We start from the raw sequence: 224,664 nt of genomic DNA on the forward strand, positions 1-224,664 counted from the left end.
CCAAAGCATCTTGTATGCCTTCCTGGTTCAGAAGTTTGGATGTGGATCAGCCCCTGACTGCCCAGTGATCTTAGCTGATCTCCCCAACTTTTCCTGGCTCTGCTTGCTTCATCTATTGAAATTAAGGGAGTTTAACAACAATTTAGCAGACCTGCTATATACCAGGACTGGAGCAGCCAGACTGAGGTCTCTCAAAAGATCTTAAACTAGGAGGGAACAGCCTCTGAGACACAACACGTGGCGTGATGATGGTGATGGCGCTTATATGCGAGGGGCCGTGAGGTGGGGAGACAGGATTATTCCAGAGGCCCCACCCTTCCCTAAAGTTTTATTTTTGTGAAAGGTCTCTAGAGACAGGTGGTGCTTGAGGGAGGAGGAAGAGTGGCCGGGAGCTGGGTCTGTATGGGCCGGGTAAGGACTGGACTAGGAACGAAGGATGCCTGGACACAGCTGGAGTCCGCCTTTCTGCTGCTGATTTTGGGTTTTCCTCAGGATTTCAGGATGTGCTCACAGATCACCTGGGTATCTCATTAAAATGCAGGTTCCAGTTCGCTAGGAGGGATTCTATAGAGGTAGCAATTCCAAGGTAATACCTACCACTGCTCATTCACAGACCAGTTTGGAAGGATGCAACCAGCTTTGCATCCTTGGCCATGGAGCCTAGCACCAATTTGATTTAGTAGATGGAGAAGATTGAGCCATCATTTGACTTTAGCTGGTATGTGGAAGTGTGTGCACTCCTGCTAGCTGGCCACCTGTCTGGGCAGGAGAATCCTGAGAATACCCGAAGACTGCGCCACTGGCCCGTGGGAGAACCCGAGTGGTGGTGCTTCTGGGGTTGCTGCCCGGCAGGTCACATTCCCAGGTTGTGCTGAGGGAGTGTGGGGTGAAATGAGATGTGTCCCCACGTTTTTACACACGAGCGTTGATCCTTTTTTCTGGGTGGCTGAGAACAGCTGGGGATTGTGTGGAAAGCTGGAGTTTCCTGCAGAATGATGCGCGTCCTCAGGTAAGAGCTCTTCAGGGGCAGGAGGGAACTGGGATGTGCTGAGAGGCTGTATGGCAGCATGGACAGTGGGCGATGGCTAGATGGGATCAAACAGCCAGAGCCGGGGAGGAGGAACCCAGTGGGGTGTGGCCGGCGGAGATGGCCGAAACTTCAGCTGGAGCGCTTGAGACCACCCTTCAGAGGCGATTCATCCCGAACTGGACCTGCTGCTGATGAAGTCACTGTGGTAGGCAGAATTTCGGCCCCCATGACCTTCACCTTCTCGGGCCGTGCCCGTGGTTACGCTCTATCACGTGGCAAGAGGGGCTTTGCAGTTGAAATTAAGGTAATTGGTGGGTTGACCTTAAAATAGGGAGATTATCCTGGATTATCCAGCGGCCCAATGTGATCACGGGAGCTATAAGCAGAAGTGAGACCTGAAGCCTCTGGGTTTGGACACATCCTTGCTGTTTTCGATGTGGCCGTGTGGGAAGTGGAAGGAAGTGCATTCTGCCAACAGCCAGCGAGCTTGGAAGCCAGATCCTCCCCAGAGCCTTCAGAGCCCAGCCCTGAGGCCCTGCGTAGAGGACCCAGCTGGGCTACATTGTGCCCAGACCGCTGACCTACAGAAATGGGAGATTATGAGTATTGTTTTAAGCCACCGATTTCGTGATAATTTGTTATGGAGGCCAAATAGAATGCTGATATGGTCATCTCAGTGACGATTACTACTCCAACCCACTGCTTCTCAAACCAGTCTATCAAGGGCTCACGTTTAAAATGCAGATTCTGATTGGACAGTGCCCAGGCTGGGGCCCGAGATTCTGCTTCCTAACAGGCTTCCAGATGCTGCTGTTGCTTAGAGGGCTACATCTGAGCACAAGGCCCTTTTGTGTACGACTGTGGTTGGTGTAATGCCTGGAATTCAGAACCCAGGTAAGGAAGGAGGAAGAGGGATCTGAGAGAAGAAAGGCCTGGGATAGAATTTGTTCAGCTACGAAATAACACGGAAGCTGTGGAGAGGTGCCCTGTGTTGGGCCCCTGGCTTTCAGACACTCACTGGTGTGTCTTCAGACCACTGGTGTGGTCTCAGAGCTTGGGTATGGATGGGACATTTTCACTTCCTTTGCTATTTTCTGTGGCCCCATGGGAGGACAGGGGCCTGCAACCATGAGTCCAGCTTCCTGAGGATGGCATGGTTCGGGCCTATTAATGGGGTCCTTATCAGCACCCTCTTGCTCCTAACTGAATGGGTGAGGTTCTGAACCCATTTGAACCCAGGAGATGGAGGTTGCAGTGAGCCGAGATCGTGCCACTGCACTCAGCCTGGGCGACAGAGCAAGACTCCATTTCAAAAAAAAAAAAAAAAAAAAAAAGTTATATGGGCCAGGTGTGGTGGCTCATTCCTGTAATCCTAACACTTTTGGAGGCCGAGGCGGGAGCATCACTTGAGGCCAAGAGTTTGAGACCAGCCTGGGCAACATAGTGAGCCCACATCTCTACAAAAAATTTTACAAATTAGCTGGGCATGGTGGTGCACACCCGCAGTTCTAGCTACTCGAGAGGCTGAGGCAAGGGGATCCCTTGAGCCCAGGAGGTCAAAGCTGTGGTGAGCTATGATTGCACCACTGCACTCCAGCCTGGGCAACAGAGGGAGACCCTGTTTCTAAATGAATGAATGAATGAATGAATGAATGAATGAATTTGGGGGAACCCGTGTTTTGTGCTGCGGCCAGCCACAGGGCCCTCATTAGCCCAGACACATCCCCTGAGCTCCTACCAGCACCTTCATCAGGAGCCCCAGCCAGCTTGGAGACTTCCTCAGTGCTGTGACACTTCCCTGGGGGGAATAGAAACACATTTTACTCAAAGATGAGTTGTTTATTCAACTCACAGGCTAACAGTCAAAAGAGTTTTATCCCCAAAGAAGTAGCAATAAAATAAGCCAATCCAAGGGGGAAAAAAAAGGACTCTTGGGGAGAGGGAGGAGTACAGAACCTTAACAGCTCCAGCCCATGGATTCTAGAGACCGAATTCCTCGTCCTTTCATCCCAAAAGAGGTGCACTGCTGGCCTATGAATACACCTGTGGGTGCAGAGAGTAGGAGGGAAACACTCTGTGCATGGTGCAGGAGGCTTTTTTTTTTGTTTTTGAGACAGAGTCTTGCTCTGTCGCCCAGGCTAGAGTGTAGCAATCTCAGCTCACTGCAACCTCCGCCTCCTGAGTTCAAGCGATTCTCCTGCCTCAGCCTCCCAAGTAACTGGGATTACAGGCACCCGCCACCGCACCCGGCTAATTTTTGTATTTTCAGTAGAGACAGGGTTTCACCATCTTGGCCAGGCTGGTCTTGAACTCCTGACCTCATGATCCACCCGCCTCGGCCTCCCAAAGTGCTGGGATTACAGGCGTGAGCCACCACGCCCAGCCAGGAGGACTTTTTAACTGGGCTTCTAAGCAGGTGTCCATCCCTGTGCACTGCTCACTTTTTTATTTTTTGAAATGGAGTTTCCCTCTTGTCACCCAGGCTGGAGTATAATGGCGTGATCTTGGCTCACTGCAACCTCTGCCTCCTGGGTTCAAGAGATTCTCCTGCCTCAGCCTCCTGAGTAGCTGAGATTACAAACATGCATCACCATACCCAGGTAATTTTGTATTTTTAGTAGAGAAGGAGTTTCACGATATTGGCCAGGCTGGTCTCAAACTCCTGACCTCAGGTAATCCACCAGCCTCGGCCTCCCAAAGTGCTGGGATTACAGGCATGACCCACCGCACCTGGCCTCCCCTTACCTTTTATTTTTATTTATTTATTTATTTATTTATTTATTTATTTATTTTTAGACGGAGTCTCGCTCTGTCGCCCAGGCTGGAGTGCAGTGGCGCGATCTTGGCTCACTGCAAGCTCCGCCTCCCGGGTTCACGCCATTCTCCGGCCTCAGCCTCCCGAGTAGCTGGGACTACAGGCGCCCGCCACTGCGCCCGGCTAATTTTTTCTATTTTTAGTAGAGACGGGGTTTCACCATGGTCTCGATCTCCTGACCTTGTGATCCGCCCGCCTCGGCCTTCCAAAGTGCTGGGATTACAGGAGTGAGCCACCGCGCCCGGCCCCCCTTACCTTTTAAACCAGGGCTCTCGGCCGGGTGCAGTGGCTCACGTATGTTATCCCAGCCACTTTGGGAGGCCAAAGCAGGCGGATCACAAGGTCAGGAGATTGAGACCATCGTGGTTAACACGGTGAAAACCCATCTCTACTAAAAATACAAAAAATTAGCCAGGCGTGGTGGCTGGCGCCTGTAGTCCCAGCTACTTGGGAGGCTGAGACAGGAGAATCACTTGAACCCAGGAGGCGGAGGTTGCAGTGAACTGAGATTGTGCCACTGCACTCTAGACTGGGTGACAGAGCAAGACCAGTTTCAACAACAACAACAAAAAAAAAAAGAAAAAAGAAAAGAAAGAAAGAAAGAAAAAGCAAACACCAGGGCTCTCAAACACTGTTATTGAACACAAGAATAGGGATGGGGAAATGCTTCTCAGCCCCTCAGGACCCATTACCTGAGGGATGACCTGAAACCTAGTGTGGGGCCCTCTGGCATTTGAGGGCTTTCTTCGACCTGGAGATACTGGCTGGCAGGGAAAGCCCTTGGGCTGGAACTTCAGAGTTGAGGTACCTGCTCTGTGCGATGGTTCAATCTCTGCGTGACCTTGGGACGCTCCCCCTCTCTACTGCACAAGCTTCAGGGAAGATGTCACAGACACATTCACACAGAAAGCGGCTGCAACCATTAAGCACTTCTGGATCTAGTTCTGAGTCATCTGTTTTTGATTGTATATTCCAGATTTCTGGGACCAAAGAGGTTGAAACTCATTCCCTGCCATGCCCAGTGGCTTCTCTGGGCAAGTGTTCTCTTAATAGCCGCCCACACTCTATGGAAAAATCCAGCGGCTGCTGGTTAGAATGCGCTTGTTAATGGCAGCAGGCAGCCAGCTGGCGGTGCCCGCCCGGGTGGGGTGGCGGAGGAATCAGCTGTTTTGGTCTTTGAACCACAGCTTGGGACTTACGGAAGATAAGTAGCTCTATGGTCTTTTTCTGGCTTATAGAAAACAGTTCGCCTTGCTGGTGGGGAGAGAAAGGGTGTAGTGTGTGGGGACCTGGGCTGGTGGGAAAAGCAGTCGGATTATTGTCCGTGTGCCACAAAGGATGAGGAATTCGGTCCCCGGGATCCACGGGAGGAGCTGGCTGAGACCCTGGGGCCCCGCCTTCTTCCCAAGAGTCCATTTTCCCCTTGGATTAGCTTATTTTATTGTTCCTACCGTCCCATGACTTCTGAGGTAAGGCAAGGCCACACTTTGCGATTTTGAACTCTTTTCTCCATCTTGTTCCCTCTTGACAGAGGCTTGTAAGAGGCCAATTTTTCAAACTAGCCTGGGTCATCTGCATTAAAAGTGTGAGCACTGTTTGGTTATTTGAAACTAACCAAAATGTCAATATACTTTGAAAAAATGTGTTGTTCACTCATTCACTCATTCAACACTGACAACTTACATATCAGGTGCCAGGCCCTGAATTTTACGCAGATGAAAGTCCATAACAAGATCCTGATCATGTTATTTTCCAGAGAATTTTTATTTTATTTTTTTGAGATGGAGTTTCTCTCTTGTCACCCAGGCTGGAGTGCATGGTGTGATCTCGGCTAACTGCAACCTCCCCCTCCCGGGTTCAAGCGATTCTCCTGCTTCAGCCTCTGGATTAGCTGGGATTACAGGTGCCACCACCACGCCCGGCTTTTTTGTTGTTGTTATTTTCAGTAGAGACGGGGTTTTACCATGTTGGCCAGGCTGGTCTCAATTTCCTGACCTCAGGTGATCCACCCACCTCGGCCTCCCAAAGTGCTGGATTATAGGCATGGGCCACTGTACCCAGCCGAATTTCCTTATTTTTTAAAGTTAGACAACACCTCCTTCTATGCCATGGAATGAGTGTTCCCTGTTTTCAGAGAATTTCTCATCTCAGAGATTTTTCACTTTCTTTTCTCACACTGAAAGTTAAGCTGGAGAATTCCTGAAGGGGATGGATGGCGGCTTATTATGCCTGCAGCCTGCAAGCCGTGATGACCTTTTCCCCCTCCTCTTCCAAGCGAGTGTTCTGGCCATAAAGGTCTAGAGCCATTCACAAAACCCAATACGTACGGTATGGGGGGAGGTACACACATACACACACAGCCTTGTAGGAGGGAGCAAGACAGGGTGTGCCAAGTACACCCCTTCCTTTCACCTACTGACAGTGTTGTCTCGCTTCATTTAAACATTTGTGTAACTAGGTGCGGTGGCTCGTGCCTATAATCCCTATACATTAGGAGGCTAAGGCAGACCGATCACTTAAGCCCAAGAGTTGCCTGCGCAACATGGCAAAACCCCGTCTATACCAAAAATACGAAAAAATTAGGTGTGGTGGCGCATGTCTGTGGTCCCAGATACTTGGGAAGCTGAGGCAGGAGGATCACTTTAGCTCAAGGAGGTGGAGGTTGCAGTGAGCTGAGATCGCACCACTGAACTCCAGCCTGGGCCACAGAGCAAGACTGTGTCTCAAACAACAACAACAAACACAAAAAAACCAAAAAAACAAAAAGCACAATAAAAAATAATAATTCTTGAAACAAAAGATAAAATTAAGGCCGGGTGCCATGGCTTATGCCGGTAATCCCAGCAGGCGGCCCAGGAGGCCGAGGCAGGCAGATCACGAGGTCAGGAGTTTGAGACCAGCCTGACCAACATGGTGAAACACCATCTCTACTAAAAATACAAAAATTAGCCGGGCGTGGTGGCACGTGCCTGTAATCCCAGCTACTCAGGAGGCTGAGGCATGAGTATCGCTTGAACCCGGGAGGCGGAGGTTGTAGTGAGCCAAGATCGCACCACTGCACTCCAGCCTGGGTGACAGAGTGAGACTTCATCTCAAAACCAAACAAAAAACAGCAGCAACAACAACAAATTAGGCCAGGCAAGGTGGCTCACGTCTGTAATCCCAGCACTTTGGGAGGCCAAGCTGGGTGGATCACGAGGTCAGGAGTTTAAGACCAGCCTGGCCAAGATGGTGAAACCCCATCTCTACTAAAAATACAAAAATTAGCCGGTGCATGGTGGCAGGCGCCTGTGACCCCAGCTACTCGGGAGGCTGAGGCAGAGAAATTCTGGAACCCGGGAGGTGGAGGTTGCAGTGAGCTGAGATCATGCCATTGCACTCCAGCCTGGGCGACAGAACGAGACTCTGTCTAAAAAAAAAGAAAAGAAAAAAAATTTGTGGTTAACAGACTGTCAACTGCAGAGTGTGTTCTAATACTGTTTATTAAACATGACAAAGTCCTGTAGAAAAATTAGAATTTTGCTATACTGTGGGATTATGCATGGGAAGTACTTTATGGGATCTGGAATATATGACATATATCATATGTAAAGAGATGTCAATTAAAGTTGCTCAAATGACAGCTCATCTAAGTTCAGATGAGGAGACTTGCTTGTCAGTCTTTTGGTTGATACCCAGTAGTACTTCCTTTATTTATTTTCTTTTATTTTCTTTCTTTTATTTTTGAGACAGAGTTTCACTCTTGTAGCCCAGGTGGGAGTGCAATGGTGTGATCTGGGCTCACTGCAACCTCCACCTCCCAGGTTCAAGGGATTTTCCTGCCTCAGCCTCCTGAGTAGCTGGGATTACAGGCTCGTGCCACCATGCCCAGCTAATTTTGTATTTTTAGTAGAGACAGGGGTTTTACCATGTTGGTCAGGCTGGTCTCAAGTTACTGACCGCAGGTGATCCACCTGCCTCAGACTCCCAAAGTGCTGGGATTAGATGTCAGCCACCGTGCCTGGCTCACTGCAACCTTCGACTCCCTGGTTCAAGTGATTCTTCTGCCTCAGCCTCCCAAGTAGCTGGGATTACAGGCACATGTCACCATGCCCAGCTAATTTTTGTATTTTTTGTAGAGACGGGGTTTCACCACATTGGCCAGGATAATAGTCTCCTGACCTTGCGATCCCCCTGCCTTGGCCTCCCAAAGTGCTGGGATGACAGGCGTGAGCCACCGCACCCGGTGTGCCCCTGTTTTACCAACTGCTGCAGCTGCTGCTGGGTTTCTCATCCCCTCAGCAGAACCACCAGCCCCTCCCTCAGCACTTGGAAGGAGAAACCTGGCCTCTTGCTGGTGGGCTACTGCCCTGCAGCGCCTCCATGGTTCCCTGGCTGATAACATAGGGGTGTTATAAACTTACATTTCTGTGGTTTTCTGCCCATGTTGTTTCTCCCCAGACTTTTCTCCCATCTGCTTCTGTGTCATCTTTTGTTACGATGACTGGGAGTGGTCCCAGCCTGCCCTGGCAGGCACCTGCCTCCCTGGCCAAGCCCCAGCCCAGCAAATTGCTCATGCTGTGCCCTCCAGGCTCTGAGAAACCTTTCAGAGACTGGGGTGGGGAAGGAAATAGGGAAAACCTTCTCTCCTCTGCAAGCTTATTTCTTTGGCCTGGCCTGTCTTTAACCTGCACAGTTTATGTATAGACAAGTCTCCCGGCGCGGGCCCAGCAGGCAGGTGACAGCCACCCTTGCGGGAGTCATCCTTCACCAAGCAGTTTCAGAAATGTTTCTTGAGAAACTGTTTCTGGAAGCCCCGGAGCCTCTGTTGTCCATTGAGAAGCCTTGTCGGTTTCAGAAGACAGACTCCGGGGTTCTACATCGAGACCCGAGACTCGGCTGAGGACTGAACCCCGGGGTTTCCAAGCGGCTGCCTTCTCCGGCCTGCAGCAGGGTCTGAGTCACCCGCTGTGGCGAAGGCAGCAAGGAACCCCCTGCCGTGCTGTGCCCCTCCCCGCATTCCCCGAATGGCCCTCTGTTCAAGGAGGGTGAGAGGAGTGGGGAATACCAACTGCTCCAAGGAAAATGCAGTTCATCATATGCATCTTTGCACATCTTTTTTTTTTTTTTTTTTGAGGCGGAGTTTTGCTCTTGTTCCCAGGCTGGAGTGCAAGGGCAGGATCTCAGCTCACTGCAACCTCTGCCTCCGGGGTTCAAGGGATTCTCCTGCCTCAGCCTCCCGAGTAGCTGGGATTACAGGTGCCCGCCACCACGCCCAGCTAATTTTTGTATTTTTAGTAGAGATGGGGTTTCATGATATTGGTCAGGCAAGTCTCGAACTCCTGACCTCAGGTGATCCACCCCCGTCGGCATCCCGAAGTGCTGGGATTACAGGCGTGAGCCACTGCACCCAGCCTGCACAACCTTTAACCTGACTTTCAAGAGGTCTCTAGTTTTTGTTCTTAAAAATCATTTCCAAAAGCATTTGTTGAAATAAAAGTATGTCATTCTTGTGTCCTTCTTCCACTTCTTTTTATTCTTTTCCTTTTTTTTTTTTTTGAGATGAAGTCTCCCTCTTTTGCCCATGCGGGAGTGCAGTGGGACATCGGCGCTCACTGCAGTCTCCACCTCCCAGGTTCAAGCTGTTCTCTTGCCTCAGCCTCCCGAGTAGCTGGGATTACAGGCACATGCCATCATGCCCAGCCCCATCTTCCACTCTTAGTCATGACTTATAAACTGAATTTTGGTAATACTTGAGGAAAGTGTTTTTTAGCTGATTGTAAGATTGGCCAGAGTCTTTCATGCAGAAAAGCCCGCACTGTTCTGTTGTCAAAATGGCTTTGTCGCTACTCTAGTGACCTGTCACAAAAAGCAGACATGACCAGGCGCGGTGGCTCACTCCTGTAATCCCAGCACTTTGGGAGGCCGAGGTGGGCGGATCACTTGAGGTCAAGAGCTCGAGACCAGCCTGACTAGCATGGCAAAACTCTGTCTCTACTAAAAATACATAATTAGCCAGGTGTGGTGGCACATGCCGGTAGTCCTAGCTACTTGGGAGGCTGAGGCAGGAGAATTGTTTGAACCCGGGAGGCGGAGGCTGCAGTAAGCCTGGCGCGGTGGCTCATGCCTATAATCCCAGCACTTTGGGAGGCTGAGGCGGTTGGGTTACAAAGTCAAGAGATTGAGACCATCCAGGCCAACATGGTGGAACCCCGTCTCTACTAAAAATACAAAAATTAGCTGGGTGTGGTGGCGGGTGCCTGTAGTCTCAGCTTCTCAGGAGGCTGAGGCAGGAGAATCTCTTGAACCTGGGAGGTGGGGGTTGCAGTGAGCCGGGATCTTGCCACTGCACTCCAGCCTGGCGACAGAGCCAGACTCCGTCTCAAAAAAAAAAAAGCAAACAAAACCTAGATGTTTTAAATTTTAAAAAATAAATCCTGTAGATGTTTTAAAGTTTTAAAAATACATTGTGCCTATAATTCCAGCACTCTGGGAGGCTGAAGCAGGAGGATCTCTTGAGGCCAGCATGGGCAACATAGTGAGACCCTGTCTCTACCAAAAATAAAGAACAAGCCAGGTGTGGTGGTGCACACCTGTAGTCCACAGCCACCGTGGAGACTGAGGTGGGAGGACCACTTGAGTGCAGGAATTTGAGGTTACAGTGAGCTGCGATGGTGTCACTGCATTCTAGCCTGAGTGACAAAGCAAGACCTTGTCTCTGCAAGGAAAAAAATCATCCTGTAAAAGTACTTTTTGTTGTATTCAGATTGAGGAGAACCTTTGCTAGAGGTTTGAAAGCAAATCTATGTATTAGCAGAACCAGAAAGTCCTTCCTGTGGAGATGGGACCTTTTCGGGATTGTCATTTTTGGACTTCAGTGCACAAACTTCTCATGATTGAGTTTCGGCTTTTGAGAGCCATGACCAAGTGGTAGGTAGGGCATGAACGAGGAAAACAAATTTCCTGACCTTAGTAAAATGTGTCACAGTACTTTAGGCCCCTTAGCCAAGGCGGGAGATAACGCAAGAAGGAAATGGCAAAAATGTCCTGAAGCAATTTGCATGAAAGTGAGAAAGTGGATAGACAAATGCTGCTCTGCATTAACCGGATCGGCTGTGCCCCCCCACCCTCCCCGACTGCAGGACTTCCTTCACCACTGTGCATTTTCTACTGAGATGCTCTCCTGAAAGCAAGTTTCAGCAAGAGGCTGGAAAGGCCTCTCAGAGGAGGCTGAGCTGGCAGTGATCAGGGAGCCCCTGGGCATTTGGCAGCTGTCCACAGTAAGACCGGCAGATGGAGCCTTCATCTGGCAAGAAACTGGGAAAGCTGGCGGTGTCTTCAGGTGCAAGCTTCAGTGAGAAGAGCCAGTGCTCTGAGAAGACGCACAGAACTACAGAAGCAGCTCCCCTAGGAGAAGGAATGGAGGTTGTGCGCGGTGGCTCACGCCTGTAATCCCAGCACTTTGAGAGGCTGAGACGGGTGGATCACTTGAGGTCAGGAGTTTGAGACCAGCCTGGCCAACATGGTGAAAACCCGTCTCTACTAAAAATAGAAAATATTATCCGGGCATGGTGGAGGTTGTAGTGAGCCAAGATTGCGCCATTACACTCCTGCTTGTGCGATAGAGCAAGACTCTGCCTAAAAAAAAAAAAAAAAAAGGAATGGAGAAAACACAGCCATAGCTCTGGGAGTAGGAACAGAAGAAAGCAAGCTGTCAGTCGGGTTCTTTCTTCTGGAGAAGGCTCTGCGTTGAAGCTGTCTTCTCTCTGAGGCTCAAGAAGCTGAGCATGGAATTAAACAACTCTGTCAACCAAAAATACAATTCTAAGTCCTACGCCGCAACCATCTGAATGGACTCCCTCCTTGGCCAGGGCGCTCTTAAAATGTAACCTCAGAGACTGGTTCCCGCCATGAACGGGAAGTGCCTCATTATACCCGCTGGTATTAACATCAACGCAGACCTTACTGATAAGAATCATTTACCATCTATTCTCTGAAGCCTGCGACCTTTGGTCTCCATAATCCCTTATCTTAACACAGACATTTCCTTTCTATTGATTCCAGGTTTTCAGATAAACTCAACCAATTGTCAACCAGAAAAATTTTAAGTCTACCTATAAGCTGGAAGCGACCCCACCTTTGAGTTGTCCCACCTTTCTGGACCGAACCAATGTATTTTTTAAACATACTTGAGTGAAGTCTCATGTCTCCCTAAAATGTATAAAACCAAGCTGCACCCTGACCACCTTGGATACGTGTTCTTGGGCCTCCTGAGGGCTGTATCAGGGGCCATCGTCACTCATATTTGGCTCGGAATAAATCTCTTCAAATATTTTTGAAAACAGTTTGTCTCTTCATAGCCAACTCTGTGGGCTCGCAGATACCGCCCCTGGTCAGCGGTGTATTCAGTCGCTGTGCCATCCCCCATGTGGCCACAAGAACAAAAGCACCCTCTTAAGCCCAAGTGATCCCGTGGTTACTCCACTGTAACCAAGGTGTCCTTGGACACCTTCATCAAACGGCACTTGCAAGTGGCTCCTCTAGGCTGGGAGGAACGGAGAAGGCACAACACCAGCTCAGCTCACCACTCCAGGAGACCCCCAGGGTAAGGGCGTGAGCACAGGCTCACCACTCCCCCCCCCCCACCACCACCCTTACTTGGTCTGTGAAACTCCAGGGCGAGTCTTTATGGGAAGATGCATTCCTTCCAACATGTCATCGAGTGCTTACTTAGCCATCTCCTTTTCAAGACCTGGGTCTTTCTGCTGGTCCCTGAATTGCTCCATGCCCTTCTGTGCCTTCTGACTGTCCATATGCTCGACTTGTTGGAACATAGGAGCTAGGTTATCTAGAGTTCCGGCCTCTGCCTGAGACAGGTAGAGACTGCGTTATCAGGTGCTGAGGGAGTGCTATGTTCCGGAGGCCAGGTGACATTCCACCTGAGGCCTGGGGACATGGCATTTTGTATTGACTGCTGTCGCTGTTCTCTCTGATGCTGGTTTGGTGTAAGAGACGATAAGAAAGCATCTTCCCCACGAATTGTAGGGAAGTATTTCTGGGCCTAGTCTCCCAAAAGTGCTAAGATTACAGGGGTGAGCCATGGCACCTGGCCACCCTTCTTTTTTTTTTTAGATGGAATCTTGCTCTGTCGCCCAGGCTGGAGTGCAGTGGCACGATCTTGGCTCACAGCAAGCTCCGCCTCCCGGGTTCACGCCATTCTCCTGCCTCAGCCTCCCGAGTAGCTGGGACCACAGGCGCCCACCACCATGCCTGGCTAATTTTTGTATTTCTTTTTTTTCTCTTTGAGATGGAGTCTCGCTCTGTCATCCAGGCTGGAGTGCAGTGGTGCAATTTCCGCCTCCCGGGTTCACACCATGCTCCTGCCTCAGCCTTCCGAGTAGCTGGGACTACAGGTGCCTGCCACCACGCCTGGCTAAATTTTTTGTATTCTTAGTAGAGACGGGGTTTCACCGTGTTATCCAGGATGGTCTCCATCTCCTGACCTTGTGCTCCGCCTGCCTCGGTCTCCCAAAGTGTTGGAATTACAGGTGTGAGCCACAGCGCCCGGCCCTGGCCTCCCTTCTGAGGGCAATTCATGAAGAGGAACTCAGATGTTGAAAGAGGGTCTCAGTCCTGACTCTCTGGCAGAGCCCCAGAGTACCCACTACCCTCACCCAAACAGCCCACCAGTATTTTATTGTTCATTTTTTTTTTTTTTTGAGAAAGAGTTTCGCTTTTGTTGCCCAGGCTGCAGTGCAATGGTGCAATCTCTGCTCCTTGCAGCCTCTGCCTCCTGAGTTCAAGTAATTCTCCTGCCTCAGCCTCCTGAGTAGCTGGGATTACAGGCATGCACCACCACACCTGGCTAATTTTTTGTATTTTTAGTAGAGACGGGGTTTCACCATGTTGGCCAAGCTGGTCTCAAACTCCTAGCCTCAAGTGATCTGCCCACCTCGGCCTCCCAAAGTGCTGGGATTACAAGCGTGAGTCACCGCACCTAGCCTATTGTTCTTTTTTATTTTAATTCCAGCACTTTGGGAGGCTGAGGTGGGAGGATCACTTGAGGCGAGGAGTTGGAGACCATCCTGGTCAACATGGTGAAACACCATCTCTATTAAAAATACAAAAATTAGCCAGGTGTGGTGGCACGTGCCTATAATCCCAGGTACTCAAGAAGCTGAGGCAGGGGAATACCTTGAATCCAGGAAGTGGGGGTTGCAGTGAGCCGAGATCGCACCACTGCACTCTAGCCTGGGCAACAGAGACTCCATCACAAAAACAAAAAACAAAAAAAAGCCTTTTTTTTTTTGAGATGGAGTCTCACTCTGTTGCCCAGGCTGGAGTACAGTGGTGTCATATTGGCTCACTGCAACTTCCGCCTCCCGGATTCAAGTGATTCTCCTGCCCCGAGCAGATGGGATTACAGGCATATGCCACCACACCCAGGTGATTTTTGTATTTTTGGTGGAGATGGGGTCTCACCATGTTGGCCAGGCTGGTCTCGAACTCCTGACCTCAAATGATACGCCCACCTTGGCCTCCCAAAGTGCTGGGGTTTTAGGCGTGAGCCACTGCCCTTGGCCTAACACCTCCTTTTTAAACCAAAAACTTTCTGACCCACTAGTAATGAGACTAACATTATTTTAAAGTGTTTATTTTTTTCTATAATACATTTCATTCAAATCATAAACGTCTGATACATTTTTTTTCTCAAGAACAACTTACACTCATTTGAGATGCTTTTTCTTTCTTTTAATCTTATAGGATGGACAAAGATACACTTTAATGGATAAAAAACATCAGAGTTCATTACAAATACAGCTTCCCAGGCCCCACCTCCAGTGCTTCTGACTGAGCGTGTGGGACACATCCTAGGATCACAAAACTGTAAAACTCCCCCAGTCAACTCCACGGCAGGCAGGCCTGGAACCACCCTTAGTGGAACACTGCTTAGGACTTGTCTGTTATCTACCAGAAGCGATTTCAGAAAATCCAGGAATAATTACGTATACAGAAATAGCTCTTCTATAAAATTTCCATATAAAAATAATGGTATTTATTTACAAAGTCTGAGATACTACAAAATAATATATCATATTAGGTTGTGTACTTCCATCTAATAGAGAAAAGTCTACGTTGGGCAAGTCAGATGTGGTGGTTGCATTTTCCTCTTATCTCTTGTTTAAAATGCTTAAAGCATGTGGCACCATGATGTATCCTTCATGCAGAAAAAAGGAGAACTATATTTTCTGGAAATAAAACCCAATAGCACATAGTCAGAGGAAAGCATCTTCAGATGAAAAGGTGAACAACCTAGTGATTTGGGCTCTCACGGCCCTTTACCCACCGCTTTTTTTTCTTTTTCTTTTGAGATGGAGTTTCGCTCTTGTTGCCCAGGCTAGAGTGCAATGGCACGATCTTGCCTCACTGCAACCTCTGCTTCCGGGGTTCAAGCAATTCTCCTGCCTCAGCCTCCCGAGTAGCTGGGATTTCAGGCATGCGCCACCGCACCTGGCTAATTTTATATTTTTAGTAGAGACAGGGTTTCTCCATGTTGGTCAGGCTGATCTTGAACTCCCAGCCTCAGGTGATCCTCCCGCCTCGGCCTCCCAAAGTGCTGGGATTACAGGCGTGAGCCACCACGCCCGACATACCCACCTCTTTTGTCCAAAACTCAAGGATGATGGCAGTGAACCAAGTGCATGAAGGAACTCAGTATTGAAACGTGATCCCCGGAGTGCAGCCGCCTGGGCAGCCAGTGCGTATGCTTAGTAGGGGGGTTCCATTTTTCAGGACAGAGAGGTTGACCCTGTCACGGTACTGCTGGCAAAAATAGAACTGCAACAAGCCCAGAGGAGCTATTCAGGAGAAAAGTAGCCCCATCGTCAGTGACATTTTAGTATGAAAACCCTGGCCCCAGTGTGAACAAGCACAATCACCAGGCCGTGTGACATGAAGCTTGGCCATGATGAAGTATGGTGACAAATGGCATGCAGTGAGGCATGACAAGGGATGAGTTTTTAAATCCAAACGTGATCTGGGGAAGCTTCCCTGTTATGATTCGACAAGTCATGGGCAGCAGCAGCTGGTGTGTGGAAGGACCAGTTGGTCACTGAACTCCTTGGGTCCCTGCCAATGGCCAGCGTGGGGAGTCCTTGTCTGTGGAGGTCTCAGCCTGGGGTTTTCTGACTTGAGAGAGGCCTAAACCTGACACCACGGCCTCATGCTGGGGCTCAGGAGAGGAGTCCCGCTTCTGCCCCTCAGCTGTTTGGCACTTGGTGACACAGGACTGATGCTAATCCAAAACCTGTCTGGCAGGACTGTGGTGACAGTGTGGCCCTCACGGAGGGAAGCAGCTCTGGGTTTTGGTGCAGGCTCTGCCACAGACAGGCTGAGGGACGGGAAGCAAGTCAAGCTCTCGCTTGCTTCCCATCTTTGCTCTCCCCTATCCCGAGACCTGCGGCGAAGGGGCGAGGCCTGACCCTGAGCGTCAGCTAGTATGGCCTCCGATGCAGCTAGAAGCAGGGAAGACCAAAGTCTAATCTGCTGAAATAGCAAGGGGCAAGACAGCATTGGCTTCAACAGGCCTTTTTTGTAAAGCAAAAGGTAAGATGACAAGATCCGGCCTTGTCTGAGAACAGCTGCACAGAATACACGTTATAAATTAGTACTTTCTCCTATCTCAGCACCCTTGTGAATGGGTGTCAGAGAAGTTTCTGGACCTGTTGGGGACTCCCAGGGCTTAGCCAGATGGTCTAAGTGTTGTTGTGCCCACTCCCTTTTTCTTCTTTAGCATACTGTGGAGTGAGACGTGGAAAAATCGGATCCCAGCGATTATCTAAGCATAACTTCTCAGATACATTTTGGTTAAGGGACTATTTCCTGAGAAATGTTATAATTTATGTGGGTATTGAGCTTGAATTTTTTTTTATTGTAAAATCTTAGGCTGGGCGCGGTGGCTTAAGCCTGTAATCCCAGCGCTTTGGGAGGCCAAGGTGGGCGGATCACACGGTCAGAAGTTCAAGACCAGCGTGGCCAACATGGTAAAACCCCGTCTCTACTAAAAATACAAAAATTAGCCGGGCATGGTGGCACATGTCTGTAATCCCAACTACTTGGAAGGCTGACGCAGGAGAATAGCTTGAACCCTGGAGGCAGAGGTTGCAGTGGCTGAGATCGTGCCACTGCACTCCAGCTGGGGCAACAGAGCAAGACTCCATCTCGAGGGGAAAAAAATATGCAAACATCAGGCTTTTCTCTTCTTAGTAACCATGTTTGGCTTGAGTGGAAGTTTAACCAAACACTGTTATCAACTGGGAATTTGAGGGCAGGGAGGCACATTGCTGAGGGTCATTCAAATGGCATGGTGCAGGCTCCTGATAAATAGTGTGGGTCTTTGGGAAATGCATATTAGTTTTCATCAGTGCTTGGGACCATTGCTTTGGGTGCATGAATATGGGAACCCACTTGGGAAAACGGTTCTTAGAAATCCAGTCATCAGCTTCACCAAAGCCAGCCCATATGCAGAATAGAGATGATCTCTTTGATATAGCCAACAACTTAGAAACACGGAAAATAGTTCTCAATTTCTAATCATTTTTCTTTTTTTCTTTTTTGAGACAGAGTCCTGCTCTGTCACCCAGGCTGGAGTGCAGTGGCAGATCTTGGCTCACTGCAACCTCCACCTCCTGGGTTCAAGTGATTCTCCTGCCTCAGCCTCCCTAGTACCTGGGACTACAGGCGTGTGCCACCACGCCAGCCTAATTTTTGTATTTTCTAATGATTTTTCTACTGCATAGATTCAGTTGGAAAGTAGTGAACCTTTGTTAGAATCTTCTCTTGGTTTACAGAAACTGCTGGTAGCTAACTTTGCTTTGAAGTCTTAAAAGTTCCTGAACAGACTCCAACCTGAAGGCTTGAAACTGGAACAGTGGGGCCTCTGGAACTTAGGAGAGATTCCAAGTGCATGTTATGGGACAGAGTGGCTTGTTAAGAAAGTATAGAGACATCTGTCTTTCCACTGTCTGACTCAGTAAAACTGTCTCTTTCCCAGAGGGGCCTCCCCGGCCACCCCCAGCCAAAGTAGCCTTTCCCAAACGGTCCCACTACGCTGCTGTTTTTTCCACAGCACTCATCAATCTGCACGTGTTCCATCTGTGATCATGTTTCCCCAGTAGGAGGAGAACCCAACAACGGCAGGGCTCTCGCTGTTCCGCTCCAATGCCTGCGCACAGTAGGTACTCAAATGCTTACTAACTGAAGGATGAAATATTAAGATTCACTGTCCAACCCTCACCCCTTACTTACCACTAAGGCAGCACAGTTTTAAGGTCTACTTCACAGACTTGTTGGGCAGGGACAGCCCATTTTGTTAGGGGAGGGAGCTTGATAGTATTAAAGCGCCCTTGAAATGAAATACTTTTTTACAAGCTAAATAGAGCCAGGCGCGGTGGCTCACAACTGTAATCCCAGCACTTCGGCAGGCTGAGGCGGACGGATCACCTGAGGTCAGGAGTTTGACACTAACCTGGGCAACATGGTGAAACCCCGACTCTACTAAAAATACAAAAAATTAGCCAGGCATGGCGACATGCGCCTATAATGCCAGCTAGTCCGGAGGCTGAGGCAGGAGAATCGCTTGAACCTGGGAGGTAAAGATTGCAGTGAGCCGGGATCGCACCACTGCACTCCAGCCTGGCGACAGAGCGAGACTCCGTCCCCCACCCCCCCGCCAAAAAAAAGGCTAAATAGGCTTTTCCCCCAGCGCCCCCCTCTCTGTGTGGTTATGGCAGGAATCGCTGAGGTAGTTCTCATCCTCTGCTAATCCACACTCCCTCCAACACACACACTATGCTAGAGGGAGCCTAAGTCACATCTATACTTGGAGCAACTCTGCTGTCTCTATGACCCAAATAGCCATAAAGAGTTGTGGTTTAGCAGTTACAGATGTCTTGCAGGGCTAAACTGAGCCACTCCTCTGTGAAATATTTCCATTTGAGGCTGGACGCGGTGGTTCACGCCTGTAATCCCAGCACTTTGGGAGGCTGAGGCGGGCGGATCACAAGGTCAGGCGATGGAGACCATCCTGGCTAACACGGTGAAACGCCGTCTCTACTAAAAATACAAAAAATTAGCCAGGCGTGGTGGCGGGCGCCTGCAGTCCCAGCTACTCGGGAGGCTGAGGCAGGAGAATGGCGTGAACCCGGGAGGCGGAGCTTGCAGTGAGCCGAGATCGCCACTGCACTCCAGCCTGGGCGACAGAGCGATAATCCGTCTCAAAAAAAAAAAAAAAAAAGAAATATTTCCATTTGAATTATCTGACAGGAGCTACTTTGTTTTCAAGGTCTGACCCTGGCATTATTTTTCAAATATGGCAGAGTACTTTTATAACTGTAAAATTTGCTAATGGAAGGAGTTATCCTCTTTATCCTGCTAAAATGGCAGAAACCACATAGCTTTTTATTCCCATCACTTCTTTAAAGAAATAAATTGAAGGACGCCAAACATGTGGCCATCCTCTGTAGTTTCTTGGGCGGTGGGTGTGGCTGAGGGGTGGAGGACCGCCATGTTGGCCCCTGCTTTCCCGCCTTCCTCCAAGGCTCACCTTGATCATAAGGCACAAGGTATACAAACACCACAACTGCTCTCACCACAGGAAACGAGCACGTGGAGGAGACAGACTGACAGCGGGGAAGAGGAAGGCAGTGTGGTAGGCACCTGGGGCCCATAAGCGCTGCTGTGTGCCTAGGCGGCACCGGCCTTCCCAGTGAGGGCCAGACACGCAGGTCCTAGTGCCACTGTGCATGTGCTAAATAGAGCCAGCATTTCTTCAGTGAGTGATGCCACACGCTTGAAAGGGGGACAGCCACACTCACCCTCAAGGGGAAAAGGCCCCTTGAACTCCCCACAATCAGTGTGTGCCAGCACCCCGGGGAGGAGTGATCTGTGTATGGCAAGTAACCCCACGTGCCACTATAACAAAGCAGCCTGGGCATTGGAACCACAACTTCCCTCCCGGCAGCCCCCACCTTTTTTTTTTTTTTTTTTTTTTTTTTTTGAGACAGGGTCTTGCTCTGTCACCCAGGCTGGAGTGCAGTGGTGTGATCTTGGCTCTCTACAACCTCCACCGCCTGGGCTCAAGCAATCCTCCCATCTCAGCCTCTTGAGTAGCTGGGACAACAGGCATGCCCCACCACACAAGGCTAATTTTTATATTTTTGTAGAGGCAGGGTTTTGTCATGTTGCCCAGGCTGGTCTTGAACTCCTGAGCTCAAGCAATGTGCCTGCCTCGGCCTCCCAAAGTGCTACGATGACAGGCGAGAGGCGCTGCACCTAGTCCCCAGTTTCCTAACACTGCTTCACTTTAATTTTGTGTGAAATTGTGACTCAGTGCTGAGCTTTGGACCCAGATAAATGTTGAGGGGGAATACAGAAGAGAATTGGCCTTTCTAAACAGCTCAACCCAGTTTCTAAAGGCAAGATTTTACTCCAGTGACATATACTGGTGACCACGACGTCACTCTGTGAGCCAGCCTCAACAGTAACCCAAACACAACGCTGAGGAAGAGACCGTTCCCACCAACAGCACACACCTATGGCTGGGGTGGCTAATGGTGGGGCACCAATAAGGATAAGAGTCTTTGGCGGCTTTTTTTAAGCCCGTATTTTATCAATTTAAAGCATGGGAGTAGCAGAGATGGAGAGTAGAGAAGAAAACAGGTTCCCAAGAACTCTGGCAAGAAGGTTGCTATTTGGTGAAGGAATGATTATCATTAGTGTACCTGTCTTAAATTCTGAAATGCATCTTGGGACCTGCAGTTCAATATTTTGAAGACTACAAAGGTAGCTGTGGCCGTTGGCCTCTCCAGGTCCCTGCTGGGTCCCAGAGATGAGAAAGGGTGAAGTTAGTAAAAGAGGAGGCTGCCCCTTAAAGGATAGTTGGTTTGGAGGGAAATCCCGATCCATGCAGTTGAAATGTCCCCTGCAGGTCCCTGGGGACCTGCTGTCACCTCCCCGGTGTTCCTGACTAGTCTGAGAGGTATGCTCCAGAACCCACGATAAGACCAAGTTCTCTAGAAACTGCCTCTATCTCTGAGTCTGTACTATGGCTTATTTCTGACAGAATGAGACTTTTGTATCAAAGGAGCTCCAGCTAAAGTTGAATGTTTTTCTTTCTCAGTTTTTATGGCCTTATTAAACATGTTTAGCTAGCCAAAGCTTTCTCCTCCTCACCAGGCTCACTGTCAACATGGTGGTGGGGCTAGAAAGAGGCACCACAGGAATAAGCCTGCACTTCCCCCAAGGGATTTAAAAAAGAACCAATTTGGGCCATGCTTGGTGCATCTAGCATCATCTTGGGATAAATCCACATGATTCAGGTCAAAGTTTGGGAGTCAATTTTCCCATTATTATTTGCTCCTTTCCAAGGCCTTAATGTGAAATTCAGGGTCTGGCCATGGTGGCAGATGTCCCTACACTCTTTCATTCAGAGAAGAAGCAGTTGTGAATACACCACTGCAGTATTTCTAATGACATCTTGAGCCATAAACAACATAACTGCACTACCATATATCCAGGCAGTAGGAGTGTTCAGTTTTCCAGTGTTTCTGTGAAACACTAAATATTGGATTAGTTTGAAATGCAACTGACCCCAGGAGTAGGTTCAATAAGGTCATTCTGACTAATGAAAATGTGAAAAAAGGTGACATGTAGAAGGAAACATTGCTGTTCATATTCTTGAAATAGACTTTTCTTTAAGACAAAAGTAATGACATTTGGTTCATCTTCACAAATTGCACACTGGGTGAGAGCATACAATTGCTGCAGGGAACTGTAGGCAAGCAATTTGGTCATAGGAATTTGTCTTGTTTTAAATGAAAAAGCTATATGAAATGCATAGCTTTGATTAACCTAAAGATACATTTTCCCTCTTTATAAAACTCCAGATTTAGGATGCTGGCAAAAGGCAGTGCTGGCAAAGTATTTAATGCACATGGAAATGCTATTCTATTTTGGCTTCCAGAAGTAGCCCTAGTAAATTCTATGCATCAATGCATTGGCTAATAATAATTTCAGTTTTACTATAAATTATCTAAATGTCACTTAAGTACTTAAGAAGTAGCGCTTGCTCCTTTCTAGAAGCTGTCTAAGGCAGCTGATGCATAAAGCACCTTAACTAGACCTCCAACTAGTTCAGCAGTTCAATCTGTGCCCCTCGGCCACAGGACTGCCCTCAGTATCCCTCACTACACAGCTCCCCTCTCGTGGGGACTTTTCATGTTCATTTCCGCCTTGTCAAAGGCAGTCCAGGCAGGGAAGAGAAACGTCAGAAACATGATCGTCAAGGACTGCTCTGTGTAGCAATCTCAATTCTAAGAATAATTACATGGGTGTGAGGAACACAAAAATCCCACCTCACAGAAGATAAATGAGCACACTCACACTGCCAACTCTTCAGGAATTATCCCCACTAGCTCCTCAGAAAGCATGCTTTGTTTGTTATATCATCTACTGCTCTGTTGGCCAGACTTTCATTCACACTATGTTAACTTTCATCTCAATCATCTCAGCCTTCATGTGATTTGCTTATTGTGTTTCTCTAGTTTTCACTGAACACACAGTGCAAACAAAGGCAAAGACTGAAGCAATCATTTCAAAAACAAGAGCTCACACTACAAACACACATGAGCATCACATATTGAAACGTAGGCTTTCTCTTGTCTTTATTCTGGGGAGGAGGAATCCTCCTCATCATCTTCCTCATCTTCATCATTGAACGAACAGGGGGTCTCGCCTCGGGACTCGGAGCAGTGAGAGGCTGCACTGCTGGACTGGTGACTGTTTGGGGCCAGGAACTGCCCAGTTGCTAAGGCCACTTCTGCATCCAAGCATAACCCTTGGTTTACACTAGCAAACAATTAAAAACACACAGGCTCATTAATGTGGTATAAACGGTTTTGTAAAATATAGGAATAAAAACATAGGAAGGAGGTGCCATTGGTGAGATCTGCCACAAACCTGCTCAGCAGGACCTGTGCTGGCAGTAACATGACCCCGGCTCACCCCTACACAGACAGTCAGGGCTCTGGGGTTTGCCTTTCTAACCCTGAAAAAAATACGTACCTTGACTGGGGTAAGGTGGCACCAGTGTTCAGGTCTAAATTTGAAACTGATTGGGTAGAGTTCAGAAGTAGTCCCTGATTTAACCAAGAAGGTCCTGTGGAGATATCTAAAGGAAAAAATGAGAACAAAAAATGTCGGTCCTGCAAGTTTTGTGGCTGCTGTTGTTACAGTCTGAAGAAAGCACAGAAGAGCAAGAACTAAGCTTATTCTTCATGACAGCGAGACAATTCTCTTGCTGTGAGAAGAACCCAGGTTTCTTCATCTTCTTGGAAGAAAAAGAAACTCTAGAACACAAGAGCAGGAAAAAAAAATACGGGAAGGCAGCTTATGGAGAGAAGGTATTCAAATGAAAACACTCACAGGCGCTTTCTTACTCTTTTTCTTAGATAAGCCCTCCAGAGCACAGCCCATGGGATGCAGCCCAGTGTACCATCCTCAATGCCTGGGCTGCCCTCACCACAAAAGACCTGGACTGTGGTGTTGACAGCCAAAGCCAGAAGTGGGAAAAGAGAAAATCAAATCAGAAATACATGAGGTAAGAAGGCCACCCTGCATAGAGGGCAGACAGATCTGTTTTGGCCAAAACCCCTGCCGCAGTGTCTTTTCAGGTGCCTGCTGCTGGTGAACTCAATGCTGCTACTCATCAAATACCTATTCTTTTTCCTGACAAGATTTTTCCTGGTATCCTTTGCTTTCTAATTCAAACTAGCTCTTATTTTTAAAAACTCACATGCAGCCATGTTTTTAATGAGGTGGAGACAGACATTACTGTTTTAGTCTACAGAAAATATTTTGGGCTGGGCACAGTGGCTCATGCCTGTAATCCCAGCATTTTGGGAGGCCAAGGCGGGCGGATCACCTGAGGTTGGGAGTTCAAGACCAGCCTGTCCAACGCGGAGAACCCACCTCCACTAAAAATACAGAATGAGCTGGGCGTTGTGGCGCATGCCTGTAATCCTAGCTACTCGGGAGGCTGAGGCAGAAGATTCGCTTGAACCCAGGAGGCGGAGGTTGCAGTGAGCTGAGATTGCACCATTGCACTCCAGCCTGGGCAACCAGAGTGAAACTCCATCTCAAAAAAAAAAAAAAAAAAAAATTTTTTTGATATCTCCTTGCCATCTTCTTTTCTATACATATACCACATTTCTCCTATGACAACACTGATCAATTCTTATTGTAATTTTACTGGTTTAATACTTCTAATCTTCCCATCTACAGTGTTAGCTCAAAGAAGGCAGTAACTGGAACATGTAAGATCTAAATGTGGCCAGGCGCGGTGGCTCATGCCTGTAATCCCAGCACTTTGGGAGGCCAAGGTGGGCAGATTGCTTGAGCTCAGGAGCTCAAGACCAGCCTGGCAAACATAGCAAAGCCCCATCTCTATTAAAAATACAAAAATTAGTCAGGCATGGTGATACACGCCTGTAATCCCAGCTACGAGAGGCTGGGGCAGAAGAATCACTTGAACCCAGGAGGTGGAGGTTGCAGTGAGCCTAGATCGTGCCACTGCACTCTAGCCTGGGTGACAGAGCAAGACTCTATCTCAAAAGAAAAACAACAAAAAAAAAACCCAAAAAAGTTACTGAATGAATGAGTATAGTTTTGCCAGCTGCCACTTTACAAAATAAGTGGTAGATACATTAAAAGTAATTCCTAAAAAGAAATTATATAAGCCCAAACACATACTCAGAAAATGTAATCTGCCAAAATGAGCTATGATTTAATTTAGTCAAAATCTTTTTGCAATTACTGTACAAAAAAATGAAACTATATGATTTAGATTGGAAACTCTGGTATCCAAACAAGAGGCCATTCCCATATAGGAAAAAAGTAAACTAAATGACTATGCTAATTTTAAAACCGTCTTATGAACCTTTTTCTTTGAGACAGCTGTGGAAAAAAAAGACTTCAAGCCTAAGAAGAATAGCAGACTTTAAATACATTAAATAACAACAAGTCTGTACAAGAAAATAACATTAATGCCAGAATCCTGTGCTGAATATTAATTAGTATATAGAACTATAGAAACCTTCTGTCAGAACACAGCTATTTACTTGTTTGTGAGCATAACACATTACATTCTCTTTTTACAATGGATTGGAAAAGCCTACATTTCTTTCCTATTATCACAGGATCCACACAATGGTTCTCACACTCCCACCCAGGCCATTCTGCCCCTTTACACACGAGAGGCACATGTTTCTTCCTTTGAACTAACCAGAAAGTCTGTATCCCAGTCTGCAAATGAGGTCACGAAGAGATCAAAACCACAGAGCCTGCCTAATCGCCCTGAGCCTTTTCACTGGGAGTAAGCTAAAATAAAGTTCTGGTGATTTATTGAGTAAGCCCTTTATTCAGATTCTGCTGGCCTTCCAATGACACAGCAGGACCCAGGCTGGAGAGCGTGGGGAGAGAGCTGGGTGGGGAGACAGAACAGGTGGGCCGAGGGGCAAGGAGAGGCGGGGGGCCCTTGCAGGGGATGAATGGTGCCAACCGAAGAACTAAAACAGAAAACGGATCTCAGCCAAGAAACTCTTCTGTTGTGAGCAAAGGGCCAAATCATAGAGTAAAACAAAATTAAAGCTACCTTTTTGCTTACATGGGATTTAATGTATCTTAGAACTAGCATTAAAATGCCTTTAAAAAGCGATGTGAAATTCTAGATGGTTATACTTACAAATGAAAGAAACAAAAGAAAGCAAAGGCAAAATCACTGCTTACGTATTCAATTTTTTTTTTTTTTTTTTTCAAAAGACAGAGTCTCACTCTGTTGCCCAGGCTGGAATGCAGTGGTGCGATCTCTGTTCACTGCAATCTCCGCCTCCCAGGTTCAAGTGATTTCCCTGCCCCAGCCTCTCAAAGAGCTGGAATTACAGGCATGTGTCACCATGCCTGGCTAATTTTTGCATTTTTAGTAGAGACGGGCTTTCGCCATGTTGGCCAGTCTGGTCTCGCATTCCTGACCTCAAGTGATATGCCTGCCTTGGCCTCCCAAAGTGTTGGGATTACAGGTGTGAGCCACCGCACCTAACCTATATAGTCAAATTATATCTGCGAAATATGTAATATTTTCAGGAATTAGGAAAATCAGGAAGATTTCTAAATTAGTAAAAAAAATCTTAATTATAAGACATGTAAAACATAGTGCTTCTATTTTCAAGTATACTCAGTATAATTTTACAACTCAATAAAAAGACAAGTAACTTTATTTAAAAATGGGTAAAGGATGCACTGTGGGAGGCTGAGATGGGTGGATCACCTGAGGTCAGGAGTTTGAGACCAGCCTGGCCAACACGATGAAATCCCATCTCTACTAAAAATACAAAAATTAGCCAGGCGTGGTGGCAGGCGCCTGTAATTCCAGCTACTTGGGAGGCTGAGACAGGAGAATCGCCTGAACCCGGGAGGTGGAGGTTGCAGTAAGCCGAGACTGCGCCATTGCACTCCAGCCTGGGTAACAGAGCAAGACTCTGTCTCAAAAAAAAAAAAAAAAAAAAAAAAACCCAAATGGGCAAAGGATGTGAACAGACATATTTCTGTTCATATACAAATAGTCAATAAACACATGAAAAGATGCTCAACATCATAAGTCATTAGGGAAATGCAAATCAAAATTACAGTGGGAGCCAAGGCAGGTGGATCGCTTGAGCTCAGAAGTTTGAGACCAGCCTAGACAACATGGCAAAGCCCCATCTCTATCAAACATACCAAAAAAAAAAAAAGATTTAACCAGGCATGGTGGCACACATCTGTGGTCCCAGCTACTCAGGAAGCTGAGGTGGGTGGATCGTTTGAGCCTTGGAGTTTGAGGTTGCAGTGAGCGGAGATTGTGCCACGGCACTCCAGCCTGGAGAGCAAGACCCTCTCCCCTCCACCACTACCCTTCCTTGCCCCCGACAAAAATCACAGCAATACCACTTCACTTCTGTGAGGATGGCTATAATTCCAAAGATATATAATGACAAGTGTAGAAAAGGATGTGGAGGCCAGGCACGGTGGCTCACATGTATAATCTCAACACTTTGGGAGGCTGAGTCAGGTGAATTCAGGCCAGGAGTTCCAGATCAGCCTGGCCAACATGGTGAAACCCTGTCTCTGCTAAAAATACCAAAACTAACCAGGTGTGGTGGCAAGGTACCTGTAATCCCAGGTACTCAGGAGGCTGAGGCAGGAGAATCACCTGAACCTGGGAGGTGGAGGTTGCAGTGAGCCAAACGGCGCCACTGCACTCCAGCTTGGGCGACAGAGTGAGACTCCATCTCTAAACAAGTAAATAAGGATGTGGAGAAATTGGAACCCTCATCCATTGCTGGTTGGACTGTAAATGGTGGTATAGGAGCTTTGGAAAACAGTTTGGTATTTCCTTAAAATGTTAAACACAGAGTTACCATATGACCCAGCAATTTCACTCTTAGGTGTATGTTTTTAGAGCTAAAAACATATGTTTACATATAAACTTTTATAAAAACGTTAACAGCAGCATCATTCGAAATAGCCAAAAAGTGGAAACAGTCCAAATGTCTACCAACTGATGAATGGATAAACAAAACGTGGTCCATTCATACAATGGAATAGTATTTGGCAATAAAGAGGAATGAAGTACTGATGGTGCTACAACATGAACGAACCCGAAACATTACACTACGTGAAAGAAGCCATCCACAAAATACCCCATGCTGTAGGGTTCCGTTCACACAAAGCCTCTGTCTAGAATAGGCAAATTCATAGTGACACAAAGTAGATTAGTGGTTGCCAGGGGCTGAGGGAGAATGGGGGAATAGAGAAAGACTGTTAATGGTTTGGGTTTCTTTTTGGGTTTTTAAATTAAAATATTCTGGAATTAGATAGTGGTGATGATTAGCAACCTTGTGGGTATACCAAAACACCACTGAACTGACATTTTTAAATGGTGTATTTTATGGCATGCGAATTCAATCTCAATTTAGAAAAGTTACAATGATATAATTTCAGACCCACCTGACTGGGAAAATAGAACACTTCTACTCTGCTGGGGAAAGTGTAATTTGGTAAAATCAAATTGAAAATTTTTGGTATCATCTAGTAAAGCTGAAGATGTACCCAACTCTGACCTAACAAGTTCAATCTGTACGTTTGCATGTGGTCACTAGGATACATGTATAGGAATGTTCAAAGCTGCACTGTATTTGAACATCAAGGAATCGGAAACAAACTAAAGGTTTATTTTCAGAAAAATAAACAGAAAAGCTGTGATGTATTCATATAATGGAATTTTACCCAGGAGTAAGAATGTATGAATTACATCTACATTATATACTATTACATCTAAATTGGCTCACTCAGCACTACATTTGACTCTTCAGAGAGATCTAGTAATTCCCAGTACCTAGCTTAAATAGATTGTTTCATAACATTATATACTATTATATAATCTAATTTTTGAAAAAATGGTCCTAAAGTGTTAAAGGTTTCAGTCTGTTGACACAAGCGCAGATGTTCTAAAATTTTGCAATTTTCTATAAGAAAGGTTTTAACAAGTTTGGATTCAACATTTAGTCAGGGACAACACATGAAAGCATCAGTTAACATACCTGTGATATAACCTTCTAAAGCCTTTGGCACCAGGGATTTCGCAAGTTTTAGATCCTCCAGAGAGCATTTGCCTGACTCCAGGCCAAATGACATTCCCATCCGTTTTAGTACTTCTATGTCATCATGGATCTCAAAGGTATTGTCAAAATTGAAAAGATACTCAAACCTGCATCAGGAAACAAAGTAAAGGGTTTTTGGTGGTGCTGGAGAGGTCTGAATAGTTTTGTATTCTGTACTTTAAGTAACAGAATGGGGGCCTAAATCCAGCTATAGTGCTAGAAATGGCTACCATTTAGAGAGCCATGAGTCATTCTGCTCTGTCAGGGGAATGACATCTCAAATAAAACACTTTCCCAATTAAAACAACATTCCTCTGACAGATGATAGAAATCCACAAACTTTAGCCCTAACGCTGTTGCAAACAGAGGATAGAAATTTTGTTCTAAATCCAGTACTTTTCAAAGTTGCCTATAGCTTTGCCACAAAAGAAAAGCCTTTCTACTTTAATATTACAATATCCCTATTCTGAGTTGAGCTGTTAGCTTTGAGGAAAAAAACATTTTGAATGCTTACTTCATTTTCATGAGTCAACTGTTAGCTATGGCCTACTTTAGATAAGCAATAAATAAAAGACTTTCAATAAATGAAAACAACCCCAAATCCTGTCCTGAGACACTAAGAAGTAAAATGTTTTAAGAAAAAGTGTCACATGTAATACAAGCACATTTCCAAATATGCTTGAAAAGCACCCAAACTGGATGCGCAGCTTCCCAGCAGCCCAACACACTTCAATCAAGAGGCAAAAGAAGGAAGACACAGTCCTTCCGACTCCTAGGCTAGGCCTGGAACACCTTCGTCATGGGCTGCAGGGACAAGGTTCGGGGACAATGGTAGGTTTCACCTGGTCATGAAATTCTATTAAAATCATATGAGGGTAAAACTTTATACCCTATTTAAGATAATTTGAACAACAGATTATCTTAGGAGCAAAAATTATAATTTGAAGCAAAATACCAATTTAAGTAATCTATATGAATTTGATTAAAGTACAATAACAACTTTTTAAAAAAATCTGAAGTGGGTACCTGCCACAGGGATGATTTCAGGCATCTGTTAAAAGCAGATCGCTTTGTAAATGTAATCCTCATTGTGGAAAGCCTCCCGGCTAATTATGGGGAAAGGCTGCATCACCAAAGTAACTGAAAGATAGGGTTTTTGGACCTATGTTGGATAACAAGCTTGTACAAGCTACTCAGAGTCTCCTTCCCTCCACTCAAAGGAAGGCCAAGGAAAGGGCATGAGTCAGGGACCACCCAAGAGATGGAAGCCTCACCAGATTCCAGCCTGGGGGAACAGTGTCCATAATTCCCCTAGGCCAATGATTCCCAGATTTTCCTGTCATTCTTTTTAGACTTAAGAGACTAACCTAAGAAGACAGTTTTATAATTCTCCATACAAAACAAGAGACTAACTAGACAGAGTAACTAGAATGCTAAGTTTTGTGTTTTTTATCTGAAAAGATGCTAACCATTTTCTAGAATTCTCGGTTTTCTTTTTTTCTTTTCTTTTTTTTTTTTGAGACGGAGTCTTGCTCTGTCGCCCAGGCTAGAGTACAGTGGCACAATTTTGGCTCAGTGCAACCTTTGCCTCCTGGATTCAAGCAATTCTCCTACCTTAGCCTCCTGAGTAGCTGGGATTACAGGTGCGTGCCACCACGCCTGGCTAATTTTTGTATTTTTAGTAGAAATGGGGTTTCACCATGTTGGTCAGGCTGGTCTCGAACTCCTGACTTTGTGATCCACCCACCTTGGCCTCCCAAAGTGCTGGGATTACAGGCGTGAGCCACCACGCCCGGCCTGAATTCTCAGTTTTCTGAGACTGTTAATGGTCCTCTCTGACATATATTTATAAAGAATTTGCAAGTGTGTGGAAAATAATTCAGATATCTACCACTTACTGACCACTGGGCTGGGTTCTATATTAATTTATCCATAACTTTTTGAAACTGGCAAGGTAAATTCTGTAATTCTTATTTTTGTGGAGAAAGGAACACAATCTCAGAGAGGTTAAGAAACTTAAGAAGAGGCTGGGCATGGTGGTTCATGCCTGTAATCCCAGCACTTTGGGAGACTGAGGCGGGAAGATCACGAGGTCAGGAGATCGAGACCATCCTGGCTAACACAGTGAAACCCTGTCTCTACTGAAAATACAAAAACTTAGCCGGGCATGGTGGTGAGCCCCTCTAGTCCCAGCTACTCGGGAGGCTGAGGCAGGAGAATGGCGTAAACCCAGAGGGTGGAGCCTGCAATGAGCCAAGATTGCACCACTGCACTCCAGCCTGGGAGACAGAGCAAGACTCCATCTCAAAAAAAAAAAAAAAAAACTTAAGAAGATTAAAAAATGGATCAGCTTTAGATGGCCAAGGAGGTGTGCACCTGCAGTCCCAGCTACAAGGAAGGTTGAGGCAGGGGGACCGCTTGAGCCCAGGAGTTTGAGGCTGCAGTGAGCTATGATCATGCCTGTACACAGCCACTGCACTCCAGCCTGGGCAATAGCAAGAACAGTGAGAATACACTCTTTTTTTTTTTTTTTTTTTCTTTTTGAGATGGAGTTTTGCTCTTGTTGCCCAGGCTGGAGTGCAGTGGCGCAATCTTGGCTCACTGCAACCTCTGCCTCCTGGGTTCAAGCGATTCTCCCACCTCAGCCTCCCGAGTAGCTGGGATTACAGGTGTGAGCCACCATGCTAATTTTTGTACTTTTAGTAGAGACAGGGTTTCACTATCTTGGCCAGGCTGGTCTCGAACTCTTGACCTCAGGTGATCCACCCGCCTTGGCCTCCCAGAGTGCTGGGATTACAGGCATGAGCTGCCGCACCCGGCCAAGAATCCACTCTTAAATATGTTGGTCTGGTTTACTTCATAAGCTACACAGTCTCTACTATTTCCTTTTGTGTCTATAGTCTCAATTATCAAATAGTTCTGAAATTCCTGCTGCTTTTCTTTCTTTTTCTTTTCTTTTTTTCTTTTTGAGACAGAGTCTTGCTCTGTCATCCAGGCTGGAGTGTAGTGGCACAGTCTTGGCTCACTGCAACCCCTGCCTCCCAGGTTCAAGCATTTCTCCTGCCTTGGCCTCCCTAGTAGCTGGGACTATAGGCGTGCGCCACCAAGCCTGGGTAATTTTTCTATTTTTAGTAGAGACAGGGTTTCACTATGTTGGCCAGGCTGGTCTCGAACTCCTGACCTCAGGTGATCCACCAGCCTCAGTCTCCCAGAGTGCTGGGATTACAGGTGTGAACCACCGCGCCCTTACGACTCTTCTTTTGTGTGTGTGCCTTCTTACTGAAGTGGCCCGGAATCTCTGGACACAACAGAGACCGGCAGGGGGCGTAAGAGCGCCAGGAAGAAGAGTGGGAAAACAAGTGACAGTGAAGCCCAAGGGCAATGTCACGGCTCTAGGAGACCGGAGGTTCTGGTCTCCCTGGGACAGTTCTGGGGTATGCCTGTGGTACCGATGCAATTATTAGAGTCTTCTTTTGCATTAATAAATCCCAATTTGAACAATAAATTATAGGCTGACCTTTTGTAACAGCAGCTAACATTTAAAAAATGCTTACCTCAAGTCATCATAGACATTAACTTATTTAATCCTCAAAACAAGGCTGGGAAGTGATAGGGGCCTCAGTATCATTCCTATTTGTTCTTGAGAAAACAGAGCTTTGCAGCAGCGAAGTGGGGGAGCCACAACTGGTACATGCATCCGTCTCACTCTGCACCCTATATATACTCTTAACTCTTTTATGGTACTGGTCACAGCCTGAAGACCACTGAGAGAAACTTTTTCATGAATGGTAAAATACATCACAAATTAATTCTATATTTTAAAAAGTGCTACTTCTTATTTGCCATGATGAATATTATCATTGATCTTCGTTAAAATGTAAAAACACAATTTAAAGAAAGCAAAGAATGTGCCAGCATTTTCATGTCTATTCATACATTCATTAATAAACAGAAGCATGCATAACTATGATATAGCAAAACAAAGAAATAATTGGTTTAATGCCACATGTTGACCTACAGTTTTCCAATAATAAACTGTGACAGTGAATCACCAATGAATCTACCTTGTCCCAGACCCACAGTGCTGGGCTAACTTATCACAGTTATTTGCTCAGACTTACCACATACATGCAGCATGTCATAGGTTGGGCCCAGACACCGCCACACACATATAATACAGACAGCACAGTGCCTGGCACAAGACAGGGGACCACAGAGGGTGAGGGTTGGAGCACACACTAGTGCAAGATTGCACCCATGGTTCAGGAGGTGTTTCATATGCCCCAAGGAAGCCAGCCTTGGAGGGGTGCAGATAATAAAGTGCATCCTTCTTGAGTTTGCAAATGATATGAAAATGTTAACAGAAGGCCAGTCCTGCACCCATCCCTAGTTCTCCACTCACTTGTCACTGGAGATGCTGCAATCTATGACTGTTTTTCTGCTTGTATTGATGATTATGAATGGCAGCTGAATGGTAGAGTTCAGAGCCGGCGGGCCCTGGTTTTGCTGCTCATTTTGTCGATTTCTCTGTACCAGGTTTTTGAAAGCGATTTGCTGTAATGATCAATAAAAAGAATGTGGTCAAATGTGCATAAGTGAGTTGGAATTTAAAAGAATTAAGATAATACCTTTAAAATACAGCTTAAAATTAGAGAGTTTAAAGAGAAAGCCCACCTGCACTAATGAATTAATTTAAAAAATTAAACATTTCAGAAAGAATGATCTAACTCAATACATACATTTTTCCATCATCCATAGAAACAGAACCTCACAATCTGGTAGAGAACCAGCAGGCACCTGGAACTCTTCAGCAAACGACACAGGAAGGGTCATACCATTTATCTAACACAGACTCCTGAGAGTTTGGGGTCAAATATGCCCTTTAGGATGTCTAGCCCAGGGATATGCAAACATTTTAAAGTCACAAAATCCTTTCTTCAAATAAAATATCACTGGAGGTCGGGCACAGTGGCTCACGCCTGTAATTCCAACACTTTGGGAGGCCAAAGCAGGTGGATTGCTTGAGGCCAGGACTTTAAGGCCAACCTGGGCAACATGGCAAAACCCTATCTCTACAAAAAATACAAAAACTAGCTGGGCATGGTGGCATGTGCCTATAGTCCCAGCTACTCAGGAGGCTGAGGTGGGAGGATTGTTTGAACCCAGGAGGCAGAATTTGCTGTGAGCAGAGATCATAGCACTGCATTCCAGCCTGGCTGACAGAATGAGACCCTGTCTCAAAAAAACAAAGCAAAACAAAAAAACTCATGTAAAACAGATGGAAGTGGCACTGTTCAGGCTGGCTGCAGTGAGGCCAGGTCCTAAACTCTGCCACCTCAGCCCTCAAGCACAGCCACATGGTTTCTAAGGCACCTCCACAGAACTTCTCAGCAACCTCTGGGCACAGTCTGGAATCCAGCCCCAGCCTTCCCCAACCTGACACTTCTAGATGAGGTAACTGAGGCTCAGTGCTAATTATAAGATACATCAAGGCCTAAATCTTTTTACTGGATCTTGCTGCTACTTTTAGTTAATAACCATTACTCAAAAGCCAAAGAAAGTGATCTCCCTTTTAGACGGAAGCCGCAGTGAGCCGAGATCGCACCATTGTACTCCAGCCTGGGCAACAAGAGCAAAACTCTGTCTCAGAAAAACCAACCAACAAACAAACACACAAACAAATAAGTTATCATTATAACTTTTTTAAATAAGGCAAATGTATGACAGAATTTCATAGCTAGACTATATGCGGTTCAAGTTTTTCATCTGGTCAAGAAATAACGTTTTAAAAGTTCCTCAAGTCAGAGCCATTCATTCCCCTTCATTAGCTTGTTATATCTTGTCACCCTGTAGTGATAAATTTATTTTTTACATTTTAGCAATCTTATGATCAGTATTGTTTATTTCAGGTTCTGGGCCTTAACTAAAGTTTCAGTAAGATTACTATTATTGGCCAGGCATGGTAGCTCACACCTGTAATCTCAGCACTTTGGGAGGCCAAAGTGGGAAGTTCTCTTGAGCCTAGGAGTTCGAGGATGCAGTAAGCTATGACTGTGCCACTACACTCCAGCCTGGGCAACAGAGGCCCTTTCTCAAGAAGAAAAAGAAAAGAAAAAAGAAAAAAAGGAAAGAAGGGAAGGGGAAGGGGAAGGGAAAAGGAAAGAGAAGAGAAAAGAAAAGAAAGAAAAAGAAAAGAAAAGAAAAGAAAAAGATTACTATTATCTTAAAATGGCTGAGTGCTATCTCCCCAAAAAGGGAGCATCTACTCTTTGAAATGCACCAAAAATAATGAACAACAATTTATTGTAGACCTAAGTGTGTCCAAAAATCACTATCAATAACTAGCACTGTCAGTATCATTACCAAACATTATTGAGGTTATGCTTCGTTATTTTCTGTTGCTAAAGAACTAATTTATTGCTTAATTCATTTAATAATGAGGAAAAGTTATGATTAAGCTGTGGAACTGAGAAAAAGAATTAAATGCTTACATACTCCTGCATAACTTCTCTTCCCTTTTACTAGAATACACATCTCAAGAGGTGTTCCTACACTTTGCCTAGCCTGGTGTCCCTAGTGCCACAAGAGGACCTCGGTATATGGGGGAATATAAGCAGTGATAACTAATGACCCTTATGTATTTGTGATTCACTGTTTAATGCTGTGCACATTTAATAGTATCAGTGGTTTTTCAAGTGAAGAGAGCAGTAAAAACATAATGTTTATTATTATTATTATTTTTTTGAGATGGAGTTTTGCTCTGTCGCCCAGGCTGGAGTACAGTGGTGCGATCTTGGCTCACTGCAACCTCCGCCTCCCAGGTTCAAATGATTCTCCTGCTTCAGCCTCCCAAGTAGCTGGGACTACAGGTACCCGCCACCATGCCCAGCTAATTTTCGTATTTTTAGTAGAGGTGGGGTTTTACCATATTGGCCAGGCTGGTCTCGAACTCCTGACCTTGTGATCTGCCTGCCTTGGCCTCCCAAAGTGCTAGGATTACAGGCATGAGCCACTGCACCTGGTCATAATGTTGTTTTTATTAACATTGTCATAAATTTCATATACCACATAACGTTATTTTGGATAGAAAAAGGAAAAATAATTTCCCACTTATTTTGAACGGACTTATTTGTTGCCCTTTGAATGATTTCCTTTGGCCTTTTTTTCTTTTTCAAACTCATTAACATCTATTTCAGAGGCTGAACAGCTTTAAGTGTGTTCATTCATTTTCCTGTGCGTTTGTTATGGAAAAGGTTTAAGGGCTGGAAGGGGCAATTATAGAGATAAAAGTAGGATATTGGGTTTATCTACAGGTTTGCTTTACTCACACCATTCTTCTACTGCATTACCAAAAATAAAAGAGAGGTGGTAGCAAGTAGGTAATAGTTACCTGTGTCATGTGACATGAGTGAGTTGTGACATTAGCTTATTAAAAAAAAAATCAAGTGAGCTTAGCCACAACAAATGGATTTACTTTTTTTTTTTTTTTTTTAAAAGACAGTCTTGCTCTTTTGCCCAGGCTGGGGTGCAGTGGTGCAATCTCGCCTAACTGCAACCTCCACCTCCCGGGTTCAAGTGATTCTCTTGCCTCAGCCTCCTGAGTACCTGAGATTACAGGTGTGCATTGCCACACCTGGCTTTTTGTATTTTTAGTAGAGATGGGGTTTCACCATGTTGGTCAGGCTGGTCTCGGACTCCTGACCTTGTGATCTGCCCGCCTCGGCCTCCCAACGTGCTGGGACGACAGGCATAAACCACCGCGCCCGGCTGCTTAATTTACTTTCTATGACAACTTCATTTATTTGATGAAAGGAAAAAAACTGAAATGCTAGGAGGAAATACTTTTTTTTTTTTTAGATGAAGTTTCGCTCTTGTTGCCCAGGCTGGAGTGCAGTGGGGCGATCTCGGCTCACTACAACCTCTGCCTCCCGAGTTCAAGAGATCATCCTGCCTCAGGCTCTCCCAAGTAGCTGGGATTACAGGCATGTGCCACCATGCCTGGCTAATTTTTTGTGTTTTTAGTAGAGACAGGGTTTCTCCATGTTGGTCAGGCTGGTCTCGAACTCCTGAACTCAAGTGATCTGCCCGCCTCCACCTTCCAAAATGCTGGGATTACATGCGTGAGCCACCATGCCCGGCCTTTGGAAATAAGTTTTATGTTTACCAGAAGACCACAAGTTGTTTTAAGTTATACTTTGGGTTTCACTTTAATGTTTAGAGAGACCTGTTTCTATAAATGTTGACAGCCAGGTTGCCCCTGGGTGGAAATCTTCTATAAATATTTCGTTTGAGAGACAGTAGAGGAAAAGAAGTTCAGGACTTTAAAAAATAAAAGAACAATGTTCATGGTACAGAGGTAAACAGGGAAAAAATATTCAGTTTCATTCTTTGCATCAGGCATCTAGAGATGGGAAAGTCCTACACACATGAGGGTGATCTTGCCCAGCACCATTCTTTCTGATAGGCAGATAACTATAGGCATGCTGATAAACAGGTTTTTAAAAATAACATGCCAAAAAATTAAGCTCCAAAATGTTCCATGGTTTTGAGGAAATTCCAGGAAGGCCCCAGCACAGGGTTTGGGGCACGAGCTGCTAGGGGATACTGCAGATAACTATGCAGGGATAGGGACAACAGAGAGGCAGCCAGGGGGAAGAAGATGGCAGCACGGGAGTTCAAGGAGGAGGGTTTGGTAGAATTCTACAGGCAGGAGCATAGGAATAAACTGTCCGTTTCAGCTTATTTTTTTTTAAAGCTGCACAATATTATCTTCAAACAAAACATTATTAATTATATATAATATATATGATATATATAAATATATATATTTATATCTATATATATATATATCTATATCACCAGCCTAAGTTTTGGTATTTCTATAAATCTTACTGAATTAGACCCGGTGCGGTGGCTCATGTCTGTAATCCCATCACTTTGGGAGGCTGAGGCGGGTGGATCACAAGGCCAAGAATTCAAGACTAGCCTGGCCAAGATGGTGAAACCCCATCTCTACTAAAAATACGAAAAAATTTGCCAGGCGTGGTGGTGGGCACCTGTAATCCCAGCTACTTGGGAGGCTGAGGCAGAGAATGGCTTCAACCCAGGAGGCAGAGGTTACAGTGAGCCAAGATCGCACCACTGCATTCCAGCCTGGTGAAAGAGCGAGACTCAGTCTCAAAAAACAACAACAACAAAAATCTTACTGAATTATGTCATGCCATTCTGTCATTTACTGATAAGTATTACAGGCAGATTTGATTACTGTACTTGAAGCACCTAAAATTTAACTAGCTTCACTAGTGGATATTCCAAATTCGGGTTAAAACTAACAAACACAAAAAGACACCTGACAGTTTATGTTTGGAGAGGCCTGAGTGTCAACGGTGAACTGCTGCCTGGTGTAAGTCATACACAGGGCAGGGAAGCTGCTGTGGAGCTGAGATGATGGCAACAGATGGGACCATCTTAAGGCAAAGCACGTGGATGGCAACAAGCTAGGAGGTAAGAGAGGCTGCTCTGGTGTGGGCTCACCACACACTACTCAGAGGCACCACAATTAGAAAACACACTGACTCCAAAAGGCAGGAAGTGGAGAAATAGGGAAGGTAATGAAAACATCGTGGCATCTTTACCTGTAGAAGAAGTTCTTGCAACTGGGCCCGCTTCTGCTTTATCCGTTCTATCCGCCTCTGCTTCTCTATCTTTAAAACATTGGTTACAAAATAATATGAACACAGGTAGAGTATAAAGTATCATTCACTTTCCAGGTCCCTATTCTGAGATAACTATTTTCCCTAGAGAAACTCAACCCATTTTAATAATATGAATAAAGACAAATCATATCTTTGTAGGGGGCAGGGGTTGGAGTGAACAAGTAGGCACAACATCAGATCTGTGGCAACTGTCATCAAAAATGAAATCATATACTTAATGAATACTTGTTAGCAGTACTTGTTGCAATTATTATTCAAGTTCTAATCAAAGTAATAGTACCACTTAGTTTATACTTACTCTATCTGCCAACACAAAAGTAAGCATTTTACACACATTATCTTAATTCATCTTCACAAAAACCTAATGAGTTAAGTCCTGTTGTTATCCACTTTGCATCGAAGGAAATAGAGGCATAGAGGGCTTGAGTAACTACCCAATGTCACGCAGCTAGTGAATGGCAAGAGTCAAGATTTGAACCTAAACCCTCTGGCTACAGGGACTCTATTATTAATTACTTTGTTATATTACTCCTCTGAGAATAAGGCAAGATCTTATTTACAATTTCAGTTTAGCTGACTCTTCAATGAGGACAGCTGATCATACAGGTATCTCACACATCATGGTAGGCTGGGCGTAGTGGCTCACGCCTGTAATCCCAGCACTTTGGGAGGCCAAGGTGGGAGAATCACTTGAGATCAGGAGTTTGAGACCAGCCTGGCCAACATGGCGAAACCCCGTCTCTACAAAAAATACAAAAGCCGTGTGTAGTGGCGCGCGCCTATAGTCCCAGCTAATTGGGAGGCTGAGACACAAGAATTGCTTGAACTCGGGAGGTGGAGGTTGCAGTGAGCCGAGATCACGCCACTGCACTCCAGCCTGGGCAACAAAGCAAGACCCTGTCTCAAAAAAAAAAAAAAAAAAAAAAAAAAAAGAAACATGCTTATTGGACAAATTTTCCAGCTTCAAACCACTGCTTTTTTTTCTCAATCTGATAACTACTTAAAGAAAACAGACATTAGGGTCTGAACTTCCTTGCAGTTGAGTTCCTCACCGTCTCCTTGGGCAAAAGCCAAAGACATCTATTAAGAAAATTTATGGCCGGGAGTGGTGGCTCACGCCTGTAATCCCAGTACTTTGGGAGGCCAAGGTGGGCGGATCACGAGGTCAGGAGTTCGAGAGCAGCCTGGCCAAGAGACCAGCCTGGCCCATAAAGTGAAACTTCGTCTCTACTAAAAAAAAAAAAAAAAAAAAAAAAAAAAAAAAAAAAAAAAAAAATTAGCCAGGCATAGTGGCAGGCACCAGTAATCCCATCTACTTGGGAGGCTGAGGCAGGAGAATTGCTTGAACCTGGGAGGTGGAGGTTGCAGGAGCTGACAAAGATCGTGCCATTGAACTCCAGCCTGGGTGACAGAGCAAAACTCCAACTCAAAACAAAAAAAAAAAAAAAGAAAGAAAATTTACAGGAGCCCATTGGTTTGGACTGAGCTCCTGCACTAGGCCCCAACAGACCAAACTAAAATGGAGTCACTCATGCTGAAGTTCCATGCCACCAGGCCAAAACTAAGTTGTTTATCTGACCTAGGAAATCAGGAGAGAAAGACAGAATAGTAAACTACCCAAACAGGCCAGTTGCAGCTGGCATAAGAGAGTCTTCTCTGTTTTACCCTTACAAGGAAAGTGACATTGAAATGTCCAATCTGCTTTTTCATCTGTTTCTGCCTCTATCTGCCTTTGCTGCTTCTCTATCTTTAAAACACTGAATAATGTTCAATCTCTTCTGCTCAGCTTATAGGAACACTCATTCTACTTACTAGTGAGGTGTTGCCAGATTCTAGAATCACAAATAAAAGACAATTAAGATCTTTAAATTTGTTACAATTTTGTCTTTCGATCATCAAATAAGACATTTTTCTTTTCTGCTTCAGCAGATTATCTCTTACTTGCTCCGCATCCAGTCTAGTTTATACTAGGGAGTTTCCATTCATGATTCCTCTATCCACCACGTTTTACTTTTAAATTACTTAAGATTCACGTAAAATCTGTGTGGCGTTCTACATTGGAAAAGATGTTGTAGGAGCATCCCTTTATCAGAAGCTCTGACAAGCAAGGCCCCTTATCTGTCCCTCATCCAACTAGGTCAAGCCACACCGATTCTACCTCTATAACACCTCTCCAATCTCATGGCCACTGCTGTTAACTCAGACCATCTCTAATCCCCCTCCTCCATTCCATTTCCTTCCCTACCTGTTAATTTTACTTCCAACCCACTGGCAGAGTGATCCTTCAAAAAACATCCTATCAACCCTTCTCTTTGTAATTTATCAACTGCTTCCCTTTGTTTACAGGATCAGGTCCCCACTGCTTAACACTTAGATATCTATCCATCTTTCTAAATGCCTGTTCCCTAGCCACACCCAGCTCCAGGCAAGCTTTCTCACGCCTGTCTCAGCCCATGCAGCGCCTCTGCCTGGAAGGCCCTCCCCACCCGTATCCACTTGGCAAACTACTCCCACCTCATGCCTGAGCTCTGGGATTATCTCCTTGGTAAAGCCCTCCCCCATCCCTCTTTGCAGAGAATCTGTACATTTCTTTCATAGGAGTAATCACATTTTTGGTTAACTCTTTAACATTTCTCTTCTCCCCAGTTAGAATGACAGTTCCTTGGGTTCAGAGATTTGCCTTGTATAACCTGTGATTAAGCACAAGGTAGATGTGAATAGGTTTTTTTGCTTAGTAAGTCTTTAGTATAAGCTCAATATTACTCATGAAAATGATGCTCAAATTCCACTCTATCAGAAGGAAGAAAAACGAGAAAAGGAGGATATTTCCACTGTAGCATATGAAAAATATTATATAGCTTCTGATGAATATCTGGTTTCTCTCTCCATCCATAAGTATAATAATACCAAATAACTGAATTGCTGGGGAGAAAAAAGACTGAGAAAAACAGAAAACCAATCTTAATTATCTCCCAAAGCTATATGTATATACACACACACACATATATATACATTTTTTTAAAGATGGAGTCTTGCTCTTATCGCCTAGACTGGAGTGCAATGGCATCATCTTGGTTCACTGTAACCTCTGCCTCCCGGGTTCAAAGGATTCTCCTGCCTCAGCCTTCCCAGTGGCTGGGATCACAGGCGTCCGCCACTGGCTAATTTTTGTATTTTTAGTAGAGATGGGGTTTCACCATTTTGGCCAGGCTGCTTGAACTCCTGACCTCAGGTGATCCACCCACCTTGGCCTCCCAAAGTGCTGGGATTATAGGCGTGAGCCACTGCGCCTGGCCCCAAAGCCGTATTTAACCTCAGTTTATTCCATTTATGGTCATGGTAGTAAAATTATGTCATGTCAATTTAGAAACAGTATGTCAGGGAACATGCTCATGTAGAAAGAATTTTCTATAATGCTTAAAGTTAACAGAACTTAAAATGCTTCTGCATACATAATTCCAAAATTCTATTCATTCTGGTAAAGACACAAACGAAACACTATTCATTCTGTTGCTATTATTTCTAAAGTCAAATGCAAAAGTCTGACTTTCACAGCTATATTCAGAATATTGTGTAACCAATAAAGGAAATCAACAGCCAGCTTGATCCTTTTTTTTTTTTTTTGGATACATACAGCAAGCATCTTATCAAATAAGATACGATTTCACCAAAAGTTTATTAGTAGAGTGCTCAGAATTAACTTAGAATGAAATAAAAATCTTCTCTAAGAAACAGTAAAATCAAACTGTTATTTAACTTTTATATCCCTCAGTTTCATCATTTACAAATTAAACTGTAGACTATACCTATAAGGCACCTTCCAATTCTAAAATTCTACAGTCTGTTAAAAAATGACATAGTATACATGAAAAATTGGAAATATTTTATATTACAATTACATTTTTAAATTAAAATGCCTCTGATGTAAAATAATACAAAAAGCTATTCATAAACAGATTTTCTCACTTACCTCCAGATTCTGACATTCCTGAGCAGAATTGGTAGGCAGGCCAATCCACTTGATTTCTTTTTTTTCCTTTGAAATTATGTTCATTGCCATTAGCACATTTAAAGCATCATAAACTCTTCGCCTAATGTTTTTCTGATCGTAAGCCTGCTAAAAAACATTTTCATTGAGTGATAATTAAGGGTTAAGATACAGTCACATGATATTAATATGTCAAATTAATATTACGTCTTCAAAGTGCTGGAAGGATTCTATTTTTTTATTTAGCAAACTGACAAAGACATCCAAAAGAATTCTATATTCCGTGAAAATATCCTTCAAAATTAAAGATGAAATAAAAATACTTTCAAACAATATAAAACAAAATAATCTTAAAAATAAAGATCATGTTACCTGCAGATCTACACTGAAATATACTAAAGGGATTTCTTCAGGTAGAAGAAATATCATCTAAGATGGGAGCTTAGAGATGTAGGATAGAATGAAGACCAATCCAAAAGGTAAATATGTGGGTAAATCTCAATTTTCACTGTATAAAACAATAATAATGTCTTATGGAGGCTAGAATAAATACAGAACTTAATTAATATACATGACAATAAATAGTATATATTAACAGAAAAACATATTGGAGGTAAAGTGTTCTAAGCCCTTGCATTATCTGGGAGGATTTTAGACTTAAAAAAATCAAGGACATTTATTCAAGTTCTGGGTAAAACTGTGCTTCTCAAAATGTGTTCCTTGACCACTGTTGATCTGCAAATTGTCTCCAATCTACAACGAGATTAGGAACTTGCACCAAAATATAATCCTCTATATGACAATGGACACTGTTCATTCAGTTCAGTTGACCATTTTTCTTCTTTTTTTTTTGAGACAGCGTCTCGGTCTGTCGCCCGGGCTGGAGTACAGTGGCGCGATCTCAGCTCACTGCAACCTCTACTTACCAGGTTCAAGTGACTCTTCTGTCTCAGCCTCCTGAGTAGCTGAGACTACAGGCGCGTGCCACTGCACCCAGCTAATTTTTGTATTTTTAGTAGAGACGGGGTTTCACCATATTGGCCAGGCTGATCTCAAATTCCTGACCTCGTGATCTGCCCGCCTTGACCTCCCAAAGTGCTGGGATTACAGGCATGAGTCACCCACCTGGCCTTTTTCTTCTATTTTTTTTGATAGAAAGACTTACTCAATGAAGGAAACCATGTTGGTTTACAATGTGGAACAAGGTCCTCAGGAAATGCAATGATAATAAAGGATGGTGGAGAACACTGAATCCACCTAAATATAAAACTAGATCTAAATAAGTGGGGGATTTAAGTTATAGAACTGAATGTAAATATTAGAAATCTTGACAATAGGCAAGAAATCTTGACAATAACATCAATAGATATTAGAAATCTTGACAATGATTAGAAATCTTGACAATGATTAGAAATCTTGACAATGCTTGTAATCCCACCACTTTGAGAGGCTGAGGCGGGCGGATCACCTGAGGTCAGGAGTTCAAGACCAGTCTGGCCAACATGGCAAAACCCCATCTCTACTAAAAAATACAAAACTAAGCTGGGCGTGGTGGCACATGCCTGTAATCCCAGCTACCTGGGAGGCTGAGGCAGGAAAATCTCTTGAATCCAGGAGACGGAGGTTGCAGTGAGTCAAGATTGTGCCACTGCACTCCAGTCTGGGTGACAAAGCTAGACTCTGTCTCAAAAAAAAAAAAAGAAATGTTGACCCTGCAGAAACAATGATCCTGTAACAACAAGTCCTGGGAGGAGGCAATGTGGTAGGTATGCCAATTTCCTCTTTTTGATATTGGAAGGGATATGGATGTTATTCAAAGCAGATTAAATAATAATAAAGGGTTCAGCACAATATTTATTTAAAGTAATAAAAATAACTGTAATAATAATAATGTTATTATTATTATTTTTCCGAGACAGAGTCTTGCTCTGTTGCCCAGGCTGTAGTGCAGTGATGAGATCTTGGCTCACTGCAACCTTTGCCTCCCAGGTTCAAGCAATTCTCCTGCCTCAGCCTCCTGAGTAGCTGGGATTACAGGAACGTGCCACCATGCCTGGCTATTTTTTTGTATTTTTAGTAGAAACAGGGTTTCACAGTCTTAGCCAGGATGGTGTCGATCTCCTGACCTCGTGATCCGCCCACCTCAGTCTCCCAAAGTGCTGGGATTACAGGCGTGAGCCACCATGCCAAATATTTTTTAAATGTTAAAACAAAAAAACGCAACTAAGGCCAGGTGCAGTGGCTCACGCCTGTAATCCCGGCACTTTGGAAGGCCGAGGCAGGTGGATCACCTGAGGTCAGGAGTTTGAGACCAGCCTAGCCAACATGGTGAAACCCTGTCTCTACTAAAAGTACAAAAATTAGCTGCGAATGGTGGTGTGCGCCTGTAATCCCAGCTACGCGGGAGGCTGAGGCACAAGAAGAGCTTGAACCTGGGAGGCAGAGGTTGCAGTGAGCCAAGATCGCACCACTGAACTCCAGCCTGGGCGACAGAGCGAGGATCCATCTAAAAAAAAAAGAATTCCCTCCAAAATAAAACTCAACAACAACAAAAAATCCCCCAAAATAAAGGATGAAACCCTCAAGTATAATCGTTCATCTAGCTTACCTGATTCCTCAAATCTATAACAAAGATAACACAAAGAGATACCATCATCCATCAAAATCAATGTCAGGTTCATGATCTACCTACCGAATCAGCAGCCAAATGGTTATTTGAATTGGTGAACTCTGACACCAGCTCATCAGCGACTTCATTGTATGATGTTGTACCTTTTCGTTGAACTTTCTCACACACCTTCATTGAAAAGTGTCTCAAGCCTTTCCCATTTTTATCTCCTTTTTTGCTTCGTTTACTAGAAGGGAAAAAAGTTTTTTTACTCCATTATACATATTAGAGACTTCCTTTACAAATCTCTGTAAGATAATTCAAGAAGACAGTAATTTAACTTTTACTTCGGGTGTCAAAAATTTAAATTGAATAGAGATGAGAAAATGTTTATTTAAACTTACTTTTTGCCTTAAAGGCCTAATAAAGTATGAAGTTAGAGTGTTTTTCTATGCACATCATTTATTTATTTATTCAACAAATATTTATTGACCAGTTACTATTCTATGCCAGATACTGTTATTGACACTGAGAATAAGTCAGTGAAAAAACACAAAAACTTTGCCCTTGTATAGCTAACATACTTATCTTTTCGTATTCTATGTAGCTTATAGGTTTTTTACTGAAATTAAAACTACAGTCATTTGCCACAGAAGGACATTTCAGTCAATGACGGGCCGCATATACAACAGTAGTCCAATAAGATTACAATGGAATTGAAAAATTCTCGTTGCCTAGTGAGGTAGTAACTATCATAATGCCATAGCATAATGCAATACTCACATGTTTGTGGTGATGCTGGCAAACAAACCTACTGCTCTGCCAGTCCTATAAAAGTCTAGCACATGCAATTATGGACAGTACATAATACTTGATAATGATAATAAATGACTATGTTACTGGTTTCTGTATTTACTAAACTATACTTTTCATCATTTTAGAGCGTACTTCTTCAAATTATAAATTAAAAGTTAACTGTAAAAAGCCTCGGGCAATCCTTCAGGAGGTATCCAGAAGAATGCATTGTTGTCACAGGAGATGACAGCTCCATGTGTGTTACTGACCCTAAAGACCTTCCAGTGGGACAAGATGTGGAGGTAGGGGACAGTGATATTGATGATCTTGACCTCCCTGTAGGCCTAGGATAGTGTGTCTCAGTTTTCTTTTCTTTTTTGGAGAGAGAGTCTCGCCCTATCCCCTAGGCTGGAGTACAGTGGCGTGATCTCTGCTCACTGCAACCTCTGCATCCCAGGTTTAAGCGATTCTCCTGCCTCAGCCTCCCCAGTAGCTGGGATTACAGGTGTGCGCCACCACACCTGGCTCATTTTTGTATTTTTAGTAGAGACAGGGTTTCATCATGTTGGCCAAGCTGTTCTAGAACTCCTGACCTCAGGTGATCCACCCGCCTTGGCCCCCCAAAGTGCTGGGATTACAGGCGTGAGCCACTGCGCCTGGCCCCTGTCTCAGTTTTCTGTTTTGGGGGGTTTCTTTGGATTCAGGGTCTCACTCTGTTGCCTGGGCTAGAGTGCAGTGGTGCCATCATGGCTCACTGCAGCCTAAACCTCCTGTGCTCAAGTGATCCTTCCACCTCAACCTTCCAAGTAGTTAGAATTACAGGTGCATGTCACCATGCCTGGCTAATTTCTTTTCTTTTTTGTAGAGACAGGGTCTCGTTATGTTGCCCAGGCTGCTCTTGAACTCCTGACCTCAAGTGATCCCTCCCATCTCAGCCTCCCAAAGTGTTGGGTTATAAGTGTGAGCCACCCTGCCCAGCCACATCTCAGTGTTCAACAAAAAAGTTTCAAAAGTTAAAAAAAAAAAAAAAAATTAAGGATATAAAGAAAATATTTTTGTACAGCTGTACAATGTGTAATGATTAATCAGGGTAATCGGGGTATCCATCATCTCAAGCCTTTTTTGTTTCTTTGTATTAGGAACATTCCAATTCCTTTCCTCTAGTTACTTAAAATATACAATCAATTGTTGTTAACTACAGCATCCTATTGTACTACCAAATACTAGATATTATTCATTCTATCTAAGTGTATTTTTGGACCCATTAATATGTTTTTTGTTTTTTTTTTTTTAAAAGAGTCTCACTCTATCCCCTAGGCTGGAGTGCAGTGGTGCGACCTCAGCTCACTGAGAATCCTGGCTTCAAGCGATTCTCCTGCCTCAGCCTCCCGAGTAGCTGGCATTACAAGCGCCTATCCCCATGACTGGCTAATTTTTGTAGTTTTAGTAGAGATGGGGTTTCACCATGTTGGTCAGGCTGGTTTCAAACTCCTGACCTCAAGTGATCCATCCGCCTTGGCCTCCCAAAGTGCTGGGATTACAAGTGTGAGCCACTGCTCCCAGCCAATATTGTCTGCATTTTAAGTCAAGTATTATTACAAGATTAAAACAGTTTGAGAATATTAAAAAGTTTGTGAAGTAAAAAAGTTATAGTAAGCTAAAGTCAACTTATTATTGAAGAAGAAAAAATCTTTTTAAAATAAATTAGTGTAGCGTAAGTATACAGTGATTATAAAGTCTAAAGTAGTGTGCAGTAAAGTCCTAGGCCTTCACATTCACTCACCACTCACTGACTCACCCAGAGCAACTTCCAGTCCTGCAAGCTCCATTCATGAAAAGTGCCCTATAAAGGTGTATCATTAAAAAAAATCTTTTACAAGGTATTTTTACTCTACCTTTTCTATGTTTAGGTATGTTTAAATACACAAATACTTATCACTGTATTACAATTACCTATAGTATTCAAACCAGTAACATGCCGGGCAGATTTGCAGCCCAGGGGCAATAGGCTATACCACCCTGGGTTTGGGTAGGTACAGTTGATGATGTTCACACAGCAATGAAATCGCCTAATGAAGCATTTCTCAGAACATATCCCCTCACTGAGTGATGTGGGACTGCGAATATATTTATTGATAAATAATTTACATGTTCTATGTTACGTACATAGAAACAGATACTAAATATGCAGTTTTAAAAGGAATATGAGAAAAGGGTATCTACTTTCTTTTTCCTACATTCCCAAAGAATTGTGTATGCATCCCTTGTGATAGTGTAGGATGGTATAGGTATCTTACCTCACAGACTACTTATTTGAAATAATGTGAAATCACTAAAATATACTGAAAAGTATTAAGTAGGGGAGTAGAATGGTGAGATTTTCAGTTAGGCAGACATTCTCACTGCAAAGCAGAAGATTTGGGGATCAGAATTAATAACAGCAGAAGTGAAATTTATGAGGCACAAGCAGAGATAGCAAGACCAATTGAGAGGGTACTGCAATAGTCCAGGTAAGAGAATATGAATCTCCAAACTGAGGTAGTGGTAGGGCAGGAGACAAAAAGATGGATTTACAAAATTTAAAAGACAAAAGTCAATAAAATTGTCTGAAGTCGAGGGTAAGGAAGAGAGGAATAGTACAATGACCTCTAGAAAGAAGGGTCATTTACTGAGATCAAAGAGATGAATTAAATTTATGAGTTGCATTTTAAACCTCCTAATCAGCACTGTCTAATACCCCTAGGCACAACTCACATGTGGCTACTGAGTACTTGAAATGTGGGAAGGGTGAATTGAGATGTGTCGTAAGTTTAACACACTGGATTTTAAATACTTAATATAAGGAATGAATGTAAAATACCTCACTAGTGATTTTTATATTTAATTACACACTGAAATACAATATTTTGGATATACTGGATTAAATTAAAAATATTAAAATTAACTTCAAATATTTATTTTCTTTTAAAATTTCTATTGGGCAGCAATAATGTTGTGTATGGGATTATATAGCTATGTTAAAGGCAGCAATAAGATAAGGTGATTTCACGCAATCACTTGGCTAATTGGCTCTCTATAGTCATAACCTGGATAATATTTGTAGTCATACCTGGATAATATTTAAAGGAAGAAATTAAACATAGTCCTTAAGTAGGAACAACTACAATTTTAAAAACTATTATGAAATGGTGATGGCTATACTCTTTTTTTTTTTTTTTTTTTTTTTTTGAGACGGAGTCTCGCTCTGTCGCCCAGGCTGGAGTGCAGTGGCGCGATCTCGGCTCACTGCAAGCTCCGCCTCCCGGGTTCACGCCATTCTCCTGCCTCAGCCTCCCGAGTAGCTGGGACTACAGGCGCCCACAACTGCGCCCGGCTAATTTTTGTATTTTTAGTAGAGACGGGGTTTCACCGTGGTCTCGATCTCCTGACCTTGTGATCCGCCCGCCTCGGCCTCCCAAAGTGCTGGGATTACAGGCGTGAGCCACCGCGCCCGGCGGCTATACTCTTAAAAAGTAGATACAAGCCTACATGTGAGAGTTTTATAAAATCAGTTCAGTGCATAAATTAATAATAAACTTGAAGAAAACTTGGTTAAATATCACATTAGTAAACTATCAGATACATATTTTGAGCAGTTTACTCCATTTAACTCTGATCCACAGTCCTTCATCTGAAAAATGCAGAATACCCATCTCATAAGTTGTGAGGATGAAATGCATATAACATATGGTACATTAGGTACACTACAAGTGATTTTATCCCCTTCACGAGCTGCCAGAATTTTCATAAGCAATATAAAACCAGAGGGCACCATTCAACAATGGCTGAATCAATAAATTAAGCTCATTATTTGGAAGGTTAATAGAATATCATGCCTTAACATCAACACTAAAATTCAACAAAGGAGGTTAGAAGAGTCAACACCTGCCATACACAAATGAGAGATTTGGTCCTACAACCAATCCAGTAAGCCACTTTGAAAGTTAAGCAAAAAATGTCTCTAGTTAAAGAACACTAAAAGGCAAAAGGCTATATAAAGAACTACAACAACAAGAAACCAAACAACTCAATTCAAAAATGGGCAAAGGGCCAGGTGCCGTGGCTCATGCCTGTAATCCCAGCACTTTGGGAGGCCAAGGCAAGGGGATCACTTGATGTCAGGAGTTTGAGACCAGCCTGGCCAACATGGTGAAACCCCATCTCCACACACACACACACACACACACACACACACACACAAGCTGGGCGTGGTGGTACACATCTGTAATCCCAGCTACACGGGAGGCTGCGGCATGAGAATCACTTGAACCTGGGAGGCGGAGGTTACAGTCCATGCCACTGCACTGCAGCCTAGGAGTAAGACTCTGTCTCAAGAAGAAAAAAATAAAAAATCGCCAAAAGACTTAATAGTCATTTATTCAAAGAAGATATACAAATGGCCAAAAAGTGCATGAAAAGATGCTCAACATCACTCATCATTAGAGAAATGTAAATCAAAACCATAATGAGATGCTACTTCATACCCATTAGAATGGCTATTAAAGAAACAAAAACTGAAAATGAGAAAGTGTTGGAGAGGATGTAGAGAAACTGCATCCATTATACACTGCTGGTGGAAATACAAAATGATACAGCCACTGTGGAAAACAATACGGCAATTTCTCAAAAAAGTAAACATAGAATTACCATATGATCCAGTAATTCTACTTCTGGGTATATACTCAGATGAATCTGAAAGCAGGAACTCAACAGATATTTGTACACCCATGTTCATAGCACCATTATTCACAAGAGTTAAAATGTGGAAGCAACCCAACTGCCCACCAATGGATAAAGAGATAAAATGTGGTATTTACATATAATGAAATACATTCAGCCTTAAAAAGGAATACAATTCTAATATATGCTACACTACAGATGAACCGTGAAGACGTAAGTGACATAAGCCAGACATAAGAAGATAAATATTGCCTGGGCATGGTGGCTCACATCTGTAATCTCAGCACTTTGGGAGGCTGAGGCAGGCAGATCACAAGGTCAAGAGATCAAGACCATCCTGGCCAATGTGGTGAAACCCCGCTTACTAAAAATACAAAAATTAGCTGGCGTCGTGGCGCGTGCCTGTAGTCTCAGCTACTTGGGAGGCTGAGGCAGGAGAATCACTTGAACCTGGGAGGCGGAGGTTGTAGTGAGCCAAGATCACACCACTGTACGCGCCTGGTGACAGAGCGAGACTCCATCTCAAAAAAAAAAAAAAAAAGATATTGTATGATTTCACTTATATGAAATCAAATTATAGTCAAAATCATAGTCAGAAAGTAGAACAGAGGGACTGTGGGAGAGTGGGAAATGTAGTGTTGTTGCTTCATGGGGACAGAGTTTCAATACAGTATGATGAAAAAGTTCTGGAGATGGATAGTGGTGACAGTTGCCCAACAATTTATTATTTCTCCATAGTTCTTTTGCTCTTGAACTGACTTGTTTTGCTCTCTTTTATGCTTAAGTTTTGATTTCATGGCTTCATTAGCTGTATATTTCTGCAAATAAGATGCTGTAGTTTATGCATTATGTTACGTGTTTCATCATCAATTATGGCTACAAAACCAAATTCAATATGAGAGGGGGTCATGTTTCTGAGCAAAACTAATACAAACTCTATTGTATTCATTTTACTGTTCTTTTTTTTTTTTACATTGCTCCTTGTGGAGCAGGACTACCCCATAGGTAATGTGCCCAGAGTAGCCTGTTCTTCATTCTTTAAATTACTTCCATTGTCACATCTGGTTAACTACTACTGCTGCCACCTTCAGAAAAGGTATGCTTTTTCTTGAAAAAAATAGTTCAGGATGCTTATATCACCATTAGAAAATGAGGATTAAAATAAAAGTTTACTTTTCTAATTTAGCTAATAATTTTAAATAATAAACCCAGGCTTGTTTGAAAAATTAAAATAAGTGTAAAAATGTTATAAAAATAAATGTCAAAAATCCCTATTCTGGCCAAGCACAGCCTATGATCTAAGCACTTTGGGAAGCCGAGGCAGGCAGATCTCCTGAGCCCAGCAGTTCAAGACCAGCCTGGGCAACAGTGAGACCTCATCTCTACCAAAAATGTAAAAATTAGCCAGGTGTGGTGGTGTATGTATGCCAGCACTCAGGAGGCTGAGGCAGAAGGATTGCTTGTGCCTAGGTGGTTGAGGCTGTAGTGAGCCATAGTTGAGCCACTGCACTTCAGCTTGGGTGACAGAGCAAGATGCTATCTCAAAAAAAAAAAAGGCCGGGTGCGGTGGCTCAAGCCTGGAATCCCAGCACTTTGGGAGGCCGAGACGGGCGGATCACGAGGTCAGGAGATTGAGACCATCCTGGCTAACACGGTGAAACCCCGTCTCTACTAAAAAATACAAAAAACTAGCCAGGCGAGGTGGCAGCGCCTATAGTCCTAGCTACTCGGGAGGCTGAGGCAGGAGAATGGCGCGAACCCGGGAGGCGGAGCTTGCAGTGAGCTGAGATCTGGCCACTGCACTCCAGCCTGGGCGACAGAGCGAGACTCCGTCTCAAAAAAAAAAAAAAAAAAAAAAAAAAGAAAAAAGAAAAAAAAACACCTATTTTTTCTTCATAGATTTTCTGTATGCTTCTGGGTTACATTTGATAAATTAACCTTAATAAAAATTAAAGCAAAAACCTAAATGTAGGAGCTAAACCTATCAAACACTTAGAAGAAAACATACATGTTAAGTCTTTGTGACCTTGGATTAGACAAAGATGTTTTAGATATATGACACCAAAAGCATAAGTAACACAAGAAAAAAATAAATAAATTAAACATCAAAATCAAAAACATTTGTGCCTCAAAAGTCACCATTAAGAATGTGAAAGGTCAATTCACAGATAGGAGAAAAACTCTGCAAATCATGTATTTAATAAGGGATTTCTATCTAGGATATACAAAGAATGCAAATCAAAATGCTTTGAGTTAATTTTTATTAATGAGGTACCATTTCACAAGAAGTGTTAGCAAAAACGTGGAGAAACTGGAATACTCATACATGGCTTATGGGAATGTAAAACGGTACAGCCACTTTGGAAAACAGTCTAGCCATACTCAAAAGGGATAAACAAAGAGTAACTGTATGACCCAGCAATTCCACTCCTAGGTATACACCCAAGGGAAATGAAAACTTACATCCATACAAAACCCTAACAAATGTTCACAGCAGCATCATTCATAATAGGCAAAAAGTGAAAACAACCCAATTGTCCATCAATTAGTGCACAAATAAGTAAAATGTGGCACATTCATACAATAGAATATTATTTAGGAATAAAAAGGAATGTCTATGTCACAACACGGATAAACCTTAAAAACATGCTTACTGAAAGAAGCCAGTCATAAAGGACCACATATTGTATGTTTCCATTTATATGAAATATTCAGAATAGGCAAATCTACAGACAGAAAGTAGAGTAGTGGTTGTCTAAGAGTGGGAGGGATGAGGGGTTTGAGAGGTTATAGCTAAAGGGTGCCAGGTTTTTTTCTCAGGGGTGATGAAAATATTCTAAAAATTGATTGTTGTGATGGTTGCACAATTCTGTTAATATGCCTAGCCAATGAGTTGTACATTTTGAATGAATGAATTGTATAGTATACGAATTATATATCAACAAAGCTGTGGAAAAATAGTCACATGCTGTAATATGGTCCTCCTGTGCATCACTAGTGAACTGTTTGTACCACAGAGAGCTTACCATGTTAGTTTGACAGTGCTAACATTCTTTTCTTTCTTTCTTTCCTTTTTTTTTGAGACAGAGACTGGCTCTGTCGCCCAGGCTGGAGTGCAATGGCGCAATCTCCGCTCACTGCAACGTCTGCCTCCCAGGTTCAAGCAATTCTCCTGGCTCAGTCTCCCGAGTAACTAGAATTACAAGCACCTGCCAACACCATCATGCCAGGCTAATTTTTGTAGAGATGGGGTTTCACCATGTTGGCCAGACTGGTCTTGAACTTCTGATCTCTGGTGATCCGCCCACCTCGGCCTCCCAAAGTACTGGGGTTACAGGTGTAAGCCACCATGCCTGGCCGACAGAGCTAAAATTCTAGCTAAATTTTAAAACTCAGAAATTTTAAATAGATAAAATTTAAATTTTAACAAAAATTTCATCAAAATTTCTATCCATCGTGCTTAAATCAACATCAAATTGCTATAAAGGTGTCTGGACTTCAATTTCTGTAACGTGGACTAGGAACAAAGAGTTCTGGACCACTAACAGTATACCAACCACATCTATGTATTTCTGCTTAGGACTACTCTCCTTTTGTTTTTCCTTTCTATATACTTAAGACTTTAGACTTAAAAAAAAATTTAAGCATATAGGTAAGTTATATTTTTACCTATAATTTCATTTAGGTAATAAAAGAAACATTATAAAGTATTTTATATAGAAAGGGATCCTGGGCTGGGCATGGTGGCTCACACCTGTAACACCAGCACTTTGGGAGGCTGAGGTAAGTAGAAGTCAGGAGTTCAAAACCAGCTTGGGCAACGTGGTGAAACCCTGACTCTACTAAAAATACAAAAGCCGGGTGCAGTGACTCACTCCTGTAAGCCCAGCACTTTGGGAGGCTGAGGTGGGCGGATCACCTGAGGTCAGGAGTTTGAGACCAGCCTGGCTAACCTGGTGAAACCCCGTCTCTACTAAAAATACAAAAAATTAGCCGGGTGTGGTGGTATACACCTGTAATCCCAGCTACTTGGGAGGCTGAGGCAGGAGAATTGCTTGAACGCGGGAGGCAGAGGTTGCAGTGAGCAGAGATTGCACCATTGCACTCCAGCTTGGGCAACCAGAGGGAAACTCCATCTCACAAAAAATATATATATACACGCATATAAATATAAATATATATATAAAAAATATATATCTATATACACACACACACACAAAACTTAGCCAGGTGTGGTGGCATGTGCTTGTAATCCCAGCTACTACGCAGGCTGAGGCACAAGAATCGCTTGAGCCCAGGCGGCAGAGGTTGCAGTGAGCCAAGATGGCACCACTGCATTCCAGCTTGGGCAACACAGCAAGACTCTGTCTCAAAGAAAAAAAAGGGGGGTCCTGGGTTTGACAGGGTTGAAATCACTGCTGTAAAACTGATTATTGTGATTGAGCTTAGTCTATAAAAGATGGGTAGGAAAACACTGCAGGAGCCCACAACATAAGGAAGAAAACTTTCCTTTTCTTCTTATGTAGTCCTGTCCCATCATTTAGTGGCTTACAGTCTAGATGTTGAGACTTACCTGGCTATAGTGTTTAACTTCTCCCTGAGTTTTTAAATGTAATTTTTCATTGACATATATAACACATAAAGAAAAGTACACAAACCATCTGTGTTAAGTGTCTCTTTCTAGTTATAGTTCCACCCAAACCCAACACCTCAAGAATATCTGTTACCATGACTTCTATTATAGTTTTACCTATTTTGAACTTTAAATTAAAATCATATAGTATGTATCCTTTTGTATCTGACACTATTTAAGAGATTCATCACACTTTTCATGTGACTGTATTTCATTCATTTCATTGTATGAATACATTGCAATCCATTCATCCATTCTGCAGATAGGCATTTGGTTTGTTTCTAGTTGGAGGCTAATAGTGCTTCTATAAACTCTCTTGTACACGTTTTTGGTGAATGTGTGCACAAATTTCTGTTGAGTACATGCAAAGAACCGAATTGATGAGTTACAGGGTATGTTTATATTCAACTTCAGCAGATACTGCTAACTCCCAAAATGACTGTATCAATTTAACCTGCCATCAGCAGTGTATAAGCATTCTAGATGCTTCATATCCTTGCCAAACTTAGCACTGTCTATCCTTTTCATTGTAGCCATTCTGATGGATATAAAGTGGTATTGCATTGTGGTTTTCATTTGCATTCTTCTAATGATTAATGCTGATAAACACTTTTCAATGTTTACTGGCTTGTATTTTTTGCTAGAATAAAAAAATTCTGTTCATTTTTATATGCCCTTATATCCAGCAACCTTGCTAAATTCATTTTTCTCATAATTTGTCTGTAGATTCTTTTGGGTTTTCTTGGGATACAATCACATCACCTGCAAATGGTGCCATTTTATTTCTTCATTTACAATTCTTTTGTTAAGGCTTTCCATTTTGTTTCTTGGCTTACGGCACTAGCAAGAATTTCCACTACAATACTGAATAGAAGTGGTGATTAACTAGGGATCCTCCTTGTTTCTTATGCCAAATTGAAAACTTTTTATTCACTACTAAATGTAATGTTTGCTGTCAGGTGTGTGTGTGTGTTTAGCCAGAGAGCGCGCGTGTGTGTGTTTAGCCAGAGTCTCGCTCTGTCACCCAGGCTGGAGTACAGTGGTGCGATCTCGGCTCACTGCAGCCTTTGCCTCCAGGTTCCGGCGATTCTCCTGCCTCAGTCTCCCGAGAGCTGGGACTACAGGCGCGTCCTGCCACATCCGGCTAATTTTTTGTATTTTTAGTAGAGATGGGGTTCCACCGTGTTGCCCAGGCTGGTGTTGAACTCCTGAGTTCAGGTGATCCACCCACCTCAGCCTCCCAAAGTGTCGGGATTACAGGCATGAGCCACTGCACCTGGCCTGTGTTTTTTTTTTTTTTTTAAGACATTCTTCTCGGCTGGGGGCGGTATTTGTATTTTTTCTAGAGATGGGGTTTTCCCATGTTGCTCAGGCTGGTCTTGAATTATTGAGAGCAAGAGAATTGCCTGTGTTGGCCTCCCAAAGTGCTGGGATGCTAGGCGTGAGCCACCGTGCCTGGCCTGCTGTTAGTTTTTGCCAATTGTCTTTAACACACTAAGTTCCCTTCTATTACTAGTTTGACACTTACCATAATGAATAAAGTTTAATCAAGTCAAGTGTTTTCTGTATCAACTGATCATAAAATTTTTCTCCTTTATTTTGTACAAAACCCTAGATTCTCAGGCTCCTGCCCACAAACGGCAAACAACCCCATATCTAAAAGCTACTGTGGAAGTCTCTCATCTTTCTGAGGTTCTTCCTGCTCTAGTTTTAGCCCCTCTAGTTCTCACTGCCTCAGTAGATTTCTGATACCTTCAAATAAGATGATCCCAGCTATTCTTTGCAGCACTAGACTGCTGCCAAGTTATTTCATTAAAACAAAAATTCTGTTTTCATGTTTTAATATCTGGAAGAACTGTTTTTAGCAATCTTTTTTTTTTTTTTGAGACGGAGTCTCACTCTGTCACCAGGCTGGAGTGCAATGGTGCAATCTCGGCTCACTGCAATCTCCGCCTCCTGGGTTCAAGCAATTCTCCTGCCTCAGCCTCCTGAGTAGTTACAGGCGCACGCCACCACGCCCAGATAAATTTTGTATTCTTAGTAGAGACAGGGTTTCACCAGGTAGGCCAGGATGGTCTTGAACTCCTGACCTCAGATGATCCGCCTGCCTCAGTCTCCCAAAGTGCTGGGATTACAGGCGTGAGCCACCATGCCCAGCCGGCAATCATGTTTTAAACTTCACAGAATGTTTTTCTTCCTTGCTTCTTTTCCATAGGATCTTCTTTTTCTTTCATGGGTATTTGCTTCTTAGGAACCTTCAGACCTCTCAAAGGGTGATAATTACAACTTTATTTTATTGTTCTTTTTTATCTTACTGTTCTACATCCTCTTGGGTCATAACTTTTGTTTATTCATCTTGTTCCTTTTCTTTCATGATAGTTTTCCCAAAATGTCCTGTTCTTTCATATTCACAAATGTTGAATTCAAGTTTTCAACATATAGAGTTTACATGAGCTTCTTGTATGCAGGCTTGTTTTCCTAAGAAGGTTCTCCTCACTTGTGCAGGGCTAACTACAACTTCTGTGGATGTGAGTGGGCCATGCTGGCAACAAGCTTAACTTCAGGTTGTGTTTGCTGCTAAGCAGGCAAGCAGGCAGCCAGTCTGTTCTCTCTCTCTTCCCCACAAATACAAATGCCAGTATGAGGAAAACCTGTTCTGGGGCATACTAAAATTTTTTTTTTTTTTTTTTTTTTGAGACAGAGTCTTGCTCCATCGCCCAGGCTGGAGTGCAGTGGCGCAGTCTTGTCTCACTGCAACCTCCGGCCTCCTGTGTTCAAGCGATTCTCCTGCCTCAGCCTCCCAGGTAGCTGGGACTACAGGCGCCCGCCACCACGCCTGGCTAATCTTTTGTATTTTTAGTAGAGATGGGGTTTCCCTGTGTTAGCCAGGATGGGCTCCATCTCCTGACTTCGTGATCTGCCCGCCTTGGCCTCCCAAAGTGCTGGGATTACAGGCGTGAGCCACCGCGCCTGGCGGCATACTAAAATTCTTAAACCCAACTGAGGCAGGCAGTTGTTTCCCTGGGATCAATTCTCCAAGTTTCAGCCCTGGGGGAGAAATGTGTTTGGTGCAACTGCTCTGTGTATAGAGGTGGGATAAGAGGTACAAGGGGATTTGAAGGGTTGGGATGGTTCAGCCGGCCCAGCTGCTCAAAGTCTTTATTTAATCACTCTCCTTACTTCCTCCAACAATTCATTCTTGCTTTCTACAGAAGTCAACTTTAAGCCTGGAGCCTCTCTGACAATGTAGGGTACAATGGCTACCATTTCTGATGCTGACTTCTTCCACGCATATTGTGCGATGTAGATTTCTCTACTTTCACTTTTCATCATAACACTAGCCTTCATTTTCCAGTTGGGAAATCTGTACCCCTATCATTTTTTACAGCACCTTTGCAGATTTACTTTAATTATTATGATTATTATTATTTTTTTTTTGAGACAGAGTCTCACTCGGTTGCCGGGGCTGGAGTGCAGTGGCACGAACTCAGCTAACTGCAACCTCTGCCTCCTGGGTTCAAGCGATTCTTGCACCTCAGCCTCCTAAGTAGCTGGGATTAAAGGCATGTGCCACCATGCCTGACTAATTTTTGTATTTTCAGTAGAGATGGGGTTTCATGAGGTTGGCTAGGCTGGTCTTGAACTCCTGACCTCAAGTGATATGGCCACCTTGGCCTCCCAAAGTGCTGGGATTACAGGCGTGAACCACTGTGCCCAGGTCCCTTTAATTATTTTTTATACTAAAATTTCAATAATATCTTAGCAGTGGGCATGAGGAAGGTAGGGAGTAAACATGAGTAATCAGTCCATCTTTTTTTTTTTTTTGCGATGGAGTCTCGCTCTATTACCCAAGCTGGAGTGCAGTGGCATGATCTCGGCTCACTGCAACTTCCGCTTCCCAGGCTCAAGTGATTCTCTTGCTTCAGCCTCTCAACTAGCTGGGATTACAGGCATGTGCCACTATGCCTGGCTAGTTTTTGTATTTTTAGTAGAGATGAGGTTTCACTGTGTTACCCAGGATGGTCTCGATCTCCTGACCTTGTAATTTGCCCACCTCGGCCTCCCAAAGTATCAAGATTACGTGCATGAGCCACCGTGCCCAGCCCAGTCCATCATCTTAAATTGGAAGCTCTCTATTTAAATCTTAAATATATAGGGTTTACACATTTTTTTAAGAGCCTGAGATCTTTCAAACACCAAGACCCTCTCTTTCCAAATAACATCAATATTTGGCCACAGGATGTAAACACTCTATTAATTCATAAACCAAACAAAGAAACCAGGAGGAAGCATTCTTTATCAAAGGAACTAAATTAAGAAACTAAAACCTAAATAAGAAAATAAAACCACAGACTGGGCACGGTGGCTCACCCCTGTAATCTCAGTACTTTGAGAGGCTGAGGTAGGTCAGGCGTTCGAGACTAGCTGGCCAATATGGTGAAACTTGTCTCTACTAAAAATATAAAAATTAGCTGGGCATGGTGGTGGGTGCTTGTAATCCCAGCTACTCAGGAGGCTGAGGCAAAAGAACTGCTTGAACCCAGGAGGCGGAGGCTGCAGTGAGCAGAGATCGCGCCACTGCACTCCATTTTGGACAACAGGGCGAGACTCTATCTCGAAAAACAAACAAACAAACAAACAAACAAACCCCACTAATATACTGTGGTTTGAAAAGCATGTTACAGTTTATTATTTCCTTTTAAGTATTCAAAAGAATTACACCCAAAGAATAAAAAAATATTTTTCTTTCTTTCCAGGCACGTAACTAGAATCTACAAACCATCTCTTGACATTTTCCCAATAAATTTTTTATGGTTTACAAAAGTAATATACAAATTAAATTTATAGTATTGTATTTCAAGTATAAATTGCAATAAACGTATTTCATTTAAATAAGGAGTTATATAAAATATATAGTAAAAGTTTCATTTCTTGTTAAAAAAAGAGTCAACCAGAATATTTAAATCAACAAAATATTTCAGTCATGTTTATAAAATTAAACCTTGACTTAATTAGCAAAAAAGTAAAAAATAAAAAAAAGGCCAGGTGTGGTGGCTCATGCCTATAATCTCAGCACTTTGGGAGGCCAAGGCAGGTGGATCACTTGAGGTGAGGAGTTCAAGACCAGCCTGGCCAACATAGTGAAACCCCATCTCTCCTAAAAATACAAAAATTAGCTGGGTGTGGTGGCACACGCCTGTAGTCCCAGTTACTTGGGAGGCAGAGGTTGCAGTGAGCCGAGATCGCGCTACTGCACTCCAGCCTGGGCAACAGAGTGACACCATGTCTTAAAAACAAAAGAGGCTGGGCACAGTGGATCACGCCTGTAATCCCAGCAATTTGGGAGGCCAAGGCAGGCAGATCACTTGAGGTCAAGAGTTTGAGACTAGCCTGGTCAACATGGTGAAAGCCTGCTTCTACAAAAATACAAAAACTTGCTGGGCATGGTGGTGCATGTCTGTAATCCCAGCTACTTGGGAGGCTGAGACAGGAGAATCGCTTGAACCCAGAAGGTAGAGGTTGCAGTGAGCTGAGATCAAGCCATTGCACTCCAGCCTGGGAGAGAGAGGAAGACTCCATCTCAAAAAAAAAAAAAGAAAAAAAAGAAGCATAAAGAAAAAACTGAAACACCACTGTGCTAAATCTTACTAATTTAGAACAAGGAATAAAGAAAAACACATGTCAAATCTTTGCAGTTTGACAGAGGGGTGGTGGGGATACACTGCAGAAAAGTTACATTCAAAACTTTTTAAAGAATGATAAAAAAAAAATGCTAGGAAAAAAAGCCACTGAACCAAATGTAGAAAGACAAAGTTGAACCAATGGCTATACTAATACATTTAATCTAACACGTTTATGTATTCTCACTTATAGATCTTTAGAATTCTCACTTACAAAGGAGAATAAAGAGAATCTTGGTTTTTGTACTGTTTGCAATGCAGAGGTGTCACCCATCATAACTGACAAATAGTTCCATTTTAAGGCCTTAAACATTGCTAAATACATCTGCAAGAACTTGTTCTGTTGCCCTTTCCAAGGATAAACACCAGTAAAGACCAGTTTGACTTGGAAAGAGGACTTTCCATTAGAGAGTAAAGAACATTTCGTTTCTATGGTACGGCAGCTCCTCAGACGTGATTGTATCTGTTGAAAACAATTAGGACCAAGAAGCAAGCAACAAAAGCCACCAAGGAACTGAAACAGCACTAGTGTCAGGGCAAGAAAACACACATCCTTTATACATATTCCCACAGTTCTCACTCAGAGCCTAGTCACTTTCATTTTAGACTGAATTCTAACACATTTAGCCATCTAGTTTCTCAGGGCACAGCAAATCAGAGATAGCAAATTAGAAAATGTAGGAGTTTCTGACGTGGCAGGCATTTATTTTTTACTTAACAGACTACAAGTGATTCTGATGCAGTCAGAATGGAGAAGCCACTGTCCTAATATTCTAAGATAACGTGAACTTTCCTTATGCCCAACATATTGCTTAAGAACAACTGAGAGTTTGTTATGATTTATAAATGTTTTAAGAAAAACTTAGCAGGGTGCGGTGGCTCACGCCTGTAATCCTAGCACTTCGGGAGGCTGAGGCAGGTGGATCATAAGGTCAGGAGTTCGAGACCAGCTTGGCCAACATGGTGAAACCCCGTCTCTACTAAAAATACAAAAATTAGCCAGGCATGGTGGTGTGCGCCTGTAATCCCAGCTATTCAGGAGGCTGAGGCAGGAGAATCACTTGAACCTGGGAGACAGAGGTTGCAGTGAACCAAGATCGCACCACTGCACTCCAGCCTGGGTGACAAAGAAAGATTCCATCTCAAAAAAAAAAAAAAAGAAAAAAGAAAAACTTGTTAAAGTTTGGGCATGTTAGGGTAATGTGGAGCATTCACTTTGATAAAACTCTTCATTTCCCAGATGGAAAGAGGGGAGGTAATACTAAAGGACATACTACCAATAGTCAATCTGCTCACAGGGTAATTTCTACTGAAACCATACAGATACTATGAGTGAACTGGGGCACTTGATGCAGAATGAAATAATGGCAAAAACTGAAAGAAGTTGAAGTTACACGAAGAGAAACATCGCATTAAACCAGAGTAGTCGCAACGCCAACAACCTCTCTATATAACAGAATCTTCCAAACAAAATAGTTAGACTTATACTCACCTTTCTGAAAAATCAGAGTCTATAAATTTTCTAGCCCGTTTTCTATCACTAAAAAGGAAAAAAGATAGCATAAAAACAACACATACTTAAAAACAATTTAATTTCATTAATACTTTATTATAACTTGTCTAATTATACATTGAATATATTTGAAGACTAAAACTAACAAATACAAAAGATAGGTACATAAAATAAATCCTAATTGTATCATGTGAACAAGATATCACAACATAATAATCATAGGTTGAAAAGAGCTCAATGAATAGTTAGGGAGGAAAACACTGCAGACCTGCAAACAAGACAGAGAAAAATTTTCTTCACTCTGTGAAATACTGACTATACCAGACAATCCTGCCACCTCCAATATAAAGCACAAATGGGGCTGAAAATATCCAGACCCTGGTCATTTCCGAAGTGGGCCAACACTGCTGGCACAGGCTTGGCTTTCATGTTATAATCTTTCAAGGCTATATAGAAATCTAGGGTAACCTTAGATGTACACAAGAATGTTCATGAGGATTGAGTAACGCCCATAGGATTACAGGTAATTCTGTCATTTCAGCTCATTTGATAATGGAAAAGTATGCATATACAAAACTCTTCTGTCTTTAATGTATTTGTACGTGTGTGTAGGCATGTATTTACGTATATTAATATGTATACATCTTAAAGCACTTTGCCAGGATTATTAATTCACTTAATATCCTTGAAGCAAGGAGATTCTTACTGCACTAAGATTTACCATCTGCTTGCTCAAACTCACATATGACAGAATCACCAATGCAGTATTCCACCATGTAAATAACTTCTAAAGTAACAAAACATCTCAAGTAACAAAACGAGATTTTCAGCAATTTATCTTATTTATTTTTCTTTTATGGAAGTATGAGGTACTAAAATGATAAAGAGTAGAGAAAGGTGTAAGTATTTACAGGCAAAGATGAAACATATAGAAGTTTGTACTAAAAGTGACAAATTAGTAACATAGAAGAGATATTGATTCAATTGTTCAGCGTTTAAAAAGAAGAGGAAATTTAATAAAAAAATGTATTTGGCCTCTTTTCCTAACCTTTTCTGGTTTTTAAGGAAATAATTCATAGGGGAAATTCTGAGTATAGCCAACACTTAATATTTAACTCCTTTTTTATGTGAGTTAAAAATATATAAAAATAGAGTTTTTATATTTCCAAAGCAGTTAAATGTTATAATAAAAGTAGTCCTATTCCAGAGTTTAAAAAGTCACGGCGTTCAGTTATGATTTATTGTACTGTTTTTTTCTGTTTAAAAATAGTTGTTCCAGAGATGATTTATATCTAAGATATAAAGTGAAATAAAATAGGTGATTTTAAAGGAAAAACATTTGTTTTTAAGAACTAAACTAAAATAAAACAAGAACGGAAGACAAGATAGTGAGAAAAAAATGTCTAAACTTCTTTTTTAAGGTTTTAAAAATAGTAACTTGCAACACTCTTACCCAGGGACCCAGCCAGTAGCTTCTGCTATGTGTGTCTGAGTAACCATTGCTGGTGCAGGGGTATATGGACTCCCAATCAGAACACTTCCTGAACTGGTTAGTCTCTGTGGTGTGCTTATAATCTGTAAAGTCAGGAACAAAGAATATGATATTCTTAATTATTAAGAAAAGCCTACAGGCAGAAAATAATGTTGATTGCTAACCTACATATGAGGAAATAAAAGGTACTTAATGTCAGTCATCTAAGAATATAAGCAACGCCTTTGATTTACTTATATCCTAGGATCTTAATGCACAAGTATCCTGAATACTGACATGAGGTCACAATTCAGGTTTCAGCAAATGAATGGCAATTTGGAAGGATTAAGTAGAGAACTGACAATGCTTCAAAAATCAGAAAAATGAAAAGCTTTCTTTGAAACTGAGGAAATGAATTGCAGTACAGCTTGATTTACTGAAACCAGGGTAAGAGCAAATCAGACTTCCACAGTCCATCATACAGTATACACAAAGATACTATCCAGCTTGGATAATTATATAGATGCAATTTTATCCTTTTTAAAAAAAGTATTGGACAGGGAACGGTGGCTCGCGCTGTAAACCAGCACTTTGGGAGGCCAAGGTGGGAGGATCACCTGAGGTCAGGAGTTCAAGACCAGCCTGGCCAACATGGTAAAAACCCATCTCTACTAAAAATACAAAATTAGCCAGGTATGGTGGTGTGCGCCTGTAATCCCAGCTACACGAGAGGCTGAGGCAGGAGAATCGCTTGAACCCAGAAGGCGGAAGTTGCAGTGAGCGGAGATGGCACCATTGCACTCCAGCCTGGGCAAAAAAAGCAAAACTCCATCTCAAAAAAAAAAAGAGTATTTCATGTTATTAAATATTCTTTGAAGACATTTTAAAGACCATAAAACATTCTACCATGTGGATTTATTATTCTCTATTAGATATATATGGATTTTTAATTGTTCACTGTTATAAAGAATGCTGTGATAAACATTTTTGTACAAAGACCTCGCCCTTAATTTCTATTTCCTAAGGCTAGACTCCAGAAAGGGGATTAATGGAACCCCTAAAGACTTTTTTAGAAAGGTACCTTATATGTGTTACCAAATTCCTTTCCAGGTCTTAAAATTTTCACTGGTTAAAAAACAAAACATGTTCTTCCCAAAGACATTTATAATAATTAATACAAAAAACCTAGCAGCCTAGTGATAGCTTTAGAAATATTTTCATGTAAAAAAAGGGGAAGAGGCACGCTCCAGTGAATGGGGATATTAATGAAACATGATTGGACCCTATTGGATAATTATTGAAGCAACTGTTGGGTATATAGTTCTATTTTTGTAAAGTTTTGAAAGTGTTCATGATAGTAAGTTTTAAGTCCCAACTCAGAGAGAAAAATATCTACAGGGACTACATGTAATTGAATAAGTCCTCAAACAAGAGAAATAGTTCTATTCTACTGCCTTATGCAAGACAAAATGCTAATTAATTTTTATTTCCCTGACCAAATGAAACATGTTTCTGCAGCCAGGGTGAATCATTAAATTCATTGCTAACTTGCTCCATACATAACTAAAGGGAAGGATTAATAAGCATTTCAAGCTCTTCATTTGCATTTGAAGGAAAGAGTCAAACAATAACCTCTGAAGCATAAAAATAGTTCAGACCTAGTTATTGAAGTCTAGTCAACATGTATTCATTTACCAAGTATTTAAGAATCTTAGCTAGCTTCTGTTTATGTTTGACTATGTTAGTTTGGGGCTAGGAAGATGTTAGTACCTACAATTGTTTATGAAATAGTTTTAGTAAGTTCATTCTATAGTTACAAAAATAAAAACAAAAGTTAATAATACTGACAGATGTCTGGAGAGTTCTGATTATGTACAACACACCAAGGGTATTAAATAAGGCACTCAGAAGTTTGCCTCGTGCGAAAACATAAAAACAGAAAATGTGTCTGTACCTCTCAATGAATTCTGCCTTGCATTCCAAGTATGCTTGCACTTCCCACTCCATACGTCTGGTCCCACATCCCCACTTTCATTTCAGTGCAGGATCTTTAGGGGTGGAGAGTAACCTGCTAAACTATGTCCTTTGCAGGGTTTAACACAGTGGTAGGGGATGCTCATAGGAAAGGCACAATAAATATTTACTAACTGGGATAAAATACTCAACTTTTAAAATAATAAGGAAAAAAAGTAACTTCATTTATTGATATGCTAAAAGGATTATATAAAATCCACTAAAAAAATACAACATAGTTTCCACCAATCACTACATCACATTCTCTATCATGCTGACCTTGGGTATGGACAGCTTATGAAGAAAAATGTGAGTTATTTGATTACCCTCTGGTCGACTCTACTCCTTGAACAGCAGTGTCTACAAAGCTATTCTAAGCATTCCAATTTACCCTTGAAATGCATTGCATTACTATTGCAGTATTATTACTAAGGAGATCTTTTTCTATATGGTATTAGCAGCCTACATGCTTGGTTTTGCTGATTTACAGGGCTTTGTAGAAAAAAAAAGCTGGGCATGGTGGCTCATGCCTGTAATCCTAGCACTTTCTGAGAGGCAAAGGCAGGCAGATCATTTGAGGTCAGGAGTTCATGATCAGCCCGGCCAACACGGCGAAATCCCTACTCTATTAAAAATATAAAAATTAGCTGGGCGTGGGGGTGGGCACCTATAATCCCAGCTACTTGGAAGGCTGAGGCAGGAGAATCACTTGAACCCAGGAGGCGGAGGTTACAGTAACCAGGGATCATGCCACTGCACTCCATCCTGGGCGACAGAGTGAGACTCTATCTCAAAAAAAAAAAAAAAAAGAAAGAAAAGAAAAAAGAAAGGAAGGAGGAAGGGAAAGAGGACATAGAGAAAAACAGGCTATCTTTATGAAAATGACTTTGAAAGTGAATTCTAGTTTACATTTTCTTTTTTTCCCTCCCTCATTGTCAGATTGTTAGCTGATATTCTTTGCTGATTGGAGAGTGATTAGCAACACTCTGCTCCTTTCTCTTAGCACAGGGCCTGGTACACAGCAATTCCTTAATAAACATTTCCTGCATGAACAAATTACAGAGATGACACACTTGAACAGGAAAGATAAGGTCTAAGAGTATGCGAGATACGGTAAGTTACTAAACTAGGATAATGAGAGTGAAACGTAAGAAATAAAACAAAAGGAAAGTCAGTGAGACTTGAACAGCCACAGAATATAAGAAAATTGGTTTACAGGGTGATGAGTCAGTCATGCTTTCTAACTCTGAACCTTAATTTTGAAATCCCAGGCCAGGCACGGTGGTTCACTCCTAAAAATCCCCGTACTTTGGGAGGCTGAGGCGGGTGGATCATTTGAGGTCAGGAGTTCGAGACCTGCCTGGCCAAAATGGTGAAACCCCATCTCTACCAAAAATACAAACAAAATCAGCTGGGTGTTGTGGCACACGCCGGTAATCCCGGCTACTCAGGAGGCTGAGGCAGAAGAATCGCTTGAACCTGGGAAGCGGAGGCTGTAGTGAGCTGAGATCGTGCCACTGCACTCCAGCCTAGGCGACAGAGCGAGACTCTGTAAAAAAAAAAAAAAATTGAAATCCCAAACTGAAATATTAAAGTTGGAGGTAAAAATATACTTTTAATATTCACTTGATACGATAAGGAAAATAGAGTTTTAAATTCCAGAGTGCTCTTACCAAAAATCCAGACATCCTTAATTTAAATGTTATGTGGTTTCTCTGACAATAGAATTAGTTACACTGGGAAAATCAGATAGCAATTGAACATTATTCTGAACATTTTCCTGCCCTCAATCAACATATTTTATGTGCTACTGCCATCTACAGTTTAAAAAGCCAAGAGAGCATATGTATTCCAAAGGGAAAAAAATTACAAAATTATAAAGTGGTATATTAAGAGATTTCACTATTTGATGGAATTTTGGTTTTCACTGTAAGAAACATGCAGTTTTCACTCTTCTAAAATAAGACAGTCATGAGATTATCTTATACAGTTGACCCTTGAATTACATGGGCTTGAACTGGGCAGGTCCACTTATACATGGATTTCCTTTCACTTCTGCCACCCCTGAGACAGCCAGATCAACTTCTCCTCTTTCTCCTCTGCAGCCTACTCAACGTGAAGACATCGAGGATGAAGACTTTTATGATAATCCACTTCCACTTAATGAATTATAAATGTATTTTCCTAATGATTTTCTTAGTAATTTTTTTCCCTAGCTTACTTTATTGTAAGAATACAGTATACAACACATATTAACATACAAAATAACATTAATATAACATAAAATGTGTTATTCGACTATTTATGTTATAGTAAGTCTTCTAGTCAATAATAAGGTATTAACAGTTAAATTTTGGGGGAGTCAAAAGCTAACCATGGATTCATGACTGCACAGGGGCTGTGCCCTTATCCCTTGCATTATTCAAAGGTCAACTGTATAATCACAAGATCTATAACATATAACCATAAGAGAGCCTATAAGAAAAGGGCAAGTATCTTCAACTGAAATAAGTACTGCTAAACTAGTTTCCATAACCACAGAAAACAAATGAAAACTTTTCATGGGGCCTTTTGAAATTTCTATCTACCATTAAGATTTGGCTTCCAAAAGACACGTGAAGTTCAAAGGGCAAGCAGAAACAGAAGGCTAAGAAGCAAATCAGTGAGTTTTTATCCAAGAATTCTTTAACTAAACAAAAACTTTTTAAAAAATCATGGATGAGGGAGTTAGAGGAGAACCGATAATGGCTCTAACTGGGTGTCTTAGTCCATTCAGGCTACTATAACAAACCACCTTAGACTGGGTAATTAACTAATTAATTTTCTTTAAAGTCTTCCGCAAGGAGTACTAAACTGGGTAATTTACAAACCATAGAAATTTATTGCTCACTGTTCTGGAGGTTGCTGAGAGGTCCAAAATTAAAGTGCTGACAGATTCAGTGCCTGGTGAGGGTTTATTCTCTGCTTCAGAGATGATGCCTTCTGGTTGCATCCTAATAGCAGAAAGGGTCCAGGGTGCTCCCTTCAACCTCTTTTATAAGGGCACTAATTCCATTCATGAGGGTGAAGCCCTCATGACTTCATCACTTCCCCAAAGGCCCCGCCTCTTAATACCACCACAGTAGGGATGAGGTTTCAACATGAATTTTGGAGGAACCCATTCAGACCAGAGCATTCAGTTCCTGACCCTCTAACATTCCTATTTCACAGGCAAAATACATTCATTTCATTCCATAGTCTCACAAGTCCTAACTCCTTCCCCAAATCAGATATGAGTAAGACTCAAAGGTGCAATTCATCCTGAGGCAAATTCCCCTCCAGCTGTGAGTCTGTGAAATCCAACCTGTTTCCAAAATACAATGATGGGACAGGCACAGAACATGCATTCCCATTCCAAAAGGGAGAAAACAGAAAAGAAGAAAGGGATAATAGGTCCCAACCAATCCAAAACCCAACAGGGCAAACATTAACTTTTAAGGCTTCAGAATAATCTTTGACTTGATATCCTGCCTTTTGGACACACTGGAGCAGGAGTTGGGCCCCCAGGCTACCAGGGGCCCCCATCCCCATGACTTTATTGGGGGCAGCCCATGCTCAGTTCTCCTGGGTTAGATAGAGTTTGAGTCTTCTGCATGTGGCTCTCCCAGGCTGCAGTTGCATGCTGGAAGGTCTACTAGACTAGGGCCTCAGGGAGCGACCCCGCCCCTCTCAGCTCCACTAAGCTTTGCCCTGGCGAGGGTTCCCAGTGGTGGCCTCACCTCTGTAGCAATTCTCTGCCAGGATCTGTTAAGGCTCTCCAGGGCATCTTTTGAAATCTAGGTGGAAGTTATCATACCCCGCAGCTTGTGCACCCTGTACCCACTGGAGATGGCATCACTCAGACACTGCCAAGGTTCACCACCTGTGCCCTCTAGAGGAGCAGCCACATATATACTTGCACTATATTTGGGCCTACCGGAGCCACACCTGGAATGGCTAAGGAGCACTGCGCCAAAATTTGGGGAGCAGACTTGACACAGTGCCAGGAAGCGATTGCCAGGGTTGCATTAGCGCCTGAAGCCCCTCTTTTGATAGTTCTGTCCCCCATGTCTTGGCACTCTGGGCCTGTGATGGGAGGAGCAGCATCGATAATCACTGAAATGCTGTGGGTTTATTCTTCCATGTTTTGATGAACAGCACCAAGCTTCCACCCATGCACACTAGTCTTCTTTATCAAAAGGTGACTAGGCCACTCTTTTGGTGTTCTCTCCAGAACATGCTTTTTTATTCTTTACATGGCCAAGCTGAGAATTTCCTAAATCTTCACTTCTGATTATAAATTATATCTTTAATTCACTTCTCTCTTCTCACATTTTACTATAAACAGCCAAGAGAAGCCACGTTGATCCCTAAACACTTTGCTTAGAAATTTCTTTGGCCAACTATCCAATTTCACTGATCCTAAGTTCCTCCTTCCACAAAACATTAAAACAGGAAAACAATTCAGTGAAGTCCCTTGCCACTTTTTTGGTGGTTGTTGTTTGGTTGTCTTATAGTGACCCCTCTGTCAGGGTCACTACAGCCTTGGACTCTTGGGCCCAAGTGATCCTCTCTCCTTAATCTCCTGAGTGGCAAGGACTATAGGTGCCACCATGCCTGGGTTTTTGTTTGTTTGTTTTCTGAGACAAAGTCTCACTCTGTTGCCCAGGCTGGAGTGCAATGGTGCAATCTTTGCTCACTGCAACCTCAGGCTCCCAGGTTCAAGTGATCTTCCTGCCTCAGCCTCCCAAGTAGTTGGGATTACAGGCACCCACCACCATGTCCGGCTAATTTCTGTATTTTTAGTAGAGACAGGGTTTCACCACGTAGGCCAGGCTGGTCTTGAACTCCTGACCTCAAGTGATCCACCAGCCTCGGCCTCCCGAAGTGCTGGGATTACAGGTATGAACCACTGCACCCGGCCTAGCTAATTTTTATTTTTAGTTTTTTTTTTAGTAGAGATGAGGTCTCACTATGTTGCCCAGGCTGGTCTTGAACTACTGGGCTCAAGACATCCTTCTGCCTTGGCCTCACAAAATGATGGGATTACAGGAATGAGCCACTGCGCCCAGCCTTTTGCTACTCTGTAACAAGGATGGCTTTTCCTCCAGTTTCCAATAACATGTCCTTCACTCCTGTCTGGGACCTCATTATAATGGCCTTTACCATCCATATTTGTGCCAACATTCTGTTCATGACCACGGAGGTACTCTCTAAGAAGAGTGAGGCTTTCTCTACAGCTCTCCTCCTCTTCTGATTCCTCACCAGAATCACCCTTAATGGTCCATTCATCTCAAGAGGCTTTTTCCAGCCTGTTCCTCTGAACTCTTCCAGCCTCTGCCCATTACCCAGTTCTAAAGCCATTTCCACAGTTTTAGGTGTTTGTTCTGGCAGCACCCCAGTTCTTGGTACTAATTTTTGTCTTAGTCTGCTATAACAAAATACCTTAGCATAGGTAATTTATAAACGATAGAAATGTATTTCTTGAAGTTCTGGTGGCTGGGAAGTCCAGGATCAAGCCAGCAAATTCAGTGTCTAGTGAAGGCTCACTCTCTGCTTCATAGGTGGTACCTTCTTGTAGTGTCTTCACTACAGGAAGTGGGGCAAAGAGCTCCCTTCACCTTTTTTTTTTTTCTTTTTTTTTTAGACGGAGTCTTGCTCTATTGCCCAGACTGGAGTACAGTGGCACGATCTCTGCTCACTGCAACCTCTGCCTCCCGGGTTCAAGTGATTCTCCTGCCTTAGCCTCCCGAGTAGCTAGGACTACATGTGTGTCACCATGCTCAGCTAATTTTTTGTATTTTAGTAGAGATGGGGTTTCACTGTTTTAGCCAGGATGGTCTTGATCTCCTGACCTCGTGATCCACCTGCCTCGGCCTCCCAAAGTGCTGGGATTACAGGCTTGAGACACCACCCTCAGCAATTATTGTATTTTTAGTAGAGATGGGTTTCACCATGTTGACCAGGATGGTCTCAGTCTCTTGATCTCATGACCTGCCCACCTCGGCCTCCCAAAGTGCTGGGATTACTGGCCTGAGCCGCCGCACCCAGCCTCAACTTCTTTTATAAAGTCACTAATCCCCTCCATGAGAATGAAGCCCTCATAGCTTAATTACTTCCCCAAAGGTCCCACCCCTTAATACCATGACAATAGGGATTAAGCTTCAACATGAATTTTGGAGGGACACATTCAAGAGATAGCAATGGGGTCTTACAACCATTAGGAAACCAAAAACGAAATTCTGATTCCTGCCTAAGAACTCAGAACTGAAAAAAGGACTTCAGAAGTAGGCGGACAAATTAAGTACTTGGGATGGCCCAGTTGAAGGTAGAGTTCCAAATCTCCTCTCCTTCTTGTGACCTTTGTTCTGCTGATCCTGAGATTTACAGTAACTGAGTTAGTACCACACATCACTACTTATTATTAACAGAACTGGACCACGTAAGGGCTAACATGCATGTTAGTTCAAACTGACAATGGGAGAAAAATTATATATGCTTCCAAAGGATAAATTCACCTTGGGGTATAGCAGCATTAAACAAACAAAAAATAATAGAAAATAATCTCTCAAAACAGAAGAGTACTGTAAGGGCAAGACTCATAAAAATTTGAGTATGTTTAATTTTGGTACTTATATAATCACATTTCAAAATGCAGATTTTAAAGTTGAGTGTTTTATCTCATTTGCACCTATAGTAGTGGCTGAGGAGGGGAAAATGCTTAGCAAATGTTTGAAAATATAACCTGAGCTACCTTGAAATGAAGGCTCTTATTTGAGCTTAAATCTCCATGAGGTTTGGAGCTAGACTACATTCTTCACATACTTACAGTAAATTGTGTTGGATCTTTAGCTTGATTTCTGCAGATGATAAACAGTCCTCAACTAACCAAGGAAAATGTCATGTCAAGAATGTGTCCTAAAGTCTTAGAGACTTTCTGAAACCATTAGGTATGTTAAAAGATATTTTTATCTAAATAACTTTGCATTTAACATAGTCCACAGTGCTGTTGTACATTGTGGGCGAAATTTATTCTTACTGCTCTACAGATGAAAAGATGAAAACACTGGCAACAAAGAGTTATTGCTTAAATGTTTGAGTACTTTTACTAATGGTGGGTAAGGCCATTTAAATTAGACTTAGTTTCAGAGTAGTGGAATGCAACCTTGTTTATAAATAAGTCTGCTGAAAGTGCTACACACTTCACGCTCCAGCATAATTAATGAATGACTTTACAGAAACAGTTGTTTTCCATTTTTCATTCATTATTTCTACCGCTAAAGATTAAAATAAATTGGTATATTGTTTTTTCCCCAGAAGCCTTTAATGAAAGGAATTTTAAATTAATAGCTCCAGATGTAAATTAACTGTTGGGTCTCAGATTCCATTTATGTGAGAATACATAGTTTAGAGCAGTAAAGGTTATTTTATAAGAAAAAGAAAAGAGGAGGAGGATATAAAGCATAATACATTTCAAATCAATTTAAACAACTAAATACAAGAGAAACCTCACACAGAGAGCAAAAGACTTAAAACTACACATCCAGAATCCACAGATTCAAATATGTGAAAATTAAATATTAAAGAGCACAATGACTTTCTTTTTCTCAAGCTCAAGACTTGACCAGATACACTCAGATAAAAACAGAATGTTTTTTTTAAAGTGACTCAGGTAACTGAAATTAATTATAATTTTTTTTTTTTTTTTTTTGAGACAGGGTCTTGCTTTATCACCCAGGTTGGAGTGCAGTGGTGCAACACGGTTCACTGTGACCTTGACCTCTTGGGCTCAAGCAATCCTCCCGCCTCAGTCCTCCAAGTAGCTGGGACTTCAGGCATGTGCCACAGTGCCCAGCTGTTTTTTGTAGAGACAGGGTTTCACCATGTTGCCCAGGCTGGTCTTGAACTCCTGAGCTCAAGTGATCCACCTGTCTTGGCTTCCCAAAGTGTTGGGATTACAGGTGTGAGACACCTGCCACTCCTGGTTTAACTGGAATATCTGATCAAACATATTTAATGCAATTATCCTTTAAATAAGTCTTGGCTAAACAAAGTTTCAATTCTAAGATTTGATAATTTTCTTACCATTTGGGGTCCAACATTCACATTTATTGGTCCTAAGGTTTTTGGTAAAATCTTTGTAGGTGAGTTGGTATTGGAAACTGGAAATGCAACAAATGAAATGTTGCCTGAAATGATACCAAAACATTAAGTTAGTATTCTGCAATACCAAGGCCATTTTCTAGCTATATACACCCATGGTCCTAATTCATTTTGTTGAGGTAATTTATAAATATCTTAGGAAGCACATTATGAACAAAATACACCTTACTGAAAAGCCATACTAATGATTGCTTTGTTGTAAGGAATACAATTAACTTTGCTGCATAAATAATCTTTATTTATATTTTACTGAAAGTCTATAAAATAAATAGTTCCAATTATTTGACAATTAACTATGAAACTTTCAGTTGGTCTTTTAGAGGAAAAAATATTTAGAGAATATATAATGCAAATCACAGTTTATATCAGAATTGAGAAAGAGATCTTTAATAGACATGACGGAACAAATAATATATTTGATGATGAAACATAACATGAAAAGTAAAATAACTATTTAAATTTCTTTGTAGTACAAAACATCGAGACTAAAAGCTAACATATTTTCAAACTGTCAAATTGATAATGCTTTAGGGTTTTATAATACTAGAGAAAAAACATGGTGCTAACTAGTTATTAATACTAAGAACAGTGGGATCTGTACTGTGTTTTCAAGTGATCTCAGTACTTTAAATTTCAAATTACCATAGCAAACTGCTACCAAGAAAATTCTCCTCTAAAGGAAAAGCCAACCTATTATTTTCTGAACTATAACATCAACTACTTAATTACCCCGACAAACTTCAGCTTATCAGTGTTTCTCTTAGAAGATAACAGTGTAACAAAATATATCAAAGGAGATCATCCAGGAAGTATGTGAAAGGCCAACACTAAAACCCGGGGAAAAACAACATTTAAGGGTAGGACAACAAAGACATTTCCTTCTTAGTTGCCTTCCTCAGATGACCCCCATCTTCCAAAACTTGACCACACTCTTTAATCCCCTTACTTTTTTTTTTTTTTTGAGATGGGGGTCTCTCTCTGACACCCAGGCTAGAGGGCAGTGATGCAATGACAGCTCACTATAGCCTCAAACTCCAGGGCTCAAGTGATCCTCCCACCTCAGCCTCCAAAGTGGCTGACACCACAGGCATGCGTCACCACACCTGGCTAATTTTTTTTATTTTGTAGAGATGGGGTCTTGCCATGTTGCCCAGCCTGGTCTCAAACTCCTGTGCTTCAAGCAGTTCTCCCCCTTAGCCTCCCAAAGTGCTGGGATTAAAGGCTTGAGCCATGGCACCCAGCCTAAATGACTTCTTTTTTCTTTTTCTTTTTTTGAGAGTCTCGCTCTGTCGCTCAGGCTGGAGTTCAGTGGCGCGATCTTGGCTCACTGCAACCTCCGCCTCCCAGGTTCAAGTGGTTCTCCTGTCTCAGCCTCCTGGGTAGCTGGGATTCCAGGCACCCGCCATCATGCCTGGCTAATTTTTGAGTTTTACTAAAGACGGGGTTTCACCATGTTGGCCAGGCTGGTCTCGAACTCCCGACCTTGGGTAATCCGCCTCCCTCAGCCTCTCAAAGTTCTAGGATTACAGGCATGATCCACCGTGCCTGGCCCAAAATGGCTTCTTTCATCTCTGCTCTGCACTTTCTGCCTCTTCAGGGATCTCACCCATCAATTATCTACTCTGTCTCCTGAAGTTTCAACTATTCCATTGGCCCTTTCCCTTCAGTTTTTGTAGAGTTCATTTTCCCCCTAATTCCACAAATAAAATCAAATTATATTTATTGTACCCACTCAGCAAGTCCAAGTACCCAAATCTGCTTCTACTTCCTGTTCTCACTCTTGATATATGACTGAGCCCTCGTATATGATCACTGAATCCACCCAATGATCCAATCTAGAAATGATCTTCAGATCTTCACTCAATCTCCTCCTCATTCAACTGACCACCGTATTTGTTATTTCCTTATTCTAGTTCCTTTATGCCAGCGGTCCCCAATCTTTTTAGCACCAGGGACTGGTTTCGTGGAAGACAATTTCTCCACAGATGGGGGTGAAGGGAGGTATGGTTTTGCAATGATTCAAGAACATTACATTTATCGTGCACTTTATTTCTATTATTATTACATTGTAGTATATAATGAATTAGTCATACAAATCATCACAATGCGGAATCAGTGGGAGCCTTGGGCTTGTTTTCCTGCTACTAGAGAGTCCCATCTGGGAGTGATGGAGACAGTGACAGATCATCAGGCATTAGATTCTCATAAGAAGTGTGCAATCTAGATCCCTCACATGCACAGTTCACAACAGGGTTTGTGCTCCTATGATAATCTAATGCCGCTGCTGATCTGACAGGAGGCGGAGCTCAGGCGGTGATGTGAGCGATGGGGAGTGGTTGTAAATACAGATGAAGCTTTGCTCACTCACTGGCTTGCCTGCCTGCCACTCACTTCCTGCTGTGTGGCCCAGTTCCTAACAGGCCATGGACTGGTACTTGGTGGCCGGTTGGGGATCCCTGCACTATGCTGCTGGCACTCATTTAATTTGCAACTTCATATCTGGTTTGAATACAGTTACCATCTAACTCAGTTGATTGACAATACAGGATGTCCAATGGAATCGCCTGGGGAACAATGAACAATACCAATGCCTTGGATCCTAGAGCTGCCCATATAATTGATCTGGGGTGAACCTGGGCATCAGGCCATTAAACATTCTCCAAACAGTTCCAATGTGCGGCCAGGGCTGAGCACCATCACTCTTACTAGATATCCTACTTCTAACAGCTTTCCTAGCCACTCCATGCATCTATAACAAACCATTCTTTCAACTGGCAAAACTGTTCTGAACACTCCCCTAATTATGGTTTATAAGGACTCCACAACACTTCCTAAAAGCCTCTCAGACTCCTCAACATGGCACAAAAGCTCGCAGTGGAGATCTCACCCCTGCCTCCTTTCACAGCTTCATCTTCAGTTGCTCCCTCCACATGTACCCCGCAATCCAACCAGATTAAATACTTTACATTTCTAGAGAGGCCCCAATTCAACCAACTGGCTTTGGCATACACCTTTCCATCTGCTGAGAAGGCCCTTCTCTACTGAGCCAACTCCTACCTACTAGCACTTCAAAATGGATGGCTTCCACACCATTTTCTGAGCAATTATAATGTCCCCAGAGTCTGTTCCAGAGGTTTCCTATATATACATACATATATGTATGTACATATAAATATACACACACATAAAGTGTACATATACACATAAATACGCGCACACGCGCGCGCACACACATGCACACACACTCTCTTGTCCTAAGCATCGATGAGGAAAAAAGTATATATATATATACACACACACACACACACATTTTATGTGTATGTATGTATGTGTGTATACTTTTTTCCTCATCGATGCTTAGGACAACAGTGTGAAATAGATTATTGGTGACCCTATTTTATATATTAAGAAATTGAGATTGAAATTAAATACAAGGTCCCATGGTAGTGAAGCCAACAGCTCCACCTCCAAAGCCTCTGCTCTATGCATCTCCTCCTTCTTAAAAGCTGTCCCATCCCCTGTGGTCTAAATTCTGGATATTCCTCTTCTGGCTTCTCATAAAACCTGTTATCACTTACTTGTAATTCTATTATAAATGGGTTACGTCTCTCAGCTTTGTATCCTAGCACCTAGTTTAGTCCTTGGAACAAAACAGGTGCACAAATGATAAAAAGTGTTTGATCAGCCAAGATTGAAAGTATTACCTTTCCTAATCTGGATGCCAAACTTCCTGCAATACAGCTTAAATTACAACCCTTGTTATTTTTCCAACCAAGATCATAACTCATACTGAGTTTGAAATCAATTTAAACAGCAGGTCCTTTGTTTATTTCACTTTTAACATGACCGAACTGGTATTATCAAATAAAGTTTCCCTACCTTGCAATTGTGCAACTGATTTTCTTAAAATAAAATGTGGCCAGGCAGTGGTTCACGCCTGTAATCCCAGCACTTTAGGAAGCCAAGCAGGGCAGATCACCTGAGGTCAGGAGTTCGAAACCAGCCTGGCCAACATGGCGAAACCCTGTCTCTACTAAAAATACAAAAGTTAGCCAGGCGTGATGGTGCACACCTGTAATCCCAGCTACTTGGGAGGCTGAGGCATGAAAATCACTTGAACTGAGGAGGTGGAGGTTGCAGAGAGCCGAGATAGCGCCACTGCACTCCAGCCTGGGCAATAGAGCAAGACTGTCTCAAAAAAAGAAAAAAGAACAATAAATTGACAAAACAAAAATTATAGTCCAGAAATAATTTCACCTATATATGAAAATTTTGTATATGATAAAGGTAGTATTTCAAACCAATGATGTTGAGACAAGAGACTATCCATTTGGATAAAAGAAATTTTAGATTTCAATTTATCACATTGAACAAAAACAAATTTCAGAAAAATCAAACATTTAAACATAAAAATTAAAACTTAAGAAAAAATACAATAATATTTTTATTTATTTTTATTTTTATTTTTTTTGAGACAGAGTCTTGCTCTGTCGCCCAGGCTGGGGTGCAGTGGCCGGATCTCAGCTCACTGCAAGCTCCGCCTCCTGGGTTTAGGCCATTCTCCTGCCTCAGCCTCCTGAGTAGCTGGGACTACAGGCACCCGCCACCTCGCCCGGCTAGTTTTTTGTATTTTTTAGTAGAGACGGGGTTTCACCGTGTTAGCCAGGATGGTCTCGATCTCCTGACCTCGTGATCCGCCCGTCTCGGCCTCCCAATATTATTTTTATAATCCTGGAATGAGGAAGGCCCTCCTCACCGTGTTACAGAATTCAGATATCTTAAGTAAAAAGACTGATGGATTTGACTACTTAAAAAAATCGGTAAGGATGTGGCAAAACAGGCACATTTTAAAAATACTGACTTGGCACCTACTACTCTATGTCAAGAACTAAGGCTAAGCATTAGGATATTCAGTGAACAAGCAACATTGTTCCCTGCACTCAAGGGACTAACATACTCTGTTAGTGAAGGGAATACTGTAGAGCCTTTCTGGAGGTTCTGACGATGTGTTGATGTGTTGATTTTAATTAGAAAGGAATAAACTGACCGTGTGTTAGAATACAAAATTCTATATAAATACTTTAAAAATAATTCTACACTTTTTTTTGAGACAGAGTCTCACTCTGTCCCTCAGACCACGCCCAGCTATTGTTTTGGATTTTTAGTAGAGATGGGGTTTCACTGTGTTAGCCAGGATGGTCTCGATCTCCTAACCTCGTGATCCGCCTGCCTTGGCCTCCCAAAGTGCTGGATTTCAGGCGTAAGCCACCATGCCCGGCCTATAATTCTACACATTTTAAAGCTTTTTTCCATCTCAACAAATACCCTCTGTTGCCTAAGTGGTAAGCTAATGTCTGGCTTCTGTGACATCATGATTGACAATGGGCATACCCTCTGACTGGCAATTCCTCTGGTGGAAATATAATAAACTAGGCAGATAAGAACAATTGTACGTGTCCTGGGATTGGAGCACGGTGGAGAAAAGCAAAGACCTACAAACAATTTAAGTGTTTAAACATCTTCTGGTACATGTGCATGATGGAATATTATATAGTCCCTAAAAACACAAGCATGTATTGCCATGGAAAAATGTCCTATTATAAAAGAACACGATTACATTTACCTGAAAAACTACATATATGTCTATTTTTCATATATTTTTATATATTCATAAAAAGTCTGCCAAGAGAAACCACAAATTTAATAGTGGTTAGCTCTGATGAGTAGCACGGAGGAAGCATTGTTTTACACTTTTTATTATTTGAAAAAAACATTTTATGAACATGCATGCACGTGTTTTATAATTTTAAAAGCTACTGTCGCCAGGTGTGGTGGCTCACGCTTGTAATCCCAGCTCTTTGGGAGGCCAAGGCAGGAGGATCACGAGGCCAGGAGTTTGAGACCAGCCTGATCAACATGGTGAAACCCCGTCTCTACTAAAAATTCAAAAATTAGCCAGGTGTGGTGGCGCGCGTCTGTAATCCCAACTACTTAGGAGGCTGAGGCAGGAGAATCGCTTGAACCCGGGAGGTGGAGGTTGCAGTGAACCAAGATCGCACCACTGCACTCCAGACTGGGTGACAAAGTGAGACTCCGTCTTATAAACAAATAAATAAATAAATAAATATAAAAGTTACTGTCATTCTGAAAGAGAGAATGAATCAGCCATAGCTACTAAAACAAGTTTAAGATCTAGAAATGATTGTCTCATAAGTAGTAAAAATGAAATTTGCTTTAAAAGTAGTTAAAAGGACTCCACTAGAATTCCAATAGCTGTAATACCCAGAAATAAAAGCCACATGTTTAGACAAAACTTACTTTCATCAAATCAGCTAAGTTCAGCAGCAGAAATATATATATATATTTTTTCACTCAAAAGGACACCTTTAAATAGATTACAAAGATTCAGTCAACCAAAATTTCAGCCAGGCTGAGAGAAGTAAATAAAGTCTAAACAGTTTTTCCTAAGTGCGTGGCCTAAATTCATAGCTCCTTGGCAATAGGAGCTTGACACTGTCCAGAAGCTGATTCCTGGGACTCAGTGTATTAAAAACAACAATTTTTAAAGTTGCCTGGATTTTGGTTCTGGCAATTTCCTCAATTAACTAAATGAGATCAATCACCTAGGGAAGTGGCTAAGAAACAGAACTAAAAACTTATGCCAGATGTTGGCTCAGGCACAAGATTTTGGCTCAAATGTTATTTCAATTTATTGAGTAATATTTTTGTTTTCCACTAGAATTGTCTAGACACCACAGATTTTTTTTCCACTCATAATTCTTTAGGGGGTTCCAGTTACAATTAATCACCTTCAATATGTCCAATTAAAATGAAAAAAAATCCAGTTACATAATTGTGGTTAGTCTTTATGATGCTTATATACATTTTTTTCCATGGCATAGACTTTCTTAAAAAAAAAAGTTTTTGCTTGAATTAGCTTTAGGAAAAATCGTCTTCACCTAAGCCTACATCACATCCTCCTACAAGAACCAAATTGGTAACTTACTATAGGAAAGAATACATCCTTTTTGTGGATTTATAAATGTCTTAAATTAGAAGCAGTGGTATAGACCATATATACAGGGTCCAACTTCACAGGACAAGCTAACCTATAACCTAAAATAAAAGTTTTTGGTTTGTTTTGAGACAGGATTCTTGCTCTATCATTCAGCCTGGAGAGCAGTGGCACTATCAGAGTTCACTGCGGCCTCAAACTCCTGGCTCAAGTTATCCTCCTGCCTCAGCTTTCCAATGAGCTGGAACAACTGGTGTGCACCGCCATGCCCAGCTATTTTTTTTATTTTTATTTTTTTGTAGGGAGGGGGTCTCACTATATTGCCCGGGCTGGTCTCAAACTCTTGAGCTGAAGCCATCCTCCCACCTTGCCAAAGCACTGGGATTACAGGCATGAGCCACCACACCCAGCATAAGTAAGTTAAAATGACCTAGATTGTGGTGGTGTATGTGTTTGCTGAAGTCCCAATTATACCTTAATGAAATGATGGAAAAATGTAACGTGGGCAATTTCATATTAATTAGTAAGATACTAATTATAGATTATACCATCCTCTGCTTTTCCTCTTCTGTCACCTCAACTGGCCCTTAAAAAAAAATACAGATAGTTCATCTTCTTGTCTAAAAAACATCCATTCAGCTACTGTCCCTTTTAAGTCAGTCTCCTGCATCATCACAATCTTTCCCTCTCTGCCAGATCATTCACATCAGTACATAAACATGCGTAATTTCTTCCATCTCAAAAACAAAAAACAAACCAACTTTTCTTGACCATCCAGTCCTCCAGTTACCAACTAATTTGTTGCCCTCTACAGCAAAACTACTCACAAAATCTGCCAGCATTTGCTGTTTCCACTTCCTCCATATCTGTTTCTTTTGAACCCTCTCTTCCCAATTTCCCCCCACAATTCCACTGAAATTCTTGGCCTTCAATTTACTTTAACCTTCCATCTACTCTGACACTTTTTAAAATCACACTTTAGAAACACTTTCTTTAGAAACACTTTCTCCACTTGACATCCAAGCCACCATTTTCTCCTGGTTCTCCTCCCAATCTACTGGCCGCTCCTTCTCAGCCTTAGTTGCTGGCTCCTTTCTCTCTAAATATTTGGGAGCCCCTTAGCTCGGTCCTCCAACCTCTTGGCTGTGAGCCCTTCCTCATGAGATGATCCCATCTAAGTCTCCTGGCTTTAAATATGCTGATGACTGTGGTGTATTTTTCTTGGGATTAAATTAATCCCTCCAACTTTGGATTCACATATCCACTATCTTCTCATTATCTCCATTTGATGTGTCATATGTATCTCATGGGATACATATGACACATCATATCCAAACTTAGCATATCCAAAATCTAACTCTGGACTGCCCCCACCCCACCCAGAAACCTCCTTCTTCATCTCAGTAAATGAAAACTCTTCAACTGCTCAGACTGAAAAGATTACCATTGAGACCTTGATTTCTCTGATATCCCACGCTCAATTCATTCATAAATCCTGCAAGCTGGATCTTTAAAATATAGCTGGAATACAAGCACTTCTCACCTACTCCTCTGCTATCACTCTGGTCCAGGACAACATCTTGGCTTGAATTACTGCAATAGCTTCCAGATGCAGCTCCATGCTGCTGCCCACCCTACCCCACAACTCTACTTCCATGCTCTCTAATACAGTAGTCACTAGGCACAGGTGGCTACTGAGCACTTGAAATGTGGTCAGACCTGGATTTTAAGTTTATTTAATTTTAATTAACATATTTAAAAACTAAAGCAAATGAAGTATTTTCCCATTAAACACAGCTTTATCATTTTGATAGGGCCGTTTCACTTCAATTGTTGAAAATTTAGCATCTAAACTGAGATGTGCTCTAGTTATAAAATACACATCAGATTTTGAAGACTTAGCACGAAAAACTATAAAACATCTGACTAATGTTTATATTGATTATATGTTGGATGATAATGTTTTTAACTTTTTAATTTTATTTTCGCTCTAAGGAGAGATGGAGTCTTGCTCTGTCACCCAGGCTGGAGTGTAGTGGTGCGATCTCAGCTCATTGCAACCTCCGTCTCCCGGGTTTGAGCAATTCTCCTGCCTCAGTCTCCTGAGTAGCTGGGATTACAGGGGCCCGCCACCATGCCCAGCTAATTTTTATAGAGACGGGGTTTTGCTATGTTCGCCAGGCTGGTCTCGAACTCCTGACCTCGTGATCCATCCACCTTGGCCTCCTAAAGTGCTGGGATTACAGGCGTGAGCCACCAAGCCCGGCAACATTTTTTTTTTTTAAAGACAGTCTCACTCTGTCACCCAAGCTAAAGTGCAGTGGTGCGATCTCAGCTCACTACAACTTCCACCTCCTGGGTTCAAGCAATTCTCCTGCCTCAGCTTCCTGAGTAGCTGGGACTACAGGTGCCCACCATCACGTCTGGCTTTTTTTTTTTTTTTTTTTTTTTTTTTTGAGACGGAGTCTTGCTCTGTCACCCAGGCTGGAGTGCAGTGGCGCGATCTGGGCACACTGCAAGCTCCGCCTCCCGGGTTCATGCCATTCTCCTGTCTCAGCCTCCCGAGTAGCTGGGACTACAGGCGCCCGCCACCATGCCTGGCTAATTTTTTTTTTTTTTTTTTTTTTTTTGGAGACAGAGTCTCACTCTGTCGCCCAGGCTGGAGGGCAGTGGTGCGATCTGGGCTCACTGCAAGCTCCGCCTCCCGGGTTCACGCCATTCTCCTGCCCCAGCCTCCTGAGTAGCTGCGACTACAGGCGCCCGCCACCTTGCCCGGCTAGTTTTTTGTATTTTTTTTTAGTAGAGACGGGGTTTCACCGTGTTAGCCAGGATGGTCTCAATCTCCTGACCTCCTGATCCGCCCGCCTCAGTCTCCCAAAGTGCTGGGATTACAGGCATGAGCCACCGCACCCGGCATTTTTTTGTATTTTTAGTAGAGATGGGGTTTTGCAATGTTGGCCAGGCTGGTCTCGAACTCCTGACCTCAAGTGATCCACCTGCCTTGGCGTCCCTAAGTGCTGGGATTACAGGCATGAGCCACCACACCTGGCCGGATGGTAAGTTTTAGTAAATGTTTGTATAATGTTTTAATAATGTTTGGGTTCAATAAAATCCATCATTAAAATACATTTCACCTGTCTCTTCATACTATTAAAATGTTGCTACTAGAAAATTTGCAATTACATAAGTGAATTACATTATACTAGGAAACCCAACTGGTTTATCCTTCACACAGCACTCAGAGTGATCCCACTACATGGAGGAGTCCTCTTCGAAACTCTCCAACTGGCATCACATCTCAGTTAGCTTGAGTCCTTAATGAGGGTTTACAAAGCCCTGTATCATCTGCAGTCCTCTTTCTGACCTTGTCACCTGTCAGTCTCTCCCTACTTCATTTCTCTACATTCACACTGATCTCTTTGCTGTTCTTCAGTCCATGCCAACCAAATTTCTACTTCATGGCCTTTGTCCTTCAAGTTTCCTCTGCCTGGAATCCTCCCCCAGATATCCTAAGTGTCTTATTCCCGTTTCCTTCAAGTCTGCTCAGTCGACACAGCGGCAGAGATATCTACCACCCTGTATCAGCACTTCCTAATTTACTATACTTTATTTTTCCACCATAGTACTTACCTCTATATGACACATTACATATTTATATTGACTTATGTAATTACTCTCTGTCTTGTCACTCTTAGAATGTTAAGTTCTACAACAATAGGGGCTTTGCCACCTCATTCGTTGCTCCAGCTAGGTGTCTCCAGCACCTAGCGTAAGCAGAGCTTGATAAATATTTGTTGGATGAATAAATTGATAAGTACATGAATGTCTACATGCAAGCATATATACAAATTCATAAAACTACAGTATACAGTGAAAACCGAGTCTCCTGCCATCCCGAATCACCACCAAAATATTCCCTTCCCTAGTGACAGCTGTGGTGCCAGTTTGTAGATAAGCTTCCAAAAATATCCTAGGCATATACAAACACATATGCAAAAATATCGTGTTTTTTTTTTTTTTTTTTTTTTTTAGATGGAGTCTCGCTCTGTCACCTAGGCTGGAGTGCAATGGCATGATCTTGGCTCACTGCAACCTCTGCCTGCCAGGTTCAAGCAATTCTCCTGTCTCAACTCAGCCTCCTGAGTAGCTGGGATCACAGGCACATGCCACCATGCCTGGCTAATTTTTGTATTTTTAGTAGAGACGGGGTTTCACCATGTTGGTCAGGCTGGTTTTGAACTCCTGACCTCGTGATCCACCCGCTTTGGCCTCCCAAAGTGCTGGCATTATGGGCCTGAGTCACCGCACCCAGCCAAAAAAATATCCTTTTTTTCTATCAGTCTGAGTGTTGCTTTTATATCTATCTCAGATGTCTTTCCATATCTGTAGTGTTGCCTCAATATTTATTTATTTTTTATTTATTTATTTATGAGATGGAGTCCCGCTCTTGTCGTCCAGGCTGGAGTGCAGTGGCAAGATCTTGGCTCACTGTAACCTCCACCTCCTGGGTTCAAGTGATTCTCCTGCCTCAGCCTCCTGAAGAGCTGGGATTACAGGCACCCATCACCATGCTTGGCTAATTTTTGTACTTTTAGTAGAGACGGGGAGTCTCACCATGCTGGCCAGGCTGGTCTCGAACTCATGACGTCACGTGATCCGCCCACCTTGGCCTCCCAAAGTGCCAGGATTACAGGCATAAGCCACCATGCCCAGCCTCAATGTTTATTAGCTACATGGTATTCTCTTTTATGGCTCTAGCAGTCTATTTATTGAGCTCCTGAGTAATGGAAAAGCTTTTAGTATTACATATACTACTGCAATGACTATACATATTTCTTTACCCACATTACTTGTATCAACTATGTATTTCTCCCTTTAGAAATGCAAGAAGTGTCCATTTACATATATCCTCATTAATCTAGTTTTTTATTATTTTTTTAGAGATGGGGTTTCCTTCTGTCACCCAGACTAGAGTGTAGTGGAACAATCAAAGCTCACTACAGCCTCAAACTCCAGGGTTCAAGCCATCCTCCCTGCTCAGCCTCCTGAGTATGCCACCACGTCCAGCTAATTTTTAAATTTTTTTGTAGAGACAGGGTCTCACCATGTTGCCCAGGCTATTCTCGAACTCCTGGGCTCAAGCAATCCTCCAACCTCAGCCTCCCAAAGTGGGACTATAGGTGTCAGCCACCACGCCCAGGCAACGTGTTTTTAAATTTTATTTTCTTTGACAACTTTTACATTTAAAATTAAGTATAGTAACTCATTTTGGTCTTATTTTGTTTTTAATATATTGTTATGAGTATAGATGAGCATCTTTTGTTTAAAAGTTATGTAAATGTTCCTTTTTTTGGTAGAATGTCTTTAAATATTGAAGGAATACATTTATCCTATTATACTTGCTGCAAATATTTCCCCCAATGGAACAGTGTTTGCTTTCATATATTATTCTTTGCACATTTTTAAGAATGTAGTCAATTTTGTAATTTTTAAATGACTTTTGTGTCAAACTTAAAAAGGCCTGTGTGTGTTTAAATATAAAAATGAAGGAAGTGAGGCTAATTTCCAGGGTTTTCCTAAATTTACCTTTGCTCCCTGGAAGTGCACTTTATACATGCACTTTCAACATGCTGTGTTTTACTTATCGTACAAGTTTTGTATTTCCAGTTGGATATGCTGTTCTTACAAATTAATTATCAGCAGTTAGAATGTATACTAAGATTATATTAAACACCCCCCACCCCGTTTTCTTATACAATTTTAAAGCCTTCATTTTAAATTATAAATCCTTGATCCACCTGGAATCTATCTGATATAAGAAGTGACAGATCCAAAGTACCCCCCCCCCCGCCCCAGTTAGCCACTTTTAATGAATAATCCACTCACTCTCCTCCATGCTGATATGAAATGAAACCTTAAGTTTACTTATTTGGATCAATTTATTGATTTTCTATTCTGCTCCACTGATCTGCCTCTTCATATGCCAGTTCCCCATGGTTTTGTTTCATTCATGATTAACAGTTTCACAAAAGAATATGCTGAGTTCGAAAAAGAACGTAGTGTCAGAGCATTCCCTTCCTTTCTGTACTACCTTTTAACTATTTGTTAATAACTACTGTAAAAGACTATCAATTAGCTTCAAATACAGTACTGAAGAGGTCAAGTCACAGGTCAATTCTAGAATGGGCAATTTGTTTTGCAAAGAGAAATGATTTCACAACCTTAAGACTGTATTTCTAATTTTAGCCAGCCATCTAGAAAGCAATATATGTAACTGAAAACAAAGTAGAGTAGGGAGAAAGGATATGGATGACTCAGGGGATCTCTAGCACCTGTATTTCAAAAATAACTCTTGGGCCAGGGACGGTGGCTCATGTCTGTAATCCCAGCACTTTGGGAGGCCAAGGTGGACGGATCACGAGGTCAGGAGTTCGAGACCAGCCTGGCCAACATGGTGAAACCCCGTCTCTACTAAAAATACAAAAAATTAGCCAGCAGTGGTGGTGTGCGCCTGTAATCCCAGCTGCTCAGGTGGCTGAGGTAGGAGAATTGCTTGAAATCGGGAGGGGGAGGTGGAGGTTGCGGTGAGCCAAGATGGTGCCACTGCACTCCAGCCTGGGCGACAGAGCACGACTCCATCTCGGAGGGGTGGGGGTGGGGTGGGGGGGAAGAAAGAAAGAAGAAAATAACTCAGGCTCTGTAGGTCAACATCTACGTAAATGAAATAAAAACAAAGACAAACTTTGCAGTTACTCTGACTTCCTTCATTTTTATGTTTAAATATACTCATATGCCTTTTTCTTTTAAAAAAACCCAAAAAACAAAAACAGTTTTCAGACCAGGTGTGATGGCTCATGCCTATAGTCCCAGCACTTTGGGAGGCTGAGGCAGGAGGATTGCTTGAGTCCAGGAATTCAAGACCAGCCTGGGCAACACAGTAAGGCCTCATCTCTACAAAAAAATAATAAAATTACCCAGGTATAGTGGCACACACTTATAGTCCCAGCTACATGGGAGGCTGAGGCAAGAGGATCTCCTGAGCCCAGGAAGTCAAGGCTGCAGTGAGCTATGTTCATGCCACTGCACTCCCATCTAGGTGACAAAGCAAGACCCTGTCTCCAAAAAAAAAAAAAGTTTTCACTTTATTTACTAACTAGTATTACCTATCTGCACATGCATATTACACCACTGTTATGTTTTATTTTGATGCATTTGTACTGAACCATGTTCGCCAAAGTTACTAAGATTAAATCCAAAGGTAATTACCATTACAAAACTTTTTAACTGAATGACCTCAACATGACTATAATTGGGATGGGTGACAAAGAGAAGACAAAAAAGTTCGTAATATCTCCAAAGTATAATAGTTAAAGTGTCCTCTGGAACCTTCCTCTCTCTATTTGGTTCTAAAAGGAGATCAGGTATCCCATTGTGCAAAGATAAGGACACAAGATCTGACACGCACATTCCTACATATCACATACACGGAAGGAAAAGCCTGAAAGTTTCTGCAGCTGTCAGAACACAGAAAACTTTCGGGATTCACCCAAATGGATCACCGAACCAGAATCTTTCCAAAGGATCCTTGAAATGACCATCATAAGAAGTGTATTTATAGCTCTCTATGGTCGTATTTCTAAATGAATAATTTTTTTTTTTTGAGATGGAGTCTCGCTCTGTCGCCCAGGCTGGAGTGCTGTGGTGTTATCTCAGCTCACTGCAAGCTCCGCCTCCCGGGTTCACGCCATTCTACTGCCTCGGCCCCCTGAGTAGCTGGGACTACAGGCGCCCGCCACCACGCCCAGCCAATTTTTTGTATTTTTAGTAGAGATGGGGGTTTCATCGTGTTAGCCAGGATGGTTTCGATCTCCTGACCTCGTGATCTGCCCGCCTTGGCCTCCCAAAGTGCTGGGATTACAGGCGTGAGCCACCGCGCCCGGCCCCAAAAAATCTTTTATATCAGTCTTTCCTACATACTTTCCCTAGAAGATCAAACCTGTTCTCTTGGCTTTGTTGAACATTTTCACTTAGGGGGCACTTTTAAAAACAATTAGCTAGTGTTTTGTTTAATTTAATTTAATTTAGGAGACCTAAATAATTAAACATGAGGCCAAAGTACATAAGAAAGTGGCAGTCTTTTATTGCAAATATGCACACACTCTCCGGCGAGGTTCTCTGGTCCTCAGGTGTGGGGGGCCAGGGAAGTCGCCCAGCGCTCTCGGGTGATGTTCTCCGGTCCACGAATGCGGGGGCGAAGAAGTCACCCCCGCGCTTACCGGCAGCGGACTTTCATGCCTGGGAGCTGGAGGGGGAGGAGTTTGGGGCGTGTGTGTAGGAGTGGCTTCTTGAATTTCGGTGTCCCCGGCTTGACGTCACTCTGCACATGCTCAGTTGATTTGGTTCTTTTCCCGGGCGCGGGAAAATCTGTGAAGAAGAACCCGGAAACAACGGGGACTGCTCCATCTTGTTCACCTTCCTCCATCTTGTCCCTTCCCCCTCACCCAAACAGTTAGCTCCTTCCTTTTCTTATATCTAGAACCATAAAAGCCCTAAATTCTTAAATTTAAAAGGAGAAAAAAAATTTTTTTTTTCCATCTTACCACATGTCAAGATTTAAACACTCTCTCTTCATTGCTTAAGCAAACTCCTCAATTCAAGCTCTGGTATCTGGAATATTGGTTTCATTTAGTTCATCAAACCTAAAAGATCTTAGAAATCATTAGGGTCACTTGCAGGGCCCTTCTCCTTCAATAATTTTTCAAGTGTTTACCCAAAAACATTTGTCTCATCTATAGGTTTGATACTGCTGGTTTTTCTTTTTTTTTGGGGGACAGAGTCCTGCTCAGTCGCCCAGGCTGGAGTGCAGTGGCGCGATCTCGGCTCACTGCAAGCTCCGCCTCCCGGGTTTACGCCATTCTCCTGCCTCAGCCTCCTGAGTAGCTGGGACTACAGGCGCCCGCCGCCACGCCCGGCTAATTTTTTGCATTTTTAGTGGAGACGGGGTTTCACCGTGTTAGTCAGGATGGTCTCGATCTCCTGACCTCGTGATCCGCCCGCCTCGGCCTCCCAAAGTGCTGGGATTACAGCCGTGAGCCACCGCGCCCGGCCAATACTGCTGGTTTTTCACTGGTTTCTTTATCTTTAGTTAAAACATGTACATTTGAAATCTTTTTTCTGTTAGCATTTTCAGTCAAGGAAACTTTTCAATTGTTCAATTTCTCATTTTTCTTCCACCTGCTCAACTAAAATTTCCTAGTTTTGAAATGTATCTTCTGATTAATAATTGAGGAAGTCTACCATATGTCCTCAAACAACTTGATCCTCCCAATCCTTCCCGGCAGTTCTTCCCAAATATGAGTGATCACAAGATTCACTCCTGAGCTCCACGGGACACATAAAGATTCAAAAACTAGGTGGAGAATTTGTATTTTTAACAAGTGCCTCAGATGACTCTTATGGTCTGGTAAGACTCTTTGTTCAAATTAAGGAAATAATGAAATGCAAGTGGACTCTAGTACACTGAACTTATCTCTATTCTCATTTTAAAAAGAGAGGGGTCTGAGTGACCCTTATTTCGTCCGTTTCTTGTTCTTAAGTGTTATATTTTATCACTGTTTAGCCCATTTTCAATCACTACTGTTAGCGCCATCACGACAGCCAATACACCCACCAGATGGCACAGACATTGTTTACAGGCCTAGTAAAAGAGAAAGCGCAGAAAGCAGCACATCTTATCTCATACCAACAGCCACTGAATGGCTCGAGTTGATCAAGGCAGCTGAGTGCAACCACAAGGATCAGAATTTATGAGTACTCAAATATCCAAGAGTACTTAAGTGGAAATTATTCTCATGAAGAAGCTCACAGTCCCTCTGAGAGGGTAGCCAGACAGGGGTAACAGATAAATCCTTTTAAATTTACAGTTAAGTGAGAATTTTTCTAATATTTATAAGAGGTGACCATGACTGCAGACAGACTTTTAATTAAAAAGCTGGGTTCCTGGGCCGGGCATGGGTGGCTCACGCCTGTAATCCCAGCACTTTGGGAGGCCAAGGCAGGCGGATTATGAGGTCAGGAGTTTGAGATTAGCCTGGCCAACATGGTGAAACCCCGTCTCTAGTAAAAATACAAAAATCAGCCGGGCATGGTAGCATGCGCCTGTAGTCCCAGCTACTTGGGAGGCTGAGGCGGGAGAATCGCTTGAACCTGGGGGGTGAAGGTTGCAATGAGCCAAGATCGCACCACTGCACTCTAGTCTGGCGACAAAGCGAGATTCCATCCCCGCCCTCCCCCTCCCCCCAAAAAAAGACAGAAAAAAAGGTTGGGTTTTTAAAATAAGTTTTTTTATTTATTATAGATGGAGTCTTGCTCTGTCACCTAGGCTGAAGTGCAGTGGTGTGATCTCAGCTCACTGCAACCTCCGCCTCCCGGGTTCAAGCGATTCTCCTGCCTCAGCCTCCTGAGTAGCTGGGATTACGGGCATGTGCCGCCACACTTGGCTTTCTTTTTTTTTTTTGTATTTTTGGTAGAGATGAGGTTTCGCCATGTTGTTCAGGCTGGTCTCGAACTCCTGACCTCAAGTGATCCACCTGCCTCAGCCTCCCAAAGTGCTGGGATTACAGGCGTGAACCACCACGCCCGGCTGGGGGTTTCTTAAAATAAATGTAAAACTTTAGGATACAAATTCAAAGGGCCCAAGCACCACCCATGAATTAAGAGTTTCAAAGCAGTTCTTCTCCTTAGCAAATAAAAAAGGGGATCGTTGTTTTATAATACCATGCACTAAGTAGCTCATTCAAAACTGCAGTAACTTATTGATATTATAATTTCAACAATATATTCTACTTCACGGCTATTACTGAAGTTACATTTAAATCACATTATGAAATGCAAGAAATCTTTTTTTTTTTTGGCTCTGTCGCCCAGGCTGGAGCGCAGTGATCTCGGCTCACTGCAAGCTCCGCCTCCCGGATTCACGCCATTCTCCTGCCTCAGCCTCCAGAGTAGCTGGGACTACAGGCGCCCGCTACCTCGCCCGGCTAGTTTTTTGTATTTTTTTTAGTAGAGACGGGATTTCACCGCGTTCGCCAGGAGATCGCGCCAGGATGGTCTCGATCTCCTGACCTCGTGATCCGCCTGTCTCGGCCTCCCAAAGTGCTGGGATTACAGGCTTGAGCCACCGCGCCCGGCCTAAGAAATCTTAAAAGTTAGACATCAATGACAACAAAATCTCTTTGTATTAAAAATTTATCCATTAAAGATTTTTAAATTTTTTTTGAGACAAGGTCTCACTCTGTTGCCTAGGCTGGAGTGCAGTGGCATGATCTCCACTCACTGCAGCCTTGACCTGGGCTCAAGGTTTCCTCCCATCTCATCCTCCCGAGTAGCTGGGACCACAGGTGTGTGCCACCATGCCCAGTTAATTTTTGTATTTTTTGTAGAGACAGGATTTTGTCATGTGCCCAGGCTGTTCTTGAACTCCTGAGTTAAAGTGATCTACCTACCTCGGCCTCTCCAAGTGCTGGGATTACAGGCATGTGCCACCATGCCTAGCCCATTAAAAGATTTTTCAAAACTTTTATAAATAAGTTCTACTGTGTCTACCTGGCACATAGAAAATGCTCACTTAGTGGTCTGTTCATTTTTCTGTCAGAGAAATTGCCAAGAGTTGCCAAATTTTCACCACCAGTGAGCAAAGTGGAAAACCAAAGTCCCTGGTTAATAGCCTCCAGCTTTAGAGTTATCATGTAAACATTCATTTGAAAATTGGTTTCTTGAAACTTGGTAGAAAGAAACAATATAATTACACGACAGGTTCCTGGATCAGTTCACAAAACGTAGTTAATTCATAATACACTCAAAGCACCGTACTCATACTGTTCTACCTGCTCCTAAACAATGTAAAACGTTTTCTCTTCAGAGAAATATAGGCATCAGGCACATCTCCCCTCTTACTCCACTCCAGAGATGAGAAATTTCAAAGTGGCTGTTACTTCTAGTTGCACATGTATGTGTAAGGCAGAAAAAAAAGGCTAAATCATTGATTCTCTGGGTATTCTGAATCGGGTTACAATAAACAGGTAAGGCTCAGGTTCCTCTAAGACCTCAGTTTTGTGCTAAAGAGTTCATACAAAAAGCAAGAACCACAGGTACTTCACTGCTGAAGTCTTTCAGTATATATTTTAAAGATTTAATTTAAGGCCGGGTGCGATTGCTCATGCCTGTAATCCCAGCACTTTGGGAGGCACATGCAGGCGGATCACCTGATGTCAGGAGTTCGAGACCAGCCTGGCCAACATGGTGAAACCAAGTCTCTACTAAAAATACAAAAATTAGCCAGGCATGGTAGCGGGCCCTGTAATCCCAGTTACTCGGGAGGCTGAGGCAGGAGAATTGCTCGAACCCAGGAAGCAGAGGTTGCAGCGAGCTGAGATTGCACCACTGCACTCCAGCCCTGGTGACAACAGTGAGACTCTGTCTTAAAAAAAAAAAAAAAAAAAAAAAAAAAAAAAACAACTTTAAATTGATTATGAGTGGAAGTCTTTATTAAAGACAAATAAGGAATTACCTCTAGATGGCAGATGAATTAGAAAAATTTTTGTTTGTTTTTTCCTTCAGACACTCCCCACCAATTTCCAGGTAACAAACTTGAATGATTTGGTTTCTCATATATAGAGTATAAGTCTACAATACAATAGAAAATTATACTCTCTATGTTCTATACTCTATATATGCTAAAACGAATGTGCTCTTCTCAACCATAATTTGAACACACATTCAATAATTCCAAGATAATTTACACATACAGAGGCAGTGGGAATTCATCTTAAAATCATTCAATTGATTTTGTTCTTCATTTCTCAATTTGAAGGACTAGGAGTCCAAACTATTTCCTTGTTGCTGCTGTTGATATTGTTTTCCTTGTTAAGTAACTTATTGTCATGTCTACATTTATAATTGTAAGTGACACACATTTTTTATAATCACAATCTATGATGCTATCACAGTTACGTATTAACATGTGGAGTGACTTTTTTTTAAGGCTGTCTATTTCATCAAAATTTCTATTCTTTTATCAGAATTGTAAAAAAAAAAAGTTATTTAGGCAAATCTATAGTTTGTAAATCCATTTTAAAGTCCATGTAAATTGTTTTACTTATTTTAGAGAGAAAAAACTCAACCACTACATGTTGCTATTCCTTAAGCGAAATGTACACAGAGAAATTTTAGAATCTGAATCTTAATTGAAATAATGATTCAATAAACTTAAAAGGCCGGGCATGGTGGTGCATGCCTGTAATCCCAGCTACTCGGGAGGCCGAGGAAGGAGAATCGCTTGAACCCGGGAGGCAGAGGTTGCAGTGAGCGGAGATCGCACCACTGTACTCCAGCCTGGGCAACAAGAGCAAAACTCCGTTTCAAAAAAAGAAAAGAACAAACTTAAAAATCTGTAAATGTGGTTATCATTATTTGAAGAAAAGAAAATCTTCTGGCCGGGCGCGGTAGCTCACGCCTGTAATCCCAGCACTTTGGGAGGCCGAGGCGGGCGGATCACGAGGTCAGGAGATGGAGACCATCCTGGCTAACATGATGAAACCCCGTCTCAACTGAAAATACAAAAAATTAGCCGGGCAAGATGGCGGACGCCTGTAGTCCCTTAGTCCCTGCTACTCGGGAGGCTGAGGCAGGAGAATGGCGTGAACACGGGAGGCGGAGCTTGCAGTGAGCGGAGATGGCGCCACTGCACTCTCCGTCTCAAAAAAATTTAAAAAAAACCTTCAGATAAGTCCACAGATCTTAGCTAAGAGCAAGAGGAATTTTTAATAATCTCTTTGAATGTTGATATATTTTCCAGTCTTCTCTCTCCTTAGGCCAATTATTTAGAAAACCGTACAATAATTAATCCGTATGCAAATTTTAAACTATAGCTCAAAAAATTTATTGGCTACTATAAATTATTAATTTTCCAGTGTAGGGTATGGCAAATATTCAATAAGTGCCTCATATGTGAAACAGCTGGTGTTCAGCACTGATTTTTCAAGCGCAAACTTAAGAAATGAATAAAGTTGTAATGTGTATAAATGCACATTATACAACAGCATGGGACTTCTTTGTGTTACTCGTAAAAGGAAAGGTTTTCACCTTCCTCATTATGAATTCCAAAAATTCAAAAACTGTTTTTCAAAATTTTGACTGCTTTCATTATACGCACAATGCTTCCACACTCCTCATTCCTACTGTTTCCAGCAGATAAACATTCTCCTCTTTCGATTAGCAACCAATCCAAGCTTATTATCTTTCTTTTTTGAGGCAAACTGCAACATATCATTTCAATTAAACCCAAAATATTACTCCCATATTTCTTATTCAAAGGTCTTAGGAATAAGCTTCATGCTTCTCACAGAAGATGAAATGATCTATCAACATATGTAACTGATGTTTCACATTTTATTTTCATTTTGAGATTTTGTACCTATTGTCTAGTGATAAACTTTTGCAACTGTTTCCTCTATATTTTAGATGGCTTAGGCTTAAAAAAAAAGTCTAATGATTTAATTATGAATTTTTCCTTAAGTGAAATTCACTAAAATTAATTTTCTCACATTTTCATTAATTATACAGGCAATATTTAAAGTTTTTTTAAAATGCCTCTTTAAAGGGTATGTTATTCATTTTGTTACTCTATGACTTTCAATTCCTGAATATAAAATAATAAATTTTAAATGACTAAATTTTATTTATTCACTGATTAAGTCAGATTTATGACCTCCTCTCCCCATTCCAACCACTTTGAGTTTTGAATGAAACAACCTCAATTGTAACAGAAGAAACATCTGTTGCTTTTTTTCTTCACCAGGGCTTTCCTAACTGAAAGAAGAAAGGCTCTCTGCCTGACCTCCTCTCTCCCTCTCCCTCTCCCACTCCTGCTCCCCACCCACACTAAGTTCCTTAAAACTTTAAGTAAATGCATTATTTAAAATTTTACTGTATCTATTAAAAACATCATAGTTTAGAAACATTCACTTCCTTACTGAACTTCAAAGAATGACTAAATGCTATTATACATCAAAAAATAAGACATGCGTCTAACAGAATATATGTTGTAACTAAAACGCAAACTTCAAGGGTATAATTGAACTGATCAATTCAATCAAGTTGTCACATATTCCGGGCTGATTAAGAATTGTTTAGGGGTAAGACTTTCTTCACTATCTAGATTCAGATAGCATCTTGTATGCTATATTTTCTTTGCCAGTCCAAGGCTAACATAATGGCAGTCACTACCCCAAGAGGCAGACACCAAATGGTGCCACCCACACTCTCACACTGTGCCTCATAATAAACCATAAAGCAGTGGAATGCACCGGCCCCTTTATGAGCAAACAATGCCTAAGCTTCATTAGAATACAGCTGACATTTTCAAAGCACAAATACTTTTAAGAAAAATGTACTAGGGAAAAAAAGGAATGAAACAGCTATAAAAGCTGAAATATTTTTCAAGTGTCAGGTTGATTTCCAAGGATCCTTGGGAAGTATATTTTGCTGTTGGCAATTTAAAAGTTTTCATAAGTGGAAAAAATGTTTAGTTAAAGGCAAAGCTTATTTTATTAACTACTGGGGGAAAAAAATGAAAGTAAAAACTATCCTTTGAATTGCTTTCACAAGTAATAGTCATGAAGGACCTTTAAAATTACTGATTTCCTCAACTGCTGCTTTAGTTCCTGAATTAAGAAAACTGAGCTCCAGAATTATTTTCACATTTTAATTAATTTATATAAGTGAGTAATAAACTAACTCTTCCCCTCCCCCCCCCCCCCCCGCCTGCCCCAACCCCCATACATAACCCTGTAGTTTTTCTGTCTGCAACAAGCAAGGACGTCTTGAAATCAGCGTGCTCCTGGCTATTTACCAATTTAATATTGCTGCTGTTTAAAGAATATAAAATAAGCGCTGTAAAAACTCACCCAGCAGTAAGAAACAAACTGATCTCTCTTACCTGGTCTAAGGAAGCATGCCTCTCACTGCAGTACCAACAACACTCTACAGTCTTTGTTACCATTCAGTGGAAACTTGAGACTGTGTCAGACGTAAGCAATCGAGCTCAGAAAAGCTCAATTTAAAATACTTTTCAGTAAAACTAAAAAGATGCTCAAGAAAACTGTTTAGTTAACTGGCTTTCAAAAGACATGAATACTGTCTACAACAAAGACATCTCAAAAGAAATTGAAAGTGCAGGTCTTAGATGAAGTGGCTTTTCTATGTAGAACCCTGCTTTCTTATTAAATTAAAAGGATATTTTTATTTTTAAAAAATGCTTAAAGTACACACTTGATTTTAGCCAAAAGGCTGAGAAGTGATAAAAATGCTTAAAGTAAAAGCGGTGAAATAACTACAAGTTAACATTTTTCTAAATATCACTTGCATTTTAACTAACTTAAAAAATAAGATTAAACTTACTCGTGAAACCTGCATAATTTGAATTATACATATCAGAGTATCTGCTGGCTCCTGAGCAGTCACAAAGCAGGAGACTTAATGCATCTTGAAAGCAGAGCAAAAGCACCACGAGTTTCAGGGGGGAAAAAGGAGGAGAAACTCTTGAAACACTGGTTGGGGCTTTCTGAACTTACTGTCCAGCTCTTGTGGGAGGAAAAAAAATGTCCCAGTCCTGCCCCCTGAGATAGGAGGCTATGCTTCAATGCCAAAATGAATGACAGGCCCATTTCTGATATCAACAAAGAGCAGCTTAGTTGTGCTTTTTTTTTTTTTTTTTTTTTTTCACTTTCCCACACAGAAGTTCTAAAATTTCCAGGTTAGTCCCTTTATAGCTAGGGTTAAGTACCTTTCTCCATTTTCTCAAGAGGGAACCCAATTATGTTGTCCTGGTTTTTTTTTAAATGACTAATTAAATATACATACCTAATCATCTTACTTAGTTTTCCTAGGCAGGAAGCTGAACAAAAGATGACCTCTTAAGTTCCTTTCCAAATCTATTCTTTTCTATATCAGATAACCATATGACTGTCAATATTAATAAGCTTTTCCAGCATCCTGATGTATGGCACAAGTAGAAACAAAAAGCAAGGTAACATTAAAAACAAAGCAATTGAGATAAAATTTTCAACTACCAAGATGTAAAGATGATTTACCAAGGTACATGTCTTTGATTACACAAATTCAAAACAAACACTTCAATCAACAACATATATTTGCTGAATACTTACTATGAGCCGAGCACTATTTTGGGCCCTGGAGATACAGTAGTGAATGCAACAGACAAAAGCTAAACAAAAAATCCCTGTCTTTAGTGAGCTTAGTTTATTTCAGTTCACTCTAAGTATAACTCTCCTAGATGACTAAGGTACTTTTCCTTCGTTGATTAGTTATCACCTATTCTGAAATATTCCCCTTGGAAAGTATGTCTTGACAACAGCTCCAGGAGATGCCGCAAAGTATTTGGTGCTCTGTTCAGTGTTGTATCACCAGTGTCTAAAACAGCGTCTGTTAGATACTCAAATATATACTGAATCAAATAGATCAGAGAGCTTTTTCTGACTCAAAATTTTCCTTTGCCAACACATATTATACTTACACACATACAGAGATATGACAACAATAATACAATACAGGGTGTAAATTAAATTGGGTTGTAAACACACATTAGTATAAACAAAACTGAAAATACAACCTATATGGCCCTCTATCTTTCCAGATTTTATAATAAAATCTGTTTTCACTATAGGATGTGAGGTCAGTGCAATATCTGAGTAAATAAATTAGATAAAATTCTATAAACTTTTTGTGGACAGTCAGATTTCAGAGAAGTTTTGAAAGAAAAAAGAAACTTGGAAATTACACAGAATCTGATCAGTTTGGTGTATTAAAATCTTACATGTTTATATTCATTTATATTTCCACATTTGGAAACAATTTTAAACTCCCCATCCTGCTTTACACCATTCTTGATCATCTTACCAGATGATGCTTCTTACAGAGAAAATAAGTGTACACCTCTAACTTGTCAGATCAGCTGGAAGTGCTCACCTACATCACCCAAGACCAGAATATTCAGGGGCTAGATATGGTCACATTTACTCTGTTATAGTCTTAAAACAAAAGGAAATTAAACATTCAAGTACTCAAGTATATTTCCCATATCTCCAAATAGAAGAGCATCCCCCTGCCCTCCCATCGTCCAGAGCTAGACAATAATTACAAGTTAAAATATAAAGTATCTAGTGTATGTTTTAACAATAAACCTAACAGCAATCCAAGGTCAGAAAGATGTGATAACTGAGGTCAAGTGACAAATAAAATAAGGTGGGACCAAAGTAGGATGCTACTATTCTTGCAGGACGAATTCTCCTTTTCCCATTCCTTCCTTCAATAAATACTGAGCACCTATTATGTATCAGGCACTGAGCTAGGCAACCTATTACCTACTGTCTACTCCACAGATCGGAACTTCAACCTATCCCTCCAAGTTTCCCTCTCCATGCTTGCCTTCCTTTCTAGAGCCTTTTCTCCGGTCTCAAATTATTTACTCATACTACACCCTTCAATCTGTTCTGATGCCTTTCTCGGCAGGTAGCATAATCACTACCTTTTATGTTCTTCTGCAAGTGTATGACACAGTGTGGGGAACGTAATAAGACTTCCCACTCAGATGATAAAAATGCAGATTATATAGGTCGTGTCAAACAATTTCTCCTTAAACTTATATAGAAAATCCATTTAAGCATCATTAATTACAACTATTGATTATCTGGAAGACACCAAAGGTAGCTAGACATTCTCCTAGGTTTATAAACTGATTTATTTGGAGTTTGCGACATTTATTGGCAATCTGCCCAAATATTAAGCCCATTTAACAGACACATGTATGATTCTATAGGCAGAAATGACACTGTGATAGTGTAATGATAGGTATATCTAGCAGGCATTGGCCAAATAAAAACTATCTATCAGATCTGTATAACGAAGTAGTAGAAATTAGCTATGTTACATCTATATTTATATTTTCAAGTAAAATATCGAATCTTCCTGACAAGCACTACACCTAAAGTAAAAACTTTCTGCTGTCACTTGCATGGTTAGGTGTCAATTTCTTAAAAACATTGCATAGTAAATATTTCATATTTCATGTTTGCCTGCTGCTCTTCCTCTTTCCACTTTTTCTTTTCTTTCTCTCTCTTTTTTTTTTTCAGAGAGAGAGCGTTTTGTTCTGTCACCCAGGCTGGAGGTGATGTGCTGTGGTGTGAGCACAGCTCACTATAGCCTCAATCTCCTGGGCTCAGGTGATCCCTCCCACTTCAGCCTCCCAAGTAGCTGGGACCACAGGTGTGCACCACCATGCCTGGCTAATTTTTGTATTTTTTGTAGAGACAGGGTTTCGCTATGTTGCCCAGGCTGAACTCCTGGGCTCAAGTGATCCTCGTGCCTCCCTCCACAGTGCTGGGATTACAGGTGTGAGCCACCATCCTTAGCTCTACTTTTTCAATATGCACATTTTTCTGAGTTCTGTGCTCGATGCTCTTTTCTTCAAGATCTACACTCCCACTCTAGAGGATGTTACCTATTTTCCATAGCTTTATCACCTCTACATAGATGACTACAGAAATTTATACTCCCAGCTCTGGCTTTTTCTGTTCTGCTGTAAATTCTTATTTAGATGCCTATTGGACATCTCTGTTTATATATCCCATAATCTCAACTCAGCCTTTGCAGTATTGAACTTCCTGTCTACCTTCCCAAAACCCACTCATCCTCCTAGGTTCCTCACCCTTGTTAAAGGCATTAATATCAAGAACAGAAAGTGATTTTCTTCTTCCCTCATCCTCACAACCCAAATGCCCACATTGTTTCCAATTTTTTTTTCTAACATATATCATTCTCCTAGTTTAAAAACAAAACAAAATGAGAAATATAACTTCTGATGTCTACAGTTATACCATCCAAAATGGTAGCCTTAGCCACATGTGGCCATTTAAATTTAAAGTGATTAAAATTAAATAAAATTGGCCAGGCACGGTGGCTCATGCTTGTAATCCCAGCACTTTGGGAGGCTGAAGCGGGTAGATCACCTGAGGTCGGAAGTTCAAGACTGGCCTGGCCAACATGGTGAAACCCCACCTCTACTAAAATTTAAAAAATTAGCTGGGCATGGCCCCTGTAGTCCCAGCTACTTGGGAGGCTGAGGCAGAAGAATCACTTGAACCCAGGAGGCGGAGGTTGCAGTGAGTCAAGATAACACCGCTGCACTCCAGCCTGGGTAACTGAGCGAGACTCTGTCTTATAAAAATAGATAAATAAAATTAAATTTAAAATTTGATTTATCAGTCATGCTAGCCACATGTCAAGTGCTCTATGGAGCTGCATGTGGCTAACAGCTACCGTATTGAACACTGTAGATACAGAACATTTCCATCACTGAAGAAAGTTCTATTAAACATCTCTGATCTAGAAATCAATGGCAAACCACTTAAATTAGTAATCCAAATTTTTCTCAATATAGCCCCAGCCCCAATTTACCTGTGTTAACCTTATCTTCTACCAAAACCCCTATGCATGCTTTATCACAGATTAGTGGGGCCCACAGAATTAAGTTGAAGGCTTCACAAAGATAAGGGAGGCCTACACAAGCTATGTGGAGAGGGACCTATAGGAGAGAAAGAAAGCAAAGATTCTAGAGAGGACAGAAATAGTTCACTAAAGACCTCACAAGTTAGGAAGGGACAAAATTTTGGAGATAATACCTTTAGCCTTAGAGAAGAAATATGGTATAGTGGAGAAAGCATGAGCATTAGAGTCAGAATACTTCATCCAAATTCAAGTATTTGTTTAGTTATAAGGGACGGAAATCGAACTCAAACTAGTTTAACGTGAAAGGAATTAGTTGGCTCAACAGGCTCACAGAATCCCAAAGGGTGAGATAACTGAACCAGGAGGGTCCACTTTGCAAAAGGGTCTTTTGTAGGCAGCAAGGGCTTTAGCTTTCAAACTTACTTCCTTTTTCAGAAACTTTAATATTTCTCTTTCCACTGAGTTCATCTTAACATTTCAAATGCAGAGATTGTTCCCTTCTAACTGCTAACCAAACTAAAAACATCCTACTTCCCATCTCTCTTTAACCACCAAAATTTTTTAGTGTGGTATCTATAGCCACTATCTCAGCTTTTGTACCAACTATTAATTAATTATTAAATCTTCAAAAATGCACCAAGTACCTCTGACATAACCACTGTGTTAGGCACTAGAGATACAAAAACAAACAAGGCATAGTCCTTATCCTCAAAAAATAAAACAAAAAAACAAAAACCCAATTTGGCTTCCATCCAACTGCTCAAATGAACTGTGTTGTCTAAAGTAGCTCTAAATGAGCTCTGCCTTGAAAAATCTAATAATGTGTGCTTATGCTCCACAGGCTTGCTGTATTCTGGCCTTGCTGATCTTACAAATCCCATCTTCTTAATACTATTACAACTGTCTTCTCTTGGATTTTTTTTTTTTTTTTGAGACGGAGTCTCGCTCTGTCACCCAGGCTGGAGTGCAGTGGTGTGATCTCGGCTCACTGCAAGCTCCGCCTCCCAGGTTCACACCATTCTCCTGTATCAGCCTCCCGAGCAGCTGCTGGGACTACAGGCACCCACGACCATGCCTGGCTAATTTTTGTACCTTTATTAGTGACGGGGTTTTGCCGTGTTAACCATGATGGTCTCGATCCCCTGACCTTGTGATCAGCCCACCTCGGCCTCCCAAAGTGCTGGGATTACAGGCATAAGCCACCATGCCCAGCCTTCTCTTGGCTTTTATAAAGACTATTCCTTCTCTGTTTCCACCCCGACACTTGTGAAGTGGTTCCTTTATTTTTTTCTTATTACTTGTATTCTAAATGGCTCAACCACAGCCATCTCTTTTGCTGTACTGCTGTTTCAGGTGACTGACTGAATCACCATTAGGAGTGAAAGGGGCACACTATAAATAATTAGAAGCTGTCTGGGAAAAGTGGAACATATGGATTGCTGTTTAAAAACTTTCATTAGTTCCTGTCTCCAAATCTTTAAGTATGCCATACAAAAACCTACTTTGAACTAATTGCCTTTATGGATTAAATTTCTATCTTTTTATGGCTGTCTCAAGGTCTATCTTCACTCAGTACTCAGAGTACACTGAGACAATAGTATGTCTAATGAAGAGTCTCATTTGACTCTCTCCCCCATCTAACAGCAACCTCATTACATTTCCTTGGTCAAAAGAGCCCACAAATCACTCATAAGCCTCACTGAGAGAGATGAGAAAATGGAGGCTTACTAACATCAAATAACTTGCATAAATGCTAGCAAGTGGTAACACTGAGATTCTAATTGATATGGTTTGGGTGTGTCCCCACTCAAATCTCATCTTGAATTCCCATGTCTTGTGGGAGGGACCTGGTGGGAGGTAATTGAATCATGGGGGCAGGTCTTTCCGGTGCTGTTCTTGTGACAGTAAGTCTCACGAGATCTGCTGGTTACTGTAAGGGGGAGTTTTCCTGCACAAGCACTCGTCTCTTTGCCTGCTGCCATACACATAAGACATGACTTGTTATGCCTTGCCTTCCTGCATAATTGTGAGGCTTCAGCCACATGGAACTGTAAGTCCAATTAAACCTCTTTCTTTTGTAAATTGCCAGGTCTAGGGAATGTATTTATCAGCAGTGTGAAAATGGACTAATATACTAATCAAGTTCTTGACTTCTCAAAGTCCATATACTTGGTTACTATTGGTATTAATTACAGATATGAATTCAATGAGATTTTAATCAAAAAGCTTACTAAAGCCTAATATTGTTCTCCACGGCATATACTAGCCCATTTGTGCCAAATAAACTATTCTGGATGGGAAAAAAATAAAGATCACTTCAGTCCTCTATATAAAAACTTTTGATGGTTCCTTATTAAATAGATAATACAAGGTCTTTAATGGATAACTGTTTTAGGATAACTGTTTTTCTAGGCTCATCTTCCATGATTCCAGCTGCATGACTTATTTACCATTCCCTGAACGGTCTATGACCTTACTGCTAAGGTCAGAATTTTCTTCACCTGGTAAATTGGTGCTTATCCTCCAAAACCCATAGAAAATGTCACCTCCTTGGTTAAGATATTCACAATTACCTGAATAGACCTGGTCCTATTTTGAGTTCCCACAGTATTGATGATGTGCATTTATTATAACATTTATCACAGCCCTTTGTAATTTGCATGTCTCTCACTTCCTGTAGTCTGTGAGTTCCTCCACAGCCAGTTTTTGGCTCTCCAGCCCTCCTATTCCATCTCTGTACCCTCCTCATCTAGAAGACCACGTAGTAGACAACATGCACTCAATAAATAGCTATTAAACAAATAAATAAATGAAAAGCGACCTTCACTTGATCAAATACCTTCAGTAGCTTCCCATCTGTTAAAAGAACTCCCCTGAATACAAAAGATATCCCCACTACCTTGGCTTTCTTTCCAGGCTCTTTATGATTACACCTAGATGAAATTTTGTAACTAGTAACATTCCATTTATAATTACCAGCAACTAGCTCCAATAGTCACCTACAATTCTCTGTAATGTTTTCCCAAACATGCTAAAGATATTCCTGCTATCCTGTCTTAAAAAACTCATGGGGCAGTCTTGTTCAAAATGTCTTTTCCCCTCTTTTTTGTCTCTTCAAATTCTACACACTCCTCAGCATCCAATGGTAGTTTCAACTCATTATAAGACTCTCTATGGCCTCGAGTGTAACCTAACTTCTTCCTCTATATTCCTACACAAAATACATTAAATATCAAAACCAATATAGCTAAAATAAATATGTGTTTTAAGAATAACTTTTGTATAAAAACTTTTAACTAAGTTACATGATAAATTCTCAATAAGCTACCATCAAAACTGCAAAATTTAGTTTGTTCATTCAATCTACACATATTTGCTGACTGTTTACATGTGCCAGACATTAGGAGAGGACCTAAAAATATACTTGTGAAGATATAATTCCTAGCCTCAGGAAGTTACAGTCTAATGGAGGACACATTATAAACAAGCAAATAAATACAAAAACATCATCAACTGTGTTAACGGCAATGAAAAAAAACTAGTGGGCATTACAAAGATGGAAAGGGATATTATTAATACATTTTATGCTCTTTTATTATAGATAAGGTGGTCCAAGAAGACCTCTCTGAGTACTATTTAAGTTGCAACTTAGAAGGTGTAGAGGTCTCAGCCATGGTAAAAGCAGGGAGAAGATCAGGCAGAAAAACAGAACTGTGCAAAGGTTCACATAATATCCATAATTAAAGTAAAGCAAATACACTGAAACTGAGGAAGACAAATACACATAAGGAAATGGTTTTGCAGGGGGAAAAGTAATTTACTAGTTGTGGTTGTTTATACAAAATAAAAGAGGGAATTCAGTTCTTATTTTCTTATCTAGGACTACAGTAAAAAACATGGGGGAAAGAAACAGAATCATGGATGCCATTCTGAGCAAAAGATTAAGGAGCAAGATTATCAGACATCAATAAATATTCTGTGAATATTATCATGAATGCATAATATTCCACTATACAGTTGTGTCATGCTTTATTTCCCTTTTAAATGGATATTTACAGTCTTCATATTTTGCAGTTATACATCATCATGTAATAAACATGTCTCCACCCACATCTCTGATTCTTTTCTAATGACAAATCTCCCAAAAGCCTTTCTACTGAGTGGAAGAATATAAATTATCTTAAGGGGTTTGATATTTATTACCAATTTGCTTCCCAAGAGTGCTTTTGCTGATTTTCGTCCCCAACACAAGTAGACACAAAGAAGAAGTAAAAGGGCCAGGTGCAGTGGCTCACGCCTGTAATCCCAGCACTTTGGGAGGCCGAGGCAGGCAGATCATGAGGTCAGGAGATTGAGACCATCCTGGCTAACACGGTGAAACCCCATCTCTACTAAAAATACAAAAAATTAGCCAAGTGCAGTGGCAGGCGCCTGTAGTCCCAGCTACTTGGGAGGCTGAGACAGGAGAATGGCGTGAACCCGGGAGGCAGAGCTTGCAGTGAGCCAAGCTTGCACCACTGCACTCCAGCCTGGGCGACAGAGCGAGACTCCGTCTCAAAAACAAAAAAGAATAAGTAGAAATACTGTAGATAAGAAGATAACAATAAATAGACAGAATAAGAAGTGGATATAAAATAAAGATACCAATTTCTCATACCTTTGCCAACAAAGGTAATAATTTTAAGAATCTTTGCTAACTGATAGAGGAAAAAGATTTTGTTTTTAAATAGCTTTTTATATGATGTCCAAAATACTGCACATGCTCATGTCAGAAAAAACTGCAAAATATAGAAAAGCACACAGGAAGAAACAAAAATAATCTAGAATTCAATCATCCAAAAATTACAATTAATGTTCTGTGTACACGTATTGAGTCTTCCTATACTACATTTTTTTTTTACGAGAAAGAGGATCACACCATACATGTTAAATTTTTTGAACTTAACAAATTGTTTAACTTTTAATATCTACAGAATACCACCATACAAGAATATCACAATATACTGTTAATTATCATGCTGCTTCCAATTTTTCATTATTATTAACAATGCCATGATAGGCACCCTTTGACTAAATCTTCCCACAGATCTTCCTTTACTTTATTAGGATAAATCAACAGCAGAGACATGGCTAAGTCAAATAATTTGTACAATTTTAAGCCTTTTGATATGGTACTGTGCAAATTATCCTCCAGAGAGGTTGTATCATTCTGAGTTCCCATATTCTCTACAATCTTGCCAAATGCCAGTATTAACGAAAACAACCCTTTGCTAATGTGACTGGCAAAAATCAGCTTTTGTCATTTACATTTGCAGTTTAATTACTAGTGAAGTTGAATTCATACTCATATTTTTATTAGCCATTTGCATTTCTTCTCCTGTGAATTACCCATTCTGCTGCCCTATTTTTTCTTATAGTGTCAATATTTATTTTTTTATTTGTATTACATTTAGTCATCAGGTTTCCTTAGTCTTCTCTGTTATGTGACAGTTTCTTGGCTATTGGCTATGCTTTGTTCCTGATGACCCTGACAGGTTTTTGGGTTGTTGTTGTTTTGAGACAGGGTCTTGCTCTGTCACCCAGCCTGGAGTGTGGTGGCACTATCATGGCTCACTGCAGCTTCGACCTCCTGAGTTCAAGTAATCCTCCCACCTCTCACATACCCTACTGCTGCTGGGGAAGAGGTAGAAGCAAACATCTTGTTTCTGGGCAAGAAGCAGAGAATCCTCACTGGCCCAGGATTCTGATGCCAAGCAGAGGTTTCTACTGCTCAGGAAAGGGCAGATTAAAATACCACCCCTGAGGTTCAAATGAACAGGGACTGCCTAAAGCTAAGGCTGACCCAGGACAATAGAAAACCACCTATGACACCACCATAAGCCTAGCACTGCGTAACAAGCAGCATCAGTCAACCACTAGTGAAGGGGCAAGGATATGAACAGAGACTCCCCCTCTGTGATAGAGGCATGATGGGACTGAGGAAAGCCAACAGTGGAACAGGAACACTGAAGAAAAACTATCTGGTACCCCAGGCTCCAAGTACAAGGTAACAGCAGCCCAAGTACACTGAACATAATGATACCAACATCAAAATCCAAATCCACCTCAACTCCAGACTAGGTTGACTCAATGTCATAGGCAATTGGCCTGATGGGAGAGGTATGCTTATATCCAGACATAAATACCATCTACCTCAGTCTCTACTGTTTTTGTATACATGATGTTTGCCATTAAACTAAAAATCACAAGACATACACAAAATAAAACACACATACACACACACAGGCATGCACTTTACCAAGAGATAAAGCTATCAACAGAACCAGACTCATTTATGACCTAGATGTTGGAAGTATCAGTGAGGGGCTTTAAAATAACTGTTCTTTCATTTTTCTAATCATTAGACTGGAAGAAAATCTTTTGTCTTTTTAATCACTTCAAAAGATACTAATATTCTATGGTAGGCTCAGTGGCTTATGCCTATAATCCCAGCACTTTGGGAAGCTTAGGCAGAAGAACTGCCTGAGGCCAGGAGTTTGAGACCACCCTGAATAACACAGCAAAACCCTATCTCTACAAAAAAAAATTTTTTTTTGAGACGGAGTCTTGCTCTTGTTGCCCAGGCTGGAGTGCAATGGCACAATCGCAGCTCACCGCAACCTTTGCATACCAGGTTCAAGAGATTCTTCTGCCTCACCCTCCTGAGTAGCTGGGATTACAGGCAGGCACCACCATCACACCCGGCTAATTTTGCATTTTTAGTAGAGACAGGGTTTCTCCATGTTGGTCAGGCTGGTCTTGAACTCCTGACCTTAGTTGATCCGTCCAACTTGGCCTCCCAAAATGTTGGGATTACAGGTGTGAGCCACCACGCTCGGCTAAAAATTTTTTTAATAAAAAATAAATTAGCTGGGTATGTTAGCTCACACTTGTAGCCTCAGCTACTTGGGAGGCTAAGAGAGGAAAATCACTTGAGCCCACGAGTTTGAGGCTATGGTGAGCCATGATCATAACACTACACCGCAGCCTGGATGACAGAGCAAGACCTTTAAACAAAAAGAGAAAAGATAATCAAGACTCTAAAGCAACCACTAAAAATGTATTGTGGGGTTTCTAACTGTATTTGATACTTTCCTGGACTCCGTCCTATGTGCCTTTTCTTTTGACAAATTTTAATCTGTCTCCTTCAGCTGTAATAAACCGTAACTGTGAGTATAACAGCTTGCAATGAGTTCTTTCAGTTCTCCTAGTGAATTATCAATCCTAAACGTAGTTCTGGAAACCTCTGAACTTGCAACTGATGTCGTGAGAGCTGACTTGTGCACTGCTTCAAAACTTTGCAATTGACTAACATCACAAAGTCCTTTAACAGAAATGTATCTTGAAAGTACTTTCTTCCAGCCCATGGCCTGTCTTTTCATTCTCTTAACAGTATCTTTCTTTCTCAGAGTAGAAGTTATATTGTTTGGCTGTGGCCCCACCAAAATCTCATCTTGAACTGTGGTTCCCTTAATCCCCATGTGTCATGGGAAGGACCCGGTGGGAGATAATGAATTATGAGGGCGGGTTTTTCCCATGCTGTTCCCATGATAGTGAATAAGTCTTACAAGATCTGATGGTTTTATAAAAGGCAGTTCCTCTGCACACACTCTCTTGCCTGCCATCATGTAAGACGTGCCTTTGCTCTTCCTTTGCCTTCTGCCATGATTGTGAGGCCTCCCCAGCCATGTGGAACTGTAAGTCCATTAAACCTCTTTCCTTTATAAATTATCCAGCGTCAGGTATTTCTTCATAGCAGTATGAAAATGGACTAATACAAGAAGTTTTAATTTTAACGAACACCAACATCAGTTTTCTCTTTCATGAATCATGCTTTTGGTGTTGTATCTAAAAAGTCATTGCCAAACCCAAGGTTACATAGATTTTCTTCTATTTTTCTTCCAGAAGTTTAATAGTTTTATATTTTACATTTAGGTCTATGATCCATTTTGAGTTAATTTTTTGTGAAAAGTATAAGGTCTATGCCTAGGTTCATTTTTTTGCATATGGACTTCGATTGTTCCAGCATCGTATGCTGGAAAAAACCCTTTCCTCCATTAAACTGTCTTTGCTCCATTTTCAGAGATCAGGTGACTATATTTGGGTGAGTCTATTTTTGGGCTGTTTATTCTGTTCTACTGATATATGTGTCCATTCTTTTGCCAATAACACATTATCTTGATTATTGCAGCTTTATCGTAGGCCTCAAAAATCAGGTAATGTGAGTCTTAGATATAGTTTTTGACAATTCATGAGTTTATCTTTTAAACTTACATGTTAATGTATTCATTTTTATTCTAATTACTAAAAAGTGGTCTTATATTTGTTACTCTGTTATGTTCACTGCTCAACACTATCTCTTATTATTTGTCTTTTGCTAGTAAGACATTTTCTTTTTCCTAATAACACTGTAAATACTGTTTTTTTTTAGACGAAGTCTCGCTGTCGCCAGGGGGCTGGAGTATAGTGGCATGATCTTGGCTCACTGCAACCTCCACCTCCCGGGTTCAAGCGATTCTCCTGCCACAGCCTCCTGAGAAGCTGGGACTGCCAGCTCCTCTGGCACTTACCACCACGCCCAGGTAATTTTTGTACTTTTAGTAGAGACAGGGTTTCACCATGTTGGTCAGGATGGTCTCGATCTCTTGACCTCGAGATCCGCCTGCCTCGGCCTCCCAAAGTGCTGGGATTACAGGCGTGAGTCACTGCGCCTCACCAGTGGTTTTTTTTTTTTTTTTTCCTACCATTTATTAGTGCAGCAGAAAATCTGTGGCGAATTTTATGTATAGCTTTTTGTAGCAGTCTCTTTTTACTTCTTGCCTAGATGCTTATTTATTTTTTTAGACTGAGTTTCGCTTTTGTTGCCCAGGCTGGAGTGCAATGGCTCGATCGCTCACTGCAACCTCCACCTCCCGGGTTCAAGTAATTCTCCTGCCTCAGCCTCCCAGGTAGCTGGGATTACAAGCATGGGCCAACACGCCTGGCTAATTTTTTTGTATTTTTAGTACAGACGGGGTTTCTCCTTGTTGGTAAGGCTGGTCTCGAACTCCCGACCTCCGGTGATCCAACCGCCATGGCGTCCCAAAGTGCTGGGATTACAGGCGTGAGCCACCACGCCCGGCGATGCTTATTTTTGTTATTTATTTATTTATTTATTTATTTTTTGAGACTGAGTCTCACTCTATCGCCCAGGCTGGAGTGCAGTGGTGCAATCCTGGCTCACTGCAACTTCCCCCTCCTGGGTTGAAGGGATCCTCCTGCCTCAGCCTCCCAAGTATCGGGGATTACAAGCACTTTCCACCATGCTCAGCTAATTTATTTTTGCAAGCAGATAAAGGCTTGTTTTATTTAAATGGCTGGTCTATGTAATCACGGAGGCCAGTATGTACAAAGGGGGAGCTTTTATTTCTTGGTCTCTTCCTCCTTGGACAAAGTCTTGATCTCCTTTTTGGCCTGCAAGCGCTCTTCAGGGCACTTGCCTGCTTCCTTGGCCTTAGACCTGCGGGCCTCAGCCTGGTCAGCCAGGAGGTTCTTGCGGGCCTTGTCCGCTTTCAGCTTGTGGATATGCTCCATGAGAATCCGCTTGTTTTTGAACACATTTCCCTTCACCTTCAGGTACAGGCTGTGATACATACGGCGATCAATCTTCTTAGACTCACAGTATCTTCTAAGCAGCCGGCGCAGAATCCATGCGACCTTCTCTGGCATTTTGCGCTTGTACGTTCAATGTACATTGGCTGTACCCTTCCACTTACTATGCGCATGTGCCTGCCTTCCGGCGGGCCAAGGTATTCTTCAGGCATTAAGCCCGGGAATGGACTGTCAACAGGCTTGCGATGATCAGCCCATCTTTGATCAGCTTCCAGATCTGCTGACGGGAGTTGGCATTGGCGATTTCATTAGTCTCACTGGGGTCCAACCAGACCTTCTCCCTGCCACAGCGGAGGACAGAAGAGGCCAGCCTCTTCTGAACCCTGAGCATACTCATGGCTGCCGCCGCAGCAGCAAAAGGGCTTTTTTTTTTTTTTTTTTTTTTTTGAGACAGAGTCATGCTCTGTGACCAGTCTGGAGTGTAGTTGCGCAATCTCGGCTCACTGCAACCTCTGCCTCCCAGGTTCAAGTGATTCTCCTGCCTCAGCCTCCCAAGTAGCTGGGACTACAGGCGTGCACCACCATGCCCAGCTAATTTTTGTAATTTTAGTAGAGATAGGGTTTCACCATGTTAGCCAGGCTGGTCTCGATCTCTTGACCTCATGATCTGCCCGCCTCAGCCTCCCAAAGTGCTGGGATTACAGGTGTGAGCCATCACGCCTGGTCGTGTTTTGAAGAATTTCTTTTTTTTTTTTTTTTTTTTTTTTTGAGACGGAGTCTCGCTCTGTCACCCAGGCTGGAGTACAGTGGCCGGATCTCAGCTCACTGCAAGCTCTGTCTCCCAGGTTTATGCCATTCTCCTGCCTCAGCCTCCCGAGTAGCTGGGACTACAGGCACCCGCCACCTCGCCCGGCTAGTTTTTTTGTATTTTGTAGTAGAGACGGGGTTTCACCGTGTTAGCCAGGATGGTCTCGATCTCCTGACCTCGTGATCCGCCCGTCTCGGCCTCCCAAAGTGCTGGGATTACAGGCTTGAGCCACCGCGCCCGGCCGAAGAATTTCTTAATAAACCCCATGATGCCTTAAAAAATTTCTGCCAATTATCTGAAAGTTGAGAAATCTATCCAAGTTTGGTGTTTGCTAAGAAAAAAGTAAATTCTAGGTGGTATCTGTCCACCTCGGTATTATTTGACTTTTTTTTTCTTTTTTTTTTTAGACCAAGTCTCACTTTGTCGCCCAAGCTGGAGTGCAGTGGCAGTATCTCAGATCACTGCAACCTCCACCTCCTGGGTTCAAAGGATTCTTCTGCCTCAGCCTCCCAAGTGGCTGGGACTACAGGCGAATGCCACCATGCCTGGCTAATTTTTTGAATTTTTTTTTTTTTTTTTTTTTTTTTAGTAGGGATGGGATTTCACCATGTTGGCTAGGCTGGTCTCAAAATCCTGATCTCAAGTGATCCACCCACCTTGGGTTCTCCCAAAGTGCTGGGATTACAGGTGTGAGCCACCATGCCTGGCCTGACTTTAAATTTTATCCACACATGCCAGATCTAGTATTGAGCAGTCACATAATACTATGGCTCTCATCTATTTGGGGGATTAAAGATCCCTTTGATGATCAAATTAAAATTATATACTCTTTAGATAACAGAATTTTGCTCAACAGTTCAGTTTGTCATGACTTGAAGTCAATTTGTATATCTAATGTATGGATCCCAGATTTACTATGGCGCTGATAAACTAAGGAAGATCTTCTGACCCTGTTGTCTTGTTCCATGTGCATGTGATTGGCAATCTAATCCTACATACTTTGAAACAGAATATAGTTCTTCTCTAGTCAAAAACAGGACCTAACTAAGAGTTGTTTAAGCTGATGATTGGTTTATTAAACTGTTCTCTTTACTCCTGTAAATATTTGAAATTTTCCATAATAAAAAGCTTAATCTGTATGTCTGTCTAAAGTAGGGCCTGAGAAAAGGCATACTGCTCCCATGGATTTTCTCTTTGCCCCTTCTCACCACTACTTCATCACATCTGAAAACGTACCCCAACAAATCCACTTCTGCCACTGCCTTTACAGCGCTCTGGTCACCAAGGGAAGTACAGAGGTAATGATAAGAGAGATGGGAGGGAGAAAAAGAGCCCTGGTTGTTGCAGATAGCAGTTGCAACATGGGGTTGGTGGGAAGCTGCCAAGTTTCTGGTTGGTAAAGATCCCACTTCCTTAAATTTGTAGGTATGAAGTAGAGAAGGGTAGAAATCTACCTTTTTCCTGCCTGTCCCGGCTATTTTGTCTCAGAGATCTATCTTCATTTCTACTCATCGAAATTCCTCCTGTTGCCTGGCACATTTTAATCTGTATTCCCAGTTTCTATTTGTAGCTTTGCTTTTTTGTGTATTTTCCCAAATTTGACCGAAGCATAATAGAGAAAATTAAGTTGGGTCCCACCAGCTAGCTGTCATCTAAACTCGGGCTTCCCAGTTGATTTTTTGAGCCCGAAAGGTGTGAAAATAATCTAGCACACATTTAACCTGGGAAAGGCAGGTAAGTGGAAGAGAGAGCTTCTCGTGTGCTCTTGCCCCTCTTCTGCCTTAAGCCACACTACAACCTTACATAAACAGAAATATGCCTACTGATACTATTGAGCACATTAAATACAGGATATTAAAAAAGAAAGTGGCATTTTCTCTCAAGGAACCTCTAATCCAGATTAATAAAGTTGAAAGACTTCCAATAGATGTGAAGTTTAAACTGAAGCACTGTAGCAACTGAGAAAATAACTTTTATCTGAGGAATGCAAGTCCTTTTAAATATCAGGCCTAGATAGACATTAAAATGAGATTACAATCATGCCTACTCCCCTCCTTTGAGCTATGTATTCATCTGTTGAAACTGCTTACTATTGCCACAAGTAGCCATAAATTAGCTTAATAATCCACAGCAGGTGTGAATTATAATAACACTATAATCCACACCTTATAGGTTAACAATGTATAGTCAATCACTAATTAATGTTATTTCTGTAAACCAGTGAGAATTCCTAACAACTTTGTACAGTCTACTCCCTGTCCCCCTATTTTGCCTTTCAAACTCCATTTGTAACTGCTGCTAACAGGAGTGTATACTCAGGGCAACTTGAATCTATGTTCCCAGGTTGTAATCCTTAAGCTTTGCCCAAATAAACTATCATTTATGTTTGTTTTGCCTCTATTGCTTCATTTTAGGTTGACATATCCAATTAGAAACATTCAAGTTAATCCACAATAATGTGTGCTTGATAAAACTTACAAATTAGTGAACTAACATGCTATTTTTTTTTTTTTTTTTTTTGAGACAGAGTTTCGTTCTTCTTGCCCAGGCTCCAGTGCAGTGGCGCAATCTCGGCTCATTGCAACCTCCACCTCCCGGGTTCAAGTGATTCTCCAGCCTCAGCCCGCCGAGTAGCTGGGATTAAAGGCGCCTGTCACCATGCCCAGCTAATTTTTGCATTTTAGTAGGGACGGGGTTTCACCACGTTGGCCAGGCTGAAATTGAGCTCCTGACCTCAGATGATCTACCTGCCTTAGCCTCCCAAAGTGTTGGGATTACAGGCGTGAGCCACCGCTCCTGGCCCTAATATGCTAATTATTAGATACTCTCAAACTGAAAAATAAGCACACAGAGAATATTAAAACCAATTAGCATAAAGAGGTGCTCTGAGATTAGCTGGGTGTGGTGGCTCACACCTGTAATCCTAGCACCTTGGGAGGATGAGGTGAGCTGATTTCTTAAGCCCAGGAGTTCAAGACCAGCCTGGACAATGTGGTGAAACCTCATCTCTACTAAAAATACAAAAATTAGCTGGGCGTGGTGGCATGTACCCGTAATCCCAGCTGCTCAAGAGGCTGAGTAGGAGAATTGCTTGAGTCTGGGAGACTGACATTGCAGTGAGCCGAGGTCGTACCACTATACTCCAGCCTGGATGACAGAGCGAGACCCTGTCTTAAGGAAAAAAAAAATCAAAAAAAGAGAAAAAAAGTTAAAAAAAAAAAAGATCAGTAGAGGTATAGTTTTCTGAATTCCTCCTTGTTTTGTCAATAATATTTCAAACTAATAAAAGATTTCTAGAGAAAGATATAAATGCAGAGAAGTTTTCGACCTCTGATCTGAAAGACTTGATTTTTTATTTTATAGGGTCTCGCTCTTTTGCCCAGGCTGGAGTACAGTGGCACAATCACAGCTCACTACAACCTTGACTTCCCAGGCTCAAGCAACCCTCCCACCTCAGCCTCCCCAGTAGCTGGGACTACAGGAGTATGGCACCATGCCCGTCTAACTTTTAAATTTTTTTTGTAGAGACAAGGTTGTACTACGTTGCTCAGGCTGGTCTCAAACTCCTGGGCTCACGTGATCCTCTTGCCTCAGCCTCCCAGAGTGGTGGGATTACAGGTATGAGCCACTGTGCTCAGCCTGAAAGACTTAATTTGAATTGCCTCTATCACTTGGGAAATTAATTAACTGCTCCGAGTCTCCATTTTTTCCACCTCTAAAATGGGTATGATAATAGCACCTATCTTGCAAGAAGGTTCTGAAGATTATATGAAATAATGAATATGAAGGGCTTCTTGTAGTTCCTGGCATATAGCACTCAAAACACAGACTTCTTATAAAAAGTGTTCATCCTCTGAAAATAGTGAGCAAAAGTAAGATGGTGACTAAGGTTAAAAGGTACTTTAGAAAAGGCATACAAAGAAAATAACAAAACAAAACCATTATAAGTAAACTACAGCCCAATATCCCTCATGAACACTCACGAAAATTCTAAATGAAATTTTAGCTAACTGAATTCTAGAATATATAAAAAGGACAACATATGCCTAAGTGGAGTTTAACCCATGAATGATAGAAGGTTGGTTTAACATTGGGAAATCGATCAATATAATTCCCCATATCATCAGAATAAAAAAGAAAAACTACACTATCATCTTCAATAGATGCAGGTAAGGCATTTAACAAAATTCAACAATCATTTATGACAAAAACTCTCAGCAGACAAGGAATAGATGGGAACTCACTCAAAATGCTAAAAATCAAACTATAGAAAACCCATAGCTAAAAATCATACTTATGGTAAAAAAAATTGAATACTTTTCCCCTAAAATCAGGAACAAGACAATGATGTACACCTTTACTACTTTGACAATGAACTAGAGGGCTCAGCCAGTGTAATGAGTCAAGAAAGGAAATGAAAGGTATAAAATAAGAAAGGAATATGTAAAACTTTTTTGTATACAAACAAAATATTGGCCTATATGGAAAATCCTACAGAATCTATAAAAATGGACTAGAAGAGTTTGACAAGGTCACAGTTTGGCAAGGTCACAGGCGGCAAGGTCAATATACAAAAACTAACTGTATTTCTATCTTCTACCAACAAAACGAAATCAGATATTAAAAATTTTAAACATTATTTACAATAGCATAAAAATATTAAATATTTAGGGATAACTCTAACAAAATATGTACAAGAGCTATACAATGAAAACTGCAATATATTGCTGAAACTATAGAAGACAAATTAATGGAGAGAAAAAACATGTTTATAAATTAGAAGATTCAGGCTGGGTGTGATGGTTCACGCCTGTAATCCTAGCACTGTGGAAGGCCGAGGCGGGCAGATCACAGGCCGAGGTCAGGAGTTCAAGCCTGGTCAACATGGTAAAACCCCATCTCTACTAAAAATATAGAAATTAGCTGGGCGTGGTGGCAAGCGTCTGTAATTCCAGCTACTTGGGAGGTTGAGGCAGAAGAATCGCTTGAACCCAGGAGGCAGAGCTTGCAGTGAGCTAAGATCCAGTCACTGCACTCCAGCCTGGGTGATAGAGCAAGACTCCATCTCAAAAAAAAAAAGGTCCTTTATGATAATGGTTCTTGTTTTCATCTTTACTCTTATCCCAGACACCTATCCTTCTGTGACACTGAACTGCTTTTAGTTCCCTGTTTTCTCTTCTCTGTCTCTTTTAGCCTTTCTATATGCTCCTAGTGGCCAGATACAGTGGCTCACGCCTATAATCCCAGCACTTTGGGAGGCCGAGGCAGGCGGATCACGAGGTCAGGAGATGGAGACCATCTGGGATAACATGGTGAAACCCTGTCTCTACTAAAAACACAAAAAATTAGCTGGGTGTGGTAGCACATGCCTGTAATCCCAGCTACTCGGGAGGCTGAGGAAGGAGAATGGTGTGAACCTGGGAGGCGGAGCTTGCAGTGAGCTGAGATCACGCCACTGCACTCCAGCCTGGGCGACAGAGTGAGACTCTGTCTCAAAAAAATAAAAATAAAATAAATATATGCTCCCAGCTACTTGGGAGGTTGAGGCAGGAGATTTGCTTGAATCTGGAAGGCAGAGGTTGCAATGAGCCGAGATCACGCCACTGCACTCCAGCATGGACGACAGAGCGAGACTCCATCTCAAAAATCAATCAATCAATCAATCAATCAATCAGAAGATTCAAAATTGTTAGTATGTCAGTTCTTCCCAAATTTATCTACAGATCAATGTAATCCTAATCAAATCTCAGCAGACATTTTTTGTAGAAGTGTATAAGGTTGATTCTAAAATTTATATAAAATGCAAAGGACCTAGTATAGCTCAAACAACTTTGTAAAATAACAAAATTGAAAGATTACACTATCCGGTTTTAAGGCTTAGTATACAGCTATAGCAGAGTTTCTCAACCTTGGCGCTACTGACATTTTGGACCAGCTATTTCTTTTTTCTGGAAGACTCTCCCGTGCACTGCAGAATCTTCAGCACCATCCCTGGCCTCTACCTCTACCCAGGGGCAAACTTCCTGCCTACCCACCAAGTTGTGACAATCAAAAATGTTTCCAGGCCTGGCGCGGTGGCTCAGGCCTGTAATCTAGCACTTTGGGAGGCCAAGGTGGGTGGACTACTTGAGATCAAGAGTTTGAGACTAGCCTGGCCAATGTGGTGAAATCCTATCTCTACTAAATATACAAAAATTGGCTGGGCGTGGTGGCATGCACCTGTAATCCCAGCTACTCGGGAGGCTGATGGGGCAGAACTGCTTAAGCCTCGGAGGCAGAGGTTGCACCACTGTACTTCAGCCTGGGAGACAGAGTGAGATTCCATCTCAAAAAAAAAAAAAAAAACAAAGAAAAAGGTCTCCAGATATTGCCAAATGTCCCCTAGGGGCAAAATTGTCCTTCACTGAGAACCGCTGAGCTACCAAGACAGTACGGTATTGGCATGAAGATAGACACATACTTCAATGGAACAGAAAAGAATCTAGAAACAGATCCTCAATTATATAGTCAATTGATATTTGACAAAGGTACAAAGCAATTCTATGGGAAAGGATAATCTTTTCACTAGTTGTTGCTGGAATGATTGGATATTCATATGAAACAAAAATAAACCTTTCCTCTTATTCCATATACAAAAATTAACTCAAAATTTATCACAAGGCTGGACTTAGCGACTCACGCTTGTAATCCCAGCACTTTGGGAGGCTGAAGCGGGAGGACTGCTTGAGCCCAAGAGTTCGAGACCAGCCTAGCCAACATAAGGAGACCCCATATCTACAACAAATTTAAAAATTAGCTGGGTGTGGTGGCACATGTCTGTAGTCCCAGCTACCTGGGAGGCTGAGGTGGGAGGATAGCTTGAGCCCAGGAGGTCAAGGCTGCAGTGAGCTGTGACTGTGCTACTGCACTCCAGCCTAGGTGACAGAGCAAGACTGTCTTGGAAAAGCACAAAAAACCAAACTTATCATAGACTTAAATTTAAGAGCTAAAATTAGAAAACTTCTAGGAAAGTTCTAGGAAAATAAAGGAATATAGCAACGTAAAAACTTACAGGAAAATGTGCAAGAAAATCTTAGTATTATTGGCTTAGGCAAAAATTTCTTTTCCTTCCTCTTTTCTTTCTGAGACAGGGTTTCACTATGTTGCCGAGGCTGGTCTCTAACTCCTGGGCTCGAGGGATTCTCCCACTTCAGCCTCCCAAGGAGCTGGAACTACTAGGCTCAAGTCACCCTGCCTGGCTTAGATTTCTTAAATAGGATACAAAGGACCACAAACTATCTTTTTTAATTGAAAAATTGCACATTAAGTGATACAGGTTAGATGTTTGTCTGCTCCAAATCTCATGCTGAAATGTAATCCTCAATGTTGGAGGTGGGACCTGATGGGGGTGTTTGGGTCATGGAGGAGAATCCCTCATGAATGGCTTGGTGTCATCTCTATGGTAATGAGTAATTCACATGAGATCTGGTTGTTTAAAACAGTATGGCACCTCTCCCCATCTCTCTTGCTCCCCCTCTTGCCATATGACTTGCTGACTCTCCTTTGCCTTCTGCCATGACCGTAGGCTTCCCAAAGCCCTCACCAGAAGTAGATGCTGGCATCATGCTTCCTGTACAGCCTGCATAACCATGAGCCAAAATAAACTTCTTTATAAATTATCCTGCCTCATGAGTCCTTTATAGCAACATAAACAGACTGATGTATCAAGATATAAAACATGTCTGCTCTTCAAAATCTCTTAACTTTAAAAGGTTAAGACTGAGAAAGTAGAACCTTATGAGCTTTCTGATCTGGATTTTAAGCAGGAGATACTGGAGAAGTCTTTAAAAAGTTAAGAGAAGAAAAAGACACATGATAGCCTGGGAGAAATGTTTGCAAAATATACATGTGATAAAGGACTTGTAACATGAATAAGACAATAACAAGACAACTCAATAAAAAATCTGCAAAAGATTTAAACACTTACGTAACCAAAGAAGATATGCTGATGGCAAATAATCATATGAAAAGATTCATAATATCATTAGTCATTAGGGAAATACAAATTAAAACCACACTGAGCACCAAACTCACTTGAATCACTAAAATGGAAAAAAAAAAACTGACCATACCAAGTGTTGGCAAGGACACAGGGCACTAGAACTCTTACACACATTGCTGATGGGAATACCAACTTGTAAAAACACTTTGGGAAACATGTTTGGTAACTGCTTATAAAGTTAAATATACACTTACCGTATGACCCAGCAATTCCACTTCTAGGTATTTACCTTAGAGAGATGAAAACTTATGTCAACACATAAGCTTGTATTTGAATGTTCATAGCAGTTTTATTAATAATGGTCCACAAGTGAAACAAAAATGTTCATCAACCCATGACTGGATATAGGAATGGTGGTATATCATAGAATAGAATAGTGTTTAGTAATAGAAAAGAACTACTGATTCATACAACATGAATGAATCTTGAAAACATTATGCTAAGTACAAGAATCCAGACACAAAGTGAGATTAATATCAACAAATATTCTATATGGCTAAAAACAAATATTCTATATGGCTAAAAACAATTATGATTTTAGTAGCTTGTTTTGCCTATATGAATCACTGACACTATCTTTTGTTATTTATTTATGTATCAGTTCTCCTTAAATCGATTATAAACTCTCTGCTATAGGGGTTATCTTGTATCTCGGGGTGGCACTTCATAATATTAACACCTCGTGTTTGCATATCAGTGCACAGGTTTCATAATTCTCATCCACTAAAACAACTGGCATGTGGTATGCATATTGCAATGAAGTCAACATACCTAGGTTCAAATCCCAGCTGACTATGTGTGTGGTCAGCAGTAAGTCATTTTACCTTTATGAGATTCACTTTTCTTATTCATGAAACTAAAAAGCATGGATCAAGTGGGAAAAGACAGTGTTAGGGACATAAGAGATGGTACAATCAACAATTCTAATGCATGTAAGACTATTAAGGACAGAAACCTCCGGAGATGTGAAGGGCCAAAAGTTATACTTGAACTTGATTTTCAGAAGAGCCAAAGACTGAGAAAGTGGAACCTCATGAGCTTTCTGATCTGGATTTAAAGCAGGAAATATTGGGGAAATCACCACAGAGATAACTAGTTTGTGGCAGACAACAATCATAAAAACATCCCCTTTTGATCCTACAATGCAGTCAGTCTCTTCCTGTCACTGGGAGAGGAAGCACTGAATGGTTCATCTACATATTAAGAGAAATGAGCTATTTAGATGATCATAAAACAGGTTAATTTTATTCTTCTGGTGTGTTGTGGCCATGGTAATCCACCTCGGTAAGAGATAAAACATAGGTTCAGATATTTGGTATACGTGCTTGAATGAGAATCTACAATTGGTGGAATTATAAATGTCTATCAATCAAAAGACAGAATCACTCAAGGAACATATAGTAGCCCCAAGTAGCTTCATTAGGGATTTGCAGTGTACCTACCATGTGCCAAAAACAGGCACTCCGCTAGGCGAGGTCACTTGTTTTATAATTTAGTCCTCACAATAGCCCTTATGAAATTGCATGATCACTCCCATTTTAGAGATAAGAAAATTGACATTTTGAAACATGACAAATTTTGCCCAAGAAGTCACCTTTAGTATGTGACATGGCTAACATTGAAACTCAGACCTATTTGATTCCATGTCCTTATTACTGCTACTTAAAACCTATTATCATTACATAAAGCCCAGCTTCTAATTATTGAAGCCAGCACAATCCTAGAAAAGAGTAGGCTTTATCATTTTTTTTCCTGTTTCCAAGAGGAAACAGATATTATCTCCAGCTACCAGAAGGGAACCTGAAGCTTATATATAAAGTGATAACACAAGTTCTTGAATCTTGGAATTACTAGCCCTTTTGCTGCATTAGCATTCCACTGAGATTCATCATGATAATCAATGTTGAGGAGGAAAAAAAGGTGGAGGAGAAAAGTGTATGCAATTATAAGACCAAGTGTTTTCATTCTTGGAAAGCCCACATGAATTTACTGAGTACCCCTTTTTTTTTTTTTTGAGACAGAGTCTTGCTCTGTCACCCAGGCTGGAGTGCAGTGGCACAATCTCGGCTCACTGCAACCTCCGCCTCCAGGGTTCAAGTGATTCTCCTGCCTCAGCCTCCTGAGTAGGTGGGATTACAGGTACGCACCACCATGCCTGGCTAATTTTTGTATTTTTAGTAGAGATGGGGTTTCACCATGTTGGTCAGGCTGGTCTCGAACTCCTAACCTCGTGATCCGCCCGCCTCGGCCTCCCAAAGTGCTGGGATTACAGGTGTGAGCCACCGTGCCTGGCTACTGAGTACCTATTATAGGTCAAGCACAGTGCTTGGCACTGGGGATGTAACAGTGAATAAAAAACAACAACAACAACAACAACAAAAAACAAGACACAGTTTATTCCCATAGAGAAACAGAGAAGTTTCACCCTAGTAGGAAGATACTGGCAACTAAATAGACAATTAAAATATAGCGCAGTAAATACAGAAACGGGATAGCACAGGGTATCATAGGTGCACAGAGAAGACAAACTAAACCCAGAAAGGCTATCAGATAAAATATAAGACACCCAGTTAAATATGAATTTTAGATGAACAATGAATAATTTTTTAGTAAAAGTACGTTCCAAATATTGTCCTCTACTTGCTATATCTGGCAACCCTTGGTGGGAGTGATGTTTAGAAAAAGCATCTCAAAATAAATGATACCTAAGACAAAAACCAAACTACTCTTACTTGTCCCCAACAAATCTGGACCCTGAAAAAGTATGTTAGTTGTTGCCCTATGGAGACAACCATGTGACAAGGATCTGAGGCCAACAGCAGCCAGCAAGGAACTGTAGGCTCTTGCCAACACCCATGTATGAATATGAGAGCCATCCTGGAAGAACATCTTCCAGCCCTAGTCCAGCCTACAGGTGACTACAGCCCTGGCCAACTGCTTGACTACAACCTCATGAGGGACCCTGAGGCAGAAATACCTACGTAAGCTACTCCCAGATTCCTGATCCTCAGAAACCATGTGAGATGAATATTTAAGTTGTTAAATTTTAGGGTAATTATTATGCAGTAATAGGAAGTAATGCCCTGCCGATTAGAGAACTGTGTTCCTTATGAACAGGCCTACACTCACTGACTCACCGGCCATGTGGAGTCACCATCAGTGTGACCTCAGCAAGGATGAGGTGGTGGATCCAGAGGGGCCACAGCTGGGACTGTCAGTCATTTGTGCCTCCCACCAGCAGGAGGTCTGAATGGACATTTCCATGGCCACCATAAGATTACAAAAAGTGTATTAGCTATAGCATGTCCTTTCTGAAACAAAACAGTAAGAACCTTTTTAAAGACAAAATTTTAAAAAATACTTAAGTACAGCTTAATCACTTGAGAGAATTGTGTGAAAATGAAAATACAAGCAAAATAATAAAGAAAATTAGCAGAGCTAAGACAACTCTAAAATCTTGGATTAGCTCTGGTTCTTAGCTCAATTTCATGTGTGTTAAGAATGATACTGCTCTGCCAACCAAGAAAATAATTTGTTTCTGGGTGGGTTGTTTTGTATCTCTTATTCAGAACGGAATTTTTGAAACCTAAGAATAATGTGCAACTGGGAAGCTATGAACTGTAGTTAATCAACTAATCCAGAATTTCTACAAGTACTCTGGTGAAACAATTTGAGTGCTATGAATTCCATAAATTATTTTACTCCAAAAGGTAAGTTTAAGTAAAAGTGACTGCATTTCAAACCATATTATGAGAACAGAAAAATGTTAGAGAAAGACTTTATTTCCCTAATAATACAGAGTAAGTTGAGAGGGAATGGTAATACCTACAGAATTATGTATGGCTACAGGGAGATGCTAGAAGTTTTCCTCTTTGACTACAGTGCCTGGATTCAGTTCCTTGGCTTTATAAAGTTCTCCATCCATACCATCACAGAGTTTCTGCTATTATGACATATTTTTCCCCAGGCCAGTTCAATACCAATCAAGCTTGGTATGCGTTTGGGTTAGAATCCTTTAAGGTCTATTGTTCAGATATACCAGATGTCACTTTTCTCCTTATGGCCTACAAAATAGTCACAATTATCTTAGAAGATCCCAAACTCAAATTTAACAGAAACGGAGATAAGGATATTGCCTTAAAGGGCTTATATCTTCACTGATTATACAGCCTGATTTAACCCTTGTTTTCTAGAAATTTTGTAAATTAGTATTTTTATTCTATTTTCAAAATGTCCAAGTCATTTAAAAACTACCTTGATAACTAACCCTCAATATTAAAAGAGAGAACCCAGTGATCAAACAAATAAAATCTAGACCATCTTTGAATTTAAGTACCTGATAATGAACTGTTTTTACTGACAACACTTCTGACACCAAATGTTTGGGTTTTTTTTTTTTTTTTTTAATCACACCAACCAATTCTCCAATTTTTCAGACACCAATTAGGTGTCCAACAATTCAATACAATTCTGATAGTAACTACCTGGAGTTAGCCCAGACCTCACAGACTAAGAGCTCAGTCCCATAAGACTGCCCCCCTGCCCCCCGCATCAGATGCTAGCCACAGACGACATGCCCAGGCTATTCCCGTTTCTGCCTACAGACTACAAATTTGAGGGTTCCCATGACCCCGCCTCAGATTTAATAATTTGCTGAAATGACACAGAACTCAGTAAAGCACTTTACTTACTATTACTGGTTTGTTTAAAAGGCTACTACGACTCAGGAAGACAACAGCCAAATCCAAGAGAAACACAGGACAGGGCAATGGGGCAGGGGTAGGGTGGGTGCCCAGAGCTTCCATGCCACCTCCAAGCATGCCACCCTCCCAGTACCTCACTGTGTCCACCAACCCAGAAGCTCTCCAAACTGTCATTTATGGGGTTTTATAGAGGTTTCTTTATGTAAGCATGATTGATTAAATCATGGCCATTTGTAATCATCTAAATCTCCAGGCCCTCTCTCCCTGCTGGAAGTCAGAGGTGGGGCTGAAAGTTCCAATTCTTGGTCTTTCTGGCACCAGCCCCCATCCTAAAGCTATCTAGGGGACCCCAGCCAACAATCTTCTCATTAGAGTACAAAAGACACTCATCACTTTGGAGATTCCAAGGGTTTTAGGAACTGTGTGCCAGAACTGGAGACAATGAACAAAATTTATTTATTACACACACTGATGTTACAGAATAAAGCAACAGTTACTCAGCTATTTTTCTATGGTAATCAGTAGCAGTCATATATATGCTTTGATCAATTCTATATAAATTGATACATGTATCAAACAAAACCCTGAAGTTTCAGGCCTAAGCCTCATGCATTTGCTTGTGGCCATTCTACTACATAGGTTAAGATTTTCCAATGACTGTATCAATGTTTCTTAACAAGTGGGTTGTTTCATAGTGAGGTCTAAAGATCTGGGGAAAAAAAAAAATCAAGAAAAGCTTCACAAACTGGCCAGTAAAATAATCAATGACCAATGGTCAAAATAATATATGACCAACTTCTAAAGGATTAGCTGTCTTTTCTAATACCACACTATTACATTTTATAATTCAGAGTAGAAGAGAGTTGTGGAAAAAAAAGCATTCAACAAAACTCTTCAACATCATCTAGGATAACAGATGCTACTGAAATATAGTGTCACTGTTCTCTCCAGCTTCCTTCCTTCCTTCCTTCTTTCCTTCCTTCCTGCCTTCCTGCCTTCCTGCCTTCCTGCCTTCCTGCCTTCCTGCCTTCCTGCCTTCCTGCCTTCCTGCCTACCTCCCTCCCTCCCTCCCTCCCTCTCTCCCTCTCTCTCTCTTCTTTCTTTCTTTGACACAGTCTTGCTCTGTCGCCCAGGGTGGAGTGGAGTGGTGCAATCTCGGCTCACTGCAATCTCTGCCTCCCAGGTTCGAGCAATTCTCCTGCCTCAGCCTCCCAAGTAGCTGGGACTACCAGCGTTGGCCACCACGTCCAGTTAATTTTTTTTGTATTTTTAGTAGAGACAGGGTTTTGCCATGTTGGCCAGACTGGTCTCAAACTACTGATCTCAGGTGATCTGACTGCCTCAGCCTCCCAAAGTGCTGGGATTACAGGCTTGAGCCACTGTGCCCGGCCCCTCTACAGCTTTCTTTCCTCCTATTTGGAACTTCTTTTATTTATCTCTTCTTAAAACATGTTTTTTCTAGTTCTCTTTGTTCATAAGTAATCCAATATATATTGTAGAATTTTTTAAATCTCAGGGATGTATCTTAAATAATATAAAGATAACATTAACTTTGCTTTTCATTTTAATGGGTACTTGAATAATTAGATCCTCCCAAAATAAGTACTACATAAAAAAATCACTAAAATGTATATTTATTTTCCAGTCATTTTACAATTTTACCATTCTCCTTTTTGACTTGTCTGTATGAGGTTATCTCGAGAGAAAGTTCCACTTTGAAAATTTTACTAATAGCAACTTTCCTGAACTCTTTGCCTCAAGTGATCCTTCCACTTTGGCCTCCCAAAGCATTAGGATTATAGGTGTGAGCCACTGCGCCCAGCATAATAGTAACTTCCTCATATCCATCTTAAATACCCTTTTTAAAATTAAAGATCCAAAACTGGCAGGCAGGGGACAACAAACGGAAGCTCCCAACAAAACCTAAAAAGAGAAAAAACCAACAGTAGAATTTTTTCATTGTCTTATCCACTCAACAAACACACAGTGAGCTCCTGTGAGACAGGCACTATGCTAGGTACAAGTCCCACGTTGTCTCAATAGCCTACCATTACAATACGATCTTAAAATGCCAATGAGGTTAGCAGCATTCAATAGTTTTGTATTTAAATTATACTTAAATATATAAAAATGTGTTTGTGGCAGGGGGACGGTTTTTGGGTTGTTCTGTGCCTTCCACTTTGTTCTAAAAACTCAGACGATAGCAAGAATGGAATAAATTCTGAGAACTACACTTGGAGGGTTAGGAGTAAGGTATCAGTGGATAAAACAGAAAGAAAACCAAGATGTTAAGAACATTTCAAAGATTTTAAGGCTCCAAAAGTAACACAAACAACTGGGTAGTGCTCTACAAATATTGTCTTACTTGAGTCTAGCACTGTTCCTGATGACAACAGCCAACAGAGATTGGTCATCAACTTACTTATTTGTCTTTGGCAAAAAATTTCAACTCAGTCTACTGAAGGATTTTCTTTTTTTTTAATTTATTTTTTGTTGTTGTGTACTTTCCTTTTATTTATTTATTTTTATTATACTTTAAGTTCTAGGGTACATGTGCACAACGTGCAGGTTTGTTACATATGTATACATGTGCCATGTTGGTGTGCTGCACCCATTAACTTGTCATTTACATTAGGTATATCTCCTAATGCTATCCCTCCTCCCTCCCCTGTCCCCACAATAGGCTCCAGTGTGTGATGTTCCCCTTCCTGTGTCCAAGTGATCTCATTGTTCAAGTCCCACCTATGAGTGAGAACATGCAGTGTTTGGTTTTCTGTTCTTGTGATAGTTTGCTGAAAATGATGGTTTCCAGCTGCATCCATGTCCCTACAAAGGACATGAACTCACCCTTTTTTATGGCTGCATAGTATTCCACTGAAAGATTTTCATATGAGAACATCTTTAATGTTTATAGCTGAAGCCAACAGGAAAATAACATTCAATTATAAAAATATAATTCAACTCAAACTAAATCTCATTAGGTACCATATTACAGGACATTAACACTTGAGACTTACTTTAAAAATTAAATGTATGCTATTTTTAAGTTTCATACTCATAACCTTGGATCAAGTTATAATATCCTTTGATATATTTTGTAAAATACTTCTTATAATTAAGTTCCTTGAAATAAAGCTAAAATATATCTGATACTGAGCTGCACGCTACAACAACGTTTTAGCATAATTTACAACCAAAAATTGGCTCTCAATTCATTAATATAGGAAAGGCTCTCAATTCATTAATCATCTGGGAAATACAAATTAAAGCTACCATATATTACCACTGCACACTCACCACACTGAGTATAAGAAAACAGATGAAAAATACTGTGATGGTTAATTTTTGTGTCAACTTGACTGAGCTAAAGGATGCCCAGATAGCTGATAAAACATTGTTTCTGGGTGGTCTATGAGATGTTTCTAGAAGAGACTAGCATTTGAATCGGTAGAGTGAATAAAGAAAACCACCCTCTCCAGTGAAGGGGGGCATCATTCAACTTCTTGAGGGACCAAATAGAACAAAAAGGCAACAGAAGGGAGAATCTGCTTCTATTTGAGCTGGGCATTTATCTTTTCCTGCCTGTGAACATTGGCACACTGGTTCTGAGGCCTCTGGCTTAGAATTGGGACTTGTACCATCAGCCCCTCTAGTTCTCGGACCTTCAGACTTGAGCTGGGACTTGTGCCACTGGCTCCTGTGATTCTCAGCTTTCAGACTCAGACTGAATGACATCACCAGCTTTCCTGGTTCTACAGCTTGCAGACAGCAGGTCACAGGACTTCTTGACCTACATAACTGTATGAGCCAATCCCTATAATCAATTTCTCTCTCTCTCTACACACACACACACACACACACACGCACTCACAGACACACATAGCTGATTCTTGAATAACAGGTTCAAACTGTGCAGGTCCACTTACACACAGATTTTCTTCTGCCTCTGCCACCCCTGAGACAGCAAAATCCATCCCTCCTCTTCCTACTCTTCATAACATGACAAGGATAAAGACTTTTATGACAAACCACTTACACTTAATGAATGGTACACATATTTTCTCTTCCTTAAGATTTTCTTAATAACATTTTACTTTTTCTGGCTTACTTTATGTAAGAATATAGTACACAATCTATAACATACAAAATATGGGTTACTTAACTGTTTATGTTATCGGTAAGGCTTTCGGCCAACAGTGAGCTATTAGTAGTTAATTTTGGGGAGAATGAAAAATTATACACAGATTTTTGACTGCACAGGGAGGTCAGTGCCCCAAACCACTGCGTTGTTCAAGGGTCAGCTACATATATGTGTATGTGTGTGTGTATGTGTGTGGGTATATATAGTCACATATAAAAATATAAAACCAATAGGAGAGGCAGCGGTTCTGATTCTTTGGAGAACCCTGACTAATAATACACGTTAGGTATTGGCAAGGATGTGGAGCAACAGAAATCCTCACCTGTTGCCAGTGGGAGTGTGAGCTGGTGTAACTACTTTGAGAAAAATCATCTGGGAGTACCTACTAAAACTGAACCCCAACCAAACAATTCCAATCCTAGGTGTATGCCCTGTAGAAATATGCACATGTGTTCACCAAAGGGCATGGACTAAAATATTTATGACATAACTAATCATAATATTCCCAAAGTTAAAATTACCTACCCAAATGCCCAATAACATTAAAGTGAATGAATAATGGTTTATTCACACAATAGAATATTACATAGCAATGAGAAAGGATGAACTACAATTACTAAGCATGATCTCACAACATTTTCTTAAGCAAGAGAAGCCAGTCACAAAAGAATAAATACTGTATGATTACATTTATATAAAGTACAAAAACAGGAGAAAATAATCTGTGCTTTTAGAAGTCATGATAGCAGTTATCCTTGAAATAGAGCACAAAGCATGCTTCTAGGGTGCTGGTTATATTCTGCTTCTAGATATGAGTGCTGGCTTGTAAAACTTCACTGAGCTGCACACTAATAAATGTGTGTAAATAAAACTTGAAATAATAGGTAAATGTAAAACATGAATATTTTAATTATAAAAGTAATATTCAGTTATAGATATGTTACAAATACCGAAGAGAATGTATAGTAACAGTCAATCATAATCTCACATTCTAAAGATATTTTGTAAAAAGTAATTTGTTATATTTCCTCATTTTTCTCTATAAATAAATCTCACATAGTTAAGAACCTAAAATACAATTTTACTTAAATCTGAGCTGTTAAATTTTATTAAAATATGCTTACATAAAATAATTCTTGTATATCAAGCATTTTTAACTTTAAAATGCTTCTCTTCATAAGCAAAACTTTACAGCTACAAAATTAGCTATCATATACATACATACACAATTTATTTAGTAATTGCAAAACCACAGACTTCAATGTAGGAGCTACTTTTCTGCTCTTTATAATAAACATCTCTGTCTGTCTACATTAATTACACGTTGAAAGTTATTTCCTTAGGACAGCTACCTAGAGGTGGAACTGCCAGAAATAATGTTTGCACATTAAAATTGGTAAAGGCTAAAATATTGCTTAGCATAAAAACAGAGGGTTGAAAAAGCAACCAAATGGATAACTTTTATTTCTTTCTTTACTAGTCTTTTATTTTAGACAGTGCTCCTTAGTTGGTGAAGCCTCTCAATAAAGCAAAAGATCCACTGTCGAAAAGTCTAAGACATGTAAAGCTTGATGACATCGTAGTATTAGACACACAACAGGTACTAAAAAAAAAAATTCTGAATTGAATGAAAATTTCTGAATTGAATGAAAACCTTAGGCAGGAAAATCAGGCTGATCCTACTTGTTGCTCAATCCCCACTTTCATATACCCTACCATGTACTAGTAGATTTTTTTGTTTGTTCGTTGGTTTTTTTTTTTCCTTGTTTTGAAACAGAGTCTTACTCTGTCACCCACGCTGGAGTACAGTGGTGCAATCTCGGGTCACTGCAACCTTTGCCTCCTGGGTTCAAATGATTCTTGTGCCTCAGCTACCCAAGTAGCTGGGACTACAGGCACATGCCACCACATTTGGGTAATTTTTCTATTTTTATAGACATGGGTTTCACCATGTTGGCCAGGCTGGTCTCGAACTCCTGGGCTCAAGTGATCTATCGACCTCGGCCTCCCATGATGAGATGACCATGCCCGGCTATCAGTAGTGTTTAAAGTATGGTCCAGTGCTAGTAAACATCAGCTTCTCCCAAGAACTTGTTAGCAATACCAATTTTCAGGTCCCACCCCAGACCTACTGTATCAGAACTCTGGAGGTGATGCCTGGTAATCTTTATAACATGCCCTCTAGGTGACTCTCATGCTTGATAAAATATGAGAACTACTGACTTACAGTATTCCCAACTTCCAAGCATGCTAGGAAAATATCACCTTTATTAATCAGGGAGTAGAAAAAAGATGAATCACTTTTTTCAAAGTATTACTCAAGTTCCTACTTTGTTCATTTGGGAGACTGAGGACCTTATTGATAAATAATGTTTTCATCTTCTCCTCTACTTCCTTTAGATTTGTGATTTACATGTCTGCAATGTCAGTCACGCTGCTTTTCATATGTAAATGGGTCCCAAATGGACTCACTATAGGATGTAAAGAATATACAGGATGTCACTGGATGTTATCCAATGTAAAACAATGTCACTGAAAAATGGGATAGTAAGAGTTTCCAAAACGCAATCAAAGAAACAGAGCAAAGTTATATAATTCTACCTAATCACAACAATGTATGTTGCAAAAGTAGTTAACAGGAAGATAAAAGATGTGGTAACCTTAGTCTCTTTAAAACACTTTAATATTTTACTTTATTTTCATTTTTAAAAGGTAGTTCTTATTGAATTCTAGTATCTAATTATTTAATATGGTAACAAACTAACCACTATTAATTTAAATAAAAGGTATCTGAAGATAAACAGGAAAAATACAAACAAGAAAAAGGATCAGATGGCAAAGGTTTTTCAGGTAAAGCAACCCACTGGGATGAACTGGTCAATAAATAAAATTATTTGCAGAATGGAATTCTATTTTCAGATCATTAAGATTTTTTTTGTTTTTTTTGAGACAAGAGTCTCACTCCGTCACACAGGCTAGAGTGCAATGGTGTGTTCTCAGTTCACTGCAACCTCTGCCTCCCAGGCTCAAGCAATCATCCCAGTTCAGTCACCCAAGGAAAAAGGAGCTGGCACTGCACAAGCCCAGGCTACCATGCCTGGTTAATTTTTGTACTTTTTGTAGAAATGGGGTTTTATGTTGCCCAGGCTGGTCTCAAAGTTCTGAGCTCCAGTGATCTACCCGCCTCGGCCTCCCGAAGTGCTGGAATTACAGGTGTGTAATTTTAGTTATCCTGAAACCAAACCCAGACTCAAAGAGGAAAGCTAGAGCCATTCATTGTGTGTGTGTGTGTGTGTGTGTGTGTGTGTGTGTGTGTGTGTTTGAGACAGCGTCTTACTCTGTCGCCTAGGATGGAGTACAGTGGCACAATTTCGGCTCACTGCAACCTCTGCCTCCCAGGTTCAAGCGATGCTCCCACCTCAGCCTCCTGAGTAGCTGGGACTATCGGTGCACACCTCCATACCTGGCTAATTTTTGTATTTTTTAGTAAAGATGGGGTTTCGTCATGATGGCCAGGCTGGTCTTGAACTTCTGACCTCAGTGATCTGCCTGTCTCAGCCTCCCAAAGCACTGGGATTCAGACACCTGCCAAAGAATTTTTATTGAAATAGCAACCAAATGTTGCTTATACCTATTACTCAAAGTAATACAAAATAAAACAGAGGTTTACTAGATATTTTGGGGCTTAAATTTGTGAAGTAAAATCCAAAAAAGTAATGTGGGTAAAATTTAGCAGCTTAAGTAAACATGAAACTTGTAAAACATATAAGCTACTGAATTTTTAAGAATTTGAACACCAAAGTAATTTCTAATACCAATTCTCTACTCTTTTACCTTTCCAACTCTCTTTTAACTTTATCTTACTCTCATCAAGAAAAGCACAGTTCTCACATTTGCATCTCAGCAGAAATGCATTATTATGGTCCCTACAGAGAGCCATTCCAGCAACTCTTTCAGTAGAACTCTGAATTCCTTCTGCTACCTAATGATTTCCCCACAATATGCTTCTTTTATTCCTGTTCCCAGGCTGTGAAGATTTGTTCAAAAATGTTATAAAACCTGAAACAATTGGTGCCACTATAAATGTATGTATAGATGCTATGAAGGTATGTATGATGCGGTTACATCCTGATAAACCCACTGTAAGATTAAAATATTGTAAGTTGAAAATTCATTTAACACACCTAATCTATCAAACATTAGAGCTCAGCTCAGCCTACCTTAAGGTGCTCAGAATACTTACATTAGCCTACAATTAGGCAAAGTCATCTACCACAAAGCCTATTTGATAATATGTTGAATAGCTCATGTAATTTATTGAATGCTGAATTGAAAGTGAAAAACAGAATAGTGGTATGGGTACTTGAAAGTATGGTTTCTACTGAATGTGTATCACTTTTGCACCATCATAAAGTCAAAAAATTTTGTCAAACCATCGTTAAGTTGGGGATCATCTATCTGCTGGGATCATCTTCAGCTGGTTCCTTACTGTGACCCAGGGATCCCCAGAATCATCTCTAAGATTATAAAGGATTAAAAATAATACAAAACAGGATCTAATCACCAATACTCTCCAAATGGAGGATTTGTGTACTTCTCTCGTAACTGAGGTTTATCTAGGAAATCCAAGGCTGATCTGACATATAAAAATCAATCAATGCAATAACATACCATATTAACAAGCTAAAAATACTCCACCGTGTAATCATTGCAACAGGGGCACAAAAAGCATTTAACAAGATCCAAAAACCACTCATGTATAAAACTCCCAGAAAACCAAGAATAGAAGGAAAACTTACTCAACCTGATAAAGGGTAGCTATAAAAAAAATCTACAGCTAAAATAATACCTAAAAATAAAAGACTTAACATTTTCCTCCTAATATGGGGAACAAGGCAAGGATTTCTGCTGCCACCATTTCTAACAAATCTTGTGCTGAAAGTCCTAACCAGTGAAATTAGAAGGCAATTATATCTCTATATGTTAGCAAAGAAGAACTGGAAATTGAAAATTAAAATACCACTTATAATCAAAAACTCTCCTGCAACTGATAAGCAATTATGGCAAGGTTACTATAAAGTTTAACATACAATTAATTGCCTTCTTATACACCAGCAATGAACAAATAATATTTGAAATTAAAAACACAAGACCATTTACATTAGCACCAAAAATGAAATACTTAGGTATAAATCCAATAAATATATATACACAAATATATATATACACATATGTGTATATATACACACATGTATACACATATATACATATACACATATACACACACATATATATACACATATATATACACATAAATATAATATCTCTGGGGGAAAACTATAAAACTCTGATAAAAGAAATCAAAGAAGATCTAATTAATGTAGAGCTACCCCATGCTCATGAATAGGAAGAATCAATATTATTAAGATTTCAGTTATTCTCAACTTGATATACAGATTCATTGCAATCTCAATAAAAATCCTGCAAGTTACTTTGTAGTTATCAAAAAACTGACTCTAAAATTTATATGACAAGGTAAAAGACTCAGAACAGTCAACACAATAGTAAAGAAAAGCTGGAAGACTAACGTTATCCAACTTTAAGACTGACTATAGGTCGGGCATGGTGGCTCATGCCTGTAATCTCAGCACTTTGGGAGACCGAGGCAGGAAGACAGCTTGAGCCTAGACGTTCAAGACCAGCCTAGGCAACGTGAGACCCTGTCTCTACCAAAAAATTAAAAAATTAACTGGGCATGGTGGCACATGCCTGTAGTCCCAGGTACTTGGGAAGCTGAGGTAGGGAGATTACCTGAGCCCAGGAGGTCAAGGCAGCAGCAAGCTGTAATTGTGCCACTGCACTCCATCTTGAGAGACAGAATAAGACTCTAGCTCAAAAAAAAAAAAAAAAGAAAAGAAAAGAAAAAAAAAGACTATAACTATAAAGCCACAGTAATCAAGATAGTGTGGCACTGGCAAAAGAACAGCAAAATAGATCAACAGAACACGATAAACAGCCCTGAAACAGAACCATAAAAATATGGTCAACTAATCTCTAACAAAATGGGCAAAGGCAATTTAATGGAGAAAAGAGAGTCTTTTCAATAAATGAGGCCAAATGAACTGGTATCTACATGTAAAGAAATGAATCTAGACACAGATTCTTCATACCTGTCATAAAAATCCAAAATGGATTCTAGACTTAAAACATAAAATACAAAATTATAAAACTCCTAGAAGACAATAAAAAAGAAAATCTATATGAGCTTGGTTTTGGCAATTACATTTTAGATACAACAGCAAAAGCATGATCCATGAAAGAAAAATTCATGTTGGACTTCATTAAAATTAAAAATTTCTCCTCTGTGAAAGGCACTATTTCTCCACTACCAGATAACCAATGTCAACAGTTTCTGTGTATTACAAGAGACATTATATGTTTTCAAGTTTGTATGCTGTGTCATTATTTCTCTCTCTCTCTTTTTTTTTTTTTATAGAAAGGGTCTCACTCTGTCACCCAGGCTGGCTGGAGTGCAGTGGCACAATCTCAGCTCACTGCAACCTCTACCTCCTGGGCTCAAGCAATCCTACCACCTCAGCCTCCTGAGTAGCTGGGACTACAGGTACACACTACCACCTCCAGCTAATTTATCATAGAGACAGGGTTTCACTATGTTGCCCAGGCTGGTCTCAAATTCCTGGACTCAAGGGATCTGCCCGCCTCAGCCTACCAAAGTGCTAGGATTATCGGTGTGAGCCACGACGCCAGGCCTGTTCCTCACTTCTTTAAACAAATAGTTATATACCCAGATCACCGTTTTGTACTTTTCTTTTCTTCTTCTTTTTTTGTTTGAGATGGAGTCTTGCTCTGTCGCCCAGGCTAAAGTGTAGTGGCACAATGTTGGCTCACTGCAACCTCCGCCTCCTGGGTTCAAGCGATTCTCCTAACTCAGTCTCCTGACTAGCTGGGATTACAGGCGCAAACCACCATGCCCAGCTAACTTTTGTATTTTTAGTAGAGACGAGGTTTCACCATGTTGGCCGGGCTGGTCTCAAACTCCTGACCTCGTGATCCACCCGCCTTGGCCTCCGAAAGTGCTGGGATTACAAGCATGAGCCACCGTGCCCAGCTTCTTTTGTTAATTCAATGTGTCTTCTAGATCATTCTATATTTGTACGTAGGCTTTCTCATTCCCAATTTTACATCTGCATAGCATTCCATTATATGTACTGAACACAATTTATTTAACTAGCTCCTACTGATGGATTTACATTGTTTCCAATACTTTACTATTACATATTATACTGTAAAGATTAACTTTTATTTCCTAAATTTGTGAGCTAGCAATAAAATAAATTCCTAGAATTGAGACTACTAAGTTGTAAGACATGTTAATATTAAATTAATAAATATTGTAAATTCCCTCTCATAAAGGTTGTACTAATTTATGTTCCCAGCAGTAGTATAGGAAAGCATGTTACCTTACGCCCTTGACAAAAGTGTTTTTGTCAAACATTTTTTCTTTTTTTTTAGATGGAGTTTCGCTCGTTACCCATGCTGGAAGTGCAATGGTGCTATCTCAACTCACTGCAACCTCTGCCTCCTGGGTTCAAGCGATTCTCCTGCCTCAGCTGGGACTACAGGCATGTGCCACCACGCCCAGCTAATTTTTTGTATTTTTAGTAGAGATGGGGTTTCGCCATGTTGGTCAGGCTGGTCTCAAACTCCTGGCCTCAAGTAATCTGCCCATCTCGGCCCCAGTCTCTTTTTTTTTTTTTTTTTTTTTGAGGTGGAGTCTCGCTCTGTCGCGCGGGCTGGAGTGCAGTGGCCGGATCTCAGCTCACTGCAAGCTCCGCCTTCCGGGTTCACACCCTTCTCCTGCCTCAGCCTCCCGAGTAGCTGGGACTACAGGTGCCCGCCCCCTCGCCCAGCTAGTTTTTTGTATTTTCTAGTACAGACGGGGTTTCACCGGGTTAGCCAGGATGGTCTTGATCTCCTGACCTCGTGATCCGCCCGTCTAGGCCTCCCAAAGTGCTGGGATTACAGGCTTGAGCCACCGCGCCCGGCCGACCTAATTTTTACATCATAGTAAAACAGGCCCTATGGAGACAGGACATGGGTTTCTCTGCTGAACAGCCATTATTTATACTCGTTCCAAGGCTTCTAACATGATGATATTATTTCCTCCTATTACCACCATTCCGATATTGTTCTGTTGCCCACTAATCGCCATCTCCACACATTCATCTATCACAAGGTTCATAAAGGGATCAAATCCCTGCAATATTCCTTGGACATGTCTGCGACCATTTAATTTCAATGATAACTTCTTGTCCATAAATTTTTTCAACTCGGGAGAGTGAGCTTTGCTCATGGCGTATAGTCCGCGGGCTCACAGATGCCTTGGAACGGAATGCGTGGCTTCCCTCAGGCTCCCGCGGTAGGCCCGGCGTCTTGCATTTGGCGTCATTGACCTCGTTAGCCCTTGATTATTTCTTTCACCATTATATAATATTCCTCTTTATTCCTTTAATGACTTGAGGTTTGAAGTATGTTTTCTTTTATTTAATATCAATATTATGTTCTTGCTCCTGATATATCATTGGCCATTTCCATTATTTTTAATCTTCTTTCCATTTAGGAGTTTTAAATATTTTTGTTCGAGAGGCTTATGGGCCAGTGGAAATAAGACCTAAGCTTAGATGTAAGGGATGAACAGGAATTAGCTAGGTGATATGTATAAACATAGCAGGAGTGGCGTGAAAGATGGTGTCAAGGAAGCATAAAATTCCAGGCCCAGAGAGGAGCATATAGAAAGGCTAAATGGGACAGAGAAGAGAGAACAGGGAACTAAAAGCAGTTCAATGTGGCAGAAGGATAGGTGGCTGGGATACGAGTAAAGATGAAAACAAGAACCATTATCTTAAAGTAATTTTTTTTTGGGGGGGGGGATGGAGTCCTGCTCTGTCACCCAGGCTGAGTGTAGTGGCTGGATCTTGGCTTACTGCAAGCTCTGCCTCCTGGGTTCAAGCAATTCTCCTGCCTCAGCCCCCCTAGTACCTGGGATTACAGGTGCACACCACCACGCCCAGCTAATTATTTATATTTTTAGTAGAGATGGGGTTTCACTGTGATGGCCAGGCTGGTCTCGAACTCCTGACCTCAACTGAGCCACCTGCATTGGTCTCCCAAAGTGCAGGGAATACAGGCGTGAGCCACTGCACCCGGCCATAAAGGATCATTTAAATTGGAGTTTGGACTTTATCTTGAGGGCAATAAGGAACTATTAAAATGTTTTATAACATGAAAAGATGTGTGCAGATCTGTGTTTGAGAAAAAGTATGCAGCTACATTACAGAGAATGAAACAGAAAATCAGCTGCAGTAATCCAGGAAATGGTTTATAGTAGGTCTGACCTACTACAGCAGCAGAGAAGGCAGAGAAAATGGGTAAGGAAGGCTGAGAGAGTTAGGTGGAATCAACAAGCCTTGTAAGGGATTTGACCACGAGTAGAGAGAAAGAGAAAGGAATTAAAGATAATACCTCTGTTTCCGGCTGGGATAAAGGGCGGGTGGTACTATCAATCAACCAGATCAGGAAAAGGGGGACAGCAGATTTTGGGAGGGTAAAAAAATTACTTTAATTCTGGACAGACTGAGTCTGAGGTGCATTAAAGTTATTCAAATGAAGGTGTCCAACAGGCTGTCAGATATACAAAATCTTAAGACAAATATTTGGGCCACAGGTATAGGGAATCATACATATACAAAACAGATGACAACTAAAGCTATAACAATAGGTGAAATCGCCTGGGGAGAATACACAAGGTGAGAAGAAAACCTAAGACGACCATGGAATACTAAGCATTTAGAAGACAAAGGAAATCTAATACAGTAGACTGTCAGGGAACAGCCAAAAAGGAAGGTGAAAATATTATAAACAGGAGAAAAAGAAGTAAGCACAGAATGAATGCTTACTATGTGCTAGGCACTGAACTAAGAACTTTATGTGCAGTTGCTCATTGAATCCTAATACATTCTATGAGCAATCTACTATTATAATATGTATCATTACAGATGTGGACATTGTAGTTTAGAAAGATCACCTTGCTCAAGATCACACATTTGGTTGGGTGTAAGAAATGGAATCAAGATTACATTTTAGTCCTCCAGTGCTCTTGTTCTTAACTACTACACTGTACTACCTTCTATGAAAGACTAAGAAAATGTATCACAGACAAAAAGGATAAAACAGTGATTCAAAAAGAAAGGCACCACTCCAGTAGCAATGAGCTCATTTAGCACTGAGATATTGGTTTCTAATAACATTCTCCAGGACAAGGAATCCATACTCTGGAAAAATGACTGATCTGAGGACTGGGCAGGAAATACACAAGATGAGTCTAGGGCATCTTGCAGTGCCAACAAATAAGGAAGTATCAAAAACAAACACAATGATTAGGACTTGTCCAAGAGACACGGAAACCAACAGAAAGAGCTACCAATGGCCGTATCTGGAAATGTGAGCAAGAAAATAAAATATTGGATTATAACCCACAGTATAAACTAAATATCCATGAGTCCATACTAATCTAAATAAATAATTGAATAAATAGAGGAGAAGGGACAAATCTAGAGCACCAAAGAGTCCTAATTGGTGTAAATGCTAATTTAATTTATGTAGAAACTCCTCTCAAGGAGGGAGAGCGTAACTCCCTGCTCCTCAAGTGTGTGCTCCACACAGTGACTTCCTTCCAAAGCCTATGATGCAGAAAAGGAGAGGGGTAAAGACTAACTTTACTGTGGAGAAACCTGACAAAAGCGACATCAGTCAGCTGATCAAGGTTCACATCAACGGTGATAAGTCATGTTGATAGTATGTGCCTTAATATGCTGTGATGAAAATGTCACCCAGGCTGGAGTGCAGAGGCAAAATCATAGCTCCTGTAGCCTCAAACTCCTGGGCTCAAGTGAGCCTCCCGCCTCAGCCTCCTGAGTAGCCCAGGAGTACAGGTATGTGCCACCACGCCCAGTTAATTTTTAAAAATGTTTTTGTAGAGGCAGGGTCTCACCATATTGCCCAGTCTGAGTCTTGTACGCTACCGATAGTAGGGGAAACTGAGTGAAGGGTATAAAGTAACTCTGTACTATCTTTGAAATTATTCTGTAAGCCTATAGCTGTTCTAAAATGAAAAGGTTATTAAGAAAAACAAAAGACATCAACTGTGTTAAATGCTTAAAAACAAACAAACAAACAAACAACCACCCACCCAAAAAAAAAAAAAAAAAACACAAAGACTAAGGGCAGTTTCATAGGATGAATGGAAACAAAATCCGGATTATATTGGACAGGAGTCAATGAGAGGTAACAATGGCACTGAAAGCGTATGCGCTCTTCCAAAAAGTCTGATTATAAGAGGGAGAACAAATCACAGCTGGAAGTAGACATCAAGTTGAAGAAAGTGTTTTTGCTTTTGCCTTGTTAAATCAAGGTATAATTCACTTTCAAACAATTCACCTTTGAAAGTAGGTTTTAGTATATTTACAAAATCATAAAACCATCACCTCTATTTAATTCCAGAACATTATCATCACCACAAATGAAATGGTGAATTAAATAAAGACTAGATAAATGTTCCATTTGAATGTGAATAGGAAAACAACATTAAGATCAATAAAACCAAAGCAATCTAGAGATTCAATGCAATCTCCATTAAAATGCTGTGTCTTTTTTCAGAGAAATAGAAAAGCTGATCCTCAAACTCATATGGAATTGCCAGGAGCCCTAAATAGCAAAACAATCTTGAAAAAGAATAAAGTTGGAAAACTCACATTTCCCAATTTTGAAACTTACCAAAACTACAGTAATAAAAACATTATGGTACAGACATATGGCCAGACATAGGCTGATGGAATAAAATCAAGAAATCAGAAATAGGCCAGGTGCAGTGGTTCACGCCTGTAATCCCAGCACTTTGGGAGTCTGAGGGCGGGTGGATCAACTGAGGTCAGGAGTTTGAGACCAGACTGGCCAACGTGGTAAAACCCTGTCTCTACTAAAAATACAAAAACTAGCCAAGCATGGTGGCACATGCCTGTAATCCCATCTACTCAGGAGGCTGAGGCAGGAGAATCACTTGAACCTAGGAGGTGGAGGGTGAAGTGAGTTGAGATTATACCACTGCACTCCAGCCTGGGCAACAGAGTGAGATTCTATCTCACACACACAAAAAAAGAACTCAGAAATATGCTGGGTGCAGTGGCTCACACCTGCAATCCCAACACTTTGGGAGATCAAGGCAGGAGGATTGCTTGAGGCTGGAAGTACGAGACCAACCTGGGCAACAGAGCAGGAACCCATCTCTAAACACATAAATTAAAAAAATAGGCCAGGTACGGTGGCTCACGCCTATAATCCCAGCACTTTGGGAGGCCGAGGCAGGTGGATCACCTGAGGCCAGAAGTTTGAGACCAGCCTGAGCAACATGGTGAAACCCAGACTCTATTAAAAATACAAAAATTAGCCAGGCATAGTAGCGGGTGCCTGTAATCCCCGCTACTCGGGAGGCTGAGGCATGAGAATCGCTTGAACCTGGGAGGCTGAGGTTGCAGTGAGCCAAGATCGCGCTACTGCGTTCCAGCGTGGGCAAGAGTGAGACTTGGTCTCAAAAAAATAAAATAAAATAAAATAAAAATGAATGAATTAATGAAGTTAAAAAGTCAAAAATAAACCATCACAAATACAATCCACTGATTTTCAACAAGGGTACCAAGACCGTTTAATAAGGAAAGGACAGTCTTTTCAACTAACACTACTGGAAAAACTAGATATATACATGCAAAATAATGTTGGACTCTCACGTTACACCATTAAAAAAATCAACTCATAATGGACCAAAGACCTAAACTGAAGAGCTAAAACTATAAAACTCTTAGAAGGATCTTCATGACATCAGATTTGGCAATGATTTTATGAATACGACAGATACCAAAAGCACAGTCAACAAAAGAAAAAATGAATTAATTGTAATTCATCAAACTTAAGGACTTTTGTGCATCAAAGGATACTATAAAGAAGTGATAATACAACCTACTGAAGAGAAGAAAATATTTGCAAATGATGTATCTGAAAAGAGGTTAATATCCAGAGTATATAAAGAACTCCTCAAACTCAACAACAAAAAAACAAAACAACCTAATTTCTCCCCTCTTTTTTGAGCAATCATGTTTACCTCCATCTCTGCCATCAAATTCTTCCAGTCAATAAGATTTTGTTTCTTCTGCGAAAGTTCAGTATCCTGCATACACTAGTGCCTGTCCTCTGACTAAAACCTATAAAAAATGGTAAACTCACCTGGCTAAACAAGTACAACTCCGTTAGTCCCTCTCTACTGCTTTGAGATAGTTTAAAAAAATATATTGTATCCAGGCCAGGCATGGTGTCTCATGACCGTAATCCCAAAACTTTGGGATGCCAAGGCAGGAGGATCTCTTGAGCCCAGGAGTTCGAGACAAGCCTGGGCAATGTGGCAAAACCCTGTCTCTACAAAAAAAAAAAAAAAAAAAAAAAATTAGCCGATGTGGTGGTGCATATCTGCAGTCTGTAGTCCCAGCTACTCAGGAGGTTGAAATGAAAGGATTGCTTGAGCTCAGGAGGTCAAAGTTGCAGTGAGACGTGATCATGTCACTGCACTCCAGCCTAGGCAACAGAGCCAGAACCTGCCTCCAAAAAAAAAGAAAAAGAAAAAGAAAAAAGGTTTTCCCGGGCGTGGTGGCTCACGCCTGTAATCCCAGCATTTTGGGAGGCCAAGGTGGGCGGATCACCTGAGGTCAGGAGTTTGAGACCAGCCTGATCAACATGGTGAAACACTGTCTCTACTAAAAATACAAAAATTAGTTGGGCATGGTGGTGCACCTGTAATCCCAGCTACTTGGGAGGCTGAGGCGGGAGAATCACTTGAACCCAGGAGACAGAAGTTGCAGTGAGCTGAGATCACGCCACTGTACTCCATCCTGGGCAACAGAGACTCTGTCTCAAAATAAATAAATAAATAAATAAATAAAGTTTTATCTAGAATTTCTAGTTGTTATCTGCAACAGGTTTGGTCCAATAGAAGCTAAATACCCATACCAGAAGCAGAACCAGAAAGTAATTCAGAAAGATATTTGCTGTGGTACCATTTATCAGAAATAAGATGGAGACGATCTAAGTGTCTGACAGTGGGGGAATGGATATGTAAATTGTAATATAGTCACTTAATTGAATAGCATATGACTATTAAAATATTTTGATACAGCTATAAATAAAATGGAAGAAATGTTTCAAGTTTAAGGCAAGATGAAAAAAATGAAACATAGAAATAATGTGATCATGGTTTCAATCTTGAATCTTAGATTTATTGCAAACCTCATATATATAGATGAGGTTGTGACTAGTAAAACACAAATTCATTTTGAAGTGTTAATGAAGTAATATTAGCTTAACAATATGTTCCTCAATCAACATTCTAAGATTATGACTTAACAAGTAGTTTTGTGTGCAGTTTTTTTCAGTTGTCACAAAATGTTTCTCAAACTTGAAAATATTAGCTGGGGAATGGAGCAAGATGGCCAAATAGAAGCCTCTACCCATGGTCCCTCCATGTACAGGAACACCAAACTTAACAACTATCTACACAAAAAAGCACCTTCGTAAGAACCAAACATAGGGAGCGATCATAATACCTGGTTTTAACTTCATATTGCTGAAAGAGGCACCAAAGAGGGTGGGAAAGAGAGTCTTGAACGACCAACTCCACCCCTCCCCCAATTCCCTGGCAGCAGCCATATGGCAGAAAGACAGAATCTATGCCCCTGGGGGAGGGAGAGCTCGGTGACTGTGGGACTCTGCATTGGAACTCAGTGCTGTTAACACTGGGCAGAACTCAGCTGATAGCCACAGAGGAAACATACAGAACAGCTCTGGACAGAAGGAATCGTCCATTCCAGTAGTCAGAACTTGAGTTTTGGCAAGCTTTGCCACCACAGGCAGAGCTCTGGGGTCCTAAACAAACGTCAAAGGCAGTCTAGGCCAAAAGGACTGCAACTCCTCAGCAAGTCCTAGTGCTGTGCTGGGCTCAGAGCCAGTGGACATCGGGGGCACACAAACTAGTGAGACATCAACAGGGGTGGCTAAGGGAGTGCTTGCGCCACCCCTATCCCAACATCAGGCTGCACAGTTCCAACCTCCAAAGACACTGCTTCCTTCTGCTTGAGGAGCGGAGAAGGAAGAGTAAAGAGGACTTTGTATTGCAATTAGGATACCAGCTCAGCCACAGTAGAATAGGGCACCTGGCAGAATCACGAGCCCATTCTAAGCCCTAGCTCCCAGAAGACACTTCTAGACACACCATGGGCCAGAAGGGAACCTACTGCCTTGAAGGGAAGGACCCATTCCTGGCAGGATTCATCACCTGCTGACTGAAGAGCTCTTGGGCCCTGAATAATCAGTAGTAGTAGCCAGGCAGTATATACTTCCTGGGCCTTGGGTGAGACTCTGAGACATGCTGGCTTCACGTATGACCCAGAACACTCCAAGCTGGGTCATATGAGAAACTCCTTCTGTTTGAGAAAAGCAGAGGGAGAAACAAAGGGGACTTCGTCTCACAGCTTAGGTACCAGCTAAGCCACCAGTTGAGGTAGAGCACCAAGTGGGTTCTTAGGGTCCCTGATTCCAAGCCTGGGCTCTTCGACAGCATTTCTGGACCTGCTCTGGATGAGAGAGGAGCCCATCAACCTTAAGGGTGAGTCCCAGGCCTGGCAGCATTCACCACAAGCTGACTGAAGAGCCCTTGGGCCTTAAGTAAACCCTATCAGTAGCCTCTCAGTACTTTCCATGGACCTGTGGTGGTGGCCAGAGGAAAGACTCCTCTGCCTGTGGAAAGGGGAGAGAAGAGTGGAAAGGACTTTGTCTTGTGGTCTGGGTGCCAGCTCAGCCATAGCAGAATAGAGATCCAAGTAGATTTCTAAGGTTTCCGACTCTAGGCCCTGCCTCCCAGATGGCATCTCTCAACCCGCATGGGGCCCAGAAGAACTCGCTGCCCTGAAGGGAAGAACACAAACCTAGCTGGCTTCATCACCTGCTGATTGTAGAGCCCCAGGGCCTTGAGCAAGACCCAGTATTGTGCTGGCTTCAGGTCTGAACCAGTGCAGTCCCAGTGGTGGTGGCCACAGGGATACTTATGTAACACCCCCCCCCACCTCCAGGCAGCTCAGCACAGACACAGACACTCTGTTTGGGAAAAAGTAAGGAAAGATAATCAGAGTTTCTGCCTGGCAAACCAGAAAATTCTCCTAGTTCTTATCCAAGACTACGAAGATGGCACCTCTACAAGTCTGCAAGAACCACAGCATTACTGGGTTTAAGGTACCTCCTAATGCAGATACAGCTGCCATGACTAAACACTTGAATCACAACACCCAAGTCCCTTAGAATACCTAGAAAGCCTTCCCAAGAAGCACAGGTACAAACAAGCCCAGACACCAAAGACTACAATAAATATATAACTTGTCAATGTTCATACATCAATGAACATCCACAAGCATCAAGACCATCCAGGAAAACAAGACCTCAACAAATCAACTAAGTAAGACACCAGTAACCAATCCCAGAGGGAAAGAGGTATGTGACCTTTCAGACAGAGAATTCAAAATTGCTGTTTTGAGGCAACTCAAAGCAATTCAAGATAACACAGAGAAGGAATTCAGAATTCTATCAGATAAATTTAACAAGGATTGAAACAACTAAAAAGAATCAAACAAAATTTCTAGAGTTGAAAAATGCAACTGACATACTGAAAAACGCATGAGTCTTCTAATGGCAGAATTGATCAAGCAGAAGAAAGAATTAGTGAGCTTGAAGACAGGCTATTTGAAAATACACAGTCCCAGCCTGGCCAACATGGTGAAGCCCTGTCTCTACTAAAAATACAAAAATTAGCTGGGCATGGTGATGGGCACCTGTAATCCCAGCTACTCAGGAGGCTGAGGCAGGATAATGGCTTGAACCCGGGAGGCAGAGGTTTCAGTGAGCCGAGATTGCTTCACTGCACTCCAGCCTGTGCGACAGGGCAAGACTCCATCTCAAAAACAAAAAACATACAATCAGAGGAGACAAAAGAAAAAAGAATAAAAACGTATGAAGCACACCTACAAGATCTAGAAAACAGCCTCCAAAAAAGCAAATCTAAAAGTTACTGGCCTTAATAACTTAAGGTGGCGGCAGAGAAAAAGATAGAGTAAAAAGTTTATTCAAAGAGATAATATCAGCAAAATTCCCAAACCTAGAGAGAGATATTAACATTCAAGTACAAGAAGGTTACAGAACACCAAGCTGACTTAACCCAAAGACTACCTCAAGGCATTTAATAAAATGCCTGAAAGTCAAAGATAAAGAAAGAATCCTAAAAGCCCCAGAGAAAAGAAACAAACAACATACAATGGAGCTCCAAAGCACCAGCAGCAGACTTTTCAGTGGAAACTTTACAGTCCAGGGAGAGAGTGGGTGATATATTTAAAGTGCTGAAGGAAAAAACCTTTTGCCCCAGAACAGTATATCGAGCAAAAACATCCTTCACACATGAAGGAGAAATAAAAACTTTCCCAGACAACAAAAAGCGAAGAGATTTCATCAACACCAGACATGTTCTACAAGAAATTCTAAAGAAAGTCCTTCAATCTAAAAGAAAAGGATGTTAATGAGCCATAAGAAATCATCTGAAGGTACAAAACTCATTTACTTTTTTTTTTTTTGAGATGGAGTCTTGCTCTGTCACCCAGGCTGGAGTGCAGTGGCATGATCTCAGCTCACTGCAACCTCCGTCACCCAGGTTCAAGTGATTCTCATGCCTCAACCTCCCAAGTAGCTGGGATTACAGATGGGATTACAGATGCACACCACCATGCCTGGCTAATTCTTGTATTTTTAGTAGAGATGGGGTTTTGCCATGTTGGCCAGGCTGGTCTCGAACTCCTGACCTCAAGTGATCTGCCTGCCTCAGCCTTCCAAAGTGCTGGGAACACAGGCATGAGCCACCACACCTAGCCAGTTGTCATCTGTTTAAAAAATAATGGGTTATATTATTTGCAAGCCTCACAGTAACCTCAAACAACATACAATGGATACACAAAAAATAAAAAGCAAGAAATTAAATCATACCACCAAAGAAAAATCACCTTAACTAAAAGGAAGGAAGGAAGGAAGGAAGGAAGGAAGGAAGGAAGGAAAGAAGAAAGGAAGAGAACATCACAAAACAACCAGAATACAACAAAATGGCGGGGTAAGCCCATACTTATAAACAATAACATCGAACGAAAATGGACTAAACTCTCCAATCAAAAGACGTAGAGTGGCTGAATGGATAAAAAACAAGATCCAACAACTTGTTGCATACAAGAAACACAATAAAGACACATGCAGATATATAGAGAGATGGAAAAACATATAGACAATGGAAACCAAAAAAAGAGCAGATGTAGCTGTATTTGTATCAGATAAAACAGATTTCAAGACAAAAACTATAAAGAAACAAGGTCATTACATAATGATAAAGGGGTCAAGTGAGCAAGAGGATATAACAATTGTAAACATATATGCACCAACACTGGAGCACCCAGATATATAAAGCGAATATTAGCGCTAAACAGACAAACCCCCAATATAATAATAGCTGGAGACTTCAACACCCCACTTTCAGCAATGAACAGATCTTCCAAACAGAAAATCCACAAGGAAACACTACACTTAATTTTTGCTATAGACCAGTTGGACCTAATAAGATATTTACAAAACATTTCATCCAATGGCTGTACAATACACATTCTTTTCTTCAGCACATGGATCATTCTCAAGAGTAAACCATGTTAGGTAACAAAACAAGTCTTAAAACATTCAAAAAATTTGAAATAGTATGAAACATCTTCTCTGACCACAATGGAATAAAACTAGACATCAATAACAAGAGGAATTCTAGAAACTGTACAAACATATGGAAACTGAACAATATGCTACCAATTGACCAGAGGGTCAAAAAAGAAATTAGAAAGAAATGTAAAATTTACTTGAAACAAATGATAAAAGAAACGTAACACACCAAAACCTATGGGATATAGTGAAAGCAGCACTAAGAGGGAAGTTTGTGGTATAAGTGACTACCTCAAAAGAGTGAAAAAACTTCAAATAGATAACCTAATGCTGCATCTTAAAGAGCTAGAAAAGCAAGAGCAAATCAAACCTAAAATTTGTAGAAGAAAAGAAAGAATAAGAATCAGAGCAGAAATACACCAAATTGAAACACAGGAAACAATGCAAAAGATCAGTGAAACAAAAAGTTGGTTTTCTGAAAGATAATATTGACAAACCTTTAGTCAGACTAAGAAAAAAAGAGAGAAGACCCAAGTAAATAAAATTGGAGACGAAAAAGGAGACATTAAAACTTATACCACAGACATTCATTAGTGGCTACTAGAAGCAACATGGCTATGATATGCCAATAAATTGGAAAGCCTAGAAGAAATGGATAGGCCGGGCGCGGTGGCTCAAGCCTGTAATCCCAGCACTTTGGGAGGCTGAGGCGGGTGGATCACAAGGTCAGGAGATCGAGACTATCCTGGCTAACATGGTGAAACCCCGTCTCTACTAAAAATACAAAAAACTAGCCAGGCGTGGTGGCGGGCGCCTGTAGTCTCAGCTACTTGGGAGGCTGAGGCGGGAGAATGGCGTGAACCCGGGAGGCGGAGCTTGCAGTGAGCCGAGATCACGCCACTGCACTCCAGCCTGGGAGACACAGCGAGACTCCGTCTCAAAAAAAAAAAAAAAAAAAAAAAAAAAAAAAAAAATGGATAAATTAACAGACACATACAACCTACCAACACTGAACCATAAAGTAATCCAAAACCTGAACAGACCAATAACAAGTAACAAGATTGAAGCAGTAATAAAAAGGCTTTCAGTAAAGAAAAGCCCAGCACCTGATAGCTTCACTGCTAAATCTTACCAAATATTTAAAGAAGAACTGATATCAATCCTATTCAAACTATTCCAAAAAATACAGCAGGGGTCCCACAACCCTGGGCCACAGACTGGTACTGGTCCATGGCCTGTTAGAAACCAGGCTGCACCACAGGAGGTGAGTGGCAGGCAAGTGAAAGAAGCTTCGTTTGTATTTACAGCTGCTCCCCATTGCTTGCATTACCACCTGACCTCCATCTCCGTCAGATTAGCCGCAACATTAGAGTCTCACAGGAGTGCAAACCCTGTTGTGAACTGTGCATGTGAGGGATCCCGGTTGTGTGCTCCTTGTGAGAGTCTAATGCCTGATGATCTGTCACTGACCCCAAGATGGGACTGTCTAATTGCAGGAAAACAAGCTCAGGGCTCCCACTGATTCTACATTATGGTGAGCTGTATAATTATTTCATTATATATCACAATGTAATAATATTAGAAATAAGGTGCACAACAAATGTAATACTGAATCATTCTGAAACCATACCACCCTCCACCCCAGTTCATGGAAAAACTGTATTCCATAAAACCAGTCCCTGGGGCCAAAAAGGTTGGGGACCACTGAAATAGAGGAGAGAGGAATACTTCCAAATTCATTCTACAAGGCTTGTAAATCACCCAGATACCAAAACCAGACAAAGAAACATCAAAAAAAGAAAACTACAGGCAAATATCCCTGACATACACTGATGCAAAAATCCTCAACAAAATACTACCAAACCATAGTCAACAACACATTAAAAAGATCATTGATCATGACCAAGTGGGATGTATCCCAGAGATGCAAGATGGCTCAATGAATGCAAATCAATCAACGTAATATATCATATCAATGAAATGAAAGACAAAAACAACACAATCATTTCAACTGATGCTGAAAAAGCACTTGATAAAATTCAACATCCCTTCATGATACAATCCCTCAAAAAACTGGGTACAGAAGGAACATACCTGAACATAATAAAAGGCATACATGACAGACCCTCAGCTAGTAAAATACAGGGTAGGGAAAAACTGAAAGCCTTTCCTATAAGATATGGAACACAACAAGGAAGCCTACTTTCAACACTGTTATTCAATATAGTACTGTAAGTTCTAGCTATGCATTCAGACAAGAGATAAAAATAAAGGGCCATTCAAATTGGAAAGGAAGAAGTCAAATTATCCGTGTTTGCAGATAATATATTATATTTGGAAAAATCTAGACTCCACCAAAAAACTATTAGAACTGCTAAGCAAATTCAGTAAAGTTGCAGGACATAAATCAACATACAAAAATCATGGCAACAGTGAAGAACCTGAAAAAGTAATTTAAAGTAATCCCATTTATAGTAGCTACAAATAAAATTAAATACCTAGGAATTAGTCAAAGAAATGAAAGATCTCCACAATAAAAACTATAAAATACTGATGAAAGAAATCAAAGAGGACACAAAAAATGGAAAGATATTCCATGTTCATGGATTAGAAGAATCAATATTGTTAAAATGTCCACAGTACCCAAGGCAATCTATAGATTCAATGCAATCCTATCAAAATACCAATGACATTCTTCACAGAAATAGAAAAAACAATCCTAAAATTTATATAGAGCCACAACAGACCCAGAATAGCCAAAGCTATCCTGAGCAAAATGAACAGAACTGTAGGAATTACATTACCTGACTTCAAATTACACTACAGAGTAAACAAAATGGCATGGTACTGGCAAAAAAACCAGACACGTAGGCCAATGGAACAGAATAGAGAACCTAGAAACAAATCCATACACCTAGAGTGAACTCATTTTCCACAAAGGTGCCAACAACATACATTGGAGAACAGACAGTTTCTTCAATAAACAGTGCTGGGAAAACTGGATATTCGTATGCAAAAGAATGAAACTAGACCTCTATCTCTCACCACATACAAAAATCAAATCAAAGTGGATTAAATATTTAAATCTAAGACCTCAATCTATGAAACTACTACAAGAAAACCTTGGGGAAAATCTCCAGGGCATTGGTCTGCGCAAGAATTTCTTGAGCAGGACCCCACAAGCACAGGCAACCAAAGCAAAAATATCAAGTAAAAAGTTCCTGCACAGCAAAGGAAACAATCAACAAAGTGAGAAACAACCCACAGAATGGGAGAAAACATCTGCAAACTACCCATCTGACAAGAGTTTTATAACCAGAATATAAAAGAGTTAATAATTCAATTTAAAAAAGGGCAAAAGATCTGAATAGACATTTCTCAAAGGAAGACATATAAATGGCAAACAGGTATACAAAAAGTGCTCAAAATCACTGATTATCAGAGAAATGCAAATTAAAACTACAATGAGATATCATCTCACCCCAGCTAAAATGGCTTTTAACCAAGAGACAGGGAATAACAAATGTTGGTGAGGATGTGGAGAGAAGGGAACCCTTGTATGCTGTTGGCGGGAATGTAAGTTAGTACACCATGGAGAACAGTTTGGGAGTTCCTCAAAACACTAAAAATTGAACTACCACATGATCCAGCAATCCCACTGCTAGGTATATACCCAAAAGAAATGAAATTAGTATATTGAAGAGACGTCTGTATTTCCATGTTTGTTGCAGCACTATTCACAACAGCCAAAATTTAGACACAACCTAAGTGTCCATCAACAGACAAATAGATAAAGAAAATGTGGTACATGTAAACAATGGAGTACTATTCGGCCATTAAAAAAAAAAGAGATCCTGTCATTCACAACATGGAAGGAACTGGAGGTCATTACGTTAAGTGAAATAAGCGAGGCATAGAAAGATAAACTTCATATGTTCTTACTTATTTGTGGGTGCTAAAAACTAAAACAATTGAACACGTGGAGACAGAAAATAAACTATAGTTATCAGAGGCTGGAAAACGTGGTGTGGCAGGGGTGGCAGGGGAGTGAGGGTGATTAATGAGTACAAAAAAAAAAAAAAAACAAAGAATAAATAATATTTCATATTTGGTTTTCTTTTTTTTTTCTTTTTGAGACAGAGTCTCGCTCTGTCACCCAGGCTGGAGTACAGTGGTGTGATCTCAGCTCAATGCAACCTCTACCTCTCAGGTTCAAGCAAGTCTCCCACCTCAGCCTCCCAAGTAGCTGGGATTACACGCATGTGCCACCACACCCGGCTAATTTTTATATTTTTAGTAGAGACAGGGTTTCACCATGTTGGCCAGGCTGGTCTCAGACTCCTGACCTCAAGTGATCCGCCTGCTTCCCAAAGTGCTGGGATGACAGGCATGTGCTATTGCACCCAGCCGGTCAATAATTTAATTATACATTTATAAATAACTAAAAGAGTATAACTGGATTGTTTGTAACCACAAAGGACAAATGCTTGAGGGGATGGATACTCCATGCACCATGATGTGATTATTACACATTTGATAAAGTATGGCTATATCAAAATAACTCAAGTACTCCATAAATATATATGTATACATATCTGTTATGTACCCACAAAAAATTTAACAAATTTTTAATCAAAACTTTAAAATATTAGAAATAAATATGATTATAACCTTATTTTTAAGCTGCACATACAAATAATAAAATATATTGTTTTAGTCTTGTGTATTTGAACTAGATTTTGTATTTTTCTCATTTTTCTTTGTATTTTTTAATGAGCATTTATTACTCTTTTATTAAGGAGGAAAAGTAACAAAAATTTCCCCTGCCAACTGTATATCTGAGGGCAAGGACAGGGGAAGCTGGAAACAGTTAAATCTTAAAAAAGAGCTCTTCAGGGTATGTGCATATAATAACGCCTCTTGTCCTACTTCCCATTAGAAGTATTGCTAATAACCTCAGGGAGCTCCAGGTCCTCCACCCACATTAGCCTCATTTTGTCTAACTGATATATTGGATTCTATGTAAGATTTTACTTGGGAAAAGGGTTCTGCTGGTAAAACAAACAGAAAGGATGGGAAATCTCTACCCATTATCTACTCAGTCAATCGAACTGTGATCCCAGCAATCTACCTTGATTAGTACCTTGCCTCTGACTGAGGTGACCAAACCTCAGTCACCAAATCTACTTTTAAAATATTATTCATGCTTATCATTTCTTTCCCTTCTCTTCTGCCACTATCTTCCGCCCTAGTTCTTTTTCACCTGGATTTGGTGGTAACTTTCGAGAACTTACTGCCTCTCTCTCTTCAGGATCACCTCCACTTCTAGTTTTGTCTACATTCCGCTTCTAGGGTTCTCTTTCTGACGGTATCACTTTATTAAAGACAGGGAAAAAACCAAAGTGTTTTTCCAACTCTTGTACACCATTTAACACAAAACACTTTGCCTCTGGTCACCAAAATATGTGGGATTTCTCCCTACTAGCAAGAAAGAAATTCTGACACTACCAGGAGATCGCATCAGATCCCACTGGTTAAGGGCTCAGGGCCATAATATTGTTCCCTACTTCACATACCAGTTGCAAGCACCAGGTTGTAACCTCTGCTTCTGACCCACCAGCTATAAATTGGGGTTCCCCCAACTCCCTTCTCAGGTTCGATTAATTTGCTAGAGTGGCTCACAGAACTCTAGCAAAAGGGAAACACTTTACTTATGTTTATCAGTTAATTTTTAAAGGATATAACAAAGGACATAGATGAACAAGATGAACAGCCAGATGAAGAAATACATAGGGCAAGGTGTGGAAGGGCTCCAAGCTCAGAAGCTTGTGTCCCCAGAGTTGGGTTGTGCCACCCTACTGACACATGGGTGTCTGCACCAACCTGGAAACTCTCCAAATCTTACAGTTCAGGGATTTTTTTATGGACACTTCATCGCAGAGGTATGATTAATTATTAACTCAATTTCCAGCCCCTCTCCCATCTCCAATGAATAGGGGGTAGAGCTGAAAGCTTCAAGCTTACAATCATGGCTTTATCTTTCTGGTGACTAGCCCCCATCCCGGAACCTGCCAAGGGTCACCTCATTTGTACAAAAGTCACTCCTAATTACCAGGAAATCCTGAGGGATTTAGGAGCTCTGTATCAGATGCTCCTATCACTCAGGAAATTACAAAGGTCTTAGGAGTTCTGTGTCAGGAACTGGGGTCAAAGACCAAATATTACAACAAAAGATTCTCCTAGTACTCCTATCTACAAGGGTATTAGGAACTCTGTCTCAGGAATCAGAGCAGTGATCAAATGATACGACAAATGATTGTCCTAGCACCCCTATCATTCAGGAAATTACAAGGGTTTTAAGAGTTCTGTGCCAGAGAGTGGGGGCAGAGCCTAATATATGCAGTCATGTGTCAATTGGCAATGGGGATAAGTTCTGAGAAATGCTTTGTTAGGTGATTTCACTGTTGTACAAAAATCATGAAGTATACTTTACACAAACCTAAATGTGTAGCATGTTACTGTACTGAATACTGTAGGCAATTGTAACACATGGTAAGAATCTGTGTACCTAAACATAGCTAAACATAGAAAAGGTACAGTAAAAACACACTATTATCTTATGGGACCACCACTGGATAGCCATCCATTATTGACTGAAACATCATTATGCAGCACATGACTGCATTTCTTATTATTTCACATACTTCTTTTTTTTTTTTTTTTTTTTTTTTTTTGAGACAGGGCCTCACTCTGTCACCCAGGCTGGAGTTTAGTGGCACGATCTCAATTCACTGCAACCTCCACCTTCCAGGGTCAAGTGATCCTCCTGCCTCAGCCTCCAGAGAAGCTGGGACTGCAGGTACACGCTACCACACCAGCTAATTTTTTTTGTAATTTTTGTAGAGGTGGGGTTTTGCCATGTTGCCCAGGCTGGTCTTGAACTGCTGAGCTTAAGCAATCCACCCACCTTGGCCTCCCAAAGTGTCGGGATTATAGGCATGAGCCACAGCACCCAGCCTATTTCGCATACTTCTTTACTGATTTATTAAGTCGCAGTCTAATTAGCATCATAGATCATGAGTAATAACTTTATTATCTAGGTCTCTACTGTGTAGTCACCTCCTCTGCTACATTGTTACTTCCTCAGTGCATTCTTCTCTGACCCACCCCATCTAAAGCTGAATCTCCTTGCTATTTTATCCTCAGTCCTATACCCTGATATATAGATTTTTTTCACAAAACCAGTCTTTTATGTGTATATGTTTGTAATCTATCTTCCTCACCAGAATGTAAGCTCCATGAGGGAAGGGACTTTGTTCTATTTCTTGTTTATTCTTAGCACCCAGAAAAATGCCTGGCGCATAGTAAGTAAGTACTATTCAGTAAATATTTGCTGAATCAATGAAAGAACGTGGCCTCCCTCTCAGTTCTCATTTCTTGCCACAAAACCATCTTTCTTTATATGTGTCTCACATCTACAGTGTTTTCCCTTCTGTAGTACTGGCTGGATATATCCCAACCCTGGAGCAGTCCAGCTATGTTTCTGTTTTTTCTTTTTTCTTTTTTTTGAGACAGAGTTTCACTCTATCCCCCAGGCTGGAGTGCAGTGGCATGATCTTGACTCACCGCAATCTCCACCTCCCGGGTTCAGGCGATTCTTGTGTCTCTGCCACCCGAGTAGCTGTGATTACAGGTGTGCGCCACCGCACCTGGCTAATTTCTATATTTTTAGTAGAGACAGGGTTTCACCATGTTGGCTAGGCTGGGGGCTCAAACTCCTGGGCTCAAGAGATCCGCACGTCTTGGCTTCCCAAAGTGCTGGAATTATAGGTGTGAGCCACTGCACCAAGTCTTTTTTTTTTTTCTTTTTGAGACAGAGTCATGCTCTGTCACCCAGGCTGGAACGCAGTTGTGCAATCATAGCTCACTACAGCCTCAAATTCCTGGACTCAGGAAATCCTTCCACCTCAGCTTCCCAGGGTGCTGGGATCACAGGCAAGAGCTACTGTGCCCAGACCAGCTATCTTTCTTATTAGTGTTGCTGGACAAAAGTAGTCAACTTCCTGGATTTAATATCTTTTTTCTTTTTTTTCTGACGGAGTCTTGCTCTGTCACCTAGGCTGGAGTGCAATGACACAATCTTGGCTCACTTCAACCTCTGCCTCCCGGGTTCAAGCGATTTTCCTGCCTCAGCCTCCCAAGCAGCTGGGATTACAGGTGCTCGCCACCATGCCTGGCTAATTTTTGTATTTTTAAGTAGAGACAGGGTTTCACCATGTTGGTCAGGCTGGTCTCAAACTCCTGACCTCAGGTGATCCACCTGCCTAAGCCTCCCAAAATGCTGGGATTACAGGCTTGAGTCACTGCGCCCAGCGGGATTTAATATCTTTAACCTCAACTGAGTTCAGTGCTGCTCTAACATTCTACAATTTCTTTTTCAATGCTCTTGCATTTGTGCTTTCGCCCTCTCTCCTCAGTAGAAAAATAAAAACCTACTCAGGAGGCTGAGGCAGGAGAATGGCGTGATCCCAGGAGGCGGAGCTTGCAGTGAGCCGAGATCGCACCACTGCACTCCAGCCAGGGGGACAGAGTGAGACTCTGTCTCAAAAAAAAAATAAAAATAAAAATAAAAACCATAAAGAACCCAGTGGAAATTCTAGAACTGAAAAATGCAATGTCTGAAAAAAAAATCATTGGCTAGGATTAACAGAATAGTGATAACTGAAGAAAAAATAAGCTAACTTGATAGATTAATGAAAATTGTCACATGTGAAGAACACAGAGGAAAAGTGGCAGGAAAAAAACGAACCTAACTTCAGGATCTAACTTCAGGATGTTGCAGGTAAGCCATTTGGGATTTTATTTTAATTGAAATAAGAAGTTGCTTAAAAGGGTTTAATTAGGCAGGGGAGTGGCCCAGTAACTGCACTTCTGAGTACTTACCTTAATAAATAAAAAGAAACAAAAACTTAGCTGATTAAAGATTCATTATGATGTCCAACATCATAGGTTTATATCATATATAGAAATATATATGCATCATGTATAACCAACAAAGAAGACAAATACCCAACAATAAGGAAACAAACAAATGTTTAATAAATAATTACTCATAAACACACTGAAACAGTATGAAGCTCTAAGAAAGGTATTTATAAATGTCAAAACATGGAAAGTGTGTTTTTAAGATTCAGTCAAAAAAGGAAAATAGACTACTGTAATATATACCAGTTTTATAACTTTAAAACATAATTATAGAAATAATTATGAAAAATTATAAAAAAGAAAAGGTTGTATTAGAAAGGCAGGATTTTTTTCTATTTTTCAAAAGTTTATATAATACCATTGCTACATCACCATTTCAATTAAGCAAAATACTTTTCTACATCTCACTTCCAATACAACTCTCATCTTGGGCCTGTAATAAATATTAACTGAATTTTACCAATTAAAAAATATTTAAAAGAAGTCTCTTCCAAATCTTGTTGGTTCACTTAATGTGAAGTTCCTTCTGCTGTTACTAGCTAACAGCTCAAAGAAGAGCAACAGTTTTCTTTTAAAACATATAATTATTTCAGCCAGGTGCAGTGACACATGCCTGCAGTCTCAGCTACTCCAGAGGCTTGAACTCCAGGAGTTCAAGACCACCCTGGGCATAGCAAAACCCTGTCTCAAAAACAAACACACGCATGTAGCTATTTCAAAACCTGACCTCTGTAGTCCACTCTTAAATGATTCTCTGTCTTCCCCTCCATTTGTTCTATAAAGTTAAACAAACTGAGAAGGTTTTACTCTGTAATTAAACTTTACTGGTATTAACATCTGTCCAGGGCTAACATTTATAACTAGTACTTATCCTTCAGATGCCTATTCTACCATCAAAGACAACCTTTCTCACCTAAACTCCCATTCTCTTTCTTTGTCTTCTGTCTTTTGAAAGCATTTTTCTTTTTTGAGACGGACTATCGTTCTGTCGCCCATGCTGGAGTGCAATCGCGTGATCTCAGCTCACTGCAGCCTCCGCCTCCCAGGTTCAAGTGATTCTCTTGCCTCAGCCTCCCCAGTAGCTGGGATTACAGGCGCCTGCCACCACACCTGGCTAATATTTGTACTTGTAGTAGAGATGGGGTTTCACTATGTTGCTCAGGATGGTCTCAAACTCCTTACCTCAGGTGATCCGCCCACCTTGGCCTCCCAAAGTGCTGGGATTACAGGTGTGAGCCAGCATGCCCAGCCGAAAGCATTTTTCTATGTCACTTTTCCCCTTTATGACTTGCTACACTCTTATTTTCAAGGTTGCTGCATCATTCCATTATCCTCATTATCGCAGTACTCAATATCATAGTCTTCCATGTCTACCAAGCTTGTGATTCCCACTTCCTTCCCCTGACCTGATTACTACATTTTATTAGAGCAGAGATTCCCAATTATGTGTTGTGAATAAGCTATGGGTATAGATGAAACCCTGTCTCTACCAAAAATACAAAAGGTAGCCGGTCGTGGTGGCACGTGCCTGTAATCCCATCTACTCGGGAGGCTAAGGGAGGAGAATCACTTGAACCTGGGAGGTGGAGGTTGTAGTGAGCCAAGATTGTGCCACTGCACTCCAGCCTGGGCAATAGAGTGAGACTCTGCCACCAAAAAAAAAAAAAAAAGAAAAATTAAGCTAGACATTTTTATATTGGAATATAGATTTCTCTAGCCTGCTCTCTAGAACAGCGGTCTCCAACTTTTTTGGTACCAGGGACCAGTTTTGTGGAAGACAATTTTTCCATGGATGGGGGTGGGGAGAGATGGATAGTTCCAGGATGAAACTGTTCCACCTCAGATAATCAGGCATTAAATTCTCTTAAGGACCGCACAATCTAGATCCCTCCCACATACAGTTCACAATAGGGTTCGCCTTCCTATGAGAATCTCCCAAAGTGCTGGGATTATAGGTGTGAGCCACTGCACCAAGCCAGTGGGCCAGACTTCTGATATAAGCATTCTTCCAGTAAGACATATATTAGTCAAAGAAATACACATACACACATATATAAAATATAAAAAACATATATATATGTATTTTCTCTACTGTACTTCCTTGCTCACTTGCTGGCCACTCACCTCCTGCTATGCAGCCTGATTCCTATCAGGCCGTGAACCCACAGCCCGGGAATTGGGGACCCTGCTCTAGAGTACATCTCCCACCTTAGACATAAACCCTTTAAGGAAGCTGATGTTTCCCTCATAGCTATTTGTATTGTAATAGATCTTTTTCCTACAGTTTATAATGAAAAATTTCAAATATACACAAAAGAAAAGAGAAAGGGGAAAGGAATAATGAAACTCCACAGAGATTACCTAGCTTAAACAAAGAATCAACCTAAGACAATATTGTTTTATCATAATACCACCCACTTTACCCTCCTTCCCCTAGTGGATTATTTTGAAGCCAATTCCAGACATCATATCATTTCATCCGTAAACATTTCAGCATGTATCTCTATATTAACCACAAGACACTGTTCAAGGAGACATACTGAAAGATACTTTTAGTTCCTGTACAAGTTCTTGTACTGGTGGGTCAGAATTTTTTTTTTTTTTTTTTTTTTTGAGACAGGGTCTCATTCTGTCACCCAGGCTGGAGTACAGTGGCATGATTATGGCTCACTGTAGCCTCAACCTTCCAGGCTTAAGCAATCCTCCTACACTGGCCTCCTGAGTAGCTGGGACCACAGGTACACACCACCATGCCCGGCTAAGTTTTTGTAAAGACAGGGTCTCACTATATTACCCAGGCTGGTCTCAAACTACTGGGCTCAAGTGATCCTTCTGCCTTGGCCTCCCAAAGTGCTGGGATTATAGGTGTGAGCCACTGCACCAAGCCAGTGGGTCAGATTTCTGATATAAGCATTCTTCCAGTAAGACATATATTAGTCAAAGAAATATATATATACACACATATATACAATATAAAAACCATATATATACGTATTTTCTCTACTGTACTTCCTTACAACTTAAACCACTTTAAAGTAGGACTCTCAAACAAGAAAATCAAGAAAAAAGTAGTCTGAATAGTTTCAATCGTAATAAGATCATTGATAAAGGACCTTAGAGATCTCTTAGGAAAGAGAAACATCACATACAAAAACCCTCTGTCAGAGGTAAATGACTTTCATACAACACAAGTTATTTGGCATGGAACAACACGCTAATATCATAAAATTATTATACATAAAGTAATTCATGCAGATGCATATTTTTAAAACAAATGCAATAAAACTAACTTAATGCATAAAATTTTTATTCAATAATCCTTACCTTTTGTTGGACTGAGATTCTGATCTATAAATCCTCTTACTTCTGCATTTGTGGAAGTCAAACCAACCTGAATAAAATAGTTTAAAAAGTTAAAAATAGAATATTAAGTAGTATGTGTTCACTTAACAAGCTATTTTATATCTTCCACCAGACGTCCATATCAAATATATATAGTGATGTAAAATGAATTAATTATATTAACCATAGGAGTATTATTTTAAAATGAAATGTTGACATATTATTTAAAAGGGGAAAAATATTGTCTGTAGTCCCAACTATTTGGGAGGCTGAAGTGGGAGGATCGCTTGAGCCTGGGAGGCAGAGGCATTGCAGTGAGCTGAGATCATGCCACTGCACTCCAGCCTGGACGACACAGTGAGACCCTGTCTCAAAAAAAAAAAAAAAAAAGGTGAGGGGAATATGAATTGTCCAGCTTAAGATAAAAATTAATGAAATACTATTATTTATGAGCAGAACTGAGATGTTATAGAGCTTATTAACAGTTCTTTGAAAGCAAGTAAGTAACGTGGCAGCTGTGAAGTTGCCAATAAATATTTCAAAATTCTATCCTCGCTGTTGCCCTTAATTTGTACTATTCTTAATCACTATCTAAAATGCTTTCAATACTATGTCATGTGAGGAATCAAATAAAGACCATTAATACCACAATGCAGAAGTAAAATACATTGGACTCAAGTCCAACTTCTTGGATTCATATTCTGGACCATCAAGCCTACTAAGGGTTTGGCCTTGGTCCAGTCATGCAATTTCCTCATCTGTAAATTGGAGGGTGATACCAGTACTTACCAATTCAGGTGGTTATAAAGACTAAATGAGATAATTCATGTAAAGCATACAGCACAGTATTTGGCACATACTGCTCAATCCATGTCAGCATACGTTACTGTCAGTATTATACTTGAGGGACTACCCACAGCAAGTATTTATGAATTCACTTTTAGATAATTTATTTTGTTTAAGGTAATATCCACTGCACTACTTTGGCATCACAGAGCTGAATACAGTAGTATCATCAAACAGAATATTAGAAATATATTACAAAGCCTGGAGGAAAAAAAATCCCTCAATTTTTGAAAACTTGGCAGAATGCAAACATCCAATAATTGGCCCCATTATTACTATTAAATAATTTTTGTAAGCACTGAACATTTGTAATCTTGAAACATTACAATTTTGTTACATTACACTAACTTGTAACATCACAAGTTTGTGGTATGATACCTCAAACTATACTTTTTTTTTTTTTTTTTTGAGACGGAGTTCCACTCTTGTGGCCCAGGCTAGAGTGCAATGGCACCATCTTGGCTCACTGCAACCTCCACCTCCCGGGTTCAAGTGATTCTCCTGCCTCAGCCTCCCAGGTAGCTAGGATTACAGGCACCTGCCACCACGCCCAGCTAATTTTTGTATTTTTAGTAGAGATGGGGTTTCACCACGTTGGCCAGGCTGGTCTTGAACTCCTGACCTCAAGTAATCCGCCCACCTTGGCTTCCCAAAGTGCTGGGATTACAGGCATGAGTCACTGCACCCGGCCTTCAAACTATACTTTCAAGGTACTACCACATGGAAAGGATTTTTTGACCCCTTTACTGAGATATCATTGATATATAAAAATGGCATATATTTAAGGTATACAACTTGATGTTTTGATATATGTATACATTGTAAAATGATCACCACAGTCAAGCTGACATATCCATTACCTCTATATAGCTATTATTGTGTATATGTGTGTTGAGAAGATTCAATTTAAGATTTATCCTTTTAGCAAATTACAAGTGCACAATACAGAACTATTAATTATCATCATTGTGCAGTACATCAGATCTCCAGCAATCTGAAAAGATTCTAAAACACACAAAGCTTTATAACTTTATTAACTATCTACTTATTGTTTTAAACATTGATTGCTTATATTTTTCTTCTTCTTTTTTTTTTCAGATGGAGTTTTGTTTTTGTTTCTCAGGCTGGAGTGCAATGGCACAATCTCGGCTCACTGTAACCTCTGCGTCCTGGGTTCAAGCAATTCTCCTACCTCAACCTCCCAAGTAGCTGGGATTACTGGTGTGCACCACCATGTCCAGCTAATTATGTATTTTTAGTAGAGATGGGGTTTCACCATGTTGGTCAGGCTGGTCTCAAACTCCTGTCCTCAAGTGATCCACCCATCTCGGCCTCCCAAAGTGCTGGGATTACAGGCATGAGCCACTGCGCCTGGCCGTATCTATATTTTTCACAAGCAATTATTTGATTGTTTATCATATCACAATGTAAGAGCTAATTATTTCATTATTTGATAATTCAAGTGCTCTACTAATAGCTGTTTCTGTGTGTCAAGAAGTATGTTAGCAGGACTATTTCCACATATTTTTCACATCCTAGCAAGTGATTTTGATGCAAATCTATCTCTAGAATCTATCATCATCAAATTTTTATGACAGTAGCTGAGACTAAGTCATCTAGAAAATGGCCCCTTAATTCTATGTAGTTAATAGTGCAGATAGTTAACTTTGTCTAGCTTCTTACCAGTTTTCAGTTAGAAATAAAGATAACACTTTGCAACAACATTTGCAACAAATAACTGTATGTTATGGCTCTTCAGAGTTGCTCACAAATAATGTCAAATATCCAATTTGTTGAAGAGTTTACTGTGCCATTACTAATAACTCGCCTCCCTTTTAAACTCTTCTGCTATAGAAAGATGACAGAGGCAAAACTTGTTGGTGTTCTACTTTAAAAAGAAAGCAAAGAAGGCAAAGACAGCCTTTCATATATTGCATGCTTGATACAATATAACCATTTTAAGACATGTATTATAATAACTTCAAAAGGATCATTTCACACTTTTTTGTTATACAACAATAATGGCAAAAACCTCAACTAAAACCACATATTCATAATAGAGAGTTCAGTTACTGGGTTACCGTTATGCTTAAACATCTGCTCTCAATATACAACTTTTGCAGAGTAAAACAGCCAACGAATGTGGAAACTTTTTAAGCAGCTGTTCACCTGCATCTTAATAACCAACAAATTGTACTCCAAAATGATAAAAGTCAGCTGTGAGTCAATGCTGCATGCTAATTGTAGTCTCGCAGATGGAGGGCAGGTGTCTGTATTTAAAGCTTATATACGAACCCAAAATATACTTAATTAAAACTTCAAAATATGTATTAATTTCTACTATCAAAAACACTTTGTAAAGATTAAAAAAAACTGTATTATTTGAGAGTAGAAAAAGTTGGTTAGTGAAAGCATACTAAAATAATAGCTATTCTTTCCTTATTCTACCAATTTAAAAAAGACCTATCTTTCAATGAACAAGAGAAAAAAGTGAACTCATATTTCACATTAAATTCTTTGCCTAACCATGTCCTGAGGAAAATATTCTGAGTATTCCTCTTTTTTCTTAATTTTTAAAAATAAATTGTATTGTCTGTATTTAAGGTATAAAACATGATGTTATAAGATATATATATATAAAATGGTTACTATAGTGGAACAATATCTGGGTATTCCAGTGCTGTGTTGTGTACTATATAAGCAGTCACTACGCATTTACTGAATTCAAAATATCTAAGTTCAATTTTTAAGAATCAGAGCATATTCACTAATAATATTGTAATTTCACTGATATTCAACATTTCTGACTGACATAACATTACTGAAAGGAAAAGTTCAGAGTAAGATCATCTGTGCTCAGTTAAGCTCTACCTTTCACAGGCAAGGTGATTGTTGAACAGTCACTACAAAATGGGAATGATAGAACATATGTGCACGACAAACTAAAGAGCTCATAGGATCAACTTAAATGATTATGTAAATATATCTGTTAATGGCAAAACAACATTTAAGTGTGGTAAGTGTGGGTTGCCATCCAAATGGCAATGGCTTCCAACACTTCAACCCTGACACAGATCATATGCAAAAGAGAAATGCAAATGACCAATAAACATATAGAATGTTAATTTACCTAACTAGTAATCAGAGAAATGTAATAAATTGTACACCATTTTTTGCTGATTAAATTGGCAAAGATTTATAAACATATAAAAAGAAATGGCACTTTCATATACCATACATATATATATAAATCTGTGCAATCTTAGCAATATGAATCAAAAGCTCTAAAAAATTATACACACTTTGGCTCAGTAATTTCGTGGAATTTTGTCTTCTGGAAATAATATGATGAGTGAGCAAAAATAGACAAAATGTTCCAAAAAGGAAAAAAGCAGAAGTAACTTAATGGTCAACATTAGGAAACTGGTGTAATATCCGTACAATAAATAACATAAAATAGCCACTTAGGCCAGGTACCATGGCTCATGCCTGTAATAGCAGCACCTAGGGAGGCTAAGGCAGGAAGATTGCTTGAGCCCAAGAGTTTGAGACCAGTGTTAAGGAACATGGTGAGACCCTGTCTGTACAAAAAATAGAAGAAATTACGTAGGCAAGGTGCCTGTAGTCCTGCTACTGGAGAGGCTGAGGTGGGAGCATCACTTGAGCCCAGGAGGTCGAGGCGGCAGTGAGCCATGATCACGCCATTGCACTCCAGCCTGGGCAACAGAGCAAGACCCTGTACCAAAATAAAATAAAATAAAAAAATACAATACAATACAATTAAAATAAAATAAAATAAAATAAAGACACTTAAAATGATGTTCCAGAGATATCAAGATAAGAAAAGGCATTCATCACAGAAATTAAATAGTAGCCAGGCACGGTGCTCATACCCGTAAACCCAGTCCCTTTGCAGTCCCTATTGCCCAAGTTGGAGGGCAGTGGCAACCTCCGCCTCCTGGGTTCAAGTGATTATCTTGCCTCAGCCCCTCTGGCCCAAGTAGTTGGGATTACAGGCACACTGCCACCATGCCCAGCTAATTTTTGTATTTTTAGTAGAGATGGGGTTTTACCATGTTGGCCAGGCTGGTCTCGAACTCCTGACCTCCAGTATCTGCCTGCCTTGACTCCCAAAGTGCTGGGATTAGAGGCGTGAGCCATCGCGCTGGGCCAATGTCTATACATTTTGATTGCTATATATACAAATTTGTGTACATATCAGATATCTTCCTAAGCAAAATTTTGCTGACAGTCTCTAGGCTATTTTTTCTTTGCTTTATCTGTATTTTCTAATTTTTCCATAATGAGTATTACAGCCTATGTATTTTTCTTGAAGATTCATTGACAAGGCAAAAAAACCCTCAAAAATTATATTTCAAATTCTTTACTGCATTATTGCTTAAATTAGAACACACCTGCATTATTGCTTAAATTACAACACACATTCTAGAAGAATATCATTGGCTACTAGACACTATTTGATAGTAACTTTACCCCAGATACAATAAATATGTTGCCAGCTCCTCATCTCTTCCTTTTGCAAAATGATCCATCCTACATCTCATGTAGTTCCAGTAGGACAGTTAATCTTAGAGGCTCAACCGTGCCAGGCAGCACAAGTGGGCTCATGACTCAAAGCCTGGCCACTTACTGTATCCCATTTCCTTCTCCACAGTGTTTAAGCAAGGTCAACTCAAGCTCCTCCATAGATTTTGAAACACAAATACTAAAAAGGGGACAGGTGCAGTGGCTTACACCTGTAATCCCAGCACTTCAAGATCCCTTGAAGCCAAGGGTTTGAGACCAGCCTGGACAACACAGCCAGACTCCATCTCTTTAAAAAACAAAAGTTCTCTCTCTCCTTCTGAGACAAGTATTATGAGGCCAGTGCAAGCCATTATGCCACCATATAGAGGGCCTAAAGACGGAAGGAGACAGACCCCTGACATCATCGTTTGATCTCCTGAATCCAGATGTGTTTAAAGCAGTCTCTAGGCTTTTCAATTATATAAGTCAATACATTCCACTTTTTGTCTTCAGCTGTTTTGATAGGGTTTCGATCATTTGCAACTATAAGAGACCTAATAAAGCATGGGTAAGACAAAAGTCACTCTTCACAAAAAAAAAACTGTTGTCATAAGAGAAATGTAAAATGAGAAACAAATTTAAAATGTTAAGTATTTAAATACATGTTTAGTAATGCCTCTGTAAGAGGGCAATCTCTTCCCTATCTATAATCTCTTCTGTGTTTGTGAATCACTTCTCAGTAACGTGATAGAACTGATCACTTCTCCTCCTTGAAACACTTTCTTCACCTGGGCCTCCAGATCATCAGGATAACTCTTTTCTTCCTGTCTTTGCCCATTCTTTGAGTCTCCTTTATGGCTTCTCTTGCTTTCCATCTTTTTGTTGGAGAATCCCTGTGCTCAGACCTTGGTCCTTATGTATTTGTATCCATGCACTCACTATACGATCACATGTAGTCCCACTGCTTTACAATAATTTTAATATGAAATGACCCCAAAATTTCTACATCCATTCCTAAGCTTTCCCCTGGGCACCAGAGTCACTTATCAAATTGCCTAGCCAATATCTCCACTTGGAAGTTTTTAGGTTTCTCAGCCTTAGTATGTTCAAAACAGAATGTTTAAGTTCATCACAATATCCTATATCTCCCTAAAAATTCCTCTTCTAATTAAACAGCACAGTCATTTACCCAGTTACACAAGTCAAATACTGAGAAGTCTCTAACTTCTTTGCTGCCCTCATATCCTAATAACTCAATAAATCCTGTGACTGTCCCTAAATATTGAAGCAAAATCTGTATCTGCTTCTAGTTACTAATGCATGTTAAAAGCAATGTTCTGAATTATACCCCAAAATAAGCAAACAGACATAAAGTAATAAGGGTTTGTTTGTTAATGCTATTGTTCGGCTGCATAGTGGGCAATATTTAGAACTATCGGTCTGACTCACAAGAAGCCCTTTATCATCTTTCCTCACACACTGTGCTGGGCCCGCAGCAGTCATTTTATGCAACAACAACACTTGCTTCTCCTAGTCACAACTAACTAAATCACCAGTCGACATCAGACTTAAACCGTGCCAGAGGCCCCTCCTAAGGAGTCTGAAATTGGAGCTTATACAGGCAGGCAGAATGTATCATCAGGCTGCCTCCTTCATTTTCTTTTCTTTTCTTTTTTTTTTTTTTTTTCTGAGACGGCGTCTTGTTCTGTCACCCAGGCTGGAGTGCAGTGGATGGAGCTCAGCTCACTGCAAGCTCCGCCTCCCAGGTTTATGCCATTCTCCTGCCTCAGCCTCCCAAATAGCTGGGACTACAGGCGGCTGCCACCGTGCCCAGCTAATTTTTGTATTTTTAGTAGAGACAGGGTTTCACCATATTGGCCAGGCTGGTCTCGAACTCCTGAGCTCAGGTGATCTGCCCACCTCGGCCTCCCAAAGTGCTGGGATTACAGGCGTGAGCCACCGCGCCCAGTCTGCCTCCTTCCCTTTCTTCACACCTCTCTCTGAACAGGCTGGTCCCCTAACATGTAGATGGAGACACTGAGTGGGGCTATGTTCTACCATCCTGGCTGGGAAACTGAGAAAGATGATTTGGACAGACAGACGAAGGGAGAAATGGAGCAGGTACACAATAACACGTTGAGAGAGATGAGAAAGGAAAACCAAATACTGCTTCAATTCCTGCTGGATTTCTAGTTTCTGGGCCTGGATCTTTCTGAGAGTCCACAAAATTCCCACTCTTAAATTCCTTGAGACATCTCTGTATCTTTATAATAAATTCCCTTTTCGTTTAATTCCCAGTCAAAGATTCCTACATAATAATATAGGAACAGCAAAGCAATTATACTTTAATACATATAACATAGGAACAGTAAAGCAATTTATAAATAATTCCCCTATATGTTGTACTCTTTAAGGCATAATTCTCTACCATAACTGGAAATAAACTCATTAATAAAGAATGACAAATAAATATATAAAGAGTGACATATAACTTGAAAGGAGGTATATTCAGAAATGATCACCTCAAGTAGAGGGGAAAAACTTGAATAACTTCTCCAAAACATCTAAAATCTAATGTTTCTTCAGGAACCATCTCATGGAAGGTAGCAAGCTACTTTCAAACAATATCTGAGCATACATATTTCCCTGAGTAACCAAAAAATAAAAATAAAAAAATTAAGCCAAAGAAAATAGTAATTTGCTCAAAAAGGCCCAGGAACCCTCCAGCAAGTACCAAAACAAATTTATTACGATATCCAAAAGACAAGGGTGGGAAACTTTCTGGAGATAGCAATTTGCAGCTGTTGAGAAGTAACTTGGTGCCAATTTGCAAGAATGATACCATCTCCATTAGGGCACTGTATTCAATCGCATTAAAGTTTATCTCATATTCTGCATAAACATAAACAAATACAATTATAAATCCATGCAAGTAAATTAAATCTGATTAACCAGAATGGTGAGAAAATATGTAGGAAAAAGCACAGCTCACTTTAAAAAATACTTACATTAAAAAGTTTACAAATACTTACATTTTTTGCCGTCATGTCAAACTGTATTCTATTTAAGGTTCTGTAAAGCCATTAAAAAAAGAAAAAGAAAAAAAGAAAAAAACCTTTGTCTTCAATAATTCTTTAAAAGAACAACCTGTTAAAGGAAAACAGAGGGAATAATAATGTAAATAATAGGCAACATTTATGTCATATTTACTATGTGATATGCATTGTTATCTAAGTGAACTGTCTAAATTAATCTTCACAACAACACTATGAGGTTTGTACCATCTTAATCCCCATTTTCCAGATAAAAACCAGGGCTTAGAAAGGTTAAGTAATGTGACCAAGTCAACTCAGTTCACAAGCAATGGAGCCTGGGCTTTGAAATGGTATTAGGCTATGCTGCTTTAGAAAACCCACTGAAAGAAACACCAGGGCTTCTTGGAGAAATGGCTGATTCTAGTGCAAGATAAATCTAGAACATCTTATTGTGCCTAAAGTAAGGAAGGGCTCAAAAAATGATGGCGACATGTCAAAAGCACACAGAAACTAGCTTAAAGAGCCTACAACTGGACAATTTGCAACAACTGAGCACCAAAGTACCTAATAATAGTAACAGATTATAAACCCATTGAATAAAATAATAATCCAGGATTATTGGGGCTAATGGGGGAGAAGAGAAATTCTTTGCATTAGAACGCCAACTAATAAATATAAATGAGTGATACAGTTAGTAAAACTTCCATTTTGGAACCATCATAACTAATAAGAATCATTAATATACAGTAAAACTAGACAGTGAAAATGTGGTGAAAAATAGCTATTTCGATAGCGCTGAAATATCTCCCTACAAATTCAAATTTTCTAGTGAAAGAAATACGGCATAAACCACTTTAGCCAAATGATCAAAGTTACCAATGATTACCAATAATGGGGCAAGCCAACATGTGTCTCTTCAAGCGCACTGAGATGGATACCACATGAATTCTGAGGTACATTTGCCCAATATGCAAAATCTAAATCTAACCAAGAGGAAATATCAGAGAAATACAAATTGAGAGGCATTCTACAAAATAATGGCCTGAATTATTGAAAAAATGTTAGTGTCATGAATGGCAAAGAAAGGCTGAGAAACTTTCCAGATTTAAAAAGACTAAAAACTGCTGGGCGTGGTGGCTCACGCCTGTAATCCCAGCACTTTGGGAGGCTGAGGTGAGCGGATCACCTGAGGTCAGGAGTTCGAGACCAGCCTGGCCAACATGGTGAAACCCCTTCTCTACTAAAAATACAAAAAAATGACCTGGGTGTGGTGGTGCGTGCCTGTAGTCCCGGCTACTTGGGAGGCTGAGGCAGGAGACTTGCTTGAACTCATGAGGCGGAGGTTGCAGTGAGCCGAGATTGCGCCACTGCACTCCAGCCTGGGAGACAGAAAAAAAACTGCTGTGAAGACCATTATTTGGGTAATTGGAGATTAGGTCTACAGACTGGATAACAGTATTGTTTCAATGTTACATTTCCTGATTTTGATCCATGAACTGTGGAGTTTTCTTTTCTTCACATCTTTTTGGATTCCAAAAACTATGGAGTTTTCTATAATTAAGGGTCCTTTTTCTTACAAAACATACACTAAAATATTTAGGAGTGGAGGGGTATAATGGTGGCAACTTACTCTCAAATGATGAAAAAAATATGATCTCACTTTACAGAGAAAGTGAGAATAATAAAGAATATATGACAAAATGGTTACAACTGGTGAATCTGGGTGAAGGGCATCTGGGAGTTCTTTGACCTATTTTTGTAACTTTTCTCTTATTTTAAAATTATCTCAAAATTAAACTTTAATAAGACATTCAAGGGGAAGGATAAAATAAAACTTAACTTTGAAAAGATCATAAATAATGGGGGTTCAAAGAAATGGGGGCTTCAAATGGCTGCCTTATATGCTAGAATTTGAATCTACAAGTAAAATTTTGTGGAAGAAAAGCAAGGTTTTTTGTTGTTGTTGTTTTCTGTTTTCTCATGCACAGAACGTGCAGGTTTGTTGCATAGGTATACATAAGTGTATGTGTGCCCTGGTGGTTTGCTGCACCTATCAACCCATCACCTAGGTTTTAAGCCCCACATGCATTAGCTATTTGTCCTGATGCTCCCCCTCCCATTTTTTTTGCTTTTCAATAAAACACTGAATTTGTAATTTTTCAGTGATAAAGCATAAATTTAAAAATCTAAGTAAAACCTGAACTACAATTACAAGTTTTGCTTTCTCACTGTAGTTGTACAATGTCTATTATGACCTAACCTAAAAATAAACTTCCTATGCTATATCTGTTCTACATTTATCAATTATTTCTTACATCCTCTATAGTGATATAAATTTAAATATGAGATAAATAAAGCACAAATTCCTGATATCCCATTCAACAGACTACTTGGCATATTCAGACTAAGAATTTAAAGTTAAAGTATAAGTATTGCAGTTTTGAAGATTAATATTTCAACCAAGCTTGATCTAACAGATCTATATAGAATTCTGTATCTGATAGACCTGAAACATCTCTTCAGGCACAAATTTATAAAATTTGTCCATATATGCTATCACCAAAGAGGAAGCAAAAATTTCAGAGAGGAAATATCACACAGATTATGGTCTCTGACTACAATGCAATTAAATTAGGAATCAATTATTTTTTAAAAAGTTAAAAGTTATATATTTAGCTATATTATTAAACACTCCATGAATCTGAAATATTTAGAACTAGAATGACATTTAAAAAGTAATAAAAAATAAAATATTCAGAAATAAATGACAATGAAAATTTTTAAAACGTATAAAATCCAGCAGAACTAGTACTTAGGGTATATTTATATTTCCTTTTATTCATTAAGTCATCAATCAATTTAAATACATAAAAGAACAGTGAGAACTCAAAGAAATATGACAAGAAACAAAGAGCATAAATTAATGAAATAGAAAAAAAATCAACAAATTAACAACCTGGTTCTAAGTGTCCCGCTTAAAGTCAGCATCTAATAAATAAAGCAGCAGTGCAGTAGAGTGGAAAGAGTATGGACTTTGGCTCCGTCTCAGCTCTGATCCTTATTAGTTGTGTAATCCTGAACAAGTAACCTAACCTCTTAGAGTCTCCATGTCTTCATCTGAAAAATTGATATACTGAATGTTTCAGAGTTATGTTAGGAGTTTATATGCCCTCCAGTTGATACATAAATATTCTGAACACTCCTAACAACAAAGAAGTTCAACTTTAACCAATTTAAGACTATCTCATGACCTGCTGAAATAGTTATAACAAAAAAACTACAAAATATTTTCCATCAAAAATATGGTTTGAACGTGTTAAATTTTAGAAACCCTCTATATTTCCAAAGCAAACACTATTGCCTACCCAATATCATTTTCCTCTTCTTCCTTACAAGCTGACGTGGCAATGTGCCCAGCTACAAATACTACATCGTCAACCTTCCTCTCAGATGGGCTAACCATATCACAGATGACGTAATCTGGCCAATGAAATATAAGCAGACATTGTTGGTGTGGGCTACCAGATTCAGCTAGTAGGTGTCCTTTTTTCCCCACCCCTTATGTTTTTTTGTGCCCAGAGCATAGTTATGATGGCTAGAGCTGCTTGTCTCTGGACATCTGCTTCATTTCTGAATTCAGTACTCAACAATGTTATATTTCCTAAGGGCTGGGCTATTGAGGGTCACTGTGTTATTCATGCAAACAAAATGAAATTAACAGAGTATTACTATTTCAGCCAGTATAGTAAGAGGATACCAATAAAAATAGCCACATTAATTAGCTTCACAGAACAAAGTACAATTTTGTTTGGTATTCCTTTGAATCTCCACACCAGAGTACAGCACAAACTGGAATCTCTAAGAATTACCTAAATAATAAATGTTTGAAATAGAGCCAAAGTGCATGGATTTCTTAAGCAAATTTACCTTAACATCTCTGTGTCTCAATTTCTTCATCTCCAAAATAGTAAGAGTCAGCCACTTAATTAAATGAGTCAATACATGTAAAATTACTAAGACACTGCTTAGCACAAGGTAAGCATTCAATGCTAGAGGGGGAAAAAAATCTGTTCATTGATTTCTCATGACAAATTAAGGCTTCCTTCTCTAAAATAAATAATACATAATTCCCACATTGTAGAAGTGAAAAATACCATAACATACATCCAATTTCAAAATAGAAAAAAAAAATCTGTTTAATTGTGGTTAAAAAAAACTCTTCTAAAATTAACAAGAGTAGGCAATAACTTCATTCATTCATTACTCATCCAGCAAATACTGAACAGTCACTATGTGCATGGCACTATCTCAGGCAATGAAGACGGCCTAGCAGATGAGAAAGACTGTAATCACCAAACGTTCAAATGTAATTTTAAAGAAATAAAGTTACATTAAGATAGACACTGTAAAAACAAATGGGATTGTGATAGAGACCTTCTTCATTCAATTAAAAATTAAGTATGCTGTATTGGCTTTGAGTGATACTTTATAGCACTTTAATTTAAAAATACACATTTCTAAATAGTTTTAAAGTTTTTGTCTTTTTTGACATTGTCTTTAATCTATAAATTATTTGCATTGTATGACTTAAATCTTCAAAAGTGTCCAGAAATTAAATAAATTTGGCACAGAAAGGTTCAAGAAGTTGCCATCTTTGGCAGTATGGATGATTCTCAGAGATAAACCAGCCATGTGCACTGATGCATTATGTTTTATCCAGACTCAACAATTGCACACTTCTTCCTGTCACCAAGCTCTTCTGTTAGTTAAAAAAATAAGTTGGATTTCTTCTTCCAGCTTCATGAACACATTATGTCAAGCTCAAAAAGTCAATCTTTTGACCTCACCATCTGCCATGATCTCTTGTCAGTTTCAGACAATGCAACTCCCACAGATGGTCTCAAAATGCAAGCCCTTTCCCATTCCAATCACAATTTAGCAGCTCCAGCCACAAAGCCTCTTAAAATTAATCAAAATACAAGGAAGAAAGCAAAAAGAGCTATGGATAAATTTGTAGAATCATGCAGTAACATAATTTGAATCAGGATTTGCACATTTTCTAACACTGCCAAAAAAGCTGCTACTAAAATTTAACAGGAAAGGTAGCATATTTAAATGGCAGACATAACTAATTTTAAATACATGCTCATGACTCAAAATTTAGAAAATACACAAAAAGCAAGAAACAAATATCAGCCATAATCCTACTTGTCAGAAGCAACTTCAATAAACTTATTGGTATAAATCCCTTCAGTATTCTCTCTGTGCATTCAAACTTTTGAGATGTGGTATTAATTAGAAGACATTTTCTTTTTTTTCTTTTTTTTCTTTTCCAAGACGGAGTCTTGCTCCATCACCTGGGCTAGAGTGTAGTGGCGCAATCTCGGCTCACTGCAACCTCTCCCTCCTGGGTTCAAGCAGCAATTCTCCTGCCTCAGCCTCCCAAGTAGCTGGAATTACAGGCACACACCACCATGTCTGGCTAATTTTTGTATTTTTAGTAGAGATGGGGTTTCACCATGTTGGCCACGCTGGTCTTGAACTCCTGACCTCGTGATCCACCCGCCTCAGCCTCCCAATGTGCTGGGATTACAGGCTTGAGCCACCACGCCCAGCCCTAGAAGATATTTTCATAGAAAGGGATAATATGTAAACTTTTCTTAGGTGAACAGCTTATCTAGGCATTCTCTCAAGTGCTTCATATGTATATCATATCATTCCCACCACAACTCTATCAGATAAATGTTGTTATTTTCATTTTACAGAAGACAAAACAGTTTTAGAGAGTTCAAGCAATTTTCCCAATTAACCAACTGTACAAATTACAGTGCCAGAATATGAACCCAGGATCTCACACCAGCAAAAGTGTTCTTAACTACTATAATACTTTACAAGATATATCTGACTTGAGATATAATATAGTCTCAAGATATTATAATACAATGATATATAATTATTATTACAATAAATTCAAAAAAATGATAACCTACTATACTGAAAGAATCCTTTAAAATCTCATATAGGACATATACATATGACATATAATTTTTCTCCTTTTCAATTGTTTAAAATTTCAATATTAAATTGAATTTTTCTTTATTTTTTGAGTAGGTTGTGTGAAAGTTGATTACATGCCAATCAGAGCTTGCCAGCTCCCCAAAACCTTACTAGTGCCAATGAGCTTTATTGAAGTGATATGCAACATTTCTCCTTTTTATAAAACCTCTAACCTCTTTGTTCTTCAGACACAGCCAAGACTACATGGTCTGTGTGTATTCCCCAAATCGCAATTCTTTTTTTTTTTTTTTTGAGACAGAGTGTGGCTCTGCCACCCAGGCTGGACTGCAGTGGCATGATCTTGGCTCACTGCAACCTCTCCCTCCCGGGTTCAAGCAATTCTCCTGCCTTAGCCTCCCAAGTAGCTAGGATTACAGGAGCCCACCACCACGCATGGCTAATTTTTTTATTTTTAGTAGAGACGGGGTTTCACCATGTTGGCCAGGCTGGTTTCAAACTCCTGACCTCAAGTGATTCCGCCCACCTCAGCCTCCCAAAGTGCTAGGATTACAGGCATGAGCCACCATGCCCGGCCTGCAATTTTCTTCTCAAATAAAATATTTTAATCCCAGAGATTTGTTGCTATATTTCTACTTGACAGTTGTAAATTTCCTCATTCACTTTTTTCACAGCTACACAGTATTCCTTTACATCGTTTCACTAGCCTCTACTGACAGACATTTAGATTTCATAATCTAAACTAGTGACAGTAATGACATTTTAATGACTCAAATCTTTAATGTTGTCTAGCATGCTGATGTGGTATATGCCTACCTCTCCAGTTCTATTAAACCCCTTTCCCACACCTCTTTTCTGATCCATTTCCACTGGCTTCTGTAAGTTCTTCAAAAACGTGCTCCTCCTGCCTCAAGGGCCTCTGTACATGCTGTTCCTTCTGTCTGGAACCTTTACTTGACAAACTCATCTTCCTTTAGATCCTGTCTCAAATGTCACTTTCTCAGGGAAAACCATCCGTTTTCTACTACCCAGTCTAGGCCAGGGGTATCAACCTATTGCTCTCCTACTTTCTCCTTTAATAGTATACACTGAGTTGCCATTGTATATTTATTTCTGTGATAATAAGATTGTGGTCTGTCTCTGCCAACTAAAGTATAAATTCCATGAGGGCAGGAACCCTGTCCATTTTGTTCACTCTTACATATCAAACACCTGGCACATGGTTGAAGCTTAAGAAATATTTGTTAAACGAATTATAGACTCAGTATTTTATTTATTTTCATCCTTTAAAAATGTATGACAACCCCATTCAATATGACTTGGCAGAAAATGAAAACCATGTAAACATTTAACACATACACATCTGAAATGTCAGTAAGGTACATTTTTTTTTTTTTTTTTTTTTGAGATGGAGTCTCGCTCTGTCATCTAGGCTAGAGGGCAGTGGTGCGATTTCAGCTCAGTGAAACCTCTGGCTCCTGGGTTCAAGTGATTCTCCTGCCTCAGCCTCCCAAGTAGCTGAGGTTAAAGGTATGTGCCACCACCCCTGACTAACTTTGTATTTTCAGTAGAGACGGTGTTTCTCCATGTTGGTCAGGCTGGTCTCAAACTGCTGAACTCAGGTGATCCGCCCGCCTCGGCCTCCCAAAGTGCTGGAATTACAGGCATGAGCCACCGTGCTTGGCCAGCCACATAGTGTTTTGAATGTCATTTTTCTATCATGTTGACAAAGTGATTGAAAACAAGTAGCTTAATACTAAAAGAAGATTAGATACAAAGTACTATCTCACCAAATAAATTTATTGAGGTAGAATTCTTCTGTCACTCCCTGGCAAACTGATTTTTTTTTTTTTTTTTTTAATTGAAACAGAGGTCTCACTATATTGCCCAAGCTGGCCTCAAATTTCTGGCCTCAAGACATCCTCTTGTCTCAGCCTCCTGAGTAGCTGGGGCTACAGGCACGTGTATCTATCATTCACCAGCATTTTATTTGTATTCGTTAATTTTTAAAAAGTTATAATAGAGCACAATTAGTTTCATTAATTTTTAGCAGAAAAAAATAGGCGAGAGTTTTTCTTAAAAAAACACTTTTATTTACTAAAAGCTGTTCTTCCTAGAACCACTGGCATTTTACACTTTACACAAAAAAAAGAGACCTATTTTTATGTTAATTGCTCCCTTTATTTTAGAGACAGGGTCTCACTCTGTCACCCAGGTTACAGTGCAGTGGCATGATCTCAACTCACTGTAACCTCCACCTCCTGGGTTCAAGTGATCCTCCCACCTCAGCCTCCTCAGTAGCTGGGACTACAGGTGTGTCCACATCTGGCTAATTTTTGATATTTTTGTAGAGATGGAGTTTCGCCATGTTGCCCAGGCTGGTCTTGAAGTCCTAAACTCAAGGGATCTGCCCATCTCAGCCTCCCAAAGTGCTGGGATTGCAGGCATAAGCCACCACGCTCAGTCCATTGCTCATTTTTTAAAATTGAAAAAAAAAAAACAAAAAAAAGCCCAGACTTACATAAGCTTTTATCTAGACCCTCTACAATGATAAAAACTGGTTAATACTATAAGCAATCATTAACAGTATATATGTGTAGTGAAATAATGAATAAGAAAATGTATAATGAGATAACGAGATACATCAATAATGTTATCTGAGCACTACTCATTCATTTACTTATTGGATAAATACTTATTGATAGCTAGCTACCCGTCAAACACTGAGTATTAAAAATACTGAGCACTGGCCAGGTGCAGGGGCTCACACCTGTAATCCCAGCACTTTGGGAAGCCCTGGTAGGCAAACTGCTTGAGCCTATGAGTTTGAGTCTAGCCTGGGCAAAACAGTGTATCCTATCTCTCAAAACATACAAAAAAATTCACCAGGCATGGTCACACATACCTGTGGTCCAAGCTACTCTGGAGGCTGAGGCAAGAGGATCCCTTGAGCCCAAGAGGTAGAGGCTGCAGTGAGCCACGATCACGCCACTGCACTCCAGCCTGAGCAATAGAGTGAAACTCCACCTTGGAAAAAAAAAAAAAAAATACTGAGCATTAAATGCTTATCCTTCAAGATACTACGGAAAACAATGACAGTCCCTGCCTTCATGGAGCCTATATTTTAGCTATGAAGGCGAGCATTAAATGACAAATTTCACAATTAACTACTTAATGACAGTCACTACAAGTGCTATGATGGAGACATAAAAGATTCATAGAAACAGGCCGGGCACGGTGGCTCATGCCTGTAATCCCAGCACTTCGGGAGGCTGTGGCACGTGGATTACCTGAGGTCAGGAGTTCGAGACCGGCCTGGCCAACATGGTGAAACCCCGTCACTACTAAAAATACAAAAATTAGCCGGGCATGGTGGCACATGCCTGTAATCCCAGCTACTCGGGAGGCTGAGGCAGGAGAATCACTTAAGCCTGGGAGGCGGAGGTTGAAGTGAGCTGAGGTCGTGCCACTGCACTCCAGCCTGGGCGACAGAGACTCTGTCTCAAAAAAAAAAACAAAACAAAAAAACAAGATTCATAGAAACATGTAAAATAGAGGACCTGAACTCTGGTGGTTTTACAGAAGACTTCTCTGAGGAAGTCAAGTTTGAGCTGAGCTCACCAAAAAAAGAAAAAAAAAAAAACAACACAAACTGAGTAAACCATTGGCAAGGAGACAAGGATATATTCTACTCAAAGGAAACATCACAGGAAAGACCAAAGGAAGAAAAGTATGTGGGAGGTTCCAGGGTCTAAGGAAGGCTCTAATAATATATGCCAAAAAACAAAGGGCAAGGCAATGGGCTGCTAAGAGATGAGGTAGGAAGCCAGATCATGCAGGATACTGATTTTTCAAAATTTTAATCAGATTTGGCCAGGTGTGGTAGCTCACGCCTGTAATCCCAGCACTTGGGGGCTGAGGCAGGAAGATCACTTGTGCTCAGGAGTTTGAGATCAGCCTGGACAACGTAGTGAAACCCCATCTCTACTAAAAATACAAAAATTAGCCACATGTGGTGAAGGGTGCCTGTAATCCCAGTTACTTGGGAGGCTGAGACAGGAGAATCACCTGAACCCAGGAGATGGAAGCTGTAGTGAGCCAAGATAGTGCCATTGCACTCCAGCCTGGGCGACAGAGCAAGACCCTGTCTCAAAAAAAAAAAAAAATTAAATCAGATTAGTGAGAAGCCTCAGAACGATTTTAAGTAGAGAGTTACAGCATCTGAACCAAAGACGGAACCAAATTCACCAAAGATTAAGTAAAAATTATTTGCATTCTAATTCTTTAAAAACCAGTAATATTAGCTATATCCTGTAATTATTTGGTAACTGAAATGCTCACTCATTTCTTGACTACACCAAATACGTTTCTATTCACTATTTATCTAGCACTCAAACCACCTTAATCCTCTGTAACAAGACTCTCAGCTCAGAAATAAGAAAAAAAAAATTCCCCAGAGCTCAAAAGTAGCTTTCACAAAACTAGTTAGTAACTCAAGTCCTTAGGCCTTCCCTTGTCTTATACATTTTATTTAGCATAAAGTTATTAGTATATGTGCTTTGATTTTCAGGCTAGGAGCCAATTATACTTAGCAGAAAGACATGGTAAAAGGGAGCAAACGGGCTAACACTGTTACAGGTGAACACATTGACAAAGTGATTGACAACAAGCAGCTTAATACTAAAAGAAGATTAGATACAGAGTACTATCTCACCAAATAAATTCACTGAGGTAGACTTCTTCTGTCACTCCCTGACAAACTGATTTTTTTTTTTTTTTTAATTGAGACAGAGGTCTCGCTATATTGCCCAAGCTGGCTTAAAATTTCTGGCCTCAAGACATCCTCTTGTCTCAGCCTCCTGAGTAGCTGGGGCTACAGGCACGTGCCACCACATCCAATCAAAACTGGATTGACATGTTCTACAACAAAACCTAAATGCTACTTTCATTTCAAATATATTATGCAATATTAACAGATTATCAATATGTATTATTTGTTCTTAATTGCTGAAAACAAGACTGAGGGTGAAAACTTACTATTGTCCCGACCCAAAGAGGAAATATTAGATGAGAGCACACAAATTAAGAATAAAATCACATTGTGAGAGCCTGCCAAGAACCTAATATATTATTTTATCAAGCAGTACAAGCCAAATTTTAAACCATTAATTCACTCATGCACAATGACTACATGGATCAGATCACCTGTTATACATACGTTGCTTAGCGAAGTCTCATTTCCAGATTAAATTAGCATCACAAACGTTAAGACTTATCTTTACTTGAACCATCAAAACAAGCCAGATGACTTTTTTTTTTTTCCCGAGACGGAGTCTCGCTGTCACCAGACTCGAGTGTAGTGACGCGATCTTGGCTCACTGCAACCTCCGCCTCCTGGGTTCAAGCGATTCTCCTGCCTCAGCCTCCCAAGTAGTGGGACTACAAGCATGTGCCATCACACCCAGCCAACTTTTTTTGTATTTTTAGTAGAGACAGGGTTTCACCATGTTGGCCAGGATGGTCTTGATCTCTTGACCTCATGATCCTCCTTGCCTCTCAGCCTCCCAAAGTGCTGGGATTAGAGGAGTGAGCCACCACACCCGGCCGATGTTTTAAAATATCATTTGGTATTAATATAAGCTTATAGACAAAGTATTGTATAATGAACTATGCAAGCATGAAATGTTCAATTTGGGTCATTAAAATGTGGTCACTGTGACCAACAAAAGCTTCCAAAAAGACAAAGATGGGGCATTCAAAAGGAAGCAATTAGAGAATAAAATAGCACTATTTCTAATGCTTATTTAGAATAACACTATACTTATACAAACACCTAATCTATATTCAAGTGAAAATGAAACATTTTATAATTTTATAATCAGCATCATCATGGTATTTAATAAATAATTTCTCAAAATAACTCTATAGAATAGTTATCTCCATTTTATAGAAGGGAAAATTGAGTCAGCTCATAGAGAAGCAAAATTTATAATGAAGTTTAAATAAATGTTACTATATACATGTTCCATGATATCATAAAAAGACATGTCCTAAGCAGTTTTCATTTTAAAGTAATTTAAGGTTTTAAAAAATATATTATTGGATATTTGTGTTATCTGTATTTATAAATGTTTAAGAATAGAAATTAAGTATTAAATAGTTTTAAATGACAAAAAAAAGCACTTTATAGAAAAATGGCAGAGTATAAGAACAATTGTCTTGTTTGCATACACTCCTCATCCACTTAATTTTTTTCATCTACCATATATTGAAATTCCCTAACAATCACAACCCCCTATCAGACTCCACAGAATATGATGGAGACTGTGAAATTTTAGACTAACTAAAGGTTAACAGCAAAAGCTGTCATCAATTTTCTCAAATTTCAAGCAGGATACAGGATTTTTTTTTTTCTTTTTTCCCTACCTTCTAAAAAACTTCTTTGGAAAGGGCAAGGAAAGTAGAATGATATATATGCTCACTATAAAATAATCCAAATATATAGAAAAGCACAAAGAAGAAAACAAAAATTACTCTAAATCTTACCATTGAAAGATAAGAACCTAATGATATTTGTACATACACTTTCAGGTACCTGTGTATGCACAGATGTATATTTAAATGTAAAGGTATACGTATATATATGAAAATGCACATAAGCAAGTCACATACATTATTCTGTTACTGCCAATTTTCAAGATGTCCTATAAAACCTTCCTTAAAAATATTATTTCAATAAAAAAATTATACATGCTCATAAGAAAGAAAAACAGTGCAGAAGAAAATACAATACAAAGCAAGTCTTCCTTAATTACTGCCCCCTCCACTTCCACTACAATTCTTACTAGCAGATGAATACCATTAATAGAATTGATTGACATTTATATTTGTGTTCTTATATACATTCTTTTAAAAACATTTAAATTACAGATGATACATGAAAACATTCTGGTTATTAAACAGTCAATACAGATAAAGAAAATCTCCCCATCTGAACACCTCAATTATCATTTGTAAACTTCATTGTTATCAATTTGGTAAATATCCTTGCACAGAGCTCATTGCATGCATTTTCATGTATGTACCTGCATGTAGAGAAATACACTTTTGTTGTTTTTAGTCTTTTTAAATTTTAGTCTTGTTCAATAGTATCATACTGTGATGTTGATTTTTTTCATTGAACAATGATAGATTTACTATTGCTGTTAAATGTTACAATAGTGCTACCTTCTTGTAGTAACAGAACAGTTTGTATCTTGATTGTGGTGGTAGCTATATGAATCTATACATCTGATAACATGTCATAGAACTATATACAAAGACACCAAAAAATGGGCACATACAAAAACTAGTGAAATCCAAGTAAGATCTGTAGTCTAGCTAATTATATTGTACCAATGTCAATTTCCTGATTTGGCCAATGTACTATAATTTCATAAGATATTACCACTTGAGGGAACTCGGGCTACGGGTAAATGGGATTTCTCTGTATTCATTTTGCAACTTTTTGTTTTTTTTTCTTGAGACAGGGTCTTGCTCTGTCACCCAAGCTGGAATACAGTGGTGCAATCACGGCTCATTGCAACTTCAAACTCCTGGGCTCAGGCAATCCTCCTGCCTTACCTCCCAAGTAGCTGGGTATACGGGCATACCCCATTAACACTGGGCTAATTTTTAAAATTTTTGGTAGAGATAGTGTCTCCCTATGTAGCCCAGGCTGGTCTTGAACTCCTGTCCTCAAGTGATCCTCCCAACTCAGCCTTCCAAAGTGCTGGGATTACAGGTGTGAGCCAGAGTCCAGCCACTGGTATTCTCCTAAAAGGAAAAAAGAAACAGAGGTGCAGACAGAGGGAATAAGGCAGTGCGGAGACAGAGGCAGAGATTGGAATTATGGGGCCACAGCCAAAGAATGCCTGGGGCTACCAGAAACTGGAAGAAGCAATAGAGGATCCCCTCCTAAAGGCTTTACAGGGAGCACGGCCCTGCTGATAAATTCATTTCAGACTTGCAGCATAAAGAACTGTAGGAAATAAGTTTGTTGTGTTCTTGTTTTTGTTTTTATTTTGAGACGGAGTCTTGCTCTGTCGCTCAGGCTGGAGTGCAATGGCGTGATCTTGGCTTACTGCAAGCTCCGCCTCCTGGGTTCACGCCATTCTCCTGCCTCAGCCTCCTGAGTAGCTGGGACTACAGGTGCCCGCCACCACGCCTGGCTAATTTTTCTTTTTTTCTTTTTTTTTTTTTTTTTTTTGAGACGGAGTCTTGCTCTGTCACCGAGGCTGGAGTGCAGTGGCCGGATCTCAGCTCACTGCAAGCTCCGCCTCCCGGGTTCACGCCATTGTCCTGCCTCAGCCTCCCAAGTAGCTGGGACTACAGGCGCCCGCCACCTCGCCCGGCTAGTTTTTTGTATTTTTTAGTAGAGACGGTGTTTCACCGTGTTAGCCAGGATGGTCTCGATCTCCTGACCTCGTGATCCGCCCGTCTCGGCCTCCCAAAGTGCTGGGATTACAGGCTTGAGCCACCGCGCCCGGCCAATTTTTCATATTTTTTAGTAGAGACGGGGTTTCACCATGTTAGCCAGGATGGTCTCGATCTCCTGACCTTGTAATCCGCCCGCCTCGGCCTCCCAAAGTTTCTGTTGTTTTAAGCCACCCAGTTTGTGGTATTTTGTTATGATGGCCCTAGGAAAGTAATACAATGGGTTTTGCACACTATTATAGTTATACCGAGGTATTTTAATTTTTGGTTTTGAGTTTTTTCTCTGCTTCCTTTTTGTTATTGTTCCTATAATGTACGGGGTTCTTCATTATATTTTCCTAGCTGTATGCATATAAGAAAGTTATGTTTTTCTATTTACTATTTTATATTCCATTATACAACTTAATTCTTTTACTGCTTAAAGTAATTTTACTATAAACTCAGTTGACTCTTGGATTTTTCAAGTGTAAAATTAGGTCATCTGAAAAGGACTTTTTCTTTTTTGTTTTGAGATGGAATCTCGTTCTGTCACCCAGGCTAGAGTGCAATGGCGTGATCTTGGCTCACTGCAACCCCAGCCTCTCAGGTTCAAGCGATTCTCCTGCCTCAGCCTCCCAAGTAGCTGGGATTACAGGTGTGCACCACCACCCCTGGCTAATTTTGGTATTTTTAGTAGAGACGACGTTTCACCATATTGGCCAAGCTGGTCTCAAAATCCTGACCTCAAGTGATCTGCCTGCCTTTGCCTCCCAAATTGCTGGTATTACAGGCATGAGCCACTGCACCCGGCCTGAAAAAGACTTTTGAACCTTTCCAAGTTTGTAGAACAATGGAGGTAATCTGACTCCAATTCTCCTCCTTACTTTCCCAGAACAAACATAAAATAAACCACAAGAATTTTTAAAACCCATAAAGGATCTAGGCCATCAACATTAGCACTCTAGGAGACAGAAAACACAGCAAGCTTCAAATTACCTATAAGTCAAGCAGAAAAAAAAAAAAAAGCAAATACCAAAAGAAACACTTCCTTACCTCTGCAAGTCCTACCTCTGCAAGCCTGTGGATGTATAGGGTGAGTGAAGGGAGGTGAAAAAGACTTTCTTACTTCTGCAAGCCTGTGGATGTATATAGGGTGAGTGAAGGGAGGTGAAAAAGACTCCATGAGAAAGAGCAGAGGGGCACAGGGGATTTGCAGAAAACACAGACAAAATCAGCCACAGAAAGAGAGTTAAACAATAAATACAAAAATGCTAAACAGAGATTAGGAGGTTAGGACTTGATAGCTAATAGACCCGGTGAAGTAAGTGTGTCTTGTGTCTAGAAACTTCTGGACCAGAGGCAGCAGCCTCCTAGAAACACTGCTTCTAGGGGAGAACCAGATATACACATATAAAGAAGTGCTTTCTCTTGTAAACAAGGTAATGAATGAAAAACAATAGGTGATAAGAGGAGGAAAGTAGGCCAGGTGCAGTGGCTCACGCCTGTAATCCCAGCACTTTGGAAGGCCGAGGCGGGTGGATCACTTGAGGTCAGGAGTTCGAGACCAGCCTGGCCAACATGGTGAAATCCCGCCTCTACAAAAAAAATACAAAAATTAGCCAGGCGTGGTGGCATGCACCTGTAATCCCAGCTACTCGGGAGGCTGAGGCAAGAGAATCCCTTGAACCCAGGAGGCGGAGGTTGCAGTGAGGTGAGATCGCACCACTGCACACCAGCCTGGGTGACAGAGAGAGACCTTGTCTCAAAAGAAGAAAAGGTAGGGGGCTGGGGGGAGGATTAAAGAGCTGGCAGAAACAAAATATTAATAGAAGGAACAACTCTTCCTCTCCCCTTTTTCTCACCATCATCACTACAAATTCAGAAAAGAAACTTCACAAAAGGGAGCACACTGGCAGAAGCAGCACTCTCAAACTAGGAACTCTGACCACAAAACGATTAAAAACAAACAAGCAGCCCATATGCATACAAATATAGAGCAAAAAGTCAGAAAATACAAACAAAAGCTTCTCTGCTGATGATTTTCTCCACAAAAACAAACCATGAGGTTGAAAAACAACTGTAACACAATCCTCTGAACTGGATTAAATATTTTTTTTTTTTGAGATGGAGTCTTGCTCTGTAGCCCGGGCTGGAGTGCAGTGGCCGGATCTCAGCTCACTGCAAGCTCCGCCTCCCGGGTTTACGCCATTCTCCTGCCTCAGCCTCTGGAGTAGCTGGGACTACAGGCGCCCGCCACCTCGCCCGGCTAGTTTTTTGTATTTTTAGTAGAGACGGGGTTTCACGGTGTTAGCCAGGATGGTCTCGATCTCCTGACCTCGTGATCCGCCCGTCTCGGCCTCCCAAAGTGCTGGGATTACAGGCTTGAGCCACCGCGCCCGGCCTGGATTAAATATTTTAAACAAGAATTTGAGGATATGAAAAAGACCTTGAATCTGAAGTACAAAAACTAAGTACCAAAATGGACAAAAACAGAAATAAATGAATAAGAACTGGTTAAAGAAATAGAAAGAAACAAACAAAATGAACATCATATAAAAAATGAAAGTTAAATTATTAAATTAGTTTTTCTTTTGCTTTACTTTGGCATTGAACCAAAAATAAAAACTAAATTATAAGGTATGTAGAAAGAACAGATTTGAACGAAAACTTAATACAAGACATTGAACAAAGAGCAAGAAAATAATGAAGAAAATAAAATTAAAAAAAAAAAAGAGAGAAATTGATTGAAATGAATGATAGGCAAAGGAGGTTGAACATTAGTATTACTGGTGTCCCTAAGAAAAAAAATCTAAACAATGGAACAGAACTAATATTAAAGTATATTCTGGCTGGGTGCAGTGGCTCATGCCTGTAATCCCAACATTTTGGGAGGTCGAGGCGGGTGGACCACTTGAGGCCAGGAGTTCGAGACCAGCCTGGCCAACATAGTGAAACCTATCTCTACTAAAAATACAAAAAAACTAACTGGGCATGGTGGCAAGGGCCTGTAATCCCAGCTACCTGGGTGGCTGAGGCATGAGAACATCTTGAACTCGGAAGGTGGAGGTTGTAGTGAGCCAAGATTGTGCCACTGTACTCCAGACTGGGCGAAACAGCAAGACACCGTTTCAAAAAAAAAAAAAAAAGTACATTCCAAGAAAACATTCCAGAAATAAAATACTTGAATCTATACAATGAAAGATCCTACCAGATATTTGAGAAAACTGACTCAGAATGATCAACTCTGACACATATCCTCATAAAATTATTTAAAGAAAAAACTCTCAGCGTATCTGGGCAAAAAGATAAATTATTTACAAAAGCAAGGGAATTAGACTAACACTGTATTTCTCAAAAATAACAGATAAAGCAAGACCACAGTAGAACAGCACTTTCAAGAAACGTAAGGGAAAAAAACATAAACCAAAGATATTATATCCTGCCAAGCTGTCCTTAGAGTTTCAAGGCCATCACAACAGTTTTGACTGCTGTGGAAAACAGAATGGCAATTCCTAAAAAAATTAAATATAGAATTACCATTTGATCAACATAGAAAATATATTAAACTAGCTGGGTGTGGTGGCACATATCTGTAGTCCCAGCTACTTGGGAGGCTGAGATGGGAGGATCACTTCAGTCCAGGAGTTTGAGGCTATACTACGCAATGATTTTGCCTGTGAACAGCCACTGCACTCCAACCTGGGCAATATAGCAACACCCTGTCTCTAAAACAAGAAAAAGAGGCCGGGTGCAGTGGCTCACACCTATAATCCCAGCATTTTGGAAGGCTGAGGTGGGCAGATCGTGAGGTCAGGAGTTCAAGACGAGCCTGGCCAGCATGGTGAAACCCTGTCTCTACTAAAAATACAAAAAGTTAGCCAGGCATGGTGGCACATGCATGCCTGTAGTCCCAGCTACTCAGGAGGCTGAGGCAGGAGAATTGCTTGAACCTGGCAGGCGGAGGTTGCAGTGAGCCGAGATTGTGACATTGCACTCCACCCTGGGCGACAGAGCAAGACTCCGTCGAAAAGAAAAAAAAAGAAAAGAAAAGACAAAAGGAAAGAAAACATATGAATGACAAAGTGTTATGTTTTCTTAACAGATAAATGCAATTATTCTAACAGGAACAAGAAAAACTGAAAGATTCACATCAAGGGATGCATTTATTAGTAATACACATGAAACCATAAATTAGATAAACATGCCATTTACCAGCCAAGTAATCAGTAAAAAATATTTTATTACTAATAGAATCCGGTGACTAAAATGTTGTAAGCAACTATCCAGCATGTTTGTGAAACTCTCCATATAGCTATTATACAGTATCCTTGCTTACAGCTTTTTCCTAAGATATTTTACTAATAAGATGTAAAGAGAACTAAGGTGGAGACCACGGCAGCTGAAGGTGCTGGGAAAAGCTTCAGAGCTAACTGTAGCAGTAGTACACTTGAAGGGGTTTCTGATGCCTCACCCAAGCAGCTGCAGTGATGGGAACAACCACTGTTCATACCCCCATGGCACTATTCATTCACTGTGCATATAACCCCTTTTTGGCACCAGAATTCTAAAGCTGCAACGACTGCTTTACCAGCAGCTCTGGGGTTATAGCAGACTAATTTATTTGGATTGTAGAATGGAAAATCAAATTCTCCCATGAGATCATCAGACAGAGCCATCTGCAGATATTGGGAACTCAATGAAAGAGGCAGCTGCAAGCAGGAGACAGCAATAGTTTATGATGACAGAGAAGAGAACTAGATGTGTGTGTGCCAGCTTTAAGGTACGGATATTCACCAGGGAGATTTGGGAAAGACTCATACTGGATGAATTTTTAAAAAGTCGGAAGTTTTAACGAGCAACTGAGGCGTGGTGGGGAGTAATGAGAGTCAGGCTATTTATTTATTCAACAAACATTTAGTCAATGCCCATGATGTGCCCAGCACTGTGCTCTACCTAAGAGACATAACAGAGTCCCACCCTTCAAGAAGTTCACAAACAAATGAACAAGACAAATGCATACAGTATATAAGACAAATGCATAATACTAGACAGATATACAGGGCACAATGGAAGCACAAAGGAAGAGCTAATTCAGCTAAATAGTGGTAATCAGGTTCTAACTCGAGTTAAATTAGTAACAGAGGTAATTAGTTAAAATGATAGAATTAAGAACTATGAGATGAAAATGCCATCAAACTAGAAGAGTTAACACAGAAACCTAAGCACTTTATGGTCAATCTGACTATTGTATTAAACCAGCTAAAAGTGGCTTCTAATTCTTTTGTAAGCAGCAGGTGAGCAAAGAAGAGGTCCTCCCTTGTGCTTCCATAGGCTTATACAGATTGACTACATAGTTTGGATGACTCTTTCAGGGAGTAGCATATGATTAGGATATAAAGTTAACAAAAGGCTCACGCCTGTAATCCCAGCACTTTTGGGAGGCCAAGGCAGACGGATCACCTGAGGTCAGGAGTTCGAAACCAGCCTGACCAACATGGAGAAACCCCGTCTCTACTAAAAATACAAGTTTAAAAAAAAAACAAAACTGCATTGTAGACATTTCTGGGGTTCTAGTCTGACCTAGGCAATCTAAACAAGGGGAAATAAAAGACCTATCAATTACAGCCACCTGTCTATAAGACCTCAGAGAACAAGTTCAACCATGCCAACTTTCCCTTTGGTTAACGAAAAAATACTGGAGATGTTTGCACGCTCTGAGGATTCTCTTAAATCCTACTTTGGGAGGAAGTCAGCACAAGGGATCCTTGCTCCCAAAGAACTAAAAACTCACTTATTTAAATGAAATAAATAAAAGGCATGATAGAATAATACAGACCAGAGTATCTTAAGCTCAAGAAAATCCAGAACTTTATAACCAGGTCTACAGATCTCAGTTTAAACAACAGTGCTCAAAAGTTTACCTACTCACTTGGGTCCCATATAACGATAAATTCAGTGCAATTATTAAAACAAGTTGTAAAGTCACAATAATTAAAATATTGTACACTGATAAATGAAAAAGCATACAGATGGAGGGAACAGAAAAGTATAGGAAAAGACCCAAATCCACAAAGAAATTTAGCTGACACTTCAAATCAGTGAGGTATGAATGCATTGGGTGAATTATTTCAACAAAGTGACAACTGAGTAATCATACAGAAAAAAATTAGTTAGAGCCATAATTTATACCTCACTCAAAATAAATTTCAGATAGCCCACAGAATTCAACGTAATTTTTTTGGTAAGACAAGAAAACACGGAAATTAAATTTTTTAATTTTCTGAGTGTGGAAGATCTTTCTAAATATGAAGTCAAGCCCAGAAGTCTTCAAAGTAAAGACTGATATGACTACAAAATATGCACATATATAATTTTTTTTTTACATTTAAAGAAAACATCACCATGTAAATCATAAGAAAATAAACTGGAAAAATAGTATCTGCAACTCATACCACAGAAAGTTAATTTCTACCGTGTGAACTATGAGCTCCTAAAAATAAGCAGTAGAGTGAAAGCCTAAATAAAAATGGGCAAAGAATATATAACAGAAAACACAAATGAGCTGGGCATTGTAGATTACACCTGTAACTCCAGTGCTTCGGGAGGCCAAGGTGGGAGTATTGCTCAAGGCCAGGAGTTTGAGACCAGTGTGGACAACATAAGGTGATTCCATCTTTACCGAAAAAAAAAAAAATTTAAATTAGCCAGTCATGGTGGCATGTACCTGCTGTCCCAACTATTTGGGAGGCTGAGACAGGAGGATCATTTGAGTCCAGCAGTTCAAGGCTGCAGTGAGCTATTATCATGCAACTACATCCCAGCCTGGGTGACAAAGTGAAGACCTATCTCAAACAAACAGAAACAACCCCACAAATCACTTCTACACATACGAAAATATGTTCAGCCCACTCTTAAGAGAAATGTAAAATAAGGTTTCAAGACAAGATGAAAAGACTGATACCAGTACATTGTCTTGAGAAACATGAGGGAAAACAGAGTTTGCCTTACATTAGTGGCGGCAGAATAAATAGGCATAATCTTTTACGGAGGGCAATGTCACCATATCCAACACAAATACAAATGTATACATCCTTCTATGAGCTTTTTCTAGAGTCATATGGAACCATACACATACAGACACGCGCGCACACACACACACACATCTCTATATGGATACTCACTACAGTGTCATTTATATAGCAAAAGATTGGAAAACCCGTAACTGCTGATCAACAGTAGACTAGCTAAACACATCATCGCCTAAAAAAAAATGAGGCAGCTCATTGTGTATTGATGTAGAGTGACCTCTAGTATAAACTGTTCTGTGAAAAAAAGAAAGTTATAAAGAAGTACGTGTAGTACATTACCATCTGTATAAAAAGATTCTCTCAGGGCAAAGGAACTGGCTAGCTGAGAGAAAGTCATTTTAATTTTCTTTTTTTATTATTTCTTACAAAATAGTAGGATGACTCATAGCCTCTCATATCATTTGTAGTTTGTACCATGAACACAAACTACCTATGTAACAAATTAACTTAATTTTTAAAATTGTCTATTTTCCTTAACACAGAAACAGTATTTCTGTTTTCTTAATGCAAGCAGAAATAACCTAAAATAACAGACATATTTTAAGATATTTTAGATAGAATCCTTTCTTAGGGTGGCTTGAAAAGCCTTTGCTATATTGTAATCAAATCCTATGTCAAAAAAGTGCGTTTCTTCAATAGTATAGAGAATAACTAAACAAGATCAAATCCACTAAATCTGACACAGGATGCAAGTTAGCTACTTACTCGTTATGGGGTTCCCAGATTTTTTTTTTTTTTTTTTTTTTTTTTTTTGAGACGGAGTCTCTCTCTGTCACCAGGCTGGAGTGCAGTGGCACGAGCTTGGCTCACTGCAACCTCCACCTCCTGGGTTCAAGCTATTCTCCTGCCTCAGCCTCCCAAGTAACTGGCACTACAGGTTCCCAGATTTTATTATAGAAACAACACAGTTTTTTTAAAAGCCAGAAGGTGGCGACGTTACTTCATCAAAGTCCCTCTGATACGTGTATCTGAGCCTCCTATTCTTTGTTATTAACCTGTTTTTCCTCTTCTTTATGTCTCTTACTGCCCTTTTGGATTCCTTTCTATAGTTCTGAAACTGTAATAACCATTAGCAGAAAGCAACATAGAAAAAACTCCTGAGTTTATAATAATACTAATTTTACATGAAAATAACATAATTAAAATGTATTATAAGGTTCTTTGGTTAAATATGAACACACAGGTCTCTATCCATTCCTTCTTGAAATTACAGTAAAATTGTCCAGGCACGGTGGCTCATGTCTGTAATCCCAGCATTTTGGGAGGCCAAGGCGGGTAGATCATTTGAGGTCAGGTGTTCAAGACCAGCCTGGCCAACATGGTGAAACCCCGTCTCTACCAAAAATACAAAAATTAGCTGGGCAGTGGTGGTGTGCCTATTGTAACCCCAGCTACTCAGGAGGCTGAGGCAGGAAAATCGCTTGAACCCAGGAGGCGGAGGTTGCGGTGAGCCAAGGTCTTGCCATTGTACTCCAGTCTGGGTTAAGACCTTGTCTCAAAAAAAAAAAAAAAAAAAAAGAAATTATAGTAAAATGATGTTAAAAAGATAAAAAAGGATAAACCCATCAAAAACATACGTTATATATAGATATCTTATAGATATCTATGAGATATATATAATTAATGTATCTACCTATATACTTATATATATATAAGTAGATATATCTATATCCCTAGAGACATACAGATATATGTATCTATAAGATATATCTTAATTACATATATCTTATCTACAAGATGTATCTTAATATTATATATTAACATAGATATTACAGATAGATATCTATACCTCCCACCTCAACCTTTTGAGTCGCTAGGACTACAGACAGACATGTTTCACTACACTCTGTTTTTTTTTTTTTTTTTTTTTTTTTTTTTTTGAGATAGTCTCGCTGTGTTGCCAGGCTGCAGTGCAGTGGCAAGATCTCGGCTTACTACAAACTCTGCCTCCCGGGTTCAAGCAATTCTCCTACCTCAGCCTCCCCAGTAGCTGGGATTACAGGTGTGTGCCACTACGCCCAGCTAATTTTTGTATTTTTAGTAGGGACGGGGTTTCACGATGTTGGCCAGGATGGTCTCCGTCTCTTGACCTGGTGATCTGCCCACCTCGGCCTCCCAAAGTGCTGGGATTACAGGAGTGAGCCACTGCACCCAGCCAAAACTCTGCTTTTTTAAAAAAATCTTTTTGTTGAGATGGGGTCTGTGTTGCCCAGGCTGGTCCTGAATTGGCCTCAAGCAATTCTCCCACTTCAGCCTCCCAAACCATTTATCAATTATACATACATAATTAAAATATATCTTACAAATATCTCATCACACAGGCTTAAGAATTGAAGCCATCTGAAAGTAACAATCTCAGTTGGGGCTGTTAATAGAAAGACTTGATTGAAAGTTTGAATAAAGTCTTAACCCATGTAGCTAAGAAACTGCCCCTTCTGGCTGAGCCCAGTGGCTCACACTTATAATTCCAGTGCTTTGGGAGGCCAAAGTGGAAGGAATGCCTGAGGCCAGTTCAGGATCAGCCTGGGCAACACAGCGAAACCCCACCTCAACAAAAAGATTTTTTTAAAAAAGCAGAGTGCAGTGGCACATGTCTGTCCGTAGTCCTAGCTACTCAGGAGGCTGAGGTGGGAGGATTGCTTAAGACTCAGAACTTGAGGTTACAACAAGCTATACTCACACCACTGCACTCCAGCCCAGGCAACAGAGCAACACCCTGTCTCAAATAAGAAAGAAAGACAGAAACTGCCCCTTCTGCATCCCAGCAAGAAACAAGTGGTTTACCTTTTAAGGACATAAAATCAGATTAGATGTAGAAACCAGGTACACAAAAGGGTTGTGTATTATATCATCTCACAGAAAGATTAAATGAAGATTTACATGCTGCACAGCGGACCTCAGGTCTCTTCCCCAAACCAGCTTCCAGATCGCAGACCAATCGGCCTGGGACTAGGAGATTCCTCTGAGAGGGAAAGTGACCCAAGAGAAAAGACCTGCAAGCACTCAATCACCCTGTGTAAGGCTTACACTTAACTCCCATGGACAAAGAGTTTTTACTCAGCTTTTTATTGATGCGGTCTTTAATCTGAACAGATGGCCAAAGTTTGCTAAACAACTGAGGAAAATCTCTAACGTGAAATAAAGAGGCCAAGATAACAAAACAGGAGACACCAAATTAACAGACAAAATAGAAAGAAAGAAAGAAAAAAGAGAAGGAAGAAAAAAAGAAAGAGAGGGAGGGAGGGAGGGAGGGAGGGAAAGAACAGAAGCAGGGAATTTGGGGAGGAGAAAGCAGCAAAGGAAGGGTAGGAATTTTCCCACAAAGTAAAACAAAGAATTTTTTTTTTTAAAGTAGGAAAGCTTGAGAAGAGTTCTTCCATCCAGGAGGTCCAACTACAAGGAATTTCAAAAGGAAAAAGAGGAAAAAAGGGAAAGAAATTAATTATAAAGAAGAAATGCAACTTTCTTTTTTTTTTTTTTTGGCAACACAGTAACTAATATGAAAATCTCATCTTAATAAAACATCTAGAAATGCTGGATAAATTAGTCTGTCAAATGCTGAGCTCACAAAAAAGTAAAGCTTTCAGCGAACCTGGAGGAACCTGTCAATATGAGTAACCAAGACTTTTGGCCTTTAATGCTTTTAAAGTAGACAAGGACTCAGAAACCACGTGAAGTGCAGAGCTGGTATTGAGGGTTCCACCATTTTTTACACATTCTCAGTGCAAGAATGGACAGGGGAGGCTGGTTTAAAAAAAAAAAAAATCAACCAACGGCAAAGGAATAACAAGAAAATGTCTCTGCCTAGCCACAGACTCTGGAAACGCGGGTTGCTGGGGGAAGTAACACCTAAAAATCCTCAGATTCAGAAATGACAATGGCTCCCAATTAAAGAAAAAACAAACATAACTCTCCTAGACACAGCAAAACATTAAAAATAAAGAGATCTTTAAAAAGGTAGAGAATGATACCAAAGGCACAGGCAACAAAAAAATAGACATACTAGACAATGAAAAATTTAAAATTCCACACACAAAAAGACAATACTAACAGAGTAAAAATGTTCCCACTGAACAAGGGAAAATATTTGCAAATCATATATTTGATAAGGAGTTAATATCTAGAATATATAAAGAACTCCTATAACGTAACAATTTTTAAAAAAAAGAACCCAAACAACCAGATTAAAAACTAGGCTCAAGTGATCCTCCTGCCTCAGCCTCCTGAGTAGTTGGGACTACAGGACATAGTGGCTTGTGCCTGTGGTCCCAGCTACTCAGCAGGCCAAAGCAGGAGAAAAACTTGAGCCCAGGAGTTCAAGACCAGCCTGGACAACATAGCAAGATCCCATCTTTTACAAAAAAAATAAATTAAAACTAGGCAAAGGATTGAAATTTATATTTCCCCAAAGAAGATATACAAGTGGCCAAGAAGCATGTGAAAAGATGCTCAACATCCCTAATGATTTGGGAAATACAAATCAAAACCACAATGAGATACCACCTCACACCAATTAGGATGGCTACTATCAAACAAACAGAAAATAACAAGTGTTAGCAAGGGTGTAGTGAAATTAGAATACTTGTGCCCTGCTGGTAGGAATGTAAAATGGTACAGTCACTGTGGAAAATAATATGGCAGTTTCTCAAAAACGTAAAAATAAAATTACCTTATGATGCAGCATATACCCATATACTTTTGGGTATATACTCCAAAAAAATTGAAAGCAAGGTCTCAAAGAGCTTTTTGTATAACCATATTCCAGCAGCATTATTCACAATGGTTAAAATGTAGAAGCAACACAAGTGTCCACTGAGAGATAAATGGATCATCAAAATGTAACAAACACATAGAGTATTATTCAGCCTTAATAAGGCATGATATTCTGACATATGCTACACTGATGAACTGTGAGGACATGACACAAAGTGAAACAGGCCAGTCACAAAAGACAAATATTGTATGACTCCCCACATATGAGGTACCCAGCGTAATCTAATTCACAGAGACAGGAAGTAGAATGGTGGTTATCAGGGGCTGGGAGGAAGGAGGAATGGGGAATTACTGTTTAATTCATACAGCGTTTCAGTTTTGCAAGATGCAAGTTCTGGAGATAGATGGTGGTGATGGTTATGTAACAATATGAATGTACTTCCTAACACTGAACTGTGTACTTACAAATGGTTAAGATGGGCCGGGCGCGGTGGCTCACACCTGTAATCCCAGCACTTTGGGAGGCTGAAGTGGGTGGCTCATCTGAGGTCAGAAGTTCAAGACCAGCCTGGCCAACATGGTGAAACCCCATCTCTACTAAAAATACAAAAAATCAGCCAAATGTGGTGGTGGGTGCCTGTAATCTCAGCTACTCAGGAGGCTGAGGCAGGAGAATTGCTTGAACCCAGGAGGCGGAGGTTTCAGTGAGCTGAGATCACGCCATTGCACTCCAGCCTGGGCAACAAGAGCAAAACTCCATCTCAAAAAAAAAAAAAAAAAAAAAAAAAAAAAAAAAAAGAGAAAAAGAAAACAAAATACAACTGCTATTTACAAGAAACATGTCTAAAGTATACCCATAGAAAGTAACAAAATGAAAAAAGATGATGTGTCTCTATAAACATAGACAAATAGTCTTTAGAGTAAGAATATTATTGAGGATAAAGAAGACAGTGATTAAAGAAAGGTGGTATTTAGAAGGAAGACACAAATAGACAAAGATAATCCGAATTAATACATTTCATAACATAATTTACAAATTTATCAAACATATAAAGCAAAAACTGACTATTTTACAAGGAGAAACTAAGAAATTCACAACCATACAAGACAATTTTAATACACACCTCTCAGTAATAAAGAGACAAAAACTGAAATCAGTAAGGGCACATAAAATGTGAGTAACTCTGTAAGTTTGATCTAAGAGATGTAGGCAGATATCTGCTCCCAAAATGCGAGTGTGCGCCTTGTTTACCAAAGAATTATCTCCCAAACAATGTCAACAAGGACCCATATGTTAAACTATAAGTAAATTTATGATTAGCAACAAAATTAATACAGATCAATACAAAATTAATAAACACTTGGAGTATATAATGGTAAAGAAAACCCAATGCCAACAAAGAATAAATACTTAGTAATAAATGTAGTAAGAAATGCATTACACCTATCAGAAAGAATTAAAAACACATGTCTGGCCGGGCACAGTGGCTCACGCCTGTAATCCCAGCACTCTGAGAGGCTGAGGCGGGCGGATCACCTGAGGTCAGGAGTTCTAGACCAGCCTGGCCAACATGGCAAAACCCCATCTCTACTAAAAATACAAAAATTAGCTGGACACGGTGGCACATGCCTGTAATCCCAGCTACTTGGGAGGCTGAGGCAGGAGAATCACTTGAACCTGGGAGGTGGAGGTTGCAGTAAGCCAAGATCGCACCATTGCACTCCAGCCTGGGCAATGGAGCAAGACTCCATCTCAAAAGAAGAAAAAAAAAAGTCTAAACAAAACTTTGTATAAAAATGTTCATAGTAATATTATTGAAATAGTAAAAAAGTATAAATTATGCAAATGTCCACCAACTGATAAGGAAATATGGCATCTATGATGAAATATTATTTTGCAATATAAAGGGTTGATTATTGACATAATCTGCAGCATGCATAAACCTTGAAAATGTTATGCCAAGCCACATACTATATGATTCCACTTATATGAAATATTCAGAATAGGCAAATCCATAGACTCACAACATAGATTAGTAGTTTCCAAGGCTGGGAAGAGAAGGGGATGGGAAGTAACTGCTAATGAGTATGGGGTTTTTTAAAGAGTGATTAAAATGTTCTGGAACTAGGTAGTGATGATGGCTGCACATATTTGTAAATATACTAAAAACCACATCTTTATACCTCTTTAAAAAAACGATGTTATAGGGCTGGGCGCAGCGGCTTACACCTGTAATCCCAGCACTTTGGGAGGCCAAGGCGGGCAGATCTGTGATCAAGACCATCTGGCTAACACGGTGAAATCCTGTCTCTACAAAAAATTAGCTGGGCATGGTGGTAAGCACCTGTAGTCCCAGCTACTCGGGAGGCTGAGGCAGGAGAATCGCTTGAACTCAGGAGGCGGAGGTTGCAGTGAGCCAAGATCGCACCACTGCACTTCAGCCTGGGGACAGATTGAGACTCTATCTCAAAAAAAAAAAAAAGGATATGATGACATGTGAATTGTATCTCAATAAAGCTTTTAAAAAAAAAAAAAACCTGTATGAGGAAAATGTTAAAATACTCCCAAAAGAAACTAAAAGAAGATGAACACTAGAAAGATATATGATATTCTTGGATAAGACAATTCAACATTATAAAGATATAAATTCTCCCAAGTTAATTTATAAATTCAATACAATGATAATAAAAATACTAACAAACCATTTTATGGAGCTGAATAAGTTATTAAAATTCATATGAAAAAACAAACATGTAAGAATAACAGGAAAGTACTAAAACAAAAAAACTACAAAACAAGACTAGACTTAACAGACATTAAAATATACTATAAAGCTTCTATAACCAAAACACTGCAGCACAGGTGCATGAATAGACAAATTCATCAAGCTGTGTAATTAAAATACTATATGTATAACTTTTTGAATCTATCAAATTTCAAATAAAAGTATTTTTTGAGGATTTTTTGGAGACAAAGAGTCTTACGCAGTCTGCTGCCCAGGCTGGAGTCCAGTGGCACAATCACAGCTCACTGCAGACTTAATCTCCTAGCCTCAAGCAATCCTCCTGCCTCAGCCTCCCAGGTAGCTGGGACTACAGGTGTGTGCCATCACCCCCCACTAATATTTTTTGTATTTTTAGTAAAGATGGGGTTTCACCAGTCTCATACTCCTGGGCGCAAACCTCCTGCCCGCCTCAGCCCTGCAAAGTGCTGGATTATAGGTGTAAGCCACTGCACCAGGCCCAAAAGTGGTTTGTTTGGTTTTTTGTTGCCCAGGCTGGAGTACAGTGGCTTAATCTCAGCTCACTGCAGCCTCCGCCTCCCAGGTTCAAGTGATTCTTGTGCCTCAGCCTCCCGAGTATCTGGACTACAGGCACCTGCCATCACACCTGACTAATTTGCTTGTATTTTCAGTAGAGACGGTCTTTGCTATGTTGGCCAGGCTAGTCTCGAACTCCTAACCTCAAGTGATCTGCCCATCTCAGCCTCTCAAAGTGCTGGGATTACAGGTGTGAGTCACCACGCCCAGCCTCAAAAGTGTTCTGGTTTTGTTTTGTTTTGTAAACCATGGTTTTACCTCTGGTTAGTGGGACTAAAAACAGGAGGAAGACTTTTCTTTTTAAGAATATTTTAAAATTGAGGGTAGGGCACAGTGGCTCACACCTGTAAGGCAGAAGAACCCTGGAGGTGGAGGTGACACCGAGATCACACCACTGCACTCCAGCCTGGATGACAGAGCAAGACTCCTCCAGAAAAGAAAAAAAAAAGAAGAAAAGAAAAGAAAAGGAGGAAGCATTACTGAAGGCAACAGCAACTCCAAGTACAGTGGAAACAAACCAAAAGTAGGGCTGAAAGAAAGAGTTCCGCATAGTCCCAGCTACACTGAAGGCTGAGGTGGGCAAAATTAGCCAGGCATGGTGGCACATGCCTGTAATCCCAGCTACTCAGGAGCCTGAGGCAGGAAAATTGCTTGAGCCTGGGAGATGGAGGTTGCAGTGAGCCGAGAACGTGCCACTGCACTTCAGCCTAGCTGACAGAACGAGACTCTGTCTTAAAAAAAAAAAAAAAGAAGAAGAAGAAGAAGAATATTGTAAAATTGAAAGCATCCAAATGTTAATAATAACAAGTCAGAAAGGCAAACCTGAGATTCTAGGCCCAGAATAGTCTAGAAAGCACAAATGGCCTACTTTCCTCATTCTTAGCACCTGATTTCCTATCTTCTTGAGGAAATACTGGAATCTGTGCAAGAAAACCAAGAGCTAAGAATAAGGGTAGATACAATCAGGAGTGCTTTCATGGAGAGCTATCTGACACAATAAAATTCATACACAATGAGAACTAGAAAATATAAACTGATCTTGGCTGGGCGCAGTGGCTCACGCCTATAATCCCAGCACTTTGGGAGGCCGAGGTGCACAGATCATGAGGTCAGGAGATTAAGACCATCCTGGCTAACATGGTGAAACCCTGTCTCTACTAAAAATACAAAAATTATCTAGGCGTGGTGGCACAGGCCTGTAGTCCCAGCTATTCAGGAGGCTAAGACAGGAATCGCTTGAACCCGAGAGGCAGAGTTTGCAGTGAGCTGAGATCGTGTCACTGCATTCCAGCCTGGGCAACACAGAAAGACTCCGTCTCAAAAAAAAAAAAAAATAGAACAAAGAAAATATAAACTGAGAGTTTCCTATTTCAGACAGGAAAATTTTACCAAAAGCAGACTGGTTACTTAAGATAGATTTAAACTAACTGTGCAAAATTAACCAAAATTGCCATTAGTCACAATATGAAAAATTGCTTTATTCTGCCTACGGCAATAGGAATCCTAATAAATAAATAGTTGGTGGGCTGATAATTACTCTACCCTTGCGTTACTTAAGATGATTTTTAAAAGTCAGAAAATGTTTTACATAAAGTCGAATTAATAGTTCTGTTTTTGCTCACAGCCAATCTGAGTCAATTACTGCAGTTAATTTTTACAAACAGGAAGAAGTATTAAATAAGTCAAAAGCTCCTAATATTAACACATAGATAGGTAGATAGAAAGACAACAGATGAACCTAGATATATGGTCTATCAAGGCTCTATTTAACAGTTGGTCAGAATGCTTTATTATATACCTATAGTTAAGCAAAAAGAAAAAAAAATCTGTGCTACATTTCCTAGTTTAATGACAGAGACATGTACTATCACTTTTATTCTCAAACACAGTAACTTTTCTGGCTCCATATTCAATTTACCAGACATACCAATATCCCTGTTCATAACAGCATCATTAGCCACAGCATCTCCATGAAATACAATCGTTTTTCCAGACATGGTACTTCTGCTCTGTGACTAACAACAGAACATTGTCACTATTATTGCTATTATAGTTTTTGTTTTGTTTTGAAGATATGGGGTCTTACTACATTGCCCAGGCTAGAAAGCAGTAGCTATTCACAGGCAGGATCATTGCATACTACAGCCTTGAATCCCTGAGCTCAAGCAATCCTCCCACTTCAGCCTCACAAGTAGCTGGGACTATAGGCTGTGCCACTGTGCCCAGAACTGTTAGGTTTTTTATTTTTTCTGCCTTTGGGAACACTTTTAGCTTTTTTCTCTTCTGTCATCGAAACCTTAAAATTGTATGTCATTTCTTGACATCCATATTTCCTTTTAGCCTACATGTTTAATTTCTTTTTGTTTCTATTATTAATATACTTTAAGTTCAAGGGTACACGTGCACAACATGCAGGTTTGTTACACAGGCATACATGTGCCATGTTGGTTTGCTGCACCCATCAACTCGTCATTTACATTAGGTATTTCTCCTAATGCTATCCCTCCCCCAGTCCTCCACCCCACGACAGGCCCCAGTGTGTGATGCTTCCCACCCTGTATCCAAGAGTTCTCATTGTTCAGTTCCCACCTATGAGTGAGAACATTTGGTGTTTGGTTTTCTGTCCTTGTGACAGTTTGCTCAGAATGATGGTTTCCAACTTCATCCATGTCCCTGCAAAGGACATGAACTCATCCTTTTTTATGGCTGCATAGTATTCCATGGTGTATATGTGCTAAAATTTCTTAATGCAGTCTATCATTGATGGACATTTGGGTTGGTTCCAAGTCTTTGCTATTGTGAATAGTGCCACAATAAACATACGTGTGTATATGTCTTTATAGTAGCATGGTTTATACTCCTTTTGGTATATAACCAGTAATGGGATTGCAAGGTCAAATGGTATTTCTAGTTCTAGATCCTCGAGGAATCGCCACCCTGTCTTCCACAATGGTTGAACTAGTTTATACTCCTACCAACAGTGTAAAAGCTTTCCTATTTCTCCACATCCTCTCCAGCATCTGTTGTTTCCTAACTTTTTAATGATCGCCATTCTAACTGGCATGAGATGGTATCTCACTGTGGTTTTGATTTGCATTTCTCTGATGACCAGTGATGATGAGCAGTTTTTCATGTGTCTGCTGGCTGCATAAATGTCTTCTTTTGAGAAGTGTCTGTTCATATCCTTTGCCCACTTTTTGATGGGGTTGTTTTTTTCTTGTAAACTTGTTTAAGTTCCTGTAGATTCTGGATATTAGCCCTTTGTCAGATGGGTACATTGCAAAAATTTTCTCCCATTATGTAGATTGCCTGTTCACTCTGACGGCAGTTACTTTTGCTGAGCAGAAGCGCTTTAGTTGAATTAGATCCCATTTGTCTATTTTGGCTTTTGTTGCCATTGCTTTTGGTGTTTTAGTCATGCACTCTTTGCCCATGCCCATGTCCTGAATGGTATTGCCTAGGTTTTCTTCTAGGATTTTTATGGTTTTTAGGTCTAATGTTTAAGTCTTTAATCCATCTTGAATTAACTTTTGTATAAGGTGTAAGGAAGGGATCCAGTTTCAGCTTTCCACATATGGCTAGCCAGTTTTCCCAGCACCGTTTATTAAATAGGGAATCCTTTCCCCATTTCTTGTTTTTGTCAGGTTTGTCAAAGATCAGATGCTTGTAGATGTTCTGTTCCATTGGTCTATATCTCTGTTTTGGTACCAGTACCAAAACTGTTGTGGTTACTGTAGCCTTGTTGTATAGTTTGAAGTCAGGTAGCGTGATGCCTCCAGCTTTGTTCTTTTGGCTTAGGATTGTCTTGGCAATGTGGGCTCTCCTGTGGTTCCATATGAACTTTAAAGTAGTTTTTTCCAATTCTGTGAAGAAAGTCATTGGTAGCTTGATGGGGATGGCATTGAATCTGTAAATTAATTACCTTGGGCAGTATGACCATTTTCACAATATTGATTCTTCCTATCCATGAGCATAGAATGTTCTTCCATTTGTTTGTTTCCTCTTTCATTTCCTTGAGCAGTGGTGTGTAGCCCTCCTTGAAGAGGTCCTTCACATCCCTTGTAAGGTAGATTCCTAGGTATCTCTTTGAACCAATTGTGATTGGGAGTTCACTCATGATTTGGCTCTCTGTTTGTCTGTTATTGGTGTATAAGAATGCTTGTGATTTTTGCACATTGATTTTGTATCCTGAGACTCTGCTGAAGTTGCTTATCAGCTTAAGGAGATTTTGGGCTGAGACGATGGGGTTTTCTAAATATACAATCATGTCATCTGCAAACAGGGACAATTTGACTTCCTCTTTTCCTAACTGAATATCCTTTATTTCTTTCTCTTGCCTGAATGCCCTGGTCAGAACTTCCAAAACTGTGTAGAATAAAAGAGGTAAGAGAGGGCATCCTTGTCTTGTGCTGGTTTTCAAAGGGAATGCTTCTAGTTTCAGCCCATTCATTATGACATTGGCTGTGGGTATGTCATAAATAGCTCTTATTATTTTGAGATATGTTCCATCAATACCTAGTTTACTGAGAGTTTGTAGCAGGAAGGGCTGCTGAATTTTGTCGAGGCCTTTTCTGCATCTATTGAGATAATTAGGTGGTTTTTGTCGTTGGATCTGTTTATGTGATGGATTACGTTTATTGATTTGCATAGGTTGAACCAGCCTTGCATCCTAGGGATGAAGCCAACTTGATCGTGGTGGATAAGCTTTTTGATGTGCTGCTGGATTCAGTTTGCCAGTATTTTATTGAGGATTTTTGCATCAATGTTCATCAGGGATATTGGTCTAAAATTCTCTTCTTTTTTTGTTTTGTCTCTGCCAGGCTTTGTTATCAGGATGATGCTGGCCTCATAAAATGAGTTACGGAGGATTCCCTCTTTTTCTATTGATTGGAATAGTTTCAGAAGGAAATGGTACCAGCTCTCCTCTGTACCTCTAGTAGAATATGGCTGTGAATCTGTCTGGTCCTGGAATTTTTTTGGTTAGTAGGCTATTAATTATTGCCTCAATTTCAGAGCTTGTTATTAGTCTATTCAGAGATTCAACTTCATCCTGGTTTAGTCTTGGGAGGGTGTATGTGTCCAGGAATTTATCCATTTCTTCTAGACTTTCTAGTTTATTTGTGTAGAGGTGTTTATAGTATTCTCGGATGGTAGCTTGTATTTCTGTGGGATCGGTAGTGATATCCCTGTTATCATTTTTTATTGCATCTATTTGATTCTTCTCTCTTATTAGTCTTGCTAGCGGTCTATCAATTTTGTTGATCTTTTCAAAAAACCAGCTCCTAGATTGATTTTTTGAAGGGTTTTTTGTGTCTCTTATCTCCTTCACTTCTGCTCTTAGTTATGTCTTGCCTTCTGCTAGCTTTTGAATATGTTTGCTCTTGCTTCTCTAGTTCTTTTAATTGTGATGTTAGGGTGTCAATTTTAGCTCTTTCCTGCTTTCTCTTGTGGGCATTTAGTGCTATAAATTTCCCTCTACATACTGCTTTAAATATGTCCCAGAGATTCTGGTACATTGTGTCTTTGTTCTCATTGGTTTCAAAGAACATCTTTATTTCTGCCTTCATTTCGTTATGTACCCAGTAGTCATTCAGGAGCAGGTTGTTCAGTTTCCATGTACTTGAGCGGTTTTGAGTGAGTTTCTTAATCCTAAGTTCTAATTTGATTGCACTGTGGTCTGAGAGACAGTTTGTTGTGATTTCTGTAGTTTTACATTTGCTGAGGAGTGCTTTACTTCCAACTACGTGATCAATTTTGGAATAAGTGCGATGTGGTGCTGGAAGAATGTATATTCTGTTGATTTGGGGTGGAGAGTTCTGTAGATGTCTATTAGCTCCGCTTGGTGCAGAACTGAGTTCAAGTCCTGGATATCTTTGTTAACCTTCTGTCTCGTTGATCTAATATTGATGGTGGGGTGTTAAAGTCTCTCATTATTATTGTGAGGGAGTCCAAGTCTCTTTGTAGGTCTCTAAGGAATTGCTTTATGAATCTGGATGCTCCTATATTCAGTGTATATATATTTGGGATAGTTAGCTCTTCTTGTTGAATTGATCCCTTTGCCATTGTGTAACGGCCTTCTTTATCTCTTCTGATCTTTGTTGGTTTCAAGTCTGTTTTATCAGAAACTAGGACTGCAACCCCTGCTTTTTTTTTGGCTTTCCATCTGCTTGGTAGATCTTCCTCCATCCCTTTATTTTGAGCTTATGTGTGTCTCTGCATGTGAGATGGGTCTCCTGAATACAGCACACTGATGGGTCTTGACTCTTTATCCAATTTTCCAGTCTGTGTCTTTTAATTGGGGGCATTTAGCCCATTTACATTTAAGGTTAATATTGTCATGTGTGGATCTGATACTGTCATTATGATGTTAGCTGGTTATTTTGCCTGTTAATTGATGCAGTTTCTTAACAGCATCCATGGTCTTTAAAATTTTGCATGTTTTTGCAGTGGCTGGTACCAGTTGTTCCTTTCCACGTTTAGTGCTTCCTTCAGGAGCTCTGGTAAGGCAGGCCTGGTGGTGACAAAATCTCTCAGCATTTGCTTGTCTATAAAGGATTTTATTTCTCCTTCACTTATAAAGCTTAGTTTGGCTGGATATGAGATTCTGGGTTGAAAATTCTTTTCTTTAAGGATGTTGAATACTGGCCCCCACTCTCTTCTGGCTTGTAGAGTTTCTGTTGAGAGATCCACTGTTAGTCTGATGGGCTTCCCTTTGTGGGTAACCCGACGTTTCTCTCTGGCTGCCCTTAACACTTTTTCCTTCATTTCAACCTTGGTGAATCCGACAGTTATGTGTCTTAGGGTTGCTCTTCTCGAGGAGTATCTTTTTTTTTTTTTTTTTTTTTTTTTTTTTTTTTTTTTTTTGAGACGGAGTCTCGCTCTGCCGCCCAGGCTGGAGTGCAGTGGCCGCATCTCAGCTCACTGCAAGCTCCGCCTCCCGGGTTCACGCCATTCTCCTGCCTCAGCCTCCTGGTAGCTGGGACTACAGGCGCCCGCCACCGCGCCCGGCTGGTTTTTTGTATTTTTTAGTAGAGACGGGGTTTCACCGTGTTAGCCAGGATGGTCTCGATCTCCTGACCTCGTGATCCGCCCGTCTCGGCCTCCCAAAGTGCTGGGATTACAGGCTTGAGCCACCGCGCCCGGCTCGAGGAGTATCTTTATGGCGTTCTCTGTATTTCCTGAATTTGAATGTTGGCCTGCCTTGCTAGTTGGGGAAGTTCTCCTGGATAATATCCTGAAGAGTGTTTTCCAACTTGGTTCCATTCTCCCCGTCACTTTCAGGTACACCAATCAAACATAGATTTGGTCTTTTCACATAGTCCCATATTTCCTGGAGGCTTTATTCGTTTCTTTTTACTCTTTTTTCGCTAAACTTGTCTTCTCACTTTATTTCATTAATTTGATCTTTAATCATTGATATCCTTTCTTCCACTTGATTGATTCGGCTACTGAAGCTTGTGCATGCATCACCAAGTTCTCATGCCACAGTTTTCAGCTCCATCAGGTCACTTAAAGTCTTCTCTACACTGTTTATTCTAGTTAGCCATAACCTTTTTTCAAGGTTTTTAGCTGCCTTGCAATGGGTTAGAACATGCTTCTTTAGCTCAGAGAAGATTGTTATTACCTACCTTCTGAAGACTACTTCTGTCAACTCATCAAAGTCATTCTCTGTCCAGCTTTGTTCTGTTGCTGAAAAGGAGCTGCGATCCTTTGGAGGAGAAGAGGTGCTCTGGTTTTTAGAATTTTCAGCTTTTCTGCTCTGGTTTCTCCCCATCTTTGTGGTTTTATCTACCTTTGGTCTTTGATGTTGGTGACCTACAGATGGGGTTTTGGTGTGGATGTCCTTTTTGTTGATGCTGATGCTATTCCTTTCTGTTTGTTAGTCTTCCTTCTAACAGTCAGGTCCCTCAGCTGCAGCTCTATTGGAGTTTGCTGGAGGTCCACTCCAGACCCTGTTTGCCTGGGTATCATCAGTGGAGGCTGCAGAATAGCAGATATTGCAGAACAGCAAATATTGCTGCTTGATCCTTCCTCTGGAAGCTTTGTCCGAGAGAAGCACCCACATGTATGAGGTGTCTGTTGCTCCCTACTGGGAGGTGTCTCCCAGTTAGGCTACATGGGGGTCAGGGACCCCCATGAGGCAGGGGACTGTCCATTCTCAGAGTTCAAATGCTGTGCTGGGAGAATCACTGCTGTCAGACAGAAACGTTTACGTTTGCAGAAGTTTCTGCTGCCTTTTGTTCCACTATGCCCTGCCCACAGAGGTGGAGTCTATAGAGGCAGTAGGCCTTGCTGAGCTGGGGTGGGCTCCGCCCAGTTTGAGCTTCCTGGCCACTTTGTTTACCTACTCAACCCTCAGCAATGGCGGACAACCCTCCCCCTACCCAGCTGCAGCCTCGCAAGTCCATCTCAGACAGCTGTGCTAGCAGTGAGCAAGGCTCCGTGGGTGTGGGACCCGCCAAACCAGGCACAGGACAGAATCTCCTGTTCTGCCAGTTGCTAAGATCATGAGGAAAGTGCAGTATTTGGGCAAGAGTGTCCCATTTTTCCAGCTACAGTCTGTCACAGCTTCCCTTGGCTAGGAAAGGGAAATCCTCCAATCCCTTCTGCTTCCTGGGTGAGGCGATGCCCTGCCCTGCTTCAGCTAGCCCTCTGTGGGCTGTACTCACTGTCCAACCAGTACCAATGAGATGAACCAGGTACTTCAGTTGGAAATGCAGAAATCACCCGTCTTCTGCATCAATCACACTGGGAGCTGCAGACCAGAGCTGTTCCTATTCGGCCATCTTGAACAAAGATCTGTTTAATTTCTTTTAAAGTCAAAAGAACATAGGCCAGGTGTGGTGGCTTAAGTTTGTAATCCAGAACTTTCAGAGGCTGAGGCAACAGATCACTGAGGGCCAGGAGTTCAAGACTAGCCTGGCCAACATGGTAAAACCCTGTCTATATTAAAAATACAGCTATTAGTCAGGCGTGGTGGTACATACCTGTTATTCCAGCTACTTGGGACGTTGAGGCACAAGAATCACTTGAACCCGGGAGTCGGAGGTTGCAGTGAGTTGATATCATGCCACTGCACTCCAGCCTGGGTGACAGAGCAAGACTCTGTCTCAAGAAGAAAAAAAAAAAAAGTCAAAAGAGCATGAAATATGTTGCAAAAGGACATATAGATCTTAAATAAAATATTTATGTTACAAAGAAGTTAAGATACTCAAAAACTTGGGGATAGAAGGAACACACCCCAACATAATAAAAGCCATATATGACAGACCCACAGCTAGTATCATACTGAATGGGGAAAAACTAGAAAGCCTTTCCTCAAAGATCTGAAACATGACAAGCATGCCCACTGTCACTATTGTTATTCAATGAAGTACTGGAAGTCCCAGCTAGAGCAATCAGACAATAGAAAGCTACAAAGGGCACCCAAATTGGAAAGGAAGAAGTCAAATTATCCCTGTTTGCAGATGATGCAATTTTGTATTTGGACAAACCTAAAGACTCCACAAAAAAAGTATTATTAATAGAAGTGATAAACAAATTCAATAAAGTTACATGATATAAAATCAACATACAAAAATTAGTAGCATTTCCACATGCCAACAGTGAACAATGAGAAAAAGAAATTTTAAAAGTAACGCCATTTATAACAGCCACATATAAAACTGAATAACTAGGTATTAACCAAAGAAGTGAAATATCTCTGTAATGAAAACTATAAAACACTGATGAAAGAAATTGAAGAGGACACCAAAAAAATGAAAAAATATTCCATGTTCATGGATTGAAAGAATCAATATTGTTAAAATGTCAATACTACTATCAAAGCAATCTACAAATTCAAGGCAATCCCTATCAAAATGACAATGACATGCTTCACAGAAATAGAAAAAACAATCCTAAGATTTATATGAAACCACAAAAGACCCAGAATAGTCAAAGCTATCTTGAGTAAAACGAACAAAACTGGAGGAATCACAGTACCTGACTTCAACTATACTACAGAGCTATAGTAACCAAAACAGCATGGGACTGGAATAAAAACAGACACACAGACCAATGGGATAGAACAGAGAATCCAGAAACAAATCCGCACACCTACAGTTAACTCATTTTCCACAAAGGTGCCAAGAACATACACTGGGGAAAAGACAGTCTCTTCAATAAATGGTGCTGGGAAAACTGGGTATGCATATGCAGAAGAAAAAAACTAGACCCATATCACTGGCCATATACAAAAATCAAATAAGGCTGGGCGCGGTGGCTCACGCCTGTAATCCCAACACTTTGGGAGGCCAAGGCAAGCAGATCACTTGAGGTCAGGAGTTCAAGACCAGTCTGGCCAACATGGTGAAACCCCATCTCTACTAAAAATACAAAAATTAGCTGGGCGTGGTGGCACATGCCTGTAGTCCCAGCTACTTGGGTGGCTGAGGCACAAGAACTGCTTGAACCTGGGAGGCGGAGGTTGCAGTGAGCTGTTATCAAGCCACTGCACTCCAGCCTGGGCAACCAAGCAAGACCCTGTCTTAAAAAAAAAATCAAATCAAAATGGATTAAAGACTTAAATCTAAGACCTCAAAATGTGAAACTACTAGAAGAAAATATTGGGGAAAATCTCCAGGACATTGGTCTGGGCAAGAATTTCTTTAGCAGTACCCCACAAGCACAGGCAACCAAAGCAAAAATAAACAAATGGGATCACATCAAGTAAAAAGTTTCTGCACAGCAAAGGATACAATCAACAAAGTGAAGAGACAACCCATAGAATGGGAGAAAACATTTGCAAACTACCTATCTGACAAGAGATTTATAACCAGAATACATAAGGAGCTCAAGCAATTCTAGGAAAAATAATAATAATAATAATCCCATTAAAAAATGGGCAAAAGATCTGAATAGACATTTCTCAAAAGACATACGAATGGCAAATAGGCATTTGAAAAGGTGCTCAACATTGCTGATCATCGAACAAATGCAAATCAAAACCACAATGAGCTATCATTTCACCCCAGTTAAAATGGCTTATATCCAAAAGACAGGCAGTAACAAATACTGGTGGGGATGTGCAGAGAAGGGAACCTTCCTAAACTGTTGATGGGAATGTAAATTAGTACAACCACTATAGAGAACAACTTGGACGTTCCTCAAAATACTAAAAATTGAGCTACCATATGATCCAGCAATCCCACTGCCAAAAGAAAGGAAATCAGTATATTGAAGAGGTATCTGCATTCCTGTTTGTTGCAGCACTGTTTACAATAGCTAAGATTTGGAAGCAATCTAAGTGTTCATTGACAGATGAATGAATAAAGAAAATGTGGTACATATATACAATGAAGTACTATTTGGCCATAAAAAAGAATGAGATCCATGGCTGGGCACGACGGCTCACGTCTGTAATCCCAGCACTTTGGGAGGCCGAGGCAGGCAGATCACTTGAGGCTAAGAGTTTGAGACCAGCCTGGCCAACATGGTGAAACTCCATCACTACTAAAAATACAAAAATTAGCTGGGTGTGGTGGTGCGCGTCTGTAATCCCAGCTACTCAGGAAGCTGAGGCAGGAGAATCGCTTAAACCTGGGAGGCAGAGGTTGCAGTAAGCCGAGATTATCACTGCACTCCAGCCTGGGCAACAGAGCAGGACTCCGTCTTGGAAAAAAAAAAAGAATAAGATCCAGTCATTTGCAACAACATGGATGGAACTGGAGATCATTATGTTAAGTGAAGTAAGCCAGGCACAAAAAGACAAACATTACATGCTCTCACTTAATTGCGGGATCTAAAAATCAAAATAACTGAACTCATGAACAGAGAGAGTAGAAGGATGGTTACTGGAAGCTGCAAAGTGTAGTATGGGCATGTGGGGGATGGTTAATGGGTACAAAAAAATACAAAGAATAAATAAGACCTACTATTTGGTAGCACAAAAGGGTGACTATAGTCATTAATAACTTAATTTTGTATTTTAAAATAACTTAAAGAGTGTATTTGGATGGTTTGTCACTTAAACGATAAATGCTTGAGGGGATCAATACCCCATTCTCCATAATGTACTTATTTCATAATACATGCCGATATCAAAACATCTCATGTACCCCATAAATATATACACCTACTATGTACCCACAAAAATTAAAACTAAAAAAATTAAAAGTTCAGATGATTGAGTGTAGTATTATACATCTTATCTAAGTATGTACTTTCTTCTGTTCACAGTATACCAGTCAGTAAAATAGAGTAATAAAGCTCATAATCATGATTTAATCAATTAGCTGAAATACAACCAAACTTAAGATAACACGTATCTTAAGATTACACAGAAATGGTCTTTTATATATATTTTCTTATTTTTAAAAAATTAATTTATTTTTTTTGAAACAGTCTCGCTCTGTCGCCCAAACTGGAGTACAGTGGCATGCTCATAGTTCAGTGTAGCCTCAAACTCTTGAGCTCAAGTAATCTTCCCACCTCAGCCTCCTTAGTAGCTGGGATAATGGGTACGTGCCACCACACCTGGCTAATTTTTTTTCATTTGTAGAAATGGGGCCTTGCAAAGTTGCCCAGGATGGTCTTAAACTTTTGGCCTCAAAGTAATTCTTCCCAAAGAGCTGGGATTACAGCATGAGGCACCATGCCCAGCCTGTTTATTTATTTATTTTGAAACAGAGTCTCACTCTGTCGCCCAGGATGGAGTGCAGTGGCAAGATTTCAGCTCACTGCAACCTCTGCCTCCCAGGTTCAAGCGATTCCCCTGCCTCAGCCTCCCAAGTAGGTAGGATCACAGGCGAATGCAACCACACCCAGATAATTTTTGTATTTTTAGAAGAGATGGAGTTTCATCATGTTGGCCACGCTGGTCTTGAACTCCTGACCTCAAGCGATCCACCCACCTCAGCCTCCCAAAGTGCTAGGATTATTATAGGCGTGAGCTACCACACCCAGCCTATTTTTTCAATTATAGTAAACAGTGGCACTAGTGAAAGAATGATTAATCAACAATGGCTAATTTTCAAACCACTCACTTATATTTGAATGAATTCTCAACACTTTAGGGGAAAAAAAAAAAAAAGCTACGCTGGAAAAGACCCAACCAAAAAGAAGATATATTTTTGAGTTCTCCAAGCTATTTTCCCCTATTTCATCTTTTCTTGCACTTAGGATTCTTTGAGGGATGAGATTACGTTATGTCCCTTTGTCAACTTAGTGCCTCACACAGTGCCTGTAACATAATAAGCACTTCACATGTGTCTTTTGAGTAATACACACAAAGACCAACTGGTGAGGAGTCACCATCTCTCTATGCCTACTATCTGGCTGCTGGTTCCTATCATCCCCAAGAAAACCAAAGGTAAAAAAGGGTTTGAAGTTGGGTGCGGTGGCTCACATCTGTAATCTCAGCACTTAGGGGGGCCAAGGGAGGTGGATGGCTTGAGTTTAGGAATTCAAGACCAGCCTGGCCAACATGGCGAAACCCTGTTTCTACTAAAAATACAAGAATTAGCCAGGTGTGGTGGCACATGCCTATAATCCCAGCTACTTGGAAGGTTGAGGCACAAGAATCACTTGAACCCAGGAGGCAGAGGTTGCAGTGAGCCGAGATTGCACCACTGCCAGCCTGGGCAATAGAGCAAGGCTCTGTCTCCAAAAAAAAGTGGGGCAGCGGGGGTAGGGGGGCTTGAATTTAAAAGGACAGTAAAGAGAAAACAGAAAAAGGGAGTTGGAAAGTACTATGCTTAGAAATAAAATTCTAATTAGATTACAGCTTATGCCACTAGGAAAGAAAAGATTTATTTATTTATTTATTTATTTATTCTTATGTATTTATTTATTTTGCGATAGGGTCTCACTCTGTTGCCCAGACTGGAGTGCAGTGGCACGATCACAGCTCACTGCAGCCTTGACTTCCTGGGCTCAAGAGATCCTCTCACCTCAACCTCCTGAGTACCTGGGACTACAGGCACATGCCACCAAGCCTGGCTACTTTTTGCATTTTTAGTAGAGACAGGTTTCGCCATGTTGCCCAGGCTGGTCTTGAGCTCCTGGGCTCAGCAATCCGCCCACCTCGGCCTCCCAAAGCACTGGAATTACAGGCATGAGTCACCGCACCTCCCAGAAACAACTTTTAAAACATACAAGCATTTTTAAAACAAAGATAACTTTGGCTGCCATACATAAGGACCAGAGACAGAAAAGGACTGGAAGAAGGAAGGTTAACAGGAAGCTATTACTGCAGTCCACTAAAGAAGGAATGGTGGCCCAGATTACGGTAATATTAATAATAGTAGGAATGGAGAGAAATAGATGTACATTACCTTTTTGCTTCAGGCATTTTTATTAAGAAAAATTATCTTTGGATGGATCAGGTAAAACAAGCATTGATATCTTGTGCAAAATGGGCATTTAATAAATTTATCAATGAATTGGCGGAAATGAAAGCTCAATATGAACATGAAGATAAAAGACAGTTCCTAACTGCTCTAAGTAAACCTTCAACAAGGTATATTGCTCCAAATAAAATTCCACACAGCTGTTGGCAATCATTTAGGAACTATGGTGAGCAGGAGAGGTTACCAGAAGACTGAAGACAGAAAAATGTAGTACTCGTGTTCAAAAAGAGAGAAATGGGATCCTGTCAACTATTGATCATTGAAGTTAAACATAATTTTAGACATGATTCTAGAATCATTACTAAGAGAAGTTTGTGAACACTTAGAAAAAGTAGTGATCAGTGCTCCTTTAGCAGCATATATTCTAAACGGGAACAAATCAGAGATTAGCATGGCCCCTGTGCAATGATGACACACAAATTCATAAAGCATTCCACATTTTTACTTGACTTAAAAATCCTTTTCTGATACAAAAATCAGCCGGGTGTGGTGGCAAGCTCCTGCAGACCCAGCAACTCGGGAGGCCGGGGAAGGAGAATTGCTTAAATCCAAGAGGCCACCGCATTCCAGCCTGGGTGACAGAGACTCTGTCACAAAATAAATAAATAAATAAATAAATAAAAATCCTTTTCTGAAAAAAAAGACAAAAAAGTAGTAATCAACATACGCTACTGGAATATAGTATAGTTTCACTGAGGACAAGTAACGATAGGGTAAAAAAAAGGAGACATATAAAATCTGGGTTTTAGTAAGGCAATTGTCAAAGTTCCTCACACATTCCTTGTGAGAACTTGGAAACATATGAGGTAGATGATGATAAATTAGCTAAATTTCTGATTGGCTGACCAACCTGAACCAAAGAATTAATAATAAAATTTTTTATCACCTTTAAGAGAGGTCTTTAGCAGGTAAAGAACTCTGCCCTCAGCCCGCCTAGACAGCATTTTAATGAAAAATTTGCATGAAGGCAATGCCAAAATTATCAAACTTGTATGTTTATCAAATGCATAGATTTGATATTTATTGGATGACCAAATCAGGATTTTTTTAATGTCAACAGACTAGAAGCAATCTTACAAAATAAAACTTAATACAGACACATGTAAAGTCCTACCAAAAAATATTCTATTAAAGAATTTAGAGAGTATGACTTTAAGAATGGAGACAGCATGAACAAAACAATTCAACAATTTTAGTTGACAAGGAAACCAGTAGTAAAACAGGTATCATATATACATAGTACTTGGATGCCCCAACCCATTCTAAGTGACTTACTATATACATTAATTATCTTCAGAATTGTATAAGATAGTCACTATTATTAACCCCATATTAGAGATGAGGAGACTTAGGCCCAGAGTGTTTACATAATTTACTCAAGGTTACCCAGCTGATAAACTGCAGAGTTAGGATCTAAACACAGGAAGGCTAGCCCCAAAGTTAATCTTCTTAACTAGTAAACTATTATAAGTTAACAGTGTAATGTGGTTGCCAAAGAAGCAAGTCTACTCTTAAAGTACATGCTTTAAAATCAGAGAGGTAACTTACAGTCTTCTATGCTAGTGAATACCTAATTTGGGGTACCATTCTTGTCGGAAGAATGTGGATGAACTAAACAAATTCACAAGTGGGCTATGAGTTCTGTGAGGAGAGGCAAACGAAAACAATGACACAAAAGTCACTTACAGAGGTTAAAGACTGATAATATTTTCTAGAGAAGAAAACACTCAGTGGAATGTAAGTATCTTCAAATAGTTGAAAACCCACAATACAGAAGAGACAGTGAGGACACAATTTCTAGTTCAGTGAAAGAAATAATTTTATAAAAATTAGAGTTGTCCAAACATGGCGAGGTGTGTGCCTACAACCCCAGCTACTTGGGAGGGTGAGGTGGGAGGATCACTTGAGCCCAGGAGTTCCAGACAAGCTTGAGCAACATAGAGAAATCCTGTCTCAAAAATAAATAAATAAATAAATAAATAAATAGAATTGACCGAACATCTTTATCTCAGAAACTATGACACTATAGTCTCTCCAAAAAATATACAAATGTGTATAATTTTGCATAATATTTCCAAGAGTTCACAAGCCTACTTTCATATCTATTCATGCCGCACACCTAGTCATGTATCCCAGATTAAAATGGAAAGGATTTATGTATGAAGAGGTGAGTGTATTTGATTCTCTTTAAAATCCACTACAATTTAAAATTCTATGATCTAAAAGAACGCTCAATCTATGCTTTCTAGTTTCTTCTGAGATCCATTATAACACATATTGCAATAAGAGTTTAAAAGATGATGACAAGGAAGTACATCCCAGTTCAGTTATGTTGAGGGCACACAGCTCAGACAGTTAAGAATTTTGGCTGCAAGAGAAAAACTTCCATGTGCCACTTGGACTACATATTCACAAAAGTCGGGGTGGGAGGAATTACATGATCACAAAATGAGAATATGAAGTATTGCACACTAGAAAAATTCAGCTTTCTTTTTTAAACACCTAGAAATGAAGAGAACTGAAAAGTTAAGAGTTCAGTAAATCTTGGACCTTTATTAACAAATGTAAGTGCCACAGTGCTGAAACTGCAACTGCACAGTCAGAACAACGCTACAGACACCATGTCTACTCTTAGACTAGACTAGTTACAGGCACTAGATGTTCTAATAAACAGCAAACACATCCAGAGCCAGTACATAAGTGTGACAGAATCTGGGGTCTAGGCATTTGATTTTTCTCCTGGTGCTGAGAATGGACACTGCCATTAAAGATTAATTATAGTAATCTGATAGTGATAAAGGTTTAGCTAAATAACAGGCTAACCAATGAAATGGAAAAGGAAGCTGCAATATAGATCAATTAAACTATTTTTATATTTACTTTTAAGGAGAGACAGGGTCATGATTATGCCATATAGAAAATAGATGAATATATACTGACGAGCTGGAAAGAAAAAAACCAAGTAAATAACTTTATTTATTAGGTGGAGATAAATTCAAGCCATTAAGAGAAAACACATGGCCCAGAAAAAAAAAAATAGGTTGTGAAAGTCAAATGAAAAGATACAAAACTCAGATCTCGGGGAGAGAGGGGAAGGAGAAGGCTGTTAAAAGACAGCCTTGCTGAAAGAGAGCAAATAAGTGAGACAGTGAGTCTATGCCCTCTGAGATGGAATGAGGAAAAGATAAAAGTATTCATGGGCTCAAAGGTAGCTTCAGCAGTGAATATGGAAAAGGAATGAACCTGTTCACTGTCTCAACACTAAAAGGGAAATAATATAGGGTCTTTTTCTAAACCAGCATCCACGGCAAGTGCCTAACTAATACAAGACATTTAATACGTGGAGAATTTTCTTACGATTGCATTCCATACATTAGTTCATTCACTCCCTGAAACACACCGAATAGGTGGATGCATCTAATTTACAGATGGAGAAACCGAGATCACACAATAGAATAGCACAGGCTGGTAAGAGAGACTGGGGCGCTCATCCACTTCGTTGTACTGTCTCTCAGCGAGATCCTGGGAAAACCCTTACACTTCTTTGTGAAGAGAGACCTTGGTTTCCAGATTTTCTCAAAGGAGTCTGGGCCCAAAAAGCGATCCTCTACTTCAGAGAAAAGTTCCTTTATGGGGCATATGAGGTTCTTCAAGCACACAAAGCTTAGAAACTCTTTTTAAAAACAAACAAACACCTGGTGGAGACAGAGGCGTGTGAGTCATGAAAGGAGGAGGGAAAAATCGGAAAACCAGATTTAGAAGCCATCCTTCTTTGAAGAGAAGGAGAAAGTAGAAAGCAGCCCTTCCCCTCTTCTACGAGGCGTGACTCAGGGACGTTACCTCCCCCGATTTGCTCTATGCACTAAGAGGGTGACCCTCTCTGGCTTTCGACTGCGGCCCAGACACTCACGGGTTACCCGGCCAGGCCTGGAGAACCCGGGTCTAAACAGATGGGACTCGTGTGGGGGACAAGGGGGCCCCTGGGCGCAGGGAGGGAAACCTGCCCAGGAACGCGCTCGGCCGGGTCCAAAGGCCCTCGGCGCGCGGGCCCGCGCCCTCTCCCTAGACCTTACCGCCTTCGGCTGCAGAAGAACTGGCGGTCAAGCGAGGGTGTCGGGCCGAGCAGGGAGCGCGTCTTCGGGCGCCGCCGCTTCTGTGGCGCCCGCGCTAGGCGGCGGCCGGGTCCCGGTGGACTCACACCCGGGGAGACGCGGCCTGCCCGGTCAAGGCCCAGGAGTTTGAGGCCCCGGAACGCCGACCGTGCGCGCGCCCTTGAGCCTGCCCAAAGAGGAAGGGTCAGGGCGCGCCCCGCGGGCCGTGCAGTGGCAGTAGCGCCGCAGCCGAGATCGCTGCCGATTTCGTCCGCCCTCTCCCTGCCCAGCTACAGCCCCTCTTCCCCCGCGCGAGCTTTGGCGGCGGAGCAGCACGGTGCGCGCCGATTGGCCCTCGGGATGTGCGACGCCAGGCGCCGCTCCCCACGGATTGGCCGGGCCGGCAGTGCGTGCAAGGAGTAAACAAACCCCGCCCCCAGGCTTCTCTTGGAGAGTAGGGGGCCACCAGATGGAGGGGCGGGCCTCGTGCACTCAGCCACCGCCCCTTGGTTCCCCCTGTGGCCTCCCTGGGAGCCCTCCCGCAGGACCCGACCACCCCGCTTCCCCGCCGCCTCCAGAGACAGCTGCGGGCCTGAGGCCTAGAATTTTAGGCACACTTCCTTTATCCCTCCTGTCTCATACCCCCTACTCCCACCCTGCGACTTGGGTGGGAATCTCTTTTCCAACTGACCCCGAAGCCGGAAAACCCCAGCTCTCTTGGAAAGAGGGGGACTGGGCAGTTCCATCTCGGTCCCCAGGCCTTTGCCGGGTCGCCCTGGGGAAGCATCAATAAGGGACAGAGGGGCGAGTGATCGTGAGTGAGGCTATGCGTGGAGCCAACTGTGGGACACCTTGAAATTATTCAGACAATGGGTTACAGACCACTGGGAATGTGGAGGTTCTTCAGTATCCAGGCAAGTTAATATCCAAACCAGGACAGGTCATCATGTCCCGCGGAAACTGCACACACCCCAAATGCCCGTACACTTGGTTCCATATGAAAACATTTTGTTCATTCATTCGTGCCGATGTGAAAAACCCTGTGCAAGCAGCGCGTTAAAACGATTAGATCTTTCTCATTTTACTCCAACCAAATTTTATGTTTGTTTTCGAGACGGGGTCTCGCTGTCACCCAGGCTGGAGTGCGGTGGCAGGATCACGGCTCAGTGGAGCCCTGACCTCCCAGTCTCACAGACTCCCGAGTAGCTGGGACTACAGCCCTGCGCCACCACACCTGGCTAATTAGAGACGGGGTTTCCCATGTTTCCCAGGCTGGTCTGGAACTCCTGGACTCAAGAAATCCTCCGGCCTGGGCCTCCGAAAGTGGTGGGATTACAGGCGTGAGCCACCGCGCCTGGCCCCAGACACTATTCTTGACATGGGGAGACATCAGTGGACAAAATAGAGACAAAAACTCCTACCTTCAGGGAGTTACATTCTAGCAGGATAGGAAAGATAATATGCAAAAGAATAAGCAAAACAAAAACTACATTACATGCTGATATTTGTGCTATGGGAAAAAAAAATAAGCAGAGGTGTTGGAGGAATGGCTTCAGTCCTAAATAGAGTGATCAGGGAAGGTAGCACGGAGAAGGTGGTATTTAAGCGAATGTCTAAAGGAGGTGAGGTAAGTAAGAGAGCACTTTCAGATCTTTCTCTGGGGCAGGGCATAATTGCATGTAACTAGTCGTGAGAGTCCAAGAATGTCAAACGCAGTACTCCATTGACTGATTCTAAAATGCAAAAACCCCAATGGAGTGATTACTTCACATTCTCCAGTAACAAATCAATAAAAATTTATTTAGTTTCCACAAGAAATTTTGTTAAGGTTATATTCAACAAATACTTTTCACTCTAGGTACCACATATACAAAAATCAGCAAGACAGACAAAACATCCATCCTCAAGAACTCAGTAGCAGAGGAAATGGATTGTAAACCACCTCAATTCAATGTGTAAGTAACCATGATGAAAGTACACACACAAAGTGCTTGGGCTAATGTAGGTAAAGGGGTCGCTGTCACAGAGGAGCTGTAACTATCTTAGGATCTCTTTATCTATAAAAGAAACTCAGTACTAAATTTGGAGTGAAGCTATCAGGGATTCCCTAACCTCTTTATAGGTTAGAGTCTGAAGATACTAGGTTGAACCATATGAAATTGCTGATAGTGGGCAATTTTCATATGGTTCAACTTACTCTCTTGCAGAGGTAGTATGAGGATTTTGCCATGTAATGCATGTAGTAAGTGTTCAATAAATGATGGCAATTATTATATTCATTGTATAATATAGCTTTTGAAAAAGATTTAAAAGTCAATGTTTTGTAACACCTTCCAACACCGTTACATAAAATGGGCAGTGAAAGTTTCAAATTTTCCATATACTAGTTTGATTTAGTTGTGAATTTCCATGACCTAATCAGGATATGTTGTAAAAGACAGTAAATGTTAGTTTCACAGCAGGCCAAGAAATTCAGAATAAGGAGGAACAGCTTGGTTTTTAAGCCAAAAACTGAGAATTCTCCAGAACAGAATAAATTGTCAAGTTGCTACAGGGAAGAAAATTCATGTAAATCAATTTTTCATTCCCACTCATAGTTCCAATTTAGCAATTTGCACAACAGTCAGCTTTCTGTCTTCTTTCTTATTTCCCCATTAAGGGATCTTATTTCCTCTGAAAAGGAAAATAAAGTTTCTACCATCTCCAATGCCAGAGAGTAGACATCTGAAATGTGACAGAACATTTATTGATTCTGCAAACACTTATTAAGCACTTATTGTATGCCAAGAACTATGCAAGGCATTGGCAATACAAACACAAATGTCCAAAGAGCTCCATTCACTGGCATTCCTTATGCTTGGAATAATCCCCAGTTCACCCACAACTCACCTGCACATGCCTTCTTATCTAAACTTAAACAACACTTTCTCCAGAAAAGCTTCCCCTGAGTCCCCATCTCCAACTCTTTTCCCATATTTTCTTTGACTTTCTAACATTCATTAAACTTGTAATTACTCACTAGCTACCTGCCTCCCATTAGACTATAAGCTTCTAGAATCAAAGACATATCATTCTAATCACTGTCATCTCCTCAGTGCTTAACAGAAGTTCAATGTTTTTATTGAATAGATGAGAGTCCATAGCCCAGCAAATCTGGAAAGAGGAGAGAGGTATAATAAAGTCCTCTGCTTAGAAATATGTGGGCCACTGAAGAGCCAACACAAAGAGATTGTGAAAAAGACGGGTCCATTCCAGTTAAACCCGAGGCATTTCCATGTGCTGCCCGCTCTCCTGGCACTGGATACTGCTTTTGCAGGTGGAATTACCAGACTCCTGGACCACTGCCTCTCAAACTTTGAGATGCACAGTAATCACTTAGGGAATCTTACAATTCAGGCTGTAAGGTGTGGCTTCAATCCTGTATCTCCAACAGGCTTCCAAGCGATGCTGGTGCTGCCTCACCAGCCAAAAATCACACTTTGAGTAAAAAGGTCTTTAGTGACACCTTTTATCACATGAAAAGATCTGCAGTTGTCAGAACAGTTTCAGATTTTTTTTAAAGCATCTTCTTTTCACACCAAATCCATCTAGTGACTGACAAAAGAAATAACACTTATAAGTGTAAAATCTGGGTCTTGCTTCTAGAGACAATCCTGTTATGTACAGTTTAATCACCTTAATAGGACAGAGTAGAATCGAAGCCTCGGAATTTCCTCAGGGAAGGATTCAACTTCTCCCCAGGTTTCTGAAATGACTGCATTAGAGCAGTAGAAATATTTCAAAGTCACCCTTAATAAAAGTAATCCCTTAATATCAAACAAAATATTTTTTAGGATAAAATATTTTATTCACCGTAAAAAATATAAAGTAAATGTGAGGTATAAGGAATCATGATAAACCCTCATGTACCTGCTTAAGCAACATATTATTAACACCATTGAAGCCTCATGTGCCCCCTACCAGTGTATCCCCACAACTTTCCCTTTCCAAAATAACATCTTAAATTCTGTGTATAATTTCCATGTTCTTCTTTATAATCTTAACACACGTGTATGTATATCCAAATAATATATTGCTTAGCTTTTCATGTTTTTGAACTTCATAAATTTGGAATAAAATTTATTATTCATCTGCAATTTTTTTTTTGCTCTTTTGTTTAAGAGGGTCATCTATCTTGATGGGTGGTCATTCATTTTCACTAATACAAAAATAACATTTACATACTCCATTCTATTTTATTACTTTTTGTTGTTGTTGTTGTTGTTGTTGTTGTTGCTGAGACAGAGTCTCGCTTTGTCGCCCAGACTGGAGTGCAGTGGCCGGATCTCAGCTCACTGCAAGCTCCGCCTCCCGGGTTCACACCATTCTCCTGCCTCAGCCTCCCGAGTAGCTGGGACTACAGACGCCCGCCACCTCGCCCAGCTAGGTTTTTGTATTTTTTAGTAGAGACGGGGGAGTAGCTGGGACTACAGACGCCCGCCACCTCGCCCAGCTAGGTTTTTGTATTTTTTAGTAGAGACGGGGTTTCACCGTGTTAGCCAGGATGGTCTCGATCTCCTGACCTTGTGATCCGCCCGTCTCGGCCTCCCAAAGTGCTGGGATTACAGGCTTGAGCCACCGCGCCTGGCCTATTTTTTTTTAATTTTATTTTGAGACAGACTCTTGCTCTGTTGCCCAGGCAGGAGTGCAGTGGTGCAATCTCAGCTCACTGCAACCTCTGCCTCCCAGGTTCAAGTGATTCTCCTGCCTCAGCCTCCCAAGTAGCTGGGATTACAGGTGCACGCCACCAGTCCCGGCTAATTTTTGTATTTTTAGTAGAGATGGGGTTTCACTATGTTGGCCAGGCTGGTCTCGAACTCCTGACCTCAAGTGATCTGCCTGCCTTGGCCTCCCATACTGCTGGGATTACAGACGTGAGCCACCGTGCCCAGTACATAATCCATTCTCTTATTGAAAGGCATTTGGGATTTTTACCTTTTTTCCTATTCGGATGCTATGAATATTCCTGTCTCCTTTGTACATGTGAAATTTTCCATAGGGTCTTAGATTATGAACAGGGGTGACAGTCAAAATATTTAAAAACTGGTAATGCACAGATCTTAGCTGGTTCTCCTTCCCCACAAACACCCTGACACAATTTCTTATGTGCAGTTGGTTTATTTTGGGAGATGATTCCAGTGAACTGGAGTGGGAGATAGCAAGCATGAAACATGAAGGAGGAAAAGCCAACCCCATGTATTGTGGGTTACTGAGATGTGTTACTGCGATGATCACTGCTGGAGGCTACTGAGGCTTGATCCTGGACAGGACTCTCCAAGAAGTTTTGAAGAGCACACTTCAAAACTGTCCACTTGAAGGACAGAAGAGGGGCATATTTACACACTGGCTTCCATCTTCAATGTGAAAAAGTTGCTCTGTTGGGTGTCAACTCTCTAGTACTTCAAGGTTTGGACATGGGTGAAAATAACAGAGAAGTTCAGACAAGTGTTCCAAGCTGACAGGCAAGGAAATCCCAGTCCAGAACAGGAGATATGATAAGGCAAAATGAGGCAAGGTGTTGTCAGCATACACTGGGGCAGCTGATTGCTCCAACAAGTGAAATAAAAAGGTGAGCCAAGATGATAGGAAGTGGGGCAAGAGGTGACCAAAACTGATATAAATAATTGAATGATAAATTAATGGAGAATAAGAGACAGCTCTTCCATACAGTAGAATTCAATTAATAAATAAAAAGGCATAATGGAAATAGAAAATCACCATTACTAGGCACTCAACACCGGAATGATTGTTGCAGGAGAGAACTATCCATGGACAGTAAACTAGTGAGTGAGAAGTGTGATGGCAAACAGTATATTTACGTGGTCTTAAAGTATCTTCTCAGAAAATTCTTATTAACTACTAAAGAAAAATAGTAACCTTGCAGTGGAAAAATCTGGGAGACACTATCTTAATCTATCTTAATCAAGTGATCAAAGTTAACATCATCGGTAATAAGACACAGGGATATAGCTTCATGATAGGATGCACTGAGAAGTCCACAATATCACTTCTGCAGTATTTTAACAAAAGTGCAAAACCTCAGTCTACACACAAGAGAAAATCAGGCCAAGCCAAAGTGAGGAACATTCTATAAAATAACTGCCAGTACACTTCAAAAATGTCAAGGCCATGAAAAAAATAGACTGAGGAACTGTCTCAGATGGAAGAGACTAAGGAAACATGAAAATTAAATACAATGTGGGATCCTGGACTGAATTCTGAACCAGAAAAAGGACATCACTCAGAAAACAGGCAAAATTCAAATAAGATCTGTAGATTAGTTAAGACTGCTGTATCAATGTGAATTTCCTGGTTTAATTGTATTATGGTTATACATGATGTTAATTAGGAGAAGCTAATGAAAAGGGAACTCTGTGTACTATTTTTACAACTTTTCTGTAACTCTAAAATTGTTTCAAAACAAAAAGTTAACAATTAAATACCAGGGGATCTTATTAAAATACAGATTCTCATTCAGTAGGTCTGCGATAAGGCCTGAAATTCTGCTTTTCTAAAAAGCATCTAGGTGATGCTGAGACTGCTGGTCCCAATGACATATTTGAGTAGCAAGACTTTTTTCCCCCGGTTGTACTGAGGTATAACTGACATAGAATAAACTGTACGTAAAGTGAATAATGTGATGAATTTTGATGTATGCATACACCCATGAAACCATTGCCACAATCAAAATAATGAATTTATTATTGGGAGATGATTCTAAATAGGTTTCTCATTTCTGTTTGTATTGCAAGCAGAGACACTGTGGCTTTTGTTGTACGACAGAGATGGTGTCTCCCTCCACAGCAGAGGGCAGTTTTGTCCAACAATCAAACATCGTGAAAATAGTTTTCCTCTGGGACAAGCATCAGACAGGTTTACTTCCAATCTATTACAAAAGACTCAGGTGTCCTGAGCCTGAGGTTCTTCAGCTTTACCATAAACCACTGCATTCACAGTATCAACCTGAATGCTCCTCACAGGACTTAGGAGGCAAGGAGAACCAACGTAAATATGAAGATAATTAATGCTTGCTGTGCCGTGAGTAATAAAATCTTTAATCTCTGAGGCAGGAGTCTCATATCTTTTGTCATCAGCACAGGTTGAGCATCCCAAATCCAAAACTCTGAAATCCTAAATGCTCCCAAATCTGACATTTTAAATTAAAAACTTTTTATTACTAGAGACAGCATGTTGCTTGCCCAGACTGGAGTATGGTGACATGATCATATCTTACAGTGACCTCCTGGGTTCAAGTGATCCTTGGGCCTCAGTCTTCCAAGTAGCTGGAACTACAGGCATGACCATCATGCCTGGCTGATTTTCTTATTTATTTATTTATTTTTAGTAACAAGATCTCCCTGTGTTGCCCAAGCTGGTGAAATCTGAGGCTTTTTGAGCACTGACATGATGTGCGAAGGAAATGCTCGGATTTGGGTATCGGATTTCAAGTTTTCAGATTTTGGATGCTCAACTGGTAAGTATCCATAATAAAAATATTCCCCCCCCAAAAAAAATCTTAAACTCGAAATACTTCCGATCTCCAGCATTTCAGATAAGGGATACTCAACCAGTATCTATAAAACTGTGGGAGACTAACTTGTTAGCTTCCAAAGTTGAGTAAAATTTCAGACTCTTCTCAGTTTTCGACGGTGTCTGGTCATGAAGATTGGGATGCTAATAGAAATAATGGTTTTCTGGAAGACAGAAGACAAGGGCTCCCATGGGCTGGGTGAAAGGATGAGAACTCCCTGGGATCTGGTAGCAAATGTTCTTGCTCAAATGGTGGGCAAGGGGGAAGGAAAATTTGGCAAATCTAATGTATTTGCCTTATAATCTTTCCCCCTCCCCCCCCCTTTTTTTTTTGAGACACAGTTTCCCTCTCATGTCCCAGGATGGAGTGCAATGGCATGACCTTGGCTCACTGCAACCTCCGCCTCCCAGGTTCAAGTGATTCTCCTGCCTCAGCCTCTGGAGTAGCTGGGATTACAGGCACGTGCCACCATACCTGAATAATTTTTCTATTTTTAGTAGTGATGGAGTTTCACCATGTTGGCCAGGCTGGTCTCAAACTCCTGACCTCAAGTGATCCTCCCACCTCAACCTC

At 40.8% G+C, this 224,664-nt stretch overlaps 2 protein-coding genes, 1 non-coding gene and 1 pseudogene across 22 annotated transcripts; 1 reads left to right on the forward strand and 3 right to left on the reverse strand.

Moving 5' to 3' along the window:
• Positions 1 to 14,462: 14,462 nt before the first annotated feature.
• Positions 14,463 to 216,877, reverse strand: TFDP2 (transcription factor Dp-2). 19 transcript variants are annotated; one of them, XM_050778115.1, is made up of 16 exons: positions 216,504 to 216,877; positions 207,028 to 207,145; positions 177,371 to 177,492; positions 168,448 to 168,562; positions 160,025 to 160,091; positions 73,817 to 73,920; positions 63,683 to 63,804; positions 62,209 to 62,256; positions 47,482 to 47,526; positions 44,973 to 45,135; positions 42,263 to 42,409; positions 38,212 to 38,280; positions 32,979 to 33,130; positions 28,517 to 28,683; positions 22,947 to 23,052; positions 14,463 to 22,730 (listed from the first exon to the last, which is right to left on the reverse strand). In XM_050778115.1, the coding sequence occupies exons 4-16, from the start codon at positions 168,460 to 168,462 to the stop codon at positions 22,547 to 22,549; spliced, it is 1,389 nt and encodes a 462-aa protein (XP_050634072.1). In that variant the 5' UTR covers positions 168,463 to 168,562; positions 177,371 to 177,492; positions 207,028 to 207,145; positions 216,504 to 216,877; the 3' UTR covers positions 14,463 to 22,546. The 19 variants fall into 19 exon arrangements, with proteins under 19 accessions (XP_050634072.1, XP_050634073.1, XP_050634070.1 ...); XM_050778116.1 differs by lacking the exon at positions 177,371 to 177,492 and having other exon boundaries at positions 42,263 to 42,406; XM_050778113.1 differs by lacking the exon at positions 177,371 to 177,492.
• Positions 97,644 to 111,861, reverse strand: LOC126947472 (60S ribosomal protein L19-like; annotated as a pseudogene). Its single transcript, XR_007723090.1, has one exon. The product of XR_007723090.1 is annotated as a 60S ribosomal protein L19-like (transcript).
• LOC126947474 (small nuclear ribonucleoprotein G-like) lies at positions 136,625 to 148,367 on the reverse strand. The gene has a single exon (XM_050778141.1). It carries the CDS (start codon positions 137,187 to 137,189, stop codon positions 136,959 to 136,961), a length of 231 nt encoding a protein of 76 aa, XP_050634098.1. The 5' UTR covers positions 137,190 to 148,367; the 3' UTR covers positions 136,625 to 136,958.
• Positions 212,772 to 212,873, forward strand: LOC126949439 (U6 spliceosomal RNA). Its single transcript, XR_007723740.1, has one exon. It is a non-coding gene; the product is annotated as a U6 spliceosomal RNA (small nuclear RNA).
• Positions 216,878 to 224,664: the final 7,787 nt, after the last annotated feature.

The sequence above is a fragment of the Macaca thibetana genome, chromosome 2, assembly GCF_024542745.1.
Source record: "Macaca thibetana thibetana isolate TM-01 chromosome 2, ASM2454274v1, whole genome shotgun sequence".
NCBI classification, from domain to species: domain Eukaryota; kingdom Metazoa; phylum Chordata; class Mammalia; order Primates; family Cercopithecidae; genus Macaca; species Macaca thibetana.

Bases quoted from the DNA above. Each gene is read 5' to 3' on its own strand.
- LOC126947474 (XM_050778141.1), bottom strand. From the start codon at position 137,189: ATGAGCAAAGCTCACTCTCCCGAGTTGAAAAAATTTATGGACAAGAAG.
- TFDP2 (XM_050778114.1), bottom strand. The intron at 33,131-38,211 runs GTAAAGATGCCA...TGATCATTACAG, and splicing joins TGCAAGAACTTCTTCTACAG to CAAATCGCTTTCAAAAACCT. The intron at 22,731-22,946 runs GTACGTATTTTT...ATTGTTTGCTAG, and splicing joins GCCACCTTACCCCAGTCAAG to TGTAAACCAAGGGTTATGCT.